General features: G+C 55.2%; 8 protein-coding genes, 6 long non-coding RNA genes and 1 pseudogene across 75 annotated transcripts in view; 9 read left to right on the forward strand and 6 right to left on the reverse strand.

The window, feature by feature from the left end:
- Positions 1–3,404, forward strand: part of LOC138915618 (uncharacterized) — a 7,044-nt gene extending 3,640 nt beyond the window's left edge. For both annotated transcript variants that reach the window (XR_011421689.1, XR_011421690.1), the window contains one exon: positions 2,610–3,404. This is a non-coding gene — a long non-coding RNA (uncharacterized lncRNA). The remainder of the gene's footprint in view (positions 1–2,609) is intronic.
- A 7,769-nt stretch (positions 3,405–11,173) lies between these two features.
- Positions 11,174–30,138, reverse strand: LOC111775057 (uncharacterized). 5 transcript variants are annotated; one of them, XR_011421685.1, is made up of 5 exons: positions 29,344–30,135; positions 15,577–17,410; positions 15,200–15,461; positions 14,032–14,132; positions 11,174–13,030 (listed from the first exon to the last, which is right to left on the reverse strand). It is a non-coding gene; the product is annotated as an uncharacterized lncRNA (long non-coding RNA). The 5 variants fall into 5 exon arrangements; XR_011421687.1 differs by having other exon boundaries at positions 17,232–17,410; positions 29,344–30,031; XR_011421688.1 differs by having other exon boundaries at positions 15,200–17,410; positions 29,507–30,138.
- Positions 30,139–59,468: 29,330 nt separating this feature from the next.
- PLEC (plectin) lies at positions 59,469–115,997 on the reverse strand. Of its 35 annotated transcripts, none has more exons than XM_023649166.2 (35): positions 115,730–115,997; positions 114,263–114,461; positions 83,804–83,865; positions 83,511–83,525; positions 83,287–83,376; positions 82,931–82,966; positions 82,317–82,394; positions 82,144–82,236; positions 80,969–81,135; positions 80,212–80,327; positions 80,027–80,133; positions 79,827–79,946; positions 79,650–79,745; positions 79,208–79,335; positions 78,866–78,959; positions 78,126–78,280; positions 77,723–78,041; positions 77,561–77,638; positions 77,321–77,482; positions 77,024–77,128; positions 76,766–76,861; positions 76,452–76,577; positions 75,102–75,254; positions 74,840–74,994; positions 74,630–74,756; positions 74,338–74,521; positions 74,087–74,244; positions 73,781–73,959; positions 72,566–72,704; positions 72,106–72,462; positions 71,941–72,024; positions 71,648–71,752; positions 71,424–71,522; positions 67,054–70,434; positions 59,469–66,931 (listed from the first exon to the last, which is right to left on the reverse strand). In XM_023649166.2, the coding sequence occupies exons 2-35, from the start codon at positions 114,453–114,455 to the stop codon at positions 60,713–60,715; spliced, it is 13,776 nt and encodes a 4,591-aa protein (XP_023504934.1). In that variant the 5' UTR covers positions 114,456–114,461; positions 115,730–115,997; the 3' UTR covers positions 59,469–60,712. The 35 variants fall into 35 exon arrangements, with proteins under 35 accessions (XP_023504934.1, XP_023504935.1, XP_023504936.1 ...); XM_023649167.2 differs by lacking the exon at positions 115,730–115,997 and adding an exon at positions 115,528–115,544; XM_023649168.2 differs by lacking the exon at positions 83,511–83,525.
- Positions 115,998–116,159: 162 nt separating this feature from the next.
- PARP10A (poly(ADP-ribose) polymerase family member 10A) lies at positions 116,160–154,731 on the reverse strand. Of its 5 annotated transcripts, none has more exons than XM_070222548.1 (12): positions 154,186–154,731; positions 123,553–123,628; positions 123,251–123,447; positions 122,919–123,173; positions 122,610–122,846; positions 121,890–122,524; positions 121,554–121,775; positions 121,333–121,429; positions 120,491–121,129; positions 120,259–120,392; positions 116,883–117,057; positions 116,160–116,807 (listed from the first exon to the last, which is right to left on the reverse strand). In XM_070222548.1, exons 3-12 carry the CDS (start codon positions 123,438–123,440, stop codon positions 116,461–116,463), a joined length of 2,931 nt encoding a protein of 976 aa, XP_070078649.1. In that variant the 5' UTR covers positions 123,441–123,447; positions 123,553–123,628; positions 154,186–154,731; the 3' UTR covers positions 116,160–116,460. The 5 variants fall into 5 exon arrangements, with proteins under 5 accessions (XP_070078649.1, XP_070078648.1, XP_023504955.2 ...); XM_070222547.1 differs by lacking the exon at positions 154,186–154,731 and adding an exon at positions 127,705–127,838; XM_023649187.2 differs by lacking the exon at positions 154,186–154,731 and having other exon boundaries at positions 123,553–123,681.
- GRINA (glutamate ionotropic receptor NMDA type subunit associated protein 1) lies at positions 126,130–129,416 on the forward strand. The gene is made up of 7 exons (XM_001496011.5): positions 126,130–126,311; positions 127,261–127,647; positions 127,726–127,838; positions 127,911–128,111; positions 128,227–128,355; positions 128,453–128,596; positions 128,682–129,416. The coding sequence occupies exons 2-7, from the start codon at positions 127,284–127,286 to the stop codon at positions 128,829–128,831; spliced, it is 1,101 nt and encodes a 366-aa protein (XP_001496061.1). The 5' UTR covers positions 126,130–126,311; positions 127,261–127,283; the 3' UTR covers positions 128,832–129,416.
- LOC100630638 (large ribosomal subunit protein eL28 pseudogene) lies at positions 140,729–141,149 on the forward strand (annotated as a pseudogene).
- Positions 154,732–157,017: 2,286 nt separating the features above from the next.
- Positions 157,018–178,786, forward strand: SPATC1 (spermatogenesis and centriole associated 1). The gene is made up of 5 exons (XM_005613352.4): positions 157,018–157,370; positions 170,181–170,855; positions 170,980–171,498; positions 171,629–171,768; positions 178,357–178,786. The coding sequence occupies exons 1-5, from the start codon at positions 157,166–157,168 to the stop codon at positions 178,684–178,686; spliced, it is 1,869 nt and encodes a 622-aa protein (XP_005613409.1). The 5' UTR covers positions 157,018–157,165; the 3' UTR covers positions 178,687–178,786.
- A 1,138-nt stretch (positions 178,787–179,924) lies between these two features.
- SMPD5 (sphingomyelin phosphodiesterase 5) lies at positions 179,925–183,516 on the forward strand. Of its 16 annotated transcripts, none has more exons than XR_011421691.1 (7): positions 179,925–181,828; positions 181,926–181,998; positions 182,255–182,395; positions 182,480–182,558; positions 182,643–182,706; positions 182,781–182,916; positions 182,989–183,516. XR_011421691.1 is itself a non-coding variant. In XM_023649279.2 (7 exons), exons 1-6 carry the CDS (start codon positions 180,992–180,994, stop codon positions 182,909–182,911), a joined length of 1,347 nt encoding a protein of 448 aa, XP_023505047.1. In that variant the 5' UTR covers positions 179,925–180,991; the 3' UTR covers positions 182,912–182,916; positions 182,989–183,516. The 16 variants fall into 16 exon arrangements, 14 of the variants coding, with proteins under 14 accessions (XP_023505047.1, XP_023505048.1, XP_001495992.1 ...); XR_011421692.1 differs by having other exon boundaries at positions 183,026–183,516; XM_023649279.2 differs by having other exon boundaries at positions 182,469–182,558; positions 182,770–182,916.
- On the reverse strand, positions 183,138–199,654 carry OPLAH (5-oxoprolinase, ATP-hydrolysing). Of its 3 annotated transcripts, none has more exons than XM_023649202.2 (27): positions 197,531–199,654; positions 192,443–192,666; positions 192,178–192,369; positions 191,516–191,615; positions 191,311–191,434; positions 191,026–191,221; positions 190,765–190,930; positions 190,517–190,655; positions 190,371–190,438; positions 189,968–190,233; positions 189,729–189,841; positions 189,467–189,637; positions 189,128–189,265; positions 188,898–189,036; positions 188,663–188,775; positions 188,273–188,424; positions 187,466–187,626; positions 187,283–187,384; positions 187,003–187,177; positions 185,155–185,339; positions 184,875–185,021; positions 184,654–184,788; positions 184,350–184,499; positions 184,074–184,231; positions 183,828–183,988; positions 183,597–183,694; positions 183,138–183,347 (listed from the first exon to the last, which is right to left on the reverse strand). In XM_023649202.2, the coding sequence occupies exons 1-27, from the start codon at positions 199,602–199,604 to the stop codon at positions 183,201–183,203; spliced, it is 5,994 nt and encodes a 1,997-aa protein (XP_023504970.2). In that variant the 5' UTR covers positions 199,605–199,654; the 3' UTR covers positions 183,138–183,200. The 3 variants fall into 3 exon arrangements, with proteins under 3 accessions (XP_023504970.2, XP_023504971.1, XP_023504972.1); XM_023649203.2 differs by lacking the exon at positions 197,531–199,654 and adding an exon at positions 193,201–193,333; XM_023649204.2 differs by lacking the exon at positions 197,531–199,654 and adding an exon at positions 192,777–193,083.
- On the forward strand, positions 195,707–196,903 carry LOC138915620 (uncharacterized). Its single transcript, XR_011421694.1, has 2 exons — positions 195,707–195,824; positions 196,521–196,903. It is a non-coding gene; the product is annotated as an uncharacterized lncRNA (long non-coding RNA).
- Positions 199,655–199,713: 59 nt separating the features above from the next.
- LOC138915619 (uncharacterized) lies at positions 199,714–205,482 on the forward strand. Its single transcript, XR_011421693.1, has 2 exons — positions 199,714–199,842; positions 205,016–205,482. It is a non-coding gene; the product is annotated as an uncharacterized lncRNA (long non-coding RNA).
- LOC111775067 (uncharacterized) lies at positions 202,800–204,112 on the reverse strand. Its single transcript, XR_002810569.2, has 2 exons — positions 203,909–204,112; positions 202,800–203,033 (listed from the first exon to the last, which is right to left on the reverse strand). It is a non-coding gene; the product is annotated as an uncharacterized lncRNA (long non-coding RNA).
- A 3,257-nt stretch (positions 205,483–208,739) lies between the features above and the next one.
- EXOSC4 (exosome component 4) lies at positions 208,740–211,144 on the forward strand. Of its 2 annotated transcripts, none has more exons than XM_023649309.2 (3): positions 208,740–209,763; positions 210,422–210,628; positions 210,738–211,144. In XM_023649309.2, the coding sequence occupies exons 1-3, from the start codon at positions 209,731–209,733 to the stop codon at positions 211,095–211,097; spliced, it is 600 nt and encodes a 199-aa protein (XP_023505077.1). In that variant the 5' UTR covers positions 208,740–209,730; the 3' UTR covers positions 211,098–211,144. The 2 variants fall into 2 exon arrangements, with proteins under 2 accessions (XP_023505077.1, XP_001917049.1); XM_001917014.5 differs by having other exon boundaries at positions 209,098–209,426.
- A 414-nt stretch (positions 211,145–211,558) lies between these two features.
- On the reverse strand, positions 211,559–212,771 carry LOC106781017 (uncharacterized). The gene is made up of 2 exons (XR_001377512.3): positions 212,558–212,771; positions 211,559–211,785 (listed from the first exon to the last, which is right to left on the reverse strand). It is a non-coding gene; the product is annotated as an uncharacterized lncRNA (long non-coding RNA).
- Positions 212,772–212,811: 40 nt separating this feature from the next.
- On the forward strand, positions 212,812–216,279 carry GPAA1 (glycosylphosphatidylinositol anchor attachment 1). The gene is made up of 12 exons (XM_023649258.2): positions 212,812–213,022; positions 213,280–213,459; positions 213,543–213,654; positions 213,843–213,990; positions 214,071–214,172; positions 214,260–214,456; positions 214,532–214,728; positions 214,823–214,976; positions 215,141–215,236; positions 215,391–215,581; positions 215,663–215,833; positions 215,940–216,279. Exons 1-12 carry the CDS (start codon positions 212,949–212,951, stop codon positions 216,181–216,183), a joined length of 1,866 nt encoding a protein of 621 aa, XP_023505026.1. The 5' UTR covers positions 212,812–212,948; the 3' UTR covers positions 216,184–216,279.
- The last annotated feature ends 11,662 nt before the right edge of the window (positions 216,280–227,941 follow it).

A 227,941-nucleotide genomic window follows, 5' to 3' on the forward strand; every position in this document is an offset into this window, starting at 1 on the left:
AGGCGCGGGCCGCGCCGACCCGACCCCGCTTCCCCTGAAGTTGGCTGTCTGCAAGGCCTTGCTCACTTCCCCGGGGCCGGTTCCCTCCGCTGCTGCTTAGTTCCAGGTGGACTGAGCCAGGGTGTCCTCAGGGGTTCCCCTCCGTATGCCCCTCTTCGGCTTTGACCTTGGAAGAGCTAGGGTCTCTGAGTCCCCAGCAGACTCCCAGTCCTGCCTGGAAAGGATGGCCAGACCTCACCCCGCCAGTCCATGTCCTCCACCTGGGCTCAGAGGAGGTCCTCATCTCAGCTGCGCACCCTAGCACCCACCTTCCAGGGCATGGGGCTGCTGGAGGCGCTGGGGATGGAAGCCCAGAGCCTCTGGGCACCACCCTGGGGCCCGCCCTCTGGGGGACACAGTCCAGGACAGTAACCTCTCATAGATCTTTTGGCTAGTCCTCCCTTGGCTGCCCAGAGACCCCGGATGGACAGAGACAGAGAAGGTACCCACCACCCTGCCAGGGCAGGGCCCAAGGCTTCTCCTCTTCTGTCCTCCAGTCTCGGCCCTGAGGGCTCAGTCTGCCCCTCTCCCAGCCCCCACCTCTGCCCAGGTCATTCTTGACCAGATACTCATCCAGGGCCACCCAGCCACCTCCAACATGCATCATGAGGGCCCCTCAGGACATTCGCACAGGCACAGGGAGTGGGGGTCCGGGCTTCCAGGGTGGAGGGTGCTGGGGTCAGTTCCCATGGCTCTGCACTCAGCCCTGCCCACCAGGCCCATGCTCACACCTGCTCCCTGGGGCTCCTGGACCCTGGGCTGGCTTCTGGCCACCTGTGCACTTGTCCCCATCCATGTCCCCCACACTGGCCATGCTGTGTGGCTGCAGCTGGCCGCTGGAGAGCCCTGACCCAACAGAGTAGCGGGCTCTGGCGCAGGCCCACCTCCCTGCAGAGTGTGCCAGGCCAACGGCTCCCATACCCAGTCCTGCTCAGTGGACACCAGGACACTGTCCATGACGTCCTGCTGGGAAGCATTGCCGTGCTGGCCATGGCTTGTGGCCCTGAGCTGCTTCTTCCTGTGGCCAAGCCATGGCAGGCAGCATTGCTGCCAGGCCATGACATCTAGGTGTGTGCCAGCCTCTCGCTGTGGGAAGGAGGTGTGAGGCTGGCCGGGCCTGGGTCTCTCTGATGTGCCCAGGGGTGGGCGGTGTGCCCACCTGCTCCTCACCTGAAGGTGTGGGCAGGCTGCAAGCAGCTGGCCCTGCCCCGGGTGCACCTGCTGGTCCTTGTCCCACCGGCTCCTCTTCTTGCAGCTCCAGCTAGCTCCCTGTGGTAGCCTCCAGCTCAGCTCTCTAGGACTACCACCCCACCCCGGTGGGGGGGCAAGCCTGGGCGACTGTCCTACTGTCCAGGTTCCCAGGTTGTCCTTGGTCAGGGCCCCTCAGAGCCAGCGCCTCCCCTGGGTCACTTCCTCCAGTCCACTGCTTCAGCCCAGCAGCTCCCAGAGCCACAGGCAGCTCCTCCAGCCCCCAGGCCTGGGCCTGTACCACCTACACAGCAGGGTGGCCTCAGGGAATTTGGGGAGGTGGGGGGTGTCAGGAGGCCAGCAAGGTGAGCCTCCTATGCCCAGTCCTGCCCACTGCTCTACCTGTCGCCACTGCTTCCTGGACCTCATGTGCTCTGCCCAAGCTGCCCACCAGGCACTCAGAGCCCCTCAGGCGCTGTGCCCAGCCCTGCAGGCCATGCCGCTCACCCCAGAGCACCCCATGGGTCAGAGGGCATGGCCCAAGAGGGGGTCCCAGGGCACCCAAGAGCAGTGTTACCATGATGAGCACAGCCTGGTCCAGGAAGTCACTGTGTAGGCCACAGTTCATGGCCATAGGTCCCCCCCCCGGGTCCCTTGGGGCTCGTCCTGCCTCAGCCTGTGGGGTGATGCAAGTGGCTCCTCCACAAGGCGGCCCATGGTGAGCATCACCGTCTCCCCCAGGACGCCCGGCCTGCAGCAGAGGTGGGCAGGATGCAGGGCCGGGTGAGAATGAGGCAGGCACAGAGCAGAGCTGCAGGCTGACCTTTCCATCAGAGGGCTGGGCGCTGCAGCCCAGCAGCCCAGCGGCTCCAGCAGCAGGCCCTGGTGGCAGATGCCCTCACAGGAGGCCCCTCCTTGCTGGGCCAGTCACTCCATGGCAAAGACACCGACAGGGGCTGTTCTGCACATGGCTCCCATGGGAACCCCTGCCATCAGAGGAGCCTCATAATGTGCCCGCCTCTAAGGGGCCCAGCTACCTCTGTCCCCCGTGGTACCCCCATATCCTGAGCCCTTCCCCTGTGCCTGGCGCTGCTCCCGCCATCAGCAAAGAGGCGTGACACAGGCTGGCCTAGGCAGCACAGCAGGAGGGCTGAGCCGTGGCCTGGCCTCAGGGCATGGTCAGTGGGGAGCACAGTCCCGGCCCTGCTGGCCCTACTACGCTGGATGCTCAGGGTTGGGGTTGGGAAAGGCCAGCGGGACCAGCAGGGGTTACTCCCTGGTATGGGTTAAATTGTGTCACCCCGCTAATTCGTATGTTGAAGTCCTAACCCCTGAGCCCCTCAGGATGTGACCTGTGCCCTTCCTTTGGAATGTCGTTGCAGGTGAAATTAGTCAGGATGAGGTCTACTGAAGTAGGGTGGACCCCAACAAGTGTCCTTGTTAAAAGGGGAGATTAGGACACAGACACACACAGAGGGAGGACAATGTGAAGACACAGAAAGAAGACACTGTCTGGGGCCGCCCCATGGCCAAGTGGTTAAGTCCGTGTGCTCCGCTTCTGCGGCCCAGGGTTTCGCTGGTTTGGATCCTGGGCGCGGACATGGCACCGCTCATCAGGCCACGCTGAGGCAGCATCCCACATGCCACAACTAGAAGGACCTACAACTAGAATATAGAACTGTGTACTGGGGGGCTTCAGGGAAAAGAAGAAGAAGAAAAACAGAGAGATTGGCAACAGATGTTAGCTCAGGTGCCAATCTTAGGAAAAAAAGAAAGAAGCAGACGCTCTCTACAAGCCTGGAGCAAACCCTCCCCTCACAGCCTAGAAAGGAACCAACCCTGCCGACACCTCGACCTGGGGCTTCCAGCCTCCAGGACTGAGAGGCAACTCTCCTCTGTTGTCTAAGCCGCCGGGCTGCGGTGCTCGGCCACGCAGCCTGTGCAAACTAAGTCCCCAAGTCTGAGGACCAGACCTGGCAGAGCACGTGAGAAGGGGATCTGGGACTTCAGAGCAGAGGGAAAACCTCGCAGCTGCCTCCTGCAAGCCCCAGCTTCTCCCATGTTCCAGGAGGAGGAGGCGGAGGAGGGGAAGGCAGAGCCAGGGCAGAGCGCACTCTTGACTCCCAGGCCGGGCCTCAAGGTTACATTAAACTAGGAGAGACACCCAATCTGTACTTTAGAATTATATTTCTTTCTTTTTTTTTTTTTTTAAGATTTCATTTTTCCTTTTTCTCCCCAAAGCCCCCCAGTACACAGTTGTGTATTTTTTTTTTAGTTATGGGTCCTCCTAGTTGTGGCATGTGGGACGCAGCCTCAGCATGGCTTGATCAGTGGTGCCATGTCTGCTCCCAGGATCTGAACCGGTGAAACCCTGGGCCCCTGAAGCGGAGCACACGGACTTAACCACTTGGCCACAGGGCTGGCCCCCTAGAATTAAATTTATTTATGTCTTGCTCCAAATATTTATTTTCTTTCCAGTTACTGCATAAATGGAAGCCATAAATAGAAACGCTGGGGTCTTCATTGGGAGCTCTGCTTGATAGAAAAGATGGCCGCTGGTGTGCCCAGATACCTCGGCCCTCGCTGTCCCCACCGCAGTACTGTTTAGAGGTTGGGCAGTGCTGTCTCCAGAGATAGCGTCCTTGGTTGACTAGACCCACCTCTGGGGCCTGGCAGCCAGGACCTGCCTGTACCTCTGGTCCCGACTCTGCTGGGAGAGCAGAGTGGCCTTGTCATGGAGACTTGAGGTTATTGGAGGGATGGGAGCCAAGTCCAGAAATTGCCACAGAAATCCTCTGGTCAGCCCTGCCTGCCCCAGCTTCCCTTCCTCCTTGCTGCACCCCCTTCACCCCCCAAGAGGGTCGGTCTCCAGAGGTCCCACTTACCAGCAGACAGGGCCCAGCCCCAGAGCTCCCAAGTTGTCCAGCTTCCCTGTGGTCACGCCTCTCCTCCCACAGGACTCTGGGGCAGGCTGTTCCCCATCCCTCCATCTTCCAAGGCACCTTCAGGGCTTGGGCCAAGCTGCCCTTGGGCTGCAGCCCCTCCTTGCTGGCCACCAGCTCCACCAGGCGCTACCAGATCTGCTCAGCTGGCCTGTAGGTGGTCTTCAGCCCAGAATCCTTCTCCTGAGCCTCTGACCAGCGACCCCCCAGAGGGTTCACTGCTGCCTGGAACACAGCTGGGGAGAGAGGACCACCCTGAGAACTCAACCTTGGGCACAAAGCCCTGCCCCCACCCCACCTGGCTTCCTGTGCACCTGGGGCACCCAAGCCCACCTCCGGGGCCTGGCCACGCATCGTCTTTGCGGCAACCCCTGCAGGCCCTGGGGCACCTGGTGGGAGGTATGGTTCCTGAATGGATGCTGTATGTGCCACCACCTGGCCAGGGGTCTCTGCCTGCTGCACCAGCTGCTCCAGCCGCTCTGCTAGCGGCACCAGCTGGGCACTTAGCTCGGGGAGGAGAGCAGCGTCTTCCCAGGCAGCCCTGGCCTGGGGACAGAAAACCCTCTGCTCCCACCCCAGCCATCCCCACTCCATGGCCAGAGAGGATGGGGCAGGTTGGAGACCCCCTCCTTCAGCCCACCAGCCCCTGCCCAGCTCTCCTGGCCCAGCCTGGGGCAGACCAAGGTGGGCGCAAACACTTCTCTTCACTACAGAACCCTTGCTATTCAGAGTCTGCCCCTCTAGTCCCAGCTGGGCCGCAGGGCTTACTGGGGGGAGGGCTCAGGGGACCCTGTTCCCAGGTCATGCAGCAGCTTCTGCCGGGCATAGGCAGCACTGTTCCTGGTCAGCCACCCCTGCTCGTGGAGCTGCTTCAGCTGCCCCCTCACCAGCTGAGCTTTGCCCTCTGCAGCCAGTGCCAGAGGGAAGGAGCTGGGGTCAAGGACGTGGGCACCAGGAGGGACCTTGGACTTGTGGGCTGGGACCTCAGCAGCAGGTTGATGGCCCAAGGCAGAGGTAGGAGGGACTAGAGAGGCTTTTCTGGAGGGTCCCAAACTATGAGCATTAAGGTTGTCTTGGGGGCAGCCCCGTGGCTGAGTGGTTAAGTTCACACACTTCACTTCAGTGGCCTGGGGTTCACCGGTTCGGATCCTGGGTGTGGACCTACACACAGGTCATTAAGCCATGCTGAGGCAGCGTCCCACATAGCAGAAGTAGAACGACCTACGACTAAGATATACAACTACGAACTGGGGCTTTAGGGAGGGGGAAAAAAAAAAGACACCTTGGCTGACTGGTCAGGCTGTGGGGCCACCTGCCTGTCCCATCTACTCCTTATCCTCGGGCAGCTCTGCCAGCCTCTGGGCAGCCTCCAGAGTCGTCTCCAGGCCCTCAGCCCAGGCCACAGCCTCCTTGCACACACCCTGTGAACACATGGCCACTGAGCCCTGCACCAGGCCCTGGCCCCTGTCCTGGGCCCTGGGCTGTACCTACAGACACTGCCCAGCCCCCTCACGGCCCTCAGGACCCAGCTGGTCCTGCCACAGTTTCACCAGGAGCTGCTTGCCCGAGGTCAGCTGTGCCAGGAGAGCACCATGGGCCACCTCAAAGCTCTGGGCTGCTGGAATGAGCTGCTTCTGGAGCCCCCACCTGAGGACCAAGTCAGCGGGCGGCCAGCAGCGCCCTCTTGGAGCCGACACTCTACCCTTCCCACCAATGTCCCTCATGGCCTCACCTGGCCTCTGCCTGCTGCGCCAGCCGGTCCTCACGGGCCTGTGGCTCTGCTAGGCTTCAGGCCTCCTGCAGCCTCAGCTCCACCTGCAGTGCCTGCTCCTCCAGCAGGTGCCAGAGCCACATGGGGCTGGATGGCCAGTGTGGCCGCCCCTGCCCAGCCCTCCCACCACTGCCCCTTCCGGGAGTGCTCTCGGCCCCCAGCCTATAGTCTTTCCACTGCCCGCTAGCTGGGAGAGGGTCTGCAGGCCATACTGTGTGCCAGTGGCTCGGCCTGAGGCTCAGAGGAAGACTCAGGGATCCAAGGTGCCCCTGACACCCTGTACATCCTGCTCCTGCAGCTGGGTGGCGGCCACCATGGCGTCAGGGGCCAGGGGTCCCCTCGAGACCTGCAGCTCCTGCATTCCATCCAGCCAGCTGTGAAGCGTGTCCAGGGGCCCTGGGGGCACCTGCAACAGGGACGTGCTTCAGTCATGCTGGGCTGAGCCCTGACCTCCTCCCCACCCCGGGGCTGCCCTGCCTCACCAGGGCTGGCTGCCCTCCTGGCCAGCCAAGCCCCACCTACACCGCCTCTGTCACTACTGTCTCCATCACCTCAGTCACCTCCGTGGCATGGGGGGCCCGCCAGGCCCAGGAGATCCCTGGTGGGTGTGGGCCCTGGGGAGCTCCTGGTGGGGAGGGGCCCCCTCGGGCTCTCAGGCGAGACCCCGCACAGCTCGTCCCCTCCCCCAGGCAGCCCAGCTGTGAAGCCGGGTTTCCCATGGTGGACGGGGCACAGTGCAGCCTGCGGGGGAGGGCTGGGGAACTCACGGTGGGGTCAGAGGAGCCACATGGCCCGTCCAGCACTCACCACCCTGCACACAAGGCCAGCACTGGGATCAACTCTGTGGACTTAGCATATGAGGGTCACCTCTGGTGGCCCTGGCCCTAGCAGGCTCGGGCTTGCTGTCCCCACCCTTGGGAACTGCATGGCCGGAACGGCTGGGAGCCCCTGGAGCTGCTGCCACCTTTGCCCACCTGCACTGCCCGGCCTCCCGCTTTGCAGGGCTCAGCAGCTCCAGCGACGGTCCATCCGGTCTAGCCGGTCCACCCCCGCACTCTCCTATCAACCTTGTCTCCCGCCAGCCACCTGTTTCCAGGAAATGGTCCCCCAGCCTCAACCCGGAGGCTGGAGCTTCTCATCCCTCCCCCTCGGTTCCCTACACAGTAGAGGGGCAGGGGGCTCTCACTCCCCACCCACGCCCCATCAGGCTCCCTCAAACTGCTGTAGGGCTGGGGAGGGGCAAGGGGTGCCACGCCTGCCCTGAGGGTGACCTGGTGGGCGTAGGAAATGAGGGGTAGTACATGCACCTTAGGGAGCCCCTCCGGCTAGATCGGTGAACGAGGGGCTGCAGAACCACCCCTGGATTCTATCACTTCCTCCTCCACAGCCAAGAAGACCCCTCCTCAGTCAGACCCTGAGACCCCTGGGCTGCATCCCATCCCACCTCCACGTGGTCCTCACTGGCCTCTCCCTCCTCCTTCAGCCGCCTCAGCCCTGGGCACCCCCACTCAAGGCTTCCCAACAGCCCAGACTGGCTGGTTCTTGCTTCCAGCAACCATACGCCTTGGCCATACCCTCCCCCGCCTGGCCTGGAAGGAACCACCCCCTGCTCCAGCCTGGAAGCCTCTTTTCCCAGGCCTGCTGGACAAGGCGTGACTCCCCACAGAGGGAATCTGCGGTTTCTAACCTGCCGTTTGCTCAGGGGTCAGGTGGGCAGCTGCGTGGGCCCGTTCATTCATTCATTCATTCATTCATCTGTTGATTCCTCTGTCCAACATTGGCTTCCACCAAGGAGTGGACGCTGTGTCCAGTAGACAAGCCTAGGACCTTCCCGCGTCCACTGCCATGCTGGGCCCCAGACCCTCCCAGGAGCCCGCCCTTCCTGGACCGGGTATGCCCCAAGGTCTGGCCTGTAAGGGAAGGGGATCCCAGTCTTTGGGGGGGCATGGACAGGGCCCCCAGCTCCTGAGAGCAGAGTGCCCTGGGGTCCCCCTGCCCTGCCCACCATGACGCTGGGGCAGCCACGATCATCTTGTTCACAGCCTTGCTGCTGCCCTTGCCCTCAGAATTTCCATCGGAAAATATTGGGTGGAGTGGGCAGGCAGGCAGGCTGGGGCAGGCGTGCAGACGCTGTGGGTGGGTGGGTGGCGGGTGCCTCTCCCTCGCCCCTCCCTTGCTCCAGCATGGCCCACCCTGCCCTTCCTGCTCTGTTCTCAGCCCCCACCCCATTGTGGGGTGTGGGCCCCGAGGGGAGCCTCAGGGGGCTGGTAGGGGCGTGTTCCAGGACAGGTCTGCCTCCTCGCACGCAGACAGCCCCTGGTGCCCACCTCTCAGCGCCCAGGGAGTTTCCTGACCAGCGGCCCCATGTGGCCTCTGGGCTCTGCCCTGGGGCTGGGCAGCACCCCCGCCTCTCTCTCCTCCTCCTCTGGCCTCCCCCAGGGAGGGGGACTAGTGCCCCTGGCTCCTGACACCGGCTCTGTGTGTTCACCTCCCCGCCCAAGACAGGGCTGGATCAGACTTCTGTTTGAACCTCCACTGGGCTAGCCAAGGGCCTGGGGCTGAGGAACAGGAGGCCAGGGGGCCTGGGAAGTCCTGGTCAGGGTCCTGGGCCCAGCTGGGCTCCCCCTGGACAGGGACAGTAACACCCGCCCAGGACCCGGAGATGTCCTCGCCCTCCAGGGCAGCTTGAGCGGCCACGTGGCCCTCTTTCCACACTGAGGCTCCCCCATCACAGCAGCTGAGTGATGTGGACCATCAGGAGGGAGAGGAGACAGGCAGAGGCTCTGCCCCCAGGCTGCCCCACGCCCCTGCTCCTTCCCACAGCCGAAGTTGGTTTGCTGGAGCCCACAGCCATGTGAGCGATAACCCCCAGGGCTCATCCTCAGTGCCACTGTTGGGCCTTTACCCAGGCCATGTCCCCTCCCAAGACCTCCCTTCTCAGTGTCCTCTCCTTGCACATTCAAGCCGATGCCCCCTGGGTACCCCTTCCGAGACCCCACCTGACCTAGTGGCCCCACCCAGGACCCCTCTCTCACCTCTGCCTGGGCTAAGCACAGGTCCAGCCCTGCCTGCACCAGCTCTCACACTTTGGTGGTAGGGGCCCAGGATGGGCGGGGTTGGGGGGGGGGTCCATGCCCATGCCCACGCATGCGCACACACATGTGAGGGCCCACGCTGTGTCAGAGGTTGAACCGGAGGGTAAACGCTGACTGAACCAGACTGGGCCCTCAGGGGAGAAAGCACTCAGAACCAGGTCTGCGGACGCAGCCCAAATGGGTCCCACCGAGCCCCACGGCGGTGACTCCCGGCCCTCTTCCGGGTGAATCTAACACATGAACATGTTGTGGCGTGTCTGATGGTGGCAATGGGCCCAAGTGGGGCCAGGGTGGCCCCTGGCAGCCTGCCTGGCTGGAGCCGGTATGGACAAGCTAGCTTCAACGAGGTAGCATGTACCGAGGTGGCCTGGAGCCGGGAGCAGTGCCAAGGCTGGGAGTGGGGCAAGCCGGCCTGGGTGAGGAAGCTAAGATGGCCCAGGAGCAGTCAGGGAGGAGCCCAGGGCACAGGACCCCTGCTTCCACCAGGCCTGGGCTGAGGCTGGGAGACCAGGGCCCAAGGGCACAGCAGCCGCAGTGCCTGAGGCTTTTCCCACTGGGGGGGGGGGGGGCCTCCAAGGCCCTGGAGGAAAGAGCTGGCATGGTGGGGGAGGGTGGGGCAGGCAGGTGGCAGAGATCCATTTGCCACCTTCCTGATTGGCAGGAGGTGCCTGCGAAATAAGAAAAGGCTCTTCTCTGCAAGATGCAAAGATTTCCTAGGAGAAGGCACGGCAGAGTGAGAGTTGGTCACTTACCAGTGCATGTGTCTTTGTGATAGACAAGCCCAGACAGTCTGGGGGGACCTGAGACCCGAGGGCCTGCACCCCTACCCCACGAGGGCCCCCATCTCAGAGCTGGAGAAGAAGCAGTCACGTGGCAGGTCCTGCAGAGGCCCCTGCGGCCCCACGGAGGGAAGGGCTCCATCCGTCAGTCACCAGAAACCCAGCTCAAACCGGCTTAAAAAAGAGAGACTGTTGACTGGAAATTACCGGGAAGCTGAGAGAGGGGCTTGGCTGATGCAGGGCGGGGATGGTGTCCCCAGGGCCCGTGCACTGCCTGTCCCCTGCTGCTCCACTCTCAGTCTCAGCCTGCGTGTCCTGGCAGCTCCAGGCGCACCAGGCTCAACACCACAGGCCCAGCGGGAAGAAAGGAAACCTCTCGCTTCTCTCCCGGAAGACCAGGGAAGGGTCTCGTGGGCCTGTTGGTACAGAGGACACCTGCCCCTCCCTGCACTGACCGTGCCCAGGCAGAGGGGTGGCCCGAGGGGCAGCCAGCACACGTTTCCCGTCCACCCCTGGCTGCCCAATGTCCACACGCCTTTCTCCCCCCACACACACTTAAAGTGCATGGCACGCAAAAGCCGCCCCACCTCGTGCTCAGGCCCCTCTGGAAGATGACCACATGACATCTCAGCGAGTAACACAATCTCACTCCCAAAGTCGCGTACCCGGGTGCTCCCCTCGGCCACTGGGTGACCCATTTGTCCACTCCAGTATGCAGGGTGGGGAGGGACTGTGTGGGTTACACTGCAGTCCCTGTGAAGGGGACCAGGGCAGAAGAACCCAGGGCCAGGGGCCACAGTGCCTCTCACATCCGGCTGGACAGAAGTAGCCATGACTCCTGTCATCTGGGAGAGCCGGTGCCTTGCTGGGAGCATCCCCTTGACCTGCCATCATGGGGACAAAACACCCCCCTGTGAGCAGCATCTCAAAGACAGACCACTTCAGCAAGTGGCTTAGGGGTTACCCAGGGGAAAAACAGCTTCCAGAATCTCTCTGTGGCCTCAGGCCTCCCTGCCAATACCATGCCAGTCCTCGTGGGAGCTGTGTAGCATCAGTCTATTTTCGACCCATCCTTCCAGGGCTGCGACCAGAGTCACGACTTTCTCTGACTGTCCACCCAGCCCGGCCCGTGACCCAGCCCAGAATGACTTGAAACAAATGCAGGGGTGGGAGGCACAGTCACTTGCCCCTCGTCCAGGCCAAGTTTATCACCAACTTCCCCGAGCGGGGGATTGCTTCCCTGCCCTCCCTCCGGCCCGCTCTGTCTCAGGCCACGGCTAGTAAACCCCGTGCCTTGTGGCAATTTCTCAACCGTTTGGGATTGCTGGGATTCCTCATGACAGAAAATTTCACAGAAAGTGGTTTAGGCAAAAAAGGGAATTTGTTTGCTTGCATTGTGAGAAGCCCGGGGGAAGTATGCCTTCAGGAACAGCTTAGTCCGGGGGATCAAACAGAGTCACGCTGCTTCTTTGGCTTCTTTTCTTCTCCATTTCTTGGCTATATTTCCTGCCGTTTGGCTGCATTCTCGGGTTATATGTGGCATAGTGGCAGCCCTAGGCTCCCACCATCACAGTAGGAGAAAAGAAGCCCACGTACCTCTCTCCCACCAGTTCTAGAAAAATCACATTGGCTCTCATTTGGTCACGTGCTGGTGTGGGTCGAACTGCATCCCTCAGAAAGATAGGTTGGAATCCTCGCCCAGTACCTGTGAACGTGACCTTACTTGGAAATAGAGTTTTGCGGATGATATAATTGAGTAAAGATGAGGTCATTAGGGTGGGCCCTGATCCAGCGTGAGTGGTGTCCATCTAGGAGAGCCGTGTGAACGCGCCGCGTGAGGCAGAGACACGCGAGGGGAGAAGGCGGATCGATGACAGAGGCGGAGATTGGAGTGACACATTCACAGGCCGAGGGATGCCAAGGATTGGCAGCAAACCACCAGACGCTGGAAGAGGCAGAAAGGAGTCAGCCTAATGGCTCAGAGGGAGCCTGGCCCTGTCGATACCTTGATTTCAGACTTCTGGCCTCAGGAACTGAGGGACAATAAATTCCTGTGTCTTTGAGCTGCCCCATTCACGGCCCTTTGTTCCAGTAGCCCCAGGAGACTGACGCACCTGCGCATCCATGAACTGATCGGGTGGCCTAGTTTAAGTCCCGCTGTCCTCCCTGGAGCTGGGGGTGGAGTCCCTGGAGCTGGGGGTGGAGTCAGCACCACCTGACGCCTGTGGCCTGAAGGTGGGGAGGGAGTGGCTCCAAGAGAATAACTCGGGTTCACTCACCAGGAAGAGGGTGGGAGCCTATTGATGGCGCAGAAAGGCAAACAGCCGAAAGTTGGACCTGGGCCACAGCCTGGGGAGCAGGAGGAGGAGCAGCGACCCCTGGGAAGGGGCGAGTGCATCTCACTGACGCCAGAGAGTGAGATTGAGGGGACTCCAATGCCAGGTGCCTTCCCGGCCCTCCCTGTACATAGCGTGCCTGAGCAGTCAAAACTTTAGACAACTCCCCTGGGAGAGGGGGAGCCAGCTGGCTGAGCCCCAGTCTACGGGACAGGGGCTCAAGTAGGAGTTAGCCGAGGTTACAAAACCAGCAGTCACACTTCTTACACACCTGTGTCTGTGGTCTGAGGTTCTGAGGTTGTGTGACTAAAGTTACAAAATCTGAGAGGCTTCCTGGGGCTTCAGAGAGCAGAGGGGACACTAGAGAGAATTCTCGAGTCCTAATCCAGGTCTGGGAAAATCTGACAGCAAATGCAGCAGATGCAAAGATGCCCGGGCCCCTCCACATGATTGAGTCCACGGGAGCTTCCTGTGGCCCTGGGTTCAGACCGCAGTCTTTGCCGGCCTTCTGCGGGCCTGAGACCGCTCCACTTCCCTCTCCCGCCACGCTCTCTGAACTCCGTCCCCACTGGCCTGCACTTCCAAATGGCCTTGGTACACGCTGTTCCTCGTGTCTGGAGTGCTTCCCCGCTCACCTTTGTCCACCTGTCTCCACCCTTGGGACTGGGAGGTGTCTGGACAGAGCATCCACAGTGTCACCTGGTCCCATGATCTGACATCCTCACAACAGGGGAGCGATGCGATGCTCTGCGGACTGTCAGATCATGGCATCCTGTGGCCGTGCTGGGACAGCAGGCAGGAGAGTAAACTGCCCTGTGGCGAGACATCGTGTGCGGTGTTATCCATCCCAAGAAAATGCAAAGCGCTGTGGTCCTCTTTCCTGATGGGTACAGAAGAGAATGCATTCCCTGGGCTCATGGAGAGATTTACCCACATGGATCCTGCATAAGATCATCTCAAACCAAGGGGCCCGCTTTAGGGCAACGGAGGCACCACATGGCACGTGACATGAGATCCAGGGTCAGTCTCCATGTGGCAACAGCCAGCAGCTGCCAGGCCTCAGATGGTTGGCGGGCTCTTAGCGTCACAGCTGAGGCAGCTCAGTAGTCCCACCTAGTGGAGCTGGGCGCTGTTCTCAGAGATGGTGTAGATCTCGAACCCGTAACCACAATATATCCAGGTGGGCCGTGTGGGTCTGGGCATGAAGGGCGGGGGCCCTCCTGGGGAATGAGTGCTTCCCTCTGCTCTTTAGGCTCTGGAGGTCCAGAGGCCCTGGCCCCAGAGAGGGTTTGCTTCCAGACACAGTTAGTGTTTCACTGAAGCTAAAGCCACCAGACACCACCTGGTTATTCTGGGTTCCACCTGCCGATAGACCAGAAGGAGAGGAAGGGCATGGCCCTCTGTCACGAGTGGCTGACCCCGAGCTCATGAAGGGGTGGGGCTGCGGCTGCCCAGTGGGGGCCGAGGGGTGTGTTTGGAGTTCAGAGGGTCCATTTGGACGTAATTGGCGATCCAGGCCCAGCTTTACCCTTTCACGAGAAGGACAGCCACCACCCACACCCCCAGGCCTGGCACGGGTGTGGCAGCAGGGGGCTCAGTCCCCTCAGGGGTCCAGGTGAACCACTGGGCAGGCCACTAGGCCAGCGCTGAGAAAACAGGAATGTGGAATGGAGGACATGGGTATCCATTATGGCAGCAGGGACCGTGGCGCATCCTACGAACTCTCCTCTTGTGAGTCTTTATTTTTCTAGAAATCATGGCGGCCACATTTCTGAGGGGTCTGTGGGTGAACTTAATGTGGGGAGGGAGTGGACCTGAGTGGTGCAAGGAGTGGACTGTCACAGGCGCTGACAGTGTCCCGCCACAGCCCTCGGCCCTCACCTCTTCGTGCAGGTGGACTCCTGGTGGGCACTTGTGCCCGCAGCCACACCTGCACGCCTGGCATTGGAGCCTGGCCCTCAGGCTCTGGGAAGCTGCTTGGCCTGTGAACACAGAAACTCTGTAAACGTGAGTCCCTGGTGCAGCCCGTCAGGGAAGATGGAGAGTGCAAGGGTCTAGCAGTCCTGCCCCCAAGCCCTTGACCAAGACCCTTGGGGGATGACCCCGCTGTTTCCCAAGTTCCCCCAGCGACCTCACTGGACAGCGCCCCTCCAGGCTCCTCTCTCCCCCTCCCCGTCCCTCTTCTTCACTCCCCATGGGCTTTTCTGGTTTCACTTCTCGATAAATTGCTTTTGCCCAGATCCTTGCCTTGGGGTCTATTTCCAGGAGCCCAGCCCAGGGCCCAGCACTCCTCCCCACACTGGACACTCACGGGCCACCACGTGCTCCTGCAGTTCTCAGGGAGGACAGAGCACTTTGGTTAAAGTCTGCCTCCCTCGCTTCAAAAGCTCCATCAGAACAGGAGTCCCGTCCAGAGGAGTCACCACTGTCTCCCCAGAACCCATCCTGGTGCCAGGCACACAGTGGGTGCACAATTAGTGCTGAATTAATCGACAACTCTGATCAGGCGTGGATGCACCTGTGCAAATGACCTGAACCGGCTTCCACTGGGTTAACGGGCAGATGCGCATCTGGGGACATAGATTGCACGTTGCCCGCTTGGCGCCAGGCCCCTCCCCTGGCTCTCCCACTGTGGACGAGGGAACCCGCCAGCTCCCGTCTGCCCTGCCTGGACTCGCTCTCAGACCCTGGTTCAGGCTTGGCCGGTCAGCGACTCTCCCGGACCCTGGATCTTGAGGGCGTGGTCCAGGGTGAGCAGACACATGAGGCTGCAGCAGAGGGTCCCACCGCCACCGCTACCTCTCACCTCTTGGGGCCACCTCTGGTCCCCAGCTCCCTGGGTTTGTTCCCCAGCCCCTACAATTCAGTGGGCCTCCCGTTATCCTTCCAACAAATGATCATTTTGCTCAAGTTTTGCTGCTTATACCCAGGGCCCCAAATGGCTTCTGGAGGAGCAGCAGACAATTGGCCATCCTGAGCAGCGCAGCCTCAGGGCTGACACGGGGTGCAGGGCCATGGGGCCCCTCACTCCTGGGGGAAGACCACCTACCTCCCAGGGCCCAGGGCAAGTCGGCTAGTTAGGGTTGTCCTGAGCACTGGGGCTTCCATGATGACGAACCACATCTCCCCTCCTCTTGAGTTGGAAGCTAATGAGGAAATAAGACCCAGGCACAGAGAGGTGGAGGCCAAAACATCAGCAGCCCTGCCACACGGCGGTTGACGAGGCTTCCATCCACTCAGACGGTGGCCCTGAGCCCCGCGCCCCATCAGAGGTGGCTGGAGGGCCTCAGCACCGCTCCTCTTCCCCTGTGCTGGAAGGGAAGGACATGTGTATCCAGAGGACGCCCGGGCTGGTCTCCCCAACCCGCCGTGGACTGCCCCCCTCCCCAAGGTGGGCGCTGAGTGAGCAGGGAAGGGAAAGCTCACCTGTCAGCAGGCTGAGCAATGGCTGGCACGAGGCATTTGGAGACCGTGGGCTGGAGCAGCTTCTGTGGCACCGGACAGACCTAACGAGGCCTTTCCCCGACACCCCTCCGCATTGCCAGCCTGATGCTACCACCCACGGGTGCCCCCTTGCCTTAGGAGGGCACTTCCAAAGCCTGGCGCCCACACGCCATCCCTTACCATCCACCAGACCTCACCCCGGGGGCCGAGAGCCACGAGCCACGTCAGACTCGGGGAAACTGAGCCAGAGTCCACACCCAAGTGACTTTTCAAAGGAATGTGAGCAAAAGTCTGGATTGCGTGTGAGGATGGGCTTGGGTGCTTGAGCAAGTGTGGGCCGGCTGGGAGCGCCAGTGTGAGCACATGGACCCGACATTCTGGACTCGAGGTGTGTGCTCCAGCAGCTGGGAGTGCATCTGGGGTGGGCTAAGGTGACCCCGGTGCGGCTGAGGGACGGTGGGCTCCCAAGGACCCTACTGTGATGCACCACGCTGCCCGTCCGGGACCGAGGCCCTTGTGTGAGGGGCCTCCACACCCCAGCACCACCTCTGCAAGGCTCCCCCCTCAATGCTGTTGGAGGGCGGGCTGCTTGCTCTGGGGCACGGTGCTGTATCGGGCTCTTTCGTGGTCCCTGCAGGGGGCAGACGGGGCACTCAGAAGTGGCCGCAGCCAGCGAGCCTCGAGGCGGGGAGTTGCTGCTGTCGAGCCCATGTAGGGCCTCTGTCCCTACCACCATGGCGCCCTTGTTCCTGACCCCACTGAGCAGGCCCTGGGGGACTTGGAGCTTCCTTGGTGTCGGGGGCCCTCCACGCCCCTGCCTCCACTCCAGCGCATGCCCCTTGTGCCCCTCCTAGGCCCCTGCTCCCCAGTCCTGCTCTCGCCACATCTCTGACCATCTGCCTCCACACACCAGCTGCTGTTCCACGGAGTTTCTTCAGGGGCCGTGAGAGGCCAGACATATGGCTTCAAATTCTCCGCCCACAGAGGCTCTCCCCTCTCTCCCTTCCCTCTCACCCCTGGTGGGACCGTGGGCTGTCTTCCCAGCTGGGGCCACGGCATCGGGCAGAGTTATCCATAGTCTATCCCCCCAACTCCATCACCAGGGGGCAGGTGTGTGCACCTGAGGCTAAGGGTGCAGGTGAGGAAGGGATGGCAGAAGGCATGCGTACAGCGAGGTGCCTGGGCCACCTGCTCCTGCCAATGGGCTTGCTGTTTGCCACCTGCTCGCCCGATGTGCTGTCTTCTCTGGACAGTGGAGCTCGGCTGCACACGCCCAACTTTACAGCCAGTGAATCGATAACTCCCAGTTTATGATGGGCAGTTCAGGGCACCTGGTCCCCGGCTTCCCTAGTCACATGGTTCATCCCTGCCAGGGCCCAGAAGGCCTCGGGTCGTCCTCAAAGGGGACCAGTCACTTTCAGGAGAGGGCATGGCTCAGAGTCTGTCCTGAGATACTCCTTTCGGGATGCAGCACAGGCCCCAAGGACGTCTCTCTTTCCAGGGACACTGTACACTGTCAAAGTGACTATGTCCTGAGACAGAGTAGCTTCCCCTGAACCTGGACCAGCTGCAGAGCCTGCTCAAGGGTCAGCCTGAGAGGCTCTCAGAGAGTGATGACAGCTTCCAAAGAAACTCACCAAGTTCATGCCTCCTAGATTTGGCTGCTAGTAACAGTGCTTTCCATATAGTGGGGGTTCATCCTCTCTCCTAAGATGAGTCCACAGGGGCCATTTGAGGCTGGCACATTCTGCCATTCTTAGACTCAGCTTTAATCCTCATGGTCAGAAGGAGGCTGCTGGGGCTCCAGCTGTCACATCTACACAAGAAGAAGGAAAAGGCCAAGGGGCAAAAAGAGAACTCCCTCCAGCTGTGGCTCTCTCAAGGTGTGATATGCCCATGAAGGGCAACTTAGCAGTATCAACCAAAACCACAAGTGCATTCAGCTGTGATCCTAGTCAGATCTGGAGATTTCCCCGCAGACACACCTATGCTCTTAAGCAAAGATTTTATGCCACGTTATTCACTGCCCCTGACTGGCAAGGGCAGGAGATGAGATCATCAAGGGCCGGTTAAGAAGCCAGAGTTCATCCACACCACCAAATACCAGGCAGTTGTCAAAGAGGAAGGGCAATGCTCCCTGCACGCTGTGGAGCACTCTCTGGGCTGTAGGACCTAAAAGCAAGCGGGGGGTCGGGGGCGGGGGAGTGGAGCAGAACTGCCTTACGTTATGCTACTTTTTATGTAGGAAATGGAGTATTTAGTTTCCTGTGGCTGCTGTAAAAAACTACCACAAACTTGGTGCCTAAAATGACAGAAATCTATTCTCTCACAGTCCTAGAGGCCACGAGTCTGACTCGGGGCGTGGGCAGGGCCGTGCTGCCTGTGGAGGCCCCAGGGGAGGATCCTTCCTGCCTCTTCCAGCTTCCACGGCTCCAGACATCCTTTGGCTTGCAGCTGCATCTCTCTAGTCTCTGCCTCTGGTCTCGTCTCTAGATCCTTAATTTACTTTCACCGGCAAAGACCCTTTTCCCCAGTTAAGCCACATCACAGGTACCAGGGGTTAGGATGCAGACATATCATTTTGGGGGCCATCATTCCGCCCACTATGAGGAGGAAATACATATTTGTATTTGCATTAAGAAAGCCCAAAAGGACACATAAACGTGCTCTTCCTTAGGGCCGAGCCCAAGTTCACTGAGGCGGCCGGGAGCGTGGGTGCCGAGGGAGCACACGGAAGAGCCCGGGACGACTCTTCCGTGGTCATCTGTGGGACTCTGCTCCACTCCCACATGCCCGTGTCTCCCCAAGGCATCCAGGAGCTAATCCTGAGCGGGGAGCGGGAGGCATCCTGGTGTCCCAGGCAGATTAAAGGCAACGGCTCCCGGCATCTTCTGTGTATGGGAGGGGAGGGAAGCGTCCTCTGGCCTGGGGCTGTGTGGCAGCGTGGACAGGGAGCGTTCCTGGTGCGCATGTGATCGGGCTCTGACGGGCTCTAGTCACTCCACGGCCATTGCGTCTTGTGTACTTGCTGCGCTGAAGGACTAAAGGGGGTTGTCACAGGAACCTGCCGGCCCCACACAGCTCAGGTCAGTGGCAGTGTCACTGACGTCATTATACCCACTCTGGGACTGAAGCCATAACCCCATCTGGTCCATGGTCCCAATGGACCCATTGTATGAAGGATCAGGGCAAAACTCCTTTTGTCACCTGTTGGTGACAACGGGTCGAACTGTGTCCCCAGAAAGATCTGTATGAGTCCTAACCTCCGAATCCGACCGTGTTTGGAAATAGGGTTGCTGCAGATGTAATTAGCTGAGATGAGGTCACACTGGAGTGGGGCCCCTAATCCAATAGGACAGGTGTCCTTGTAAGAAGACAGAGACACACGGGGCGAAAGCTGTGTGACCACAGAGGCAGAGACTGGAGTGATGCGGCCACGAGCCAAGGGACGCCAAGGATGGCTGGTGCCACCAGAACCAGGAGGGAGGCCTGGAACCGTCGCCCTCAGAGCCTCCGGAAGGAACCAGCCCTGCCCACACCCTGACCTCGGACTTCTGCCTCCAGAACCGTGAGTGAAGGTTTCTGTTGTTTAAGCCTCCCTGTTTGGTGTCCCTTGTTCCAGCAGCCCCAGGGGACTGAAGCACCGCCTGGTCCCGTTAGCCTCCCCTGCCCAGTGACCACATGAAGCGCTGAGTCCCACGTCAGCATCACTTTGTCCCGGGCCCTTAGAGTGAGTGGGCAGAGGACTTAGAGAACAGACATCCTTGGGGCGTCCTTCGTCAGGGAGACCCAGCACCCCTTAACTAACTCCAGGGGCCCAGATCTACGAGTGGGCAGGGCCTGGGGTCAGGGGCCTGGCCGGGGTGCTGCTGCCAGTCATTGGTTCTTATGCAAATCAAGTGAGACCGCGATCCGCCCATCTATTTTGGTTCTGGGGCCTTATGGCTGATGAACCAACCACGGGGACCCTGTAGGGCGCTGTGGTCTCTGAGACCCCCTTATCTCTGGCAGTTGGGGTCCTGTCATCGCCAATCAGTCAGAGAGCAGGGTAGGCAGGGCAGTGGTAAGGGGGGTGGGCTGGGCATGACAAACCCGTCCTAAGTCCCACCATCTTTGCACCCCCTCTCCACCCTGCAAAGCCCCAAGAGAACAGGCTCTGGGCCCTTCCAGCCAGCCCAACCTAAACTACCCGCCTCCCCCCACAACACATGCACTCCACAGAGCAGGGGCTGCTCACATGTCAGCAAACTTCCCATCCAAAGGGGACTGCTGATCCCTCCTCCCTCAAAATCAACCCTGGAGAAACTCCTAAAGCAAGAAAGGAACATGGATTCCAGAAACCACCTCATGAAAACGCCCAGAAGCTGTGTGTGTTTGTGTGTGTGTGCATGTGTGGTGCTGCAGCCCGGGCAGGAAGGGGCCAGAGAGAGGACAGTGGGCGACAGGCTACCCGGGCTAGCCCTCCCTGCTGCTGGCCTGGCCTCTCCGCTGCCCTGTCCTGGCGGCTTTGAGTAAAGTCCCGACCCCACACACACCCACCTAGGTGAGCAGATGCGACAACAGGTGCAGACTGACCGGTAGCCCTCAGCCCCTCCTTGGCCATCCCTCGCCCTCCAAATCTGGGGACCGCCTCCCCAGATGTGCTTCTCTCTGAGCGTGCAACTGGGCAGGAGTGACAGGGGTGACACACCATTCCCTGGGGTACACCCCCTCCTCCCAACTTAAACCTACCAGGACAGGCATTGTCAGGCCACAGTGCTTCCTCTGCACATGGCCAGGCAGCGGGAGGACTCAAGGGTGCCAGCCAGATAACCTGCTACCCAAGGAGCAGAACCACTGCCCACAAAGGACGGCTGAGCCACACTGAAGCCACTACAGAACTACCAAGACAGAGGTACCAAGACATCAAAGGAAATAACCTTGGGAAAAAACAAAGCAAGTTACCAGGAACATGAGGCAAGAGCAAGAGCTCATTTGAGGAAAAGAACCAAAGGCAACTATTCTGTAAGAAAGCCACAACGGCTGGAATCCACGAGGCAGGGAGAGGCAGGACACGAGGAGCCAGGGACGCACCGTGAGCCTGGCGATCAGACCAAGGCCTCGCTGCTGGCAGCTGGGCAGGAAAAGGAGACAGAGAATATGAAGGAAACCTGAGTGCTGTGCAGCTGGAGGAGGGCATGCCCACAGCCAGGTGTGAGCAAACAAACCCGAGAGAGTGGAGACGCCATGGATCTCCACGGATCCATGTCTCCTAGGATCAAAGAGAAAGGAAAGATCTCGGACAGAAAGGGCTCAGGGAGGATTACAGGAGAGACATAAGGAAAACCCGGCCCTGACACGGGGGCAGATTGAACAGCATCAAAGACAAGAGGAGGCGTCTAAAAACATTTGGAGAGAAAGAGAGAATCTCCTAAAAGGGGACACAGTCAAGGTGTCGGATTTCTCAGCAGCTACACAGGACGCAAGACAATGGCGTGTTGTTCAAAAGCACTGACGGGAGAGAACTTTGGACCTTTGCTTTTCATAGCCAGCCATTCAATACCATCCAAATGTGGTCGTAACAGTAATGAGGTTCTCAGATCTCCGAGTCCTCCAGTGGGAGAGCACTCTGGAGGTGAGAGGAAGGAGAAAATGAGGAAAGAAACAAATGGAGAGACGCTGCCAGGGACCGGGGAGCAGGGTCACAAGCACAGGCCTGAAGGAAAGGACTGGAGCAAGTCGGGCCAGAAGAAACAAGCCTCCCTCCACTGCTCCCGAGGATAAACGCGGGGGGAGCCCAGGGCCGCCCTCGGAGGAGACGCACGGACTGAGGAGGAAAAAGGAGGAGGAGGAAGTGAGGGAGGGTGTGAATCTTGAGAGCAGCCAAGATAAGAACGAAAATACAACACATTTCTTTTAAAATCAGCAAGAGAAAATTTGATTTATGCAATGAGAAGCAGAAAAGGGAAAAAAAACAAATTGCAGCAAATAGAATGTATGGAATAAGACGGCAGAAATCAATCCAAATGTAACAGTCAACACATGATGTGAATGAGTTCAACTCGCCAGTTAAAAGATTCTTAGATGGGATTTGAAAAAAGAACAAACAAGAGCTAACAATGTGTTGTCCGCAAGGGACAATCTTAAAACAAAAAGCCATATGAACCGACAGAAAGTGATCCTGATCTCTGATCGAATAGAGTGATAGGACCCTAGGCTCTTAGGCTCTGTGTGTCCCAGAAACTGACGAGAGGCCCAACAAAGTCCCAGACAAGGTTTCACTGGGGGTCACGCTGAGCACGGGGAGACGGCACAGGAGGAGGGGCTCTCGGGCTGGTTCCCTGAAGGGAGTGTCCTGAGTCTTTTATGGGGTCAGGGAGCAGACTGGCATCAGGATGCTCCTCCTCCGGAGGCGTTCTGCTTCCCTCTTCCTGGTGGAGCCGGCTTCGCCTGCCCCATCAGGGTTGTCGTCCCTGTGCCCACCCAGTAGGTTGAACAGGGCGGGGTTGCTCACTACCGCCACCCCAGGAAGGCCGTGTAGAGGTCATTGCGAGGCTTTGCGCGCATGTCCGAGTCGGGTGGACAGCTTGGGGGAAGTTTGGTGGTTGGAAGGTTGCTTATCTTGACTTCAGAGAGAGTTGAGCTGGGAGCTGCTGGATCTGGTGGCTGAGAGTGAGGGGCAGAGTCCCGTCCCTGTTCTGTCTCAGTCCCCTCTGAGAGATTATACCCTCCTCATTCTTAAGGGAATGGGAACCAGTGGTCTCGTAGTCAGCAGCTACTTCCAGCTGAGCAGTGGCGCTGACCCTAGATCCCAGAGGAGTAAAAATCTCTTGCTGACTGTTCTAAGGACCTATAGGGACTCTGCTGTTCCTGTAACCGGAAAGGCTGGAATCCCCGTGCCACTATCAGTTTGACATGAAAACTGCTGGAGCCTGACTTTATCAATGGAGTAAAGAGAATGGACTGGAAAGCAACAGGAGCAGGTTAGCCATTAAGGGCCCTAAGAAAGGAAGGAACCACGCGAGGCCAGGGAGGGCACCCTTGACCAGTGACCAAAGTCGGGTAGGGTCTGCCCCCTGGTCATACTGATGTAACTGGGATGCTTGTTCATAGTTCTCCCATATGTTGGTCTCGACCTTCCTTGAGTTATTAACGTAAGTACAGCAGGTTTTGTTAATTACTGTGCAAATGCCCCTTTGTTCAGCGAGAAGATAATCTAAAGCCAGTCTATTATCCATTACATTTGTCAAGGAGTCTAGAGAAGCCTGGAGGTTTTGTAGAGCTTGTCCTGTGATGGCAGCCAATTTTTTAAGGGCCTGTGTGAGATTTCTTAGAGTTGCCTCATGGTGTGCAAAGCCACCCCAGGGAGCCCCCAAGCCTATAGCAGCTCCAATTTCTGCCAGGATTAACCCAACCACCCTCTTGGATCTTGGCCTGGAGGTAATGTTGTGGACAGTCATACCTGCTCCCTGAGGACCCAGTCGGCCTATGGTGCATTGCCCCTTAAATTGACAATGACAGGCCAAGACCTGAATTGGAAACAAGAAGGTGGAGCTGGGGGTTGCCTTCATGGGACAATATATTTTGCCAGGGGCCACAAAGGAACATATATGCAGGGGAGCACAGGCCTGGCATGGTGCTGAGGAGTTAAACGAGGTATTTAACAGGGAGCATTTCTGGAGAAAGAGAAAGGAAAACAAGGTTAATGGTTGGAGCAAATTATAGACTAGTTTCTGAGCCCAGGGAGCAGCCAGTCAAAGGATTTCTAGATGTCACAGTCAAAGCATCTTTTGCTGTTTGAAATGTCTCTAATGATGTCATCAGGTGTTCAGGGATCTTTCTGAGTGGCTTACACAGAAACAGATAAGAATCTCTCTTAAGTTTATATCAAGTTGTCCAGCTTCTGTTTTCGGGGCTTCAGGGAAAAGAGCAGGTTCAGTTCTCAATGAATGCAAGAGAAAATGATGGAAAAAATTGAAAATGTTAGTTTGGAGATTTGTAGCCAGATATTTCAGGAGACTAGAAGAATTTAGGATGCAGCCCAATTAACAGATATAAAACAAAACCTCAGAGACAATTATCAGAACTAGAATCTAATATCCACAAATGTATACTATAGTTTCTATTGAAATGTAATTTTTCTCTCTAAAATCACCCTCATTTTTACCAAACATAGCCAAATTAGGACTAATTAGTTGGCAAAATTAGTCTAGTTTCAATAAAATTGGCCAATTATTTACATAAATAGCAATTGATCATATAGGCTCTTTTAAATCTGCTTTGCTGGAACTTTTCATAAGGAATCTCAGATTGGACTTTAAAGTCCTCTTGAGGCCAGGAAAGCCAAGCCAAGGACTTGTCTTCAGACTCCACCTGCAATAACTACAGATTTGGATGAATTCCTCTCTTTTTGAGGTCCCCCAAATATCCTGAGGTTCCTTGCACCTGTCAGAGAAATGACCTTCTTTACACACCTAGTAAGATTGCTAAGAACCCTGTAAACAAGGTACCGAGCCAGTATTTCCAAGTGGTTTTATTCCATGATGTCCCATCTTTGTTCCTCAAAAGCTGTCTTTTCATATCTAAGTCTGCATGTTTCTCTCAAATACGACATTCCAGTCAAAGCTTTGGTGATATAACCAATGATTCCAATTTTGTCCCGTTACAAGGAGAACGGATTCTTATGAACTTATGCAAATAACTGAATTGCCATGAAAACAATACTCTCTCACTAAGAATTTCCAAATTCTGGAGGGATCATGTAGGGAGAAAAAAGATAATTCTGCTTGCAAAGGTATAATTTACCACGTTGCTATAAGTCAAAGTTAGCTTAAGAAAAAGAGAAAAAAGTTTCCTTTCTGGAAAAAACAGAACATCAAAAAATCAGCAATATCTCAAATGAAAAGTCATAAAAATTATAATCATCCTCATCAGTTCATACAGTCCTGTGTGATCGATTCTTGATCTTAATCTTCTGTTAGCAGTTTCATGAAGTTATCAGCTTCTCCATTAGAGTTCTGTAATTTCTTACCCAGTTCAGTTTTATGATCTAAAAGTTTATCAGAAACCTTTATTCTAGAGTAAGTATCAGGGTCCTTTCCCTGCATCTCTCTGAAGATGAAACATATTTGCAAAAACATCAGAGTAAAACAGCAACTATCTGCAAATGAAAAAAGACTCAAAAGGGCAACTGACACTGAAACTTGGCTATTTCAGTGACATACAACACTTCAAGATAATAACTAGAATCATGGCTGACAACCAGGACAGATGAGAATTTTAGAAATGCTATATAATGTTTTAAAACACTTATATCAATAACATTTACCCACATAATATCACAGGTCTACATGAAATAATGTTTGGTTATCCATCTAACCATGATGACAATTAAAGATTTTCAAGTCAATGCTGAAAATTACACAGCTGCAAGAAAAATCTTAGCACCTGTGACTAAAGGCCTGATAAAATAACACAGGAAATTGATTTTGATAAAACATAAAACCCCTACCCTTCTGGTAGGCCACACAAAGAAAAGAACCTTTCATATGCTCTTTATCAAGAGCAGACTATAAGTTCAAGAAAATTATCCTTTTAAGAGAGAGAAAACCAAATTCTAATTTTGTACCAGCTTAGTTTTGACACTAAAACTCACTTAATTAGATTTACTTCAATCTAAGCCAACTTGACCATGCATAAAATTCTTTTGGAGGGGGGTATCTCTTCCACAAACCTTCTATAACTTTCTTTTTACATGCAGAATTTGTCCCATGCCTTCCTTTTTCCTGTCTAGTACTTTAGGACAAATTTATCTTTCTTAACAAAACAGACAAAAATATTTCCATTCTTTACACTTTCTTTACTGATAACATACATCTTACTTTCCTTTAATACAAAGATGTTTTCCTTATTAATCTTTAGTAGCTTTCACTACATATACTAATTACAAGTTTTAATTAAACCCTTACAGGCTTTAGTGAAAACTAAAAAGTAAGCAATTATGAACTGTTTTTTGTATTAGCATTCTAAACATTTTTCATAATTTCTAGAAACATGCTACTTCATAATACAATTTTGAATAAAATACAAGACATGTTTACTAGTAGACCCAAACATATTTTAGTTTTTCTGTAATAAGCCAAAAGTAGATAAACCAGATTTAATAATTAACATCTAATATTTTATCTTATTTGGAAATGATCTAGATACTCAATGAATTTTTATCATTCAATTTAACTTAGCAAAACCTCAATGTTTCAAGTTACCAAAGAGATTTTGGAAGCTATTTTAAGTACCCATGTCATAAACTATAATTATTGCTAAAAGTTTATCTATAAACTCTTATCTCACTTATATTTAGACTGTTTGTTTGTAACAATCATATTTAGATTACTCAGAAGAACTTTATTTGACACTAAAGTAGTTAGCCATCATCTTAAGTTGTTTTAAGTACATATATCCTAACACATAAACATTGTTAAAAATTTCCCCAAGAACTTTTACCTTTGTTTACATTTATTTAGCTTACCTATTTCCAATAATTCTTTAGATTGACTATAAAGACTTTGAGACATCAGAAAAAATCAGTTATCATTCCAAGCTATTATTTTGCTGACAAATTTGTAACAGGGATAACATGAGCTTATTTGACTGGTAAACCCAGGCTGTGTGTCTGCATCATATCCAATGCTGATAATTCTCAGGACATGTCCATTTCAATCAAACCAACAAACTTAAACAAGCTTTCAGTTACCAAAGATTAATTCATCATGTTAACTTGAAAGACATTTGGGTTAGTTTTCCTTACACTTAAAAATAATTTATACAAGCACTTATTTTAAATCAATTGAATAGAGCTCTTAAGAAATTATACCTTCCGGAGGTAAGATATCACACATACACAAAATACATATAGACACACATACACTCCACAGCTATTGTTTTAAAATTACTGCCATGAATCAGGTACAGTAATACCAGGCTCCCTAGTGATGAATCCAAATTTTGTTTTGGTTCTTTTTGCTAATATTTGTGGAGAAGACACTCAAGATGCTAGATTTTGGGTGAGGGTGCTCTTATAGCTGCTTTCCTTTCCCACCCCTCCACCTCCAGTCCTAGGAGTTAGTGATGGGCTAGATAGTCCTGCAGGGTTTGCAAGCTCTTTGAGATGAGGGAAATGGGCGGAACTTGAACTGCTTCTAGAGCTGCATATCCACTCTTGCAAGGATTTTTTTAAGGACAGTTGCTCTTGATTTCTCAGAAATTGGGTTGTAGCTCAAATAACATTATAGGTTGATCGACCTGTCCAACTGCATCACAAAGGCACAGGGAAACTACTGAAGTTTTCTCCAAGATGGAGTTTCTGGGGCATATTTGCCTTATCAGTTTTCAACATCCCAATATCTATGAGCATTTTGAGAGGAACAGGGAGGCTTTGGGACTGGAAAAGGACAAGTGAACTTTGAACCACCTTCTAGAGCCATATCTCTAGCCCTGCAGGGACTTGCAAGACAAAAATGGTTGTTTCTAGTTTCCCAAAGAACTAGAAAGAGATTGACCCACCCTTTCAGCTATATTTTTTCAATTTAGAAGTTTTTCCAATTTAAGAATCCACCCTCTGACCTTTGACAAGTAGGATCTTAATAGCAACTCAATCCAATGAGCATTTATGGCTTAACTGATGCAGGCTCGGTGAGTCAAGGAGTCAAAAGAAAGATTTCTTAGACTCTCAAGGTCTGGCAGTAGTGCTCTTTTATTCAGAGAATAGTGTGGAATAGCATGGGGACAGGACCCATGGGCAGTAAAGAGCTGCAGTGTGTTGAGGGTTAGAGCTAAATTTATAAGGCATAGGTATGTGAGTTATTTCTTTACAAGACAAAGGAAAGAATATGTAAAAAAAAAAAGTTGTTAAAATGGTATCAGTGCAGGTGGGATCTGGTTATTGGGTGGTCCTATAACTTTAGATAAGAATTAGATCAGATTAAGTAAATGGCTGAAGCCACCACCTTAAATATCATCTTCAGCTGAAGACAAAGGAGGATGTTGGTGGGGGGAATCAGTTACACGAGGTTACCAGACAAGCACAGTAAATAAGAGTAAGATTATTATGCAGACTTAAGTCCTTGCCTTTCCCATTAAGAGTTTCTAGAGATAAGGTCATCCCCCCTTCCTCCTGGTGCAGAGAGGGAGACACCCCCCCCCACACACACAGATGGAGACTTCCTTCACAAATACAAATGTCTCTCATCAAAGGGCAAGCAAATTCCACCCTTCAGAGTTTCCTTCCTGTCTGCAGCTTTCAAAAGTAACCAGCCCAAAATAATCTTCATCATAACTATGGACACAAGGGGCGTCCCCAAAAGAAGCAGCCCTCACAAGATCCAGAAAGGTCACTCCCAAAAACAGTCCAAGAAAGCAAAGGCTTCCGCTGCACAGGTGGCAGCACACCAACAAGCAACGAAGGTTGAGACAACAAAGGCCCCCGATGGACTGGGCCCCTGATGACCAAAGAGGTCACAAAGCCAGCTCTCAAGACACGGAACAAGCTTGGTAAGATCCTGCAGGTCTTTGTAAGCATTTACAGCTCCTGGAACCTCTAGGTTGAAAGGTGGAGCCCTTGACTCTTTAAAGATGTCTTTGTTTCTCAATTTGAAAGCTCAAAAGGAGTAGGCAGACTCAAGGGCCACAAGGACTGGATCTCAATAGTCCTTTTGATTTTCTCTACCTTACACCAAGCCCAGATCCTACTTCCATCAAGACTGAATTCCCTCTCGACTGAGGAACAAGAGACAAGCTGTTTTACAAGACAAATAAAGAGCGAGAAGATGATGGTTTCAAGGCTGTAGAGGGCGGAGTCCATGTATTATTTAACCATTTCACACAGGCAGCAAGGGGATCCTTCTTGTCTAGGAGTGGTCGGGAAGGTGAGAGAGGAGATTAGAAAATACTTCTCAAGCGTGGGAACATAGGGCTGTTGACACAAATAATCCATAACTAGCCTATAAATCAAAATGGGAGTGAGTTTATTATGAGCCAGAGTGAGGATTATAACCCGGGAAGGCCTTAGAAGGCGTTCCGGAGAAGCGTGGGTTCAGTACAGCCTTATATCTTTTTAGAACAAAGAACATACATTAAACACACCCAGGCTACATTTTCATCAAAATTTCCAAGAGGTATTCAGTTACAAATTAGCAGGTCAACATGATCGTGATGTCAGGAAAGGGACTAATCCCGGGTGTTAGCAACAGGGTGTTACCAACAGGGCGTTCCCAATAGGGCGTAGGAGGGGAAGCATACATTCTTATCTTAAGAGCGCATTCTTTAATGGTTAAGCACATGCACGATGCACATTTGATGGGCCGTAAGTCAGGCTTTTTAGTTCAAGCTCAATTAGCTTTGAATTCGAAAAGTTACCCCGTATACCTCAATAGGTGAGAATCTCTTGTCAGGGTGGAAAAACTCTGGGGAGTATACTGACAAGACACTGGTCAGCCAGAGTCCTGAGGTCAGTGGACGGGGACAAGCACCTGGGAGGCCTCCAAGTCTACAAGGGGTCAATGGGGAGGTGCAACTGGCCCCGACCCGCTCGGTTGATCAGGCCCGGGGAGTCCACATTTCAATCCGTCACTCAAGGATGTCTATTCAGGTGGCTTGTACCAACAATAGCTGGAGAAAGAGAAAAGGAGGAGAGAGAGAGAAAGAAAAAAGGAAGGGAAAAAAACATTGGGGGGGGGGTAAGGAGGGACCCCCAGAGGCTGGAGAAAGACTCACCAACAGCGGGACGCTGCAGTAAAGGTTCAGGTGCCACTCGTCAGCCCTGAAGGACTCGTGTCGGGCAGTCCCGTCGGCCCCCCAGAGTCCCCTTATGGGAAAACGTCGCCGTGGGGTCCTTTCGTGGTGACCAAGAATACGATCCCAACCCTATGATACCTACCGGCTCTTGGGCTCTGTGTGCCACAGAAATTGACGAGAGGCCCAATAAAGTCCCAGACAAGGTTTTACCGGGGCTCAGGCTGAGCACAGGGAGACGGCACAGGAGGAGGGGCTCGCGGGCTCACTCCCTGAAGGGAGCGTCCAGTCTTTTATGGGGTCAGGGAGCAGACCGGCATCAGGATGCTCCTCCTCCGGAGTTGCATTCTGCTTCCCTCTTCCTGGTGGAACCGGCTTCGCCTGCCCGGTCGCGGTTGCGGTGCCTGCGCCCACCTGGTAGGTCCCACAGGGCGGTGTTGCTCACTACCGCCGCCCCGGGAACGTCGTGCAGTGGTCGTCGCGAGGCTGTGTGCGCATGCGCGAGTCGGGTCGCTTGCTTGGGACAAGTTTCGTGGTTGGAAGGTTACTTGTCTTTCAAAGATAGCTGAGCTGGGAGCTGCTGGATCTGGTGGTGGCTAAGAGTGAAGGGCAGAGTCCCGTCCCTGTTCTGTCTCAGAAGTACAGTCAAGCATCATGAAAAAAGGCAGGATGTTGTCCACACTGACAAAAGGAGCTTCGGAACACGGAGCACCACAGCCGCCCCCTCTGTGAAGGCAGGTTGGCCAACAGCTGCATCACGCACCTCCGTGGCTCAGAGACACCAAAAGTGCCGAGATGCACCGAAGATCCAGCAGTACCATCGGTATATTGGGTTTGGTAGATGCCGACAGACTCATTAGACACTCAAAGCCCGCAAACAGACCACGCGTGCGTTTTGAATCTATAGGAGACATTTCTGCCCATTTATCAGACCACAGAGAAGTCTTGGAACGTCTCGAATGGTCAATAGCACACAAATGGTCCTCTCACCAAAAAGCAATGTTAAAAATCCCACGAAACAATGACTGCACCATTGATCCTTTCTTTCTTTATTAACAGGACCTCCTCACCTGAGTTTAGATGGACACATGGCTGCCCCACTGCAGCCACTGCAGCAGGTTGTGACCGTGGGACAAGGTTTGGGCCACAGAGTTGTGCAGTGTCGCCTCTCCCTTCCCACAGTGGCTGTGACACTGGTACAGGGTGCCGTTACTGCAGAGCAGGTAAGGAAAGGCAGCTGCATCTCTTACAAGCCCTGGAGCAGCCCCCACCAGCCTGCACACCCCCTCATGGACTTTTTTCATGACAGAGAAGTAAGCTTCTATCTTATTTAAGCCACTGTCTCCTTGAGTCTCTTTGTAGCATCAGCCTGGCCCATGTCCTGCTGAATACATCCCACGTTATTAGAAACTAGATTGCATGTTAGCAAGTAACCCTTGCGTTAAAATGGAAATTATAAAGCAAATTAAAAAAATACTGAGAACCAAAGGATAATTGAAATATCACATAAATTTTGTGGGGTACAGCTTAAGCGGTCTTTTGAAGAAAATGTACTGTTTTAAACACATTTAACAGGAAATAAGACGGGTTAAAAGTACAAGAGTTAAGAATTAAACTCAAGAAGTTGGCAAAAGTGGAGCAAACTAAAGAAACACAAAATAAAGAAATGACCAAATAAGAGAAGAAACCAGTGAAACAAAGGATAAAAACCAATAGCAAATAACAAAACCAAAAGCAGGTTTTCTGGGAAAGATTAGTGAGTAAACAGACCTTTGGCAAGAATGGTAAAAAACAAGAGAGAAGACATAAATAAAGATTAAAATAATGACAGTAAAAAGAGAAATGACTACAGACATAAACAAAATTTCTAAAAATTTAAGGCATTTGAATATCCAGGTACGATGGACATATTCCTACAGATATATAAAATTGGAAAACAGGAAATAGAGACTTTCGGTAGACTAATAATTAAAATGGAGGTTAAAGTATTTCCCACTGCAAAAACTCCAGGCCCAGATAACTTTAGAGGTAAATCCTACCAAACTTTCAAAAAATTTTTACTGGGGCCGGCCCAGTGGCGTAGTGATGAAGTTCGCATGCTCCACTTCGGCAGCCCGGGTTTGCAGGTTTGGATCCGGGGCACAGACCTGGCACCACTGGTCAAGCCACGCTGTGGAGGCTTCCCACATCAAATAGAGGAAGATTAGCACAGATGTTGGCTCAAAGCCAATCTTCCTCACAAAAAAATGAAATAAAATAAAATGTTTTTACTAACTCATGCCATTTGTTCCAAAAAAAAAAAAAATTGGAAAAGAGAAAATCTACCAAGCTCATTTTGTGTGGCTAGTGTATAATTGATTCCAAACCCAGAAAAGCACAATATAGGACAGAAAAGTGTTGGCTCATGCAACTAAGGAATATAGATGCAAATGTGTTAAACAGAATATTACCTGGTGAAATTCAAAGGTGTTTTAGAAAATAACACATTAGGATCAGAAACGCAAGGATGATGCAATGTCGGAAACTATCAACATAATTCATTTCATTGATAGACTTTAGGGAAAAGCGATAATATCAATTGATACAGGAGAGTATTGATAAAGTTCAGTACCTATTTATGATTATAAAAGACAAACAAAAACAAAAACCTCTTAGAAAATTGGCACTAAAACCTAACTTCTTTAACTGACTTTTTGTTTGCTACCGAAAGCCAGCATTAACGTTTTTCCTAATGGAAAAACTTTGGATACCTTCCCTTTAATAGCAGGAAAAGGACAAGGATGTTCACAACCGTCATAGTTTGTGTAGTATCGGAGGTCTTGGCCAGTTCTATAAGGAAATAAAAGGAATGAAGGGGTAAAAGAATTGAGAGAAAAGAGAAAAAATTGTTTTTACTGGCAAATGGTATCTTTGTCTACCTAGAAAAAAGCAAGAGACTCTTAGAAGCAAATGGGTCTACTCTCTAATATTCAGAAAGAGATGGGGGGCTGGCCCCGTGGCCGAGTGGTTAAGTTCGCACGCTCCGCTGCAGGCAGCCCAGTGTTTCGTTGGTTCGAATCCTGGGCGCAGACATGGCACTGCTCATCAAACCACGCTGAGGCAGCGTCCCACATGTCACAACTAGAAGGACCCACAACGAAGAATATACAACTATGTACTGGGGGGCTTTGGGAGAAAAAGGAAAAAAAATAAAATCTAAAAAAAAAAAAGAAAGAGATGGGTAGCCTAGTGGAACCCATCAATGGAACCCATCAACCCCACCCCAGGATTGGAGGGAAGGAGATCCCAGCGTGTGGGATGGAGGAGACAGTCTTGGTCTCTGCAGGGAAAGCCGGCAGCCTTGTTTCCAGGCCACCGCCCCAGATCTCCAGATTCCCCAGACTGTACTCCCTTCTGCCCTTCAGCTCGTGACAGTTTGGGGAGATGCCTGGGAGCCCTGGGAATCCTGAGACAGAAGCCTGAGTTGGGGAGGGGAGGCCACCTGCTGTGGGTCCCTGTCTGGGGTCCACATCCCTGTCCCAGCTCCTCGGACCCATGCTCTGGTTTCCAGAGGGCAGGGCTGGTATGGGGACAACCCCAGGGCAGTGGGCTCTGGAACTCCAAGTGGACTCTGGGCTCAGCGTACTTCATAACGTGTCGTATTCCTACATATGGTTTGTGGCTTCTATTTGCTTGAAGGAGACTTACAAATATAAGGGTACTGGTTACTGGATGATATTGAAAACTATTGCTATTTAGGCGTGATAAAGATATTGTGATTATTTTGTAAAAAGCCGTTGTCTTTGATAGATGTATACTGATGATGGAATGTGGGGAAAGGATGGGGGTCTGGAGACCAGGGCTGGCCGTGAGTTTCTAATTGTTGAAGCTGGTAGGGGGGGATGGGAATTCTTTATTCTATTCTGTCTACTTTGGTATGTGTTTCAATTTTCCACTATAAAATTTTTTTAATAAAACAAATTGTCTTCTAACCCATTGGATTCCAGTTAGCCGGAGGCCATGGGATCTTTTCTAGACAGACTTTGATGATTTGATGCATTTCTTTGCTAATCCAGTTCTCCTTTTCTTGACTTAATCATGAATACTTCAGCCCCATCCAGAACCTTCAGTCTCTTTTCCTTGAGCCGTTTTGTTACTTGAAGGCTTTACCAGGTGCCTGCTTAATCCAGCCAGGATTTAACCACAGGTGTGCACGCTACCCTTGCCTTAATCCTCGACTTTAGGCTGAGATATAATAGGCTTCTGTCACTCAAAGTGTTCCTGCTTAGAGTTGAGAAGCAGTTGTCTCTTCCAACTTTATAAGCCCCTGAAATTATGCACTGGCTCCCTCCCCTTCATCCTGCTTGCAGACCAGCCCATTCTTGTCTAAGCATCTCTCTCGCAAAATATAATTCACGTATCAAAAAATTCCCTCCTTTAAAGCATACAATTCTGTGTTTGTTAGTAATATCACAAAGTTGAACAACCATCACCACCATCTAACTCCACAGCATTTTCATCATTCCCAAAAGAAACCCCATCCATTTTAACAGTCATTCTCCAATCCCTGGGAACCGCTGATCTGCTTTCTGTGCCTGTGAGTTTGCCTGCCCTGGGCATTTCGCATTAATGGGATCATAATATGTGATCTTGTGTTGGGCTTCTTTCACCTACCACAGTGTTTTCAAGGTTCATCCATGTGGCAACATGGATCAGTATTTCGTTCCTTTTTATGGCTGAGTAATATTCTATCATATGGATAAACCACATTTCCTTTATCTGTTCATTAATTGGTGGACATTTGGGTTGTTTTCACTTTTTAGCTATTATGAATAATGCTGCTATGAACATTCATGTCTAAGTTTTTTTTATGGACATATGTTTTCAATTCTCTTGAAATTACTCCTCACTACCCAGGAGGGGAATTTCTGGGTCATATGGTAACTCTGTGTTTAACTTTTTGAGAAAGTGTCAGACCATTTTGCAAAGTGGCTGCACCATTTCACATTCTTACCAGCAATGTATGAGGATTCCAGTTTCTCCACATCCTCTTCAACATTAGTTATTTTCTGTTTGTTTGTTTGCTTTAAATCATGGCCATCCTAGCAAGTATCAATTGGTATCCCATTGTGGTTTTCATTTGCATTTGTCTAATGACTAATGACAGTGAGCATCTTTTCATAAGCTTAGTAGTCACTTGTATATTTCCTTTGGGAAAATGTCTACTCAAATCCTTAGCCTATTTTTAAATTGGTTTTTGTTTTTGGTCTTTTTATTGTGTTATAAGTGTTCTTTATGGATTCTAGATACAAGTCTAGATACAGGTAGGTGAGTTTGAAATATTTTCTCCCATTACGTGAGTTGTCTTTTTGTTTTCTAGATGGTGTTCTTTGAAGCACAAGTTTTTAGTTTTGATGAAGTCTAATTTATCTACTTTTTTCTATGGTTTCTTATGCGTTTGGTGTTTTATGTAAGAAACCAATTCCTAATTCAAAGTAACAAAAATTTACACCCATGTTTTCTTCTAAGAGTTTGTTAGTTTTAACTTGATAGTTTAGCTCTCACCTTTAGGAGTTTGGTCGATTTTGAGTTAATTTTTGTTCATGGTGTGAGGTAGGGGTCCAGCTTCATTCTTTTGCATGCGGATCTCCAATTGCCCCAGCACCGTTTGTTAAAAGATTTTTTCCCCATTAAATGGTTTTGACATCCTTGTCCAAAATCAATTGATCATACGAGTTTATTTCTGGACTCTGAATTCTTTTCCATTGATCTGTATGTCTGTCCTTATGCCAGTACCATACTGTCTTGACTTGTAGTACATTTTAAAATCTTTGTAGTAAATTTTGCTACAAAATTTATAGTATATTTTTAAATCGAGAGGTGTAAGTCCTCCAATTTTGTTTTTCAAGGTCGTTTTGGCTGTTCTGGGTCTCTTGCAATTCCACACGAATTTTAGGATCAGTTTGTCCATTTTTGCAAAAAAAGAAGGCAGTTGGAGCATTGATAGAGATTGTGTTAAATCCATAGAGAAACTTGGGGAGTGATGGAAAGAGGACTCTGGCGGGTCTTACACTGGCAATTACCTGCTCTGGTATGAAGACGCCACGTGCCACTTCCTCTCACATCTCATTGGCCAAATGAAAAATATTCCCCTATCCCACGTGTCCAGTTGTGGGAATGGCCCTCTGAGCCCTAGGTATTGCCTCCCTAAAAGCTGAACCTCTTACAGGCACAGCCCACAGAACACCCACGAGGGGAACATTTCTGCCGCTGAACACCTCTGGGTTTTTATTATCTACACTTCATAGAACGTGCGTATCGCTCAGTTCTCTTCCTAGCAATATTTGTAGGAACACTTTATATTTATAGCCCCCAAATCAATAACAGAACTTTAACAAAACAATGTGTGGGGAAAATCTGGAGTTACATGTCCTATACAACGGGTAGATGCTCGCAACCCTGTGAGGGTGTCTCGCCAAGCTGGAGCAACAACAAATGGGTGTGTGTGTGGATGGCATGGGGCTGGGGCTAAAAGAAACCACCTTCCTGCGGATGGTCTGTGAGCGCCCCAGATACCACTGCGTCTAGGCAGCGGCGCGTCCAGTGTTTTACATGCACTTACACGTTAAGTGTGTTATTCACACGAGTGTTTTACTGGTTTTTAGTTACATTATAATTTTTCCCACTTAAAATAGATTCCCAGCTGATATTTTTGTGGAGAATGTCTGATTCTTAGGAATAGATTCTTGACATTAAAAGGAAGAGGCCTGTGATGAGCAGTCGACAGCAGTACACTGCCTAATTTGTTTCATGTAGTGTCTATTTCATAGCATAGATTGATATCATTTTCAAACACTTTTAACTCCCAATATTATTACTGATGTGCACTCATATCTTCATGTTTGCCAAGATGGTGGATAAATGTTTGTTCTCATCCTCACTCATCAGTTGATTTTTTTCCAAGCCCAAAGAGGTTGAAATAAAACAAAATACTTAATTTTCTGAGTATTGTATATTATAAGGTAACCAGGCTCTAGATTTCTTTTTTAATTTCACCACTTGAAAGAATACATGTTTAATAAATTTCCAAAAACTTCTTACCTGTGCCCCCCATTTTGGAGATTAGAAATCTGTATTTGAGGGGGGTAAGTTTTGAGAGCCCGGCCCTGTATTTAATACCCCCAGGGGCGATTCCCTTTAAGTTGCTCACTGTCAGTTCTCCTGTCGGATGGGCGCCGCCCATGTGTTGAGAAGAACAGGTTGTTTGGGATGACGTCAGGGCAACGAGGCCCTTCGGTCACTGGACCATTTCTTCCTCAGGAGTCGATGTGGAGCCTCACAGATCAACACCACACTCTACCTTCTGTCAGAAAGCTGGTGTAAAATACTTATTTTTGTTCGAACGAGACACTCTGCTGCCATCTGCTGGAAAACTCTCATAATAAATACCCACCTTTGCAACCAATGTTGTCGGAGACTAAGAAGCCGTAATTTAAATATATTGTAATAAAAACACGAAACGGCTCCTAAATGAAGAAGGGCGCCTATGACGTGCCCGTGCTCCTTAGAGCTGATGCCCCTGCAGTCACTTGACGAGCCCAGTGAACCCTCTCCCCCTCCTGGCCTAGGCTGGGCCAGTCGTGAAGAAAGACAGAGGAGCTAGACAAAGGAGGATCGCATGGAGCGAAATCCTGCAGCGTGGGGCCTTCTCAGTCCGACGGTACATACTGCATCTTTGGCAAGTTGGCTCCATCGCCCTGATTCTCAAACAGGGGCAGGTAGAATCTCAGCTTCCTGAGGGGACGTGGAGGGGGTGCGTGGTCCAGTGGGGCACGGCCAGCAGTCCTGGCCCCAGGAGGTGAGGGGCGGGCTCCTGTTTCTGCCATCCCACAGTCCAGTGTCCTTAGATCAGACCCATCAGAGACACCTTCTCCTCGCTGGGGTGGAGAAAGGGGAGGCCAGGGTGGGAAAGCGGGCTTCCCCCAACATTTCTCCGCTTTTATCCCGTCTCCACTTGGCTTATGGTCCCTAGAGCCACGGTCGCCCAGGGCGTGGCTGCCCCCACCCAGGGCGGGGCGCAAGACTGCACCCCCTCCATAGGGCCCTTCTCTAACAGCAATCACTGTCTGTGCCCCTCTGGGAATCCTCCTGGCTGTGCGGGTGGGAGTTGCCCCTGGAAGGCTCTGAAATATGTCAGAATGGGACATTGGTGAAAGCAGCTGGGTTTCTGGCAAGTTGGCTGGTGGTTTGTGCTTCCAACAGGAGGCTCATGGTGTCGACCGGCTCTCTTGCAGAATGTCAATATCTCACCCTACGACCTCGTCTTTGTTCATTGGCTGGAATATTTCTGTGGAGAGAAACTTCCCCTCTCCTACTGTTTGGTTACCCAGAGTCCTAGTTTGTGTAGGAAAAGCGGGATAAATGCTTGATTCCTTCTTTTCCATTTTAATAATTGTCCAATTTTGGGATATTTAGGTTGTTTCCAATTTTTCATAATTATTCCCTTTTTTCTTTTTGTGTTATTGTAGTAAAATACATATAACGTAAAATTTATCATCTTAAACTTTTTTTTTGGGAGGAAGATTGGCCCTGAGCAAACATCTGTTGTCAATCTTCCTCTGTTTTGTACGTGGGACAGCTACCACAGGATGGCTTCACCAGCAAACGGTGTGCAGGTCTGCACCTGGGATCTGAACCCGTGAACCCTGGGCCGCCAAAGTGGAGCATGTGAACCCAACGCTACGCCACTGGGCCAGCCCCTATCTTAACCATTTTTAAGTGTACAGTCCTGTAGCATTAAATATATACATAATGTTTAATTCATTAAATATATTCATAGTCTTCATATATTCATCACTACCATCCACCCAGCCCCATAACTCTTTTCATCTTATAAAACAAGCAACATGCATTGGACAATAACTCTCCATTCTCCCTCCTCCTGGTCCCTGGCAACTACCATTCTACTTTCTGTCTCTATGAGTTCAGCTACTCATATAAGTGGAATCATACAGTATTTGTCTTTTGGTGACTGGCTTATTTCGTTTAGCATAATAGCCTTGAGATTCATCCATGTTGTCACATATGTCATAATCGCCTTCCTTTTGAAGGCTGAATAATACTCCGTTGTATGTATACACCACATTTTGCTTGTCCATTCCTCCATCAACAGACACTTGGGTTGCTTCCCCGTTTTAGCCATTGTGAATGATGCCGCTATTGAACATGGATGCGCAAATATCTATTGGAGTCTTTGCTTTCAGTTCTTTTGGGTATGTGCCCAGAAGTGGAATTGCTGGGTCATATGATAATTATATTTCTCCTTTTTTGAGGAAGCTCCATCCTGTTTTCCACAGCAGTTATGCCATTTTACATTCCCACCCACAGTGCACAGGGTTCCAATTTCCCCACATCCTCACCAACACTTGTTATTTTCTGTTTTTTTGATAGTAGTCATCCTAACAGGTGTAAGGTGGTATCTCATCATGGTTTTGACTTGTATTTCCCTAGTGATCAGTGATACTGAGCATCTTTTCATGTGCTTATCGGCCATTTGTGTATCTTCTTTGGAGAAATGTCTTTTCAGGTCCTTTGCCCGTTATTGAATTGGGTTGTTTGCTTTGTTACTGTTAAGTTTTAGGAGTTCTCTACATGTTCTGGATATTAATCCTCCGTCAGGTATACGATTTGCAAATATTTTCTCTCAGTCTGTGGGTTGCTTTTTTTACTCTGTGGATATCGTCTTTTGATGCACAAAATTTTAAAATTTTCGTGGTCTAATTTGTCTATTTTTTTTCTTTTGTCCCCTGTGCCTTTGGTGTCATCTCCAAGAAATCACTGCCAAGTCCAACATCATGGAGATTTTGTCCTAGGTTTTATTCTGACTTTTATAGTTTTAGGCCTTAAAATTAAATCTTTGATCCATTTTGAGTTAATTTTTGTATAAGCTGTGAGGTAAGGATCCAACTTCATTCTTTTGCTTGTGGATATCCAGCTTTCCCAGCACCATTTATTGAAAAGACTATCCTTTCCCCATTGAATGGTCTTGGCACCCTTGTCAAAAATCTTTTGACCATATGTGCAAGAGTTTATTTCTGGGGTCTGCATCCTATTCCATTGATCTATACGTCTGTCTTTATGCCAGTGCCATTCTGTTTAGATTACTGTAGCTTTGTAGTAAGTTTTGAAGTGAGGACGTGTGAGTCCTCTAGCTTTGCTCTTTTTCAGGATTGTTTTGGCAATTTGGGGTCCCTTGAGATTCCATATGAATTTTAGGGCGGGTTTTTCTATTTCTGTAAAAATTGTCATAGAGATTTGGATAGAGATCGCGTTGAATCCACAGATGACTTCGGGTAGTATTGATGTCTTCACAGTATTGTCTTCCAATCCGTGAACACAGATGTGTTCCCATTTATTTATGTCTTTTTACTTTCTTTCAGCAAGGATCCGTAGCTTTCATTGTACAAGCCTTCACCTCCTTGGTTTGGTTAATTTCTAGGTATTTTGTTCTTTTCCGTGCTCTTGTAAATGGGATTGTTTTGTAATTTCCTTTTCATATTGTTTGTTATTAGTATATAGAAATGCAACTGATTTTTGTTTGTTGACTTCGTATCCTGCTACTTTGCTGAATTCATTTATTGGTTTTAACACCCTTTTGTGCAATCTTTAGGCTTTCTACATAAAAGACCATATCATCTGCAAACAGCGATCATTTCACTTCTTCCTTTCCAATTTGATGTCTTTTATTTCCTTTTCTTGTCTAATTGCTCTGGCTAGAGCTTCCAGCACTATGTTGAGTAGAAATAATGAAAGCAGACATCCTTGCCTTGTTCTGATCTTAGAGGAAAAGCTTTCAGTCTTTCACCATTGAGTGTGATGTTTGCTGTGGGTTTTTCATATATGGCTTTTACTATGTTGAGTTGGTTCTCTTCTATTCCTAGTTTGTTGAGTGTTTCATCATGAAAAGGTGTTGAATTTTTGTCAAATGCCTATTCTGCATCAACTGAGAGGATCGTGTGGGTTTTCTCCTTTAATATATTAATATGTCCTTTCATTTCACCTTACAGGACTCCCTTGAGCGTTTCTTGTAGGGCAGGTCTAGTGGTAACTAACTCCCTCAGCTTTTGTGTATCCGGGAAGGTCTTAATTTCTCCCTCACTCTTGAAGGACAGTTTTGCTGGAAATAGGATTCTTGGTTGACAGTTGTTTCCTTTTAGCACTTTAGTATATCGACCCACTGGCTTCTGGCCTCCAAAGTTTCTGAAGAGGAATCTGCTGATCACCTTATTGAAGATCCTTTGTGTGTGCTGAATCACTTCTCTCTCGCTGCTTTCAAAATTCCTTTTGTCTTTGTCCCTTGAAAGTTTGACTATACTGTGTCTCATTGTGTGTCTCTTTGAGTTCATCTTAACTTGAAGCTTACTGAACTTCTTGCATGTTTATATTCATATCTTTCATCAAATTTTGGAAGTTTTCAGCCAATATTTCTTCAAATATTCTCTTGTCCCTCTCTCTCTCTTCTCTTTCTGGAACTCCCATGATGCATATGTTGGTCTGCTTGATGATGTCTCACAGATCCCTCAGGCTCTGTTCACATCAATCTTTTCTCTTTCTATTCCTCAGACTCAATAATTTCCATGGTCCTCTCTTCAAGTTCACCAATTCTTTCTTCTGCCTGCTCAGATCTGCCTTTGAGTCCCTCTAGTAAATTTTTCATTTCGGTCATTGTGCTTTTCAGCTGCATAATTTCTTTTTGGCTTCTCTTTAGGTTTTCTATCTCTTTGTTGCTATTTCCATTTTATTCATACACCATTTTTTTTTACATTCTTCACATTTTCCTTTACTTCTTTGAGCATCATTAAGATAATTGTTTCGAAGTCTTTGTCTGGTAGATCTGCCATCAGGTCTTTTTCAGGGACAGTTTCTGTTGACTTTTTTTCCTTCACATGGGTCATACTTTCCTGTTTCTTTGTGTGCTTTGTGGTTTTTCTGTTGAAAACTGGACATTTGAATCTAATAACGTGGTATCTCTGGAAATCAGATTCTCCCGCTTTCCCATGGTTTGCTGTTTATTAGTAGTAGTAGCAGGCTGTCTCTGTGGCAAGGATCAGTGTGAGGTGTAAACTGAGGCCTTCTCAGGTCTTTTCTGAGTATGCTTCTTTCCCTGGGCATGCATGGGCATTTTCTAATTTCTTCTTATATACAGTTGCTTTTGCATGTCCCTAGTCTTTCATGTTTGGTTCCCAAAGAGGCAAAAAGAGGAAAATGAAGTAGGGGGAAAGTACACCAACCCTTTAAATCCCCTGAAAGTCACTTCAGCCAGAGAGGGAGGGGCTTGCAACAAGGGAGGAGGTGCAACAAAAATGGCGGCCTGTTTTTTTTTTTGTCTGCACCTCTGTGATCAGAAGCAGCAGTCAGAGCACAAATCCCCAACATTCGGAGGACAGAGTCCTTTTTGTCTATGCCGCCTCCTGCAAGCTGTGTGCAAGCTGCTCCAGGAACACAGGCGCAGCTGCCTGCCATGCAGCTGGTGGGGGGAGATGGGTAGCTGCTACTGTGCTAAGAGCTCAAATTGACCTAAATTAACCAAAATTTACTGTGTAATTCTTCCCCTGGAAGTTGAAAACCTTCACGAGACTGCAGAGTTCTGTAAGAATCCCAGAAGACAGGTTCTGCCAGTGCAGTTTTTGTCTAGAAGGGGAGACAGATTCCTGGTGCTTTTACTCTGCCATCTTCCAACATGTGATTCTTTTCCTCTATTTATCAATTTAAAAATATATATAATAGGTTGGTTCCCAGGATCCTCTAAAGATGAGCAATTAGGTTTTTTAACTCATGGATTTAAGTAGCTATTTTTTTAATTGATTCTCAGATTGTCCCATCTTCCAAACACATTTCTAATATCGTAAAGCCCTACATTCTGAGAGGAGATCACGGCAAGAAGCCACTTCCCAACAGATCACAGAAATCCTGTCCCTGCTGGGGACAGGCCCTGAAGAGGCCACTAAAATCAACTTCTCTCGTTCTGAACCCAGGGCACCCAGCATGGTCCATGATCCTGCCTTGCTTCATGTTGCATCCTTTGCACCATGGAATGGACACCTCCTGGACATCCTGTTGAGACAGGAGCTGAGACTCCATCAGGGCCTGGAGCCCAGAGGACAGGCTCTGTAGAGGCCAGGCCTCCTCCAGGGGACTCCTGCCCTCTGCCCCAGGCAGCTGCAGTTACACGGGCTGATGGCCTCTCTGCCTGGCCGGAAAGCCGGTCACTTACTTTTTTCCTCACCCCATCCACCAGTCCAGGGCCCACAGTGCAGCTGGTGACAGGGTGGGGGCCCTGGGGAGCTATGGGATGGGCTGAATACAGGGGTCACATGGAATCAGCTGAGGCCCCAGGAAAGCAAGGACAGCTCAACCATGCTGAGCCCAGGAAGGAGTTGTCTGGGGACAGTGCTATCCCTGACCCTGGAGGGCAAAGGGGATGGGGGTGAGAGTTTGGGGGACAGGACATCAGGGTCATGCCTACCTATGAACAAGTAGGGCATGGCAGTGCTGCCACCAAGGCCCCACCCACACGTGCTGGGGCTGTGCCTGAGAGACCGGCAGGGGACGGAGTGGGCGTGTGAAGCTGTCCTCTGCCTGGGGGCCTCCCTGCCCTGTGCCAGGCCTTCTGCCAGCAGTGTGTGTGGTCCCCACAAGGGCCTCAGCCCAGGACCATAGAGCTCAGCTTCATGCAGGGCACTGCACTGCCTTGGTCCCTGAACCATGGACACCATGCGTCCCAGGACTCCAACCCCTGTCTGGGGCACGTCTCGATCCATCGCTAGCACTGAAGAATTACCTGCTCCCAGAGCCCAGTGGGCTGGGGCAGCCTCATGGCCTCCCTGGCCAGGCTGCGCCTGCCGGCAATACGAGCGTGACCATCACTGGGCTTCTGGAACTTCCAGGCACCGCGTGTCCCCTGAGAGGTCAGCCATTTGACAATAAAACTTGTAATATTAAATTCCCACCCAGGGACTTTCCAGAACCAGGCAAGGAAACAAGGAAAAGAGAAACCCATTCTCCCGTGACAGGATCGGCGGTTCCCCACCGGGATGCCTGATGCGGCCAAGACAAGCAGGGGCAGGTCAGGAGAACTCGCCTGGCCGCCCTCCCTCCAGGCGGTCTGCTTTCCCCTGCCCACGTCTTTGTGAATGGTCCCTTTGTTCAACTCTCCTCGGCTACCCTGCTTCCTGTCAGGACTCTAACCAGCAGATACATTGTATTTCCATTCCTTTAATGGTTATGCTTACATTTTTAACATGGATATTTAACAACGTCTAGAATCAATCACAATCTCCATTGTTGTCCTGAGAAATCAAAGGCGTTAAAAGGTTTTCACTCAGATTATGCCTTCCATTTTACATGTTACTGGTGTCCGATATTTTAATTCCACCTTTTTTCTTCTCATTTTAACCTCTGCTTATTCCTGTCGGAAGTAGTTTGGGTTACACGGTTTACTTCCAACTTTACCCGCTGTCCGAGAATGCAGCAAACTGGCCATGTCTCCTTGTGCCTACGTGTAAGATTTTCTCAGAGTCGAGACCTACTTGTGAAAGTGCCTGGCCATAGTTTTTAAACCAGTTTTGACTTACGCGTATGCCATGAAGCCATCACCACACGCCCCTCATGCCCCTCTGTGACCTTCCCCCAGCCCCTGCCCCACCCTTCAGCCCCAGGCAACCACTGATCCGCCTTCCGTCACTAGCTTAGTTTGCATTTTCCAGAATTTTATACAAATGGGATCAGACAGTATGTACCCTTTTTTTGTCTGGATGCTTTCATTCATTATTTTGAGACTCACCTGTGTTGCTGTGGGTTATCAATGGCTCATTCCTCTTGTGGCTTAGTTGTATTCATGAATACACCACGATTTGTTTATCCTCAACTTGTTAACGAACATTTGGTTACCCTCTAGTTTTTGCCTATTACAAATAAAGCTGCTGTGACCGGCCCAGTCTCTGTACAGACACATTGTTTGTACTGGATAAACACCTAGGGCTGGAGCAGCCAGATCCTATGGTGGGTGCCAAAGCATCCTCTAAACTGGGTAAACCATGTTACCTTCCCACCAGCTGTATTTAAGAGCCCCAGTTGCCCCACATCTTTGCCAACACTTGATGTGGTCAGTCTTTTAACTTTTAGGCTTTCCAGCGGGTGTGTAATGTTATCTTATTGTAGTTTTAATTTGCATTTCCATAATGACTAATGACTTGAGCCTCTTTTCATGTGCTGTTTACCATCCATATATCTTCACTGATGAAGCGTCTGTTCAAAACTTTTGCCCGTTTTTCAAATTGGGTTGTTTTCTTTTATTGAGTGTTGGGAGTTTTTTGTATATTCTGAATACAAGCTCTTTATCAGTTATGTGATTTACAAGTATCTTTTCCCAGTCTGTGGCTTGTCTTTTTATTCTCTTAACAGTGTATTTTGAAGGGCATAAGTTCTTAATTTTTTTTTTTAAAGATTGGCATCTGAGCTAACAACTGTTGCCAATATTCTTTTTTTTTTCCTTCTGCTTTTTCTTCCCCAATTCCCTCAGTACCTAGTTGTATATTTTAGTTGTGGGTCCTTCTAGTCGTGGCATGTGGGATGCCACCCCAGCATGGCCTGACGAGTGGTGCCATGTCCACGCCCAGGATGTGAACCAGCGAAATCCTGGGTCACCAAAGCAGAGTGCACGAACTTAACCACTTGGCCATGGGGCCGGCCCTCTTAATTTTGATGAAGACTAATTTATCAATTTTTCCTTTTATGGATCATGCTTTTGGTGTTATGTCTAAGAAATATTTGCCTAACCCAAAAATCACAAAGATTTTTCGTGTTTGTTTTCTTTTAGATTTTTCATAGTTTTAGATTCCAATTATGATCCACTTGAGTTCATTTTTGTAACGGGTGAGGTTCATTTTTTGGCATACAGATAGCCAGTGGTTCCAGAATCATTTGTTGAAAAGATTATCCTTGCTCCACTGAATTACCTTTGTGCTTTTATTTAAAATCAAATGATAATATATGCGCGATTCTGTTTCTGGACTGTTGATCTACTAGTCTATGTTCACGCCAATTCTGCACACTCTTGATTATTATATGTTTATGGCAAGTCTTAAAGTCAGATCGCGTAAGTCTTCCAAATTTACTTTTCTTTTTCAAGGTTGTTTCCGCCATTCCTGGTCCTTTGCATTTCGATATTAATTTTAGAATCAGCGTGTCAGTTTCTGAAAAAAAAAAAAACCACCTGCTCAGATTTCGATTGGGCTGCATGGACTCTGGCTCCATTTGGAGAGAATATCTTAACAATACTGAGTTTCTGATCCATGAACAAGGTCTCTCTCTCTGTTGATTTAGCTGTTTGATTTCTCTCAGCAACATTTTGTAGCTTTTCTGTGTTCAAGTCTTACACATCCTTTGTCAGAATGATTCCTAAATGTTTCATATTTTTTATGTTAAAGTGGCCTTTTAAATTTCCGTTTCCGACTGTCCACTGTTAGAACATGGAAGTGCGGTTGATTTTGTACCCTGGTCTCGTACCCCACCATCTTCCGAAACTCATTTAGTAGTTCTAGGAGCTTTTTTGTAGAATCTCTCAGATTTTTTACTTCGACAATCATGTCGTTGGTGAATAAAGATGGTTTACTTCTTCCTTTCCTCTATGGATGCCGTTTATTTGTTCTTCTTCTTCTTCTTTCCTTACTGATGCTAGAATCTCTAGCGCCTTGTGGCCCTTTTCCTGATCTTGGGGGGAAGCATTCAGTCTTTCACCATTAAATATGATGTCAGCTGTAGGCTTTTCATAGACGCTCTTTACTTGGTTAGGAAAGTTCCCTCCTCTTCAGTTTTCTGGGATAGTTTGTGTGGAATTGGTGTCATTTTTCCTGGAATTTTTGGTGGCCTTCCCTGGTGAAGCCGTCTTGGCACAGGGCTGGTTTCATGGGAAGGAGTTTAAACTACAAATTCCGTGTCTTTCGTAGATTCAAGGCTCTTCAGGTTGCCTATTTCTTTTTGGGTGAACTTTGGTAGTTTTTGTCTTTTAAGAAATGTGTCTTTTTCATCTAGGTTGTTGAATTTATTGACACAAAGTTGTTCATAATATTCCCTTTTTGTCCATTTAATATCTGTAGCGATGTCACTTCTCTCGTTCCTGATATTGGTAATTTTTATCTTCTCTTGTTTTTTCCTGGTTAGTTTTGCTAGAGATTTATCAATGTTATTATTTGAAAAGCCAGCTGTCAGTTTCACTGATTTTCCCCTATTCCTTGTTTTTCTGCTTTCCATTTCATTGATTCTTGCTCTGATCTTCGTTATTTCTATTCTTCTTCTTACTTTGAGTTTCATTTCCTCTCCTTTTTCTAGTTTCTTAAGGTAGCAGCCAAGCTCATTGCTTTGAGACCTTTCTTCTTTTCTAATCTAAGTGCTTAACGCTATAAATTTCTAAGTACTGGAGTAGCTGCATCTCTCAAACTTTGATATGTTGTATTTTTATTTTCATTCAGTTTGAAATACTCTCTAATTTCCCTTTTGATTTCTTCGACCCATGGATTATTTAGAAGCTTATTATTTAGTTTCCAAGTATGTGGAGCTTTTCCAGACATTTTTTGCTATTGACTTCTAATTTAATAACACACTTTTTATGCCCGAATCCTTTTAAAGCTGTTGAGACTTATTTTAGAGCCCGGAATCTGGTCTATATTAGTAAATGCCCTGTGTGCACTGGGAAGAACGTATTCTGCTGTCTTTGGGTGGAGTATTCTATGTCAATTAGGTCAAGTTGGTTGCAGTGCTGTTCAAGACTTCTATAACCTTACTGATTTCATGTCTATTTGTTCTATCAGTTATTGAGGGAGAGGTGTTGAAATCTCCTACTATAATTGTGGATTTGTCAATTTCCCCTTGCATTTCCATTACTTTTGGCTTTGTGTATTTGAAGCACTGTTATTAGGTGCATAAAAATGGATTGTTATGTCCTCCTGATGAACTGACTGTTCTACAATTATACAAGAGTGCTCTTTATCCCCGGCAACATCCTTTACTCCAGAAACTACTTCATCTGATATCATTATAGCCACTTCAGCTTTCTTATGATTAGTGTCAGCCTTTTATATCTTTTCCTACCCTCTTACTTATAACCTATTTGTGACTTTATAGTTAAACTGTGTTTCTTGTAGGCAGAATATAGTTGGGTCTTGCTATTTTATACAATCTGGAAATCTCTGCCTTGTTTTTTTTTTTTTTGAGGAAGATTAGCCCTGAGGTAACATCCGTGCCCATCTTCCTCTACTTTATATGTGGGATGCCTACCACAGCATGGCTTGCCAAGCGGTGCCATGTCCGCACCTGGGATCTGAGCCTGCGAACCCTGGGGTGCCAAAGTGGAACATGCACACTTAATTGCTGCGCCACCTGGCCGGCCCCAAATCTCTGCCTTTTTATAGGGCTCTTTCAACAATTTACATTTAATATCATTATTAATTTAGTTGGGATTAAATCTACTATCTTGCTGTTTGTTTTCTGTTTGTCCCATCTATTCTCTGTTTCCCCTTTTCCTGCCTTCTTTTGGATTAATTGCTTATTTAGGATTTCATTTTATCTCCTTTTTGGCTCATTAGCTATAACTCTTGGTTGTGTTATTTTGGTGTTTACTTTACTGTTTGTAGCATACTCCTTTAACTTATCACCATCTACCTTCAAGCGGTGCTATTCCACTTGCCATATAAGAACCTTACAATTCTGTGCTTCCCTTTCTCCCTGCCTGGCCTTTGTGCTATTGTCGTCATACATTTCACTTCCATATGTGTTATAAACCTTATGTTACATTGTTATTATTTTTACTTTGAACAGTTTATTATCTTTTGAAGAAGCCTAAATAATAAGGGGGGAAGTCTTTACATGTACGCACATGTTTACCTTTGCCAATGCTCTTTATTTCTTTGTGTAGATCCGGATTTCCATCTGCTATTACTTTCCTTTCGTTTAAAGGATTTCCTTTAGCATTTATTGTGGGACAAGTCTGCTGGTGATTAATTCTTTCAGCTTTGGTATACCTGAAATTTTTTCTCACTTCCTTTTGGAAATTGCTTTCCACTCAGTAAAGAATTCCCAGCTGACAGTTGACTTTTCGTCTCAGTCTCCAGCAAATCTTCCGACTCGCATTGTTCCTGGTGGTCAGCCTGCTGTCCTCCTTATCTTTGCTCCTCTGTGTATAATGTATATTTTTAATCTGGCTGATTTTCATATTTTCTCTTTATCACTAGCCTTATGCAACTTGACTGTGATTGCCTTGGTGTAGTTTTCTTTATAGTCTTTGTTCTTGGAGTTTGCTGAAATTTTTGCATCTCTAGGTTTATAGTTTTCATCAAATTTGGAAAATTTTCAGCCGTTATTTCTTCAATTTGGTTCTTTAGTTTTAGTATCTTCCATATCTCTACTTCACATGTTCAGTCTTTCCTCAAGCTTCTTAAAAATATAGAATATAGTTACAATGATGCTTTTTAACGCCCTTGTCTACTAATTCTACCACCTGTGTCATTTTGATTGACCAGTTTTCCTCCACATTATGGACTGTGTGCTTTTGCTTCTTTGCATGTCTGGCAGTTTTTATTATATGCCAAGCATTGTACATTTTACTATGTTGAGTGTCAGGTACTTTTGCCTTCCTATAATTATTTTTGCGATTTGTTTGGGGATGCAGTTAAGTAACTTGGCAACCGTGTGATGTCTTCAAGTCTTGCTTCGAAGCCTTGTTAGGCAGGACTAACCGACTTTTTCAGACTACTAAAGCAAGAGAGCTCTGAATAACTTACCAACTGCTCTGTGAATTACACGGTTTCCCATTCTGGCTGGTGACAACAGGCAGTACCCTCGGCCAGTGTGCCGTCCTGGGACTGTCCTCGAGTCCTTTGGAGGGTTCTTCCCCAGCGTCAGGTGGATCCTCACACCCGTGCACTGATCCGTGCTCAGCTGAACACTGGCGAGGGGAGGCTCCGCCACGTTTCTTTCCCTATACCGTTCTCTCCCCTCCAGTTTCCTGCCCTGGAAACTCTGACTGTTTCTGCCTCCGTGGGCTCCCAGCTCCATCTCAGCTCCGGGAGTCTGTGAGACTCCCCCTGGGTAGCCCTCCCTGTGCCGAGGCCTGGACACGCTCAGGGCTGTTGGCTGGAGCAACCATGAGGCTCCCCGTGTTAGTTTCCCTGCTCTCAGGTGTCACTGTCCATAGCCTGATGTCCAATGTCTTGAGAACCGTTGTTTCGTATATTTCATCTGGCGTTTTTGTTTTTCCAAGTGGGAGGCTCACTTTGATTCCTGTTACTTCATCTCGGACAGGGTGGAAGTCCAATTCCATCTTTTTTAACGCCCAAATTGAACATGGTTATTGTTTTTCTTTTTTAATTGTGGTAAAACATATGTAACATAAAATTTACCGTTTTAACCATGTATAAGTGTACAGTTCTGTGGCATTAGTACATTCATATTGTGCAGTCATCACCACCACCCATATCAGGAATTCTTTTCACCATGCAAAACTCGAACTTTGTATCCATTAAACAATAACTTCCCATTCCCCACCCCGCCCCAGCCCTTGAGACCCACATCTGACTACTAGAGGTGCCCCAAGTAAGTAGAATCACACAGTATTTGTCGTTTTGTAACTGGCTTATTTCGCTTAGTATAATGTCCACAAGGTTCATCCATGTTGTAGCAGGTGTCAGAATTTCCTTCCTTTTTAAGGCTGAATAATGTGCCTTTGTATATATGGACCACATTGTGTTTATCCATTCCCCCAGTCGACACTTGGGTTGCTTCCACCTGTTGGCTGCTCTGAATGACACTGCTATGAACATGGGTGTACAAACATCTGTTCAACTCCCTGCTTTCAAATCTTTTGGGTGTATACCCAGAAATTTCTAGTACATAAGGTAATTCTATCGTTAATATTTTGCATGTTGTCATTGTTTGTTGTTGTTGTTTTATACATTCAATGACGGGTTAGGCCAGCAGCCCTCACATTGTGGTCTTGGGATCCATGGGGGTCCCCGAGACCCTTTCAGGGGAATCCATAAGGTCAAAAATAGTTTCCTAAGAGTGTTAAGACATTTTATGCCATTTCACTTTCATTCTTTCTCAGCTGTACAGGAGAATTTTCCAGAGTTTGTTGTTTTTAATTTTTTCTCAGCTTTGATTTCTAATATGCCAAACATTGATAGATATAACCCACATTATCAAAGCTCTTAGGGTTCTCAGGAATTTTTAAGACTGTAAAGTTGTCCTGAGACTAAAATTCAAGAACTGCTGGTTTAGACAACCCACATATTTCCCAATTTATTTGCTCACTCTCTTCTTCCATGTCAGACGATCTTTCTAAGGTTCTTTTCTTTTTTTCCTGACATAACCTTTGGGATTTTGTTTGGTGAGAATCTCTTGGTGTTATAGCGTCATAGATTTTGTTTGGAAAAAAATGTGTTTCACCGTATTACATTTTTTAATCTTTTTTTATCATGGTAAAATACACATAATGAAAATTTCTCCTTTTGACCATTGCAGGTGCGCAATCAGTGGCATTGAGTGCGTTCCCAGCGTTGAGCAGCTATCACCACTATCTAGCGGCAGAACCTTCTCTTCACCCCGAACAGAAGCCCCATCCGTCCCCCATTCTCTCCTTTGCCTCAGCCCCTGGAAATGATCTCTTTGTTTAAATAACAGCTTTCTTGAGAGGTGATTCACATACTATACAATTCACCCATTGAAAGTGTATGATTCAATGGTTTTTAGTGTATTCACAGACTTGTGAAACCACAACCACAATGGGTTTTAGATCATTTTCATCACCCCCAAAGGAAACCCTGTGCCCATTAGCAGGCACTCCTCACTTCCTGCCAATCTCTCTCCTCCAGCCCTAGACAACCACTAACCTACTTTCTCTTCTTTATAGCTTGACCCATTCTGGATATTTCTCATAAATGGAATCATACAACAGATGGTCTTTCATAGCTGGCTCCTTTCACTCAGCATAATGTGTTCAAGGTTCATCCACATGGCAGCATGAATCAGTACTCCATTCCTTTTTTTAGCTGAATAATATTCCACTGTATGGATATACTGCATTTTATTTCTCCGTCATCAGTTGATGGGCATTTGGCGTATTTCTACTGTTTGGCTATTGTGAATAATGCTGCTGTGAACATTTGTGTACAAGTTCTTGTGTGAAAATCTACCTTCACTTCTCTCGGGTATTTACTATTGCTGCGTCATATGGTAACTCTGTTTAACTTTTGAGAAAAAGCCAGAATGTTTTCCAAAGCAGCTTCAGCATTTTACATTTCCACGAGCAGTGGACGAGGGTTCCAATTTATTCACGTCCTCTCCAACACCTGTCTTTTTTATAATGGCCACGCTACTGAGTGTGAAGTGGTATCTCATTGTGGTTTAGATTTGCATTTCGCTGATGGCTAATGACATGAAGCATCTTTTCATGTGCTTATTGGCCATTTGTATATCTTCTTTGGAGAAATGTTTATTGAGATCCTTTGTCCATCTTTAAATTGGGCTTTCGTCTTTGTGTTGAGTTGTGGGTATTCTTCACGTATTCTAGATACAAGTCTCTTCTCAGATATGTGATTTCCAAATATTTTCTCCCATACTATGAGTTTTCTTTTCACTTTCTTGATGGTGTCCTATGATATATAAAAGTTTTAAATTTTGATAGATTCAAATTTATTTACTTTTCCTTTAGTCGTCTGTGCTTTTGGTGTCATATCTAAAAAAAAATTGCCTAATCCAAGGTGATGAACATTTATGCCTATGTCTTCTTTTGAGAGTTAATAAACTCTTACAATTAGGCGTTTGATCCATTTTGAGTTAATTTTGTGTATGGTGTGAGGCAGGGGCCCAACTTCATTCTTCTGCATATGGATATCCAGTTTTCCCAGCACCATTTGTTGAAAAGACTATTCTTTTCCCCATCGAATGGTCTTGGCATCCATGTCGAAAGTCAATTGACTGTAGATACGTGGGCTTATTTTTGGACTCTCAACTTGATTCCATTCATCCATGTCTATCCTTGTGCCAGTACCACATTGTTTTGATTACTTTTGCCTTGAGGTATATTTTGAAATTGGAAAGTGTGACTTCTCCAATTTTGTTCTTTTCCAAGATTGCTTTGACTATTCTGAATTCCTTAGTATCCATGTGAATTTTAGGATTGACTTGTCAGTTTCTGCAAAGAATCTAGCTGGACGTTTCCTGGCGATTGAGTCTGTAGATCAGTTTGGGGAGTGCTGCTATCTGAGCAGGATTAAGTCTTTCAATCTATGAACATGAGATGCCTTTCCATTTATTTAGTTCTTTAATTTCTTTTAACAATGCTTTGTAATTTTCAGAATATAAGTTTTGCACTTCTTTTGCTCAATTGAGTCCTAAATTTTATTCTTTTTGATGCTATTTAAATGGAATTGTTTTAATTTTCAGATTGTTCATTGCAAGTGTATAGAAATATAATTGAGTTTTGTACAGTGATCTCATATCCTATGAAGCTGCTGATGTTGTTTATTGGTTTGCATAGTTTTTTAGAGGATTCTTACGATTTTCTATACATAAAATCATGTCATTTTCACATAGAGATAGTTCTACTTCTTCGTTTCCAATTTTGATGCCTCTTATTTCATTTTCTTGCCTTATTGCCCTGGCTAGAACCTCCAGTACAATTGAGTAGAAGTGGAAAGAGTGGACATCTTTATCTGCCCTATTTCTTAAGTGGCATAGCTGGGCATAAATTTAGCCTCATGCTTCTCAAGCATTAATGTGGGAGAATACCTGAACAGTACTCCTCAAAACTGTCAAGGTCATCAAAAACAAAGATTGAGAAACTGTCACAGCCAAGAGGAACCTAAGGTGACGTGATGACTAAATGTAATGTGGTATCCTGAATGAGATCCTGTAACAGGAAAAGAACACTAGGTAAAAAATAAGAATAATAAGGAAGTTTGAATAAAATACAGATTTTAGTTAATAATAATGTATTGATTCAGGGCCAGCCCCGTGGCCGAGCGGTTAAGTTTGCACTCTCCGCTTCAGTGGCCCAGGGTTTTGCCGGTTCAGATCCTGGGCATGGACATGGCCCTGCTCATCAAGCCATGCTGAGGCGGCATCCCACATGCCACAACTAGAGGGACCCACAACTAAAAATACACAACTATGTACCGGGGTCCTTTGGGGAGAAAAGGAAAAATAAAACCTTAAAAATAAATAAATAGGGGCTGGCCCCTTGGCTGAGTGGTTAAGTTTGTGCACTCCGCTGCAGGCGGCCCAGTGTTTCGCTGGTTCAAATCCTGGGTGCGGACATGGCTTGCTCATCAAACCACACTGAGGCAGCATCCCATGTGCCACAACTAGAAGGACCCACACTGAAGAATATACAACTACATACCGGGGGGCTTTGGGGAGAAAAAGGAAAAAAATAAAATCTAAAAAATAAATAAAGTATTGATTCATTAATTGTGACAAATTTACCATATTACTATAAGATATTAATAGGAGAAACTGATTGCAGAGTACATGGGAACTTTCTGTATTATCTTCACTATTTTTCCATAAATCTTGAACTATGCAAAAATTTAAACTTTATCTTAAAATAACATTAATATGCATGGGGAAGTAGCATACAGCATAGGGAATATAGTCAATAATATTGTAATAACTGTGTGCAGAGAAGATGGTTACTGGACTTGCCATGGTAATCATTTCATAATGTATATAAATGTCAAATCACTAGATCGTCCATTTGAAACTAATATAATATTGTGTCAACTATACTTCAATAAAAACAAATACATATTATATTGTCAAAAAAAAAAGTAAAACAATATTAATGTGGGGGTGTTGTTATAATGCAGATGCTGATTCAGCGGGCCTGTGGCAGGCCTCGGGATTCTGCATTTCCAAAAGCTCCAGGGTGATGTCCAAGCTCCCGACGCACTGACCACACTTTAACAGGCTCCCACTCCTGCTAGCGAGGTGCATGCTAACAGTCTGAATGGCGCCCTAGAGTGGGTGTCCTACATCCTGTCTCCTCTCTGGCTGCTTTAACATTTTTCCTCTTTGTCTTTGGTTTTCTGTAATTTCGCTACAATATGTTTTGATGTGGATGCTTCATTTGCCATGACTGGATTTTATTGGGCTTCTTGGATATTATGACTCATGTTTTTTTTATCAATTTGGAGAATAATTATCAGCTATTATTTCTTCAAAAATTCTCTATTTCCTCCAGGATCTTCTTCTGGAACTCCAGTTAGACCAATGTTAGACTATTTTGTGTTATATGCTCTGTATCTCTTAACCTCACTTTCACAGTTCCCTTCTTCTTATGTCTCTGGGGTGAATTCTGAGTAATTTCTTCAGATCTATCTTCCAATTTACTGTTCTTTAACCGTACCTAACCTGCTTTTTAACCAATCCATTGAGTTTTAAATGTTATTATATATTTCATTTCTAGAAGTTCTACTAAATTCTTTTACAATCCTCGTGGTCTTTTTAGATGGAACCTTATTTCTCATATTCAAAATTTCCTCTTTTACTCCCTAATCCTTTTCAATAGACTTGCTATGCCATCTTTACTGAATGATCCCAACCTCCTAACTCCTTTGGGTTCTAATTCTGCTTTTGTTTATGCCAACTTGTTCATAGTGGCTTGTTTTCATTTGTCTTATAATTCTGAATTGTGAGATCATGTTAGAAAGCCTGGGTCTTGGGCCCGGCCAGGTGGCACAGCGGTTAAGTTCACACGTTCCACTTTGGTGGCCCAGGGTTCGGCAGTTCGGATCCCCGGTGTGGACCTAACCACTGCTTATCAAGCCATCCTGTGGCAGGCGTCCCACATATAAAGTAGAGGAAGATGGGCATGGATGTTAGTTCAGGGCCAGTCTTCCTCAGGAAAAAAAAGAGGAGGATTGGTGGCAGATGTTAGCTCAGGGCTGCTGTTCCTCAGGGAAAAAAAAAGAAGCAAGGGGCTGGCCCCGTGGCCGAGTGGTTACGTTCGCGCGCTCCGCTGCAGGCGGCCCAGTGTTTCGTTGGTTCGAATCCTGGGCGCGGACATGGCACTGCTCATCAAACCACGCTGAGGCAGCGTCCCACATGCCACAGCTAGAGGAACCCACAACGAAGAATACACAACTATGTACCGGGGGGCTTTGGGGAGAAAAAGGAAAAAATAAAATCTTTAAAAAAAAAAAAAAAAAAAAAAAAAAAAAGAAGAAGCAAGCCTGGGTCTTATCCCTGGAGATTCTGTGAGCCTTGGAGGCAAGACCTCTGGAGAAGATTACATTGGCTTCTGCCGGGCACCAGGCCATAATCAGTCAATCAATCATGTTAACTTAGTTTCTCTGCATGGGGTTCTCCAGAACATAACGGGGAAGACCTGAGATAATAAATGCCCAGTGGACGCTGTTTCCTGCAGAGCCCAAACAGAATCCAGTGAGTTTCTCTTCTGTCTCCATTTGCCAATGGGTGGGGTTTTTCTGGTCCATGTTTTCCCTGAGTGTAGCCTGTTGAGGATCCAGAATCCAAGTTAAGCCTCTGCTTGTGCAGGTCCAAGTCCTTGTTTCCTGTCCCTTAGGATCTGCTAAACCCAAGGCTGTGGGTTTCTAGGATCAGAACTTCTGAGGGAGGCGTCAGCCAGCACGCTGAAGCCCTGCTTCATTTCTCACCCCTGAGCATTTCCTTTTCCTTTTTGTGATCTCAGGTATCCGAGAAGGTATTTGTTAGGTTTTACTTGGGAGATTTACAGTGGGAGGGGTTTTCAGGAAATCTGGGTCTGTCCTATTGCTGCCTCTGTAGACTCGTCATTGTTAAGTGCATCAGTTGGTGACCCACCCAAATCCCCTTCGGGGGTCAGCGTGACCGGCTCCCCAGCGGCTGCAGACTCACACCAGCACCCTGAGCTAGAGCCCTGGCTGACAGAGCGGCCGCGTTCAGAGACGCCCGGGGACACCTGCCACATCCCAAGGGCGCCTGCAGCCAGTGACCGACCGACGTGAGCGGATAGCGGCCCAGACCTCTTGTTGCTGGAGAGAAATCCTCTGAGGTGAACTCCATCCTCCCGAGACCCCTGTGGTGTCAGGCTGTGGCCAGACTTCAGCTGGAACCATGCCCTCGCCCCCCCGCTGCTCTCCCTTCCTAGCCTGGGTCTGTCACCCTTTCCTGAGGGCTCGCCCTCCGTAAACCAAGTGCACCTGAATCGCCATCTCAAGCTTCTGGGGAGCTGACCTGAGACGGGGGTGCCAAGTGTGGTCCCGGGAAGCGTCCTCCACAGAGGGGATTTGGAGTTAGGACGCCCCTGGCCAGTTGGCCATAGGAGCCTATCTGTGGTGGCAGGTGGATACTGTTAGTCCTGCCATCTACAGCAGCGCAATCGCTAGGACAGATGCATGGTGACATGTGCAGCCTAAGTAGAGGGGCAAGGGCAGAATTACCATGGCAGTGTTAAGGGCTGAACTGTGCGCCCCCAAATGCACATGCTGAGTCCTAACCCCCAGGACCTCAGGATGTGACTGTGTTTGGAGATGGGGTCATTACAGAGGTGATTAAGGTAAATGAGGTCATTGGGGTGGGCCTGATCCAACCTGACTGGTGTCCTTATAAGGAGATGAGGACACACACACGCACAGAGGGATGACCGTGTGAGGACACAGGAAGGAGACAGCCGTCTACACGCCAAGCAGAAGCCTCAGAGAAACCAACTCTGCTGACGATTTGATCTCAGACTTCTAGCTTCCAGAATTGTGAGAAAATAAATGTCCTGTTTAAGCCCCTAGTCTGGTATTTGTTATGGCGGCCCCAGCAAACTAACATAGGCAGCAAGTTGGAAACGGCAGCCAGAAGGCCTGATCCACAGGGTTAGAAGACAGCTTACAGAACACGGTGTTCTGAGAGAGCTGGGCGGCTGGCGAGGGGACTGCTGACAATAGCAGGTCTCAAACCCAACCCTGTGGCAGTCACCTTTAGGGCTTGTTAAAACATGGATTGCTGGGACCCAGCCCAGAATTTCTGATTTAATAGGTCTGGGGTGGGGCCAAGAATTCACATCTCACAAGATCCCAGGTGGTCCTGGTGCTCATGGTCCGGAGGCCACACTTGGAGGACCACTCGGTTATTATATAGAACCAAACGTTAAAATGAATGATATGGTTGAGATCAGCTGCCTCAATGGAAAACACAGCTGCTTGCTCTGCTTCCCTATCTAAGCCCGTTTAAGACCCAGAGGTCATAAACTGAAAGATTTCTTAGGTCCCCTTGAGAACACTACAGGTCTAGACAGCTGTGATGCCCCGAGGCCTTCTCTAAAAGGACCTACGGCCACTTATCTGGACAACTGTGCACTGAGGAACGGTGCACACCCAGATCAGGGCCTGAGCAGACACTGATACATGGGCTCCCTGTTTTGTGTAGGGACCATGGGGTCTGGAAATAAATGGAGTCCCCGTCTGGGTCCCTCTCACAGAGGACCCAGTGGGTCCACAGAACCACTGGGCAGTCCATGAAAGTGTAATGGGAATGGACATACTTAACAATTGACGGAATCCTCACATTGGTTTTTTGGCCTGTAGAGTAAAAAATTATTGCAGTGGTTAAGACCAAATGGAAACGCTAGAAACAGCTCCCCTCCCCAGCCAATACAATAAATAAAAAACATTGCGTCCTGGTTGAAGTGGCAGAGATTAGCAGCACCTCAAACACTTAAGGAATGCAAGGGTCACCATCTTCCCTTCTAATTCACTGCTCAGGTCCCTGCAGTAGCTGAATGGATCGTGGTGGCTGACAGTGGAACATCACAAACATAACAGTCACCCTAAGTACAGCTGTTGTGCTGTCATGGAATGTTCTAGAACAGATTAACACGGCCTCTGATAAGTGGTCTGTAGCTCTTGACTTGGTAAGGGTTTCTTTTCCAATCTGGTGGAAGGTTAGGAGCGGTGCACACCCACGTGGGATGGAGAACATACACCTTCCCACTCTGCCCCGGGCTGTGCCAACTCCCCTGCTCCGTCACAGTGGCCCACCCACCGTACCCCCAGTGACCCGCTGACGAACGTGTGCTGCTTGTCCCTGCCACTTTAGGCTGTGAGAGCTTAACGGTCCTGGTCTCCAGAAGGAAAACATTGCCACCTGGGACACAGCGATGAAGTGTCCCACTGAATTTACAGCTACGGCTGCCACGTGGCCACGGCGGCTCCTTGCTCCAGCAGACCAGCAGGCCAGGCGGCCACCATCTTGGCAGAGACGACCCTGCGTGTCACGTGGAGGCAGGCTGCTGCCCTGGGGCACCTCAGTATTTCTATGCTCGGTTTTAACTGTAAGGAGAGCAGAGCCCGACAAGGATGTGGCAACCAGGACTCAGAACCCCAAGGACGAGGGTCTGGGTCACCGCCCCCCCAGCACAGCAGGGAGATGAGCATCGTCATGGCGTCACGGCAAGCCGCTCGGGGGGGCTGCAGTTTGCCCCGCTCCCCTGCTTCTTGTAAGTTTTCCCAGCAAACATCCTGGAAAAGCTGTAATAAACCGGATGTGAGGAGCCAGCGGACCGCGGCAGAGCTGCTGGCACTTCAGCCACTGCCTGGCGCTCAGGCTCTCAACTGCATCCTTTCCTGGAGGGTGACCCCTGGCTGACAAGAACCGACTTCGCCAGGGGGCCACACTGCCCCCTCCACACGGTGGGGGGACACAGCCTGTGACTGACTGATACGGGGCATTTAAGACTGCCACCTCAGAGGGGAGCACCAGTCACAAACTGAGCCCGAGGCACTGGGCATGGTGACAGGTCATCACCTGGACTGATACAGGGGCTGGGGGACGTCCAGCAGTGGGCCCCAGCTGGCCCGGCCTCGCTTGGTCTACCCTTCCCGCCGCCTCGCCCTCTGCTCAGGGCCACTCAGTCTGGGTTTCTCTCGCCTGAGACGTGCAGCCCCAGGCCGGCATCTTTACCGAGGCCCCGCTCCTCTGCCCCTGACCAGGACACAGTGGCCAAGCTCAGCGCCTGGGGCTGCAGTATCCACCCTACCCCAACGCATCCCTGAGCCCAAGACAAGAAAGTGAGGCAAGACCCAAGGGAAAGTTGGAATTGCTTTTATTGGGGCGAGCACCGCAGGCCCGCCCATGGTCAGGTTAGTGTTCTGCCCTCACAGAGGCAGCTGGAAGCCCGGCACCTCCACTCGCCGCCTGCCTGGGTTAGTGGAACATGCAAAGCTCAGTCAGAGGGTGGAGGCGGGGGTGGAAGCCACCAAGGCCAGGGGCTGGATGGAACAGGAGGGGGCCACACCAGGCTGGGCTGCCCAGGTCAGCACAGACAGCCCTGCTGGTGTCCCCAGGCTCAACGAAGGGGCTGAGGCTCCCTGGCAGAGACAGGCAGGCAGCACCCCAGGGTGGGGTTCCACAGGCTCCAGGGGCCACCGGGCCCATGGGGGAGAAGAGCCCAGCAGAAAGCTCAGCCAAACCGAGCCTAGCCCGGGGCTGGCATGCCCGAGAGCTGGGCCAGTAGCGAGCCTCTCACTGGGAAGGTCTGTCTCCCACCCCAGGTCTGGGTCCTTGGGGCCTGGGGTGCAAGGGAAGACACAGAAGGCACTTACTAGGGAGCTGAGGCTGGAAGGCTGAAGCCAGAGGCCTGGGGTCTTGGGAGAGAGTGTCAGGGGCTGGGAACTGGGAACAGAGCCTGCATCTGTGTAGGAGCCTGGCGGGAGCCAGGAACAGGCTGGGGCCTGGCCCAGACCAGCTGGTGCTGCAGACTGGACTCACCTTCCCACGGGAAAGGGACTTCTCTGGGCAGGCTGGAAGAGATGGCTAACCCAGGACCCCCTCCCTTCCCAGCAAGGCCCACTGAGCGAGCAGGTCAGTTCTGGAAACAGACAGGAGAAAATGCCCACCCTGAGGGCCCCAGTAGGAACGGGGCTAACCCCCGCTGCCTCGAGCAGCTAGGATTGGTGATTGGGTGTTATGTGGGGCCCGCCTACAGGGCTGCAGGGGAACCTCGCCCAGACGGAACCCTCCTGGAAGAAGGGAGGGCTGGGTTGGGGGCCCGGCTCTGGACCCTCCAAGGCACCTGGCTGTGGTGAGTGGCAGGAAGAGAGAACTAAGGGAGACCTGGGGTGAGGTGGTCAGTGGCGCTGGACCAGCCCTGTCCCCCAAGAAACAGGCTGTCTGGACAGCAGACATACATTAATATATTAGTCTGGTCTTTTTGGTTAAAGTTTAGGCACCGCTTGGGAAGAAGACACCTTTAAACATTAAAGAAAGACCCCAGCGCCTGGGCGGGGAGCCTGGCCACATGCAGAGCAGGAGGCGGGGTGCAGGCAGGGAGTCAGGCCACAGCAGACTCAGGGCCTCCCAGGGAGGACGTGGGGCCCGAGGCATAGCGGCGGCCATACCCTGAGGAGGAGTAAGAGGAGGAGGAGAAGGTCATGGAGAAGCCGGAGCCAGTGGCGTCAAAACTGCCACGGCGAGAGCCAGCCCGGGAGCCCGTGCGCGAGCCGGTGCGCGAGCCAGCCGTGGAGCCGGAGCCGCTGACGCTGTAAGGGCTGTAGTAGCCCTTGCTGGACTGGGCAGCGGCCTCCAGCAGCCGCAGCCCCGTGCCCTCCTCCACCATGCTGCGGTCCAGTGCGTCCTTGTAGGAGATCTTGAGCTTCGTCTTGGGGCAGGTGAGGTACTTGGAGTGCGCGCCAACGTCTCGCAGCTTCTGGGCGGTGCGGGCGTCCACCGTGCCGCGCTGCAGGGCCTCGTCGAGGGGCACGCGGCCTGGTACATCGGGCTCAATCAGGCCACCCGTCAGGTACTGCACCTCCAGGAAGCGCTGGCCGGCCTCGTAGTAGAGCCAGCCCTTCTTCAGGGCCTGGGCGGCCGACATCTTGGTCTTGGTGCGCGGGTCCTCGAAGCCAAGGAAGGCCTTCTGGGCCAGGTTGATGCGGTCCACCATGATCTTGTCCACCAGGCCCTTGTTGACGGCATCGGTGACAGGGAAGCGCTCGCCGGTGTTGGGGTCGATGATGCCGCCGGTGCAGGCCTGTGCCTCCAGCAGCCGCTGCCCGGTGATATTGTCCACCAGGTTGCGGTGCATGGCCTCCGTGATGGACACCTTCTCCAGTGTCTCCGTGTCCAGGATGCCAGCCACAGGGCCCGTTTCCTCGGTGGGGTCAGACCAGGAGGCCAGCGGGGTCCTGGTGACGGCAGGGCTGATGGGGTAGGAGGAGGAGGACCCCACAGAGGAAGAGCGGGAGCGGAAGCCACTGGCGTTGCCCGAGAGCATGTCGGCGAACTCGGTGATGGAGAGTGTGCCGGCGCGGTACTGGTCTAGCGCAGAGCGGTCGATGAGGTTTTTGGCGATGGCCTCATCGATGTCGTACTGGCGGCCTGAGCGGCGGTCAATGATCATGGACTTGACCACACCGTCCGAGGAGGAGATGGTGATCTCCTCCCACTCACACTCCTGCTCAGACAGCTCCAGGTACGTCTGGTGGTCAATGAGGCCCTTGCGGTAGGCCTCGTACACTGACATCTCCTTGCCCGTCTCAGGGTCCACGATCACCACGCGGCGCTTGCGCACTGAGGACTTGGAAGACGTCTTCCGCTCCCGCTTCTTCTCCTTCAGTGGCAAGAGGCACAGGCCCGTCTGAGGGTCGGTGATGCAGCGCTCCATCAGCTGTAGGTAGGTGAGGTTCTCCTCCGTGTTGGGGTCAAAGAAGCCCTTGGTGTCATCCGAGGGGTCAGTGAGGATCTCGTTCATCTCCTCGTCAAAGAGGCCTCGCTTGTAGGCCACTTCCACGGGCAGCCGGTGGCTCTCCTCGGGGTCAATGATGCCACCCGTGGCGATCTGGGCCTCCAGCAGGCGGATGCCGTGGTCCTTCAGGATCAGGCCCTTCTTCATGGCCTGGAAAAGGGAGATGAGCTTCCCGGAGTACGGATCCTTATAGCCGGTGACGGCGCGTTCTGCCGATAGCAGCTTGTCCTTGAACTCGGGGCCCACGATGCCCATGCGCACGGCTTCCTCCACGGTCAGCTTGAGCCCCTTGATGGGGTCGATGACATAGCCAGTGGCCGCCTGTGCCTCCAGGAGCTCAAAGGCCGTGCCGGGGCGGATGATGCCCTTCTTCATGGCCTGGTACACCGACAGCCGCTCCTTGGTGGAATCGACGAAGACGCCGGCAATGCAGCTAGTGCCCTCGAGGAACTTCTGCAGGCTCTTAGAGACCTCCTCAATGGAGGTGAGGCCCTCCTGAAGCTGCAGCGCCGTGGCCTCATCCATGACCTGAGAACGCACCAGCTCCTCCACTGTGATCTGCTTGCGCAGGCCACGGAAGGTCAGCTTGCGGGCGTCCGAGAGCGGCAGGAGCAGCTGGCCGCTGTTCTCGTCGCGACGGCACCGCTTGAGCAGCTGCGTGTAGCTGAGGCGCTCATCCGTGGAGGGGTCCAGGTAGCTGCGCACCTCGCTGGGCTCCGACAGCTGGTCGTGCGTGTCCTTGTTGAGGTAGCCGCGCTGGTAGGCCACTTCCAGCGGGAGATGGAAGCCCAGACGTGGGTCCACAATGCCGCCTGTGGCCAGCTGGGCATCCAGCAGCCGCAGGGCCTCCTCAGCAGGGATCAGCTCCTTCTTCATGGCCTGGAAGAGCGAGATAGTCTGCTCCGTGTAGGGGTCGCGGTAGCCGGTCACGGCCCGCTCAGCTGAGAGCAGCCGGTCGTGCAGCTCAGGGCCCACCAGGCCCTTCCGCACGGCTTCATCTACCGTCAGCCGCTCGCCCTTCACCGGGTCCAGCAGGAAGCCTGTGGCTGCCTGTGCCTCCAGCAGTAAGCGGGCCACCTCGGCACTCAGCAGCCCCTTCTTGAGGGCCTGGTAGATGGTCAGTGTCTGCCTGGAGCCGGGCACATAGACGCCGGCCACACAGCCTGTGCCGTAGAGGTAGCGCCAGGCAGACTCCGCCTCGAGCACCTCGCGGAGGCTCTTGGCGCCCTCCCGGAGCAGGCTGTAGGTCTCTCGGGAGATGACCCGGGCCTCGTACAGGTCCTCAGCGGTGAGGCGGCGGCGGATGTAATCGTAGGAAGCCAGGTTCTGCTGGCGAATGATCTCGGTCTTCTCGATGATCTCGATGATGATGATGATCATGCGCTCCTTGGTCACCCGGCCGGCCTGGAAGTCGGCCATCAGCCGGGCCCGCTGCTCCTCGGGGATCAGGTCTGACTGCATCACCTCCCACAGGGACATAGTGGAGCCACCATGGCTGCCGCCGCCAGGGATGTCGATCTGCGTCTCCTCGAACGCCCTCCGGGTCTCCTCCTCGGTGTACACCTGCGTGGTCTCCACCACCTCCACCTTCTCTGCCCCTTTGAGCGGCAGGAGGCGCAGGCCCGTCTCGGGGTCCTCCACGCAGCGCTCCAGCAGCTGCAGGTAGGTGAGGTTCTCGTGCGTGTTGGGGTCGAAGAAGCCCTTGGTGTCGTCGCTCGGGTCCGCCAGCACGTGGTTCATCTCCTCGTCGAAGTAGCCGCGCTGGTAGGCCACCTCCACGGGCACGCGGTGGCTGTGCACGGGGTCGATGATGCCGCCCGTGGCGATCTGGGCCTCCAGCAGGCGGATGGCGTGGTCCCTGACTACGAGGCCCTTCTTCATGGCCTGGAAGAGGGAGATGGTTGTGCCTGAGTAAGGGTCCTTGTAGCCTGTCACGGCTTTCTCGGCTGACAGCAGCTTCTCATGCAGCTCAGGGCCCACAATGCCAGCCTTCACGGCCTCATGGACATACAGGCGCTGATTGCGCACAGGGTCCACCAGAAAGCCGGTAGCTGCCTGGGCTTCAAGCAGGAGAGTGGCCGTGCTGGGCCTGAGGAGGCCCCGCCGCATGGCCTCATAGATGGTCACCTTCTCCTTAGACTCCTCCAGGTAGATGCCAGCAAGGCAGCCACTGCCCTGCAGGAGCGTCCGCACGGAGTCCACCTCCGACAGGTCCTTGACCGATGTCCTGCCATCTTTGAGCTGCTCAAACTGGGCCTTGCTGAGGACCCTGGAGGCCAGGAGCTCACTGGCTGGCACCGGGGCACGGAGCCCACTGAAGGAGAGCCTCTCCTGCCGCACGGTCTCCACCTCCTCGACAATGGTGATGAGGATCTTGATGATCTTCTCCACGGTGACCTTGCCCGTGCGGAACTGCCGCAGCAGCTCCTTCCTCTGCTCCTCCGTGAAGTACTCGGAGCTAATGAGCTCCCACACTGTCACCGTCCTGCCCTTGAAGCTGCCCACGGGGACCTCGACAGTGGCCTTCTGAAAGGTCTCCCGGGCCTGGAGCTCGGAGTAGAGCTCCTCCTGACGGGCCCGTGCAGCCTTCTCTGAGACTGGCAGCAGGCTCAGCCCCGTCAGCTGGTCAGGCCGGCACTGCTGCTGGAGCTGGCCATAGGTGACCGGCTCACACACACTGGGGTCGTAGTAGGTCTTGGCATCATCCCTGGGTGCTGACAAGGCTTTGCTGGTCTCCTTGTCTAAGTAGCCCCGGGCATAGGCAACGTCCAGGGGCACACGGTGGCTCTTGCTGGGGTCCACGATGCCGCCTGTGGACAGTTGGGCATCCAGCAGACGCAGACCCTGCTCCTTGGGGATGAGTCCCTTCTTCAGGGCCTGGAACAGAGAGACGCTTTTCCCTGAGTAGGGGTCCTTATAGCCCGTCACGGCCTTCTCAGCTGACAGCAGCTTCTCGTGCAGCTCGGGCCCCACCAGGCCGGAGCGCACTGCCTCGTCCACAGTCAGCCGGGCGCTCGTGGCAGGGTCGATGATGTGCCCTGTGCCGGCCTGGGCCTCCAGCAGGGCCACGGCCACCTCTGGTTGTAGCAGGTCTTTCTTGAGGGCCTCGTAGATGCTCAGCTTCTGCCCTGCCTCCTCCAGCCACACGCCTGCGATGACATTGGTGCCCCGCAGGGCCTGACGCACGGCATCCACCTCGGCTACCTCTCGCACCGAGCGCTCGCCCCGCTGCAGCTGGCGGTAGAGGTTGTGGTCGATGACCCCGCTCTCGAGCAGCTCGGCAGCGGGCACCAGGGCACGCAGGCCCTCAAAGCAGAGCTGGCTCTTCTGTTCGTGCTCCTCGACCACCGTGATGACAATCTTGATGATCTTCTCCACGGTGACCTTGCCCGTGCGGAACTGCCGCAGGAGGTCGCGCCGCTGCTCAGCTGTGAAATACTCAGAGTTGATGAGCTCCCAGATGGTCACTGTCTTGCCCTGGAACTTGCCAAATGGCGCGGACACGGTGGCTTTCTCGAACACGTCCCGGGCCTCAGAGTCGGTGTAGACGAGCTCACCGCCCTTGGCAGCCTGATCTGTGAGTGGCAGGAGGCGCAGGCCCGTCTCGGGGTCCTCCACGCAGCGCTCCAGCAGCTGCAGGTAGGTGAGGTTCTCGTGCGTGTTGGGGTCGAAGAAGCCCTTGGTGTCGTCGCTCGGGTCCGCCAGCACACGGTTCATCTCCTCGTCGAAGTAGCCGCGCTGGTAGGCCACCTCCACGGGCACGCGGTGGCTGTGCACGGGGTCGATGACGCCGCCCGTGGCGATCTGGGCCTCCAGCAGGCGGATGCCGTGGTCCCTCACGATGAGGTCCTTCTTCATGGCCTGGAAGAGGGAGATCTGCTCCCCGGTGTAGGGATCCTTATAGCCGGTGACGGCACGCTCGGCCGACAGCAGCTTGTGGTGTAGCTCAGGGCCCACAACGCCCTCCTTCACGGCCTCATTGACCGTCAGCCGTCGGTTCTGCACAGGGTCCAGGAGGAAGCCTGAGGCCGCCTGGGCCTCGAGCAGGATGAGCGCTGTGCCCGGGCTCAGCAGCTGCCTCCGCAGGGCTGTGTAGATGCTCAGCTTCTCGTTGGCAGGCTTCAGCAGCAGCCCAGCAATACTGCTGCGGCCCTGCAGGTAGCGGCGCACATCCTCCCGCTGCGCGAGCTCGGCCACCGTGGTGCGGCCCTGCACCAGCCGCTGCAGCTCCTCCGTGCTCAGGATGCCCACCTCCTGCAGCCGCTGGGCTGGCACCTTCTGCCGCAAGCCGTCAAAAGCATGCTCAGGCTCCGCCTCTGTGGCTGGGCCGTCGGGGGCGTCCCGGCCATTGGGCAGGGCTTTGACAGCAGTGGCCTGAGAGGCAGCAATCTCCTCCGAATGTGCCAGTGCAGCCCGGTGCTCCTCCTCCAGGCGCTGCAGCCGCTCACGCAGCCTCTGGTTCTCCTCCGCCAGCAGCTTCTCCTGCTGCTGCCGCTGCTGCTCCAGGCGCTGCAGCTCCTCTTGCTTGCGTCGCACCCCCTCCTCGGCCTCCCGCTGCCGCTGCCGGGCCTCCTCCATGCTGGCCACCAGCTGCTGCTTCTCCTCCTCCATCTGCTTCTGCTGCCGCTGCTGCTCTTCACGCAGCTTCTGCGCCTTGGCCACCTCGTCCTGGAAGAGCTGCTCTAGCTTGGCCTTCTCCTGCTCGATGAAGCGCTCCCGCTGCAACAAGGTGTCCTTCTCGGAGAGGAAGCTCTGCTGCAGGGCCTGCGTCTCCTGCAGCAGCTGCTCCTGCTGTACTGTTTGCATCTGTAAAGGGGGCAGGGAGCAGTCAGGGACATTGGGGACCTTGGGAACCCCCGCTGCCCTATCCAAGAGCAGACCCTCCCCCCTCGAGCCTGCCCACTCGCGTGTGGAGAGAGAGCTGGTACCTCCTCAGACTTGAGCTGCAGCAACTTGGCCTCCTGCTTGAGCTTCTCCTTCTCACGCTCCAGCTCGGCGATAGCCTGCCGCAGGCGCTCAGCGTCGTGGTCACTCTGCTGCCTCTGGATCTCGAGCGTCTGCACCAGCGTCACCTTCTCCTGCGTGGCGAGCTCAGTGCGGTGCAGCTTCTCGCCTATCTCCTCAGCTTGCTTCCGGAAGCGCTGGGCGTCCTCCTCAGCCCGGGCCTGGGCCCGGCTCATCTCAGCCACTCGCAGCTTGAGGCGCTCAGCCTCGGCGCTCATCTCCAGCTGCCGCTGTCGCTCTGCCTCCAGTGTCCGCTGGAAGCCCTGAGTCTCCTGCTCCAGCTGCTGTGCCATCTGCTCCTTGTCCTCCTGCAGCCGCCGGGCCTGCTCTTGTGCAAGCTCCTTCTGCTGCTGCAGCAGCTCGGCCTCGGCCTTGAGCCGTGTGGCCTCCTGCACCGCCTGCATCTTCTCCTTGAGCATCTTCTCGGCCAGGGCCCGCTGCTGTGCCAGGTCCTCCTCGGCCAGCTCCCGCAGCCGTGCCGCCTCCTGGGCTGCCACACTCAGACGCGCAGCCTCCTCTGCCACGTGCTTCATCTTCTCAGCCTCCTCCTGCAGGACGCGCTGTGTGTTGTCCTTGTCGCGCAGGATGAGCGCACGGTTCTCCGCCTCAATGCGTGCCTTGAGCTTGCCCAGCTCCTCCATCTGCACGCGCAGAGAGAAGAGCTCCTCCTCCACCTGGCTGCGCTGGCGGGCTGCCTCTGTCACCTCCGCCTTCAGCCGCTGCAGCTCCTCGTCCAAGATGCTTTTCTGGTGGTCAGTCTCCTCCAACTGCAGCCGCAGCGTCGTCAGCTCCTGTTCCACCTGCGCCTTCTGCCGCAGTGTCTGCTCAGCAAACTTCTTGTGCTTCTCCATCTCCGCGTCGGCCGCCTGCTTCTGCCGCAAGGCCGCCTGCTCTGCCTGTGCCCGCCGCGCCGCCTCCTGCTCAGCTTCCTTGCGCAGCTTCTCTGCGGCGGCCTGTGCCTGCGCCTGCGCCTGCGCCTGCTCCTCTGCTGACTGCTTCAGCCGCTCTGCCTCCTCCACCTGCCGCCGAGACTGTGCTGCCTCCCTCTCGGCCCGCTCCCGCGCCTCCTCTGCCTCCTCGGCCGCCCGCCGTGCCGCCTCTGCCTCGCCACGCAGCCGCTCCAGCATGCTCTGTTCTTGCTGGAGCGTCTGCTGCAGCTCCTGCTCCTTTTGCTGCACTGCAAAGGCGTGAGCCTTCTCCTCCGCCTGCAGCCGCTTCTGGGCAGCGTCCTGAGCCAGCTGCAGCTGCCGCGCAGACTCCTGCTCTGCTCGCTCACGCAGGCGCCGTGCCTCCTCCACCTTGGCTTTGAGCCGCTCCACCTCCTCCAGCGCAGCCTTACGCTGCCGCGCAGCCTCCTCCTCAGCCGCCAGGCTCTTCTGCACACGCTCCTCAGCCTCACGGCGCCGCTGCTCCTCCTCGGCTGCCAGCTGCCGCTGCCGCATGGCCTCCAGCTCCGCCTGCTCCTTGCTGCGCAGCGTGTCCTCGGCATTGCTGCGGATGCGCCCCAGCTCTAGCTCCAGCTCTGCCTTGCCGGCAGCTGCCTTCTCGAAGCTCACCTTGAGGGCCAGGATCTCCTCCTCCACCTGCCGCCGCTGCCGCAGCGTATCTTCCACCAGCCCTTTCTGCCGCTCCAGCTCACTCTCCGATGCCTTGCGCAGCTGTGCCAGCCGCTCCTCGATGTCAGCCTTGTGCTGGGCCGCCTGCTCCTCTAACCGCCGCCGCTGGAAGGCCTCATCCTCTGCCAGCCGCCGCAAGCGCTCATTCTCCGCCTCCTTCTCCTTCAGCGCGATCTCCGCCTCAGTCTTGAGCCGTGTGGCCTCGCCAATGGCAGCTAGCTTCTCGGCAAGCACCCGCTCCGCCTCTGCCCGCTGCCGCGCTGCGTCCTCCTCAGCCAGCTGCCGCTGACGCTTGGCTTCCTCGGCCAGGGCGCGCAGGCGGGCGGCTTCCTCGGCCAGCTCACGGAACCGACTGGCCTCAGCTTCCAGCCTCTGCTTGGACTTCTCGCTGGTGGAGCGCGACTCCTCCTCGGCCCGCGCCTTGCTAGCTAGCAGCACCTCCATCTCGGCCCGCACCTTGGCCAGCTCAGCTTCCAGCTCCTGGCGCTTCTGCGTGGCCGCGGCCGCCTCATGTTGCAGCCGCGCCAACTCCTCCTCCAGCAGCTGCCGCTGCTGCTCCCCCTGCTCTGTCTCAGCCCGCAGCCGGATCAGCTCCTGCTCTGCTGCCAGGCGCTGCTGCGCGGTGCCCTCTGCCAGCTGCCGCTGCTTCTCCAGCTCCTGCTCTGCTAGCTCCCGCTGCCGCACAGCCTGCTCCTCCGCCTTGCCTCGCCGCCGTGCCTCCCGCTCTGCCTCCTCCTTCTGCTTCTCTGCCTCGGCCTGGGCCAGGCTCTTCTGCTGCGCCACCTCCTCCGCTTGCAGCCGCAGCCGCAGTGCCTCATTGGCCTTCAGCTGCCAGCGCTCCAGTTCCCGCTCAGCCTCCTCGCGGGCGCGCTCGGCCTCAGCCTGCTGCTGCGCCCGCCGCTCGGCCTCCTCCCGCAGCTGCGCCACAGCCACGTGCTCCTCCTGCAGGGTGCGCTCCAGCTGCGCCGTCTTCTCCGCAAAGGAGGCGCGCTTGCTCTGTAGTTCCACCTCCGCGCTGCGCTGTGCCGTCTCCAGGGCCACTTGTACCTGGCGTGCCCGCTCCGCCTCGGCCTGCCGCAGACGTCGCTCTGCTTCCTCAGCCTGCAGGCGAAACTCCTCCAGTGCCTGCAGGGCCCGCTGCTTCTCGCGAGCCGCCTCGGCCTCAGCCTTCACACGCACGGCCAGCTCCGCCTCTGCCTGCCGCTTGCGCTGGGTCTCATCTTGCACCTGCCGCCGCAAGCGCTCTGCCTCTTCCTGCGCCTGCCGCTTCTGTGCCTCGGCCTCCTCTGCCCGCGCACGCAGTGCCTGTAGTTCACCCTCAGCCCCACCGCGCTGGCGCTCAGTTGCCTCCAGCTGCAGGCGCACCACACGGATCTCCTCCTCGATGCGCAGCCGGCTGCGTTCAGCTGCCTCCACCTGCCGAGCCTTGGCCTGGATCTCTGCCTCCGAGCTCTGCCGCAGGTGCTGCAGCTCCTCCTGGATGCTGCGCTTCTGCTGCTGCGCATCCACCGCTGCCTCTTCCCGCCGGGCCACCTCCTCCTGCATGCGCCGCTGCAGCTCCTGTGCCTCCTGCTCTGCCTGTGCCTTCGCCTGGGCGTGTGCTTCGGCCAGCTGCCGCTGCTTCTCTAGTGCGGCCTCCACCTCGGCCAGTCGCTCCCGCTCCTCTGCCCGCTGCTGCTCAGCCAGCCTCTGTGGCCGCGGCAGAGAGAGGGAGAGAACCAGAGAGAGCGGTGAGCACGGAGCAAGCCGCCAGGCCTTCACATGACACGGCACCACCACAGTTCACTCCGACAGCGCGGTGCGGGGGGTTCGAGGGAGGACAGAGGTCACAGCCCGGCCGAGGGAGAGAGCGTGCACCCGCCCAGGGCACTCAGGGCAGCGAGCGCAGCCTGGCCCCACCGTGCTCACCAGCCCGGGGAAGGAGGCCCAGGCGTCCTCCCCTCTTCCCGCAGACAGGCGACGGAGACAGACAGGGAGAGAGAGAGAGAGCAAAGCAGGAAGTTCGCAGTGCCTGTGAGCCGCATCCACCGCACAACCCTGCCTGAGCACCACCGAACGCCTGCTGACCTGGTTCTGGCCACAGGGGCCCCACAGGTCCCCTCCCTGACCCAGGTCCATTCCCACAGCCCAGTGTGGTCAGGAGGTGTGGGGTTGCCAGCGTAGGAGAGCAGCGCAGGAGTGAGCCAGCTCCGAAGAGGGACTTGCAAGCCTGTGGCTCTGAGCAGAGAGGCGGCTGCAGGTAGGCCAGACTGCGGGGCCACCCACGAGGCAGGAGGAACAGGACAGGTGGGCACCCTGCCCCGCCGAGGCACCTTGGGACACCCCTTCCCAGCCCCCATAACCTGACACCACTCCTAGCTCTTCCAGAGCAAGTGGCCAGGTGGGAGATGCCAGCACGGAATCCCAAGGAAGAATGCATACGAGAGAGGCAGTGAGACGCCTGACAGGGGACGTGCTAACACACAGGAGAAAGAGGAGGCACCAGCCACCGCGGGCAGAGCAGTGCAGCGCACACCAGGCCAAGATAGGGCAGGCTGTACTGCAGGAGAAACGCTGGTGGCACCAGGCAGGAGGGGAATGGGGAGAGCGGTGCTAAGTGGCCCCAGATGGCTTCTTAAAGGCTGCCTCTGGGGCGAGGCGGGCAGCAGGACGGCCTCCCCACCCACGGTGGGCCATACCTCCTCCTCCTCCATGCGCCGCAGCGTCTCGCTGATGAACTTGATGTACTGGCTCGTGAGTGTGGTCAGCTCACTGTAGCGTGTGCGCAAGTCCACATACTAGGGGGCAGGAGAGGGCAGGCAGGTCAGCCCTGCCCCGAGCCCTGGGGCCCACGAGGCCCACTCAGCCCCTCAATCTAAGTTAGGCTGGGCCTCCCCCCGCCAGCCCCGCCCCTCAGCCTTACCTCTTGGATGACGCTCTCTGACCCGGACTGGACCTTGGGCTTCTTGGCCGGGGAGGCCACCGGCTCAAGCTGTGCCTTGTATGTGACGAGCTGGAGCTCATAATCCTGTGAGGACACACCAGTCAGCCACCGGTTCCACCCTCCCCTCACCCTGCCCCTGAACCTGACCACAGGCTTTTACCAGTGTGGCCTGGACTTGGGGGACACCCCTAGGGTCCCAGACCCGTCTCCCAGCAAGTCTTCTCTGGATCACCAGGCCCCCACAAGGGCAGCAGGTGGCCAGGTAGCCTTACCTTGATGGCGTTGATGTATTGCTTCGCAAACCTCTGGCATTCCTCCACCTTCTCCCCGTGGCGCTCGATCTCCTCCAGCAGTGCCTAGGAGGGGAGAGTGGTCAGCGGCCACAGAGTGCGCCCCCCACCGCTGCCCACTCCCGCCTGCACCTGGCCCATGCCCACCTTTTCCTGCCGCAGCTGCTCCCGCACGGCCCGGCTGTCAGCCAGCACCATGGCCTGGATCTGCTCCTGCCGCCGCTTAGCGTCCTGCAGCCAGGCGCCCAGTGGGTCCGCGCTCTCACGGTAGTAACGCAGCTGGCGGCCCAGCTGCTCGAGCTCACGCTGCCGCAGATCAGTCTGGGCCAGCACAGCCTGCCAGCGCTCCAGCAGCTGGGCAACCCGCTCACGCCAGCGCTCCACTTCCACGTCCCTCTCTCCGTGCCGCTGCTGCAGCCGCTCGCCCACCTCCTGCGCGCCCCGCAGCTCATCCCGCAGGGCATCGAACATGGGCTGCTGTGCCTCCGCCTGGGCCCGCAGCTTCTGTTGGGGGCCAGAGGCGTGGGTGCCGTTTCAGCCTGAGGCCCTGCCACTGGCCCCTAGATCCCCCAGCCCCCGCAGCAAGGCGCAGGCCCAGCAGCAGTACCTTTAGTGCGGCCTTGGTGGCCTCGAGCTCTGGGAGGGTGGCAGGCACAGCCTGGGCTTCCTTGAGCTGCTCCTCGTGGGCCTTGAGCACCTCCTCGGCCCCATGTGTGCTGCGGATCACCAGACTGATGGTCTTGAGCCTAGTGGGGAGAGCGCAGCTCAGAGCTGGGGAAGGGGTGGGCTCGAGGCAGCAGCAAGCACAACACGGTGGGACCAGAGCCCTCATGGTTGGCTGAGCCTGTGGTCATGGGCTTCGGGGAGCAGAACAGAGCCTGGGGAGAGGGTGGCCAGGGACCTCTAAGACACAGGGACATTTCAGCTCCAGCCTGAGTCCTGGAAGGAGGGTGTACTGGCCAGGGGAACAGGAGGCCCCAAGGCCCCGAGGCAGGGAGCACTGAGCCAGCTGCCCTTGGGGCCTGGGAGAAACCCTGGGTGAGGGGGACACCATGTGCCAGAGGGTGACACTTCTCTCAAACAGCGTGTCAGCCTCTGCGGGGAAGGGCGGGGAGGGGTGGACGCATTGTTTGAAGTGTTGTCAGAGACCATGAAACATTCAGTAACAAGACTGGGCCCTTAGAGAGGGAGTCAGTGATGAGACTGAGAAGAGAGAGCAGAGGAGGACTTCTCAGGAAGCTTCTAGAAGTGAATCTTTGAACTACGTGAATATACACGCTGAAATAAACCACAAAGAATACGAGAGCGCTCTGCGGCTGGGTGGGAGACGGGCAGCCAGGAGGAAGAGGGCCCTGGTGAGGACTCTGCATTTCTCAGGGGCCCTGGGGCAAGAAGGGACCGTGGGGGAAGCAAATTGGGAGATGGGGGGTACAGGCCCCCCAAAAAGACCTTGGCATTGGGCCTTCTCACCAGCTCGGGCCCTCTGCTATCTCACTCGCTGCCCCACCGCTAACCACCTGCCACAAGTCCTCACTCCCACCCACCGCCAAGAAGCCCCTCCCCCAAGGTCACCCGTTCCCCCCATGTGGCCGAGCCCCATGTCTGAACCCCACTGGCTACTGGCCACCTCCCCTTCTGGCATTCCTCTCTCTCCTGACCTCTCCAACGATGGTGCCCTGGGTCCCTCAACAGACCCTACCTCCTTGCCCCCGTCTGCCTGCCCATGAGCCTGTCCTCCCCCAGCACACAGCGGTCAGGCCTCCCTCTGCTCAGAACCCTCCTCTGGTCACAGCAGCCCCCGGCTGCTGACAGGTGCACTCACTTCTCCAGGTAAATGGCGGACAGGCTGCGGACTTGCTCCAACTTGCCCAGGGTCAGTTCCAGCTCCGAGCGCAGAGTGGGGGCAGCAGGTGATGGCTCGGGCAGGGCCAGGACCTTCTCGGCCTCGGCAGAAAGCCGGGCGACCCCCTTACCCAGTCCCTCGACCTCAGCCTGTGCTTTCTGAGGAGAGACCAAGGAGGAGGCAAGCTGACCACGGGACCCAGCACACAGCACCCCTTGAAGGCTGAAGTAGGGAGGGCATGGGGGGAGGAGGGACGGGAGGGGGACAGGACGGGACAGCGCCTGCCTGCTGCTCGGCGATGCGCTGGGCACACTCCCGCGCGGGCTCCTTGTCCAGCGGCAGCCGCAGGCGGTGCACGGTGCGTGTCTCACAGGCCTCCAGCTGCAGCCGGATGTCCTTGAGCTCCGAGATGCAGCGCTGACAGCGGGACTCCTCCTGCTCGCCTGGGGAACACGTCCCGCTCACACGGCTGCTCCGCTCACACGGCTGCTCGGCCCACAGCCTTCCACCCCAGCCCGGGCCTGCCCGCCACCTACCCTGCTCCAAGCTCTGCAGCAGCTGCTGGTAATGGTGGCTGCAGGAGCCATACTCGCGCTCAGCCTGCAGCCGGTCCTCGGGCCCGAAGCCACCAGCATCCTGGCTGTCCCGAAGGAAGGCCTGGTAGTGCAGCTCCAGGCTGCGCAGGGCTTGGCGTTGCTCCTCCGGCTTCATGGTGCGGAACTGTGGACGGCATGGGGCATGCAGGGCTGAGCACAGGCGGGGCAGGCTCGGCCCGCAGGAAGCTGCCTCCCGTCCCTCCCCCAAGGGCAGCTGAGGAGGCAGTCATACCGTGACCAGGGACCAGGAGCGGATGAGCTGTACATCGCGGCTGAGGCTCTGCCACGCCAAAAGGCTCTTCATGTCCACGTGCAGCTGGTGCCAGAGTGTAACCAAGGCCTGGTGCTGAGCCTCCAGCCTGGCAGGTCAGGGACATGGTCAGAGGCGTGTGGGCACTGCCCACTGCCACCCACTCCAGCCACCAAACCCCCAACCACCTACCTGGTAATGGCCTCCTGGGCCTCCTGGTTGGGCGGGGGCACAAGGAAGCACACAGAGGGCACAGCAGCCTCGCTGCCAGAACTGCTAAGCACCTTCCAGTGGGATGGCTGTGCGGGGCCCACCAGCTGGCACTCGTCACCCTTATGCACAGTCACCTGGGGCAGACAGAGCCGTCACAGTGTAGCCACACCCAGCCCCCCCCACACCCCAATGTGCAAGCCCTGCCCAGCCACAACCCTGCATGTGTGAGCTCTGCTCGTACCTCCACCTGCTTGTAGTCACACACGGCCAGCAGTGGCACACGGCCCCGCACAGGGTGGGCTGGGTTGCGGGGCTTCAGCTGCACAATGGCCTTGGCCCGCCTGGCCAGGCCTGAGAGGTGCCCTCTGTACTCGTTTAGTTGGTCTCTCTCGTCCTGCAAGGGAGGGCAGCTCAGAGACCAGCACCCTGTGTCCAGACCCAGGTGGCCTGGAGGAAGGTCTATGAAGACCCACCTGCCATCCTGGGCAATGAGCAAGCACCCCTGGCACCCCCCTGCTCTGACATCAGGAGGTCTCTCCTACTGTCCCCAGGGCGCAGTGGGGCCAGATACACAAACTGCGTGGCCCAGCCAGGCCACCAGAGCTTGGCTCCCAACAGATCCCACTGATCCTCCTTCCTTCCAGGCCAGGACGGAGGGCCCACCCTTCGTCCCAGGCCACTCACTGCATTCTCCAGAAGAAGGGCCCCAGCTGCACTCTGGCCCCACAACATCCTCTTCCCTCCACCCTCCTCTTCCCACTGCAGGTCACCCGCCTCCTCCTGCCTAGTACCTCCAAGGGCCAAACCCGACCAAGGACTGTCCAAGGCAGGTGAGAGTCCACCCTGAAGCTGCCTGTACCTCTCCAGTCCTCTCCCAGGCCAATGCTGCAGCCAAGGGAGCCTCTCAGAACCCCCCGCCTTCACTGATCCCAACTCCTGACCACAGGAGCTCCCAGCCAACAGAACCTTTCAGCCTCCTCTCTCCTCCATGGTTCCCCGCCAAGCACGCCCAGAAGGCCCCAGGGCCCCTCCTGGGTGCTCCCCACCCCTGCCATGGGGCACGTGGGTACCACACCCAGCAGCCTCCTCCGTCCTTCTGACTGTGCCTGCCCCAGACAACAGACACAAGATGTCAGCAGAACCATCTACAGTGAAAGGACTGGAGACAGGAAGGCTGAATCAGGTCTCCACTTACCCCAGGGGCTTAGAGGGTCAGGGGGCTCATGGCAGGTCTGGCCAGCCACCTGCCTCCACTCTGGAACCCTGCCATTCACCTCGCTGTTCCCTCACACCCATGTCCCACTGCACTGACCTCCAACTCCCATCCTGCCCCTGACCAACCCGTTAACTCCTCTAGTCACCGCCCCCCTCCCCACCTCCAGAGGGAACTTTCCAAAGTACTACTGTGGCCCAGACACTGGCCAGCATCTCCCTGCACTCCACCTGACCCTGGACCCCACTGCCCCTACGCCTGCCCCTGACTATGCCGCTCCATCCCTGAATCTGGCAGCCACTCGCCCTCACCCCTGCAGGCCGTGAGTGCCCTTGACCTTGGTCGCTCACCAGGCTGCAGAGCCCTGGCCTGGCTCACCTGGGCATCCTGAAGGAGGTCCTCGAGGCGAGTGACGGTGATGGAGCGGTCGCAGGTGTACTTTCTGCGCAGTGTCTCCTGCAGCTTCCGCAGCTGCTCCTCAGCCTCCCGCACATCTGAAAAGAACTGGGGCAGCAGCGAGGGGTCACACTGGGCCGACTGGGGAGGATTCTGATAGCTCAGTAGGACAGAGTGCAGGAATGAATTAGCCCTGTCTGTACGGACACAGGGAGGGGCCATGCATCTGCAACAGTGGTCTACGGGCTCCTCAAGGATGCTGCAGCTGAGCAGGCATGAGGGGGCCTGGGTCTCACCTGGAAGTAGGCGGTGTTCTCCTTCAGGTGCGCCTCGATGCAACAGCACAGCTGCAGCATCCAGCTCCACTGGGTCTGCAGGGCTGCCTGGAAGGACTGCACACAGCGCGCTCGTTAGGCCCCACCCACCACGAGGGGCTCAGAGGGCGCCCCACAGCCCTGCGCCACCCCTACCATGAGGGTTCGGGGGGGGGTCCCCTACAGAGCCACCTCCATCATGAGAGGTCCAGGCTGGTCTCTCCTGCAGCCCCGTCCTACCTCCACTGTAGGCCGAGCAGGGTGGTCTTCCCGCAGCAGCCGGTCCCCAGTGTTCTGGATCTCCTTGACTTTCTTTTCCTTCAACTCCAGCTCACGCATCAGGGCCTGACATGGGGATGGCCGGTCTTAGCAATGGTGTCAGGGCCAGGCCAGGGTCTGCCAGTCTCCCATCAAGTGGCACGCAAGGCCCAGGGTGGGCCCCATGGGGCCTGAAGCTGGACTCGACTGGCTGCCAAGGGGCTCCTGAGCTGGGGGAGGGGTCACGGAAGGGCCTAGAAGGCCGGCTGCCCGCCTCACCGAGTAACTCTCCTTCTTGGCGGCCATGTTGGTATTGCGCTCACTCCAGTCAAAGCCCACCTCCTCCTCCTCCTTCTCACTCAACCACATCAGCTCCTTGGTGGCAGCCGCGACAAAGCTGTACAGGCTCTCCAGGGACCGAAGGCGGCCCTTGGAGGAGTTCTGTGGGCAGGCAGGGTGTGTGTCAGCAGGCTGCAGCCCTGCTGCCTGCCCCAGCCCCCAGCCTGGTCCACTACTCACCAGCAACTTGGCATATTGCAGGTCCAACCGACCCAGGCAGTCACGGTAGGCGCCCCGGGTGGCCGGGGAGAGCTGACCCTGCAGGACACAACGAGAGGTGAGGCCTGCAGTGGCCACGACCTAGCCCACCACCCACTGCCCGCCCCAGAGGCACCCACTCACCTCGTCAGTTCTCGCCCGCTCAATCTTGGCCCGGAACTCCTCGATGGAATGGTGCAGGCCGCGGTGGCTGCCCAGCTGTGCCTCCACGCTGGGCAGGTCCACGCCCCACTCAGCACCGTCCACCCGGCGCTGGTTCTCCTCTACCCAGGCCAGTAGGTCCTGCAGGTAACGCAGAGTGGAGTCCTCCAGCTCCGGGCGCCTCTGCGTGCTCTGCAGCGTCACCTGGGTCACCTGGGTCACAGGGGCAGCCACCCCTGCCTTCAGCCGGAGGTTGTACTCAGTGCGGATGGCCACCAGGCGCTCATGCAGGCGGTACACCCTGGGGGCAGCGAAGGAGTCGGCAGGAGATCAGCTGGAACCGGGCTGCCTGTACCGAGGCCCCCCAGGGCAGAGCTTGGCCCACCTGCGGTACATCTGCTCGCCCTGTGGGTGTCGCCCATCCTTGAGAGTCTGCACATCGTTGAACAGCAGGCGGATCATGCTGTCTGCTTTGTCCAGGTCCCGCTCCACCTCGCCCGCCCGCTGCGGTGCCTTGCCTGCAGCCAGCAGCCGCACATCCTGCAAGGCGGTCGCCATCACTCAGAACCCGGCCAGCCCCGCCTCCCACCTGCCTGCAGAGGGGCCTCGGAGCGCTGATCCCGCCCAGCCCTGCACATCTTCCTGACACACGCTTCTGGCTAAACGGCCGACTCTTAGTTCTCTGAGAGAATGGGATCAAGTCCAAAGGCCTCCACTAGGTCCAAGGAGCCAGACCCTTCATGGCCTTGTCCACAGCTTTCCATGCCTCATCCCTCACCACCCCCTCCAGAAACTTCTCCTTCAACAAGCTCCTGCCCAGGCCCACGGAGCCTGCCCACCCTGGACCCTATGAGTCTGGTTCCTCCCCACCACCTCCTCCTGAGAGCAAGCCACGTAGGGTGGGTCTGGGACAGGGTAGGATGGCCTCTTCTGGGTCCTGCTGGCGCCCACAAGTCAGCTCTGCCCGAAGTAAGCCGTCAGAGTTGGCGGCACACCAGGAGGGAGGAGCTGCAGTGTGTGCCCCGCCTTCTGGCCAGCTAGCCACAGGGCGGGGCACGTTCGGGGGCTCCTCCTGCCTCCCTCCAGCCTCCCTGCCCAGTCCCACCCCTCGTCCCTCCCCCTCACCGATTGCAGCAGGGCGTCGGCCTGGTTCAGCTGCTCCTCACACAGCCCAGCCTCCATCTGCAGTTTGCTCACGATGCGCTGAAGACGCTCCAGCCTGCAGTCCAAGGCACCCACAGGACCCGCCGTGAGCGGGGTCAGCCTGCCAGGCTCCCGGCCACAGAGTGCAGCTCCCCTCCTGCTCCTGGCCTCCCTGCCAGCCTGCAGCCCACTGTCACGCTGGCCCGAGTACGGGTTTCCCAGCCTGAGGGGGGAATTTCCTCCCCAGGCAGTGACTCACCCTCGGGTGCCTTTCCTGCCACGGCAGGGCCCCACCCGCTCAACCGCACCCTGGTGCCCCCCCACCTCTCAAACTCGCTCCGCAGCTGCTTCTCCCGCTCCAGGATGGCCACGTGCAGCTTGCCCCACTCTTTCTCCACATCCAGCGGGTGGTAGCCAGGGGGCACCTTAAGCTGGCCTGCTTGCACTGCCCCCTGTGGGCAGAGACCAAGTTCAGGCCTGGGCCAGAAGAAGGGAGGGGGTGCCAAGCCACCCAGGCCCCCAGCCCACCCAACCTGGAACAGTCCTGGTCCCAGCAGCTCAGTAGTGAGGCCAAGCATAGCTCGCTGGAGGGGACCCCCAGGCCCCAGGCTCCGGAACAGTCTTCCCTCCAGAATGCTCCCTACTCATCTCCCCACGGGGACCTCCCACTCACTACCCTCTGGGATCCCCATTCACTTCCCTCCAGGACACTTACTCATTTCCCTCTGAGGACCCCCACTCACCTCCCTCAGGGACTCCCACTCACCTCCAGAGACTGGTAGATGCCCTTCGACCGGTTCTTGTCCGCCTCCTTGGCTGGAAGCTCCGTCTCCTTGAACTTCAGGAATTGGCACCATAAGATCTGTGGGGACAAGTGGTGTCAGCAGCCACACCTGGGCCCCCACAGCAGGCAAAGGACCCTGGCCTGAACGGACAAACCCACCTCGATTTCCTCGAAGCTGGAGGGGAACTTGCGCTCCTCGAAGGCAGCAGTGTGGTGCCGGATCCACTGGAGCAGCAGCAGCACCAGCTCCCGGTACTCCTGCCAGCGCAGCTGCAGCTCCTGAGTGGCAAGCAAGGGCCGTCAGAGGCCACCAGAGGCCCCCATCCCACCCCCATCTGGGCCCACTGGCCACCACTCACGTTGGCCTTCACCCCATCCTGCACGTCAGGCACGCGTGGCATGGCGTCATACAAGGATGAGACATACGTGATGATGGACTTCTCATCGGGCTGAGGGACATCCACGTCTAAGGGGAAGGGATGTCAGAAGAGCCCCCAGCAAGAGGCAGGGGAGGGGAGAGGAAGGAAGGGTTGGCGGCATGTACCCTCAGGGTCCAGGAGCCGCGTCACTCCCAGGTCCCGCTCTGCCACAGAGAAGGCCTGGTCCAGGTTCTCCAGATTGGTCTGACGATACACCTTGTTCATGTCGATGAGCATGGGCCTGCGGGCAAAGGGGCAGGTGGGGCAGGCAGGCAGGGACACAGAGGGCAGTGAAGCCCATCAGGTAGTCAGCACACAGACAGGGACACACACACACAGATCCTCCTACGTATCCCTGCAAACACAGAACCCCAACCCCACACTCACCCTAAAAGTTACAATGCCCACCCCACTAACACCGAACCCGGCCCACAGAGGCGTCCGTGCGTGGATGCTGTGTACTTTGCACCCCTTCCCCCGCAGCTCAAGGAGTGAACAGCGGGCACCGAGCAGAGGGTGCCGGTCAGCCTGGGCTCCCTGCAGTCACCCTGCCTGCCAGGCCCCAAGTCCTGGGTAGGGGCTGAGGTCCCCCGGGGGCTGTCCCCATTGTGGCCTAGCCACCCAGGCCCCTTCTGGGGCATCCACGCAGGGCAGACGCTCCCGGCCTCAAGGAAGCCGGCAGTGCCTCTGGAGGGGCCTAGAGGGCAGCGGGAAGGGTGTGGGTGGGGCTGGGGCTGCTCGCCTGCGCCTTCCCCGCTAGCAGCACATTCCCGACAGCGAGTTCACCCCTCCACACCCTTCCCGCCCCAACTTGTTGGAAGTCTCCAGCCGAGGTACTCCAGGGGCGCCCCACCCACAGTCCCTTTGCCCCCGGCTGCGTACTTGTGCCGGTGGATGATGGCGTTGAAGAGACGGCCGTCACGCCAGCTGGAGGTGAAGTTGTCACAGCGCAGGCCCTGGTAGCCCTCCACCATGCGCTGAGACCACAGCAGCAGCTTCTCCTTGGCCGTCATGTCCTCCGACTGCCCGCTCACCTGGATGTCCGAGATCTGCCCCATGCAGCGGGCAGGAGGCAGGAGCTCAGCCACAGCCACCCTCGACCACTTGTCTGAGGGTAGGGGCAGCTCGGCACCCAGTTGGGGTGCACAAGGAGCCACAAGGCCAGCTGAGGCAGAGAGGGCCCCTCCAACAGCAGAGGAGCCACTGGGACCCGCCACACCTCAGTGCCACAAGCCCAGGCTGCTCCAGCCAGCAGCTTCCATGGAATAAGTCAGAGCCCCGGCGCCCGCTGCCACCACAGGCTGGGTGCCCCAGCTCTCTCAGATGGGGAGCAGGGGCCTGGGGCACACCCTGCACCCCTCGAGTTGGTCATGGTGGGCACAAGGAGAGCAGCTGTAGGCACTGAGCTAGCTCAGAGCCCCACACCTGAAACAAGCTGCCCATCTGGCTGCAGGCTGGGGTCTCTGGGGGCTGGGCACGGTATGCCTGGCAGCCCAGCCTGGGCATGCTGCAGCCATGCACCAGCGGGTCCCTACACTCAGTGCAATCCTTCAGGCCCAGGTCTGCCAGCCTGTCTGGCTATCTGCACACCTGCCTGCCTGTCCCTAGCTGTCTGCCTGTGGGCCTGCCGGTCTGTGTGACTCAGCTGCCGTGCCAGCCAGGTTCTGCCCGCCCGGCTCTCAGATTTGCGGCTTCCTGTGCAGCCAAGGAAGGCAGAAGGTGAGTCAGCCAGTGCAGCGATGCTTCTCCAGAACCTTCCCCCACGGGCGGGCGGGCAGCTGCACCAGGAGCAGAGAATGCATTCCTCTACAGGGAGGCTCTGGGAGTCCTGCCCAGCCAGGGCCAGAGGGCACAGGATGGGCCTTGGAGAGAAGCCTGGGCCCTCAGGCCACAGGGCTCGCACAGGGATGGGGCGGGGGCTGGACTGGGGGCTGGCAGGAAGGCTCTGAGGTGCCAGGATACCAAAGGCTCCAGCACCCAGGCCACACACCCTGCCAGACGTCAGGCCAGCCTAGAGACTCCCAGGGGTGGGTGAGGGTCGGTGGGGGCCACCCTACCTGGAAGTGCAGGATGATTGTCCAGATCAGGCCAAGGGTCAGCTTGGGATTGCCGTCAGCAATGTCATCATTCCTGATGTTCACCAGCTTCACCTGCAAGCAAGCCACCCTGGGTCATACCTGCGGGCCAGCCAGGAGGGGCCTGGGGCCTGTGGCCAGGTGGGCAGCCTCACCTGGCGATGCCGGAGGTAGTCCAGGGCGATCTGAACATTCTGCAGCTTGTGGAAGCGCATCCTCCCTTTCTCGCGGGGCTGTGAGAGGAGGCATGGCCGGTCAGCGTGCACAGAGCAGAGGCACAGCCCGACCCACAGCTGCGGCTGCCAGCCCACCCACAGAACCCCCCAAGGCATCTGTGGCAACTGAACCAAGGGTCTTCCCCAGGGAGGCAGCAGCCCTCCCATGTCCCTGGTTCACCCTCCCCAGCTGGGAAAGGGGACCACCGGTCCAGGGGCCAGGCCCAGCAGGGGTTTGGGACGTCCAGGGGCCAGGCCCAGACTGTGGGAAGGAAGGAAAGGGGTGGGGGGGAGACAATAGCCAGGAAGCTGTGGGCGGAGGGAAGTGGCATTCAGGGAGGGGGTCCTCCTGCCTGCGGTGGCAGCCCCAGCGGGTCCCAGGCCTGGCCCCAGGCAGTGCAGCAGGCAGGACAGCAGGCAGCTCGACACATGGCCATCTGCTGCCCAAGCACCAGGCACAGGTCGGGCCAGACTGGCCACTGGCCCCAGGTGAGCTGAGCTCCTGGTCTCGGGGAGCCCACGTGCCGCTGTGGCCAGTGGGCACAACCACTCACCAGGCGTGAGCTCCTGATTACGTCCCGCTCTCTTGGCTGCCCAGCCAGAGCAGGGCAAAGGGTAAAGGGCAGAGGTCAAGGTTCAGAGTCCAAGCAGCAGAGAAACCAAAGCAGAGCAGAGCATGAGATTATTGTGTCAGGGCTCCGACGCAGAGGGCAGCAGGGCCGTGCACCCACGGCACAAGGGTTGGGGCCACTCCCAGGCCAGGCCCGACACTCTGGACCAGGAGGCACAGTGGCGGGTGAGGCCGGGCTGAACAAGGAGTGGGCATGTGGGAAAGGCCCCAAGGAGGGAAGGCAGACAGGGGCATCCAGGTGAGAGGCAGGCGGGGCCACAGAGGGAGGGGCACACGTACCAGGCTATCCCCGGAGAGCACCTCCAGCAGGGAGATGAGGTTGTGGCCATCACGGAGGTCTTCATACAGGTCGCTGATGTGTCTCTGGGCCTGGGGGGACAGAGGGGCTGGGATGGCCACAGGTCCCCCAGAGCCAAAAGTAGGCCCTGGGGCGGCGGGCATAGACCCCAGGGGGCAAGAGGCAGGGGGCCCACAGAACACATGCCACCCCGAAGAACACCTACCTCTGCCCTCCAGTGCTACAAGAAGAGACGAGGAGAGACGAAGAGGAGGAGGTGGAGGAGGAGAAAAGAGACAGGAGCGCATGGGGAAGAAGAGGACAGAAAATGACAGGTTTCAGAGATGAAAGGTGAGCTGCAGGCAGCAGGGACAGCCTCGGGCAGGCAGGAGGGCAGGGAGGGCAGCTCTGTTCTGGCTAGAGGGCCAGGGCACCCTCCTTTGCCACCGCCCACAACCTCCTCAGCGCCTGCAACCAGGCGCACATGCACGCACACACATGCGCACACATGCCACTAACCTTGATGAGGTGCTTGTTGACCCACTTGGTGAAGGTTTTCTTCTGCACGCGGTCCCTCTCATCTGGGAGAGACAAGGACAGGTTACCCAGGGTCTGGGAGAAGCCCCGAGAGCCCCTGGGAGGTGACCACCATGAAGACACAGTAGCTGGTGCCTGAACAGGGCCTCAGAATCACACACTGAGACACAGCCCCCACCTTGCTGCCCACTCCCGCCCCCGCCCCCCCCAGACCAGACTGGCAGACCAAGGTGCCCAGACCCCAGCCAGCCCCCAGACAGCCCTGTCCAGACAGGGAGTGGCCAGGCACATAAGGTGCCCCCTGCTCAATCCCCCTATTGTCTCCTTCCCAAAATGGGAGGGTCCAGAGCTGGCAGCCGCACCCAGAGCCCACAGCGCACAAGTCCCAGCCTGCCCCACCCCCACACATGCTGCCTCCCTGAGCCCTGAGCAGAGAGGTTCCAGGCCAGGACCCAGGACTGGTCAGAGGGGCGGCACTGTGTCCTTCCAGCAGGGCAATGGGCCTTTCGCTGGGCGCAGAGAGCCCCCCACCCACCACAGCTCTATACCCAAGGCCCAGACAGAACTGCCAGCCTTGCCAACATGGGCCCGATCTCTGTGTTGAGCACCGGCAGCTGCCCCAGCCCCACTCCCCCGACCCCAGCAGCTCTGCACCTGGGCCAGGACACATCACACTGCCCAAGCCGCTGTCTCAGAGTCTGTCCCCCAAATTCAGACCATCAGAGTCTGCCCCCCACCACCCCCCGCCCTGGGACCAGGCTTCCTCCTGCAGGAAGCGGGCACTCCTGGCTCCACATCCGACCTTCCCAGCAGGGAGTGCCCACTACCTTTCTTGCCCTCCGAGGCCCTGAGCACAGCCAGGTAGAGGTTGTCCTCTGAGGTGGTTCTCTTGTGACTCAGGCCCTCGGGCTCGGACACACGGAGGCGGTGCTGAGACATGGTGCCCCTTCTGTGCTCGGTCCCTCAGCCTCCAGGGGCTGTTCTCCAGGGCCCGAAGTGGCACACAGGCGGCTGAGGCTGCTGCGGCTCAGGACGTGCTGGCTCACAGTGCGGGCTCAGCTCCCAGCCGAGTTGGTGTGGCCACTCCCTGCCTGCTGTACTCCCCAGCATGCTGTCCCCGCCCCCAGGGCCCCACCCAGCCCTGCCCACCCCCCAGAGAGGGAGTGTCCCATCTGGAAGAAGGAAGACAGCCCCTCCCCCACAGCCACACCCTGCGCCGACAGAAACAGGAAACCAGGGGTTTCCTCACCCACCCTGCCCGCAGCAGTCCCTGGAGGGACCCAGGGGGATGAGGGGCCCTGGCACCTTGCTGCATACCCACCGGGGCCAGGACCACAAAGGACCACATGCCATCTCCACCGCCACTCTGAAGGATGCCCCCACCACAGGGAGGGGTGCCTGAGTGTGCCTGGGCCCAGGGGGCCTGCAGGCCACACCTCTTAGAGAGCACGCCATTAGGCTTCAGCCCAGGGCGCCCCTCAGCCTGCCCACCCTACCTGCTGGAGGGACTCTAGGAGGAACCCCCAAGCTGAGTGACACCTGGCTTGGAGGGACCAACTGCCCACCCTTTTCTTGCAGCCCCCCCAAATCACACCTTCTCACAGACCTAATGCCCTGCGCCCGCGGCCCCTGCCCCTTCTAGGCTGCAATGCGCCCCTGCTCAAGGGCCACTGTGGTCCTGTGCTGGCCTGGCCCTTCCCGAGCTGCCCACCAGCACGTCCTGGAGCAGTGCCCCCGTCTGTAGGCAGCGCACACGGTGGGCAGGAGCAGGCACATAGCTGAGCGATGACTCATCAGGCAGGACGGCCCAGCCCCGAGCTACAGGAACTCTGCCCCACATTGGGGAGGGGCTGGGGGCAGCAGGGAGAACCCAGAGGGGGCCCCGTCTGTGAGTCAGGGCTGGGGAGGGGGCCGGGCATGTTGACTCATTAGAAAGGAAGCTGCACCTGGGGGCAATGGGGCAGGATGGGTGAGGGGCTTGTTTGCAGTCGGGCGGGATTCACAGCAGCTATTCAGGATCATAAAGGTGGAAGAAAGGGGCAAAGGGCACAGGGGCACCGCCTGGCTCCCTCAGGCCAATGACAGAGCTGCCCACGGCCGGCACCGGACTGCCCTGGCCGCCCGACTACCACAGGAAAGAACGCCCCGACCACAAGAAATTTTCCAGTTTGAGCATCTGGCTTGATGTGATCCAGCTGTGAGCTGCTGCCCCCCTCCTGTAGCGCCTTCAGCCTCAGTTCCCGGAAAAGCTCCCCCCACCCCCATCCCTGATGCCCCTGTGTGGCCACGGGAGGGCGCCCAAAACCCATGGGGTGGGGGGCACCCAAGCCAGACAGAGTTGGTTACATCCCCCACCCCCACCCCCGCAAGCCTAGAGGCACAGCCAGACCCCCAGGGCTCTGCCGAAGGTCTTATGCTCCTCCCCACCTCTGACAAGACCCCTCAGCTCCAAGCCTGGATTGTGAACCTGGCATGAGATGCAGGGAGACCCTCCTGCTCTATACAACCCCCCACCCTCATCTGGGCAGGGCCTGAGGAGCTTGGCCCAGCTTGGCAGCCCCCACCAGACATCAGCTCTTCACCCTCCAGAGGCCACCCAAAATCCCAAATCTGCTCCCACACTGGTCAGTGCTCCCAGTACAGTGCATGCTGAGAACTTCTCACACACCCACCTGGCCCCTCCCCAGGTTTAGAGCCTATAGAAATGCCTCTTCTGAGGACCCCTCGCCCCGGCAGCTGTCCAGAGTTCAAGAAGCCTGTATTGAGCACCTACTGAATGCAGGCTCTGGGCTAGTCCAGCAGTAACAGGGAGGTGGGGTCCCTGCCTGTAGGGATAGGGTGTCATTCTGGTGAGGGGCACAAATACCACAGGCCCCTGGGAGCAGGTCAGGAGGTGGGAACAGGGAACTCCAGGAGAAGCTGAAACCCAGAGGAACCAAGACTTGTGGGAGCCCCAACCCTAGGCCCCAGCCTAAGCCCCTCCTCCAGCTTTCTCTCTGTCTCTAAGGGGCTTCTAAGGATGTTGCCCCAGGTCTGGGCAGGCCTCCAGGGCCAGCACCAGCACCGTTTCCCCTGGAAGCTCTCCTGCCCCAGGTGCCTCCTTCCCCTGGGCTCCTCCCAGGGTCTCAGAGCTCATCCTCTCCTTGAACCTGCATGGCCCCTCGCTCCCAGCCCTGCCTCCCTGCCGGCCCCTTGCCACTGGCTGTCAATGCTCCTCCCTGCCCGTCCTGTTCAGACCTCAAACCGACAGACCACCCCTCCCAGGCTGGCCCAGCCCCGTGTGCCCCCAGCCAGGCCACGCTGGCTCCTCCAACACTGCTGCACGCTCAGCTGGCCCTCCCCAGGACACACTCGCCCCAGCACTGTCCCTCCTGCACATCTGCCTGACCCCTGTCCTGCCCAGGCAGCTGACCCTCTGCCACCAGCCCAGTGTCCTGGAGAGCTGCCTATGGCCCTCTCAGGGGTATCACTGCCCCCTTTCACAGACATGGAAACAGGCTGGACATCCCCTAGCCAGCGAAGCCACTCCTGGGGTGGGAAGCCTACAGCCTGAGAAAGGGATCCGCTAGCCAAGGAGAAGAGCCCCATTTGCTGAAAGCCCGGAGCCCCGCCCTCAGCACCTCCCACCCGCCTCCCGCGTCCTGACTGCCAACTGCCTGGTGCCTTCTACCAAGGCCAGAGCCGAGGCCGGCCCTCCCACCTCCCCACCCCCTTCTCCAGAGTGGGAACAAATGCGGCCGACGGGACCTCGCCCTGCCTTCCTCCTCAGGTGTTTCCGGAGCAGAGAGCGGGGCGGGGCTGCACCTGGGCTGGGCACCACCTCCTTCCCGGCCCAAGTGCCAGATCTCAGCGGAGACTGGTGCCCCCTCCCGCGCCACCACGCCTCTCAGCCGCACCCACCTACGCAGCACAGCTGCCCGTAGAGGTAGCCCCTGCGGGCGCGCTCGCAGCCCCCGTCCAGCCAGCACGGCCGCTCCAACACAACCTCCTTCTGTGCGGCGAAGGCGCCTCCCGCCCCCCATGTGCCGGCCGCAGCCATGAGCCTGGGTTGCCCACTGAGGACAGCAAGCAAGACGCGCCCTGCCTCTGCTCGCCAGCCCACGCCGGAGACCGCCGGCGCCGCGCTCCACACCCTCCCCGACGCCGGCAGCGGGCGCGCGGCCCAGACGCGGAGAACCTGCCCCTGGCGGGGCGCCCCGCCCAGCGCGGGCCAGGAAGCCACGCCTCCACTTGGAGGGCGAGGACCCCGCTCCGGAGGGACTAGGGCAGGGGGAGGCTGCCCTCGAGGACAAAGGGGCCTGGGAACTTGCGAGTGCCCAGGCTCGCGCAGAGGGGAGCCCCGGGGGACGCCCGGGCGCCGGGAAACTCCCCTCGACTGACGTCCACAGGGAGGCCGCTCCCAGCAAGATGCGCGGAAGAGGCTGCGGCGACGGGGTGGGGGCGGGAGCATCGGGCTGAGAACAGCCCGGGACAGAACAGAGACACGAGGGGCACCGCAGGGCAGTGGGGGCGGGCAGCAGGCCAGGATAGTGGCTGGAGGGGAGCCCCTTGTTGACGTGGGGGCAGGAGACGAAAGTGGGCCGAGGGAGGGAAGGCCCAAATCCAGCGGGGAGAAGCGCCGGCCTATGCATTGTACTGAACGTCCCTGCAGCTGAGTCACCAGTAACTCCCCAGCCCCCAAAGCCTGGCCTGGAAGCCCCATCCTGACTCAGACCTTAGGTCCAGCGGGTCTGGCACGCAGGCTGAGACGGGCAGCCCTGGCCGCCCCCACGGCAGGCGAGCCCCACACCCTGGGGGGTGCCTGGGCACAGAGCTGAGCACTACCTCCATGTCCTGGTCAGGGCAGTCCCTCTGGCCAGAAGCCCAGTCCCCGCGGCCCCACCCAGCTCCATTTACTGGAGCGGAGGCAGGCAGGCAGGCCCCACCCCTCCTTGCTGGGCTGTCCTATGCTGGGCATGGCTGCCGCCGGCTATAACCCAGAGCAGTGACTTTGAACACAGGAGGGCAAAGCGGGCCTGGCTGCACGCCCCGTACAGTCCTGAGCCCTGGCAGAGGGTGCTCAGGCACCTGCCTCACCTCTCACTGTGGGCAGGAGGCTCTGCCCAGGCCCAGCCCACCTCAGTCTGGCTCGGGAGCTCTCCCAAGACCTGCCCCAGGACACCCACCCCAGGACACCCGCCCTGCACCTGCCAGCTGCGGTTTCTGTGTTGACAGTCACCTGTGCTCACCCTGTCCCTGGCAGCGGGGGAGGGGCCGCCCTTCCGGAGGGGGCGCTCTGGCACTGCCCACGCTCTACGCTGATGGAGCCACAGAGCCCTAGCCCCACCCCAGGGAAGCGGGCCGGGTCTTCAATGCAGGGTGGGAAGCAAGGGGGCACTACTGCTTTCCCATCACGTGCTGGTACTTAGCTCCGGGACGCGAAGGGGAGGGCTCAGGGAAATGCGGGGCGGGAGGGAGGTGGCCCGTCCCTCGCCCCGCCTCGCCCTCAGCCTCTTGGCAGGGGTGGCGGCTGGCAACAGCTGCCCAGGCGCTTACCTTGCTCATCTTGAGCCCGCTGGCGCCCCCTGCGCCAGTGCCACACAGCAGCCAGGGTGATGACGTGGCCCACGACCACCAGGGAGGGAAACAGGCTGCCGGAGGGCTCCATGGCTCTGGGGCCGCACGGCTGCAGGCAGGGCAGGCAAAGCCGCCCTTCCGAACCGGCAGCTCGGGGCCTGGCAGCTCCCTCCCTGCCCTGTGTGGAGGGCGGGTGAGGGGGGGGTGTCCCACGACCAGGGACCGCCCCACCTGCGGGGACGGCCCTACCACACTGTCTGCCTAGCGCCCTGGACTAGTCCCGTCCTCTGCACCAACTATGCTCCCGCCTGCTTCCTCTCCCTCCTCCCTCCCAGCAGCTCGGCCACTTGGCGCTCCCCACCCGCCTCCAGCGGGCGCCCAGCTCAGCTGTCCCTGCGCAAAGCTATCACGCTCAAGGTTAGCTGGAGCCTTAACCCCTGCTTACCCACGGCCACACCCGCCAGGAGGAGGGGCCTGCCGCGACGTGGGGCCAAGTGCAGTCCCCCCCAGCAGAGCTGGGGCAGCCTCAGCATGATTCCTCCCCCACTCCGCTGCCCCCACCAGGAAGGGTGACTGAAGTGCCCGAGCACCCCATTCTCCCTCCAACCTCTGGTGACAGCTGCCAGGTGCCGAGGGGGATGCGTGCCAAAGCCCCAGCCCTCGCTGGCCCCCTATGCTTGCAGCTGACCCAACCACACTCAAAAACAAACACCCCCCCCCAAAGTCCCAACGCCCCCCATGGTGGGTGGCGGACAGTGTAAGAGGGAGGGGCTGGAGTGATGGCCTGGGAAGCAGGCTGTAGGCTGTACCCAAGGAAATAAGGACAGAGCCCCTTGCTCTCCAGTCCCCAGCCCCTGGCCCCACTGGGCTCTCACAAGGCTTTCAAAGGCTGCCCCACCTACCCGGCACGATCTTCATTGAGGACAGTGGCAGGAGCCCAGAGGGCAGACAGGGAGTGGGTGCGGGGTGTGGGGAGGGTCACAGGCCCCTCAGAGGCGGCAGCAAGCCCGGCAGTGGCGGCAGCGCGGTGGGAGGAGGGCACGGTGGTGCCGCTGTCAGCAGCAGTGCCTGTGTCCATGGGGGAGGGGAGGGATGGGCAGGGGGCCCAGGGGGATATAAATATCTGAGGAGGGCAAGCAACGCCCGTCATTTGTCCAGACTTAGAACATGACGTGCAGAGCGAGGGCACCCGGGCCCACGGCCTTCGCTCGACTCCAGCCTGGCAGGGCAGCGCCACCCGACACTCACCCCCCAGATTCCCACTGGCGATTCTAATAATAAGGAGCTGCCTCGGAACAAGACCTAGCACTTTCACAGAGAGCTCAGCTCAGGGGCGCCTGTCCCAAGGGGTGTGGACGATGGCGGGGGCGCACTTGGGAAAGGCCACACGGGCAAGAGGGAAACCCTCAACACAACACCTGGCCCCGAGGGATGGGACAGCTCGCTCAAGGTCACACCACCTGCCAGAAACCAAGACAGTCCCAAATCAGGCTGGGCCACGTGAATGCCCACCCCCCGGCCCCCAGGCCACTCCTGGTGCCTCCCCTGGCCCCACCCCAGAACCCCAGCAGCCTCTGGTCTGCAGAAGGCCTGGGGCCAGAAGTCGCCATCAGCAGGCAGGCCCACACCACATCCTGGGCTGACCTGGACCTCAGTGCAACTGGGAAACAGGACACGGAGGTCTCAATCCTGCCCCTCTTCTCCCAGAAGCCTGGACTCTCTCAGGCCCTGGCAGACAGCAGGTTGAGGACTAAATATAAGGATATATATCCCATTTTGTAGTATTTCCTGTGGGTCAAGCACCATCCTATTTTAATCCTCAGAGAACCCTATGAAGGCCTATGCTATTATCACGTTGTACAGACGAGGAAACTGATGCACAGAGAAGGTGAGGAGCTTGCCTGTGGTCACACAAGACTGTGATTTGAGCCCAGGTGGCCTCTCTGGCATGTGTGGTCAGCCTGCAGCAAAGCACAGCAAACCACACTTGGCCTCTGACTGTTGAGGTAGGAGCACCCTGGTCCACGTGGCGAGCCAAGGGGTGACAAGGAGAGGGGTGGGAGGGCCAGGTCCACCCAAGCCTCCTGCTCACCAGCCTCACGCTTCAGAAACTCACTTCTGAAGGAGACTGGCCTGCAGTGGCAGCTCTGGCGGGCCGGGGCGGGGCTAGGGGAAGCCTAGAGGAGCCTGGGGGAGGACTGGCTCCTGGAGGTGAGAGTGCCCCTTGAGGGCAGTGCACAGCTCTCCACACCCCACAGAGACCTGGGACAGGGCCTGCCACTTCCAGATGCCTCCTTCCCACACCAGACACACCCCGGGGCAGCTCTGAGATGACCTGTTCATCCCTGCATCCCTGAGTTTTGACTCCTGGGCAATGCAGGCAGCCCCAGCCCTGCCAGGGCCCCAGCCACAGGCTGCCTGGGAGAGCCCAGCCCAGCTCAACCCAGCCGGAGGCCTTGGTCCCTCCCTCCGGCATGCCCACAGCCCCGTAACCCAGGACCTACCCTACCTTGGACCAGCTGAATCAGTTCCTCCATGCTATACCTGTCCATGGCCACCGAGCGCGGGCCAGAGCACAGGCCAGGCCGCTCCAAAAGGCGGCAGAGGGAAAAGGAAAGGAAGGCAGGAAGGAGGGAAGGGGTGGGAGGGCAGAGGAAGGGCTCGCTCATGCCCTCGCCTCCCCACCCAGCTCTGGGAGCTGTGGCTCCTCCTCATGGCCACCCCTGAGTCAGCGAGCCCAGCAGAGCTGAAGCCCTGTGGACCAACGGGTCAGACCAGCTGGGGGGTGCGGTGGACCAGCCGGCCCCAAATCCCTGAGCCCTCAGGCACAGCCCACATGGCCCACCAGTCTTCCCTACTGTGCCTGCCCTGCCCAGCGCAGCCCGGCCCACAGGCCCCATCAGTCCTGCACTCCCTACTCCTCCTCGACATCCTCATTCCCTCAGCCCCCACAGCTGGCCCCTTCTTCCGCCCACATCCCCTACAACCAGCTCAATCCCAGCCACCATGGCCTCCAGCCTGGTGACATCTCCTAACTGTGTCCCTGCCTTTGTGTCCCTCATGTACACACTGTCCCACACAGCCACCACAGGCCCCGGCAAAAGGCAACCTAATCCTGCCACAACCCTGCTTAAAAGACCTGACAGGGTTCTCCTACAGATATCCCCTTGAATGCACAACCCAGATGCAAAGCTAGTGAGTGTCACAAGGCAGCTGGAACCACGTGTCCCACGCGGGGTGCCACGTAGCCATAAAAAAGAGCAGGGCAGCTCTGTGTGCTGCCTCCACGTCCCCTGGTCTCCTCCGGGACAAGTGCCTCGCGGGAGGCAAGGTGCACAGCGGGGTGGGGAGAAGCAATGTCCTCGAGGGCCACTTGCTTATGACGGATAAGATGCCTCTGGAGCAGATGTGCTGAGAGCATTCGGGAGGGTACCTTTTCTCTATAAACATTTTGGTTCTTTCTGAATTTTGAGGCAGGCGAGGCACTGCTAATGCCCATAAATGAAATTCACATGTAAAAACCCATTCCACCGGCCTTCCACCACAGAAAGTGCACCAAACTCCTCGCCACAGCCACAAGCCTTCCCGGATCCTGGCCCTCCCGCCACGCGCAGCCTCCCTGCCTCTGCGGGGCTGCTCTTGGTGGAGTGCAGTCCTCCTCATGGGTCAGGGCTCCACTCAGGGCGCCTCCTCAGAGGGACCCACCCTGATAGCTCCCAAAGCTACTTCCCCATCACTCGCTCATCCCCAAATGCTGAGGGCTCCCTGGGCCAGGGGTTCCATGTGGGTCTGGCCGGAATGTGGCTGAACAAGCTGGCAGATGCCTTCCCACACGACTGAGCAGACCACCAGGGCACAGGGAGGGAGTGGGGCCTCAGGGGTGGGGAACGAGGTGCAGCAGGCACATCTGACTGGCCTGAAGTGTCCACAGCTCCCCAGCAAGGGCTGGAGAGACAGAGGCAGCCCATTTGACCGAGGCCATTCTGGGGACCAGTGCAGTTGGCCCCACACGGTTCTGCCCTCGCTCTTCTGCCAACTGACTGGAGAGGAGCAGGGCTGCGGGGAAGGAAGGGGTCTGTGGTTCATTACTTGATAATTTTTAAATCTGAGAAGTCAGTGGTTCTAGCCCCAGCCTGAGTGTGGAGCCATCGTGACCCCTGCAGACAATGACACAGTCCCACACCACACCCAGCACCCAAGGCACCCTGGGCATCCTCCTGGAGCGACAGTAGCCCCCGGTCCTGTGCTTGGCCCTGAGGGAGGAGGAGAGCCCACACCCGCAGGCCCTGACTCAGCCTGGAGCTGGAGCTCATTTCCTGTTGGAAACTCTGAGCTGCCACCAGCGGCTGCGGCTAGGAAGGGAAGACTGAGTCACCTCCGTCAGGGCTGGGGGGTGCCCTCTGCTCTGCCCACTGCAGCCACACCCAATCCTCCCTCCTGGCCCCACTGCCAACTGCCCACCCAGCTGCCCAGCCTGGCCACAGACAAGGAAGGAAGGAGAGAAAAGGAGGGGCTCACCACACCCATGACCCAAGAAGGCGGAGAGGGCTGGTCAGCCAAACCACTGAGGGTGGGCAGGGGCGCCAGCCAGGGGAAGGCCAGGGTAGAAGGCCCCCTGGGCTAGGATCTGGCCACTGGATGCTGATCAGTGCTGACCAAGCACCCGGCCAAGAACTGTCTCCTTGACACTCTCACCCCATTGACAAGAGTTGGGGAGGCCACATGACTTGCTCAAGGCCATAGGGAGAGCCCGGAGGCTGCCTCTCTACCCTAGGATGAGCTCCTACAGCGTGGCCCTCTCAGGCCCAACCCAGACCAGGCCAGAACTGGGGCTCCCGCTCAGAACCTTGGGTCTGCACCTGGGTCCCTTGACCCCCATTCACTTGGCAAACTCCTGCCCACTCTGCTGGTCTCACCCCTGGGCCCCTTCCCAGCCCCTTAGAGAACAAGTTCCTCCCTGAATGGTGAGACACAAAGAGTGAAGCAGGGATCAAGCCTGCCTTGTGATAGGGAACCCGGGCCGCCTCAAGTCAGCACCACTGCCAGTGGGCTCCGAGAGCGCATGTGCTATCCTCAAGCTGCACGGGACACATGTCATCTGTCCACCTGGGTCCTGCCAGCACAGGTGCTTAGGGACAGAGGGATGCTACAGAGAAGGGGCATGGCAAGGGGCCACTGACAACCCCTGCGACAACAGGACCTGCTCCATCCTCTGGGACCCAGCTCCCACCAGGAAGGGTCTGCCTAGACCCTCGGCTGGGCCCAGCACCTGCCACGCCCTGGCCTCTGGCCTGCTGGCAATGCTCCTGCCTAAGTTCTGCTCGTCTCCCCACCCCTCCACTGCCGTCAAGCACTCAGTCACAATACAGCATCTGAGCCACAAAACCACACGGGCAGATGTCACCCCCACTGGACAGACTCAAGGCTCAGACAGGTCAGGCAGTTTGCCTGGGCCACACTGCTGGAGAGTGGGGACAACACCCTGCCCCATCCCAGCCCCTCCTCTGCACACCTCCGCCTCACGCAGAGAGGGCCTTGGGGCAGACAGGCCACTGGGACCAGGAGCGGGGGCAGCGAGGGGCTAGGACGAGGGCAGCACTGGGGATGGGGCTAAGCTGGCGTGGGGCAGGGCTGTGCCAACAGCTGCTCCTGCCAGTCCAGGCATTATAAGCCCCACCCCTATCCCCAGGGCGTGCCTGGGGATGGGCTGGCAGCAGCCCACTGGCTCCTCCTTGGCCTATCCACCCCAAGGTCCTCAAGCCAGGAGGAGGAGCCACGTGGGTCCACCACCAGAGCTCCCAGCACCCTCCAGCAGAGAGAGCGCCACCTGCTGGTGTGAGCAAAGCTCCCGCACACGCACTGCCCACCCCAGCCCACCAAGCATTCCCGCCCCCCAGGGCTGGGGCCAGGAGCTAGCTGACCTGTGGCTGGGGCAGGTTCCGGGCCTGGACTCGCCAGGTTTCCAGGGGAGGTGGCGGGCACCACAGGGGCCTCAGGTGCCCCCTGCTCAGGCTCCTTCCGGCGGTAGACCCGCCGGTCCTCACGGGCAGAGTCCTCGGCTGGCAGTGGCCCCCGCTTGGGCGGGCAGCCCAGGGGACCCTGCACAGCCTGCACGTGGGGCGTGCGGCGCGCAGGCATCACCATGGCGACAGGGCGGCGCACGCGCTGCAGAGAGGCGGGCACGATCTCCGGCGGCAGGTGCAGGTACTGGCGCAGGTGGGCAATACCCTCGTTGGTGAGGTACCAGTAAAAGTGGCGCCAGGCGAAGGTCTCCCGCACCAGGCCCCGCGCCCGCAGAGAGGCCATGGCACGCATGACCTGCAGGTTGGTGACGCCGGGCACATGGGGGTGCAGGCTGCGGGGCCGCCGGTCCTTCTTGGCCACCATCACACCCTCGCGGAAGAGCACCTCGTAAATGGCCCGCAGCTGGTCCAGCGGCATGAGCATGCCAGCCACCATGGCTGCCGGAGCCGGTGAGGCGAGGGCAGCAGGCGGGGCACAGGCAGGAGGTGCGACGAGGTGCCCTCGGCAACGGCTGTGCCAAGGGCCGGCCCGCAGGGCAGGCAGGCCGCGGCGCTGAGCTCGAGGGCGCGGGCTCCGGGCTGTGGCGGCGCCTGGCTCCCTGGCTCGGTGCGATTCCTGCCGGCACTGCCGCCTGCCCGCGGCCTGCCGAGCCGAGGCTCCCGCCCGCCCTCCGGGACGCCCAGGCCGGCCCCCTCTGACTCAGCAGCACAGGCGGCCCCTCCCACCCACAGCCAGCAGGGCCCCTCACGGAGTGGGGGGCACCTCGCAGTGGCAGCCTCCTCACCGCAGCCCCCCTCCCCTCCCAGGCCCCAGGGCTCCAACGTCAGAAATTACATCAGTTTCTAAACACTTCCTTCAAGGTTCCCAAGCCTAGAGGGCGTCGGGACGAGAGTAGCTGTGGACCAGGAATCTAAAAGGGTGGCAGACGGGCAGAAGGGAAGCGGGGAGCAGAGAGGGCAGGAGGGGTCTCAGGCCACGGACCCAACTCAGGATTGTGGTCTCAGGACTTCATGGATTCACAAGGATCTGAAGAGGGGGCTGCTGGGCCATCCGGGCCCCTGGGGCACTTGAGGTCTGAGGGAGGACTAGGACCTGGGGGGCAGGGGTCTGAGGGGAGAGCTGGAAACTTGGGGGTCAGGGGTCTGAGGGCAGAGCTGGGATCTGGGGGGGCAGGGGTCTGAGGGCAGAGCTGGAAACTTGGGGGGCAGGGGTCTGAGGGCAGAGCTGGGGTCTGGGGGGCAGAGGTCTGAGGGGAGAGCTGGGGTCTGGGGGGGCAGGGGTCTGAGGGCAGAGCTGGGGTTTGGGGGGCAGAGGTCTGAGGGCAGAGCTGGGGTCTGGGGGGCAGGGGTCTGAGGGCAGAGCTGGGGTCTGGGGGGGGCAGAGGTCTGAGGGGAGAGCTGGGGACTCGGGGGGCAAAGGTCTGAGGGGAGAGCTAGGGGTCTGGGGGGCAGAGGTCTGAGGGGAGAGCTGGAAACTTGGGGGGCAGGGGTCTGAGGGGACAGCTGGGGTCTGGGGGGGCAGAGGTCTGAGGGGAGAGCTGGAAACTTGGGGGGCAGGGGTCTGAGGGCAGAGCTGGGGTCTGGGGGGGCAGAGGTCTGAGGGGAGAGCTGGGGACTTGGGGGGGCAGAGGTCTGAGGGGAGAGCTGGGGACTCGGGGGGCAGAGGTCTGAGGGGAGAGCTGGGGACTCGGGGGGCAGAGGTCTGAGGGGAGAGCTAGGGGTCTGGGGGGGCAGAGGTCTGAGGGGAGAGCTAGGGTCTGTGGGGGCAGAGGTCTGAGGGGAGAGCTAGGGTCTGGGGGGGCAGAGGTCTGAGGGGAGAGCTAGGGTCTGGGGGGGCAGAGGTCTGAGGGGAGAGCTAGGGTCTGGGGGGGCAGAGGTCTGAGGGGAGAGCTGGGGACTCGGGGGGCAAAGGTCTGAGGGGAGAGCTAGGGGTCTGGGGGGGCAGAGGTCTGAGGGGAGAGCTAGGGTCTGGGGGGCAGAGGTCTGAGGGGAAAGGGCACAGGCAGCTGCTTTAACACAGGGACAGACCGGCTGCAGGCACCATTGGCTGCTGTCCACCAAACAGGCAAAGGGATAGAGCCCCCACCTCCAAATGTGAGGCCAGAGACAGCGGCCACCCTATTGAACACTTCTGATGCCAGGCCAGATCAAGGCTGGCCTAGGAACAAGGAGTCCTCTGGGAGCCCAAAGCACTCAGAGCAGGGCTCAGGGTGGGGGGCTCCGAGTAGGGCCTCCACCCACCCCTCCCCTCAAGCCAGCTGTCAGGCTAGAAACTCAGCTGCCACAGGGAATCAAAGTCACCAAGTCCCTGCAGCCCCGTGCCTGTCTCCCCTGCGGCCATGCAGACACCCCACCCTGGGCAGCCTGAGGCCACGACACCGGGAGAGGGTTAGGGACTGAGTGGAAGGGGGCCCAGGAGCGGGATGGGGGAAGGGGCTGCAGGCTCAATGTGGGGGGCTGTGCAGCCTGGCTCGGCCACAGCCACACCCATCAGTCATCCCCAGGTCCCCATAACTGAGGTTCCAACCACGGATATCCTGCATCTGCCCCATTCCACCCAATACCCCCTCTTCCACGCTGTGCTGCACCGAGCAACACCCGGATCCGCGTTCTCCCCCTTCCTCGAAGCCGACACACCCATTCCCACCAAGCACAACCCGGGAACAGATCATAAATAGGGCGGGGGTGGGGGATCCCGCGGTGGGAGGCGCCGGCGGGCAGGCGGCCAACAGGCAGCGCGTGGGGGCGGGTTTATGGGGCCGTTGCCATGGCACCTCAGAGCGCGGGGGGGGGGGGGGGGGGGGCCTCCAAACACGGACACACACACACACACACACACACACACACGAGCGCGCGCTAAATCGTGGAGGAGGTGGCGGTGGAAACTCTGAAGGCACAGCCAACTGTTCCCATAGCCCTGCCCGCCAGCTCACTGCGGCACCGCCGTCCCTCCGCCTGTCCCCTACAGCCAGCCAGGCGGGAAGGGGGCCAGCCCACGCGGAGACTGCCTCCGGGAGGGTGGGGCGCCGGCTCAGGGAGGACTCACCGCAGAGGCGGGAGTGGGCAGCGGCCACGCCTCCTCAGCCCAGCAGCCCCTGCAGACCCTCCGCCTACTAGGCTGTGGCTTGAGGAACCAACAGCAGCTGTGGCCCAGCCTAGCCCTATACCCACAGAGGCTTACTCTCCTGGCCTGTCCCTCAGCCCTCCTGCGCGCCCCCATGCGCACCCTACAGCCCTACGCTCACCTCCTGCGCGCCCCCATGCGCACACTACAGCCCTACACTCACCTCCTGAGCTCCCCGTATGCGCATCCCACAGCCCCCACACTCACCTCCTGCACTTCCCCCACCCCTGTCCACCCCATACATCCAAGCCATCTTTCTGGTTCGATGCCCCCACCTAATCCCCAAGCTCCCCACCAAACCAACTCATGCCCCCCTTCCCAAACGATTCCAAGCCACACTTAAGGCCCCTCAAACACTTGGACCTAAGATCTTTCCTCCTCCTACACAGGCATGCATGGGTCTTTGGCCAACCCACTCAGCCCCGGCACTACCCATGCCGTCCCCTGCAGGAGAGGACAGCAACTTGGGGCTCCGAAGAAAGCGAGCGGAGCACGCTGGGGAATCCCCCTCCCTCCCACCAGCCCGGGTGCCCTCGGGGATGAGAGGAGACGCAGGGAGGAGCCTGGAGCAAGATGTTCCGGCCTGCCTCGCCTGCTCCTGCACACCTCCCCCTGACCCCCCCCAGCCCCCCGGATTCCGCGCCCGCGTTGGGGCGCCCCCCCAGGTCCCAGGGCTGCGAGACTGCCCCTCTCTGCCCTGCCCCCACCCTGCGGGAACCGCAGCCGCAGTTGCTGATTCAGCACCCAGAGGGCCAGGGCGGGCAGGGAGAGCAGACCCCCTCCCCCCCCCTCCACTGCAGGCCCCTCCAGGTTTCCAGGCAACCAGTCGGGGCCTCGGGCAGCCCCCAGTCGCCCCACCCCAGAACAAAGAGCCGCAGTGTGGACTTGCCCGGGGCCAGCCCGCCTGGCGCCTCCCCAGTGATCCCCACGGCACTGCCCGTCCCCTTGCACGCTGGGCTGCTGGGCTGCAGGGCTGCAGGCGGGGCGGGAGGGGGGGGGGGAGTCCGGGAGAAGAAAAGGGGCTGACCCGTTACAAAGGCCAGCTCCCACCTCCGCCCCACCCCCGCCGCCCCGCTACCGCAGCCTGCCCCGCCCCCCGACACTCACTGCAGGGCTGCAGGGCTGCAGGGCTGCGGCTGGAGTCGCCCCCCCGCTAACCCAGGGCAGACCCCGCACCAGGTGGAGCCTTGGCGGGGCACGGGCCTGGGGTCTCCTGCGGCTCCAGCTCGCCACCCCTAAAGCTGCCCCTGGGACGGCAGACGCTGACCGCTGCCCTGCGGGGGACTGCATCCAGCCAGAGGTCACTGCCTGGTCGGCGTCCCCCGGCTCGGGCCCCTTCCCCGGCCCGCACCTTTGAGGGAGCTGATCTCGTGCTGGATGGCTCGTGAGGGGTCCATGTCTCCACCGGGACTGAGGGCGGCGTCGCTGCCGCCACGCAGAGTCCAGCCCCGCACCGCACTGCCCAGGCCAGAGCCGCAGCCTGGGGGAGGAGCCGGGAGGCCTGGGGCGGGGCTTGCCGGCCCGGGGCGGGGCTTCGGCTGATCGATGCACCCGGCAAGGCTGCCCCGGCGGTGGCGGCGGCGGCGCATGCTCCCGGCTTTGCACCGCCCCCACCTTCCTGGCGCCTGACCCTGCGAACTCCAGCCGGACTGCCAGGCCACCGGGCTGGAACCAGGCGCGTGGGCCTGCCCACCCCATTCCACCATCTCCAGGCCTCCGGCGCTCGCCACTCTCAGAGTGCTCTCCGGGCTGCTCGTGCACGTGGCTCCCCTGGCGTCGAAGCCAGGGCCATTCACTTCTTACTGGAGACACCCACCGGTCTGGGCCTCCACCGACCTCCCCAGCCAGCATCCTGGGTGCGGAGGGAAGGCGGATCCCACGAGGGCAGGGGCTGGAGGCCTGCCCGCGGTTGTGCCCCAGGACTCTGGACCAGCCCCTTCACCACAAGGATTCACTTCCCCACCTCCCATGCCCCAGGGGTTCTGCCCCTGCCCCCCCTTCAAGCCTCATGCCCTCCTCCACCCACAAGCTCCTCTGAGCCACCTCACCCCGTCCTACAACTCAAACTGCCAGCTATGCCTGACTCCCAAGATGATGTGTCCAGTGGGGCTCTAACCTGCACCCCATCTTCTGCCTCTCGCACTCAGCAAATGCCGTCAGAAGTTGTCTTGGGATACTCTTGTCTTCCCATCCCTGTGAGTGTACCACCATCTACCACCCAGTGGCTCAGGCCTACCCCCCAGGGTCATCACCTCCCATGGCCAGCCCCACAAGTCCTCGCGGCTCCACCCTCCAATCCATCCACTTGTCAGCATCTCCACTGCCTCCTGAGCCCATTGGGTGGCAGGCAGGCCAGGACGAGCTTCCCAGGGCCAGAGCAGCCTCACTTCCTTCCATGAGGCGGATCCAGGTGTGTGTGGCAGAGAGTGTCCCCCCAAGTGCTCGCTCCCTCGCAGCCCCTGCTCCTCTGAGCACCTAAACAGCCTCCACCAACCACCCATCAGAACCCACACCAGACTTGTCAAAGTGGCCGGCTTCATGTACGCTTCCAAAAGATTCAAGAGATTTCTTACCGGCTGGCAATAACTAGTTAGAAAAACATAACAGAAAAACCCTTCATTAGGAATGCAAGATATAAGCTACTCTGGAATTAGATAAATAAAAATCAGTCAGAACTTAAGTGCAGAAAGCCTCACATGCACAAAGAAAGAGACGGGCCCATGGAGAGACTCCTGCTCCCAAATGCAGAGGCCCAACGTCAGAACCATTGCCCCCAAGTCAACCGATGCATTTAGATTAACTGCACTTCCAATCAACGCCCCCGCTGGCCCCACTCAATGACTCTGTTAATAATTGCCTCCTTTACCCACTTGCATAATTTTATATCAGATTGGCGAGGTTCTGCTGTTTGTTTGAAACTATAACACTGGGTGCTGGGCAGGTGGAGGGAGCAAGCCCTCTCAGGCACGGCTGGGGGACATCAGCTCTCCCTCCTAGCTTGTCCCCTCCCACCCACAGAGAGGGTATGAGAATCACTGTTGGCCTCCTGTTTATTCCTCTGGAACTCCTTTATGGAAAATCAAGCAAATACCAACCTGATTCTTGGTTTTCCAACCCTTTTAACACAAAAAGCGACATCTGACCCTTGCTTTTCGGTCACCCCACACCTAGCTGGTCTCCCGTGTCTGCCCATCTGCCTGCCCGTGGAGCACACCAGCCCCTCCTCCTGTGAGAGCCAGCACTGAGCAGGTCCCAGGATGCTGTTTCCATCTTCCGCTCTTACACGCACACTGCGGTTTTAGATCTGATAGCCACTTTCACTGGCTTGCTTCCCACAGCTTCACCAATACAATCCAGAAATCCAGGTTTTTGGATTTTTGCCAGTCCGACAGGTGAAAAATGGTATCTTGGCGTAGATAAAGCTTGAATTTTGCATACTATTTGACCCAGAAATTCTATTTCTAACAATAGTCATAGACACGCACATTGATCCAGCTACAAAGCTCTTCACTGCAGCAGTTTCCAATACCAATAAACAAAACAAAAATAGCCTAATGTTCTATGAGAGTGGATTAGTTTAAACATGATATAGTTACCACAGAAAGGAATACTATATTGTAAATTAATGTCACAAAAAGATGTCAGTGTTGTAACATTAAGTAAAAAGTTACATGTATTTAAAATACTTCATAACATTGTTACAAAAATTATAAATAAATTATACTATAAAACACCGTGTACATTTTTTTAAAACAAGAAGCACAAAACAAAAAGACACAGAAGTTTTACAGTACAACCACCACCACAAAGGGCGACTTGAGGGGAGGGTGGCGAATGAATGGTGACCCCCAAAACGATATGTTCACAGCTGAAGCCCTGGTATTTGTGACTGCGACCTTATTTGGAAATAGGGTCTTTGCAGACATAATTCGGTTAAGGATCTCGAGATGAGATCATCCTGGATTATCCAGGTGGGCCCTAAATCTAATGACAAGTGTCCTTATAAGAGACAGAAGAAGAGAGACACACAAAAGAGAAGCCACCTGAAGATGAGGACAGATTGGAGTGACGCCACCACAAACCAAGGAATGCCAGTAGCCACCAGAAGCTGGAAGAGGCAAGGAAGGTTCTTCTCTGGAGCCTTCAGAGAAAGGCCAATGCCTTAACTTTGGACTTCTGGCCTCCAGAACTGTGAGAGAACAGCTTTCTGCTTTTGTAGACCACCTGTTTGGGGTAATTTGTTATGGCAGACACGGGAAACTAATAAAGATTCTGTTACCAGACGTGAGGTGCTACTATAATAAATACCTAAAAGTGTGGAACTGGCTTTGGAATTGGGTAATGGAAAGAGGCTGGAGAATTTTGAGCTGCCTGATAGAAAAAGCCTCGATTGCCTTGAACAGACTATTGGTAGCAATATGGATATTAAAGATGTGGCTGGTGAGGATGTAGAAGGAAACAAGGAACACATTACTGGAAACCGGGGGAAAGGTGATCCTTATTAAATAGGCAGAAAACTTAGCTGAACTGTGTTCTAGTGTGGAGTGGAAAGGAAAACTTGTAAGTGATCAACTTGGATCTTTAGCTGAGGAGATTTCCAAGCAAAGTGTAGAAGACATGACCTACACTTCCTGCTTACAGTAAAGTGCAGGCGGAAAGACAAATTGTGGAAGGAACTGTTAAGCAAAAAAGGAACTAGCACTGGTGATCCGGGAAATACACAGTCTATACAGATTGCAGAGCATGCTACTGTTGGGTGACTCACTGTTAGGAAAGCGTGCTCTGGAGAGAAAGGCAAGGGTGTGAGGGACAACCTTCTGCTGCAGAGATTACACGTCCGACTCATAGGTCCACTCAACTATCTCAGCAGAAGCCAGGAACAACATCCATAAAAGATCCATGGAGCATCCTCCTGTCTAAAGGCACGGACCCCATGACATACATCAGAGACCCACAAGGTTTATGAGAATGTCGTGTCAGCAGGAACACTGCCAGCTTGGACTGAAGAGGACAGAGGCAGGCCAAAATGAAGGAAGGCTGTTGGAATTCTGGGATTCTGTAGGCAAGAAATGGGGTAGTAGAGCTTCAAACATATGCTACCCTTCAAGAAAAAGGAAAAGTTACTCTAAACACAGAGCCTTGGGCCCAGAGGGTGGGGCCGTGGGCAGAGGCTGGCAGAGCCAGAAGTGCAGAGAGTAGAGCATCAAGCCACAGAGGAATGTTCTTGGGGCTTCAAACCTAATGGAATTTGCCCTGCTGGATTTCAAACTTGCTTGAGACTGAGGATCTCTTTCTTTCTTTCTCTGTCTCCCTTTTGGAATGGCAATGTCTATTCCATGCCCATGCCACTATTATATTTTGGAAGTATACCACTTGCTTTCTACATTCACAAGTCCACAGCTAGGGAGGAATTTTGCCCCAGGGTGGCCCATACTCAGAGTCTCACCTATACCTAATTTAGGCAACTTAGATGAAACTTGGAACTTCTGAGCGGATGACATTCAGATGATATTTTAGACTTGGAGTTGATGCTGTAATGGATGGAGACTTTGGGGGATGTTGGGATGGGGCAAATGCATTTTGCACGTGACAGACATGAATTTTAGAGGGCCAGAGGGCAGACCACAGTGGGTTGAATGGTAGACCCAAAAATATATGTCTACCTCCAAACCCCTAGAATCCATGAATGTTACTTTATTTGGAAAAAGAGGCTTTCCAGTCATAATTAAGTTAAAAATCTGGAGATAAGATCCTGGATTACTCAGGGAGGCCCCAAATCTAACAACAAGCGTCCTTACAAGAGACAGAAGAGAAGACACAGGGGAGAAGGCCATGTTGAAGATGGAGGTAGATACTGGAGTGACGCAGCCAACAAGCTAAGGAACGCCAACAGCCACCAGAAGCCAGGAGAGGCAGGAAAAGAACCTGCCCTCAGGCCTCAGAGGGAGCGCCACCCTGCTGACACCCTGACCTTGGACGTCTGGCCTCCAGAACTGTGAGAGAATAAATTTCTGTTGTTTCAGGGCCATTCAGATTGTGGCAATTTGTTACGGCAGCCACAGGAACCTCTTACCCAGGGTGTTCTTTGGGGTCGTTTACTCCGTAAACAACCATGAGGTCCTGTGGTAATAATAACAGTGAAGCTCAGTTGTGTCTCTTGAGGCTTAATCCTGTGCCTGTCCTGTGAGCTTCCCCTTCAGCTATTCATTTAATAATAAAGGAGAAAAAAGATACATGTCAAAAGCTCAAAACACACACCCATTTGAAAACCAAAAAAGAACGGAATAAAGTTTCTAGACGCCACAGGCCCAGAGACACCTGCTGCGGACACCTCTTTCTGGCTTTCGCCAGCTGCCTCACCTCTGCACTCTACGGTCCAAGCTTCCAGCCCCCCAACCTGCCTCCTGTGGAGGGCCTCCCCGACCCGCGCTGTCTCGGACACCACTGCTGCCCCAGCCCACCTGACCCACCAGCCTGCCTAAGATCCCCCAGACTCCAGACCCGCCACACCAGATATCCTTCTAGGGCCTTCCTTCCCTGCAGCATTGGCCCTGGATCTGCCCCCACCCCAGGAACCAGAGTGGGCAGCAGAATGCTCCACTCCCCATCCTCTTCTTGGTCCCAGATCCTCTTTGCACAATAAAGGTCCCTGCCAAGGGCTGACCACCCAGCTGGGACAACACTTGTGCAGCTAAACCGTGACCCAAGCTCCACAGAGGAGAGGAAGGGAGGGAGGGAGAAGAGGAACAACCCCGCAGGCTAGTGTCCCAAGTCTTCCATGTGGGCACCTTGCTCCCATCACCTGGGAAGGAGTTCCTGACTCCTCCTCCACCCGGTCCACCATCACCCTAGGCCACCATGAGATGACCCAGCCCATGCCCCCTCATGGGTCCCCGACCTCACCACCCACGGGTCCACCAGGCACCCAGAGCACCAGCTCTCCAAGCCCTGCATCTCCCTGCTCTGGTCATTGACCTTGGCCCCATGCCACGGAGGGTGTAGGCACTTGGCGCCCCACCTGCATCATACCTTCCTGGCTTCCTTGAGTCCATTCTCAAGGTGCCCAGATCCTGGTCTCTCTGCTGCCAGCTCCCCTCAGGCTTTACTGGGGAAACTGAGGCCAGGGGGCACCATCACCCCCACCTTCCCATCCCCCTGGAGCCCATCCTAGGGAGATCTCCAGCCCTCTGAACCATAGGGCCCTTAGTGACAAGGGGCAATCACAATCTGCACAGAAGCTAGGCAAATGAGAAAGGTCACCCAGCAGGTGGCAATGCCCACACCCCCATGGGATGGCCACAGATGTCCCTCTGGGCCAAGGCCGCCCCTTCCCCAAGGACCTCAGGCCAGTGTTTTGCCAAGGCTGCGCTCTACAGACAGCACCGTGCCTCCAGGTCAGCACTCCACTCCAGAGGGCACCCTCCCTCCTACATAGCCTCCCACCTCTCTTGTCACCCCCTACCCACCCCTCAGCACCTCCAGTCTGACCACTCCCCCAACCAAGTCTTACCAAGGTCCCTGATGTCCCTTATCACCAAGGATCAGGCACTTTTCAGGCCTCGTCGTGCTCAAGACCTCTTGCCCAGGCAGCCTTCTCACTCCTTGCCATTCACTGGGCCGCCAGGACCTGGCGGTATGGCTCTGCCTCTGCCCCCGCCCCCTGCTCTGCTTCCCGGCTGCACTCGGCTGAGATCACGGGGCCTCTCTCTTCCTAGTGAGGGCCCTGAAGCCTGGTCTCTCCCAGCTCAGTTTGGCATTTTCCAACATCCCAGCATCTCCACATGTGTATCGGTCTCAGTCATCTCCAACTGATACACTCAAAGGCTAAACTCCTACTCCTCCACCTTCCCCGTTGCAGAAATGCCGCTCCATCCGCACGCTCGCTGCTCTCCGTCTCCACTGCCACCGCCCCACTACCAGGCCTCTCCTGGAAGACTTCTCTGGGGGCACCTGAGGAGTCTCCATGCCAGGCAGGATTCCCACAGAGGTCTGGCTCGGGGTCTACTTGTCCCTGCCATCCATCCGCTCATTTTCAAGCCACACTTGCCACATAACAGAGGTGCAGCAGGTCACGGACCCCGCCCTGAGTTTGGCAGGAGAGGAGATCTTTAAAATCCTCTTTATCATCCACTGACCCATGTCTAGACCCCGAGCATGACACCCTAGTCTCCCACAGAGTTCAGCCCAAAACGAATTCCAGACGGATTAAAGATGAAGATATTATAAAACAATAACATGACCCAGAGCTGGAAGAAATTCTCAGCAAATGTTCTTATCAAGGAAGGCTGTTCGAAGCATGACATAAAAGCCAGATGTCAGAAAACACTGGTGAATTCTAAAAGTTGATATGGCTAAAGACACCGTAGAATTAAATGACAAGCCATCAAAACTTGCGCATGGGTGAGATGTCAGGAGAAAAACTAGGGGCCCAAGGGGACTGTGAAGAGGCTGAAAGCTATGTCATGATCTGGGCGCTGGTCACAAGGCAACTCTGAAATTTAGCTACGCTGCCTATGTATAATTTGTACACTTTTCTGTAGAATGTTCTACTTCAATAAAAGGTTTACTTTAAAAAGTAACAAACTGAGAGAAAAATTTGAAACATTTATAACAGATAAGGAAGTTAATATTCATAATATGTAAAGAGCTCTTATAATTCAAAAAGAAACAAAATACGTTATCGAGAAATAAACAATGCTTTTGAATAGGCAATTCATAAAAGAAAAATGCAAATAGTAACTATGAAATGATGCTTACTATAATTAATAATCAAAGAAAGCAAACTAAAACAAATTAGAACTTTCTCATCAATCAATCGGCAAAGGGTTGGAAAACTAGTCTGCCTTGTATCCACGGGGCTCATCTACACCAGAGAGCAATTTGAAAATACAATCATTTTTGTGATAAGCTCAAATGTCTATGTACAGGGACCAGGTAAATAAATTGTGGTACTTTGATGAACTGGAATATTTACTACCCATTAAAAAGCATGAGGGTGCAAAGACCATTCAATGGGGAAAGAATAATCTTTTCAACCATAATCAAAATAGTGCTGAGACAACTCGATATCCACCTGCAAAGGATGAAGTTAGACCTGTACCTCAGGCCATACCCAAAAATTAATTCAAAATAGATCAAAGACCTAAATGTAAGAGTTTAAGCTACAAAACTCTTGGAAGAAAACACAGGCGTAAATCTTCATGACTTTAGAAGAGGCAATAGCTTCTTAGATATGACACCAAAAACATAAGCAACCAAGAAAAAAATAGATAAATTGGACTCACCATAATCAAAAACTTTACTGCTACAAAGGACACCATCAAGAAAGTAGAACAACAAACCATAGAACCTGAGAAAATTTTTTTAGATCGGCTATCTGATAAGGGACTTGTATCTAGAAAAAAATAAAGAACACTTACAACTCAATGACAAAAAGATAAAAACCCAATTGAAAGATGGGCAACGGATCTGGAGAGACATTTCTCAAAGAAGACACACAAATGACCAATAAGCACATGAAAAGGCGCTCAACATCATTAGCCAGCCAGAAATGCAAATCAAAGTCACAATGAGATACCACTTCACACCCACTGGAATCGGGTGTCTATAATCAAAACGGCAGATGAAAAGTGTTGGGGAGGATGTGAAGAAACCAGAAACCTCACACACTGCTTGTGGGAATGTAGAATGGTGCAGCTGCTTTGGAAAACAATCTGGCAATTCCTCAAACAGTTAAATATAGAATTACTGCATGATCCAGCAATTCCACTCCTTGGTATAAACCCAAGAGAGGTGAAAATGTATGTCCACACAGAAACTTGCACACCATGTTCATCACAGCGTTATCCACAATAGCCAAAGGTGGAAACGAGCCAAATGTCCATTAACTGATGCTAGGATAAACAAACGTGGTCCATCCATACCATGGAGTATTATTCCACCCTAAAAAGGAACGAAGTACTGACACACGCTACAACATGGATGAACCTTGACAACATGACGCTAAGTGAAAGAAGCCAGATACAAAATCGCATGATTCCATTTATATGAAATGTCCAATAGAGGCAAATCCACAGAGACTGAAAGTAGATCAGTGTTCGCCAGGGGCTGGTGACATAAATGTTCTGAAATTGATTGTAGCAGTGGTTTCACAAGTCTATTAATATGCTCAAAACCATTGAATTCTCTCTCTCTCTCTCTCTCTCACATACACACACACAAACTGTGGTCACCCCCGCCGGCCAGCCTGGGGACCAGAGGCGTGGCACTCACCACTATTCTCTGTACACTCCCACAGCGCTTGCTCGTTTTGTTTGGAGCACAGTTAACTTTGGACAGTTAACACAGACCAAAACTCCTCTCCAAAGAGCCCCAGATAACTGCCAGCCTCCCCTCCTGCCAGCTGAGCTTTGGCCACCAAAGGTGACGCCCCATCCTATCACCCACTGGCCCACGCAAGCACCCTGCAAACACTGGCTGAGGGCCTGAGGCTGGTGCTCGGGACACAGCTAACCAAGCGCAGTCTAGGACAGGAGAGGTGGGACACGTGAGCAGGGTGCCATGCACGATGGCTCTGGGCAGCCCCAGGGCCTCCAGGGAGGTGGGGAAGCCCCTCCAGCTGAGTCTTGAAGAAAGCACAGGACACATACTTAGCACATGCCCTGCAGACACGCTGATACTCCCTGGCCTCTCTCCAGCCCCATCTTCTCCCCAGACCAACGCAGGTCTCCCAGGTGGGTGCTTCCTGCAGGCTCCCTACTCCAACCCCCTGCCCGGAGGCCCTGCCCCACACCCACCTCAGCCACTCACCAATGGCACTCATCTCTGCTCCCCCCACACCCACGGCCCCTCCAGGACCATTGAAACAGCCTGTCAGAGCTCCCAAGTCCCACCCTCCACACTGCCTGTAGCCACTCTGCTCCCAGCCCTGACAGGACAACCTCGAAGTCTCTACCTGGGCTGCCCAGGCCCTCCTGGCTGGCCCCACTCCCCACTCCCTGCCCTGCACCTTGTGCCCTGACTGTGTGGACAGGCACACAGCACCACCTGGGGGGCGGGGGCTGCTCCTTCCTCACCAAACACCCTCACATTTGTTTACCTGCATCACCTCAACTCTCCCCGCACCCCAAACCCTTCCCTGACCTCCCACATCTGACCACAGGCCTCTCCAGGCTCCCCTGGCACAGCAGGTGGCCCAGCCTCTGTGAGCTGTCGCAGGCCAGGCTCTGGGGACCCAGGAGTCAGGACACCCCTCTGCAGCTGGGCTGGCTGGCGGGCTGTAGGTCACCAGCCCATAGAGCCCCTCAGCATGGGAGGCCCCTCCCATGGGGCACCCAGAGCTCTCCTGCTACAGGCCCCATTGGCCTCAACCCCACAGGAATCTGCCCCGGAGGGACAGCGGGAGGATGGGGAGGGCCAAAGGGCTCAGGCAGACAGGAAATGGAGATCGTTCTGGGAAGAGCAGTGACCATGCAGGGAGGACTGGGGATTTCCAAGGGGAGAACCAGGGAATGACAAGTCCTGGGTAGGGCCTGAGGTGGGGGGTCACTGGGGTGAGGGGTTAACAGGCTGGACTTTAGAGGGGCCGGTGCATCTCGTAAGAGCGGAGTCAGGGTGGTTGGCCAGGAGGCAGAAGCCAGAGCCCTTCATGGGCCCAGCAACGGACCAGGAGTGGGTGTGCAGGACCGGGTGGGGATCCCCGAGGGCAGAGCTGGCTAGTGCCATGCTGGCCCCAGGAGAGGGGCACTCCCAACTCCTTCCCACCCCAAGCTCCCTGCAGTCACTAGCTGGCTGGGACATCAGGTGCCATGTCCTTCCCCTCACTGGGGGCAGCCCTCCACCTCCCGGGACAGGGGGGCCACGGCCTCAGGCCTCTAGGAGGTCCAAGAGGCTCCCAACAGTCAGGCCTGCAGCCCATAGCCCAGCTACCTCTGGCCTCCTCTAGGCCACACCTGGGCCTTAGTGGTGGCCCTGGCCTGGCCAGGCACCAGTCCAGCCCCTCACCTATTCCCTTGACTCAAGCCAGGAGCTGAGGAGATGCAGGAGTGCCTGGTACGCCCCAGAAGCTCTCTCTCCTCCGGGCCCTGCACAGAGAGCCCTCAGCACCCGCTTTCCTGCTTAGCAACCCTCAGCCACCCTCCGGCCAGTGTCACACGTGAATGGGGAGCTGCACCACAGCACTGCCAAGTCCCCTTCAGGCAGGTGCCCCGGCACCCAAAGGCAGGAACCAGGCAAGAGTTGCCCACTGCCCTCTCATCCGCTGCCACCTGCCAAGGAGGCAGGCACGGACCAAGCCAGCCCAGAGTGTCCAACACTAAGCCTGGCATCCAGGGAAGCTGGGCCAGGTAGAGAAGGCACTGAGACAGGAAACCCCCAGGGACCTGTCAGACGCATTCCTGGGAAGTGGGCCCTCCCCCAGGGAGTAGAGAGAACACAGCTCCTCAGGACAGGAAGCTTCAGCTGGATGCCTGGGATGGGCTCTGGATGCATACATGGCCCTCAGACCTGATCAGACCAAGGAGGATTCTGGAACAAAGCACTATTTATTCTGAGTAGTCCTCCCCACTTTAAAGAGAGTAGCCAGTTCATAAGCAGTTCCATCCTGGGGTTTGCCAGGAGAGCTGTGGCCCAGGTGGGCAGCTGCTTCCCTGCCCTGGACCCGTCCAGGTGAACCCTCCAAGGCTAGGCCAGCAGTGCAGAGGAGGAGCAGCAGGCTGGCCCTCTCTAGAGGTACCCACCCTCCCTGTGGGTCAGTGTTCAGGCTTGGGAGCTCATTGTCACAAGTGTCTCTATCCGGCCCAAGTGAATTGGTCACAGAGGCAAAGGGGGTGGCTGCAGCGCTAGCAAGGAGGACCACACAGCACATCCACCCTGCGCAGGACCCACTGAAAGCTGTTAGCAGAGGATGGCCTGGCAGAGACCAGCCCGGGGCCCCAGGAAACCTCCTGCTCCTGGGTGAGGTTAGTGGGTAGCGAGAGGGGCTCCTCCTGCCTCCAGGCTCCACCCCAGCAGGGCCTCTCTCCCTGAGCTGCCCTTGGGGGCAGAGCCAGGAGAACCAGCCATGTGGAGCTGGAACCTGCTCTGGTCGGCTCTGCCCAGGGCCCCAACCTCGACCCTCTCCAGCAGCTCATTCCCAGGCCCCTAAGCTCTGCGGGCCAGGAGCCAAGGCTGGGTCCACACCCGCCCAGAGCCAGTGGAACCAGGCAGCTGGGCTGCCGGGTGACTGACAGCAGTGAGGGCCTGGGCAGGTCCAGAGGCCCCAGAGGGCATGGGGCAGGGTAAGGGGACTCATCTGAAGAGGAAGAGGAGGCTGCCCTGACTTCCCCACCCCACAGCTGCCCTCCAGGGGACAGAGGGGGGTTGTAACGGGGGTCCCTGCCAAGGAAGGGCGGCAGCCTGGGCGCTCACCAGTTTGGGGAGGTGAGGAGAGGCCACAACTATGTGACTCTCTGCCAGGCGGTGGCGGCCTCACCAGTCCCAGGGGGAGGCACCCAGCTGAGGGGCAGGGGACAGCTCAGCCTGGACCCACGTGTCCGCCGGGCACAGATTCGGCACGCTGGACACTGGGCCGGGCGAGCCCCCGCCGGTGGCGCGGCCCACCCCACCCACCCGCGCCGCGCGATGTCCTATTAAGGGCATGACGGCGGGGGCTCCGCCGAGCGCGCCGGCCTCTTCCCCGGGCGCCGGCGGCCGTGGGGGTCGGGCGAGGCGAGCGGGGGGCTGGGCTCCGTCCGGGCCGCGGTCAGGACGGCCACCGCGGACCAGGTGTCAGAGGCGGACTGTCAGGCTGGAGGACCTGCCCGGGCCCGGCCGGACGGCAGGTCGCCCGCAAGGTGGGCGGGGCGGCGGCGCCTACCTTTGTACTTCTCCCGCACCTCCTCGTAGGCCTGGATGAAGTCCCGCTCGTCGGGCGGCGGGCCGGGCGGCAGCGGGGCGGCCATGCCGGCGGGCGCGGGGCGCTGCGGCGCAGAGCCGGCCTCCAGCCCCCGGCGGCCACTCTGTCCCCGCGGCCGCGCGCGCCGCTTAAAGGGGCCGCCCCCGCCCCGCCCCCGCACCCAGGATGCCCCACGGGCGGGGCGGGGCCCAGGGGAGCTGGCTCAGCCCGGGCGGGCTCCGCGGGCTCCGCGTCTCGGTCCCACGCGCGTCCCAGCGGGCGCACACCCTTTCCCGCTCCCGACCGAGTCGCGGGCCCGCCCACAGCCCGAATTCCCCGCCCGGCTGCCCGGCCCGCAGCGGCCCCCGCCCTCGACAGCCCCCAGCTCTCCCGCGACCCTGCCCGATCCGGCGACCACACCTGGCCGCCCCCAGGCGCGCCCCTTCCCTTGCTCCTCCCTCCTCCCTCCGCTGCCTCCGCCGCTACTTAGAATCTTTCCATAGCGACGCCAGAGTTAGAGTTGGTATCTTCAATATAAAAAGAGCCCTTAAAACGCAAAAAAAAAAAAAAAACTTCAACTAAGTATGGACTGAAATAGGGGTTTATAGGGAAGAAAATGCTTGGTAAAAATAAAAGAAATTCTTTTCCACCCATCAGGTTGGCAAAGCCCCCCGTCTCCCAGCGACGACAAATGTCCTCCTTTCTGGAACATCCCTGGCAATTTTCCTCTCTAACCTTAAATGCTCCAGATCCTGTGACCAGAGCCCCACTTCTAGGAATCAGTCCTAAGAAAGTTGTCAGGCGCCGCACAAAAGCCTGCCTGGGGAGCTGGCTGCAGGTGGCTCATGGCAGTGAGAGCTGCGGACCACCACACACAGAGCAGGCGTTGATGCTGAGGAAGGTCCAGGGGTGCGGAAAGTGGTTCATGATTCACTTTCATGTGGGTAAGAAAGGGCCTGGTCCCTTAAAACCTATATGTGATGCGTGAATTAGACTGGCAAGTCATGCACCGCATGGATGCCGGTCCCCTGCATGGGGGCGGCCCTCCTCCTCTGCGTTTCCACAAGCCATTGCTTGTGCTTCCACCCACAAGGTCCTTGCTGACCGCAGCACCATCCTTGCTCAGCAGCTGGTTTCCAGGCCTCTCCCAAGTGCCTCCGTCCACCCTCCCCGCCTGCAGCAGGGGCCAGCCCTGCCCTCCAGAGGCCTCATCATCATCTGGTCCTAGTGGTGGAATGGGGTGAGTACTCTGCAGCCCGTGTGGAGAGACCCTCAACTGGCTCCTCCCTTTCCCAGCACATCCTGCCCTATGGCCTCCAGGCCAAGGTCACCCACTTCCCTAAGGGAGGGCCACTGTCAGCTGCCAGCCCCACATTGTCAGCGGCCTCTCATCGGGCCTTTCCCGTCCTCCTCCCCAGAACAGCAGCTACTAGAGGGTAAGGCCAGACCCTGGCTCAGGGAGGGGCTGGGGCTCTCGCCAACCAGGCTGCCCCCACCTGCCCTGCTTCTACACGCTTCCACCCACACCCCACAGTGACAGACAAGACCAAGGGCTTGGAAGGGAGCTCTGCCCCAGGAGCCCAAAAAACTCATCATGGCATCTGAGCACTGGACGCTTGTCATGAGGCCAATGATGGCACGGCCCTGGGCAAGCTCAACCTCAGACCTCAAGCAGCTGACTGGGTGGGGCCAGCAGGTGGCGCTGTGCCGTCTGCACTCACCTAGGATGAGAGAGGCCCTCTCTGACCTGCAGATCACCCTCAGGCCTCCCATCCCAGTCCTAACACCTGCACATCGTGCACAGCAGGTGTTCAGTCAACAAGCGAGTGCTTATGAATTGGACAGACAAGGTTGTCTGGTGTTACCTGCAATGCGGATGACTGCCCGCTCGGCAGGGTCCAAGACACTTCCATTGCCCCCGGAGCCACCTCCGCTCCGCCGGCTCCGCTGCGTTTTCCCCAGGTTCCAGGGCAGTGTGTCCCCAGGGCTGGGTGAGCCGCTGCCTCCGTTGGAGCCATCCTCAGCCACTGCCCGCACCTCATGGTCCTCGCCTGACATGGCCTCCTGGAGAGGGAGCAAGAGGGGGTCACACCTCTGTGGGGGGGATACTGCACACTGACTCATCACCTTCTTAACCTGGACATTGACCTCACCCCATCCACCCTATCACCTGGACACTGACTCCCACACCCTTCCTATGTCCCCCCTCATCCACATACGGACCCTCTTCCCCCATGCACAACTGGCCTCACCCCCTCCAGCTCATGCCTCACACACCATACAGTGACCCCCACTCCCAGATATTGACCTCACTCCCTCCAGTCTATCACCAGGACATTGACTGCCCCCCCCCAACAGTGCCACTTCCTTCTCTTAGTCACCCAAATACTGACCCCTCCACGTTGTCACCCAGGGGCGCGCCCCATCAGAGGACACTGACATCACCCTCCACCCTCTACAGGGGGTCAAACAGGGAGGGGAGGGAGTGATTACCTTCACTTCACTGATCCCAACCTCCACCCATTCCATCCCAAACCTGGACCCTGTCTCCTCTAACCCTCTGATCAGCAGGCAAGCCAGGCCAACAGGAAGCACACTGATCGCCACCCCTCTCCCCACTCGGCCATCAGGGAAGGACCTTGACCCCATCCCTGGACGCGGGCGCTCTACCTCCGAGCTGTTTCAGCCTCTAGGGCCCCCATCGCCCTACTCCACCCCAGCCCTGCGCAGTCCCACCTTGCTCTCTGCAGTGAAGGCCTATAAATAACTGGAGCCGCAGCGGCGTGGGCCGCGGGAGCTCGGCTGCGGCAAGGCTGGGAGGGAGCCTGGGCGCCCCTCCAGCAGCCCACCCTGCGCGGCGCGCACACCGGCACACCCACGCGTGCACACTCCTCAGCTCCTTGTCCCCAAGAACGCTAGCGTGCAGGAGTTGAATGGGGCTCTGTCCCGGCGAGGGAGGGGTGGTGTGGGGGCACAATGTGGGCTCTGTGCCTCCGCCCTCAGGCTAAGGGCTGTGGGGGGAGACAGCAGGCACCCCGCTGGGGGGGCCACCCCGCCCCGCCTCCCACAGGCTCCTGCACCGGCCGCCTCCGCCCCAGCCCCCCGCCGGGAGCCTCGCCCGCAGCCGCACCTCCCCAGCAGCCTTTCCTGCCCACACGCCGGGCACCGCCCGTCCAGTTCCGCAGTCTCGGGCGCGCAGAGGTGGTGCCCTCCCGAGGGAGGATGGGCCACGGCGCAGCCCCTAGTTCCGGACGCCAGCGCAGGACCCCCCCACCCCAGCCGCGGCTTCCGCACGCCGCGCGCCTCTCCGGCCGGGCCCGGGTCTTACGTGCCTGGTGGCTCAGCTCGGCTCAGCCGCCGCAGCCAGACTGCTGGGGCCAGGAGAGCTGCGGGGCGGAGCGGGCGGGGCGAGCACGGAGCCCCGCCCCGACCCCAAACCGAGCGCCGCCCGTGCGATCCGGGCGCCCGTGTGCGCGCGGGCCGGGGCTCCCCAGGCGGCGGGGCTGGAGCGCGATTGCGGCCCGGCCCGGCCCGGCACAGCACTTCTGCGGGGACAGGGCGGGCGGGTCGGCAAGGAGACGTCGTTGCGGGAGCGTGCGTGACACCAAGGCGACGTGGGGTCGCTCGGGTGCGCGCTGGGTCCCGCCTCGGCCGGCTGCCCAGGGCCGCCCCAAAGGAGCAGCGAACTCTGCCCCCCGGCCCCCGCCCCTAGCTGCGCCAGGTCCCGCGCGCCCCAAACAGAGATCAGACCCGGAGCTCCGCCTGGTTTCACGTACACGTTTATTCAAACGGAGTCGCGCTCGGCCGAGGTCTGGCCGAGGCGGGCGGGTAGTCGCGCCGGCCTACCCTCCTCCTGGGCTCTGCTGACCCCTGGTGGTTGGGCCGGCCCAGGCGGGGACATGGCCCTAGCCCTCCTCGTCCACACCGCCGGCCCCCGCGCGGCAGCAGGAGGCAGGGGCGCCCCCCGGGGCCCCTCGGGCAGCCAAGCGGGCGGGAAGGCTGTGCGGAGCCAGGAGCCTGGGGAGCCGGAGGCCAGAGGCTGGGCTTAGGGGGGCCTTTAGTGTTAGGTGGGCAGGGAGTGGCCCAAGAGCTCAGAGGGGTCCCCGGGGGAAGCCCGGGACATGTGCTCGCAAGTGATGAGGTGGGTGGGCAGCGCCTGGGTGTCGTGGAAGATGACGAAGATGCTGGGCTGGCGAAGGCAGTCCACCGCGCTGTCGTAGCGCAGGAGCACGTGGCCAGGGGCCCGCAAAGGGGGCGCCCGCAGGTCCTGGCGGCCCTGGCCATAGTCGCCGGTCAGCACCCGCGCCACGAACACCGCCTTGTGGCCGTCGGCGTTGGGGGGCGAGTAGCGGTCCTGTACCGACAGGGAGGCGCGCATGGCGAAGTATACGCCCTGCCCGTACAGCGTGCCTGCGGGTGGGACGGGTGAGGGTCAGGCTCGTCCCGGTCGGCGGAGCCCACGCCCCTGCCGGGCCCAGGCCTCACCGTTGCGGCCGCAGAAGCTGCGGTTGAAGCCGCGCGCACAGATGTCGGGGACGGCCTGCGCCGACGTGCCGTGGTACAAGACCTGCTCGGCAGAGCGCCGCTCGCAGCGCTGCTCCAGGCGCTCCCGGTGCAGCTCGTACTGCTGCTGCAGCAGCGGGTTCGACACTCGCTCCACCTGCGGACGGCAGCCGTCAGGGCCAGGCTATTGGAAGACCCGACCTACCCCCTGGGCCGCCTGGACAGAGCCCAGCAGGAAATTAAGAGCCTTCTCCTGGAGAAGTTCAGCGTCTGGGGAGGCCTCACAGCTCCAATCGTGCTCTGTCCGGCAGCAATTAGGTAGCCATTAGCCCCCTCGATGGGCCCCCAAGTAGCATTGGAGGGCTTCCGGGGAGGCCTGCCCCCTCCAGGGAAGTCTGGTCTTTCCAGGGAGGCCTGCAGGTGGGCAAACTCAACCATTCACCAGAACTCAGCACCCACAGCCAGGCCTCTGCAGAGAAAAGCTGAGCTGGGTGCCTACACAGCCCCCAGGATTTCATTCCCAACACCAAGAGATGCCCCCGGACCTCTCAGTGCTGGGAAGACCCAGATGACCAACGCAACAGTCAGCCGTGGAGGAGCCAATTCCGGGGCCTAAACAGAGACTCCAAAGAATTCTAACTAGTCTCTTCAGAGGGGTGCAAAAGAACATTACACCCATAAAGCAAGACTAGCTGCTGTGAAAAGGAAACAGAAAATTAGAGAGTTCTTACATTAACAATGAAATTGCTGAACTAAATCCAGAGAAGAGGCCAAATAATAAGATGATGAAGATCGAGTCAAGGACGTGACTCAGAGTGCAGAGCTGAAGAGAAGAGATGGAAGCTGCAAGAGGACAGATGAGGGAGAGGGCAGCAGACGGAGGAGGTCTAAGATCTGCAGAACAGGAACGCCACAAGAAGACAACAGACAGGTGACAGGAGCAGCTGAGGGCACAGAGGAAGACAGTCTCCCTGAGCTGACGGTGGCATCTCCAGATGGAAAGGATCCACAAAGCGCCAAGGAGGACAACAGGGAAAGACACATCCCTGGCACCTACCTGCCGGGAAAACATCAACCTTCAAAGTGAAAGAAAGTGTCCAGACACACACACGCGCACACACACCACACACCCCAGAGTTGATACACAAATGGAGAAAAAGTCTCACATTCTCACATTGGACTTCTCACCACCAAGCCTGGATGCTGAAGGACCAAAGAGGGGTCTTTTTTTTTTTTTTTAACTTTTCAAGAACACAATCTTTGAAGGGAAAAGAAAAAGAGTAATGTCTTTCAAAGATCTGAAAGAAAACATATTTTGATCCTGAACACTCTTTCCAGGCAAACTATTAGTGGTGAGGACAAGATGAGAACATATTAAGATATGCAAGAACTAGCTGTGTTGATTAGCAGAAATGTCTTAATAAACACATAGCAACTTTCGTTTGAAAAGAAAGTTTATATTAATATCAAACTGTAGTTGCAAATTATCTCTAATTGTAAGAGGCAAAATAAATGTAAAAGTCCAAGATGTTTACTACTCACTCAAGAAGATACTTCTGTTAAACAGAAAAAGAATCTGTGGAAGATGGTGATGAGGGGCACCAAGAGTCACCCAGCAGCCAAGCAGAACAAAGAAAAAACGAAGAAAGTAAAAAAATCAACAGCTATTAGCCCTTGAATCCTAGATGTGAGGTTTTAAAACATGCAACACGGTTTTCATAGCTAGGATCTCACTTCCCTATTTCCTCTGTGGCTCAATCTGTTGTCATTAGCATTATACATCCATCAATCTATTGCCCACGCATGGAGCTTCTGTAACGACAGTTACAGAATAGAAGACGGCATTTGCTTGTCAACCTTGACGATGCGGTAAAAATAACGTCACTGACCAAACTGAGACGGAGAGGGAGGAGGAGCTGGAAGAGGCAGAAGGGAGGCCACTCTCCTCGTCTTCCATGCAGGAAGGCAACAATCTCCAAGGCTAAGTGAAAAACAATACTCAAATGTACCATCTAAAATCCCAAAGGTGCTCGCTAGAAGGGTCAAGTGAACGTGACTAGTAGAACCAGCAAGGAGAGTACCGGACAGGAGTGCCACCTGTCCCTCCTCCCTAAAAGCACACACGTGGCAGCTGCTAAGACCAGAAATGGAGGAAAGTACTTGATCCAAAGTTTTGGTGACTATCTCCAGGAAAGCAGTGGGGGCGGTGGCAGTGGTGGCAGGTGACAGGGCCAGGTCTGGGGAAGGCCAGAGGTTCTGCATTTCTGACCAGCTCCAGGTCGCTGATGCTGCTGGCCCACCCACAGCTTCATGCATCAAGAGTCAAGAGCGCCCACCTGGCCTCCCCAGCATGACGAGCCCAGCTCTCCACTGTCCCTTCCTTCTGGCCCGTGTGCAGCCAGCCCTCTGCGACTCCTTCCCTCGGCCAAGAGCGCTCAACCCTGCGCTGTGCTCTAGCTGCTCCCCACTCCTTCCTTCCATAACCCGCTGGCTTTCAGACTTGTCCCTGCCCTCGCCTCCCAGGCGCTCTTCGTCCCCACTCTGCTCCAGCTCCGGGCACTGCCCTCACACGCACTCACCAGCAGAGCAGAGCGGCTTGGCAGAGCCCCCTCCTCACTCCTTCCTTCTGGCTGGGCAGGTGCTGTGGGCTTCACTGCCCTCCAGCCTCCCCCATTGCCTCCCTGGTCCCTGCTCAGCCTCTTCTTCCTTCCTGCCCAGACAGGTGGGGCTCCTGGGGCTCCCCACCAGTTGTTCCCAGACTTTTTCTGAGACACCCTGGCTCGGAGTTGCCACATTTAGCAAGTGAAAATAGAGGAGGGGGCTGCCGCATGGCAGCAAGCCCTCTTCTTGCTGGAACAGACTCTACAGGAGGCGGAAGAGCCCCCAGAGCAGCAAAAGGTACATATCTGTGGCATAAGCAATCTTCACAGTAGCCACGAGATGGCAGCACTACCCCATGCTCCAGGCGAGAAAACTGGCATGGAGAGGGTCACACTGTCCATGGTCAGCTGGCTGTAACTGGCAAAATGGGGACCTGTGCTCAAGCCAGTCAGGTCCTGGGGCACCCCTAACTTCTGTGCCCTCTCTCTCCCCCGCCCAGACTTTGTGACGGCCCTCCAGGCAGGGAACAGGGCTGGGGAGCCCTAGTGCTCCCTGCCCACCGCCCCCCCCCGCCCGCACCCCCCCCCCCCCCCCCCCCCCCCCCCCCCCCGGCAGCTTCCAGCCTGCCCCACACTGGGCAGCTCCTGGCCACCTGACTCTGACGTAGGCAAGAGTGACAAGCCACAGGCTCTGCAGGGTGAAAATGGTGCATGGGCCCAGGAGGCCATGAGGCTTGCAAGACAGATCATGGACTCACCCGGACAATGCGGATCCTGCTGTGGTCAGCATCCAGCGTGTCATAGAAGGCCTGAACCACCTCCTGGAACTCCTTGCTGCTGTCAGCCAGACACTCCAGCCTGCCCAAGGGCACCTTCAGCCTCTGCTGTGGCACTGACACATGGGGAGGAAGGGGTCCAGGCCATGTCTGGGGTGCTGGTCCCTGAGAGCTGGCCCACCCCATCCTCCCCCAGTCAAGGGTGCAGACTCACGGGTGGGGTCTGAAGCCGCCGAGAAAAGGGCCAAACTCTGATCCGGGGGGCCAGCCAGCAGTGCTGCTAAGTGGCGGGCTGCACGGGTGGGCTGGACCCCAAAGCCACGGAGGACAGTGCAGTCACCTTGAAAGGAAACACTCACACCGTGGCACTGTTCCAGGCGGGCACACAGCTCTGTGGGCAGCATGTAGCCCTGGGACCCCACAGTCTCCTCCCAGAGGTGCACCTCCAAGGCGGCCCCTAGTGCTTGGTCCAGCTCGTCCATGTCCTGCTCAAAGGCCACATGCACCACCAGCTGGGCCTGGCCACCAGTCCCCCCACCCAGGAGCTCTGCTGCCTCCAATGGAGGTGGCTCCAGCAGGGAGAGGGCCAGGGCTCGCTGCAGCGCAGCAGCCTCCTCCTGCTCAGCCACCTGGCCTTGCAGCTCCAGTGACCGGTGGAGAGCCAGCTGCAGTGCGGCCTCCTCCTCCAACCTCCCTGGGGCCCCAGTGCTGGTGGCCACGGGATCCTCTCTAGCCCCGGGTGCAGGCTCCTCCTCCAAGCACCCTGGAGTCTCCTCCTCCTCTGGCTGCTCTTCCCTCGGCTCCAGGGGCAGCCAGTCCTCCCCGATGGTGGCCAGCAGCTCTCGGACCTCCTCTAGGGGCAGGGAGAGGCACTGGGTCAGGGGTCAAGCCTGGCCAGGGTGGGGCTAAAGGATAGGACAAATCTGGGAACGAGTGAAAGACGGAGAGAGGGTTTAGGGGGTGCATGATCATAAGAGAGGTGGGAGCGCAGGGCAGGCCAGAGGGTGAGGTAGAGAAAGGCCACAGGATGTGCTGGGGGTCCCCAAGGAGCCCTACCCAGGTTCACGTTCTCCTGGTTACTGCCTGTACTGTCTGGGGGCCACAGGGTGTGGGAGTGGCCAGGGAGGGCCTGGAGGGCCTCAGCGGCGTCCACCTGTCGGGAGAAAATGTCAGTGCCCACTGGGTACACACCCCTCCCAGGCCTCTGAGCGGGGGTGGAGGAAGCACCTGTGGCTGAGGTGTGAGAAAGGGGAGGGGCTGGGGGGCTCCGTCTCTACCTCTCCAGGGTCTGTGTCCAGGGTGGCCCCGACCAGACGCTCTGTCCCAAAGACACACTGGAACTGAGCCTCCAGCTCCTGAAGAAGGTGCTGCCCCTCTGGGCCCAGCAGGAACCTGGCGCTGCCCGGATGCTTCAGGCTCAGCACGTGACAGCTAATGCTGCCCAGCAGACTTTGCAGGAACTCCTTGGCCGCCTGGCACGGGGCCAGGGCTCCACAGAGCTGCAGGACCATAGTGGGTGGGGGGCAGTTTGCAGGTTTAGGGCACAAGAAAGGTACCCAGAGCCCCCAGAGGGAAAGGGGACCAAAGGTGAGGCATCCTCAGGGGTCACTCACCCGAAAGCCAGTTACATCTGATCCTTCAAGTGGGAAGACGGCAACATCTCCCAGTCCAGAAAGAAGGTCCTCATGATAGACTTGTATGAAACGCATTGCTCCTGGCTCCATTGACAGTACCATCTCCACCAGGTCCTCCTGCCTCGGTGATCCTACAGGCCCCAGTCTCACTGACGCCACCTGCTCTGGAGACCCCATGGCAATCTCCACTAGGCCCACTTGGCCTGTTGGGCCTGGGGACCCCATAGGCCCCAGGCTTACTAGTTCTGCCTGCTCTGGAGACCCCACAGTCCCCAGGCTCATGGGCCTTTCATGTTCTGAAGACCCCTGGGGCCTCGAGCTGACTGGCCTGGCCTGCCCCAGAGACCTTATGGGACCTGTCCTCGGAGAGGCTCCTGATTGCCCTGGTGCCTCCTCAGAGCCCAGTGTCACCGTCCCTGCACCCTTCAGTGCTCTCTCTGGCCCTCCAGCCTCTGAGAGAGCATGCTCGCTAGCCCCAGACCCCAACTCAGCCAGGTGGTCCCCTCCACTGGTGTCCTCGGCAATCTCCTCAGGTTCCAGGAAGTCATAGTGGGGGACGAGGCTCAGCTCTGAGCCCTGCAGCCAGTGGTCCCGCTGCAGCACCCGTTCAGCCACTTGGAGAAAGGGAAAGGACATAAGGCCCATCAGGGGTAGGGAGCGGTAGGGAGGGGTGGGCTGTGTCCATCTAGCCCCACTCACCCTGCCAGTGCTGGAAGGAGACCACAGTGCCCAAGTGCCCAGGCAAGCTGCGCAGGCCCACCAGGGGCCCCCCACCACTGCGGCGCTCGTTCTCCAGGTACAGCTCCAGCAGCAGCAGGTCTGCAGGGGAGGCGTCCCCCACCACACGCACCGCTCGGGCCTGCGGCACCCGGGCCAGGGATACCTCAGCCCCCTCCAGGCTCAGGGCCCGGGCCTGCTCCTCCAGGACACAGAATTCTGTGGGGAGGGTGCAAGTCAGCACAGGGCATCTCCCCTAGCAGGCACATCTGCCACCATCCCACCTCTCACCTGCCTCAGAGAGGGGCTTGGGCAGCTGAATCAGGGCCCGGTCTGGCCGGGGACTGGCCAGGACGTGGCAGGACTGTTCCAGGTGCCCCATGGCATGCAGCAGGGCCTGGATGTGCTTCTCTAGGCGCTGGGGTGCAGTGCCAGGGGGCAGTCCTTGGAGCAAGAGGCGTGCAGGGGCACATGGCGGGGCTGGCCGCAGACTCAGCCGAGTACCATGGAGCACGTGCTCCTCCTGGGCCAAGACCCTCACTGCATCTATGGGCAGGGGTGGAGTGGGGTGTCAGGGCCACGCTAGTGGGGGCCCAGGCTGCCCCCTTCCATCAGCCCCTCACCTGCAGGCTCTCGAAAGGTGAGTACGCCCCCACGGCCAAGCCTCTGCCAGCTCAACACAGGTCCCCCCCCAGAGCGTCGGCGGTTCTCAAAGTAGAGCGTGAGCAGCTCATGGGAGATGTCAGGGGGCAGCCCGCTGAGCTCCACTGCCGCCCCAACTTCCTCCTCCGCCTCTGCCTCCGCCTCTGCCATCACAACCCTGGGGGCGGGACAGGTGGGTAGGGTTGTGGTCCATAGTCCCACCCCACCCCTCCAGGCCCCTAGCGACCCCCTTCATCATGGGTGGCCTATATCCCGCACTTACACTTGCCAAGCCCCCCGGGTGGCTCCAGCCCAGGCCTTCAGCCAGGACTTCTGTGTCTGCTCCACAGGCAGAAGGCCTGAGACAGGAAAACAAAAGTGAAACTAACTGTCTGAGTGAAGGACGGAGGGAGGGGCCTGCTGTGCTGGGTCTGGGTGGCTGCCACTCAGGTGCTTCCCTTCCTATTCACCGGTTCTCCTGCAGAACCTTCCATCCCTACCCCGCAGCACCTCAGTGTTGGCTGGGCCTACCCCTCAGTCCAGCTACCCAGCCCCATCTGTCCCACCCCAGTCCACTGGCTGGCAGGGTGGGAGAGTGGCCCCCGGAGGTCTTCTACTCCCACTGGCCTCTCCCTGTGAACCTCAAAATGACCAATCACCCTCCCTACTAAATCCACCAAGGGGCTTGAGTGATTGTACCCCACTCAAGGACCTCACGCCTCTGTGTTCCCCTCCCCCACGGCGTGAGCAGCTGGGGTCTCCAGCCCAGCCCCTAGCTGAGGCTGGCTCTCAGCTCTCCCCAGCAACCTTCTCACACCCTGCTTCTCACCCTTCACACCTAGCAGGTGACCAGGCTGTGAGTGCTGAGGGTGAGCAGCTCCTGCCCTTGACCTACAAGGGCTCGGGCCCCAGCACAGCTTTCCTCCTGCCTCCTCCACTCCCTTTCCTGTGGCTCTCTCCAGTCTGTGCACCTGCGCAGTTTCCCCATCTTACATCAGCATCATTGTCTCAGCATCGTCATCATCACGGCTAACCCCAGAAGTCTTGCTGCAGCGAATCCTCATCACAGAAAGAAAGATGGAGGCGCAGATGGGCCCACGGCAGTGCTGGGCCTCACACCTTTACAGGCTGCAGCTTAACAATCCGCATTCCTTCTTGCCACCAAATGCCCCCTACTTGTGCATGCTCCATTAGCTTCTAGCCCCTCAAACAACTCTGCCCACTACTGCTCCCCATCTCCCACCTCCCATTTACCCCTCAGCCCACTGAAACCCAGCCTCCAACCCTGCTACTCCTCCAGGGGCCTGAGGACCTGCTCAGCCTGCACCCCGAGCTGCACCCCCAGGACCTTGGCTGCCCCACTCTGGGCTGAACCTCCATCATCTCTCGCTTGGATTGCTACGCTAACCTCTGACTAATCTCCTTCTGCCAGTCCCACCCAACCCCACTGTCCATCCTCAACAGAGAGAATGGGGTAAACCTTGTAAAGCGGGACCAACAGCTCCTACAGCTCCAGCCACGGCAAAAGGCAAAGTCTCTCACAGTAAAAGCCAAAGGCCTTTGGGGGGCCTGCCAGGCTCCACCAGTCCCCTCTCTTGTCCCATCCCCACTGCACCCCTCCATGCTTAGTCGGCTCCAGCCTCGTCCTCCGGGGCAGTAGATCGCTCCCACCTCAGCATTCTCGCGTTGGCCCTGCCCTCTGCCCAGACCAGCCTTTCCCACAATGCCATCTGGCCACCCCTTCCCTGTGACTCCCTTTACCTTGTTCTTAGTGGCAGATTTAATTGGAACTTAAAAGTCTTTAAGGACCTTTGACTTCCACAAGGCCCTTCCACGACCCCAATCTCAACTCCACATTTGCCATTTTTAATTATTTTTCTTAAAGAGGGCCCCTCAAAGTGCATGAGCTTGTAGTTCTGCAAAACCTCGATCTGTCCCTGCCTGGTCTATATTTTCTCTTATCCTAGAATTCATCACCTTCTAACATCTTATATAATTTACTTATTGTGCCGATCCCTGCTGTAGATGGTCTGCCACAGGCAGAGGTATGCTGGAACAGCTCATATCATGACCAGATTGTTAAATTTTCACGAATTTTTGTGAACCCCTCACTGGATCCAATTGTTGAACTTTGAACCAGCACACTGTGGGCATAGGAAAGAGCCTTTTCCGAACCACTGCCAGGCCTGGGAGAGGCCAAAACTATCCGAGAGCCAGGATAGCACAGGAAGGGCCCTAGGCCCTAGGTGGAGAGGCACAGCTCCAGGGGTCAACCCTGGCCGTGGCAGTCTGCACGTCCTCGGGAGGATTGCTGAAGCCAAGAGAAGAAGTTAACTTGGTCTCCAGTCCTGGGGCATCTCTAAGCCTCAGCCCCTGAGCAGTGAAGCAGGGCTAAGAATGCCACCCTCACAGCTTGTGAAGATGTGAGGAAGACAAGTGAAGACAGAAGGGCTACTGAGGGCCTGGAACAGCTGGTCTCAGTGATTTGTAGAGAGGATGGAGCAATTAACAATTAGGCGTCTTGATTTGGGATAGACTTGAATGAAAAGGGAAAGTGGTGTTTTAAGGCCAAGGAGGAATGGAGAGTGTTTGGCAGCCTCAGCAAATTCTAGATTTGGGAATAAATTTCTCAACTCTTTGACCAAATTGACCAGGCGACGCCGCTGCCTCCAGGAGTCCTCAGCCCCCATGGCCCAAGCTACCCCTTGGCGAACAGTGTGGGGCGCGGGGCTTGGGCCTGGAACTCGGAAAAGAGCCAGCAGGGCGGCTGCAGTGGGCAGGGGCCGCTGGGGAGAAGTCCCGTATTCCCTGCGGAGCCGAGCCCCGGCCCCGCCCCCGGCCCCGCCCCAGCCCCGCCCCCAGCCCCGCCCAGGCCCGCCCCGTCACAAGGCCCCGCTGCGTCTCCGGAGCCGCAGGCGCAGGTCCAGCCGAGCCGGCCGCCGAGCAGGTGCGGGCGCGGGCGCGGGCGCGGGCGCGGCGGCCATCAACCGTGCGGCCGCTCAGCGGACACCGTGCGCACCGTCCTGCGGCGCCCCGCGCGTGGTGAGTCCCCGGCCCAAGGCCGGCAGCGTGTCTACCCGCCCAGCCACCCGGCCGGCCGCCCCCGCCCCCGCCCCGGTCCTGCGCAGCCGAGCAGCGCGGGGTGGCTCGTCGGTCGGTCTCGCCGGGATGCGCGGCCCGCTCGGGGCTGGGGGCGGCAGCTGGGGTGCGGGGAGCCGCGGCCCGGAGCGGGAGGGAGGGGTCGACGCGCTGCGGCGGCGGCGGGACCCGCGACCCGAGCGCCCCCCGGCGGAGCGAGAGGGCCCACTCCGCCTGGAGTGCGGGTTCCGTGGCCGCCGCCCCCACCCGCCTCGCCCCCACGCCTGCTTTGTTTCCCTGACGCCCTCTGGTCGCTTCCATCCCCCACACACCCCCGCACCCCGCTGTTCCTGGCGTACCCCACTGGCGGGCACCGCAGCGGCCGATGCAGGCCTGCTGCCCCCACCCCGGGATGAAGGCTCGGTTGGGCCCTGCTCTTGGAGCGGGTCACAGATGGCGTGGGGATTTCCTGGGATAGAAATAGCCGCCGGCTCTGGCCCCTTAAAGCTGCTTAAGGGGCGGGATGCGAAGGGGAGGGTCCGGGCACACCCCTACACCTCCCGACCGAGCCCCTAGCCCCGACCTGGCCTGAGCTCTGACCCTGCAGCGGTTGAGAAGGCCCCTCCAGGTCCTAAAAAACGATCGAAGCCCAAAAATCCCTAGGCTGACAAAGTCATCCCATCATCCATCCCCTCCTCCACCTTGGGGGGTCGGCCTAGAGGGGCCCCTTCTCAAGCCCCGCGCCCAGCCACCCTGTCACTCCTGGCCTCAATGCTCAGGGCTCCCAGCAGCCTGGGGGAAAGGTCATGAATCCACCTCCTTCCATCCTTGTTCCCGGCAGCAGGTGGGGCGCCCTGGGCTGGTTCTGGGGACATGTCACCGTAGGGCTGACTGTTCTGTCTCTCTTCTCTAGGGGGAGACCACAGAACCGCAGCCATGCCCCATGAGAAGAGTTTCTTGGTGTCTGGGGACAGCTATCCTCCCCCCAACCCTGGATATCCTGGAGGGCCCCAGCCCTCCATGCCTCCCTACCCTGGGGTCCCTTACCCACAGCCCCCATTCCAGCCTTCCCCCTATGGCCAGCCAGGATATCCCCAGGGCCCCAGCCCTTACCCCCAAGGGGGCTATCCTCAGGGCCCCTACCCCCAAGGGGGCTATCCTCAGGGGCCCTATCCCCAAGGGGGCTACCCTCCGGACCCCTACTCCCAAGGGGGCTACCCTCAGGGGCCGTATCCGCAGAGTCCCTTTCCTCCCAACCCCTATGGACAACCACAGGCCTTCCCGGTACAGGATCCTGACTGTGAGTAGAGGGGCAGGGGGAGGGCAGGGGCTCCGGGTACCTGCAAGCGGCACTTACCCAGACCATCCTGCTCCTCAGCACCTCAGCACGGGAACTATCACGAGGAGGGACCCCCGTCCTACTATGACAATCAGGACTTCCCTGCCACCAACTGGGATGACAAGAGCATCCGCCAGGCCTTCATCCGGAAGGTGGGCCACAGGGCCTGGGGAGGGCTGGGCAGCAGCGCGGGGGGGGGGGCTCTGAGCTGGCTCTGTCCCCAGGTGTTCCTGGTGCTGACCCTGCAGCTGTCCGTGACACTCTCCACCGTGGCTGTGTTCACGTTCGTTGGGAAGGTGAAGGACTTTGTCCGGGAGAACGTCTGGACCTACTACGTCTCCTACGCGGTGTTCTTCACCTCCCTCATTGTCCTCAGCTGCTGTGGGGACTTCCGGCGAAAGCACCCCTGGAACCTTGTTGCACTGGTAACCCCAAAACCTGAGCCCCTGGTGCCCAGCCAGGGTCTTTGCAGCGACAGCAGGGAATGGGAGGCAGGGCGGGGGGGCAGCTCCCCTTACCCAAGGCTCTCTCTCCCCACAGTCGATCCTGACCGTCAGCCTGTCCTACATGGTGGGCATGATCGCCAGCTTCTACAACACTGAGGCGGTCATCATGGCTGTAGGCATCACCACAACCGTCTGCTTCACAGTGGTCATCTTCTCCATGCAGGTGAGGGGCCCCCCACAGCAGGGCTGTGGGCCCTGGGGGCCCAGAGGGCTTTCAGGGCCCAGCACCCAGGGCCTCCTGTCTCTCCCTGTGCCCTCAGACCCGCTACGACTTCACCTCGTGCATGGGCGTGCTCCTGGTGAGCATGGTGGTACTGCTCATCTTCGCCATCCTCTGCATCTTCATTCGGAACCGCATCCTGGAGATCGTGTACGCTTCACTCGGTGCACTGCTCTTCACCTGTGTGAGTGAGGGGGGTGGGCAGCCGGGACAGGGCTCAAGCAGGGCAGCAAGCTTGTTTCTCAACACCAGTATGCTGTCACCCCCAGTTCCTGGCAGTGGACACCCAGCTGCTGCTGGGGAACAAGCAGCTGTCCCTAAGCCCAGAGGAGTACGTGTTTGCCGCGCTGAACCTGTACACGGACATCATCAACATCTTCCTGTACATTCTCACCATCATCGGCCGTGCCAAGGAGTAGCCCGAGCCCTCAGCTTGTGCGGGGCCCCACTCAGGTGGCGTGGCTGGTCTGGATCTTGCACCTGGCGTGGCAGTGCCATCTGTACCTCCCCTCTCTTGTCCCCGAGCACAGCCTGGGACAGAGGGAGCCCCTCTCCGACCCTCTTGTGTGCGTACACTGCAGATACTTCTGTTTGGACCCGCTGTGGCCAGCATGGCCCCTTCTAGCCCTCCCGCCCCGCCAAAGGGCAGCGGGGCCGGGTTTCTGTGCCACCTCCTGCCCACTCACTGTTGCATGAGCCCCGTCTGCCAGCCCACCCCAGGGTCTGGAGGGCAACACCAGGTCCTAGGGGAGAGGGATCGAGCCAAGAGGTGAGGGTGCACGTCTCCCCTCCTGTCCCAACTCCCCTGCCTGGCATAGAGTCTCCCCATCCCCTCCCCACCCACACCCCGAAGCGCTGCCCTCTGGGGGGCCTGAGGGGTGAGGGTCTCATCCCTGTGCCGAGCCCTGAAGGCAGAGAGGATGGGAATATTCGGGGGAGGAGGATGCCTTCCTCTCATTCTGCTGTCTTTAAAATTCTAATAAAGGGGATCTTCTCTCTCCGTTCTCCTCTGTCACTGTCTTTTCACGCTGCTTCCTCCGTGAGGTGGGGAGGGAGCTGCAGGCATCGCCAGGGTGACGAAGGGAGCAGGACCAGGCAGTGATGGTGGGGGTTAGCTTGTGGTGGAGGTTAATGACAGTAGCTAATTCTTTTCTATCCATGCTTCCGCTTCCCTTGCAATTTTCCCAGCCCTGTCATAAGGTATGTGCCGGGATTTCCAGCTGATGGACGGGGACCCTGAGGTTCCTGGAGGTTAAGTATGGTGCCTGGGTCACATGATGGTAAGCGGCCTGGTTGTGTCTGCCACTCGCTCCTGGGAACTGCACAGCATGAGGGAGCATCCTGTGAGACCCTTACCATCTCGCCCTTGGCCCAAGGGGCAGCAGCACAGGTCACTGACCCACCCCAGAGCAGGTCTGTCACACTCCTCAGGCTCTGCCTGGCCCCCAGGGAGCCCATCAGCCAGCATTTCACATGCTGTCCAGGCCTGGCTCAGACGAAGACCCTCAACACTTCCCCACCCTCCCCTCTAGAAGTCTGCATCCTGGAGCCCCTGGTGGAGAGCTGGACAAAGACTCCGATGGCTTGGTCAGTTGGGCCCCTTTGCCTGCCTCTGGCACCTTCCGCTGGCCTTAGCATGCCTCACCCTTTCATGAGTCCTCAGCCCCAACTTGTTCTGCATGTCCTCTCCTGTGGCTTTTGCTCCCTCAATTCCGGATCCCTCATCCACCCCACCACTGGCTCCAGGGTGTACGTTCAGAGATCAGCCAGGTGTCCACAGCCTCACCCTCCCCACAGAGGAGTCCCTCTGCTCCCCAGGGCGCAGCCCTGTCTGAGGACCTCCCTGCCCTGAGCTCCTAATCCAGGTGACTCCTCACTGCAGGCTTCTGCAGGACCCTCCATCTGGCTTGACTTGAGAACCCTCTCCCAGGGCTTTTCCACCTCTTCCCTGCCAGCCCATCAATCCACTCCTTTAACTGGCACCAGCACCGCGGTGTCCATGAAGGGGCCCATACACTGCAAGCCAGCACCCTCCCAGTGTCCACAGGCACTTCTGCTGTGGCCTGCCCAAGGCCAAGTCCATCCTCCCCACAAACCTGCTGCTCCTGCGTTATCTCCGTCAACGGTACCTACCCCAGCCACTCAGGCCAGAAATGGGGCTGTCCTCTCTCCTCTCTCATCCTCCCTCACTCTCCCTGCTCACCTTCCCCTGCCTCCTAAGGCCTTCTCCTGCTCACCTGTCAGCTCGCCACCAGCCCTCTGCCTGGCCCCAGGTGTGTTTCCCAAACACTGATCACACCACTCGCATCCTTCAAACCCTCTGATGGTCGCCAGCAGGATGAAGTCCACATTCCTTGTCTGGCACACAGGCCCTGCTGACTGCCAGCTGGCTGCTCCAGCTGGCCTCCTGCTGTCTCCTTGCCCCTCAACCCCCAGGTCTGACCTTGCACAGCCCGAGCCACAGGGGGGCCCCACTTCCCAGGTGGGGATGCGCACTGCCTTCTCAGCCACCTAGGCCCCTTCGTGGGGTCCACATCACCCTGCCAGCAGCTGCCCGCTCAGCACTGCTACTGTCAGTCACTCTGCTTGTCCACATGCTGAGCACCCGGCAGGCACTGCGGCTCCCCTCCCCCACCTCCTTGAGCAGGTGCAGCTCCTCATTCAGCATGCCCTGCCCATCAGGGCTCTAAGCATGCAGGATCCTGCTCAGCGTCAGCTCACAGACCCATCAGTAGTTCACGCCGAGGAGGAAACATGGAGCAATCGCATGCTGAAAGAGAATGTCAGCCGAGACAGGAGGAGCTCAGGGATAGCGGCCGAGAGAAATGTGCAAGGACAGTATTTTCTTGAGGAGTTCAAGGAAGACAAACTCTTGGCTAGCTAACCCTTGGGGGCGGCTCCCTGGGGACATTAGAGTCTAGAGGGTTGGGTCAGGGGCAGGGCAAGGGCCAGGAGGGCGGCAATGTAGGGCAGAGGCCCTGACTGCAAGAGGAAAGGCCAAGGGCCGCTCACGGGTGAGGGCTTGGGCCTGTCCTGGAGGTGACGGGAACTTTGGCAGGGGCCACAGCTGGGTTTGTGTTTAGGAAGATGAGTCTAGCAACAGGACCTCCAGGAGAAGGTGTGGGGGTGCCAACAGGTGAAGAAAGCAGAGAGGAAGCTGTTGAGATGTGCTACAGGGGAGCTAGGAGCAGATACAGACGGGGCCCAGGGCCAGGGGCAGGAGGCAGCTTGCGGTGCTACAGAGGGATCCAGCGGGCCATTCCCACCAACGGAGCTTGGCCTGCCATCTGCTGCTTCCTACCCAGGGAGGGAGAAGGGGTAGCTTATGCTCTGACTGGGTGGGGAGTGTGTAGCAGGTGCTCACACTGATTCCCGAGGCTGAATGGAGCCCAGCAATTGTGAGGTCAGCCACGCTGATTTTTCAGGTGAGGAGGGACACAGCCCACATCATCCAGGAGCTGCCTGCTCCCATCAGCTAGGCCCTGGTGTTCTCCTGCTTAGAATATAAACGATTTCATACAACACCAGCGTCAGACAAGGCTCCTCTGTGAGTGAGATGGGTCAAGACAAGAAGATCCCTCGGTAAACATGGCTGAACACAGACAAAACATGCGCTTTGTCCAGACCATAAAGAAGACCAACAGTGCCCCGTCCTGCCTTCTCTGAGCGGCTGCTGCCTCTTCACAGTTGACAGCTCTAGCTCGCCTCTGGTCTGTCCTCCCTCCAGAGAAGATGTGTGGAGATACTGTCACAGAATTCCTCCCCCTCCTGGCAGCATCCAGAGCAAAGCCCAGCTTCCTTAAGCCCTTCCCCATTCACCCAAACAAGCCAAATGCCATAGGAAGTCCTTCCTAGCACGCCCTTCCTGTGACTCCATGTGGCTCCCCATGGCGTGTGGGCTCCCTCACCACGATAAGCAGTAAGCCTGACTTGTTCGACTGCAGACGTGTCCAGTGGGCTTCCGCTGGAGAGCGCTGACACAGTAACTATACTAAGGCTAAAGAAAGTTAATTCTTCAATCAAAAATGTCTATTCACATAAGTAATCATTAAACCCATGCTTGTTTTCAAGATGAAATGACAAGAAGTGTCCATGTCTCCATCACATTCCCTGCTGTGGAAAGCGTCACTGTCATCAGTGCCTGTTGAAAACCACAGAGAGAAGCCAGCACAGGACCCCAGCTCGCTTAACACCCAGCGCAAGTGCCCTGTGCCACCTGCCTTCTGGCTAACCAGGGCTACCGTTCAGTGGCTCTGACCTGGAAGTGCCTTCAGAACAGAGACTGTTGCGTTTTAACACACAGGCCAGCACCTAGTCCAGGGACAGCCACACCATACATGTCAACCATGGAATGAATGAATGAACTTTATCTAACACAAGCCGCACAAGCACCGCCTGTCCCAGGACCAGGGAGAGAGAATGTGGCAGCCTTCTGGACTTTGGCTCGGCATCAACATCAGCGGTGAGGCACTTCAGGAGTGCAGGCGGCAAAACTCAAAGCCCAGGGGAATGTATGGAGGCACATTTGGGGGAAGCAGGTGGAAGAAAGAGATGCTGCATGGCAGGGGGTCGGGGGGAGCTGTGGGTGGTGAGGGCAGTGTGGACAGCTGTCGGGGGAAAGTCAAGGAGTATGAACTCCATACTGCAGGCAGTGATGAACCATGGACCCTTCCAGGGAAGAGCCTGGAAGAGGTTTGAGCACAGGCAGGAAGATCAGCAAGGACTATAGTCACGCTGCAGGCAGGAAGGGCCTGCACTGGGGGGCATTGAGGGGAGCTGGTCCCAGCACTGCAGCTCCCAAGGCAGCCCCTTCCCCATCGGGGCCCAGACGCTGCATCCCAGGCAGCAGGATGGCTCGGCCCCATCTGCCACCAAAACATTCTATGTTTCTCGAATGTCTTCTTTGTCTCAGGCTTATCAGGCATTGGAGACCTTTCAGAATGTCCAAAATGCAAACAACCCCCCCCCCCACTACCACCCACACACTGCAACTTCTTGACTCCCATGCTCACTACGGAAGAGCGTCTCTTGTCCGCATGGGTGCTCACTCCTCTGGACCCACTTCACATCATCCTCATCTCCTCCCTTGCCATTGCAACTTCCAGCCTTTCGGCTCCTGTGCAGCAGCCTGTGCCCTCTACTCTCCTCCATCCCACTTCGGCCTGCTTTCTGCTGTTATCCAGCAGCTTGCTGGCGCTGGGAGGACTCTAGCGCCAGGCTCCAAATCCTCCTCTCTACCCCAGTTGCTCTCATGACCCTTGGGCATTCAGCTTCTGTCTTCTGAACCCCTCTCACCTCGATGCCCTTCTCTCGAGTCAAGACCAGGATCATGTCTGCAGCAGATCCCAACTTGTCCTCAGCACTGCAGACAGGGATGATGTCACTCCCCTGCTTAAACTCCTTCAGAGGACTTCCAGTCCAGATGGTGGACCAAACTGACCTGGGATCCCAGTTCCCACTCTTAAAACATAAAATTTCTAGATAAAATACTGTTAAACTTAAAATATATATCCAAGCAGGAATGCAAGAAATAAACATGAAGAGAAACCCTCAGCTGTGAGGGAAGAATTGCAGCTATGGCATTTTAGACAAGTTGTGCTGAGGAAACAAGAATTAGTGTTCAGGTCCCACGAGGGGAAGGAGCCCTGGCAAGACCCCAGCTCTGGAGGGCTCCACCTGGGAGCGTTAAGGACGGAGCCTTACCAAAATCACAACCCTTACTCGACTCAGCTCTGCCCTGATCGTTGAAGGTAATCAGCCCCACTCTCTCTGCCTGGCAGAGAGCAAGGAGAACTTTTTCCAGAAGAAGATAACACCATTCAGAACCTCTGCAGTTTTTTTAATGCACGTTATCTAGGCCCTTTAAAAGATAGGATTATATGACTGAAAACCAAGAGGAAAAATAAGATAACAGAATCAGACCTAGAGGTGACTAAAAGATTGGAGATAGCAAAAAAAAAACAAACTTTAAAATAAATATGACTAATATGTTAAGGAAAAGGCAGGAGGAAATGGAGATACATGGAAGATAATATGGCGAATTTCCCAGGAGAATTGGATTCTATAAAAAAGAAACTGAGCATCTTTAATGGAAAAATAAATTAACTGAAACTAAAAATTCAGTAGATGGGTTTAAAAGCAGATTAGACAAGTCAGAAGAAAGGGTTAGTGAACCAAAAGGTCAATAGAAGCTGTGCAAACTTACAAAGAGAAAAAGGAATGGATAGAGGAAAAAAAAAGCATATGATACGTGACAGGGAAAGTAAAAAAGTAGAGTGCCAGAAGAAAGATAGAATGGAGAAGTAATGTCTGAAGAAATAATGCCTGAAAAATTTTAAAACCTGTAAGACACTGTGAAAATTAATAAAGGGAAACCTCATTTAAAATAAAGTCAAGAGGCCAGAAAGGAAGCACTCTCACACAGTACCACCTGAGGTCATTTGCAGGAAAGGTGGTCAATTACAGACCCCAACAAGAAGAAATGTACGTTGCATCCCAAACAGAAATCAACTACCCCAGCAACTCGGCCAATGAGAAACCGTCACCACTCTGAAGTCTTGCTTTCCTCCAGTGGACTTTAGTTCAAAACAACCCCTCCCAATTTCCTCCTTTTTCCCTGTAAAATCACGTTCTTCTCCTTTGATTGTTGGACCTGCCTATGGCTTTTGCCACAGCCTGTGGGTCCTGAACTGCAATTCCTTGCTTTTTCCTGAATAAACTCATTTTGCTGGTAGAATTGGCTGTTTTATTTTTCAGGTTGACATACGTGGTGTCAGAAGTGGGATCTGAAGGAGGCGACCCTCAAGAGACGATGGGCCCCAGAATTGAGCGAGGTACCTGCTCTGGGCCCCTGGAGCTCATGGCTTCTGTGAGTCACGGCCTACTTTTGGTTTGGTGAGTTTCCTGTCAGATTCTGAGCTCCACTTTTCTTGTGATTTGAGCTGTCTGACTTTATTCAGAAAGGGGAGAGGGTTTTTCCCTCTCGGAAAAGGGTTAGCATCATTTCAGGAGGTTTCATCCTAGGCTCCATCTTCACAGAGAAAGACTTTGTCCTTTCGGGGGAAGGGTTAGAGTCTTCCCCAACGAGTGCTTGTCTGTCTTCTGAGGTGTGTGGCAGCAACTTTCCTTTTGGGGGTCAAGCTAGCGGGGATTTTCTTTTGGTTTTGGATTTTCTTTGGTTTTGATTTCCTCCTGGAATCAACTTGGGCTTTTGAAGCTGGGAAATGGGATCCCAGTCATCTCAATGACCTGAGGGCAGCCCTTCTTAAGGGGCCCCAGCCAGGATTAAGTTTAAGAATTTTGGACCCCCTGCATGTGCGTTTTTAACTAAGTGGGCCAAACTGACAAAGAATAGCCTGGAATTACAATGGCCATAATGGGGAACTTTCGATCTCCCCAAACTCATTTTTCTTAAAACCAAATAGGAAGACTACGGCTCTAAAATTAAGCAAAACAAACAGTACATTTATTTTAATTGTACCTGGAGCTTCCCAACAGGCACAAAACTCTAAAACCACCTCTCTGTAAGGTACTATATCTAAATTAGCTGAAACAACTAAAACATTGAAGGAAGACAAAAATGGCTTCTGAGGCTTCCCTTTCCCTTCCCCTGTTTTCTTCGTCTTCTGCTCAGGCCCCACTCTGGCGCCATCTCCCTCCTTCCCTCTGTGCATCTAGTGCTGAAACTTTGGCCATCTGAGCAAGTAACCTTAACTTAGTCCATCTTCCAGAAGCACAATTTGGAATCAACTATTCTTTTGAACTTTGTACCTGAGACGTGGCTGAAATTCTTAAAACAAAAGCTATAAGGTCTCTGTGTCTTTCTATGTCTTATGTATGTCTATGTACATGTGTGATATTTTTCTACCTCCAAAGGGTATTTCAAAATTAATTACATTTTTTTTTTAAAGATTTTTTTTTTCCTTTTTCTCCCCAAAGCCCTCTGGTACATAGTTGTGTATTTTCAGTTGTGGGTCCTTCTAGTTGTGGCACGTGGGATGCCACCTCAGCGTGGCTCAATGAGTGGTGCCATGTCCGCCCCCAGGATCCGAACCAGTGAAACCCTGGGCCGCCGAGGCGGAGCGCCTGGACTTAACCACTCGACCACGGGTCTGGCCCCCTAATTTTGGTTTAAGGAAAATCAAGTGCTTATTTAAATTAAGGATTTCTAAAAATTCTCAGAAATATAATAGAAACTAACCAAAATGCTTTTCAGGTTCCTATGATCTGGGAAAATGTTTGAAATTAGAGCTAGTTTAAGTTTGTTGGTTTAATTGAAACAGATATGTCTTTAGAGCTATCAACATTAAATATAATACTTTTATTCTACATGAGTTTATCGGTCAAATAAGCTCATATTATCTCTGTTGCAAAATTTGTCAACAAGAAAATTCACTTGAGATAATGGCTGTCTAATATCTCATGAAGTTTTTTGAGTAATCTAGACATAATTGTTGGGAACAAATTATTATTATTATTTGTAAAGATTTTTTTTTTCTTTTTCTCCCCAAAGCCCCCGGGTACATGGTTGTATATTTTTAGTTGTGAGTCCTTCTAGTTGTGGCATGTGGGATGCCACCTCAGCATGGCCTAATTAGCGGTGCCATGTCCGCGCCCAGGATCCAAACCAGTGAAACCCTGGGCCCCTGAAGCAGAGCGCGTGAACTTAACCACTCAGCTACAGGGCCAGCCCCTGGGAACAAATTATTTTGATAGATGAAAATGGGATGAAAGTTTTTAGGTACAATAATTATGTTTTGTGGTATGTGTGCTTAGAAATAACATCCCCAAATCTTTTTGGGTAACTTAAAACTTTAAAGTTTTTGCTAAATTAAATTAAATTATGAAATTTCATTGAATATCTGGATCATTTCCCAAACAATATAAAATACTAAAACATTAATTAATGAACATGGATTTATCTATTTTTGGCTCCCTATTGCAAAGAAACTAAATTCTAGTCTGTTAGTAATCATATCTTGTGCCACATTTAAAGATTGCACTATTTATTTATCAAAATAATTTCCTGTGTTGTTTCTATCAGGTCTTTACTTAAGAGAACTGAGTCTTCTTAGTATTGAAGGAGTTAAGTTTTTCTTACAACCATATAACCTTTTGTATTTGCCTTTGAAACATGTTATTATTACTTTGGTCAAATACATACTTAAGTATTATTTCATGATGATCTGTGAACCTGTTTGGTCAAGTGTCCAAACCTTTTGATATTTTTGACAAGTTTCCCAAAATATTCAAATTCTAAATGAAGTATTTTCAACCTGGATATAACTTAGGGATTTTCCACAGGGCACCTGAGACATCTCAAAAGATTTATTCCCTCTCCTTATCAAAAAAGAGATATTACACTAATTAGGCTTATTTCATATGTCAAATTACATGAGAAGCATGTTTGAATAAGTGATAATAAATGTTTTTAGATTATATTGTATGGGTGAATATTACTAAAAAGTATTCTAGAAATTGTATAAAATGCCTAAACATCTCATGTGTCCTAATGTAATGTTATTACCTGTAATTCTAGTTACTATCTAAACTATGTCACAACAAGACCCAAATTTCCCTGTCAATTGCCTTCGCTCAATGCATTTTCAAGTCTTCTGTCCGTTATAGACAGTTGTTGCTTTACTCTGATGCTTTCATAAATATGTTTCATTTTCAAAGAAACTTATGGAAAAGACTTTGAAAAGTCCTCTGGAATCCAAGTTTTAATAATTTTAAAATCATAACATTGAACTGGGTGGGAATTTCTGGAACTCCAGTGGAGGACTGATTGCTTTGATGTTTTGCTTTCCAGATGGAAAGGACCCCTTTTTCTCCTCTCCTTTAAGCTCCCTATAACTCCCAGCAATCTGGTAAAGTGTATCTTTGCAACAAGGTTGAAACATTTGTCTTTTTCTCTCTACATAATCCCTTAAGTTTTCTTTTCATGACAATATATGTATTTGCATGGGTTCAGGTCTATTCTCCTTGTAACGGGACACAATTGGAAATGTTGGCTACATTACCAAGGCTTTGACTAGAATGTCATATTCAGGAGAGATGTACATAGACTCAGAAATGACCAGACAACTTTAAGGAACTGCTTGGAAAAAGCAACCTAGTACCTTGCTTACAAGGTTTCAGCAAAGTAATCTTATGGAGCTTCTATGGTCAATCACAGTTTTTGTTGTGTTTATAAAAATAATCAGCTGAAGTTTTTAATAAAAACAAATTAGTTTTACTATAATTATCTTTAATAAAAATGGGGGTAATTGTAGAGAGAGAAATTATGTTTGTACCTTTGTAGATATTAAACTTTTTAGTCCTATTAATTGTCTTTAAGGTTTTGTTACACCTATGAGCTGGACTGGATCTGAAATTCTTCTAGTTTCCTTAAATGTCTGTATATGATACTCTAGACTGATGTTTCCAACTTTACTGCCCTTGAAATTTCCTTAGAAGGGACTATACCTCACTACCCGTATGGCAGCCAATCTTCAGGGACTTGAGCCTTGGTTGCACGTCTCACAGCTAAAGAAGGCTCCACCTGACATCTGGTCCTTTACAAACACTGGAGACCTCAAGTCAAATTGACCAGGAGGAGAAGTAGCTGACATCTGAGGCAGAGAGCTTTCCCAAGACGACCAAACCAGGCCTGTATATCCTCTTCCCACTGTTGTTTCTTACTTTATTTTCTCTCTCCCCTTCCTGGAAGGACGGTGACCTTGTCTGCATTTCCCAATCCCTTACAAAAGGGGGAAACCTCTTCTTTCGATTATAGGCTTTCAGAAACAGCCTCCTTACGATCCTGCGACAAATTAATCTTTTCGCTTTCTTTTTCTGAAGGGTTAGAAAGTTCAGCATTCACAGAAGTCTTTCTTTCATCTGAACTGTTACCTGTCTCTGAGCTCTTATCCAAATCCATGGTCTCTGAATTTGCAACCCTACAGGCAGTATTACTGGATAACGCATTTGACTCCCAAACAGTTATTTCGAGATGACAATACTGTTTTAATATGTCTTTTTGAATTTTTGCAAGAGTTCATCAGCTATTGCTTCATGTTTATTCCTGCACTGTCTTCCCAATGCGCTCAGTTAATTCTTTCAGTTTGAGTGTGCTCTTACCATATTTGCTGTTCTGTTTTCTCTTCATAACAAATCAGAAGCCTCTCACTGGTTCACCCCATTAAGCCTCTATTTAGCCGGTTACCTTCAGGTTTGGCCTCCTAGTTTGGAACCATCAGACAATTTGGATTTGTCATGTTACTTTCAATTCTGTCTTGTATAAATACTTTAAGTTTTGTATTTTATTGCCTGTCAAACCTTTGTAAACATGACGTACCTCATGAGGTGACGTTAGCACAGCAATCTGAAATGATTTCCAATGCTTATGACCTTGGATGACTATAGACTTTGAATAAGAAGTGCCTGCGAGTTCTCCCTCCTAACCTTCCTGGTTTCTCAAGTGTGGCCTAAATGGTTTCCAACCACTATGCACTCTCCCTCCAACATGGATCATGACGAGAAGGAAAGGTCCTTCCCGGCACCAAGGGACAAGACCACTAAGTGCAGAAATCCTGACTCTCGATCAGTGATACTCTCAGAGAATGATCTTGATCAGAAGGTAGGAATGTGAAAATTAATAAAGGGAAACCCATTTAAAATGGATTCTGGAGGCTGGAAGGAGGAGCTCTCACACAGTACCACTCAAGGTCAATTACAAGAAAGACAGTCAATTACAGACCCCACTAGAAAGAAGTCATCAATAGGAAGAATCATCACTTACAGACACCAACCAGAAGAAGCGTACGTTGTGTCCCAAACAGAAATCAACTACCCCAGCAACTCAGCCAATGAGAAACCATCACCACTCTGAACTCTTGCTTTTCTCCTGTGGACTTTTGTTCAAAACAACCTCTCCCAATTTCCTCCTTTTTTCCTATAAAATGACATTCTTCTCCTTTGATCATTGGCTTTTGCTATAGAATGTGGGTCTCAAATTGCAATTCTTTGTTTTTTTCCTGAATAAACTCATTTTGCTGGTAAAATAATTGCCTGTTTTATTTTTCAAGTTGACATCAACCCACAATCTACCAAAAGTAACACAAAAAGGTTATGCTGACCTCATAAAATTCTCTAATTTACTTTATGAGCCCAACGTTATGAGTTGAATTGTGTCCCGTCCTGTCCCGTCCCCCCCTCCCACCACCAAATTCCTATGTTGAAGTTCTAATACCCAGGACTTCAGAATGTGACCCTATTTGGAAATTAGTCATTGCACATGTAATTAGTTAAGATAAGATCGTACTGGAGTAAAGTGGGCCCCTAATCCAGTATGACTGTGTCCTTATAAAAAGGGGAAATTTGGACATAGATGCCCTTTCTGTTTCCAGCCACCACAGCGAGAGTACCTGCTGTCATGTCTGTGCATCTGCAATGAATGGTCTTGCAGAACAGCTCCAGCTCCCTGATCAAGGGGAACATGCAGACGTGCAGCACTGAACCCGACAATCTGAAGGCCCTCAACTCCTCCTGCTCCAGTGGGCTCATTCACTGCAAGACGGCAGGTGTGGAGCCGGCGGCCAACAGCAAAGGTGTCATGGTGGTCATGAAGCGGAGATGTGACTAGCAAAAGCTGGCCACCTCCTACATGCAGACCACCATCAATAAGAATGTCCAGGACACTCTCAGCAGCATCCAGCACACGATCTGAAACAACAAGTACCACCCTTATCTGTGCATGGCCGCCATCCACAGAGCCAGGGCCATACTGCACAGCCAGAAGCTGGTGATGGTGAAGAGGAAGCAGACCCTCCCACCAAGAGCTCCTGAGCATACCACCCCCAAAGCAAAAGATAGCGACCAACTTTTCTCAAAAACATTGTACTGGAGGCCCTAGTGAGTGTGATAGGGCAAGAAAAAAAGCCATGTTTATTTATAACAATATGGTCATGACATAAAAAAGTCCTAAGAAATCTACAAAAAAACTACTAGAACTAACAAATGAGTTCGACAAGGTCATAGGATACAAAGTCAACAACAAAAAAAATCATGTAACTCTGTACTGCTAGGAACATGAAATTTTAAAACTATATATCCATCAAAAAATCATAAAATGCTTAGGGATTATGGCAGAGGCTCCTAAGCCCACTCCCAGGTTTGACGACTCACCAGGAGGATTCCCAGGACTCAGCATGTCCTCCTGCTCATGGCTATGATGTATGACAGAGAAAGGATATAAAGCAAAGGCAGCAAAGGGAAAAGACTCATGGGGCAAAATTTGAGGGAACCCAGGTGCAAGTTTTCAAGAGTCTTCTCCCTGTGGAGTCACATAGGATGGACTTGATTCCTTGAGCGATGAGTTTTTTTTTTTTTTTTTAAAGATTTTATTATTTCCTTTTTCTCCCCAAAGCCCCCCGGTACATAGTTGTATATTCTTCATTGTGGGTTCTTCTAGTTGTGGCATGTGGGACGCTGCCTCAGCGTGGTCTCATGAGCAGTGCCATGTCCACTCCCAGGATTCAAACCAACGAAACACTGGGCCGCCTGCAGCGGAGCGCGCGAACTTAACCACTCGGCCATGGGGCCAGCCCCCTTGAGCGATGAGTTTTGACAACACGCGTGAAATGTTGTCTATCAAGGAAGCTTATTAGAGACTCGAGGTTCTCATAGGGGGCTGGTCACATAGGCACCCTCTGCCTAGCATGTACCAAAATTCTAGACTCCCAGAAGGAAATCAGAAGGTCAGCATAAGCCATGTTGTTTGAACAGGTTAGCACAGTGAGCCATTCTTATCAGTTTATGAGTTCTAGGGATTGTGGGAACCCTTCTGAAATCATCCCAGATGACAACCAAGGGCCAACCTTGCAAGAAGACCTTTCTAAGGATACTAGTCTCAGGCCAGCTATGCTAACTCTTTCTGCAAGTGATAAATTTAACAAAACATGTGCAATGCATGTCTACTGAAAACTACAAAGCATTTCTGAGAGAGATTTTAAAATACCTAAATAGAGAGATGTACCGTGTTCATGGATTAGAAAACTCAATAGTGTTAAGATTTCAATTCTCTCCAAATTGATGTAGAAATTCAACACAATCCCAATCAAAATCCCAGTAGGCTTCTTTATAGAAATTGACCAAAACCTGGGGCTGGCCCCGTGGCCGAGTGGTTAAGTTCGCGCGCTCCACTGCAGGCGGCCCAGTGTTTCGTTGGTTCGAATCCTGGGCGCGGACATGGCACTGCTCATCAAACCACGCTGAGGCAGCGTCCCACATGCCACAACTAGAAGGACCCACAACGAAGAATATACAACTATGTACAAGAATATACAACTATGTACGGGCGGCTTTGGAGAGGAAAAAGGAAAAAATAAAAAAATCTTAAAAAAAAAAAAAGAAATTGACCAAAACCTTAAAATTTATATGGAAACGCATAAGATTTAGAAAAGCCAAAACAGTTTTGAAAAAGAACAAAGTTGGAGGACCTACACTACCTGATTTAATGGTTTACTGTAAAGCTACAATAATCAAGGCAGTGTGATAGTGTCATAAGGAAAGACATATAGATCAGTGGAGCAGAACAGAGAATCCAGAGATAGACCTATACATATTCCTTTAAACAAATGGTAATGGAACAATTGGCTATCAACATTAAAGAGAAAAAAAAGAACTTCAACCCATACCTCACATCACACACAAAAATTAACTTGAAATGGATCATAGAGCTAAATGGAAAGCTAAAATTATAAAAACTTCGAGATAAAAACAAGTGAATATCTTCATGACCCTAGAGTAGGCAGATTTCTTAGATAGGATGTAAAAACCACAGACTTAAAAAAATCTTTGATAATGTTAAAAGCTTTTGCTCTTCAAAAGACACTGTGAAGGAAATTAAAAGCCACAACTGGGAGATAATATTTGCAATACATGTATTTGACAAAGAATTTGTATCCAGACTATATTAGTACTTTCACAAGTTCATAATTAGAAGACATTCAATTTTTAAAAAGGGCAAAAGATTTTAGGAACCTCATAAAAGAAGATATACAAATGGCCAAAAAGCACATGCAAATGTTTTCAACATCATTAGTCATCAAGAAAATGCAAATTAAAACCACAACGAAATACCACTCTACATTCACTAGAATAGCTAACATTAAAAGCCTTACAATAGCAAATACTGGCAGGGATGCAAAGCAACTGGAACTCTCATTTACTGCTGGTGGAAAAGTAGAATGGTACAAACACTTTGGCAAACAACTTGGCAGTTTCTTATAGTGTTAAACTGATATTTACCATATGATCCAGCAATTCCACTCCTAGGCTTTTATCTAAAGATTTATACACAAATGTTCACAGCAACTTTATTTGTAATAGCCAAAAATGGAAATGACTGAAATGTCCATCAGCAGGTGAGTGGATGAAGCAAAGGAGATATAGTCATATAATGGAATAATTCTTAGCCGTAAAAAGGAACGAACTAATAATGCAATCACATGGATGAATCTCAAAAACAGGAAGCTAAACAGAAGAAACCAGACACACAAAAATATATGCTGTGTGATTAAAACTCCAGAAAAGACTAACCTATTAGGACCACAGGTGGGAAGTGAGGCTTGCTAGGAAAAGGCACAAGGAAATTTTGGGGGGTAACAGAAATGTTCTATACTATGTTGTAGTGGTGGTCACTTGGTACGTAGATTTGTCAGAACTCATCAAATTGTTCACTTAAAATGGGTACATTTTATGGCATGAGTATTATACCTCAGTAAACTTGCTTTTTAAAAAAGTAATATGGGCAAAAGGTTAACAATACCCTTTCCTCTTCTGCTTGCGAATTTGACCTTTGGTTAACTCTCTGGCTTTGTTCCCCTGGTAACCAGGTAAAGGTAGAATGTCAATGATTTAACTAGGCAACACTGCCTATGTAACAATTACTCCTCTTGGTAAGCTGCATGTGGACAGGAACTATAAACGAACAATGAATGTCTGAGAGGAGGCCATACTCTGAGCTTCCTGGAGGACAGTGACTCATGAAATGAGGCATGTTCCTTTTGGGGCCCCCGGAAGCTACGCCTGTGGACTTGTCGCAAGACATAGTGGCTCCTGTGAGGCCTGAAGTCTGGAAGCCAAAGGCGACTCTCGCCCTGCCCGACATGGATCTCATCTTGCATGTGAGCTGTCAGCTATGAGCTACGTCCCAAGATGTAGCCTTGACGGCTACATACATCGCTCCATTATTCCTGCAGAAAAAGAAGGTGGAAGTCCGCTGATGGCCAGCGATAGTTCCTGCCCTTCTGAGCAGACGGGTGCCTAGGGCAGCCTTTGGTCATCTTGTGGGTGGGGCTGGATGTTTAGTAGATTAAGAAGACTCCCTGGTGGACACTGCAATGGGTATTTCACAGAAGAGTAAGTGTAAATGGGCATGAAGCAAGTGACAACATGTTCAACCTCAGAAATTATCAAGGGAATGCAAATCCAGTCCTAAAGCAGTGCCTGGCACAGGATAAGCACTCAACAAATATTTGTTGAATGACTGAATGAAATCAAGACCACAATGAGATACCAGATAACATCCATTCAACTGAAAAAAATTAAGCAATCTGACAACGTGAAGTGTTGTAGAAGATATACAGGAAGAGGAGTACTTTACACATTGCTGGTAAGCGAGTTAATGAATCAATCAATTTGGCATTATCTTGTGAAGTTAAAAACTTACATTTCTATAACCCAGAATTCTGCTCTTTGCTGTGTCCAAGATAAACTTTTGCACGTGTATGCCTGGAGACATACATAAGAATGTTCACTGTGTCATTGTTCATATTGGCAAAAAACCTATAAGCAACCCAAATGTCCACAGACAAGATTATGGATATGCAAATTGTGGTACACGCACAGAATGGAAGAGTGTCCAGCAATCGAAATGAAGGACTGATGGCTACCTGCAACAATATTATAATGATCTTTTTCTCTGATCACAAGGTAATAAAATTAACAATAAGATAATAAAAAATATATTTGGAAACTAAAATACTCTTTGTTGGCTCTGCCTTGAAGATGTCATGTTTCTCAGCAGGGACACTCTTGCATTTGGGCAGAACATGTGGTGCTGGCCTGCCCAGCACAGCGCAGGCGGGCTGAGCATTTTGGGTACTAACACCCCACAGTCCTTGTGACAGTCAAAAAAGCCCACACACGTTTCCAAATGTGCAGCCTTTGGGTGAGACCCACTGCCCCGCCCCCCTCCTTCCACCAGGATAAAGTCACACTCTCTGACACAGCCTCGAGGCCCTGTGGGATATGCCTCTGCAGACGTCCCTGCTCTGCACACTTCAGCTGTCCCAAACTCGCTCCACTCCGGGTCTTTGCATGTTCCCCTCTCTGTCCCCACCCGACGTTCCTTTAACCTGGCGGCTCCTTCTTACTGATTAGATCTTCAGGAGTCATTCCCCTGGAGCGCTCCCCTGACCCCCCAGCACGGCTAGATGCCCTTTGCCTCGGCTCCCCCGTCACAGCCCTCAGGCACTGTATGGTCACTGCCTGTCTGTTGATCTGTGTGTCCCACTTCATTGTAATTCTCTGTAACGTTTGTGGTACCACCTTTGCCACCTCTATGCCTAGTATGGCATTTGGCACATGAGTGGTACTCAATAAATCTAGTCCTCATTGAACTGCCTTGCATGTTAAAGAGCACACGGCAGTCCAACATGGAGGTAGGGGTGGGAATGGGAGAGATCCCTCAAGGCCTGCACCCAAAAGACACCCAAAGAGAAAGAATTAGCCCTCCCACAGGTGATTTGCTCACTGATGCCAGTCTTTCAGGATCTGGCTTTTAACTTGTATGAAAGAGATGGTAGTTTTCTTCTTGCACTCTCCCTTCCACTCCCAACGCTACTGTCCTAGTTGAGGCCCACATTGCTTCCCACCTGAACCCCTGCAAGAGCCTCTGAGTCACTGGCCTGTCCGCCTCCAGTCTTGAACAAACCATACCTTGACGACAGCACTCCCAGCTTCAAGCCTTCCAAGAGCTGCCCTTGGTCTGCGGCTAATCTGAGCTTCTGCGGTGGCACAGTCAAGGTCGTCCGGGGTCTAGCTCCACCCGCTCTCCTCGCCAGCCTCTGCCTCAAACTCAATGCCACACCACAGCCTTGCGCCCTCCCCTGGGCCTCTTATTCTGTATGCTACTCAGCTGAGCATCCCCAGGAAGGCATTCCCCCGGCTGACCAGGGGCCCTGCTCTGGGCTCACAGCTCCCCGTGTGTGATTCCGTCATAGCTCTGGCCACTTTGTCCCCTGGAGATAGTGAGCTTATTTATTTTGTGTCTCCAGCCCTTGACACACAACAGTGCTCAATAAATAGCCATTGAACTGAGACCCGAGTCTGAGAGGAGACTTGGGGACCTTGGAGAGCAACCCAGCTGCCTGGAGGTGCCTCCCACCTCGCCCCGCCATGTTGGTGGGTGAGACATCTCCTTCTGAGCAAACCGCAGTCTGACTTCCTCTTGAAGTTGCCATTTCTAACATCATCTCCAAGTTATCTGTCTGTCTTCCGTCCCCTTCTCCCTCTGCCCACCCAGTGCCCTCCAGCGTGCTCCTTGGAAGGTCTCACCTGCCAAGTCCCCGCTCACCTTCTTTTGCTGCATTCTCCCCGATTTCAGTGCTGGTCTCGGCATTTACTCGTCCCTTCCCAGCCCTCACTTGCTACTCTGCCGATGGCCATCATGGCTGAGTGCAGTGTCCTCTCCGGCTCCTCCACTCCTGGCCCTCATGCAGGCACTTCCCCTGCAGGATTTCACCCTCCTTCCACCCCAATGAGCTCACCTCCTAACTTGCAGGCTCCCAGAGCAATGCCAACCAAGGCTCCCCCTTAGCCCATGTGCTCCAGGAATGGACTAGACCAGCTTTCCGCTAAGGCATCTTACCATTTGGGGCACTCCCCCTCCCACCAATGAGGTCAAGGCCACACACCTCTCACCCTGCTCCTCCAGTCCTGCCAGGTGCAAATCTCCAGGTGTCCTCCCATCTCACTTCTATCTAGGTCCTTCCTACACAGTCCACAGACCTGCTGAGGGACACCCCTCACCCCTTCCTTTCCTTCCACCTCCTAGGTTCCCCAAGGCTTCAATCTGCCCTTCCTCCCCCATGTGCAGAGGGCCTGCTCCATGCCACATGTCCCTGGGCCTTCACACTCCTTTGTAGCCCCCTCTCAGGGGCCTTTGCCATCCTGTCCTGAGACCATCCAAGGCTGGGAGGACAGTCTCAGGGCAGGGCAGCCTGGTGTCCTCCCAATGATGCCTCAGGGGCCTCAGCATGGCCAGCCAGCCTTGTTCACCCACTCTGCCCACTCGTCACACCTCCGCCACTCTCCCCAGTTCCAGCACCTCCTCTCTCAGCACAGGACCAAACAGTAGCTGATGCCTATGGAGCACTTCCCATGAGCTTACGTACCCCATGTCACACAGACCTGCAAACCAGCCTGCTCTGCGTGCACGCGGCGTACAGGCCCCTGTGCACACCACCAGCCTCCCTCACGGCTGCCTCCTCTTCCCTGGCTTCTGTTCTTCCTCCACACGACACACTGGTTCCTGCCTCAGGACTTTTGCTCTGCCCCCTCATGCCCAGCTCTCAGCAGGCTGTCCCCTCAGAGGCCCTGCAGTCTTCCCTGCACACCTGTCCCCTCTCTGCCATCACCCTGCTCTAATGCCTTTGCAGCCCTTGCCCTTGATGCAACTTTGCTGGAGCAGGCCCCCTCCTGTCTGTCCACACGGTGTGCCCAGGGTTTTGATGCGTCTGCACACAGCTGGGACCTGCCTGAGTCATTGGTTGCTGAATAGACAGATAAACAGATGGGGGAGGCAGGATTACGAGTGCAGTTTCACGGGGGAAGACTCTGGTTCATGGAGGTTAAATAATCACCCAGAGGCACGTGGCAGGTCGAGTGGGCTCCGACCAGCACAGTAAAAACCAAAAGACGTGCGAGAAAAATGGCGCTAGAGACGCAACACTCAAAAACTTCATCAGTGATACATTTAAAAAGTGACAGGAACTTAATTAAAATGATAGCACAGTTTTATATATGTTAAATGGTTAAGAATTCAAAAAGACTGCAATAAATATGGCATTTACCTTGAAGAAGACCTGAGGCTAGTTTGTGAAAGCGGGTGCGGGAAGGCTGGGACTCGTGGGTTATTGTGAAATGGGTTGTCTGAAATCGGATGGAGAAGTGTGACACTGGGTGTGGGGCAGTGATGCTTGGTCAGCTGAGGCAGCTGGCAGTGTCACGGTGTATGAGTTCCTGCATTTCCAGGTTGTGGTCTGCTTAGCTGGCACAGTTTTTGCTTTCTGTTTTCACCACCATTTCTCATGGACAAAATTGCACATAAACAAACGAAATTTGCCTCATGCTCAAATTGTTCCCAAAAGTGTCAATCACATTGAAACAAATTCACATTTTCAAAACAAGTATTATAGCAAAACTGTATTTTGGGGGCATTCCCTCCTGTAACTAGTTTTTCAAAATCAGATAAACTAAGAGTCCCAACCGCCCCAGATAAGGGTACTCATCTGCATCCTAGAATTGTGGCACAATATTCCTCAAGCTGAGGCCCAAGGACCCAGACAGGCTGGAGAAAGGTTCTGGGATCAGAAGTGTCCCATCTAAGGGACATCGGCCTAAACGCTGTGGCAGAAGATGCTGGAGAGAGAGGATCATCACGGGGGTCTGAGTGCTGACTGGCCTAAGCAGGTGTCCGTCATTGCCACCCAGCAAATGAGCTTAGATCTAGAAAGGTCTTGTGTCGGAAACCCAGGACTCCATGGGAGATTCTAAGGAGACTGGGTTAGGGAAAGTCTTTACTTCTGATCTGGCTGGAGAAGGGAGAAGAGAAGAGACGCATTCCTAGGACCAGGCAGACAGAGCTGGCCAAAAATGTCACGGGAAGAAGTGACACTTCCTCAGGGGGCAAGCCTGCCACTGAGATCTGGCTGGAGCCCAGGCAAGGGACAAGCCGGCTGGATAAGCTGACCCCAGGCTCACAGCCCAGACCTCCACCGAGGGCTCACGTGCAGGTGTGGGCATCAGGGCAGCCTCTGGGCCAAGGGTGCAGAGGTCTGTGTGGCTGCAGAGATGGTTGGCCAACACCTGCAGGTTGGGCTCTAATCCTGCGCCAATCCCACTATCTGGCACTTGGCTTGGTGACCTTCTCAGGACAACCCAGTGTGTATCTGCCGATCTTGCGACTGTAGGGCTCCTGCACACCACTGCAGCAGTCCCTCCGTGAGCCCTGGGCACAGGCAGATGAAGACTCGAGTCTCAGAAGTCATCATGACCAGTGTGGAGCACCACGTGCAGCACTGACCTCAGCACTTAGCCTTAGCTGTCCTCTGACCCTTAAGACAAACCGAGGGTGGGTGTTATTATCCCCACTCCACAAATGAGCTGGCCCAGCCTGCAGTGAACCCCCATTCCCAGTCCCACCCAGCCAGCAGAAGGCGAGCTAGGATTTAAACGTCACCCGCCAGATGCGAGCCTGAAATCAGGCCCCTCGATCGCCTGCTGCTTCCCTGAGTGTTTGAGGAGATTCCTGATGACACTTCCTTTTGAAGGGTCTGTTCCGACAGGGCTGAGCTGAGGGCTGACTCACTCATCCACTCAGGAACCTGGTCGGCCTTTGGCTGCAGGGCCAGTAAGGGTCTGATACAGAGGCACCAGGTCAGGCTCAGGTGTCCCAGAGCAGGGGGGAGGCATGAACTGGGGCCGGGGGCTCACGTGGCACGTGGGGTGGGCACAGCGCCCGGCTCGAAGGAGACATGTGAGGAATAGGGAAATGTCTAGGGGAGGGGTCGGCATCCACAAAGGCACAAAGTCCACATGAGCTGTGAGGGCGCAGGAGATGAGCGTGGCAAGCAGGGAGGTCTGGACTTTCCCCGCAGGCTGAGGGAACAAGGGAAAGGGCAGGAACGGGCAGGGTCCACGTGCTTGCTCCGCAAGGATTCACTGAGAGCCTCTGAAGTGCTGCCAGTCGACTCAAGGGACCCAACGGAGACTACACTGTCCTGCAGCCCTGGGCTCACAGATCATATAAGCATATGAGCCGGTCATTAAAAATTAGGACAGATCTTTAGAAAAGAGTGTCTCCTTCCTCTACTCAAAACCCTCCAAGCCTTACCATCTCACTGGATGTAAAACCCAAAGTCCCTATCTCAGCCACAAACCCCATCCCCTGCCTCTCTGCCTCAGATCCCCCCTCTCTCTCTGTGGAATTCCACTCCATCTCACAGGTCTCCTTGATAGTCTTCAAAACTGCACCAAGCCTGCTCTCATGCCCCAGGGCCTTTGCACTGACTGTCCCCTCTGTCTGGAAGGCTTTGCCCCAAACGGCCTCATTTCCTGTTCCCTCCCTTATTTCAAGTCTCCTCCTAAGCATCGCCTTGTTAGGGAGGGCCTCCCGACCACTCTGCACTAAAGAACGTTCCCCCTACTCTCCCCTCCTCCTACATCACTCCTCCCCATGGCACGTAGCACCACCACCCTATCATCCCTGTATCTATTGTGTGCATGTCGTCCTGCCAGGATGTCAGCTCCGTGGCAGCAGGGCTGGTGAGAGATGGTGGTGGACCCCTGCTCTGGAGCAAACGACCAAGCACACAGCCCTCACAGTAGCCACGAGACGGCATGGCCACCCCACGCTGAAGAGAAGGAAGCTGAGGCATGCAGAGGGTTGTGCAGTCTTCCGTCAGCTGGCTGTAACTGGCAGTGTGGGGAGCTCCACTCAGGCCTGTCAGATCCCAGGCCCCCCCAACCTCTGTGCCCTCTGTCTCCCCTGCCCAGACTTTGTGACTGCCCTCAGGGCACGGAACGGGGGCTGGGGAGCCTGGTGCTCCCGTCCCCCGACAGCTTCCAGCCTGCCCAGCACTGGGCAGCTCCTGCGCATATAAATAGAGCCAGAGAGAGCAGGGGCTCCCTGCTTGTTCCCGCTGTCCTCCAGGACCCACCATGGCACCTGGTGCCTGGTAGGCTTTCAAGACCTGCGGGCTCATGAGAACATGCATGTAGCTCTCCCTCGGTGCCAGACATTGCCCTTGCTGCTTAACACACGTACTTCATCTGAGCTCACCAGGATAGGAGGAGGAAGAAGCGTGAGTGCCCTACTCGACAGATGAAGAAGCAGACTCACAGGGTCGAGGCCTGCCCCAGGCCCATGTGACAAAGCCGGAAGCGGGCTGTGTAAGTACTCTGATGCTGCTGAAGGGGGCCCCTCGGGGTGGCTCCTGAGCTGAGCTCTGAAGGAGCAGGAATCAACCGCGGGTCAGGGTTGGGGGTGACATGAGTCTGAGGTTGGGCCTTTGGAGCCTGAGGGTCTAGAAACCCAACCACACGCCTCCAGCAGCCCCGGCCCTCAGCCCATGCCCCTCTCCAGGGGCCAACCACTCTACCCGTCACAGTTCTCCACTCCTAGCATGCACGCCGGTCTCCCTGGCTCTCTCCCTCCTTGCTACCCTCCAAACCATGCTTTGCAAAAAGCAGACAGGAACTAAGAACGTGGAGAAGTTGCCAAGGCTCCAGAGCCTGACAGAGCCCTCCCAGCCTCCCCACCGGCCTCTAGTCCCTGAGCCCTTCCTGAGGGCTGACTGGCTGACCCCTGGGGCTGGTGACAAGGTCACACTCCCAGAAGACTCTGGCTCTAGCCAAGATCTGGAGAGTCTTTCCTCTGAGGCCTCTCTTCCTGGCTCTGGCTGGCAGGGCCCCGAGTAGACGAGCAGATGCCCCTGCCCTCCCCGGGGCCACCTGCCTTCCCACAGCACTCCAGACTCATTGAAGGGACAACTGGCTCCCTCAGAAACCCAGGGGCACATCCTCAGACACTCCAAAGGCCAATTAGCACCTGGCCTGTTTCTACTGCCGGCCAACACATCTTCTCCAGCTTCATGGCGGGAATTCTCTTACAAAAAAGAAAAATGGTTGAACAAAAGCACATTTATAACTTTATTGAGCACCCACTGTGTGCCAGGGCTTGTCTGGGGCTCTGGAATGCAGAGCAATATGCTGTGGCCCTTGTCCTCTCCTGGGACATCACCCTGAGGCTTCTCTCTGGGCAGAGCCTCCATCCAATGGGGTGACCCCCCTTGGCAGCTGTGCAGAGAGAGGCCACAGCAGAAGAGATGAGGCCACAGCAGAAGAGATGAGGCAGGAAGAACAGGCCACAGACTAGGCTGCCTGCACCAGGCCCCAATCTCGACAGCTCGGAAAGTGTAGGAGGAATGGACTGGTTGTGGGGACCTGGGAGAGAGCCCAGCTGTGCCTCAGTGCCCTCACCTTGAGGAGGGGTGGTATTCACACTATCTGCCTGGGGCAGGGGGTATTAGGACTGTTACAACAGGGTCTGGTATACAGTAAGCACTCAAAAAATGTTAGCCATGGCCCTTTCACTATCTCAAGTGAAGGAGAGGGGAAGGAATGAGTCACCACTGATGTCTAGGAGGGCACTGGCAGTCAAGTGTCAGCTGAATCTGTGGGAGTGCAGACTGGGCAAATCCTTCCCCAGAGCTCCTTGTCACAACAGGATGTGACCACATGCCTGCCAACCCTGAGGTTACAAACAGGCCATAGCAGGCAGGATGGAAGTGATCACGTGGCCGGTATTGCTAGGACGTGCATCGGCCACGTGCAGTATGGCTACTTCCCAGGAGGCGCCTCCCAGCACACCCCTTGTGGGCAGGACACTACAGCCTGTCCGTGTACACAGGAGGTGGAAGTGGGTGTGGACAGACGGCTCCTGGCCAAAGGTCCTGTTCTTCAGTAACTTGACAACTTGAGACAATAGCTTTATAAGGAAGCTTGTTAAACCTACAAAGAATCCCATGCCAAGACGGGAGCAAAGATCCCTGAAGGCCTCGCCCAGCTGGCACGCTGAGCTAAATCTAATGAGGCAAATTTAAATGGGGACAAACTGTGCAAAAGCCAGTGACCCAAGAGCAGAAGAGGGGAGATGCGACTCAGCGTAAGTGGGAAGACACTGGAGCTCTGTTTGCAGTGAATTCCTAATGAGCCCATGAGGAACGCACACCCTGAGTGACGCCAGGAGCTTCCTGTCACTCCTGCAGGCCCCGCCTCCCTGCAGTCAGGAACTGTTGGGCCCTTCCAAAGTGACACTGTCCAAGGGCTCAGACAGAAGAGCTGGACAGAAGACAGCGAAGGCCGGCCCGCTCTCTCCCCCCCCAGACCCCGCCCCACGAACACATGATCCAAATCAGTGCGGACAAATTTTTGGATGAATCCCTTGCTCTCCAACCTTTTGCTACTCTCTATCCCAAACTCAAACCCAATAGATTTGGATACCAAAGGACACTTGTATACGTGAAATAACAAAAAATATGATAAGAAAATTAGAATGAAGAGGAAGTAAGAGGAAGCCCAGAGGAAGCCTAGAAAAGAGGAATACAAAGAAGGGAGCAGGAGGCTGCAGCTCAACATTCCGGGGGTCTCTGGGGTCTCTACTGCACGCTGCAGCTCTAAGAAGAGGCTGGAGGCAGCAGAGGCGTGGTGACCAGGCACCACACAGTAGAGGGCACAGTCCGCCCTGGCAAAAGGAGGAAGGGGATGGGGACCTGCAGCCCCGCCCACACTCCTCTGCACAGCCAGACTTCACGGAAGAGCTGCGTGTGCCCCCATCTCCTCTTTACCTCCCTGCTTACTTCTCAGACTCATGATTCTGGCATCAGCCAAATCACTCCACCCAAACAGCCCTCACTAAGTCACTAAAGACGTCCAAGTCCCTACCGCCGATGCACACTTTCCAGTCTTCATCTCATCTGCCCTTTCAGGAGCAATCGATGGCGTTGTAGCCTTGAATTATCATCTGCCTGCGGCTGCGCCGGCTCAGCCTTCTCAGGCTTCCTCCTGTCCCTGTGGTCGTTCCTGCTCTATGTCCTTTGCAGGCTTGTCCTGGTCTTCAAGGCACGGTGGCCTGAAGCCTATTGTCTCTCATTCATTACTGATTACGGGGTGACTTCATCCACTCGTATAGCTTCATTTGCCATCTAGAAGCTGATGACTCCAAAATGTATCTTTCCAGCCCACACAGCAGGTTCTCCTCTGGGACCTAGCGCATTAACCACTGCCTCTCGAACATAACTTCTTGGAGGCCTCAGTGGCGCCCGATCTCATCAGCACATCCAAACCTGACTCAGGATCTTCCCTCTAAACTTGGTCTTCCCCCGTACTGGGCTGGTGTAACCCGCAGCTCCAGAACCCACACCAGAAACTGTGAGGCTACCCTGGCTCTCACCCATGCAGACCAGTCCATCCCATCATCGCTAAACTTTTCTCCACTTTGCCCATTTCTCTCCGCCTCCATGGCACCGCCCACGTCTCCGCCACCTTCGTCACTTGCTTGGATGACTGCAGTGGCCTCCTTACTGTGCTCCACCCAGTGGCTCTTTCACCTCCAATCCATTCCCACACCCTCTTCCTTAAAGCCCTTCAAGGGCTTCCCAAGGCCCTTAGGATGAAGACCGACATCAGTCCCACGGCCACAAGGCCCTATCACAGCCGAGGCCCTCTGTCCTTCTCCAGTACGTACGTCCCCTCTCCTCCTCTATCACACAAGCCACCCTTGTCCAGTTCCTTCGGTGGAGCACACCGCCCCCCAGTCCCTGCGCGGGACCCTCCTCCTCCACATCGTCTCAGTCATCACTTCCTCAAGGAGCCCGCCCCACGCTGGCTGGGTCTAACCCACCCGCTACGACCTCTCCCAGCACCACCCGGAGCAGTCATCACAGTGGTAACGGACGTTGACGTGAGATTATTCGATTCACAGCTGCTCCCCAGTGTAGCCTAAGGCCATCAGGCAGGGACAATGCCTGATTATGACTAGCACTGAACGCCCGATTCCTAACACAACGCCTGCCACACACTTGGTGCTCAATATATATTTTTTGGAGGAGAGAAGCACTGAGTACAAAAGGAAACAGAGATGGTGTATCAGTCAGAGTTCGTCTATATTAAGAGATTTATTTTAAGGAATTGGCTCATACAACTGTGCTGGCTGGCAAGCCTGAAATCTGTAGAGCAGGCCAGCAGGTTGGAAATTCAGGCAGAATTTCTGGGACAGTGTTGAGGCAGAATTCCTTCTTCCCTGGAAAACCTCAGTTTTCTACTTGTAAGGCCTTCAACTGGTTGGATGAAGCCTACCCACGTGATTGAGGGTAATCTCCTTAAAGTCAACTGATTGTGGATGTTAATCACATCTGCAAAATACTTTCACAGCAAGTGTCTACACTAGCATTTGACAAGTGTCTGCACTAGCGTTTGACCAAATTCTTGGGCACCATAGCCTAGCCAAGCTGACACACAAAATTTAACAATCACAGATGACGAAGACGGCATCAACCCAAGAAGAGGCCAACGGTGGGGCAAGACTAGATGGTGGGAGAGGACTGAGAAGGCAGTGATAAGCTTATTTTCATGTGCTGGAGGAAAGCCCGGCAAGAGTGTTCTATAAAGAGCAGAGGGTGTAGAGAGATCTGCTCCACTGAAGAGATCTCAGCCCTGGTCCCAGGGCCAGAGTGACTCAACCAGGCCTATAGTCAGGGCATGAAAGGAGGGTGGGGGCAGGCCCCCATTGTGAGGTCCAGGTGGAATGCTCAGCCCGCACTGACCCCAGCCCTGGCTGATCTTCAACCCCATCCACGCCCCCCACCCCCCACCCTCCTACCAGGAGTGTGCCCTCTGACTTACACCTCCTGTTTGAGAGCAGACGCCTGCAGAACCAGTGGAGGTCACGAGGACACGGCCTCCCTCAACTCCCAAGGTCAGGTTGAAAAAGTTCTCTGAGTAGATAACTCTAAAAAAAGGGAACACGATAAGAACTCAGAGATCTGAGTTCTCGGAACCTGATGAGAGGAATGCAGTCTTGGGTTCTTGAAGGACTACAGTCAGGAAAATTCAAGGAGCCGGAGAATAGAGGTGTGGGCACAGAGGGGGCACTGCCAGGGGATTTGGAATAGGGGACCTGAGTCACCAAAAATAGAAACTCTAAGCTATAGTGAGCCAGGTGCTAGGACAAGGGAGCCCCGGGGCCAGTAGTTAGAGAAAGGCTCTGAGCACATAGGGTTGGAAGAAATTGTGGTCCAGTATCCAAGTGTTCAAGAGAGAATGTCCCCAGGAGAAGGCTGACAGGCTAAATCCAGGTGTGACCAAGATCCCATGGCAAAGGCACCCTGGCCAGGAAGGTGAGTGATGAGTTTCCATTCAACAGATATTCCCTGGTTACCTCCTTGTACTGCACCAGGCCCTCTGCTGGATGCTGGGGCATCACACAGTCCCTGCCCTCAATGGAAAGTGAACAAAACAACGTTAAAGAGCTAAAAACTGCACGGAGCCAGGTGAATGCTGACAGAGCAAAGGTCTGCGGGGGAGGACTAGAGAGCAGTGATCAGCTTGCCAAGGATGAAGGGAAGCTTCAGAGAGGAGGCACCTTGACAGGGAAGTTGGCCAAACAGAGAAGGGGCCAGTACATTCCAGGCTGAGGCAGGGCCTGTCCACAGGCCTGGAGGCATGGAGAGCTGAGCCTGTTAGAGCAGAGAGGGCAAGGAGGAGGGCATAGCCTCTGACCTCACAATACCCAGAGCCCACTGGGCCAGCCTTGCCACTTGCAAACTCTGGGGCCCTTCTCCAGCCCGGGCAAGGCCCGGGGCCCTGGGCAGCCTCCAGGTGCAGTGCCCTCCCGTGGGCTGCACCCTTCCTGCTGCCCTGGGGCATGTCTTTACTCACCAATTATGAGGGGCTTCGGCATCAGATAGAGAGGCTGGTGCGGGAAAATGAGGAACTGAAGAAGCTGGTGCGGCTCATTCGGGAGAATCACGAGCTCAAGTCGGCAATCAAGACGCAGGCGGGTGGCCTGGGCATCAGCGGGTTCAGCAGCGGGCTTGGCGAGGCAGCGGCTGGCGCTTCTCAATGCCAGGGTAACCGTAAGAGGCCTGAGTTCAAGAAGATTGGGGAGGGAAGGGTGAGGCTGCAACAAAGAGGAGAAATTCTGTGTGGTGGGGTCTTGGGGAGTCATGCAGAGAGGGGCACAGATAGTAACAAACTTATGGGAAGGTGGCCCCACCATGACGGGAGGGTGACACAGGACCATCAGGATGAAAAGACAAAACTAGGCACCAGTTCCACCCACCTGATGGTAGGAGCCCCTGCCCGCAATGCTCCCCTTGGCTAAACTCCCAAGCAGCTCCATAGACTGAGAATTTCCCCAGCTCCAGAATCCAAATATGCTGCCCTACTGGGTCCAATACGTCACTCACCCCCAGCCTCCCCACCCCTCTCCTCCATCCCTCACCCTTAGTCCCCCCACTTCTCTCCCCCATTACTCTCCACTTAGAGATGGCCAATAGGCAATTGACAACCCGTCTAGAAGCCGAGAAGAAACAGAGACTGAAGCTTGAGGTTTGGGAATCAGTGTTCGACAGAGCCCTGGGGCTGGAGAGGATTTACAGAGTAGGGTGAGACAGTAGAATGGGCAAAGAAGTTACAGGTATTCGCAGAAAAGCAGGTGAAGTGAAGATGTGCAGGGTTAGGCCTGGGGCATACGCACTGAGCCAGGAGGGTGCTCAGCGGCCAGGAGCCCGGAGAGGCTGCACAGCAGAGTGTGGTGACAGGATAAGGTGAGGTGCCGGAAGAATGGAAAGCTGTGGGCAGAAAGTGGTTGGCAAGGAAGATATGAGAGGGGAATTTCTAGTGGTGGTAAGGTCCTATGTGTGGCAATAGGAATCAGAGGCTGTCAGTGTGTTGGTGAAGGTTACACAGGGTGAGGAGGTGACAAACGGCGGTTGTTACATCCACATTTCTCCCCCTCCCTATGCTGTCCTTCTTGTCCTGGAGAAGGCTATGTGCTCCCTTCTCCAAGGCAGACTTCTCCATGCGCGCTCAGAGCCCAGCCACCCCTGCAGTGACCTGCCCCGTCACAGGCCCTGCACTTCGTCCTCCCTGCTGGCCACCCACCTCTGTCCACAGTCAGGCCCGAAAACATCCTCCTTCCCCGAGAGGAGGACTCTGCTCTTTCAGCCCTGCCACTTAAGCCTGTACAGCTTGGAAGTGGACCCTGACACTCTGCTGTTCTAGAAAGTCACAGGTGGCTTCCCAGGTGCCACATCCTTCTCAACCTCTGCACGGCATTTGGGACTGATAGCCCTCCTTTTTCTGAGTTCCAAGAGCACCTGCAGCCGAGCCGTCCACTTGCCGGCTCAACTTAATTGCTGCTGCTCCCAGGCTGGCTCAGGCCCTGCCCTCCACTCCCAGGCAGCCTGCCCACCATGGGCTTCAACCTTACACTAGAAGCGAGATCACCTCAGAGGATCTGCAGGCCTAATGAGTCCCTGGAACTTAGCTCACTCCCAACTAGACACGTTTCTGATTAAGAACTGGGCCTCTCCATTAGGACACTAACCCCCCAGGTCCTTGCTCCTTCCCCCGCTGACCTACTTCCAGCTCAAAGCTGTCTTCCCTTTACTCTTGAAAGCTGCCTCCCTCGACTCCCTACTCACTGGGTTCCCTGCCATGCAACCTGGCTGTGGCATGGGGCCTGTCTGCACAGCCCCCTCTTGCTGACCACAAGCATACAGGTTCCTCTCCTTTGAAAAGTTATATTGCTACTGACTTGGAGACAACAGACAGTGTGACAAAAATACTACTTGTGGGGAGGCACAACGGTTAAGAAAGCTCACAGTTTAAGAACCCAGACTCTGGTTTCCTACTCCCAGGCTAACCAAGCAAGCCTGCTCATTTTCGGTTTGACTCTTAAGAACATCCCTGCGCCACTTCTTGTCTTCCACCTCCTGAAGAGTCAAGCTCAGGGAGTTAGGAAAGGCTCTGAACGAGGTGAGCCCAGACAGCTGGTGGCGAAGGGGAGGGGGCATTCCAGGAGAAGGAGCAGCTCGTGCAAAGGCCTGGACCTGGGGGTAGCAGGAATGAGAACTAGATCAGTGTGGCTAAAGCCCAGGCTGTTTATGTGTGTGGTGAGTGTGTGGTGGGTGTGTGAAAGTGTATGGGTGTGGGCGTGGAGTGGGGTGTGTGAGCATGTGTGACGTGAATCACCTGTCTGTTGTCTCAGAGGCATTAGCAAGGGGGGGGTGTGAGCACGTGAATGTGGTGTGCAAGTGTATGTGGCCTGTGTGTAGTGTGTAGTGTGATATGTGTGTGTGGATTGGGTGGTATATGTATGGAATCTGTGGTGTGGGTGTGTAAATGACTGGAGTGTGTGGTATGTGTGTATGTGAGAATATGTACGAGTATGTGGTATGAGTACTTTGAGAATATATTGTGTATCAGAAAATGTGTGTGGCTATGTGCGTGAATATGTGTGGTATGAGCATGTGAGAGTGCAGTATGTGTGATGTGTTTTGTGAGTTGTGCGTATGATAGTGCGTGAATGTGTATCAGTATATGTGGGGTATGTGTGTGATGTTTGTATTTGAGTGTGTGTGTGTGGTGTGTTTGTGTGTGTTGGGGCCAGTGAGAGGTGAACAATGCAGCTGAAGAGGTCAGCAGGGCTCAGATTGCCAAGGACCGCAAATGACGTGTGGAGGAGCTTTGACTTGCTCCTAAAGACAATAAGCAGACACTGGTAGTTTCTAACAGGAAGTAATCATGTTTGTGCTTCACTCCAGCTGCTGTGGGGAAAATGGATTCAGGAGAGACAAGAGTGAGGCAGGGAGATGGGTTAGACTGAGGGTCTTGCAGCCATCCAGGTGGGAGATGATGGTGTGAACCAGCGGTGGAGAGAAATCAAGCTATTTAGTTAGAAAACTAACTGCCTGGATGTGAGGGATGAAAAAGAGAGAGTGTGAATGTGTCTGCTGCACAGGTGTCTGCTGAGGTGGCAAACTCCCTGAGACTGCAGACTCTCCAGCCCCAGCCCAGCCATGACAGATCCCTGCAGTTGCCTCAGGGGATCTTTCTCTGGCCACGTCCTCACCCTGTCTGTTCCCCAGCCCTTTCCTTGTGACTTACCTTCCTCATCAGGCTCTTATTCAAGTCAGTTTGCTCTCCTGAACTCAATCTTCAGTTCCTCTTTCTGGGCCCACCCTTCCCTTCCCTTGTACTCTTGTACACAGCGCTACCTCCTAACCCCTCCAGTCCAGAGCTCTGGCCCATCCCATTTAGGAGGAACATGGGAGGAAACACAGCTTGGGCTTGTAGGTGCTCACAAGCGTGTGTGCCAGGCCCCTCGCAGCGCAGGACCAAGCCCAGGCGGGAAGAGAAGGGATGCAGGATGAGGGTCAGGGGCCAGCTCTTGCCAAGCCACCACATTCTGGCACAGAAACTCCAGAAAGTACAAGAATCCTAAATTCAAACCTGACCTTCCAGGTTGTTACAAAGGTTTATTTGTCAGGTGAGAACACAGAACATAATTCAACAGCTTGTTAGCTTGACTGGTAACTTTTACCTATTTTGAGATATGGTATGTGGGCCTCCCATTTGTGCTCTTACCCAAGGTGAGCCTGGGAGAAGGAAATGCAGTTTTGGAGGGATGGAATGAGTTGTATTTGGGACAAACTGACTTTAAGACATTCACATGACATCCACAGGGAGTGTCCAGGAAGCAGTGGCAACACGAGCCTGAAGCTCAGAGGAGAGATCAGGGCTAGAGAGCAAAGATTCACGAGTTGTTGATAAGGGAAGCTGCAGGAGAGGGCGAGACCATCTGGGAAGAGACAGAACAGGAAGAAGAGGCTGAGGGACAAGTCCTGAGTCAGGGCGGGTAGAGAAGCTGGCAAAGGAGCAGCCAGAGGACAAGGGAAACTTCAAAAGCGTAATGGCTTCAAAACAGGCTCCAAGGGAGCAGAGTGTCAACAGTGTAGCGGCTGCCGGGAGGTCAAGCAAGAAAAGTGCTAAAAAAAAAGTGCTAATGACTTGGCATTAATGACCTCGGTTAGAGCGATTCCAACCCCACCCGAGGTGGGAAAGGCCCACTGAGCGAGCAGAGGGGTGAGAGAAAAAATGGAGAGAACAGAACTGAGTTTATGAAGTCTGCCTTTGGGTTGGGGGCAGTAGCTGGAGAGGAGCATGGCATTCGGAGCTTCTTTTCCAGATGGCAGAGACCTGATTTTGCTGATATGTGGAGGGCAGGAGCCAGGAGAGACTGTTGGAAGCTGTGAAAGAGAAAAGTGATACTTGATAGAGTGAGGGGTGCCCTTGGTGGAAGGAAGAGCGTCTCCTCCACTGTCAGGGCAGAGGAGGAGGGAAAGGGTGGGTGAGAAGGCCGGGCGGGAAGCTGAGGAAACTCCAGAACCATGGCCTCAATTTCCTCTGTAAAAACCTCATTCTCTACGAGCAAGGGTAGAGAGAGGAAGATGGAGAACGTCTGACACAGAGTGAAAATGGCAGAAGGAACTGAGAGGAGCACCTGGGAAGTCTGTCTGTCTGTGAAATGGGCCCAAACGGCGCTGGCGTCTGCGGATTGTGAGGCAGCAGCCACAGCCTTCTCCAGCAGCATTTGGTTGGTGGGGTGGGAGCAGGAGTCGGGGGGCAGGCGGGCGGAGCTGCTGACGACTCAGCAAGAGTTTGAGCACAGCACAGAGGGAAGCAGAGACCGGCTGGGCTGTCGGATGGGGAGAAAATAAAGAGGCTACTGTACTAGGGACCTAGAGAGGCTCGAAGGCCAGGTGGCCGGGAGTGATCCTCTGAGCAAGGCAGACAGTACAACCTCACGGTCAGAGCGGGTATGCTGAGCAGCAGGAAATCAGTAAACGTTGGCCGTTGGCTGAATTAACTTCCCAGGAAAGAAACGGGCGCCAAGAGGTTCAGGTCTTGGTCCAGTGAACATGGCAGGTGGGAGGCGGAGCCAAGATGGACTTAGGCTGCAGGGCCTCCTGCGCCTGCACTGGGATGTCCTGGGAGGCGTAAGACCGACCAGGAGGCAGGGCTGTTGGCGTAGAGAGGAAGTGAGGGCCAAACTGAGCGCTCAAGTCACTAAAACACTGACTGCGCCAAAGACTGGCTCCTGCGCCCACTGGTCAGACCCGGCTCCTCCACACACAGGCGGTCAGGACAGGAAAAGCTGCCAGGGCAGGGTGGCCGGGGGCTCTGCTGCTCTTCTCGCCTGGCACCCTCCCCACTGCCCACCCGACGCTCACCCAAGCCCATCCTCCTCCCCGCACCCACTGCTGCCCTGTCGCCCCTGTCTTCTCTTCCTTTTTTCAGAAGGGCCTTTGACACCCTGCTCCCCACCACCTCCTTCTCCTCAAGGTCTGTGCTCCCACTCAGGACCCCCTCCCCCCACTCAGGACCCCATGCCCTCCCTCAGGACCCCGTCCCTCCCCTCTCAGGACCCCATCCCCCCTCAGGACCTGTCATCATCCCCCTTGCTCTGTCCCCCTCCTGCAGCCCCAGCCGTCTTGGAACCCTCAGCTAGAGCCGCCTTTGCTCACCGGTCTCCCCTCGGTGGGTCCAGGTTCCCTCGGCGTCCGCCCACCCGCATTGAAAGCAGCAGCTTCCCGCCCAAACCCTCGGGCCCCGCCCCCTCACGGTCGCGCCCCCTCGGGCCACCTGCCGCGCCGCCCCCGACCTGGGCTGCTGCAGCCTCTGTCCCCGTGTGGACTGGGGTCTCGGCTGCCTGGCCGCCCCTGTCCGCGGTGGGCCTGGCCTGGTCCTAGCGCGCCGACGTCCGCACCAGAGGGAGGGCGCCGAGGCCACAGAGGCCGCAGACGGTGGGCGAGTTGGGGGGGACCGCTGCGAGAGCCGCTGCAGCCCAGAGCCGGAGGCCGCGCGCGGGAGATGGGCGCACAGGACCGCCTCACGGAGCATGTCCCGAGCGAGGCGCTGAGCCGGGGACTCCCGAGTGGGGCCGCTCCCAAGTCCCGGGTGGCAGCGGGAAGGCTGGAGCTGTCCCTGCGAGGAGTAGGCTTGGGAAGGAAATCACAAGTTTGGTTAAACAGTTTAAAACATTGTAAACTGCGTTTGTGAACGTAAGACGTTTGCTTTTCTCTTTAACTTCAACTATCTGATGTAACCAACCTTCCTGGACCCTAATTAATTCTCACATATGAAATATATAAGTGCAACTGAGGAAATTAATAAGAGAAACCTTAACCAAACTGAAGTCAGAGATCCCTGCAGAGGAGCTCTCACCCCGGCCTCATATCACCCATTACGCCAAACAGGAAGAGACAGGCGTTTGCGTCTCCCACAGGAAGTACAAGCGCTGTACTAGGAAGGAAGATTTCTCTCCCCACCCAGCAACAGCCCAGCCAATCAGAAACACCACAGCTCAGCCAATGAGAAGCCTCCACACTCAGCCAATGAGAAACACTGCAGCTGAGCCAATGAGAAGCCTCCATACTCAGCCAATGAGAAACAACACAGCTCAGCTAATGAGAAGCCACCACACTCAGCCAATGAGAAGCCATTTCCGCCCTGAACTGTTACTGTCCCCCAATGGACTTCCCTTTAGAACAGCCCTTCCTACTCCTCCTTGTTCTCTATGAAAGCAGCTCCCCTGCTTTGTTGGCCCAGTTTGCCTACGGTTTCACATAGCATTCGCGTCTTGTACTGTAATTCTTTTGGCTGTTCCCGAATAAACTCGTTTTGAGGATAAAATAACAGGTGAATTTGCTTTTTAAGTTGACACAGCAAATCTAAAGTTCTCTTTAAGGTTCTAATACTGCACCTAAACCTAGAAAGATTTCAACTCACAAATCTAATTCAATTGAATATAAATTCTAAAAAAAAAAAAAGTTAAAACAATTAATCACTTGTACATTTTGCATTAGAATACAAAGCTGTAGGACTGAAATTTCAACAGAGACTTGGCCCTTAGCTCCTGTTAGCTCAGAACACTCCTATTCACATCTGATGTCCCAGCACAAATATTACTAGTGTTCCCCATCTGCCAGCCAGAGATGTCGGCAAGGCTGCTTCTGAGATTCTCCTCGGTGACCCTGATGGGTCACAACCCCGATGGACACTGTGTCCATGACTGAGGCCATTATAGTCTTGGCTCTGAGCAATGGACACACAGTTGTCCATCTGCTGTGCCCGCAGAGCATGCAATGCCACCCAGGGGTGCACTAAATTAGCCCCTGAACCATGAATCTGTCTTTCCCCAAATGCCTGTGACTCCAATTAATCATTTTTTAAATAACAACTTTGTTGAGATATAATTCACATCCCCTACAATTCACCCACTTCAATGGTTTTTTGTATATTCACAGATATGTACAAACATCACCACAATCAATTTTAGAACACTTTCATCACCCCACTACCCATCCCTCCTCAGTTCTAAGCAACCACTAATTTACTTTCTGTTTTTATAGATTTGCCTATTCTGGACATTCCATGTAAATGGAATCACAGGTCTGCAGCTTTTGTGACTGGCTTCTTTCATTTAGCATAATATGTTCAAAGTTTATTCATCTTTTAGCATGAATCAGTACTTCTAGGTGGGATTAAGGGGTTTTCATTTTGTTTTGTTTTTCTGGATGAATAGTATTCCATCAATGGATGTACTACATTTTGTTTATCCATTCATCAGTTGACAGACTTATTTTCTCCTTTGGGCTATTACGAACAATGCTGCTATAAGCATTCATGTACAAGTTTTTATGTGGATGTATGCTTCCATTTCTCTTGGGTATATATCTAGGAGTAGATTTGCTGGGTTGTATGGTAACCCTCTTTAACTGTTTGAGGACCTACCAGATTGTTTTCCAAAGTGGCTGCACTATTTCACATTCCCAACAGCAACAAATGAGCATTCCAATTTCCTCACATCCTTGCCAATACTTCTTATCTGACTTTTTAATTATAACCATCCTAGTGGGTGTGAAGTGGTATCTCATTGAGATTTTGATTTGCGTTTCCCTGGTGACTAATGAAGTTGAGCATCTTTTCACACACTTATTGGCCATTTGTATATCATCTCTGGGAGATGCCTGTTCAGAACCTTTGCTCATTTTTAGATTGGGCTATTTGTCCTTCTATTATTGAGGTGTTAAGAGTTCTTTATATATTCTGGATACAAATTCATTATCAAATATCTGACTTGCAAATATTTTCTCCCATTCTGCGCATTGTCTTTTCACTTTCTTGAGAGTGTCTTTTGAAACATAGAAGCTTTTTATTTTTATGAAATCTAACTTACCTATTGTTTCTTTCGTTGCTCATGCTTTTGGTGTCATATCTAAGACTCCATTACCAAATCCAATTTTATAGTTTTAGCTCTTATGTTTAGGCTTTTGATCCATTTGAGTTAACTTTAGTACATGGTATAGGATAAAGGGTCCAACTTCATTCTTTTGCACATAGATATCCAGTTTTCCCAGCACCATTTTTTGAAAAGATTATTCTTTCCTTAATGAATATTTTTGGCACCCTTGTTGAAAATCAGTTGACCATAGATGTATGGGTTTATTTCTGGGCTCCCTATTCTAATCCATTGATCTATATGTCTGTCCTTATGCCAGTACCACACAGTCTTGATCACTGTAGCTTTGTAGTAAGTTTTGAAATCTGTAAGTTAGTCCTCTAACTTTCCTCCTTTTTCAATATTGCTTTGGCTATTCTGGGTTCCTTGCAATTCCATGTGAATTTTAGGATCAGCTAGCTTGGATTCTGATGGGAATTACATTGAATCTGTAGATCAACTTAGAGAGTATAGCTATCTTAACAATATTAAATCTTTCAATACTGAACATAGGATGTTTTTCCATTTATTTAGATCTTCCTTAGTTTCTTTCAACAATGTTTTTAGTTTTCGGTATAAGTTTTGCATTTCTCTTGTCAAATTTATTCCAAAATATTTTGTTCTTTTTTTCGTGCTGTTTTCTTGATTTTATTTTTGCATCGTTCATTGCAAGTGTTTGGAAATACAACTGACTTTTGTTGACCCTGATGCATCTTGCACTCTGTATTCTGCGGACCACACAACTCCTTCAGATAGTAACACGTTATCTAATTTTATTTTGGATCTCACGTGGCTGTCTCAGTGGTCACAGTTTATAAACTCACTTTATAGACACAGTTCCTTCTGTGGTCAGATTAAGCTTTCAGTGCTTACGGGCACACACTCGAGTCAAATAGACCTCCATTCCTGTCCTGACCAATTTTTTTTTTTTAATCATCAAATTTCACCTCTGCTTACATACACATCATTTTCTTTATATTTATTGAACACTTTCCATAGCTCAAGCACTGTTCTGGGCACTGGGAAACAGCAGCAAACTGGCAAACCCCTGCCCTCAAGGAGCTTCAGTCTAATGGAGGGAGACAGGACAAACCAATAAGTGAGTGTAGAGCGTCTTAGAGAGAAATCAGTGCCTAGGAGGAAACAGTCCAGGAGAAGGGGAAGGAACAGCTGAGGTAAAGGAAATTGGTGATTTTAGATGGAAGACCTCACTGAGAAAAGATGGATGGAAGTGTGGGGGCCGGCTGTGTACACTGGAAGAGTGTTCCAGACAGAGAGAACAGCCAATGCAAAGGCAGAAGCAAGTGTGTGCCTGGAGCATTTGAGGAACAGCAAGGAAGCCCAAGGGGCTGGAGCAGAGGGTGTGAGGGAGAGATCAGGGGGACATCAAGGTCAGAGAGTTGACAGGCCAGATCATGGGGGCCCTTGAACGACTTAGCACTCAGAATGAAATGGCGGGCTCCCATTTTAATGGGAACACTCTGGCTGATGTTTGAGGAAAAAATCCAGCATCAGGAGACCAGCCAAGAGGCTCCTGCAATAATCCAGGCAGGGTAATATTGGTGTGGACCAGGTTGGGGCGGTGCTCGTGGTCCAGGTGCTTGATTCTGGATGTGTTTGAAGGTGTTGCAGGCAGACTGGATGCAGGGCATGAGTGAAAGAGAAGTGTTGAAGCTGACTGCACCATGTGGGGCCTGAGCTACTGAAAGGGCAAAATTGCTCGTTGACGACATGCCAGGGCTGCAGAGGGAGCTGAAGGAGTGCTAAGCCGGAGTCCCCAGAAAAACTCTGGGAAAAAGTGGGTCAGGCGGTTGAGGGTGTGAGTCTGGAGTCCAGCCTGAGTCGTGAGCAGGACATGTAGCTAGTCCCCAGTGCCCAAGCTGGATCGCTCACCAAGAAAGAGCAGACTCGGGGAACTTGGGGCTGCCCCAGGGCAGGCAGATGAGGTGGGACCAGCAGCACCTGGAAGAAGCCGGGTGACCAGGAACCCGAGCGCCCAACCAAGACAGGGTTTCAATAAGGAGGAGCTCTCCACTGTGTGAATGCCATCCACCAAGGAAGATGAAGCCTGAGGACTGAGTGCTGGATCCTGCAATGTGGGTCATCGGTGCCTCGATGAGTTTTGGGTGGATGGAGAGTGAAAGCCTGGTTGGAGAGGGTGTTGGAGGGAAGAAGGAAAGTGAACTGAGACAGTGAATGGGGACAACACCCCAGAGACATCCTAGAGGGACATCAAGGAGACCTGTGGGGGTATGGGGATCAGTGATGTGGAAACAGATCACCTAGGTCTCAGAGCCCCTGCAAGGACCTGGCTGTGCTGTGAGTGAGGCGCCACTGGCCCTCCTGCAGCTGCCTGGCTGTGCAGAGACAGATGACCCATGGCTGTCTTCTCTCCCGCCATCCTGAAGACACTGCCCAAGTGGTCCTTTCCCATATCATCCAGACCCTGGGCTCCTCGCAGAGGAAACAGAGGCCAAGAAGGACAAACGCCCCAACTCCAATCTCCATCCCATACTTCATCCCTCTCTCTTCCCCATCAGGGCTCTTTGACGTCTTTCCGAAATCTGCCCCACCAGCTGCTCCTTCTCTTTCATGTTCTTCCTCTCCATGGGCTCACAAGGTTTTCCGTCTCTTCGATTCTAAAGCAAAAATTTCCAAAAAGCTAAAACAAGAAATCATAAGAGAAAAGACTGGTTGATTTGATTATGCAATTTTAGTTTACTTGTTTGGAAAAAAAATAACAAAACTTAAAACAAAAATAAAGTGCTGGGACATCTTCCCACATATCGTGCGGCATAGCATCAGCAGAGATTTAAATGGCATGCCGGGGACCTCCAAAGGAATGTCAGAATGTTTCTGAAGGATCTTAAAAAAGATAGATTTGGCAGCATGCATTAAGAACTTCTAAAACGGAGCCAGCCTTGATGGCCTCGTGGTTAAAGTTCGGCATGCTCCGCTTCAGCGACCCGGGCTCAGTTCCTGCGAGTGGAACCACACCATTTGTCTGTTAGTAGCCACGCTGCATTGGTGTCCCACACAGAAGAACTGGAAGGACTTACAGCTAGAGTATACAGCTATGTACTGGGGCTTTGGGGAGGGGGGAAAAAAAGAACCTCTAATGTCTGTTTTCAGGGAAAAAATCAGTAATAAACATTTATGGAGTAGAATTATTTGTCATTGGGAAAATTGGAATCAATTCAAATGCCCAACAATTGGAATCGGCTCAATAAACAATGGCAGTTGCACAAGATGGAAACCCCTGCAGCCACCATAAGTGCTGTCTTCAGAGGATGCTGATGCTGGAGGCTGCGTGATGTGGGTCCAGAAAGAAGAGGTGGGGTACATAAGGACACGGGTGACCCACACAGCCACCACCCATTTGTGCGTGGCCTGGGAGCTAAGAATGGATTTTACGTTTTTAAATGGTTGAAAGAAAATCAAAAGAAGAATGCTATTTCATGACATGCAAAAGGACATGAAATTCAAATATTAGTGTCCATAATAAAGTGTTATTGACACACATCCACGCACATTCGTTTCCGTGTTGTCTGTGGCTGCTCTCGCATGACAATGGCAGAACTGAGTGGTTGAACAGAGACCAGATGGCCAGAAATATTTCCTACCAGCACTTTCCAGAATAGGTTCGTCCATCCCTGATCTATATAAATACGTGGAGAAAGTCTTCAAGGCAACACGGAGCTTTTCGGCATGACTGACCGTGGGGTGATAGGACTACCAGTGGTTTTTCATCTTTTTTTTTTACTTTTCTGTACTTCCATTCTTTCCCTGTAATGAGCATGTACTGCTTTTATAACAAAAAAAGTGGACGTTTTCAGTTAAATTGCACACTCACGAAAACCTCCCCTGTACCCTCCCCCAGCTGCTGTGCCCCTAGGGACCTTCTCCCCTTAACGTGGTCTTTCAAGGGCACTCTCCTCGAGAACCCAAGGAAAATGGGCTTCCAGACCCCCATGTGGGGTCCCAGAAGTATGAAGCGTGTCTGGGCCAAATGGCCCTCTTGCACCTGCATCCATTGTTCACCGAGACACCTCGGGCAGGAGCCAGGCGCACCATCAGCGCCACTTGAGCTCTGCACCTGTTCTAGCTCTGGCCTCCTTGAGAGTCCCCCACCTGGTGAGGCTCAGCTGTCCCTGAAAGGACAGTGGTCAGGAGGTCCAGGCCCACTCCTCCCTACCAGGAAGCGGAGGGGTCAACCTGGCAACCTGGGGGTCCAGCTGCCAGAACACCTTCCTCTCCTCAGCAAGAGTCATCAGCTCAGTGCAGTGGGCACATTTGAGAGGCAGGCAGCTGTGAAAAGTCCTTGTGGCTGGAGGGCAGTTGTCAGCGCCCTCAGAGGACCAGGAGATGAGGGGCCCAATCTTCATCTGAGATCCGCTGAGCCGCCCCACAGATCTCCCTCGGAGGTGGACAGGTCATTGTCCGGCCCATCTAAGAGATGAAGCTCAGAGAGGGTTGGTCAGCCCATCAGAGGCAGACGGGCACCTTGGCCCAGGCCCTGCCACAGTAGGGAGAGAGCCCCCACCCTCCAGGGGTCTGCCTGGGGTCTCAGTGCTTTCTCTGTGTCCCCCAGGTGTCTTCCTGTCCCCGTCCCCGACAGCAGCAAGCGAACCTGTCCTGGAAGAAGTGGGGATGGTGACTCTGGCACCTCTGGCCGACATGCTAAACAGTCCACAGCCCAGCCCTGCAGCCGGCCCAATCATGAGCCCCCTGACGGGCCCTCTCAACACGCTGCTGCCTGGCTCAGGGCCCATGCCGCAGAGCAGCCCACTCACCAGCCTTCTGACTGGCCCCCTCAGCAGACACCTGGCCAGCCCCATGGGCCTGCCCTCGACTGGCTCTCTGACTCCAAGCAGCCACTTGGCCAGCCCCATGGCAGTGCCCCCAGCGGGCACACTGGCCAGCCCCATGGGCCTGCCCTCAACTGGCCCCCTGACTCTAAGCAGCCACCTGGCCAACCCCATGGCAGTGCCCCCGGCGGGCACACTGGCCAGCTCCATGGGCCTGCCTTCCACTGGCCCCCTGACTCCAAGCAGCCACCTGGCCAGCCCCATGGCTCTGTCTCTGGGCAGCCCCCTGCTCACCTCCACGCCTGCCCCTCTAGGCGTCCCTCAGAACCTTCTAGCCAACCCCATTAGTAATCTGGGGCTGTCAGAGGCCCCAAGGGTGCGGCTGGCAGAGCCGCTCCGAGGAAGCCCCTCTGGACACCATCCATCAGCTGGCACGAGGCCTGCTGCCACCTCCAAAGGTAGCCGGTGCAGGGGGAGGGGTAGCAGGGGGTCCTGAGGGGAGGGAGCTCCCTGTCCGGCCAGTCCCTGGTCCTGCATTACTCTAATCCTCCTCCTCTCCTTTTTGTCCCCCCATGTCACTAGTCCCACTCTCCACTGAGCACCCCCGGCCAAGCCAGGACCCAGAGCCCCTCAGCGTGGCGTTCGTGGGTGTGCCCATCCAGACCTCCACCCCCATCGGTACCGGGGGCACTCCTGGCCCTGTGACGGCCTTCTCCTACAGCACCTCAGACGCCCGGACCCAGCCTGGTGTCCCCCAGGGACAAGCAGTTCCTTCCTCTGACCCCACCTCCCCAACTGCTGCCCTCACTGTCACAGGCCTTGCCTCTGCCCCCACTCCCGCCCCCCAAGCTGCCACCAACCACACTCCCTCTAGTACGACCCACATTACCCAGTGCACCCCCAACTCCACCTGCCGGCCCTCAGCAACCTCCCACTCCCCTCCACGCAACCCTCTCTCCCCACTTCGAGCCTCATCCTCCCCAGCCTCTGTCAACAACAACCGGGGTGCACGCGTCTCGGAAACATCTCGGAAAAGCATCCTGGAGTTGGAGCGGAAGCTGGCCCACCGAAAGGCCAGCAAGTTCCCTGATGGCCCCCGAGGTCAGTGATGTAGTGGGGGTTCAGTGGGAGTCTGGTGGTCTCCCTTGCTGCCTTTGGAGACCTCTCTGGCACCCACCTGGGCTGCTGATCATGGCCACTGACCACTCTCTCCTCCCTTTGTTGTCCCCAGATTCGAAGCAGCTGGCCTGGGAGAGGCTGGTGGGAGAGATAGCCTTCCAGCTGGACCGCAGGATCCTGTCCAGCATCTTCCCCGAGCGCGTGCGCCTCTATGGCTTCACTGTCTCCAACATTCCAGAGAAGATCATCCAGGTGCGTGGCGCCCATCTCCCACTCACTGCCAGAGGGCCTGCCCCCGGCACCCGGCAAGGATGGGGACCAGGCTCTTGAGGGGCTGCTGGAGGGCCCTGCCTTCCCACCAGGCCAAGCGCATTGGAATCTGAGGGCACCCTGGGATGGAGGAAGCACAGTGCTCAGTCCGACTGGCCAGTGGGTGTCCAGGGCATCTGGCATCAGGAGCCTATGGTTCCAGCCTCACGGCCTCCCCAGAGGACAGGGCAGGGGAGGATGCTCAGCACAGTCAGGCTTGTGCCGTCCCACTTTGCCACTGCAATGGCCTCCAGGACCTCATCCCAGGGACCCTCCCCAGACTGGCAGAGCCGACATCTTCTCCCCTGCCCTGTTGGTGTCCTCAAGGGTCACTAGGGGGCACAGGGGAGGCAGCTCTCAGAGCCTATGAGTAGCTGGTGGGCTCACGGCCAGGGAACTCAGGCCCTGGTTCATTCCAGTGTATGCCCAGCATGCCATCCACTGCCGTTGAGGGACACAGAGGACGATGCTTTTCAAACTTGCTTAGGCATGTCTCCTTGCCACCATGTTGGGAGGCTCTCCAAGGCACAGAGGAGGAGGAGAAGCGGTAGCGGGCACAGGCTGCACTTGGCTGGACACTCAAGAGGAGCTGTCCGGAATGATCCCTCCCCCACCAACACGCCAACACGGGGTGGGACCCTGTGCCTGGGGGGCGGGGGGTGGGCAGCGCCTCCACGGCATTTTGGCCATTTGGGCTTCCCTTGGGAAATAGCCCTCTGTGCACCCAGCCACTCTCTCTCAGGCTGTCTGTATCTGTGGCTTGTAGATCTGGGCGTGTGATTGGGCAGGAATGATTTTTGGTTACAGTGGGTTCATCCATGTCCAGGTTTGAACTCGCCCTCCCCTTTCGTTCAGGTGTCCTTTGGTTAGGTTTTAATTTTAATGTGGTCAGAATTCTCCACCTTTTCCTTTACTGTTTGTACTTCTCATGTCTTGCTTAAGGCTGGAGTGGTGGGGGCACAGGGCAGCTGCCCAGCCCCGCCTCAGGCCCCTCTCCCAGGGCCCCATGTTTGGGCTCTCCCCAGCCCACCCTGCCCTCGTTGTGGAAGGGTGGTGGAGCCTGGGTGTCTCTCTTCTTGCAGTTCGCCTCCACTGCTCTTGGCCCCTTACTCTTCAATATGAATTTTAGGATCAGTCCGTCAAGTTCTGGGAAAAACCTACTTCAAATTTTTAGTTTTGTATTGCTTTACAGATTAAACTGGGGAAGTTTCACATCTTTATGATTTGGGGTATTTCTACATGCCCGTCATTTCTGTTCCTTGTGCCAGTGGAGCCCACTTTGGTCGTATTTGGTTTGATGACCCTTGACTCGTGTCCGGGACCACCACCGCCGCTGCTGTGTCATGAGTGCAGACTGACCGTGGCCATTTAAAAATCGACAAACAACTCAGGAGAAGCACCATATTTATGTCTCTAAAATGCTGCATCTGATATCTCGTTGGCAAAGACTACATTTCGTTATAAGCACAGGTCTAGTTGCCCACGTAGAATTAGGTATTAAACTATGAAGAGGTTTCCTACTGCTTGAAGGAGCCCGTTTGACTGAAGTTGATAAGCACACGTCGACCTTGGACGTCGAAGCTGGCTGTGCAAGTCCTCTGGTTCCCAGGCCTCTGCTCACTCACAGGCGAGTTATGGCTTACGCCATGGAATTCTGCAGTCACAGCACTGAACAGCAGCTCTTTAGAGAAGAGGCAGGAGGAGAAAATCAGAACGTATGGAAGGCAATCTTTTTGGTGTTTGAGGAGGTCAAGGAGCTTGGTTTCCCCCAAGCCAGTGCCTCAGCGGCCATCTTGGCAGCCTCTGGAGAGCCTGTGGCTCTCACAACAATACTCATCTGGTCACTCTGCCCAATGGCCACCGTTACCAATTCCAGAGCCGTTGCCCCCATTCAGCTTCCATCGGCGATGACCGGTGCTGCCAGGACCACACCCTTGCTGCCCAAGCTCCCAAGAAGGGGCTCCACTGGAGCCCACCTGCACAGAAGTTGCCTTCTGGACCCCGACAGATGCTCCCTGGCTGGCCCCGGCTGCCACTCATGGCAGGGTGACTCATGTCTGGTCACATCTGAGGATCATAAAGATGCATCCCCATCTTAAGGCCATCCTGCCTGCTTGGCTGGACCATTCATTGGTTCCTATATGCATCTAATTCCACTTTGCCCAGACTTTTATTTCCCTTCATCAAAACATCTTGTTTTTCTGCATGTTGAACTCCAATGTTGGTGGATGCTGGATCTCTAAATTCTATCCAGACCCACTAAACCTAGTGAAACCTGGTGGTGTTTGCTTCATGAATGCTGTTAGCTTTACAGCTGAAAATCTTTAATAGAGCTCCATTCAGTGAGGACTGGTTGACTTTTTTCACGGCAGTTGGCCATCTTTTTTAATAAATTCGCAGTTATGCCTTTTTTTTTTTTTTTTTTTGCTGAGGAAAATTAGCCCTGAGCCAACATCTGTTGTCAGTCTTCCTCCACTTTATATGTGGGTTGCCACCACAGCATGGCTGACTAGTGGTGTAGCTCCATGCCCGGGATCCAAACACACAAACCTGGGTCACTCAAGTGGACCAAGCTGAACTCAAACACTATGCCACAGGGCCGGCCCCAGTTATGCCATCTTTTAAGCCCAACTAAAAGTTGTCCCAGTGCACATGCCTGTCACCTCCTCTACCCAATTGCAAAGATCTGCTGCTCTATGGAAGATGCTCTGAGCTCCCTTCCTTTAGGCGCCCTGGTCCTAGGAGACCTGGAATCCAGCTGCACCAGTGTGAGGGTGATTGAGGGTGGCACCTTGTGACTGTGTCCAGTTGGGTCCATGGTGCACCCCGATGCTCTCCAGAGTCCCCCTCTCTGGGCTGCCTGCTGAGAATGCTTTTGATTTTCGTGTAATGATTTGTTATCTAGCTACCTTGCCAAAGCCTCTCGCTAGTTCTGATGGCCTATACGTCGTCTTGGCTTTTCTACATAGACAACCATCTTGTATAGTATTTAAAAGAAGCATACAACACGGCAACCTCATCCTGTTTCTGGCTTGACTGGGAACACACACTTCTAGTCTTCCCACGAAGTATGATGTGTGCTCCAGGCTTTTTGCGAGATCTTCTTTAGGCGAGTCAGAGTTCTTGGTTGCAGGTAACAGAATCTACACTAGCTAACGGGAGCAGAACGAGTTTGTCATAACAGTTTAGGCGGTTGGAGCAGCTCCAGGAAGGACACAAAATTGGGCTTGTTTGCTATACAGCCAGTAAAAATGCCAGCGCACAAGGGAATTTCCTAGAGGACACACTGTTGCCATCACTGCCCCGGGAACAGCATGCAGACACCCCGTCAGATGCCTGAAACTTGGTACAGCTGCCCCTGAAGAACTAGTGCCATAGCAATTGCACAATCCTGAAAACCTGCTCTCCCTCTGGGCACCACCTCCTCCAGGTGCTCACTTCACCTGGAAGTTCCACCCACATGCACCTGCTGGGCAGACATCCAGGTCGCAGGGCTACCTAAGCCACAGGGGAGTCTGGGAATGGTGATTTTAATCTTCCAGCCTGTTTGAGTTCAGGAAGGCACTAGCAGGCACTAAACTAGAAGCCAGAGAGGCCAGCTTCAGTATCGGCCGCATCAGACTGAGAAGTTTTCCCTCTTCCTCATTTGTTGAGAGTGTTTGGGTTGTTTTGTAATGATGAACAAACACTGAATTTTTTAGAATGTTTCTTCTGCCTCTCATTGAGATGAGCACGCGGTGTTTCCCCCACCTCTCCCCCCTTTTCTCTTAACATATTGAGACACACAAGAAGATAGTCTGGTCATAAACCACACGGCTTCCCTCGTGTTTTTTAATGCACTGGGACGCTCAGTTTGCTGTTATTTATGACTTATTTATGCAGCTTCACTAGTTTTTCAGAGACCGTGCCAAGCTGCTGTGACAGAAACGCAGGCCCTTCCATAACCCAGGTGTTCATCTCTCCACGGGGTCGTTCGGCCCTGCTGCCCACCGCCTCGCACGTGTGGGCGAGTCCGCAGTCCGGGAACGAGGCCCAGGGGGCGGAGCTCACAGTCCTACAGTCCTAGTCTCACCCCATTGGCTCGAACTTAGTGACGTCAGGCCTCAGGGCAGGAGGGCGAGACCGGTGAGCTCTGCCCGGAGTTTCATTCCCGAAAGGCAGGCGGGGGTGCCTGTCCTCTGCCCAGGAGTGTGTCCACTTTGCCCAATTTTGTCTTGCTGATCGTCTCTATTGATCCTTTGGATTCTGTTTCCTCATTTCTGCTCTTTATTATTTCCTTCCTTCTGCTTCCTATACGTTTGCTTTATTTTCTTTCTTGGGTTGAGCGTTTTAAGTCATTTTATTTTACATCTCTTTTGTTCTTAAATAAATACAGTCAGGGCAAGGAAGTTCCATCTAGCCAGGGAGATATTCAAAATATCTGACTGGTGCGAGAGGAACGCCAGCCAGCGTGGGTCCTGGAGCAGGACGCAGGGCCCAGGGAGCCGTCTCTGCCGTGTCGTCTGGTTGGGAATGCGGCAGGCTCACGGCCAGTGCGTCCGCCCCCAGCTCCAGCCTGCATCGGAGCGGCGCTCGGCTGCATCTCCCAGGGTTAGACAGATGGGCTTGGGGCTGTTCAAGTCGAAATATTTCACAAACCGCGCTGGATCTCCAATCCATGAATCAGTTAGGACGCACTTTCCAGTCTCCGTTACCTGAGGGGCGTTTGGCTGTCTTTTCATTGCCGATTTCTAACGCACTTGCCCTGTGTTCAGAGAATAAGGGCTGTACCACACTGATTCTGTGACGTTGGCTGTCGTTTCCCTTATCACTGGAGCATGGTGTTCCAGGACGGAGAGACCGGAAGATGAGAACGTGTGCGTGCTCTCTTGGAGGTGTGTGTGTATTTGCTCACGCCTCTTTTCTCTTCCACATCTAACACTAGGTCCTGCTGGTTCTCCCTGGAAAGATTTTTCCCATCTCCCGCTAAAGATTTTTCCCACATACGTAGCCACATCTACATTCTCTTGTCCTCCACTCCTATGTCCTGGTCCAAATTGCTGTCCCCTTACTGATCCACAGCTGCCCTCACCCCCCCAAATCTGTTCACTTCTGACTAGTACAGAGCATTCAGTGTACACCAAGTGCACACCAAATAGACACAGTCTTTGCCCTCGGGGAGCACACCCTCTCCTGGGGGAGCCTTCAATAAATAAGAAAAGCCGCAACTATGTATGAGGGAGGGGCAAGCACGACAGGTGCTAAGAGGGCAGAAGAGTTTGAGGGTGAGAGCTGGGTCCTGAGAGGGTGGTGCTACCTTGAAGTCTCCTCCCCACCCAGATCCTGGCAAACTTCAACATCCTAGGATGCCTTTCCCTTCCCTAGTCCTTTGAAACACAGTCTGTTCAATATGAGAGCCCTCAGATGTGTCCCATGGCATGAGGACCCTCATACGGCACCGGCCAGCACGGATGCAGTACTCAGCAGCCCCTGGCGACATTTCCATTAATCTTGAAAACAGCCCTGTCACATGGTGCTGTTCCCTCCATCTCACAGCAGGGAAACTGAGGCTCAGACCCAGTGTGGTGACAGAAGCAGCCGTTGAACCTGGCTTTCCCCATGGCCCCTTGCTCTGTGCTCTGCCTCCTGGCATTGTCCATGTCATGCATGCTGTTCCTCAGCCTGGAAGCTTCTTTCCCTCTGTTGTCCTGGTCCTCCAGACCTCAGCCCAGCACCCTCTCCCTCCAGGACGCCCTCCCTGAGGCAGGCTCAGTCCATCCTCAGGTCCCTGTGTGACTGCCCAGGTCACATGCCCAGGAGACAATGGCGGAAGAGGTGGAGAGCAGGGCTGACTTCATCGTGAGATGCTGGGGCATGCAGTCACTGCCTGGCTAGGGGGCACAGGTGGTGAAGAACCAGGTGGAGACTGACCCAGTTGCTGCCGGTCCCCAGGTCCAGGCATGGGGAGTGGGCCAGCAGGACCCCCCAGTCTGAGACTGAGGGTGCTTGGCTCTGGGCCTCAGGTCATCAGCTCAGCCTGAGGGGAGGGAAGGACCCTGGGCAGGGGGCTGTGTAGGCCCAAGTGTGCTAAGGATGCGGCCTGAGGTGACAAGAGCGGCCTGGAGAGGAGGCTGAGAGCTAGCAGGGCAGGGAGCCAGGAGGAGGCCTGCAAAAGCCCCTGAGTGGCGTCTCCTGGGTGAGGCAACCCTAGGGACATTAGGAGTCCCCCCTCATCTTTCCTTCACCTCCAGGCTCCCAGCCATGCTCTCTGTCCTCAGTTCCTTGTGGCCTCAGATCAGTCCCGAATCCCAGGTGGTGGGTGGAGCAGGTGATGGGTCTCAGGAACCGCTCCACTCAGGCCAGGCCCACCAGGCTCCCCCTACCCTATACCCCTCGGGGCCCCTCTCCCAGGGCCTCCAGGACACCTCCTTCGAGCACATTCCCTCTGATCGTGGTCCTCTCACAACCATACCCCCTCAGCCTCATTCACCCCTTGCCTGCCCGTGCACCTGTGTGGGGCAGGAGGGTCCCTGACGGATGCTCTCCCCTCAGGCCTCCATGAACCCCAGCAGCCACAAGCTGGATGAGGAGCTGTGCCAGACGCTCACACAGCGCTACGTGAGCATCATGAACCGGCTGCAGAGCCTGGGCTACAACGGGCGGGTGCACCCGGCGCTGACCGAGCAGCTGGTGAACGCCTATGGCATCCTGCGCGAGCGGCCTGAGCTGGCTGCGTCTGAGGGCGGCTCCTACACCGTGGACTTCCTGCAGCGTGTGCTGGTGGAGACCGTGCACCCCAGCATGCTCACTGACGCACTCCTGCTGCTCTCCTGCCTCAGCCAGTTGGCGCACGACGATGGCAAGCCCATGTTCATCTGGTGATGCCAGCCAGTGCCCACTGGCCAGGCTCGCTCTGCCCCACACCCTGGTGCACGGCCATTAAAGCTCCCCACAGATGCTGGCCGCAGGGCCTGCACCAGCACTCCTGGGTGGTGCCGCCTCATCTGGGGTGGCTCGCCAGCATCCCCCCCCACCCCGTACCCCTTCAGTCCTGCCTGCCCTGGGGGTCCATGCACATTCCAGGGCCCTTGGCAAGAGCCCCGAGATCAAAGAGACCAGCTGTCTGGCCAAAGGAGTGTTCCGAAGGCCCTAAGGCTCCCCTCGCCTGGTGGTGGGAGCAGCGGGAGCCCCTGAGACTCAAAGGGGGAAGAGCAGGAAGTGGGAAGGAGCCAAGCAGGCAGGGAAGGGCTGTGGCTGTGTCACCAGCACTGGTGACCTGCACAGAGCTGAGGCCTGGATGCAGAGCAGAAGGCAGAGATGGGAGTGAGACAAGGATGTGGTTGTGGGAGTCCCTCCTTCTGTACTAGGCAGGGACCAGGGGGGCAGCGGTGGGGGGGGGGGGCTTCTGGACCCTCACTGAGGGCAGCAAGACATTAGAAGGAGAAAGAGCCAGGAGAAAGTATCCTCACTCCAACCTGCTGAGGGGCAAGCCCAGGGAGACAGGGCTTCTTCTCAAGGAGAAAAAGGCTGGATCCACAGGAGCCCAAGACTTGAGGTGGTGAGGGCAGCCCGTACCTGGTGCAGGGGCAGAGCTGAGGAGCACAGGCAGGAGGCAAAGCAGAGTAGAGCAGGGCGGAGGTGGGATGGGGATAGGATGGCACCGGAGGTGACCTGCAGCCTCAGTGGGGAAGGGGTTGTGGATGGTGCAGGAAGCTAAGGGGTGCAGTCGTGCCTGCAAGGGCAAGCGCAAGGAGAGAAGGGCAGTGTGAGGAAACCCACAGAATGGCCTCTGGCCCACAAAGGGGAAAGGAGAGGACCTGGCTGAGGAGGGGGCAGAGGCTGGAGCTGCCATGGGAAGTGGGAGTGTGTCAGCAACCAGGAGAGGTGAGGGGAGGAGAGGGTTGTAGGGTGTACTGGAGCCCTCTGACTCCAGAGCTCCCTGCCTCTCTGCCCTCCCTATTCCCAGGCCTGCTACTTCAGGGGGATCCAGCCAGACCCCTGGGAAGAGCAGGCAAGGACTCTACATACAGATACGTGGAAATCTATGGATAGAGACTCCCAGCTCTGTCCACAGCAAGACCAATCAGGAGCAATGAACACACTCAGCACCAGACTTGATTTCTAAAGGGGATCAGGGATTCTTAGAAAACTGGAGGGGGAGGGCAGAAGCCCCTCCACCTCCCTGCCAGCAGGGGTGAAGGGCAACCCCCACCCAAACTCCAGGGCACTTTAAGAGCCCGTGGCAGCAGCTGTAGGGACTAGTTCACAGTTAGAATTAGAAAGGTGGGGCCGCAGCGCCTGAGGGAGTGCAAGGCCAATCGGTCCTGGGAATCACAGGAGCGGTGCGAGAGAGGGCTCCGCGGAGGGGGAGCTGCCTTCCACGTGGCTCTCGTGCCGTGCCGGGGGGAGGGGGGGGGGAGGGCAGCGGCTGCTCGGGGGCCGAACCAACAACGGTCCCTTCCCCCCAGACTGGAAGCTCCTTGGTGTAGGGTCACAGAGCGGTCACCACTGCGGGCACGGCCTTCGGGGGTGCTCTGCGGAGCGCTGAGTGGGTGGCTGGTCAGTCCACTCCGAAGCCGTCTCTCATCTGGGGACGTGTCTTTGAACTCAGGTGCTGGACATCGCAGCGCCAGAAGGAGACGGGTGGGGGTGGGGTAGATCCCGCGGTCTTGGCAGCAGGAGCGCCCGGGCAATTGCACGCTGACCTGCGGGAGGGAGGGACGGAGCGGGACGCAGCGCACCGCACTGCCCTCGCCGGCGCTGCACCTGCCCGCATTGAAAAAAGTCGCCCTCCACTTGGTGCCGGCGAAACCCCAGTCGCCGCTCGCGTCGGACAGCTCTGGGGGTTCTCCCTGCGGCCTTCGGGGGAGGACGGGGCGTGGCAGGGGACCTGGGACGGGACTGCGACGCCAGGGTCCCTTTCGCTTTCGCTTTGTTTTCTCCAACGGCGGCCGAGGCTCCGCGCCGGCGAGGAGAGGGCGGCTTCCCGGAAGCTGCCGACTGTGCCCGCGCCCGCGCCCCCAGGCTCGCGGGCACACCGCTTTCCCGGCTCCGCGCGCAGATTGCGCCACGTGGCCTTGACCCCTGTACTCCCCGGCAGCTCCTGCGGACGCCTCGACAAGTCGACTCGCACGCTGGAAGTGAATGAGTTGCCGGGTCGCCCCGCGACCTGGAAGCCCCCCACGTCATGCAATCCCCGCCCGACTGGCCCCCGAAGCCCGGCGCCCTACGGCCCTCGCCCTTCCCGCACCCTGTGCTGGACATCCTCCACGGCCTAGCCTGCGCGCTGCTCTTCCCAGCCTACTGGATCCTGGACCAGCTGCTGGGCTTCTGGGCGCGGGCGACGCGCCGGAGTGGCCTGAGGTGGCTGAGAGCAGTGGCGGGCGTCGGTGCGTCTCTGCTGCTGCTGCCGCTGCTGCTGCTCGTCGGCCTGCCCCTGGCACTGCCGGGCTTCTTGCTTTGGCTGCTGCTGCAGGCCTGGCGCCGCCCCTTCTGTTACCAGCCCCCTCCGGAGTGCTGGACGCCCCCCACGCCCTGGCGACCCCCAGCTGAGCCCGCGCGCTGCTTCGGCTTCCTCAGCGCCAACCTGTGTCTGCTCCCCGACGGGCTGGCGCGCTTCAGCAACTTGCAGCACAGCCAGCGGCGGGCCGAGGCCTTGGGCGCCGTGCTGCTCGCCGGTCTGCGTTCCTCGCGCTATGGGGCTACTGGCTGCAGCTCGCCAGGGCCAGAGGCGCCGTCTGGGGTGCTGATAGCCGCGGTGCCGGCGGGTCTGGACTTCGTGTGCCTACAGGAGGTGTTCGATCTGCGCGCGGCGCGCAGACTGGTAAACTGCCTGGCGCCCAATCTGGGCCCGGTGCTGTACGACGTGGGCACGTTCGGCCTGCAGCCCGGGCCGCACCTCAAGCTGCTAGGCAGCGGGCTGCTGCTGGCCTCGCGCTACCCGCTGCTGCGCGCCGCCTTCTGGTGTTTCCCCCATGCGCGTCGCGAGGACGCGCTGGCCTCCAAGGGACTGCTTTCCGCACAGGTACCAGCCCACTGGCCGCCGCGCTCCCTGGCCGGGGAGGGGGCGGGGCGTGGGGTGGAAGCGGCGAGGGTTGCTGGGGCCGTCCGTGGTGTTGCAGGTACAACTGGGCATCCTAGATGGGCGACGCGTCGTGGGCTTCCTGCATTGCACGCACTTGCATGCGCCGAATGGTGAGCCTGGCAGCCGGGACCCACGGCAGGTGGGCAGGAAGTCCCGCCTCTCTCTCCGCGGCAGCGGTTCCCAACCTCCATTGCTCCTCTCCCCATTTGTTCTGTACCCCAGGCTCCGCGAGCCCCTTGGAGGGCCTGGGTGGGCTCACAAATCAGGACCGGGCGGGGCCGGGGGAGGGCTGCGGCCGCGCATCCAGGATGCGGACTGGCACCCTGGGCTGACCCATCCTTGCCTCACCCTCTCCCCCACCCCCAGAGGATGGGCCCTTGCGCTGTCAACAGCTCACGCTGCTGCTAGACTGGGCCGAGCAGTTTGAGGCCGAGAGCCGTCAGAGCGACGAAGCCGTGGCCTTCAGCGTGCTGCTGGGGGACCTGAACTTCGACAACTGCTCACCAGGTAAGCGGAGGCTGCTGCAGAGCGTGGCCGCGCGGCCTGGCCCCGCCCACCCAGCGCCGGTTTTCCTCCCCAGACCATGCGCAGGAGCAGAAGCACCAGCTCTTCAGCCGCTTCCAGGACCCCTGCCGGCTGGGCACGCGCCGGGAGCAGCCCTGGGCCGTGGGTACGGCACCGGGGTGGGGGATGGACATAGGGAGGGATCCACGGCCGAGGCTCCCGCTGATACTGCCCTCCCACGCCCTCACAGGAACTATACTGAACGCCTCCACGCTCTGCCACTCGGTGGCCTGCTCCCCGGAGATGCTGAGGAGGTGAGTGGCAACCTGGGGGCCAGACACCGCCTAGAACGAGAGTGCCCTAGCCTTGTGACACAGCCCCTCCTCAGGGCCCTGGAGCAGAAGGAAGGGCGCCGTCGCTACCTGGCAGGCCCTCCCAGCGGAAGCCACCGGGCTAAGCCCTGGAAGGGGCGGCGCGTGGACTACATCACGTATCGGGGAGTGCCCGGAGGCCCTCTGAGCCCAGTAAGTGGCAGAACTCAGGGCGCCGGGTCAGCTGGCGCTGGGGCAACTCCTCAACCTGACTCCCACCCCCAGGAGGTGGAACAGGTGACATTCAGCACCGCCCTGGCAGGGCTCACAGACCACCTGGCCGTGGGACTTCGGCTCCGAGTTGCGATGTCTTCCTAAGGCAGGCACGATCGACAGGTGCGACGCCGGTGGAAAGACAGACAGGACGCAGAGCATGAGCCTGGCTGGTCGCCGCGGGAACAGGGCGACTTAAGGGATCTTTATTGTGTGGGCTCTCCTCACACAGCCTCCTGGGCTCTGCGGTACTCATAGACGCTGCCGCGCTCAGGGAAGGCTAGAGGCTGCGGGGGCGACCCGGGTGGTGGGGCGGGGTCCTCCGGGTCCCCGTAGCCCCCGCCGCCTGGTGTGTGGAGGCAGAATACGTCCTGTGGAGCAGAGGGCCAGGTTCAGCGCGGGCATGGCGCCCGCCCTTCCTCCCGCTACAGCCCCATCCCCCACCGAGGCAGCGCACCCAGGGCGGCAGGCCCGGACCACCGAGGCGCGGTGCGCAGCCCCCTGTTCTCCAGGAGCCAAATTAAACTCAGTCTCTGGTTATTTTTGCAACTCTGTTCACCCTCTGAGGGACAGGGGCCGCTGGGGGTGGGCGATGGGACGAGCCAGGCTGCAATCCTTACCCCGGGATACACGGACACCGACGTCTTCCCGCCCAGATTCACAGTCCGGCCGTCCTTGCGGATCAGCAGGTTTAGGCCACGGGCGCCGGGCTCACCCCCTGAGTGAAGAGGCGAGGTGCGGAGAGAAAAGGAAGGGAGAGACTTGGGGGGGAGATGGGGCGGAGGGTGGGGAACAGACGCGGCCAGGATGGGGAAGAGAGACGGCAATGGGAGGGGAAGGGAGCCGCTCACCGCGGAGTCCGTAAGGCCGGAAGGCGCGGCGCTCGGTCAGCACAGACAGCAGCGCCTCCTCGCGAAAGAGCAGCTCCCGGACGACACCATCGCCACCCCGGAAGCGGCCGCGGCCCCCGGACCCCAGCCTCAGCTCGAAGCGGCGCAGGATGACCGGATACCTGCGCGGGCCAGGGGCTCAGAGCGGCCCGCCACGGTCGCGCCCCTGGCCCCCGTCCCCAGCCTGCCCCCGCCCGCGCCGCTCACCTGCTCTCCAGGATCTCGGGGTCGGTGATACGCGTGTTGGTCATGTGGCTGTGCACGCCGCTGCGCCCGTGCCAGCCGGGTCCCGCGCCTGCGCCGCCCGCCACCGTCTCGTAGTAGCCCATGTGGTCGTTGCCCAGGGTCACGTTGTTCATGCAGCCCTGGCAGGGGCAAGCAGCCGCTGCGCTCAACTGGAGGGCACTCGCTCCCTGCCAACCCCTGCCGGCGCCCCTCCCCCCACCCAGAGCGCGACGGAGTGGCGCCCACCCGCTCGCGCACCTGGGAGGCGGCGCAGGCCCCGAAGGCCCCCAGGATGACGTCCACCACGCGCTGCGACGTGAGCACGTTGCCGCCCACCACGGCTGCTTCAGGGGACGGGTCCAGGATGGAGCCTCTAGGAATCACGACGCGCACCGGCGCCAGGCAGCCCTAGGGGGGCAGGGGCTAGCTCTCAGGGCAATTGGGAGACATACGTCCCCATTCCATCAGCGGCCCTAGGATCAGTCCATTATTGAGTGGTTGGGCTGGGGACCAGGGGCTGGGGTGGACCTACTGTTCTCGCACACAGCACACCCCTGCGCACCTGGTTGAGCGGGATGTCACGGCCCACCAGACAGCGCAAGCAGTAGATGAGGGCGGACAGCGTGATGGCCCGCGGCGCGTTGAGGTTGCCGAACACCTCGGGCCCGGTGCCGCTGAAGTCAAAGACGGCGCTGCCCTGCCCACCGCGAGGGGAGGGGAGAGGTCGTCACCAGCCAGGCGCACGCCCCTGACGCCCCAGGAGGCCTCACCCCGCAGCCTGACCTGACTCAGGTTGATCTGCACGCGGAGTCGGATGGGGGAACCGTCGTCCATGTGGTCCTCCGCAGACACCTCCAGGGGCAGCCCCCGGGCCTGCCGGGAGGTTCCAAAGGCCCGGAGCATGTCCCGCACAGCCAGCTCAGCGTTTGCCTGGGAGGGAGTATGTTCAGCGGCAGCCATGCTACCTTCCAGGTGGGCCAGGTACCCCCCTGGCTCCCTGACCAGCTGTGTGGGGGCAAGCACAGAGCTGCTCCCGTCCTCCCGCCCCCCCTCCCAGGCCCACCTGAATATGGCCCATGTAGGCCTGCACCACGTCCAGGCTGTACTGCCCGATGAGCTCCCCCACCAGCTGGATGCCCTTCTGGTTGGCTGCCACCTGGGCACGGAGATCTGACAGGTTGTCATGCAGGTTCCGTGTCCCACTGCAGCCGGGAATCTTGCCTGGCGCCCGCAGGGCCTCAGTTACCGCTGGATGAACGGGGTCACCTTGAGCACCCTCCAAGCCCCGGGACCACCTGGTGCTCTGCTGCACACCGATGCATCTCCACTGGGCACTGCAGGCCCCACAGGTTGGCCCTTCACTGGCTCTCCACAATTCTGCTGACTCCAGCACCCCCCAAATTCCCAGCCTCCCCCTATCTGCTGAACATTCTTCTCACACCCCAGCCCCATGAGCACCCAGGGCTTTGCCTGTGACCTCACAGGAGCTGGAGGTGCCTGGGAGGGGGGCCAGGAGATCTGTCTCTTACCAAACCCTCCTCCCTCCTTCTTTCCTCCTGCCCTGCCTCCCCACCACCAGTCCCGCTCCCTCCTGCTTTTTCCAGGCCTCCCTCTCCTCTCCCAGGAGAAAAACCGCTCCCTTGACCCTCCCCCACTCACACTGCCTCACACTATGGCCTCCCACTGGCTCCCACAGCCAGCTGCTTGGAAAGAGCATCAACCTGGCTGTCTGTGCCCACCCACCAACAGGTCTGGGACAAGGCCTCCATCCTATAGCAAGTAGAGTAGGTCCTGGCCCCAGGGACCACTCTCCACTTCAGGAAAGCCCCTCTCCTTAGTCTGGGTCATGGTTCTCTCTGAGGCTCCTTGGCCACTGGGTCTTCCACCACGTGCCATGCGCCTGTACATGTCCCTCCCATGATCCCTGCCCCCTGCCCCCACCCCACATTGACCAAGGGAGCAGCCAAGCCTAGGTCACTCTATTTGTGTTCTCGGCACCCACAGTGCCTATGGCTCTGTTACCGCATGCTCCACCCTGCTCATGTCACCTCCTCTCACTCTGGGATGCCCCCTGGGCTCCCAGATCCCTGCAGCCTCAGACCAGCTCTGTATTTATGCTTCCCCTACCCCCAGGCTCCACCACAGCTTCTGTCCGACCTTCCCTGCAGCTGCCCTGTGCCCTCTCAGTGCCAGAGCCTCCATCCTCCAGCTGTCCAAACTTGACTCCTCGCCCTTGCCCCCAAATCCTGTCAAGTACCAACCCTGACCTCCAAACAACTGTCCCCAGTCCACCTTGCTGCCTAGCTTGAGGCTCAGCATCATCCAGAGTGCCTGCAGCTGCCTCACCCCACTCTCCTCACCTGGCCTCCAGGCCACCCTCAGACCCCCTGTCCATTCTGCACACAAGCAGGGGGCTCTCATGGTGCATAGGCAGACCAGCGCGGTCCAGCTGAAGCCCTTCACAGCCGCCCTGTTGCCCCACCACCCAATCACTTGGGCCCAGGAGAGCTCTCCAAGAGCCTGCAACCCTTGGCCCCACTGTTTCTCTGCTGCCCTCAGACCAAGTGCAAACCCAGTACAGACCGTAAACACCACCAGCAGCTGCCCAGCTTCAAATAGGCCGCTCCCTCTCCTGCACCCAGCCCCTTGGGTATCCTGGCCAACTCCCCACCCCAAAACTACTGAGGCCTTCCTGGGCCCAAGCAGAACTCATCTCAGCCACTCTGATCATCTCTTGAGAGGTGATCTGCAAGCTCCCTGTGGGGTCCCTGCCTGGCTCCCCCGGCCTCGAGGCAGGCCTGGGCCAATGCGCTGCGTCCCAGCATCTGGACCGGCCTAGCTGTAGGCAGTAGCCATGTCTACCAGCTCACTGAATCCACCCCCACCAGTCCCCAGCCCCACTCCCACTCACCCTCCTCCTGGAAGACGCCCCCCTGGACGAGTTTAAAGGACAGAAAAACAGCGCCCTCCTGCTGCAGCGTGGTGGAGTGGGGGGGCATGGAGCCTGGTGTGATGCCCCCAATGTCTGCATGGTGCCCACGGCTGGCCACGTAGAACACAGGCCTCGTCTGACCCGGCCAAAACACCTAGGGGTGGAGAGCAACAGTCAGCTGGTCGGCTGCCCTGTGCCCCCAGGTACTCAGGCATCAGCTGGTCGGCCCGCCTCTTGGGTTCCCAGGCAGCATCCTCACCGGTGTGATGACAGTCAGGTCGGGCAGATGGCTGCCTCCTGCGCTGGGATGGTTGCTCAGCAGCACGTCACCAGGGTGGAGATCAGCCCCCAAGTGCTGGATCTGAAGCCAGAAAACAGGTAGAGTAGGGAGGGGGCGGGAAGGGGGCAGGGTAAGGAAGGCAGGGAGAGGGACCCAGCGAACCTGGAACTGCACCGTCTCCTGCATGGCGCCCAGGTGCACAGGGATGTGGGGGGCGTTGGAGACCAGCCCCCCATCGGGCCCGAAGAGGGCGCAGGAGAAGTCTAGGCGCTCCTTGATGTTGGTGGAGATGGCTGTGCGTTGCAGGATGCGGCCCATCTGCTCTGGGGACACAGAGTGACCAGGCGCTCGCTGGCCCCGCCCCACCCACAGCACAACCCAGGATACAGAGAGGCAGCACCTGCCACCTTCAAGGCCCCTGAGGCCCAGACCCAGGGCCCACTGGTAGCCATGGCCCATCTGGACACAGTGAGACCGTGGCCAGGCCAAGTCTTGCCTGTGTGAGGGGCACCCCCTTTGTCCCCACCCCTGCCTGGAGCCCCAGCAAGAACCTGGTGCCCCACATTAGCCCTCTGCCCTGCCTAGCACAGTAAGAACCTGGAGCCGAGGCACAGGCTTCGAGCCCCTCAGGAAGCCCCCGGCCTAACCCTGACAGATGGCTTCACTGTGCTGAGCCTGTTTCCTGTTCACAGACAGTTGGCAATCCCAGAGCACAGGGCTGCCAGTAGGAAAAAGGCACCACCCTGCCCAAGGCCAGCTGGTACAGCAGGGCTGTGCCATCCCAGGGCCAGGGCCACACTGCCCACCCTGTTGCCAGCAGGGACTCTGCTTCTGCCCCTTCCCCGGGGTCACACTTTCTCTGCACACCCCTGCCAGCCACACCACCTGTGCCTACCTCTGCCCAACATGCAGACCCCTCCACCCTACACCACAGCTGGGCTGTGGGGAAGGACAGTGGCAGCCACTCACCAGCAATGCTCATGAAGCGGTGCGAGAAGATGGACAGCTGAATGGGGTCAAGCTGGGTGCCCACTGTGCTGGGGGCCTCGGCCCCCACAGAGATCCGGATGTCCCCAGTCTCAGTCACCTCTGCCTGGCAGCCTGGTTCCACCAGGATGGTGCTGGGGCAGGGGTGCAGAGGGGATGGAGGGACCAGGCCAGACCCCTGTTCGCAACCAGGGACCCCACACCCCCAGGCTGTGGGACACCCCAACCACGATGAGACCTCAGAGTTCTTCAGACTCCTGCATCCTTGGGCCTGAGAGCCCCCCACCAGGGCCCCACAGCTCACCCAGGCCCCAGCAGCTGTGGCCTCAGCCCTCACCCCCATGGCCCCACCCTGGTCAGGCCTTGGCCCACCTGTTGCTATCGATGACGAGGCAGGGCCCCTGAAGCTTGTGCCCATAGCCCAGCTCTCCCAACAGGTACACGGGGGTCTCCTGGTAGCCCCCCTCAAAGTAGCACTGGGTCATCTGAGGAAGGTGTGGGGGGGTTGAGGTTCCTAGGTCCAGCACCCTCCCTGGGTCTCTCCCTCCACACTTGTCCCCGTGTCCATTGTGGGTGTGGGTGGGTGGGCATAGAGAGGGCCACCAACCTTGTCTACCCGGGGAGGCCCAGTCTGGGCTTTGGTGACATCCTCAAGACGGAGGCCGCTGCGGCCGGTGCCCCTCACCCGCACGTCGTCCACCACCACTGGCCGCTCAGGGATGATAAAGCCAAATTCCCTCATGTATCTGCATACCCAAGGGCCCCGAGGGAGCCGTCAGGGAGAGGTGGCCAGGCCGCAGGCCACCCCCAGGGCTCCCAGATGCAGAATTTGCATACCTCTCCACAAAGGCTGCCCCGAAGTCACCAGCGCGAGGGGAGCGGGCAGTGGCCGGATGCTGGTGGGCCGACACCATCAGAGCACAGTCCGTGCCCTGGTAGCGCAGGTGCAGGAAGCTCTCAGTGCTGATCTGGGACCTGTAGTGGGCAGGTGGGGCACTCACACAGGGCGCCCCGCAGGACCCGTCCTGCCTCCTGCAGTACTCGGAGCCCAGCCCTCGCTGACCACCACCCGAAGGGGCCCAGCACCATCTGGGAGGCCAGGAGGTAAACCCGCCCAGGGGGTGGCTGGGATGCTGCGAGCCCTCTGCCCAGCCCGGCCCACCCCCAGAGCCCCACCTGGGGAATCCCTGGGCCCGCAGGGCATCCACACACTGCTCCTCCAGGCGGCTCAGCCTCTGGTCCAGCTGCACAAAGGTCTCGGGCACATAGGGCAGGGAGCAGGGCTCCTGCGCCTCATGAACCACATCCGCCAGGGCCAGCCCCAGTGCTGACAGCAGCCCACTGTGTCTACAGGGACAGGGGCCACCTGACGATGAGGGTGAGGGCACCTCTCAAAGCCAGCCCCACTCCAGGACATGTGCACGAGGCCTAGACACACCTGTGAATGTGCACAGTGTCCATGCCCAGAGCCCGGGCGATGGCACAAGCATGTTGCCCGCCAGCTCCTCCGAAGCAAGCCAGCACATGGGCCGAGGGGTCGTGTCCTCGTGCCTGGGGAGCCAGAAGGGGTCAGGAGCCTACCCTACCTTGTCTGGCCCCCCACCCCTCGCCCCTGTTGGGTTTCCTGAGTGGGAGGTGTGGGGTTGGGGGCAGGGCTGGAGGGCAGGGCAGGCATACCTGCGTGAGTGCGCGGATGGGCCGGCACATGGCCTCGTTGGCCACACGCACAAACCCCATGGCCACCTCCTCCAGGCTCAGCGGAGAAGCCGGGCAAGGCCCATTGGTCAGGAAGCTGTTGACTTCGACGGCCACAGCCTCCAGGGCCTTTCGGGAGGCCTCAGGGGACAGTGGCTGGTCCTCTCCCGGCCCAAAAATGCAGGGGAAGGAGGCAGGTAGCAGACGACCCAGGACCAGATTAGCATCCGTCACTGTCACAGGGCCCCCTGGGAGGTGTGCACAGTGTGGAGGTTGTGGGCTGGAGGCAGCAGACCAGGAGTGGGCAGTGGGGGCAGGAGTGAAGGGCCAGGGTGGGCCTGGGCAGCGTAGGAAGGGACCTGGCAGGGAAGATACCAGCTCTTACCTTTGCGGTAGCAGGCGGGCCCAGGGTGGGCTCCTGCTGACTCAGGCCCCACCACGAAGAGGCCAGACCTTGGGAGAGGAAGGACTGGAATTAGAGGTGGGTTGGGAGGGCTGGGGGTCCCTGCCCAGGTAAGTGGGGGGGCTGACCTGAAAAAGAGGCGAGAGCCCCCACCAGCTGCCACTGTGTTAATGTCCAGCTGGGGGGCCTGGAGGGTGACACCGGCTGTGCTGGCCTCAAAGACATGCTCAAATTCCCCAGCGTAGCGGCTCACATCAGTGGACGTGCCTGGGGGGTTGGCAATGGGTAGTAAGGAGTCACCTCACAGACTAGATGCCCGGCACTGCCCAGCTCGGCAGCTGAGCCTCCCCCGGACCCCACCCTTCAGCCCTCATACCTCCCATGTCAAAGCCGATGACAGGCTGGCCGCCCTCCACCCTGTAGGTGGTGGCTGAATAGCCAACCACACCCCCAGCAGGGCCGGAGAGCACAGCGCGGGAGCCGCTGAAGGAGTCCATGGGCGCCAGGCCGCCATCGGAGCGCATGAACAGCACCTGCACATCCTGTGGGCAGGCGAGTGGGCAGTGAGGGGCTGGGCAGGCAGGGGGCCTCCCCTGCAGGGTGGGGGCACTGGGAGCGGGCAGGCAGGGGGCCTCACCTTGAGCTGGCCCTGGAAGCCGCGACGGAAGCCCTGCACATAGCGCTGGATGGTGGGTGTGAGGTAGGCGTCGGCACAGGCCGTGTGCCCCCGAGGCACGATGCGCACCATGGGCATGGCCTCCGAGGACAGTGACACGTGTGTGAAGCCCAGCTCCCGGGCCAGTGCGCCCACCTGCTGCTCATGCTGGGCCCACCTACAACAAGAACCCAGCAAGACTGCGCTTCACAGCCCCAGCCTACTGCCCTCCGCCCACCGCTCACAGCCCCCAGCCAGCCCACTTACGTGTAGGAGTGCATGAGCACCACGGCCAGGCTGCGGATGCCTCGGGACAGGAGCCCCTCCAGCTTCCCACGTAGGCCCCCTAGGTCTACGGGCTGCTGCACCTCCAGCAGGTCCCCCGTGCAGCCTGCAGGAAGTCCATCGGCAGGCTGTCAAAGGCCCATCAGGGCCTGCTGCCCCCTTACCCCAATACTGGAGGCATCTGCACCTTTGACGGGCGTCCCAGTGCCAGGCTCCCCGCGATACAGCACCACACGCTCGTCCACCTCCAGCACCTCTTCGTACAGCACCTCGGGCATGGGCACGGCCTGGGGGCAGGCAGAGGCTCAGAGGAGGCCAGGCCTGAGGGTCCTTGCTGGGGTCCTGCATGGGTGGGGCAGTGCAGGCGAGGGGATGTGTCCCAACAGGCCAGTCAACAGGCCCAGGAGACACAGTCAACTGGGAGGCCTAAGCAAGGCCCACCCAGGAGGAGGCTCTCTGTCCCCAGGCATCCGAGTCCAGCTAACTGCCCGGCCCACCACGAGAGCAGCTCCTTCCCAGGACTCAGCAGTGGGGGTGGAGATGGGAGTTGGGGGGTGGGGGAAGGCAGAGGTGAGAGTAGGCTCCCACTCCTCACCCTGAGTAGGCTGGCTTAGGCTGCCCCACACCTGAGGTCCAGAACGTGGCAGACAGGAACAGACAACATGTGACCACTCTGAGCACTGGGGGAACACAGTGTCCCCTACGAGTGCCCGGAACCTCCTCTCTACCTCTCAGCTGGTAGCCTTGGGCTGGCACTGAACCTGCCAAAGACCCTCCCCAAAGGGCCAGTGGACCCCTGGGAAAACGCGAGCTGCATGAGCTGCGGCCCGCTGGCAGGGAGGAGCTCACCAAGTCAAAGAGGTCCTCGCGGGCCTGGGTGCCCAGGTGCAGCAGGTCTCGGAAGCCACGTGTCACCAGCAATGCCACCCGCTCCCCTCGCCGCTCCAGTAGTGCATTGGTGGCCACTGTGGTGCCCATGCGGATACTGGCAATGCGACTGGTGTCCAGTGGCCGGTCCCTTGGCAACAGCACACCCCCCTCCTGGGAACCACGTGGTCAGCGTCAGGCCTCTGGCCCAGGGGTCCCTCCCCACCCCCGGATCTGCCCTGGTCACCTGCTCTAGGATTCGGCGGATGCCCTCAGTAGGTGCGTCCACATAGTTGGCAGGATCCTCCGAAAGCAGCTTCAAGACCCTCACGTGTCCCCCTGGACACTGAGCAAAGACGTCAGTGAAGGTGCCTCCACGGTCAATGGCAAAATGGAAGCGCCCCTCAGGGTTGCCCATGATGACAGGGCTGGAGTCCAGCAGTGACTCCTCAGCCTGCAGTCCTGGAAGAACTGGACAGAAGCAGCCGGTCAGCGGAGGGCCTGGGGGTCCTCCACATTTGGGCAGCCCTGGGCAGAGCTAGGACGGGGAGAGGATGGGAGGTTCCAGGTTCAGAACGGACCCTGGGCAGAGCGAGAGCTTCAGGACTCGCTCAGAGGGCAGCCTGAGGCGGGGCCAGAGCTGGGGAAAACAGGGCGCCGAGCGCCCCACTACCCAGTTCTCAGTGTGCCGCGTTGGGGCGGAAACCCAGGGCCTGGAGCAGGCCTTTCAGAGGTGGAGGCGCCACGGGAGCCCTCAGGCTGGGGGATCCGAACTCTGCTCGCACGAAGAGGCACGGGGGCTGGGGGGCAGGTGAGGGGATTCCCACTTCGCAACCGCTCGACCTTCGCTGCCGGGGGCGCTGGGGACAAGGGGACGGGGCGGAGCCTGAGCAAGGGCGGGGCGGGGCGGGGCGGCGGCCGGGGGTCGGGGAGGAGCGCGCGGTGGGGGGAGTGGAGGCCGCTGGCCCCGGAGACCGGAGGCGGGGGTCCGCGTGCAGGGCCCACCTGGCCGGTCAGCTCCGGGTCGCTCGCCGTCTGTTCGGGCTGCTCTCCCTCCGGGCCCTGCCCGCGCCCGCCCCCAGCCCGGAAGCGGGGCCCGCCCCCCGCACGACCGGTCCCGGCGCGCCGGGCCGTCCCGGTTGCGTCAGGCTCTACCAGCCCGGAGCCGCCTCCTCCCTCCGCCCCCAGCCACCCCGAAGACAGCCGGGGGGCGCCGAGCCGGGCCGGGGGCGTGGGCGGCGGGCGTTCCCAGCCGGAGCCGGGCGGGCGGCGCTGTGCTGATGCAGCCCCGGCTGCTGGCATTTGGGGTCTGCCGGCCGCCAGGCCCTGCGCCGGCCCAGAGCTCGCCAAGCGATGCCCCGAGGCAGGGGGAACAGGCTGCCCCTAAAGAAACAGTAGCCCAGACAAGCTCGGACTGTGCCCTGGCGCAGGGCGGGCTGGAACGGAGGGGCCGGGCGAGCGGGGCTTCTGGAGCGCGCGCCCCGCAGAACCCCTCACTCCCTGCGTGCGCGCCGGCGCCGTGGGCAGGGCCCCTCCACACCACCCACCCTGGGGCCAACCCCGCTGCAGCCAACCGAGGCTCTGAGGGGCAGGACCCTCGTGACACTGGGCTGATGTCCCCAGAGGTCGCGGCCAGTCCCGTGATGATGCGGCGGATAGCTGTCCCTCCCCCGCCTGTTTTCCCCATCGGAGGAAAGCTGCCTGTGTGTGCCCGCGCAGGCTGGGGTGGGTGCGAGCTGTGAGAAGTCTGGAGCAGGCCTTTCCGAGCTCTGAGAGAGAACGGTGGGGAATGGGGTGTGAAGGGGGCTTCATCTAATGTGCCAGACCAAAAAGGCAGACAGGCAGGAGCACCACCTATGCGCTGGGCCCCCACACACACCCCAGGCTTCCTCATTCGCCATGAGCCTTTCCGGCCCTGGAAGCCTGCTTGATCCTGAGATGCCCGCAGGAGGTGGGCTGTGTCACGGGAGTGCAGGCTGCGACAGGGGTCCCCACTGACTGGCGGCCTCCGGCAGCCTCCAGCCTCCTCCTCGGGCCGGCAGGGCCAAAGTGCCCAGTAGCTGGGCCGTGCCACGGGAGTGCCACCTGCTGGGCTCTGGCTGAGAACGCCCACCGCCCCCCCGCCTGGCCCCGATCAGTCGCCAGGCCGTCTTTGGGGTGGCTGGTGGTGGACAGAGAAGGCGGCTCCCTTCAGGTCGAGCCTGTCACAACCGGGGATTAAAGGGCAGATGGGGAATGAAAGGAGATGCGGGTTTGAAGGAACTGGACCAAGCACCTGACTCAGGTCACCACAAGAAAGATAGACATGAGATCTGATGGCTCGAACAGTGCCAGGTTCCGTGAGCTTGACTACCCCCTCACACCCTCTCACTTTGGCCCACGGTCTCCTCCACCAGCCCAGACTTCAGCTGGTGTCTTCCCTCCTCCAGCCCTGCTTGGGCTGAGCATGGTAGACTCTAGCTCCCTAGCACACAGGGATCAGCCCTGGGATCAGGCATATGGGACCCACATCCCCGAGGATGGCCATCACCATGTCCAGATGGCCACCTATCCTGTGGCAGGTGCTTGCCGTGGTACTGCCTCCAGACCCCTAGCCCATCTACCTCCCCCACCACCCTCCCCATCCCTCACGTCCAGCCAGGCCCCTAGACAATCACTGTAGCCAGGAAGTGGCAGCCTTACCTCCACCTGCTCTGAGCAAACCATGAGATGCTGGTCAGTGACCCCACTTCAGCCCAGGGCCCCCATCCTGCAGGCCTCATGGCAACTATGCTGCAACCAGCCCCTCGGCAACATGGCCTCTCCAGCCTGACGCTCAGCTGAAGATCCATCCAGAAAGACTTCCACAACCCCGTCTGCACCCACCCCCACCTGCCATCCTGTACTGGGCCTAGGGCCCTGTGCTCCCGGCCAAGCCCACCTCCCCCCACCCCCACCCCAAGCCTTTTCACTGCCCACAGGCATCACCCTGCCCCCTGCCTGTTTTCACCCCCAAGCTAGTGACCATCAACTCACAATCGCATCTCCCAAAGGCCCTGTCCCCACGCCCCTCCAGGAGCAACCAGGGCTGCTCTGCCCCTCAGGGTGTCCCCTTCCACCTCCAGTCACCCCTGGGCTCTCTTGACCCCCCTCCACTGAAATTGCTCCAAGCAAGACCAACGAAGTCCCACCCAGCTGACCCCGTGCCTGTTCCTCTGGCCGCTGCACACGTCTGCCCGCTCCTCAGTCCGTCTCTGGGAAGCACCTTCTGCTTTGGGCTCCTGACCCTCCTCCCCACCTCCCTCCTGCCAACCTCCTTCACTGCATCTCCCTGAATGATGTGTGTCCTGAGCGCTTCCCCTCGGCTCTGGACTGAATGTGTCTCCCCAAAACTCATGTGTTGAAGCCTCACCCCCAATGTGATGGTGTTAGGAGGTGGGGCCTTTGGGAGGTGACTAGGTCATGAGGGTGGGGCCCTGTGATGGGATTAGTGCCCTTATAAGAAGAGATCTGAGAGCTCGCCCCCTCCCTCCCTCTCTCTGCGCCATGTGAGGACACTGCAGGAAAGTGGCCATCTGTAAACCAGGAAGAGAGCCCTCCCCCAAGAACCACGCCGGCACCCTGACCTCAGACTTCCAGCCTCCAGAACTGTGAGAAATGTTTGTTGTTTAAGCCGCCCAGCCTGTGGTGTCTTGTTATAGTGGCCCAAACTGTCTAAGACACCATCTCTAGTTACTCTCTCCCCTTGGTAATGTCCACAGTCCCTCAGAAGCAGGAACAGAACACAGCTCCAGGCCTGATGTGACCCCAAGCACCCACCTGCCCACACGTGCCTCCCCTTGGCTCTGCATGGCCACAGACATCCCCAAATATGGTGTCTGTTCCCATGAAGCCTGGGGTCACCTCCCAGCCTGCCCATTCCAGGGGCAGCTCCCCACTGGCAGCACTCCAGCCAAACCCTATGAGCTGCCCTTGAGTCCCTCTTTCTCACGCCTGATGAAAATAAGAACAGTAAGAAGTTTTCACATTTTGAGGTATGTGGGGAAGCCATCCTGGTCCAACCCTGATTCGGCCTAAATCGCGTATTTGCATTTAAATATATGTATTTGTATTGTTATGTCAGGTATTTTACGTAAAGGAGGAGCTGTAAGTGCCCCTAGCTGTACGTGTGACCCTTTTCTCCTAAAGACAGTCAGTCAGCGCTCCTATAGTTTTCATTTTGGGGCAAAGCAAGAAGTAAATGCTTTAGATCTGTTAAATATATAAATAAAGTGAATAAAGTTTAGTGTTCTGCATGTAGCATTTGCTAACGAACATAAAAATAGAATGAAAATTGTTTTTCCCAGAACAGCCTGACTTACAGCCCGCCAAACACGCATCGTACAAACATTCTCCCAAAACAAAGAAGGCTGTCGGCAAAGACGGGGATGAACGGCTCCCTCTCTCTGACGCCGATAACAGGACTTGTTTGAAGATAAGCTTTTCTTCCCAGAGAACCAAGGTCAGGTTGACCTGCTGCGTACGTGCTCAACTGCAACAAAACAACTCCTTGGGACTTTGGGGGGAAAAAAATGTATTCTTATCATGCTTGATGTATGTCCTTTGTTCTGAAATGGGATATAGCCACGCTGTGAACCACGCTTCCCTGGCGTGCTTTCTTCCCTGTGGAAGGGGGCACTTCCAGGCTGGTCTTCACATTAGCTCGATAAATATCATTCCATCCTTCTTATCTATAGATTGGTTATTGATTATTTGCATCAACACACCCCAAACCCAACCTTCCAGAAGACCTGTTGTTACTTCAACCTTCAAAATGTACATGCAGAGCCCAACCACTCCTTACTCCTCTGCCCTGGCCAAGCCTGTCACTTCCCACCAGGAGAGGGACCGTGTCCCCAACCCCCATCAGTCAGGGAGCCTGGAGGGCACAGGCCTGAGGGACAAAGCCTGCCCTCAGGCCCTGTCTGACCTGTCAGGCCCTCCTGGTCCTTGCCTGCCCTCCACTTCAGCAACGCTGGCCTCAGTACGGGGCCTCAACACGCCTAACTCACTGCCACTCAGGGCCTGGAAAGCTCCACCCCAGCCTCGCGGCCCCTCACTTCCGTCCAGCTCTGCTCTGATGTCGCTTTCTCAGAGAGGTCACCTTCTCTGAACTGCACCTCCTCAAAGAGCCCCCCAGCTTAGCCCCTCACCCCTCACTTTGCTCTGTACCCTCCGTAGTACCTGCCAGCACCTGACAAGTCACAGCTCTGGGGGAGCAGGAGTTTCCCCACTCTTCAGCGTCTCGGCACAAGCTGAACCAGAGAAGCCCTGTGGGCCCCTGCGAAGAGCCCCCGGGGGCCCTGGCTCTGCTCACCTCTGTCAGCATCCTTGAACTTGATAGTCCTGCGCCGGGACGGCCGGGGGCTGGCAGCAACCTCAGCCAGGAGCCCGGAGCTGCAGAAGCCCAGGCTGCTGCCCCGGTTCCTGAGCACCAGCTTCAGCTCCTGGTTCTCCTGGATGAGCTGCACGAGCCGCCGCAGCTCGTCGTTCTCCTGCGCCAGCCGCTGGGTCTCCTGCCGCAGGCCCTCGTAGCTGCTGAGGAGGGACATGCCCAGCCGCTGGGTCTCCTGCCGCAGGCCCTCGTAGCTGCTGAGGAGGGACATGCCCAGCCGCTGGGTCTCCTGCCGCAGGCCCTCGTAGCTGCTGAGGAGGGACATGCCCAGCCGCTGGGTCTCCTGCCGCAGGCCCTCGTAGCTGCTGAGGAGGGACATGCCCAGCCGCTGGGTCTCCTGCCGCAGGCCCTCGTAGCTGCTGAGGAGGGACATGCCCAGCCGCTGGGTCTCCTGCCGCAGGCCCTCGTAGCTGCTGAGGAGGGACATGCCCAGCCGCTGGGTCTCCTGCCGCAGGCCCTCGTAGCTGCTGAGGAGGGACATGCCCAGCCGCTGGGTCTCCTGCCGCAGGCCCTCGTAGCTGCTGAGGAGGGACATGCCCAGCCGCTGGGTCTCCTGCCGCAGGCCCTCGTAGCTGCTGAGGAGGGACATGCCCAGCCGCTGGGTCTCCTGCCGCAGGCCCTCGTAGCTGCTGAGGAGGGACATGCCCAGCCGCTGGGTCTCCTGCCGCAGGCCCTCGTAGCTGCTGAGGAGGGACATGCGCCAGCCGCTGGGTCTCCTGCCGCAGGCCCTCGTAGCTGCTGAGGAGGGACATGCCCAGCCGCTGGGTCTCCTGCCGCAGGCCCTCGTAGCTGCTGAGGAGGGACATGCCCAGCCGCTGGGTCTCCTGCCGCAGGCCCTCGTAGCTGCTGAGGAGGGACATGCCCAGCCGCTGGATCTCCTGCCGCAGGCCCTCGTAGCTGCTGAGGAGGGACATGCCCAGCCGCTGGGTCTCCTGCCGCAGGCCCTCGTAGCTGCTGAGGAGGGACATGCCCAGCCGCTGGGTCTCCTGCCGCAGGCCCTCGTAGCTGCTGAGGAGGGACATGCCCAGCCGCTGGGTCTCCTGCCGCAGGCCCTCGTAGCTGCTGAGGAGGGACATGCCCAGCCGCTGGATCTCCTGCCGCAGGCCCTCGTAGCTGCTGAGGAGGGACATGCCCAGCCGCTGGATCTCCTGCCGCAGGCCCTCGTAGCTGCTGAGGAGGGACATGCCCAGCCGCTGGGTCTCCTGCCGCAGGCCCTCGTAGCTGCTGAGGAGGGACATGCCCAGCCGCTGGGTCTCCTGCCGCAGGCCCTCGTAGCTGCTGAGGAGGGACATGCCCAGCCGCTGGGTCTCCTGCCGCAGGCCCTCGTAGCTGCTGAGGAGGGACATGCCCAGCCGCTGGGTCTCCTGCCGCAGGCCCTCGTAGCTGCTGAGGAGGGACATGCCCAGCCGCTGGGTCTCCTGCCGCAGGCCCTCGTAGCTGCTGAGGAGGGACATGCCCAGCCGCTGGGTCTCCTGCCGCAGGCCCTCGTAGCTGCTGAGGAGGGACATGCCCAGCCGCTGGGTCTCCTGCCGCAGGCCCTCGTAGCTGCTGAGGAGGGACATGCGCCAGCCGCTGGGTCTCCTGCCGCAGGCCCTCGTAGCTGCTGAGGAGGGACATGCCCAGCCGCTGGGTCTCCTGCCGCAGGCCCTCGTAGCTGCTGAGGAGGGACATGCCCAGCCGCTGGATCTCCTGCCGCAGGCCCTCGTAGCTGCTGAGGAGGGACATGCCCAGCCGCTGGGTCTCCTGCCGCAGGCCCTCGTAGCTGCTGAGGAGGGACATGCCCAGCCGCTGGGTCTCCTGCCGCAGGCCCTCGTAGCTGCTGAGGAGGGACATGCGCCAGCCGCTGGGTCTCCTGCCGCAGGCCCTCGTAGCTGCTGAGGAGGGACATGCCCAGCCGCTGGGTCTCCTGCCGCAGGCCCTCGTAGCTGCTGAGGAGGGACATGCCCAGCCGCTGGGTCTCCTGACGCAGGCCCTCGTAGCTGCTGAGGAGGGACATGCCCAGCAGCGGCGGGCTGCAGCCGCCGACAGTCGGCAGGCGGGCTGGCCAGGGACAGCGGACCCCATCATTGTGAGGTCAGCAGCCGCCCTGCCCCCACGCCTCGGCTGCATTCCGGGGCTTCAGAGCCGGGACCAGCAGTTCTGACCCATGGGAACAGGGCGCACCTGATCTCTGACCTCTGGCCACCAGCTGCACTGTCCCCACCTGCCCAAGCCAGGTTGTGGAGCTGATGATGGTACCGTCTCTGAGGCAATTGGCCAGCACAGCCTCTAAAGGGGTCAGAGGGTGGATGATCGAGTTGCCCTGAGGGAGGGGGCACAGGGTCCAGCGGCAGCAGGAACCAGACAGTAGAGCCTGCGGGGGGGTCGGTCAGAGCCCCGGGGCATGAGTTGAGCCTATGAGTGCACTAGGTTGGGGCTGGAGGCAAAGAGAGGGACCAGACAGCACTGGGCCTGTTGTGGGAGTGGCGGGGAGTGGCACTGTCCCATGGAGGAAAGGCACCTTGGACAAGGCAACACATTCAGGGCTGCGACCTCAGGGAAGGGGGTGAAGTGGACAGCAAGGAGGCCCCAAGAGAGGTCTGCAGGCAACAGATTCCTGGGGGCAGGGGAGCCCCCCCAAGAGTGACAATCAGGTTTTCATTTCAGAACATGGGAAGGACTCTCTTCCTGTAATGAGCAGCTCTGGGCAGGGGCCATCGTTTGTGTCCTTTTCTTCCACTCTGATCAGCATTTCTTTCCTCTTTGATGGTCTGCTCCGTGCAGTTCCCACTTGTCAACTGGCAGGTTCTCCTAGATGGCATGTCCCTCCCCGCTGCTTCCGTGTGGCATGGGGAACCTCTGCAGGAGTTCTCACCAGTGCTGACTGTGGCGGGGGACACCTCCCCTCTGAAAGCAGTGTTCCAGGAGACGGGGTGGCAACTGCACTTAATCTCAATGGAAATGAGAACAATTTTGATAGTTCCTATAACTGGGAAATAATCCCAATTCTAAGGATACAGAGTAGAGTCTCTCTGACAGGACTGGAGATCTTACCCAAAAGAATGACAGGTTCAGGGCAGCCAGCCTCCAACTCAGACATTCCCTGGAAGCCAGAGGGTGGGCTGTGGTAGGCAGAATTCTAAGAAAGCCCCCAAGGTTTCCTGCCCTGGTGGACACACCCTGCATAATCCCAGGACTGTAAATAGAATGGATTTTACTCCCATGATTAGGTAATGTTCTCTGACAGCTGAGGTATAAAGGGAGATTATCCTGGGTGAGCCTGACTTAATTAGGTGAGCCCTTAAAAGGATGGTCTCTTCCTGGTGGAAGACGCAAAGCATGAAAGCAATTCCATGTACAGGCGATTCTCCATTGCTGGAGGGGGCCATGTGGCAAGGAATGTGGGTGGTCCCTAGGAGCTGACATATCATAGTCAAAATATTGACAGACAAAGAGAAACCTCAAAAGTTACAAGATAAAAATGACTCATCACACATAAGAAAACCCAGTAAGATCGACACCTAACTTTGTTTCATCAGAAACAGTGGAGGCCACGACACAACGGGATGACATGCCCAACATCATTAAAAAACTCAGGCAGGGGCTGGCTGGTGGTGTAGTGCTTAAGTTCACACTCCACTGCAGCGGCCTGGGGTTCACAGGTCACTTATGCACCGCTCATCAAGCCATGCTGTGGTGGCATCCCACGTACAAAAAAATAGAGAGAGATTGCCACAGATGTTAGCTCGGCAACAATCTTCAAAACAACAGATTGGCAACAGATGTTAGCTCAGGGCCAGTCTTCCTCACAAAAAAAAAAAAAAAACCTCAGGCAGGAAGTCTATATTCTGGAAAATTATCTTTTGGTAATTAAGGTGAAATAAAGACAATCCAAGATAAAGACAGAGAATTTGTTGCTAGCAGATCTCCAGGTTACAAGAAATACTAAAGAAAGTTCATCAAGCTGAAAGGTAGTCACATCAGATAGTCATTCAAGTCAATTTCCCAATGCAGCCATCCTGTGCCCAGACTTCTGACTTATAGGCTGTGAGTTAACAAACTGATGTAGTTTAAGCCGCCATGTTTGTGGGAACTTGTTACACAGCAATAGAAGATGAGTGCAGCCTCCTGTGTTGAAGGAAACCCAGGACCTGATCATAAAAGCAGAGGCAGTGCCTTGAGACCCAGCCTGGGATCTTTGAGTGGAGACACTCGAATCTTGCACCCCCAAACTCCCATGAGCCCTTCTTCCTGGCAGAAGCAGCCCCATCTCCCTCGCTGGAGGAGCCTGGCAGTGGCCTCATCTGGGGCATTCCCGGCCGCCCACAACTGCGGCCGCCCATGGAGGCAGGTGCCGCCCTCCCCTCGAGAGCTCGGGTCCAGTCTCATCCCTTGGAATCCGAGCCGGCCTCGAGCCTTACTTTGACCAGAATAATGCAGCAGAAGCGACAGCGTGCCTGTGCCAAGACTTGATCTTGAGGGGCCTGGTGGGGCAGGACTTCTAGGAGGGCTGGATGACCCTCTCACGCTGGATATTGACCAAAGGGCAGACAGCAGTCATTCGAGGAGGTCTACGAAGCCTTGGTAAGGACAGCAGGAATCTGTGACATTTGGGCCAGAACTTGCTCCCTCCCAACCCAGCTCCAGGTCGTGAGAGCTCTGCTCCGAGAGGGTGCGGCCGAGAACATGGGGCTCCCTGTCCCCCAGCTCCCGGTTGTAGGCGGAGGTTCCACACTGGGAAGGACGAGCTGAGAGGATAAGGTATACCGTCCCCTGCAACACCTACTTGTGGATCAGAGGTATCACTCTGGGTGAAGCAGGCTTCCTCCCCACCCCCAGCCCCCTCAGACCCTGCCCAGAACAAGAGGCGAGACAGAAACACTAGCAGCTCCACGGAGACTGAGCGCGCTGACTTTCTTCGGACATCAAGTGTGACATTGTGGAAGACAATGGAGATCTTAGTGGTGAGAAATTATAAAAAAGCTAATGGCACAATGAAACTAATAGCAACACATGAAAAGGCAGCCAGCCAGGCGTTTAACAAGGAGAACCAGGGAAACAGACAGCTAAGGTGGACCCTGTTCAGATTGCAACTGTCCCCCGGAGTCCAGAGGCTGTGGACAGGCACCAGGCTGCGCCCACTCGGGGGCTACGGCTCCCTGGGGTGTCGGCTTCCTGCAGCTGCTCTAACAAATTACCACAAACCTGAAGACTTAGAACAACGGAAGTTTATTCTCTTACAGCTCTGGACACGCAAGCTGTCTTACGGGGCTAAAATCAAGGTGTTAGCAGGAGTGCTTCCTCCTGGGGTTTCCAGGGGAGAATTTGTCCCTTGCCTCGTCCAACGTCCAGCACTCCTTGGCTTCTGGCTGCATCACTCCAGTCTCTGCCTCCGTGGTCACCTCACCTTCTCTTCTTCTGTAACCAAATCTCTCTCTGCTTCCACCTTAAAAGGATTACATATAGGGCTCGCCTGGGTAATCCAGAACAATCTCCCAGTCTCCAGATTCTTCATCACACACACAAAGTCCCTTCTGCCCTATACGGTAACGTTCTCAGCCTTTGGGGATTAGGACCTGGACTCCTTTGGCAGGTGTTCTCCAGCCTGTGAGACTGGTGGACACAGGGCAGACCTGAAAGCATTCTCCATCAATTGATCCGTCAGGGAAGGACGGTGCCTCACTGGCTCGGAGAGCGTAAGCACAGCCTTTGCCCGATCAGTGCTGAAGCCTAAGCTGTGCTGACTCAGATGTGACTTCTAGGAATCCAGGCTGAAGCGTAAGAGCTAGGGGGTACTGAGCAGCGACATCAGGAGCCACACCATGTTGGGGAATAGACCTCACAGAACTGGTCCAGACCAGCTGCTAGACTAACAAACTAACAGATCAGCAAGAGCAACCAGCCCAAGGTGGGACTGGCTAATCACAACCCAGAGTCGCTACAAGAGGTCATCTAGAATGCCAAGTTTTCAACAAAAAATTATGAGACATGCAAAGACACAGGATAGTGTGACAGCTGCACAGGAGAGGTAGGCTACACCATCCGCCTTCGAAGGGGCCCAGATTTGGGACTTAGCAGACAAAGACATCAAAGCTTTGCTTATGCAAGGCCCACGAACAGAGTGGCTGTGGTGGGTCTGCATGGGTCCCCCTGCCACTGCTGCACCCAGCCTGTGGCAGCAGACACCCGTGACCTCAGATCCCTGCCGCCTGGTGTGGGCAGTGACTTGTGCTTCCCTGAGCTGAACCCTGTTCTGGACACAGCTTTGCCCTCCCTGCCTGGAGTTCCTCTCAGCACCTCCACCCCAGACTTGCCAAATACCTTCCTTCCTGTTGGACATGCGGCACACCGAGGACCCATCTTAGAGCTGATGAACTGTGGCAGTGAGCTCACGCCCCTGGGGCTCTCTGGTCTTCCCAAGTTCCCTGTCAGCCTAATAGAACGGTGACACCATCTGGTGAAGGCCCTCCCACGTGCCAGTCCCCTGGAGGCCCCTCTCGGGGTGGGACGCTGCTGAGATGTGCCGCTACCACTCTAGTGTGTTGGGGCTCCGGGGACAGGTTCACTGTGAAGTCACAAGGCCCAGCTCAGGCCTCTCATTGACACAACCCCTTCCAGGGCAGGACCCTGACAAAGTGTTCATATGGTTGCATATTTTGTAAAATTTGCAAATGTGAAATAATTTAATCACAATCAGTTAAGGCTTTCTCTTCCCATTGCAACCAGCTTTCGGTCACTTCCTCCCCTGCTGCCTGGAGCTGGAGGGGGCGCTGTGGGGTTCACTCCGGGAGGTTGAGTTGGGGGCACATTTGGTTTGAGTTTCGCAGGGACAGTCACTTCCTGGTAGAGTTAAGCTACTGCTGTCATTCTGGTATAGAAGGGGCTTCCAGGAACACAGCCCCCTCCCTCTGTGCTGCATGTCATGACACGTCAGGCTGATGGAATTGGCTAATGAGTGGTGTCCACTCAAAAAATATCTAAGTCGCAAACAAGAACACCCAAAAGGCCCCGAAATCTTACGGCTCACATGTAAAAGAAATTTGATAGAAGTTTCCTCAAATTAACAATTCTAAACATTTATACAATATTATCCAAAGGAGCTGTTACTGAAAGTAACTTTTCCAAGCTATAAATAAAAATAAACTTTGATCAAACGCATCAGAGGACACACCGAATTGTGTTCTTTCTCTATGTAGATGGTGACATCATAAAAGTGTTGTCGTCTCAAGAGGCCATCAGAGTATGCACCCAAAAAGCTTAAGGGAAGCAAGTTAGGCAAACATATCAGAAGTTAATTCACGACACTATGGTGGTTTTCTGTTTTCTGTTTGTGATATCGGTCAATTTTAAAAATTTGTGTTACATGTTGGATTTCTTTTCTCTATTCAGTTAATTTTGGATACATTCTTTGTCTTCTCTTTCTTAAAGAGGGCCCTTTGTGAAGAGTTAACCCAGCCGGCCTGAGACTGCTCTCCGTCAGAGGCATGCTTGCAAGTCGGCTGGTGTCTGGGCACGTACATTTCCAGAGGATTGCTCCCATCCCCTGAGAGGAGTGGCGACCGGGCCTAAACTGTTCACACAAACAAACAGGCTGTATGCTGAACTCCTGCTTTCCTTCTGGGAGTCTGGAATTGGGTACATGCCAGGCAGAGGGCGACCAGCCCCCACGAAAACCCTGGATACTGAGTCTCCGGTGAGCCTCCCTGGTGGACAACACTTCACACACGCTTTCACCCCTTGTTGCTGGGGCAATGGAGTGTGTCCTGTCCCATTTCTCTGGCAGAGGACTCGGGAACTTTGCACCTGACTTCCTCTGACTTCATCCCAGTTGCCTTTTCATTTGCTGATTTTGATTAATATCCTTTCTCTGTAATAAATCTTAGTCGTGAGTAGGACTATATGTGCTGAATTTTATGAATCCTTCTAGCAAATCACTGAACCCAGGAGTGGTCTTGGGGATCCCCAGCACAGCTCCCAAATTTCTATAAGCTTTAAACACCCAAGACCTGGATCCACCCACGTGTGCGAGCTACGGCTAGAATACAAGGGTCAGAGAACCAAGGGGGCAGGAATGGCCCATAGCATAAGTCGTAGATGCCGTCAGGTTGGAGGTCCTAGTTCCCAGGGGTGGGGAACATTCCACCAGGGGAGACAGTAAGCGTTCCAATGATCTGGAAGAAACAGCCACGGCCAGGCCACTTTGGGCTCCTTAGGCCAAGGAACATTATCCTGATTATCTTGAGCTCTAGGGCCAATACTGCACAACAGGGGCTGAGCACCGTGGGGCTTCCACTTGCATCAGTGGACAACTACAGAAATCTCTATCCGGTAAAAACAGGGACTGTAAGAGCTCAAATCCCTGAGGGAAGGAGGCCTGGGTAACTCCACCAGTAACCAGCTGGGTCCAGCTGAAGAGCTGAGGATAGGGAGATTGCAGGTGGCTGGCAGCACAGGATGACGGCCATCATAGCCTCGGACCGGGTGCAGCGGCAGAGCTGTAGCTGGCTCACTAGCCCTTGTGCTGCAGTCTTCTAGGAGCCCACCACCTTGGAAGGGATGCTGTGCCTGTGGGACTGGGGCTCTAGCCCACCATAGTATGTCCATCCCACCTACTCTTCTAACAGCCTGACGTTGACCCTGGTCCTACTGAGGGGTCTGTGTCCCCTCCCCTTGAGGCTGGGCAGACTTTTGTGTCCATCTTGACCCACAGAGTCTAGCAGCAGTGGCACCATGTGATTTCTGAGCCTAGGTCTTAAAAACACCATGCACGTCCACCTTGTTGTCTTGGGAAGTCAACTTGGAACCCAGGCACCATTCTTTGAGGAACCCATGCTGCATGGACAAGCCACGTGTAGGTGTGATGTCTCGACAGCCAGCATCAACCACAAAAGATGTGAGGGAGGAAGCCTTCGAGGTGATGCCAGCCCCAGCCGCCATCCTCAGTGACCGCAGGGAGGAAAGATCCTAAGTGCAAACCATCTAGCTAAGCCCAGGCAACCGCCAGAACTGCAAGAGATAAAACAATCATTTTATGTTATTTGAAGTCACTAAGGTTATGCAAGAGATAAACAGATATATAACCCCTACACAATCCCTTTTTGGAAAGGGTGAGGGTATCTTCACTCTTAAAGGGAAAAAGGAGCCCATTTTATTGCATTGGATATAATGGGAGGGCAAGAGAAGACTTGAAAGATGCCACATGTGGGCCATGTGGGGACACGGGCCTGTGCACCTTCCTAGGCCCCCATGAATCTCGCCTCCTCTTGGTGAGTGTAGCAACTCTGCTGGTTCACCCTTCCACTTACAAACTGGAAGTGTGGGATCTGGCTTCCTAAGCACTGCAGAGGGGCTGAATAATGCAACTGGTAGACGTGGAAACAAGCTCCCTGCTAGTGCCCTTGACCACTGGGAAACAGAGGTACCTGGAGACAGGAGGTACGTGCAAAGGGAAGCCCCTCATTTCTCACTCCTGTAGACCTACCAGCAGTTCCGCTGGATTGAACTGACATGAGATGCTGGAATACACAAGGCCAGGAAACGCCAGAGAGTAACAACACAATGTCAGTAACATTCCGCAGACTGACAAGGATTATGTAAAAAACTGTAACAATTGTTCTTGGTAGGAAAGGAGGGAAAAGGGAATTCACACTTACAGGCTTCACCCAGCAAGTCCCTATCCTGAAGTTCCATCCCCCAAGGGCAAGCCCCTGAACACACACCCACTGTCCACAATGCGGCAGTGGCCAGGATACATCCTGATATGCACATCCATGGGTATCAAGCAGCTAACAAAAAATTAATGATAGTTCCACAGGACTATTTGGATGGATTTCATAAGGTATTTTTTGAGTGAAAAACAGAAAAGTGTGTATGAAGTATCATCTTAAGGAAATTCACCTATTTTATCCTCAAAACCACTGTATTTGGGGAACAGCCAAAACAATCACAACGCATGATGGGCACCCGATGGCGAACCTGCAAACAAAGAAGGGGAGCTGCTTTTACGTAGAAAAAGGAGGAGAGCGAGGGGCTGTTTCAAAAGAAAGTTCATTGGGGTAGAGTAACCGTTCAGGGCAGGAACAGCTTCTCATTGGCTGAGCTGCAGTGCTTCTCATTGGCTGAGCTGTGGTGTTTCTTATTGGCTGAGCTGCTGTGTTTCTCATTGGCTGAGCTGAGGCATTTCCCATTGGCTGGACTAAAGTGTTTCTCATTGGCTGAGCTGCAGTGTTTCTCATTGGCTGAGCTGCAGTGTTTCTCATTGGCTGAGCTGCAGTGTTTCTCATTGGCTGAGCTGCAGTGTTTCTCATTGGCTGAGCTGTGGTATTTCTCATTGGCTGAGCTGCAGTGCTTCTCATTGGCTGAGCTGTGGCACTTCTCATTGGCTGAGCTGTGCTGTTTCTCATTGGCTGGGCTGTTACCAGGTGGGGAGAAACATCTCCCTTCAGAAGTAAAGCAGTGGTACTTCCTGTTGAGATGCAAGCGCCCATCTCTTCCTGTTTGGTGTAATTGACAGGTGTGATGGGATGAGAGCTCCGAGACAGGCCTCCGAGACTCCAGTTTACTTGAGGTTTCTTTTGTTAATTTCCACAGAAGTGAACCCATTTCAAAAAATAACCAGAGTTCCAAAAGCCACTGTATGGCGTACATGTACAGCTGCAGGTATATGTGTATGATTTGATGTAACTATGAGAGTACGGAGAAAAACATGGAAAGAACCATTTATTAGGTTAAGGTAGATGAGGGGTTGCGACAGAACAACCATGCCAACAAGGAAAAGAAAAATTGCTCTAAAAAGAATGTGACCATGTGTACGTATAATATAAATTATGTATTGGGCTTTGTCTTGTTTTGTTTTTGCTGAGGAACACTGCCCCTGAGCTAACATCTGTGCCAGTCTTCCTCCGTCCTATACATGGGTCGCCGGCACAGCATGGCTGACGAGCATGTAGGTGGGAGCCCAAGCTGGGGACCGAGGCCGACCAAACCGCGCCGCTGAAGTGGAGCGCGCCCAACTTCACCACTAGGCCACGGCCGGCCAACGTAGCTGTTTTTTCGAAAGAACAAATGTAAAAACTAAACGGTAAGGAAAGGAGAACAGGAAGCGCGTCTCAGCTTGGATGAACGCGTTTATGTCCAAGAGCTAGACGCCATCAGAGACCAAAGGATGCTTCCTCCCAGCAGTGGCTGCTCTCGCCCAGCGAACCTGGAGGGAGGCTCCAGGCGTCAAAGCGCAGCACAGGCGAGCCGGCTGCCTCGGGAGGAGAGCGCGGAGGAGCCCTCGGGCCCCTGGGACCGGTCTCAGGCGCGCGCCGGCGACGGCAAGGGCGGCGAGGACCGAGTGGGTCCCCGGGGCCTTGGGGACCGCCCCCACCCCACTACTCGACGGGGCGCGACCGGGAGATTCTTCCCCAGGGGGTCTCCACCCCCGACAGCCGCAGGACAGCTCCCCCAAGCGGCCGCGGGTACAGCCTCCTCTCCCCGGATCAGCTCTGCCCAAGTTCCACGGGACCGGAAGTGAGGAAAGTGGCGCAGCCAGGAACCGTAGTTCTCTGAGGCTGGAAGTCGGGAGCCGGACCACCGGAAACCGCCAGGAGATCGGAAGTGGGGGTCAGGGCCGCCGGGAACTGTAGTTCTCAGAGAGGCAGAAGTGGGACTGGCGGCGGGCGGCATGGCGGGGCTGGAGCTCCTGTCGGACCAAGGCTACCGCGTGGACGGGCGGCGCGCCGGGGAGCTGCGCAAGATCCAGGCGCGAATGGGCGTGTTCGCGCAGGCCGACGGCTCGGCCTACATCGAGCAGGGCAACACCAAGGCGCTAGCAGTGGTCTACGGGCCGCACGAGGCGAGTGGCTGTGCGTGCGCGAGCAGGGCGGCTCCGGCGGCGGGCGGAGGAATCGGGCGGCAGCCGCTCTGCGGGGTGCGCGGGGCCGCCAGACTGAGCAAGGCTCGGGAGGCGACGGACATGCCCAGGGCCGCTGCTCACTCGGACTAAAAGCCGAAGTCCTTGCTGTGATGCACGGTGGTCCCTGCCTTTCTCGTCGGCCCCTGTCCCCTGCGCTCTCCACTCTTTGCTGTTCCTCAAAGCGCCAGGCGCGCTCCCACTCGCTCCCTACCTCTCAGCTCTCTACTCCGACATCACCGTCCGGATGACGCCTCCCCAGACCCACCTTATCTACGTGGCAAGTCCCCTTCCCTACGACCACACACCTCCCTGCCTTTCTGCACCTGTCACCTCAGACGTTAACTTAGTTAACGCAGGCATGAAAAAATGTTCGCTTAGCGCCCTGAGTCTAGGCGTCCAGTCTTCCAGCAGGAGTGGACGAGTAGGGGAAACAGGCATGGCACGTTTGCAGAGCAGAAAGGCTCCTGGTGCGGGAGATGAGGAATAATTCCAGATGAGATTGCGGGGTTTCTAGGGAGGGGAGAACTCAAGGCTTTGTAGACCAGGGAGAAGATTTAGGATTTTATCTCACATGTGATGGGAAGCGTTTGGAAGGTAAGTAGGATATGTGGGTATGTATAGGAGAATCAGACTTGATATTTGTAAACAGGCTTTGCCTTTGGCTACAAATGGAAAATGGGTTGGGAGGAAATGAGACAAGGATGAAAACAGGGAGGCCTGTTAAGAGAGAGGAGATCCAGAGGTGATGGTGGCTTAGAGACTGGCTGGTGGTCCTTTCTCAGGCTATATTTTGGACATAAAGTAGTTGCCTTTGTTGAGATGTTGGAGGTAGAGGGAGAGGAAGGAGAGAGACTAAGATTCCGGGCCTAAGCCAGAGGAAGGGGTAGTGTGAGCTGGGAGGAGTGTGCCTAGCTCATGTGTCCTTCCTCCCCCAGATCCGGGGCTCACGGGCACGAGCCCTGCCAGACAGGGCACTGGTGAACTGTCAGTACAGTTCTGCCACCTTCAGCACAGGTGAGCGCAAGCGGCGGCCACATGGGGACCGGAAGTCCTGCGAGATGGGCCTACAGCTGCGTCAGACCTTCGAGGCAGCCATCCTTACACAGCTGCATCCACGCTCCCAGATTGATATTTACGTGCAGGTGAGCGGGCAGCAGCCCTCAAGCCAGGGAGGGGATGAAGGCTGTGAGAGGGGGAAGGCGGTCAGCAGCCTAATGGACTGATGCCATTGTGTGGGGGGGTTCCCTGCAGGTGCTGCAGGCAGATGGTGGGACCTACGCGGCTTGTGTGAATGCAGCCACGCTGGCAGTTATGGACGCTGGGATCCCCATGCGGGACTTTGTGTGTGCCTGCTCAGCTGGCTTTGTGGACGGCACAGCCCTGGCAGACCTCAGCCACGTGGAGGAAGCAGCTGGTGGCCCCCAGCTGGCCCTGGCCCTGCTGCCGGCCTCAGGCCAGATTGCACTGCTTGAGATGGACGCCAGGCTGCATGAGGACCACCTGGAGCAGGTGTTAGAGGCTGCTGCCCGGGCCGCCCGTGATGTGCACACCCTGCTGGACCGTGTGGTCCGGCAGCATGTACATGAGGCCTCCATCTTGCTGGGGGACTGAGCACCCCGCCCCCCATGCCCAGAATAAAATCCACACAGTCCACTGTACTTGGATCTCCTCACAGCACTTCTGTGCCTTCAGAGCCTGGCTCCTGGGGGTGACTAGGGACCCTCCCATACACATGAACTACACACCTCTTGCAGCCTCAGGATTCAGACCCTGAAGAAGGTGGAAGAGGTGTGTCCCTGGGCGGAGAGAGCAGCTTGTGCCAGGAGGGGTTCAAGGCAGCTGAGCAGTGAAGCGCGGCCTGGTGGAATGAGCCAGGCCATCAGACTGTGGAGTCTTTTATCCTCCCCTCAGCACATCCAGGACCCTTAGCATAAGGGCTGAAGGAGGACTCGGCTGGCTGTGGGTACCCACCATGAAAATGTGGGGGCCATATCCCACATTTTCTGGATTATGGCTTGGATTTAATGGCCCCTTTGATCCCGAGCAATGGGCTCACTCTGCTCACTGCGATCTTAGCTGAGAAAGGAAGTTTAATTAGATTAGCTGGCAAATCGGAACATGGGTGACTAATGTGTCAAAAACCAATCTTCAAGGATTACAGAATCTTGAGGCAGTTATATAGAGAAAACGGGCAGTGAGGATGGGGTCCAGGGATGTCGGTCACCAGGCATCGCATTGTTCCATTCTTCTGTCAGCTGTGATGGCTACCTTGTAGGTCTGTTTCCCACCTGTGGTCAGCCTGTTCCCGGAGAGAAACTCATAGAACAAAGTTTTAATTTATCAAGGTATCAGGGACTACACACATAAGCAGAGGCCATAAATCCGTACACCACATGAATTTTTTAGAGTATGTGCAGAGCAGTGAGTAGTCACAGAGGAGGGGCTGGGGTCATTTAGCATAAAAAGATGAGCTCACTTATGCTCACTTACACCTTTCCCCCTAGGAGAGCCCCTTGGGCCTGTCCTGCTACTTACCTTGGTCTCCAAAACTACAACAGACACATGTTCTCATCTGGAGTCTTTTCTCCCCAGCTCTGACCCTTCCTCAGTGAACACACACACTCCCCCCTGCCCCACTACTGCACTTTCCTCTTCAGCCGGCTCCCTCTTCCTCTACCTCGGGCCCTCATACCTGCCTGAGCCCTGATCACCAGCCCCTGCAGCCTGCACCCAGGAGCTGCTTCTCCCTTAATATCCCAGGCACCTCCACCTGGACAGGAGTGCTTCCCACTTCTTACTCTACATGCCCCTGCTCCTTTGAAACCCGTTTTGGCCCAAAGTACCACCCACCTTCCTCCCTGTGGTCATCGGATCCCGATGACCTCGGTGCTTTTTTGGTGATGGACATCCATAGGAATGAGTTGGCGTACCCTTTGGCCTCTCAGTTCACAGAAGACTCCTTACCTCCCACCCACCCCACGGCACTCAGACCTGTCACTGCCAGCAGCAGCACCTTCAGAATCTCCTGCGGGCGTCCATGCTCTGGTCGCCGCCTCCGGTTTTTCACCCACCTGTCCTATTCATCGCCCTTCTCGGATTTTCCTGTGACCCTTCGAGCTGGAACTTTCTTGCTGCCCCCTACCAGCCCGGGCCGCGGCCCGTCGTCTTCATTGCTCTCCTCCGGCACCGTACACTGCCAGCCCAAGCCTCCCGGAGACCGCCCTCGGTGGGCTGGAAGCCCGAGCCCCCTCCCTTCCTGCGGGCTCTGTTCCGCGCATGCGCAGCGGGAGTAACCGGGGAGGGGCGGGTACAACGAGGACACATACGCATGCGCAGCGGCGCGAGGGCCGCCGGGACCGGAAGTGCGGCGGGCGCGGAGCCCCGGGTCTGACAGAAGCTGTGCGCCGGGCCGGGGCCGTAGCTGGGGGCGGGAGCGCGGTCCCGGAGCCGCCCCGCCCCGCCATGGGCCTCCTGTCGGACCCGGTGCGCCGGCGCGCGCTCGCCCGCCTCGTGCTGCGCCTCAACGCGCCGCTCTGGTGAGGGTGGGACCCGAGGGCGGGGGCTGGAGCTACCGGCGCCCCTCGGGCTGCTCGCGCCCGGCGCTCCCGTCCGCCGGCGTCACTCGGGGCATCAGGCCCGGCCTCAGCTTTCTCGTCCTCCAGCCCGGGTGCGGGGACTCCGGGCCCAGCCCCTTCAGACACGCCCCCTCGACCCCCCGTGCAGAGGGTGAGGCCGCCGCCGGCGTGCGGACGCGCTAACGCCCCGGCGGCCGCTTCGTCCTCTCTCCCCGCAGCGTGCTGAGCTACGTGGCGGGCATCGCCTGGTTCCTGGCGCTGGCCTTCCCGCCGCTGACCCAGCGCACGTACATGTCGGAGAACGCCATGGGCTCCACCATGGTGGAGGAGCAGTTTGCGGGCGGAGACCGTGCGCGGGGCTTTGCCCGGGACTTCGCCGCCCACCGCAGGAAGTCGGGGTGAGCGGTGGAGCGGTGGGGATGGAGGAAGCCGCGGCGCGCGAGGCCGGGGAGCTCTGCTCAGACGCTGTTTGTGTCCCCAGGGCTCTGCCCGTGGCCTGGCTGGAGCGGACGATGCGGTCAGTGGGGCTGGAGGTCTACACGCAGAGTTTCTCCCGGAAACTGCCATTTCCAGATGAGACCCACGAGCGCTACGTATTGTTGGGGAGGGGTGTGCCTGGGACACAAAGCAGCTTGAGGGGGTGGCTGGAGGCCAGGGAGCTCAGCGGGGGAGTGGCCTGGGTCCAGGGAAATTCCTGGTGGGCATTCCAGGGCCAAAAAGGCAGGGGCTTCAGCCTGGGGGGGGCGTCGAGCTGAGGCTTCCCCACCAATACTGCGCGCAGATGGTGTCGGGCACCAACGTGTACGGTATCCTGCGAGCCCCTCGCGCCGCCAGCACCGAGTCCCTGGTGCTCACCGTACCCTGTGGCCCGGACTCCACCAACAGCCAGGCTGTGGGGCTGCTGCTGGCGCTCGCTGCCCACTTCCGGGGTGAGGCTCAGGGGCTGCTGCTGGCAGGGGAGGGTTTGGCTATTGCCCCAGGCCCTGCCGACACTGCTTCTGGCCTCCAGGGCAGATTTACTGGGCCAAAGACATCATCTTCCTGGTGACGGAACACGACCTTCTGGGCACTGAGGCTTGGCTTGAAGCCTACCACGACGTCAATGTCACTGGTGGGTGCCCTGCCCTGCCCTTGCCCCTCTCTCGGGGCCACTGTCCTCACCAGACCCCGTGGGCAGCTCATTCGCCTGCTCCCACAGGCATGCAGTCATCCCCTCTGCAGGGCCGGGCTGGGGCCATCCAGGCAGCGGTGGCCCTGGAGCTCAGCAGTGATGTGGTCACTAGTCTCGATGTGGCCGTGGAGGGGCTCAACGGGCAGCTGCCCAACCTCGACCTGCTCAACCTCTTCCAGACCTTCTGCCAGAAAGGGGGGCTGCTGTGCACATTGCAGGGCAAGGTAGGGCCGCCTGCCTGGGGGGGGTGCAGGGTCAGTGTGTTGGGATTATCTGACCCTTTCCCCAAACCCTCTAAGCTGCAGGCCCAGGACTGGACATCGATAGACGGGCCACTGCAGGGTCTGCAGACACTGCTGCTCATGGTCCTGCAGCAGGCCTCTGGCCGCCCCCATGGCCCCCATGGCCTCTTCCTGCGCTACCGCGTGGAGGCCCTAACACTACGTGGCATCAATAGCTTCCGCCAGTATAAGTATGACCTGGTGGCAGTGGGCAAGTAAGCGACTTCTGGTCCCCCCTTTTCTTGCTTGGGGTGGAGTGGGGGTGCCTGGGGGGTCTGACGGGTCGTAACTCTGCCCCACGCCCTGCAGGGCTCTGGAGGGCGTGTTCCGCAAGCTCAACCACCTTCTGGAGCGCCTGCACCAGTCCTTCTTCTTCTACCTGCTGCCCGCGCTCTCCCGCTTCGTCTCCATCGGCCTCTACATGCCTGCTGCTGGCTTTTTGCTCCTGGTCCTTGGTCTCAAGATATCCTCTGCCCACTGCTGTCCACTTGTGGCCAGCCTCAAGTCCCCTCCACTCTAGGCTAGGGAGAGCCCTCCATCCTCAGGGTAGGGAGTGGGGGGTGAGCCCTGGGTCCCCTACCTGGCATATCCTATCACACCTCTCGTCAAGGTCCTTGACTAGGCCATGCTCTGGAACTGTGGATGCAGCTGCATGAGGCCGGAGTGGGCCCTGAGGAGGCTGGGGGCGCCTCTGGACCTAGTCCTCTCCCACCCCAAGCACAGGTGATGATGCCCACCTCCTGCTGTTCGGGTGGGCTTCTAGGGCCTGGGTGGTGGTTACTGCTGCCACTCAGTCTCAACTGACAGAGTGGTGGAGCGGATCCTTGGGGCTCCCCTGGCCCCAGGGACCATCTCCAAGTGCCTGTGTGCCCTGCAGGGCATAGGGCTGGCCTCGCTTGTGGCGCCCTTGCTGATCTCACAGGCCATGGGCCTGGCCCTCTATGTCCTGCCAGTGCTGGGCCAACATGTGGCCACCCAGCACTTCCCTGTGGCTGAGGCTGAGGCTGTGGTGCTGACACTGCTGGCCATCTATGCAGCTGGCCTGGCCCTCCCACACAACACTCACTGGTGAGGAGCTGGGCTGGGTGGGTGCGGACAGGGGCCACCCTGGACATGCGAGCAGCTGCCTCTGAGCCCCTTGCCTTGCAGGGTGGTGAGCACTCAGGCCTCGGACAGGGGCTGGATGGCACTGAAGCTGGTAGCCCTGATCTACCTGGCACTACAGTTGGCCTGCATCACCCTCACCAACTTCTCACTGGGCTTCCTGCTGGCCGCCACCATGGTGCCGGCTGCTGCGCTCACCAAGCCCTCTGGGCCCCGGTATGTTCTGGTCAGCCCAACCACAGAACCCACCATGATGTGCCCCTCACTCCCAGTGCCTGTGCCCTCACCTCAGAGCCCACACTGACCCTGGTTCTCCACCCAGGCCACTTTATGGCACCCTGCTGGTGCTGACAAGTCCGGCAGCCACACTCCTAGGCAGCCTGTTCCTGTGGCGAGAGCTGCAGGAGGCACCGCTGTCACTGGCCGAGGGCTGGCAGCTCTTTCTGGCGGCGCTGGCACAGGGCGTGCTAGAGCACCACACCTATGGTGCCCTGCTCTTTCCGCTGCTGGCCCTGGGCCTCTACCCCTGCTGGCTGCTCTTCTGGAATGTGCTCTTCTGGAAGTAACGTCCGCCTGCCCTGTGGCATGAAGATTAGGAAGGGAACTCCCCAAACACCGCCACATTCTCTCCTTCCTGGAAAATAAACAGGTGTTTTGTTTCAGTTGCCCTTTGGGGTCTTGGCCCCCTGTCTGCTGTCTGTGTGGGGCTCCAGGGCCTGTGGGTGAGAAACTCTGCCTGCAGGGCTTGGCATACCACATGCCTCCTTTCTAGAGGGCACTGCCCCAGTCCACTTACTAGATGGCATCCCTGCCAGCTGGGGTACTGGTGGCAAGAGTGAGGGCCCCAGCTGCATCAGCCTCAGGAGGAGAGCCTTGGTCGGACACTGGTACCAGCTGGCCCCAGAGATTAGGATCTGAAAGTGACAAGTGCAGACCCTGCCCCTGCCCCAAGTGCATGTTCCCAGCCCTGGAGGTCTCTGCATGTCACAGTCCAGTGCTGTGGAAATCACGGTGCTGCGTAAGAGGAAATACCATGGGCAGGGCTTGGGGTCCCCATAGGAGCTGAGGCACCCAGAGACTGCACAACACCATCTTTAGTGCTGGGGCTAAGAGGACAAAGCTGGAGCCCTGCAGAGGAGGCCCAGGCAAGGCAAGAACCTTAGTGTGTGCTTGGGATGGAACAGGGAGGAGCACCCACCCCAACCTCCTTGGAGCTGAACCAGCCCAGGCCAAGTGCCCACAAGGTGCAGGGCTGAGGCAGAGCCCACCCGGCAGCGCCCAGGAGCTAACAGGACACAGGGACACAGCCCCAAGGGGGAGGGCACTGAAGGGCTGGCACAGAGAGAAGCTGGTGATTGTCCCAAGATCCCTGAAAGGAAGTGGGACATCCGGAGTCCATTCTGGAGAAGAGAAAAAAAAAGCAAAGCGTGGCCCTCTGGTGATGCCAGGGCCACATCAGGCCCAAGAGACCTCTCCTCCCAGGAGGGCCAAGGTGCTCCCGCCAGTACCCCACAGGGCAGTGAGAAAAGTACAGCCTTGTACAGGCCTCAGTATTAGAAGGGAGGCGGAGTTGCACCGCCTGTAGGATCAACTCAAAGGACCAGTGTCCCTTCAGTACCGTGTCCTGAAGGGTGTGGCCTGGGAAGTCCTGAGGAGGAAGCTCTGGGCCCCACTCCTGCCACCAAAGCCTGTCTCTATGGCAGGACTTGCATTCCCATAGGAGGCTCCCCTTGACACCCGGGGCTCCATAGTGAGGGGATCAGCTGGTGTTCCCCCCAGGCCCAGCACCTGGAGGCATTCTCTTCAGGGCCTCTCTCCAGAGAAGTCACCGCTGGTCTCCTGTTGAGGGGGCATGTGCGTTCTATGTCCAGCATTGTTGGGGATGGGGGTGGGGCTCGGGTGCTTGGAGACCCCACTGTGACTAGCAGCCTGTCTTTGACCCACTTGTTCCCAAGCTCTGGCTGGAACCTCTAGTCACTTTCTATGTTGAATGAACTGTCCAGCTTCTGAGGCTTTGGAGAGACTTGCAGCCCCCAGGAGCACCTCCCAGGTTGGCTTCTCTTGAGTCTCTCCCCTGGATCAGTCAGGCACATTTGTCTGTGGGCTTCCTGTCTTCTATCAAAAAGCAAATTCACCTGTTATTTTATTCTCAAAGCAAGTTTATTCAGGAATAGCCAAAAGAATTGCAATTCAGGGTGTACACACTATGGCAAACCATAGGCAAACCTGGAAAACAAAGGAGGGGAGCTGCTTTTATAGAGAAAAAGGGGGAGAGGGAGGGGCTATTCTAAAGGAAAGTCCATTGGGGGAGAGGAACAGTGCAGGGTGGGAATGGCTTCTCATTGGCTGAGCTGTGGCATTTCTCATTGGCTGAGCTGCAGATTTTCTCATTGGCTGAGCTGTGGCGTTTCTCATTGGCTGAGCTGTGGAGGCTTCTCATTGGCTGAGCTGTGGTGTTTCTCATTGGCTTGCTGTGGTGTTTCTCATTGGCTGAGCTGTGGTGTTTCTCATTGGCTGGGCTGTGGTGTTTCTCATTGGCTGAGCTGTGGTGTTTCTCATTGGCTGAGCTGTGGCGTTTCTCATTGGCTGAGCTGTGGCATTTCTCATTGGCTGAGCTGTGCCGTTTCCCATTGGCTGGGCTGTGGTGTTTCTCATTGGCTGGGCTGTGGTGTTTCTCATTGGCTGAGCTGTGGTGTTTCTCATTGGCTGGGCTGTTGCCGGTTGGCAGAGAAATCTTCCTTCAGTAGCAAAGTACTGGTACTTCCTGTTGAGATGCAAGCATCTGTCTCTTCCTGTTTGGAGTATTGATGATGGGTGATGGGGTGAGAGCTCCCCCTACAGGCCTTCCCAACTCCAATTTCGTTGAGGTTTCCTTTACTGATTTCCACGTTTATCCCTTTTGATCAAGATCTTTCTCTGAAAGCATCTCTGATCAACAGTCAGGGTCTCTGCACGTAGTGGTCTTGTCTCTCGGTGCCAGGAAGGACCTTTCCTGGTTGTCATGTCCCACATTGGAGGGAAAGTGCATGGTGGTTGGAAACCACTTAGGCCACATTTGAGTAACAATGAAGGTTAAGAGGGAGAACTCTCAGGCATTTCCCATCTAAAGTCTGTATTCTCCAATATAGTAGGCATTGGAGATCATTTCAAACTGTTAACATGACCTTATTGGACTCGTCATTTGTACAGAGGTTGAACAGGCAATAGGTACAGAACTTCACAACAAGTAGACAGAGTAAGACTAAGAGCAATGCAGAAGCCCAGTTTGCAGATGGTTCTAAACCAGGAGCCCAGACCTGAAGGTACCAGCTGGACAAATCAAAAGACAGTGGCTTGTTAGGTGGAACTGGTTGTAGCCACTGTGCCTGCTCTCTGATCTTATGTAATTGGGTTTCTACTTTTCCAGAGGCGTTTATCCATGTGCCCCAGGAGGCGTTCCCCACAGCACAGACATGTCCTTGCTCAGCAAATAGATAATCAAGGGCTACACAATTATCCAAGACTACCTTGGCCAATGAGTTCAGTGATGGTTGCTGAGCTGAAACTGCTTTGGCTGTGGAGTCGGCCAGCTCTTCTAGAGTCAGGGAGACTCCTGATCATTTGTTTGTTGGCACTCACTCTGATCCACGGAAAGAAAGTTCTTCCCATGGAGGAAAACCCAGAGTTGTGTACGCCTCCTGGAAGTTCTCATTTAGGGCGACTATGGAGATTCAATGGGAGAGACCAATGAGAGGTCTCTGGTTATGCAGAGAGAACAGGACAGTGAATATGGCAAGGGCACACTGTCCTTGTATTCTCCAGCTGTCAAGGCACTGAGTTGTCGAAGCATATAGGCCATTACTGAAACCTCCACAGAAGAAGACATAACCAGGGGATATGCATAAGGACCCACATAAGTGATAGCATCTATAGACTCATTCATCAGCATAGAGGCGTTAGCATTACATGACCTAGGCTCAGATACTGTGTTGTTATGTATCAAGAGGTTGCCTAAATACACGGGTATCTAAAAATTTACAGATGGCCTGGGTTACATGGGTGCCCTCAAATAATTTTTCATACAAATATTCAAAAGATCTTGTTTTCCCCTTCCCAGGCTGGGTTAAATTAAAGCAAGGGACAAGTTTAGGCAGGCCTAGCACCCTAAGTCAGTAAAATGGGCCAGCAGATCAATTTAGACAAATAATACCATCTAGAGCCCTAGTGAAATTACTTACAGGGTGAACTAATGGATCATTACCATATTGGACAGAGACTTCTGATGGCAAATCCAGCAATCAGAGAGGTTTCTCCCTTTCTAAAGGGATTGGGAAATGCAAACAAGGGCATTGTCCTTCTAGGAAAGAGAGGGAGAAAATAAAGTAAGAAACAGCAGTGGGAAGAGGGTGTGCAGCCCTGGTCTGGTCATCTTGGGAAAGCTTTCTGCCTCAGATGTCAGCTGCTTCTCTTCCTAGTCAGTTTGATTTGAGGTCTGCAGTGTTTGTTTGGAAACGAGTGTCAAGTGGAGCCTTCTTTAGCTGTGAGATGTGCACCCAAGGCTCAAGTCCCTGAAGTTTGGCTGCTATATGGGTAATGAGGAGGGCCTGGTATAGCACTTTTCAAGGAGATTTCAAGGGCACTAACATTGGAAATGTCAGTTTGGAGTATCATAGCCAGACATTTAAGAAAATTTTAGGATGCAGTCCAGCTTACAGGTATATAACAGAACTTTAAAGACAATTAATAGGACTAGAATGTAATGTCTACAAAGGTGTGAGCATATCTCCACAATAACCCCCATTTTAAAAAATAAAGAAAATCATAGTAAAACTAATTTGTTTGTATTAAACTTGACCTGATTATTTATATAAATGCAGCAAAAACTGTGATTGACTGTATAAGCTCTATAAGATTGCTTTGCTGAAAGCTTGTAAGCAAAGTACTAGGCCAATTTTTCAAGTATTTCGTTAAAGCTGTCTGGTCGTATCTGAGTCTGTGTACATCTTTCTTGAATATAACATTCTAGTCAAAGCCTTGGCAATGTAGCCAATATTTTCAATTGTTTCCCCTTACAAGGAGAATAGACCTTCACTGAACCCAGGCAAATACATATATTGTCATGAAAAGAACACTTAAGAGTTTCCAAATTCTGAAGAGATCAGGTAGAGAGAAAAAGATGAAATGTTTCAACCCTTGTTGCAAAGATACAGTTTACCAAATTGTTGTAAGTTATGGGGAGCTTAAAGGAGAGGAGAAAAAGGGGTCCTTTACGTCTGGAAAACAAAATATTAAATCAATCAGTCTTTCACTTGAGTTTCCGAAACTCCCACCCAGTTCAGTGTTATGATCTGAAAGTTATCAAAATCTGTATTCCAAATTGTCAAAGGCTTTCCCTGAATCTCTTTGCAAATGAAACATAATGGTAAAAGCATCAGAGTAAAACAGTAACTGCCTGTAGCTGACAAAAGACCTTTTTTAAAAAAAGGAGATGGATAAACGCAACTGACAAAGAAGTTTGGGTATTTCTGTGATTTACATTTTAGATAGTAACTAGAATTATGGGTAATAACGTTATATTAGGACATATCATAGGTTTAGGAATTTTATATAATTTCTAGAACACTTTTTAGTAACAGTCATACATAAAATATAACCTAAAAAGGATTGTTATCACTTATTTGACCATGCTTCTCATGTAATTTGACATACCGAATAAGCCTAATTAGTGTAATCTCTCTTTTTATAAGGGGAGGGAATAATTCTTTTGAGAGATCCCAGGTGCCCTCTGGAAAATCCCAAAGTTACATCCTGGTAGAAAAAAAAAAGTGTCATTTAGAATTTTAATATTTTGGGAAGCTTGTCAAAAGTATCAAAAAGTTTGGGGTGTTTGGGGCTGGCCCCGTGGCCGAGTGGTTAAGTTCGCGCACTCCTATGCAGGTGGCCCAGTGTTTCGTTGGTTCTAATCCTAGGCGCGGACATGGCACTGCTCATCAAACCACGCTGAGGCGGCATCCCACATGCCACAACTAGAAGGACCCACGACGAAGAATATACAACTATGTACCGGGGGCCTTTGGGGAGAAAAAGGAAAAAGAATAAAATCTTTAAAAAAAAAAAAAAGTTTGAGGGGTCAGGCCAGCCCGGTGGCGCAGCAGTTAAGTTCGCACGTTCCACTTCTTGGCGGCCCAGGGTTCGCCGGTTTGGATCCCAGGTGCGGACATGGCACCGCTTGGCAAAAGCCATGCTGTGGTAAGCGTCCCACGTGTAAAGTAGAGAAAGATGGGCACAGATGTAGCTCAGGGCTGGTCTTCCTCAGCAAAAAGAGGAGGATTGGCAGTAGTTAGCTCAGGGCTAATCTTCCTCAAAAAAAAAAAAAAAAAGTTTGGGTGCTTGACCAAATAGGATCACAGATCATTATGAAATAATACTTAAGTATCTATTTGATCAAAGTAACAATAACAAGTTTCAAGGGTGAAGAGAAAAGCATACATAGTTGTAAGCAAAACTTAACTCTTTAAATAGTAAGAAGGCTCAGTGGTCTTGAGTAATTAAAGACCTGATAGAAACAACACAGGAACTTATTTTGATAAAACACAAAATCTCTGTTTTCTAGGCATATTGCTTAAAGGTAAAGATGCTTTTGCAATCTGTTATCAAGAGCAGACCAATAGCTCAAGGAACCTTGTTAACAGAAAAGAAAGCCAAATTTTAATTTTGCATCAGCTTATTTGATATTAAAATTTATTCATTTCAATGTTAGGGAGTCATGACTGCTCATAAAATTCTATTCCCAAGACTCCTTCCCATAAACCTTCTAAACTTTCTTTTCACATTCAGATTTTGTCCTATTTTTTCTTCTTTCCCTTTCTGAAACAACCAGCCTCTCTTTAAAACGAGCTCTAGATTGCCCTCTTAGCCCTGTTCTTGATGCATCCCATTGGTTTTGGTATGTTGTGTTTTTGTTTTCATTCACCTCAAGGTGATTTCTAAGTTTCCCTGTGACTGCTTCTTTGACTCATTGGTTATTTAGGAGTATGTTATTTAATTTTTACATATTTGTAAATTTATCAACTTTCCTGTGTTATTGATTTCTAATTTTGTTCTATGGTGGTCAGAAAACATATTTTGTGTGATTTTACTACTTCAAAAATTATTGTGACTTGTTTTGTTGCCTAACATATGATCTACCCTAAGAACGGTCCACGTGCACTTGGGGAGAATATGTACTCTTCCATTGTTGCTTAGAGTGTTCATTGACGTCTGTTGGATCTAGGTGGCTTAGAGTGTTGTCCAAATCTTCTCTTTCCTTGTTGATCTTCTGTCTAGTTGTTCTATCCTTTACTGAGAGTGCAGTACTGAAGTCTCCAACTATTACTGAATTGTCTATTGTGCTCTTCAATTCTGTCAATTTTGGCTTCATGTATTTTGGGGTTCTGTTAAGTAAGTATATCTTTATAATTCTTATGTCTTCTTGATGGATTGATCTTTTTTTCATTATAAAATGTCATTCTTTGACTCTAGTATCAATTTTTGTCTTAAAGTCTATATTGTCTGCTATTAGTATAGCCACTCCAACTCTCTTTGGGTTACTGTTGGTATGGTACATCTTTCCCCAAATTTTTACTTTCTATCTATTTATGTCTGTGAATCTAAATTGTATTTCTTATAGACACTATACAGCAGGATCATGAATTTTTTTTTACCCTTTATGTCAATCTCTGCCCTTTAATTGGAGATTTTAATCCATTTACATTTAATGTAATTGATGATATGGTACAATTTATTTCTGCTCTTTTGTTATTTGCTTTCTGTATGTCTTATGTCTTTGTTGTTGTTCCTCAGTTTCTTCACTATTGCTTTCTTTTGTATTAGATAGATATTTTCTAGTGTACTATTTTAATTAGTTTGTTATCTCTTTGACTATATTTTTTAAGTTATCTTCTTAGTGATTGCCCTTGGGATTACAATTAACATATTAATTGATAACGACCTGATTTGGATTAACATTAAATTAATTTCAATAATATTAAAAGATGTTGCTCCTGTATAGCTCTGTTCCCTCTTTTTTATGCTGTTATTGTCACAAATTCCATCTTCATACATTCTGTGCCTATCCACATATATTTATAGTTATTGCTTTATGCAGGTATTTTTAAATTAGATAGGAAAAAAAGTTACTAACAAAAATGATTTAGGGGGCCAGCCCGGTGGCACAGTGGTTAAGTGCGCACATTCCGCTTCGGCGGCCTGGGGTTCACCAGTTCAGATCCCAGGTGTGGACATGGCACTGCTCAGAAGGCCATGCTGTGGTAGGCATCCCACATATAAAGTAGAGGAAGATGGGCATGGATGTTAGCTCAGGGCCAGCCTTCCTCAGCAAAAAGAGGAGGATTGGCAGAAGATGTTAGCTCAGGGCTAATCTTCCTCAAAAGAAACAAAAAATTTCTGTTTATTTTTGTATCTACCTATGTGGTTACCTTTACAGATGCTTTTGTTTCTTCATGTGGATTTGAGTTATTGTCTAATGTTCTTTCATTTCAACCTGAGGACTTTATTTAGTATTTCTTAGAAGGCAGGGTGCTCGTGACAAACTCTCAGTTTATTTATCTGGGAATGTCTTAATTTCTCCTTTTTTCTTTTTCTGGTGAGGAGGATTGGCCCTGAGCTAACATCTGTTGCTGATCTTCCTCTTTTTGCTTGAGGAAAACTACATTACTGGGCTGGCCCCCTCTTTTGTTTTGGAGGGATGGTTTTGCCAGATGTGGAATCCTTGTTTGGCAGGTTTATTCTTTCAGCACTTGGAATATGTCATCCCACTGCCTTCTGGCCTCCATGATTTCTGATGTGAAATCTGTTAATTTTATTGAGGATCACTTGTATGCGATAAGTCACTTCTCTCTTGCTGCTTTCAAAATTCTTTTTCTTTGGCTTTCAACAATTTATAATGTGTGTAGGTGTTGTTAACACAAATAATCCATAACCAATCGATAAATCAAAATTAGGGTGAGTTTATTATGAGCCAGATCTGAGGACCATATAGCTCAGGAGAGTCCTTTCACAAAGGAATGGAGCGCTCCAAAGAAGTGGGGGTGTACAGAGTGGTTATATACCATCAGAGAGCATGCATCACATATGATGGGAGTGTCCCTTTGTCCCTTTTATAACAGTCATGAGATCGCCTAGCTGGGCACAGAGATTCACACAGCAATCGATGGACACAGCAGGTAGCAGGTCTGTGGTCTCGAGCTGGGTGGTCACGGCAGGTTGGCAATCAATCCCCAGCCTGGGGAGAGATGCTCATCCTTAAGGAAATGCTGATGGAGGGGAAGTTACATCTTTCTTTACCTTTAAGGGCATTGTTGTTGTCTTTGGGACATAGTAAATACTTAAAGCAGATATACAATGCATGCTCAATGGCCACATCAGGCCCTTTTGGAAAAACAAGGTCAGGTCAAATTAGTTTTACACCAAATGACTTCCTCATATACTCCAATATATCCCATCACTTGCCATTTATTTATCAGTGTGGATCTCTTTTAGTTTATCCTACTCGGAATTCATTGAGCTTCCTGGATGTGTAGAGTCATGTTTTTCATCAAACTTGGGAAGTTTTCAGCCATTATTTCTTCAAATGTTCTTTCTTCCCCTTTCTCTCTATTCTCTGCTCCTGAGAATTAGTTATAGGTTGATATGCTTAATGGTGTCCCAGAGGTCTCTAAGGCTCTGTTAATTTTTCTTCATTTTTCTTTCTTTCTCTTCCTCAGACTAGATAATCTCAGTTGACCTAACTTCGAGTTTGCTAATTCTTTCTTCTACCTACTCGAATCTGCAGTAAATTTTTCATTTCCATTATTGTACATTTCAACTCCAGAATTTCTACTTGATTTCTTTTTATAATTTCTGTCTTTTTATTGACATTTTCTGTTCGATGAGCCATTACTCTCATACTTTCCTTTATTTCTTTAGACATAGTTTCCTTTAGCTGTTTGAACATATTTAAGGAGCTGATTTAAAGAGTGCCTGCTAAATCCAGTATCTAGACTTGCCCAGAGATAGTTTCTATTTACTGGTTCTTTTTTCCCTATTTATAGGACAGAACTTCTTGTTTCTTTTCATGTCTCATAATTTGTTTTGTTGAAAACTAGACATTTAAATAACGTAATGTGGCAATTCTGGAAACCGGATTCCAGGTTTTGTTGTTGCTGCTTCTGGTAGTTATATTCCTGTAATGACTTTTGTGAACTAATTCTGTCATCTATACTATTGGTCATGTGTAGCCTCTCAAGTCTCTACTTGGTTAGTTTAGTGGTCAGCTAATGGTTGAACAGAGATTTCCTTAAATGCCTGAAGCCAGTAAGTCTCTCAGTCTTTCCCAAATGGCTCTGTGTGCTTGTTGGGGCATGCCTTCTGCACTCAGCCAGGCAGTTCACAACTCTGCCTTAGGCTTCACTTCCCTGTGCACAGAGGCTCAAGGTCAGCCAGAGGCGACCACTTAGGGCTTTTTCAGGTCTTTCATGAGTATGTGCACAGTGCTACTTATGTTTATGACCTTCTATATTCCAGAAATAGAGTAGTGCCCCCTTATCTCTGGGGGGATACGTTTCAAGACCCCCATGAATGCCTGAAACCATAGATAGTACTGAACTCTATACAGACTATATTTTTTCCTATACAGGCATGCACTGCATAATGACATTTCCGTCAATGATGGACCACATATACAATGGTGGTCCCTTAAGATTAGTACCATATAGCCTAGGTGCATAGTAGACTATATCATCTAGGTTTGTGTAACTACAGTCTATGATGTTCGCACAATGATGAAATCCCTAATGACACATTTCTCAGAATGTATCACCATCATTAAGTGACACATGACTATACATACATACGTAAGATAAAGTGTAATTATAAATTAGACACGGTGAGAAATTAACAACAATAACTAATAACAAAATAGAACAATTATAACAATATACTGTAATAAAAGTTACTGTAGATCTTAGCACCCTCAGCATATGATTTATTTTTCTTTCCTTATAAAGTCAAGAACTTTCACCTTCTCACTTAAAGGAAGCACTTCAAGACATCTCTTTGGCAGGGCCAGCCCCATGGCCAAGTTCGCATGCTCTGGTGCGGTGGCCCACGGTTTCGCTGGTTCAGATCTTGGGTGCAGACGTGACACCACTCATCAGGCCATGTTGAGGTGGCGTCCCACATGCCACAACTAGAAGGACCTGCAACTAAGATATACAACTATGTACAGGGGGGATTTGGGGAGATAAAGCGGGAAAAAAACAACAACAAAGATTGGCAACAGTAGTTAGCTCAGGTGCCAATCTTGAAAAAAAAAAACAAAAAGGACATCTCTTTGGCATATCCGAATTTCCAGCATCACTACTCTTATACTTTGGGACCATTATTAAGTTAAACAAGGGTTACTTGAACACAAGCACCCCAATACCTTGACAGTCCATCTGATAACCCAGCTGGCTACTAAGTGACTAACTAGTGGGTAGCGTATACAGCATGGATATGCTGGACAAAGGGATGATCCATGTCCCAGGCAGGACAGAGTGTGGCAGTGAGAGATTTCCCCATGCTACTCAGAACCATGTGGAATTTAAAACTTATGAATTGCTTATTTCTGGAATTTTCTATATAATATTTTCAGACAGCGGTTGGCTGCAGGTAACTGAAACCGCAGAAAATGAAACTACAGATAAAGAGCGACCACTGTATATAGAGTTTTTCAATGCCCCTGTGGGCATTACATTCCTCAGCTCTTCCTTTTAAGTGTTTAGTCTGTTATTTCTCCCAGGTGTTATCCATTGTGTCAGGCAGCTTCCAAATAGCAACACTTGCCTATAATTGCCTTCAACAAACAGCCTCAGGAGGTAGGCTATTGGCCCTGGGCAAGCTGAGTCAGCTTTGTAAGTGGGATCTTCCAGGGAGCCATCAGACAGGTTAAATAATGACAGTTCTTTGCAGTGAGGGTGTTCTGCTCCCTCCAGTACCAGGAATGTGGGCTGTTCTTTCCAAGACTACCACTGAGCTGGACAGCAGCAGTTGGACCAGAAAAAGTTAAAACACCACAAAGCTCACTGTTCTTACCAAGATCCAGTTGTTTTTCTTTCTTTCTTTCTTTCTTTCTTTTTTTAAAGATTCTATTTTTTTCCTTTTTCTCCCCAAAGCCCTCCGGTACATAGTTGTAATTATTTTTTTTCAGTTGTGCATGTGGAACGCCACCTCAACGTGGCCTAATAAGCGGTGCCATGTCCGCACCCAGGATCCGAACCGCAAAACCCTGGGCCACCGAAGCGGAGCACGCGAACTTAACCACTC

The sequence above is a fragment of the Equus caballus genome, chromosome 9 (genome assembly GCF_041296265.1).
Source record: "Equus caballus isolate H_3958 breed thoroughbred chromosome 9, TB-T2T, whole genome shotgun sequence".
NCBI lineage: Eukaryota > Metazoa > Chordata > Mammalia > Perissodactyla > Equidae > Equus > Equus caballus.

What these genes read in the sequence shown, in the direction of transcription:
- PLEC (XM_023649160.2), bottom strand. Translation starts at nt 95,836, where the DNA reads ATGGTGGCTGGCATGCTCATGCCGCTGGACCAGCTGCGGGCCATTTAC. An exon ending in GCCATCATCCACCGGCACAA is followed by an intron (nt 80,328 to 80,968) that starts GTACGCAGCCGG and finishes CTTTGCCCGCAG; the next exon opens with GCCCATGCTCATCGACATGA. An exon ending in AGCGGGCGAGAACTGACGAG is followed by an intron (nt 77,639 to 77,722) that starts GTGAGTGGGTGC and finishes TGTGTCCTGCAG; the next exon opens with GGTCAGCTCTCCCCGGCCAC.
- PARP10A (XM_070222548.1), bottom strand. Translation starts at nt 123,440, where the DNA reads ATGGCAGAGGCGGAGGCAGAGGCGGAGGAGGAAGTTGGGGCGGCAGTG. An exon ending in CTCCTTCCAGCACTGGCAGG is followed by an intron (nt 122,525 to 122,609) that starts GTGAGTGGGGCT and finishes CCTTTCTCCAAG; the next exon opens with TGGCTGAACGGGTGCTGCAG. An exon ending in TGGACACAGACCCTGGAGAG is followed by an intron (nt 121,430 to 121,553) that starts GTAGAGACGGAG and finishes TTCTCCCGACAG; the next exon opens with GTGGACGCCGCTGAGGCCCT.
- GRINA (XM_001496011.5), top strand. Translation starts at nt 127,284, where the DNA reads ATGCCCCATGAGAAGAGTTTCTTGGTGTCTGGGGACAGCTATCCTCCC. An exon ending in GCCAGGCCTTCATCCGGAAG is followed by an intron (nt 127,839 to 127,910) that starts GTGGGCCACAGG and finishes CTCTGTCCCCAG; the next exon opens with GTGTTCCTGGTGCTGACCCT. An exon ending in TGGTCATCTTCTCCATGCAG is followed by an intron (nt 128,356 to 128,452) that starts GTGAGGGGCCCC and finishes CTGTGCCCTCAG; the next exon opens with ACCCGCTACGACTTCACCTC.
- SPATC1 (XM_005613352.4), top strand. Translation starts at nt 157,166, where the DNA reads ATGTCTTTACTCACCAATTATGAGGGGCTTCGGCATCAGATAGAGAGG. An exon ending in TGGCGCTTCTCAATGCCAGG is followed by an intron (nt 157,371 to 170,180) that starts GTAACCGTAAGA and finishes TGTGTCCCCCAG; the next exon opens with GTGTCTTCCTGTCCCCGTCC. An exon ending in GTTCCCTGATGGCCCCCGAG is followed by an intron (nt 171,499 to 171,628) that starts GTCAGTGATGTA and finishes TGTTGTCCCCAG; the next exon opens with ATTCGAAGCAGCTGGCCTGG.
- SMPD5 (XM_005613358.4), top strand. Translation starts at nt 180,992, where the DNA reads ATGCAATCCCCGCCCGACTGGCCCCCGAAGCCCGGCGCCCTACGGCCC. An exon ending in AGGGACTGCTTTCCGCACAG is followed by an intron (nt 181,829 to 181,925) that starts GTACCAGCCCAC and finishes GTGGTGTTGCAG; the next exon opens with GTACAACTGGGCATCCTAGA. An exon ending in GCACTTGCATGCGCCGAATG is followed by an intron (nt 181,999 to 182,254) that starts GTGAGCCTGGCA and finishes CCCCACCCCCAG; the next exon opens with AGGATGGGCCCTTGCGCTGT.
- OPLAH (XM_023649202.2), bottom strand. Translation starts at nt 199,604, where the DNA reads ATGTCCCTCCTCAGCAGCTACGAGGGCCTGCGTCAGGAGACCCAGCGG. An exon ending in GGCTCTCGCCTCTTTTTCAG is followed by an intron (nt 190,439 to 190,516) that starts GTCAGCCCCCCC and finishes TCCTCTCCCAAG; the next exon opens with GTCTGGCCTCTTCGTGGTGG. An exon ending in TGCAGATCAACCTGAGTCAG is followed by an intron (nt 184,789 to 184,874) that starts GTCAGGCTGCGG and finishes CGCGGTGGGCAG; the next exon opens with GGCAGCGCCGTCTTTGACTT.
- EXOSC4 (XM_001917014.5), top strand. Translation starts at nt 209,256, where the DNA reads ATGGCGGGGCTGGAGCTCCTGTCGGACCAAGGCTACCGCGTGGACGGG. An exon ending in TGGTCTACGGGCCGCACGAG is followed by an intron (nt 209,427 to 210,421) that starts GCGAGTGGCTGT and finishes TTCCTCCCCCAG; the next exon opens with ATCCGGGGCTCACGGGCACG. An exon ending in AGATTGATATTTACGTGCAG is followed by an intron (nt 210,629 to 210,737) that starts GTGAGCGGGCAG and finishes GGTTCCCTGCAG; the next exon opens with GTGCTGCAGGCAGATGGTGG.
- GPAA1 (XM_023649258.2), top strand. Translation starts at nt 212,949, where the DNA reads ATGGGCCTCCTGTCGGACCCGGTGCGCCGGCGCGCGCTCGCCCGCCTC. An exon ending in ATGAGACCCACGAGCGCTAC is followed by an intron (nt 213,655 to 213,842) that starts GTATTGTTGGGG and finishes TACTGCGCGCAG; the next exon opens with ATGGTGTCGGGCACCAACGT. An exon ending in TGTGCACATTGCAGGGCAAG is followed by an intron (nt 214,457 to 214,531) that starts GTAGGGCCGCCT and finishes AAACCCTCTAAG; the next exon opens with CTGCAGGCCCAGGACTGGAC.